Genomic DNA, 288,358 nt, shown 5'->3' with positions numbered 1-288,358 from the left:
ATAGAAAACCCATTCTTTGCTTCAACAGGTACAGTACAGACAGCAGTGTTATTATGCATCCAAAATCCTGGAGTCCACTCACCGACTCTAAAAGGCTCTGGAACCAGACTTAATTGCGCTTAAAATAAACCTCAATATTTTTAAAAATCAGATTTACTTTTTTTGTTTTAATAATGATTTAAAAGTTTCTTATGAATCTCAAAATGTAAAAAACCTTTATACATATTTGGGTTTTTTATTGTAGATAATCTGCTGACCATATTCTTGTTCATGTATCAAGACATACTTTTAGATACAGAAAAACTTAGTACTAAAACTGTTGAATATTGTTTGCTTTGGCCCAAAAATGATCATATCTGCCAGAGCTCTACACAAAAAACTTCTGGTTGTCATAACAACATCCTGCAGCAGATACAAGATAGCTTGTACTTGCTTTTAATACAATTAACAAAAGTTAACATCTCCTGAAGATTAAAAGCCAGGGATATTATTTAAAAGGGAAGGTGGACTTAATTTTTTTTAATTTTTAATTCCCACAAAAGTCAGCTTTTAATTTAAAATGTTCAGTCATTAGTCTGAAGAAATACTCCATTGCATCAAGGCATATTTGCAGGTAACTGTTATGCTCCATGTTTATACAAAATATGCAGGTTTATAATATTGTCTTTGTAAAATGACACTCAGAATATAAAGAAGCCTAAATTTAGAAAAATACTGATGTTTTCCTAAGGAACAAGTTTACTAGAAAAATTCCTGAATGCTTCAATCTTGTCAAATGCAATACTAAGTCATTATGAAAGTCCCATTTAAGCTATGATCTTAACTATCATTCCTTTATAAATGTTCCAGATTCAAAAGTCAGTTTACAAGGAAAGGATCAGTGTCACTCTGTTTATGTTCTTATATCAACACAAATAGAATAGAACATCTTAGCCATTGCAACACACAAAATTACAAAGTGTATCCACTCATGTCCCTAGAAATGCTTCACTTGTGAGCTACTCTTGATGGTATCTGGAGATATCCCCTTGATCAGGGTCACATCATGCAAGACTGGGTATCACAGAAGTGCACAGAAAAATACAGTCCTTTCTTAATTTAAAGAATACGGTCCCTTCCTAATTTAAAGGCCAGTCAACGGCAGCTACAGACCAAAGTGCAGGTTTTGCTCAAAGGTGCTAGACAATGGCAGAGCTGCTGATAAAGGCCAATCTTATTTACAGTGAAGTCTGTTACTTAGGTCAGACAGTTTTCACTTGATTTGCACAGACAAACTGTTTTATTCCAGCAATGGTGCCCACCATTTCTAGAGTAGGACAAAATTAATGCATAGCTTTTACTCTTCAATGTTAATATGACTGGTTTAGAAGAATTTAGTAAACTGACAAGCATCCACCTAGCTGTGGCATATTGTAGTAATAAATAACAGAAGAATTTGAGCTCTTTGAAGTTATTTATTTCAAGAGTACAGCCCAGACTACTGCAGCAAAGTATTGCCATTCACAGACACACCTGCTTGCACTGAAACAGGAAAATCCCTATATCCACTGTCTTCAAAGCAATTTAAATATATTAGGTAAAATAACTTGAACACTTCAGAAAATAAGTCACTTAACATGTGGAAAATAAATAATGAACATCAATTATTAAAAAGTTCAAGATATCAAACATTCAGATTCTTATTTGTTTTAATATTCAGTTTCTCTATTTGTACACATAATGGAAATAATTTCTGCAATTCAGCTAGTCTCTACAGAATGTTTTGGTTTTTACCTAAGAGAAAACACTGAATAGTCACTGTTACTACAAACTTTGATAGCATCTGTTCTGACCAAGATACATAGAGATGGATGTGAAAAGATCTGTATCATTTAAGTAAGTATTATTTTCCATTTTGCAGCTGTGGATAATTTTTTTTCTTAATAATCAGATATGTCTGTGTCTTATGGCTAGAGTTATTATGCAGAAATCACCTGAAGAAAGAGAAGCAGCAGCATAAGCAGTATGACACCCACAAGTGTTATGTACTTTACCTGAATTACCTATAAGCATTTATCTATATCTATACCTCTACATATATTATACTGCTATGCAAATAACAGCTCTCTGAACAAAAGAGCTCTTTTCTGACAATAAAAGAGAATTATATGATCATTTTTATTGGTTGTAACACAGACTTTTTAAATTCATACCTCAAAATTTGCACATAAGAAATGGATAGCTGACTTTATGCTTGTAGTTAATATTGCTTTATTCGTGTACAAAGGAGCCCAGTCTCTCATGAATAAAAAAGCTCTTGTCCAAATAGGTACAAGTCATTACAGGTTCTGGCTCAACAGTGAGGCTTTCTCTGTTTCTGAAGTAGGCATTATTAATAAAGTCCATTAAAATTGCAGAACTCACACTTTGCCAAGCTCTAATGGATCTGGAAGGCAAAAGACCTAAGATGGATTAGCACAGATCCTGTGTATTTCAGAATCCTGTTTGCTTCAAGAGTTACATTAAGTTCGTACAAGTCTGTATTGGACATACTGAAAAATCCCTGAATTCTGGCATTGCAAAGAGAGTAGTGTTGTATTGTTCCCTGACTGCATTGAAAAGGTCATGAAAATCTTTTTGTAGACAAGTGAAAGCATTTGCCAGCCCCTGTGCAGTGTTAGCATTCACATTCAAGTGAGAGAGGCATAAATTCATCTAAAACAAGACAGTGTGAGCAAAATTTATGCATTTTTATCAACATTATCTCTGTGATCAGGATAATGTTTGTGGCGTGCAAAGCAATGGCACAGTCCCATAGAAATATGGAAGCATTTCAAAAAGTAATTCCAGTAAAAGCAATTGATTTCTGATGTGTTAAAAGGATCTTCATGTTCCCCTGTTATTTGCAAAATTAATGTACTTACTATGTTAATCTGAGAGATTTGCAACACTTCAGCAGCTTTTATGAACTATGATTTAAATGAGTGTTGGAATTACCAAAGTGGAGACAATAAATTCTAGGCAATAAGTAAAGTGCCTTGTAATGAGGGACCTAAATGTCTGCTTCAAAAGCACATGTAACTACATTTCAGCTCAAGCTGCTGTTGACCTGTCAGCTATGCATGATATTTTTAAATGTGCTCTTGTGTTTAAGGGAGGTCACTCAGTTTTCTGCTTGTGAGTCTCTTCTCTTCTCTTTCTCCCCTTGCTGCTTTTGACAGTGATGTAAGCAGAGTCTGAATCCCACCGCGCAAAAGGGGTAAATCACTTCTTTTCACCCTTATGCAATAAGAAGGAGATGCAAAAAAACCAAAAAAGCACTCTTTCAAATTTATAACTCAGTCTTTCCTTTGGTCATTTTCTGTGGCAACACGTCATTGGGACACTACAAATATCCACAACGATTATAAAGTCAGACTATTGTCTTTAATCTCACTTAAACTAGTCCTCAGGTTCCTGCACATACAAACCAAAAATAGAAATTCTTCACTTCAGAGTTCAGGCTTGCCTGTCTATAAAGACAGTGAAAAATGAGAAGAACTTCACATACAAGGTACTGAAAGAACTTATCTTTACTACTCCAAGCTCATTGACAATGTTGTAATATTGCCCCTTGCTTTGGATCCTAACCTTTAAAAATTATTTTAGAATTAAAGTTATGGCAAAAAAACCCAAGCGGGTAAAAAGTGTAAATCACATTTGGTTTGCTTTTCTAGCAGATCTAGCAGATTTGTCACTAACTTTTTTAATAGAACAGCAAACACTAGTAGCATTAGAACAATATAGCATGACCTTCTCTACTATTGGATTTTAAAAAGCCCTGAAAGAGAACCAGCCCAGACTTTACTTAGTGAGAATTGATCTACGTCATGGTAGTTTGATTTCCAGTTCAACAAACAGGGATGTATCATATGTTGCTTTCAGTCAATGAAAGCCCATGCTCATCCGCTGAACACTCAATACCCTGGAAAAATTTGCATGCCCTATAGATTCTGTTCATTAGTATGGTTAATTAAAATGATGAGAATTTGCTATTGATCTAATGATGAAACTTATGCATGATTTAGGGTGCATATGGGACAAAATGTGGTGGGTGTATTGTTATGCTTTCCAAAGACATGCCTTTTGTCTTACAAGTTAGAGGAGGATTTATGGGAATTCCTCTTTTAGTGGCAGTATTTGACACACAGACACTAAAGTAAATGGAGTTGCTGTCGAAAGGCTCCATTTCCCCAGTAAAGCCAGAGGGTGCTGTGCCTGGAAGACCAGCCAAGCAAGAGGGGGGTGGCAGGGTGAATGAAGAAAGAGCATGCAGTGCATGCACTGCTGCATGTGCACCAGAAGTAGGAACTGATGCAGAGAGGAGCCTCTCTGGAGACTTGACAATGAACAGTTACTCAAAACGCTGCAGCTCCAGTGAGGACAGCTTTGAGTTACAGGGCAGCACAAGGTCAGAAGCTAAAAGCTTTGTTAAAAGCAAAAATAAGGATGAAGGCTATCGACCCCATCGATCAAAGCACTGTCAGAAAGGGGGTGAAAAAACTCACGGACTGGAACACTCTTCCCTGTATCCAGCAGAAGTGGGAAACACAAGCCAAAAGCTCCAGAGGCAGAAGAAGACCCACAAGAAAAGCAGTTCCTCTACATCTGACTTGAGCTTGGTGAGTCAAGGATCATCAAGTTCATTGTCTGTTGTGGAAGAAAAAATAGAAGCTAAACTCAAATGCTCTCAATTTATTAATGAAGTTACTTTCAGAGTGCTTGATCCCATGAGCCTCAGGGCATACCGAGCTGCTAAACTGAAAAATACCTTTCCATCCGGTGTGAGAAGCCTAGATGATTTTCATATTAAGAGAAAGTCTTCTGAAAACTGGAAAGAAAGCACTCTAGATGGGAAGACCCATGAAGAAGGAGACTTAGAGACTCTGAGAAGTGACAACATCGTGGCTGGAGCACGACCACACAAATTAGAGAAATCGTTGTCCCTGGATACAAGTCCCTCTCTCAGATCATTTGATAATGGTGTCTCATGCAGAACAAGACCTGGCTTGCCAGTAGAAATTATGATTTCTCAAAGCAAAGGAATGCCAGCCACAAAATCTGCATCTCTTCCTAGAAGTACAAGCATGGTGAGCTCTCTCAAATATTTCCTTTGGGTGATACATGACAAGGGCTTATGCATTAGTGTGACTATTTGAAAAGTGTTTCTGTCTTCCTGGGTGGGCTCTTACCGTGTAAACAAACTTTTCTCCAGGGTGGGAACAAAGAGGGAATGTTTACTTTTAGTAGCTCAAGAAACCAGAAGGTATGGGAGGAAGGAAAAACAGAATAAAATTCCCTAATCCTTTTAGTTTGATGTCTGGAAGATGGCTTTACAAGATAAAAGAAGATTATTCCTGCACTGCAATGAAGCATGTCTATAACCAGGTCAGCTTGATATGAGCAGTCAAGGCACCCTCAGAAAAGGGTGAAGAGAGCACTGTGACAGACCACTCAGGTATTCAAGGTCACTAGTTTAGAACTTGCTCAGGTATCTCTACACCAAACAAGAATGCTTATTTAGTGTGTTTAAATACTACTGAGGGGTCTGACATCCCAAAAATCTGTGTCTGGAATTAATACATATCAGTTAATACATTTATACATGTCAATTGATAATTTCTATTTTGGTGTGCTAAAAACAACCCAAGCAACCACAGAACCTGGGAAAAAAAAAAAAAAAAAAAAAAAAAAAAAAAAAAAAGGCTGAAGCTTTATTCTATAGTCTGGTAAAAAATATTTATATTTTTAATTTTTTCTTATGAGATTCTTTCATTGGATGAGGAAGAGGTATTTATGCCCGTGAAGGAGAGCAAAGGGAAATTGTTGTTGTTTGCTAGCATGGCACAGTCTGGAATCCTGAACTGCCAAACCTTGCACTGATATAATATGTTAGTATGTCTCCAGAGTAGTATTTGCAATTCCACTAAAACAATAAAGGTCCAGGAACTATTGCTTAAGCCTATACACATGTACACAGATGTTGCTGAACTGGGAGCTATTACAACTGCATTATTCTTTAAAAAGTCTATTCAAGTTAAAAACAAAGAAACAAAAAGTTATTTCATTTCACAGAGGACTGCAGCAAATGAGAAAACATCCTGGTCTTAAGAATTTTATTCAAACTTCGGCAACCTGAGCTTAGGATTTTATGTCCTTGGATGTTTTAATTGCCCCCTATCAAAGATATCTGGATGGAGAAGAAGTGAAAGGTAATGAAACAGAGAGAATTTTCACACTGTGCTGTGTTACAGCTCCACAATGAGAGCTGTCCTACAAAGGGCTGCAGAGGCTTCAGTCTGAGCCCATGGCAGGATATGATTTTTTCGGATTTCAATTAAGCATCTGTCAGAGCATCTTTTCCAGTGGACTTGATTATATGTACAGATTGAAACTTCCAACCGATTGAGTGCTGACTGACTAAACACTGCCAGTGCTCTGTAATTCCACACAGTGTAGGCATCAGCCTACTCCAGCTGAAGCATCACTCTGCTCCAAGCCTAGTCATTTAAATTAAACATAGTAGTTACCTGACATTTTACCTCAACAAACAATGCCTCCAACTGAAGAGCTCAACATGAGAAAATAAAGGAGTGGCAGGGCAAAATACAAGAGCAAAACATGTTCAGCCTCATCTACAGATTCATGTCTCCTACATGCAAAAATTTTGACTTCAGTAATTTATTTAGTGCCAAGTCCTCACCTGAAGCATGCTTAGCAAGGGGATAACTGTATAGCCTTGGGTGTCATTATTGTAAAGATATTTTAAAAGTTCTTTGTTATGTAATGTTCATTTGAATGCTCATAGAGAACATTGCTTAAAACTGTTCCATGTTTTAGTTGCCAAGTTATTATTTGTGTGCAGAAGATAATATTTGAGAGAAAGAAATTATAAGATTACATTGACTTAAATATAAAAACTGGATAACAGAGGTATAATAACACATCCTGAAGAACATGAAAGAACATGCCTGAAAGTTTGAGATTAAAAAAGCTGCACCTAATAGAAAAAAATGTGACTCAGAAGATGAATGCTGTGACATTGCCTACTGTCTATTATGTTTTCTGAAGACCCCTGAGGTGTCCACAACTGCCTCTGTACTACTGTTGATTGGATCCAGACCCACTAAAGTGATTTTCAACTTTCAGACTTCTCAGAACTGGTCAAAATATTCCATTTCTGCAGCGAGTGTTTACTGGTTTGCAAACAGTGGCTGCTGAAATGAAATCTCACCAAAAACCAAGTCAAGTAGAGTTATGCAGAGGAATTTCTGGACAGCTAGCAGGAAGAAAAAAAAAGGATGTTTCATTGTGTGACTGAAGTTAAAGGGAATTGTGACAGGTAGAAAGCAGTTCCAAAATACAATGGATATGACTTTGGTGTGGTCTAAAATATTTTAGTAATCTGGCCAGCAGGACAAAATAATTTTTCATTTCTATGTATTGACATAAATTTGAAGTCACTGAACAAACAAGCAGGAAAGGAAAATGCTAAACTAAATGGAAACAAACCTCTGAATCCACACCAATATAGTGGAGGGTGTGCAACCCGAGACTGTGTCATACTTCCAGACTGAAATGATATGACCAGTTCAGGGGGCTGAAAAATGCAGGATAAGTCTGAAAAGGGTTGTACACCATGGAAAGTTTCTAAGAACTGGAAAGACATTCTTGTCAGAGTCTGTCAAAGGACAGATCAATACAGAGAGAAATCTGGATGGATCCAAACAATACATATTTTTTTCTTAGGGTATGCTTCAAAGACAACCAGGTATGAAAGGAGATTAGCCTGTGTCTTTTAATACATATTTTATCTCAAATATATTTGTTCCAAGTAACCAGTACTTTCAGGAAAGCTTTATGTACCACTATTACTGTTCCAAGAAGAAAATAGTGGTTAAAATTTAATTCTTGAATCATACAGGAGTGTGACTTCAGACCTGAGTAAGTCTGCAGCACCTTAGGATTTGAATCAACCTGAAAATTACATTTCAGAAACTTCAGGAATACATGAATGAGGGTCAAATGTCTCATCTTTACATACCTACTTTTACCTACACAAGGAACCATATAACACAACATTAGACACTGACTTCTCTTGGTCATAGGAAATCCATTTCTTACTTAGAAGAGCTGTATCTTTCCATCTTACATTTAACTACTGGCAGTACACATTCTGTGTGCAAGTGGTCTTAGAAACAATTTTTGGTCTCACCATTGCAACTGTATGTATACATAACCTAAGGAATTGTGCATTTCTCACCTAAGAACATGTCATTGCCACACAAAATGAATACAAGTAAACCTGATCAATACAAACGACTTACTAATCTGCAGAGGCTGTCTTAGAAAACAAGCTTGAGTTAGGATAGTGTCATTTCTACATTTTGGAAGTTAAGATTTCACATACTGTAAACTAAGATGGAATAAGGCAGGTGGTGAGAGGCAGAAACTTGGCCATGCTTCACATAAATTTACCATGCTTATGGAGCCATATACTCCTCATAATTCTCATAATAATTCCCTAAACACCCCATTATATTTGGATCAGAGAATATTCTGCACTGGAAGGGATCCACAAGGATTATCAAGTCCAGCTCCTAAGTGAAGACTCACACAGGGATCAAACCCGTAACCTTGGCATTATTAGCACCAGGGTCTGAGCAACTGAGCTAAGAATGTTAAGGAGTGCAAGGGACCACAAAGGCCGTGTAGTCCCAATCCCCCCACCATGGGCAGGGACCAAACCACATTGCTCAAGACCTTGCCTTGACCCAGGCCTTAAACACTGCCAGAGTTGAGGCATTGAAAGACTCCCTGGGCAACCTGCTCCAATGTCTCACCCCCCTCACAGCGAAGAAGTTCTTCCTAATATCTAACATAAATTTCCACTCTTTTTGTTCGTGCCCTGTATTCCTTGTACTCTCACTGTCGTTCACAATGAGTCCCTCTCCAGCTGTCCTGTAGCTCCTTCAGTTGCTGTAGCGTTGCCATGGGCTCTCCATGCAACCTTCTCTTCTCCAGGCTTAACAGCCCCAGTTTCCCACAGCCTGTCTTTGTAGAAAAAGCTGCTCTGGTCCTTTTTTCATCTTCATGGCCCTCTCTGGACTTGCTCCAACAGTTCTGTTTTCTTCTTATGGGCACATCAGAGCTGGATGCAGCACTCTGGTGGGGTTCCACAAGGACAGAACAGAGGGACAGAACCCCCTCCTTGACCTGCTGCCCGCACTTCTTTGGATGCAGCTCAGGACATGGTTGTTTTTCTGGGCTGTGAGCACACTTTGCCAGCTCATATTGAGTTTTTATCAACCATCACCCCCAAGACTTTCTCACAGGGCTGCTCTCAGTCAGCTCTGTGACCAGCCTATAGGTGTGCCTGGGATTGCTCTCATTCAGATATAGGACCTTGCATTTCACTTTGCTGAACTTCAAGTCTGAGAATAATTTACTGGACCTGCAAAGCTGCACCAGTGAAGAGAGATGAAATGGCAATTGCTTATTTCCTCGACATCACCTGGCTCAGACTGGTGCTTCAGCCACCTGGACTGTCACTGTGCTGTCATATCCCTCCTGTGTGATAATCTCAAGGGCCAAGCTTTGACCCCATATGGGCAATTCAATTCCCTCCTGTAGCCTTATCAAAACTAGCTGAAAACAAAGTATTCATTCTTACCCTGATTTCAAGTAATGTATGCCCTAAAGGATTTAATTTCTATAGGCCTTGAGACAGAAGGGGGCAATTGCGTGTGACAAAGAATGGCATCCTTATAAAATGCAGATGAATGAAGCCCAAGATAGAATAACACCCTTTTTCATTTCTCTCACAAGAAATCATTATCACAATAGCTATTGTAAAGAAGAAATATAGCAGAGTAGACATTTATATAGGATATTGAGAGTATTGAAAGATTCATGTTTATCTCTAATTCAGGTAGGCTGCTTAATTCCTAAGGAGCCCTGTAGGTAGCCACTGAAGCACAGTGTCACAGGCATTAACACAAACAAGGAAAATTATATTAATTTCTGCTCTATTACTATTTGTTGTCCACAAGGATTCCTGCTGCTCATTGTAAGTTCTCTTGCAAGACAAATGTCTGAGCACAGGGATGGCTTCCTGTAGGTGTACAAGCATCCTTAGAAATCACAGCCTCACACACCTGAGCTTCACAGGCATGAAGGGGTTTTCATTTTCATTTTCATGGGCCATTCTCTTAAGAGTTGAACTCAAAGATCCTTGTGGTACCCTTCCAACTCAGAATATTCTGTGAAAACTATGAAATCTAAAGAATAGAGGATGACTTTCATGCAAAAGCTGTGGTAGAATTCCACAGCAGTAGAAAATGCAAACAGTCACCCATTCTAAATGAAAGTTTCTAGGGCAGTTTCTAAGTTCTCATTTTCTAGGGCACCTGAGTACTAACAGAATCTTGCTGAAAGAGCAGACAAGATTTTGTTGCTTTAGGTCAAAGCTCTTTTTATACAAGGTTTTGAGTCCTCTTTCAGCCCTTCCAACCTGCCACCATGATGTAAAAATAGGCATTTGCTTTGTTCTTGGATGAATACCAAATCTTTCATTTCTATTTACAGTACAGTGATGTTTACAAGTAAGATTTGGATTCAAATACATTATAATGGAAAGTATATATTGTTTCACTGACTCATGCATAGAATATACTAAAAAACAAATAGTAAGAGGTGGGACGAGAAGGAAAGGGTAATGAGGTGCTTTGCCCAGGTCAGTGACCAAGCCAGCAGCCAAACACCTGAAAAGTCTTCCAGTGTCCTATTTTCTGGTCTGTTCCTGCTCTTACAGACAGGTGGGTCAATGTAGAACTACCCTCAACAGCTGATATAGTGAAGTTGTGGTATCTCTAGGTTATCAGAGGAAAGTAAGAAAGTGAACTACATCAGATGCTTCAGTTCTTAACATGATATCTACATGCCAGAGCATATCATTAGGGCCTTTTATGAGTCTTATACAGCAGTGGAAAATGTCACATGGCCACCTTTCCTGACATCCTGGCCTCTTTCTTGCCATGGTATTCCACATGACACTGCACAGTTTGTTCCCCTCTGCTTTGCAAATTGGAGGTGACCATCAGGTCATCAGTAAAATGATGAAAGATTTTTTTCTCACAATGGGTATTAAAATACATGGTTTCATTCCTTTACCATAAACTTGATTGACAAAAGATGGTGCCCACTTCTTTTCAACATTCAGAGATACCAGGCAAATACAACAATTTTAAGATTTACTAGTTTAAACTCATTATTATGTGAAGTAAGCATAGCCACTGAACTGCAAGCAACATCCACCTTAACAACTTCACTCTGCTATTTTTCCTGCATCTGCAGATTCCTGAAAACAGTCTCTGTGTCTGGTAATACTGTAAAAGAATCTCAGGTCTTAACAATTGCATCTGGGTGTGGAAAGCCAAATACTAAATCTTTAATTATCTGGGGCTACTGTTCCTTGGCACTTCCAAGGATTTCTATTGCATCGTTATAACCTCTCTCCTCTGACACCAACACTGTTTTCCTATACACCACTCTTATGAAATGATCACTCTGGGTATAGTAGTAATGAGTAGTATTGCAAATGTGTACTCCAGTGTGTACATTTGGAACTTCCAGGGTAGGTAAATTAACTTTATAACACCTCATATGTGTTGGGCAGCCAAATAATCTAAGCTATAAAATCTGATGGCCAGAGGAAATGGTACTACCTTCTGAACTCATTTAATCTGAAATCAAAGACAAATCTCATTTTCCACAAATCAAGCTGTATCTTCTCAATCTCTGAGAAGACTTAGCCATGTTAGGCTTGAAGCATGGACAAGTATTAGTTGTACCAGCAGCAGCCAAGCTGGGGCAAGATGCAGCAGAGCAAATACTAACAGTCAAAGTATTTAACCAGGTTCACCAGTTAAATGCAGAGTGCTGAATTCTCTCTTTAATTTCACTTTTTTTCCATGACACTTATGGTTTGGTCACAAGATGTGGAAGCCAAGCAGGCCATGTGCAATTTCATCCACAGTTAACACCTCTTGTCCCAGTACTGTGGCACTGACTCCTTTTTCCAGAGCTGAGGAGCGCAGCAGCCGTGTACTGCAGGAGAGATCAGCATAATGTTTTTAGAGCAGCAGATGTGACATCGTTTTACAAGCAACAGAATGAGCAGATGGTGTTTAGAGAGTTCTCCTTGCCTGCTCTAAAACACCTCCGTTGGGTCACTAATGGATCCTTCATCTCGTCGAGCACTGCATAAAGCTGCAACGCTCCCAAGATGACGCATACGGTCATTTACAGCTTCCCAGCCCATCAAATACAAATTAGATCAAAATCTTCTTCACAGAGCATAGGCATCTATAAACCACTGCTCAAAAGAATAAGTTATTTATTCAAGACAGGCTAAAATAGACAGTCTGAGCTGCTTCCCAATAACAAGAATATGTTTTCAATGAAATTAAGTGTTTCACCATAAAGACTGCATTTTTATAGTTAGGGGTTTTAATTCAGTTGTCCTCCCTTTTCTGCCCTCCGTCCTCTTCTTTTTTTAGAGTAGGAGAGCAGCAAGCAATTCACATTGATTTTGGTATCTTTTGGCACATGTAACAGGAAAGCAAAATTTGCAATCAGTAATGTATAGTGTTCCTTTCCCAGTGATTTTTGTTAACATGACTTTTCCCCTTCCTTTGAGTTTGAAAAACACTCCTCAGTTGTACTCTTTATCTTTGGATACCTTTAGAAAGAAATGGTGCTTTCAGAATAATGGAAGCTACAACAGCCTTAGGACAATTGCCATAAGGAGAGATGCCTGCAAAGCCAGGCAAGGGAAGGTGAAAGAGCAAGAGGTAGAAAAGATTAATAGATCTCTCTTTTCTGGTCCATCTTTGGTCTACAGGTGTTATTTATGGCAAAGATTTTAAAGGTGCTTCAACTCATTTTTCATTTCTTCCTTCATCCAGCAGCCTGTGTTTGTCATGTTTACAAAATGTGGGGTTTTGCCCTGCCATAGCATGGCTGTGGTAAATCAGAAAATCAAAGACCTGGTGTGCAGTGACTCTCTCACACAGCCACATGCAATACTTAACATAAGTATTTTCCTGGCCCACATAGTGAAAATCTCTGAACTCTACCAAGAAAAGATTAAAGTGCAAGGCACTGCCCAGAGCCAGAGGTTGCTCTGATTTAATCCTCAGTTGGGAGGGACTGATATTTTCCCCACTTATTTTAAGGTTTTCAGCTCTATTAAAATTCTGCTCAGTGATGTACTGCATGCAATTAATAGAAACATAGATGGAACTTTGCTCCAGCACTCCCACTGTGTTCTAACATCTAACTGGAGTAAAATAAAAGTTTACTTATTAATAAGAACCCACCACAGCAAGAATTTTGGGGACAGAAAAGAGCGAATCAGAATTACATTAATCTGCCAAAGCTGCATTTGCATTACTGTTTCCTCGGTAGGCTTGGTGAGCCATGGGTTTTAGTCTTCCACCAGAAAACATAGCATTAAAACTTTGATCCCCATAAATTCAAAGAACAGAAATTTTTATGAATTATGGGGTGGTTTAAAAGGATTTTATCCTAAATGTCGATCCTATAAATTAAGCCTAGCTGCCCCAACAGCATGACTCATATCTCAGAATATCAGAAACTTTTGGTTATGACACCAGGTCAGATAAGGAGAAGCAGGACCCCATTTGGAAACCTATTTTATATTTGTAAAATACATATTTTTTCATAAAGCTCAAAAAAATTGTATTTTCACAGACTAGCTCAAGCATTTGTTTCAACAACTTCGTCTTTGCAAAGCAGCTTAAATTTGACCTTCTTAGATGAAATTCTTCTGTGTCAGGAGGTTTAGGTGACAGGAAAAGACATCTTGTGGATAAGGAAGAAGTAGACGCCATAAATCTTGAGTTTAAAACATGATATTCTCAAAATTAAGCTAGGAACATAAGTGGGGAAATATTAAAAGGTAGAGGCAAAAACTGATTGGAAAATCTTATTGAGAGATAGGTTCATGATCCTTAGTTGTGACCAGGGTCTCAGGGGTACCAAAACTATTTGCTATTAGCAAGCAGTGCCTTTCTTTTGAGATACCTTTGCTTTCTATCAACAGAGAGTAAATAAAACATGCAGTTATGCTTCTTTATCTGAGTTGGAAACTAGAGTAGTGTGTTTATGCCCCTGTGTAATACTCTTGAGAGGATGCTTTTGAAATTCCAAAAATGCTGATTTCCCAAAAGTAAGCAGCTACTTATCAAGTTTAAAGAAACCTTTTCTGTGTGGATATTCACTCTTAGTTGAAAAGACTTAAAATGTTTTTGGTTTTTTTTCTGCGTCACACTTACTCAGTACCTAGAAAAGACAGAAATTGTTTAAAGATCCCGCTGTTGTCTCCATGTCTCAAATCAGTAGTGTATCTTCATCCAGCTGACTTTCCTTTTTCACTACCAAAAGGGAATTTCCAAACCTTCTTTGGAACTTAATGTTGAAAGAACCCAAGGGAGCTGGATACACCAGTGTTGGAACACCTGCTCAACAACTATCTGCTAGACTGCAGTCTGCAGAGCCTTCTCTTGTGACACTATTGGCCAACAGCTCTCAATTTCTGCAATACCTGCAAAGACAAACTAAAATTATTCAAATCACATCTGTATTTGTTGAGCTTATGAGCTGTTTGCATTAATATTTGATGTTACTTGGGCAAGAATAATCAGGGATACAGCAGTCTCAGCCCTCTGCTCCCTGCTTGGATAGGGAGAGCATTTTAAACAAAAGAAAATGAGGAATAAATACCAGGCCTGTCCGCTTGCTCTCTTAAAAATGAAGAGATATTTCCCCCAAAGAGCAGCTATTCCCTGGACAACTGTAGTAACAAAAACCTGCTGTGTGAACACGACTAAAATGAGCAGCTATTGAGGATTCAAAAGCTGGTTCATAAGCACTTATTTCTCCAGCAGCCACCAGACCTTTGCTCTGCTTGCGATGCTGCACGGTGCTACGAGCGCGCGGAGAGCACGGGACACTTCCTATTTCTGGAGAATCAAGGGGAAATTGAGTCTTGCAAGGGGAAAACTGGGAGAGCTGGTAAGATAGCAGGATATTCAGAGGAGCAGCAGTCAGAGGCTGGAGGGCATGAGCAGAACTTGGTGACACAGGGAGGTGCCCAGGGCACGGGGTTGGAGCAGCCCCCGGTGCCCCCGCTGGCCTGGCAGAGCCAGGGGAGTCCCCAGCCCCTCCATGGGATGCCAATGGAGCAGAGGTGCAGGCAGGGCTGTGCCAGAACCTGCCTCCTGCCACTCCCACCCAGACAATCCCCAAGCAGCAGAAGAAGATAAAATATTGCCCAGTTATCAGAAGGAGGAAATAGAACCACCACGTTGCAACCCATGCAAAGCCAGAGTTGCTCGTGGAATAACAAATTGCTAACAAATTTACACGGAGTAACAAATTGCTAACAAAATCCTCCTAAAACTAGCTCCATAAGTGCTCATATTCACCAGCAAAATGCAGAAAAGACCCTTCATTTTCCCTGGATAAACCTGTCTTCTCTTGCTTCCTTTTTTGATGTTGTAGTAAAACAAAATGGAAGCTAAACCAGTCAGCAGTTCCATGAGGGAAGTGTACAGTCCACTGTAATCAATGCAGTTAATTAAAAATACAATTAAAACAGAATCAGTCATGAGAATTGGAACACAATAAATAATTAAAACAAAATTAGTTTGGCTCTTTTGTTGAGCCACTCAGTCCCCAGTTAAAAGTAAATGGCTTTTTCTTCATTGATAGCTACAAAAGCAGACCTTTGCAGCCCCAAGTTCTTCCAGTGTTAAGGTGGAAGTGTATAAGATCTTCCCCCCCTTCCCCTTTCTCTACACACCTTCTACAACAAATCTGCCATTCAACTCCCAGTGCTGCAAAATGGGGAGCTGGTCTGAGGAGTTGCAAATACAGAGCAGAAAAGCAGCATATGGTAGTAGAAAATAACAAAATGCCTTTTAATTATTCCAACCAAACATGAAACATTTCCCTACAGCAGGAGGGAAGCTGTTGGCAAATTATTATTTATGCGTTTATTTATGTTGGAAATAGGCAAGGGCAGAAAGAAGTGAGACTGTTCCACTCACAAGCTACTGGCAGCTTTTTTATATATTGCTCATAATCGTTCTGGAGTGTAGAAACTAACATTGCAGGAAGCAACCCAGGAAGGAAAGAGGCTTTGTTCTTCAACCACCAGGTCTTCAGAACAAATGTTGGGTACTAACATAGCTAATGTCTCATTTCTGAGCTCAGGTCTGTAGGAATTCCTTTTACAGGTGATTGCATCTCTGACTGATATTACCCCAGCAGTGGTGCAGCTCTATAAATTGTGTATTGACAGCTCTGATTGGTTTCCTGCTTTTCTTGCATTCATTCACATCTTACATGTTCCTTCCTTTCTTGGAGGAAATGCATCTCTCCCCCGTGTGGGGAAATGTGAATAACAAAGAGTGGGATGCTGAGAAGAAGGTTTCAGCTTTCACTTTCTCATTGCATAAGCTTTCAAGTTCTTCCAGTTGAAAAGGAAGAAACAAATGAACCTTTCTGGCTGAGTCACTATTTAATAACGCAATAATTAGCTAAACATCATGACAAGCAGGGATTAAGTATTTTTCACTCTTAATGAACTTCTATCATCAGAAGAAAAACAAGAGGTAACTCTTCTAGTAACTCAGTTATTTTAGTGCCACAGATCAATATTTGATTTTTACATTTCTCAAAATTATGAAACCTAATAGCTATAATAAATATTAGTATGTGTCCTCTATACTATAATGGAATTTTATGAAGGTGCATATGCACTGCTGTAATTTGTAGGATGAACTGACTAACAAATGTCTTTTCAATCCTTACTTTCTGTGGAACAAAAACTGTTAACACTACAGCTGTTCCAATGATTTTTACTTATTGTGCCAACAATTATTTTCCAGATAAACATTGTGGTAAAATGTAAGTAAATTTAGACACAGAGTTAGAGGGAATAAAACTGGCTTTTCTTACAATTGTCTCCACTGCTTTATTGTGCAACTCTGGGTAAGGGTCAAATTTGGCAGTTCCTCAGTTTCTCCAGCTGCAAAATAAAAATAACTCTTAATCAGTTTGTTTAGTGTTTCAAGATCCTCTCATAAAATGGATGTGTTGCAAAAACATCCTTAGAAAAATGAAGAATCCTTATTCTAATGCATGCTGGAAATTTTTCCTAGCCCCCTGTAGTACTTATCAAATCTATGATATTTAGGAGTGTTTCTGTTCTTGCTATTCTGAAGTGTTTATGCCTTTCTTTGGTTTTTGTTAAAAACTTTTAAGATGTAGCCTGCAACTGAAAACATGGGATCTTTTCCTGGAATAGATAATTATATAGATAATTAAATAGATAATTACATTATGATGGGTGTTAGAATATAATATAATCTTTATATCTGAGAGAAAACAACTAAGAAGTGAAAGAGGCTCCCCATGGAAGGGGGCACAGCACCAAGCCCATCAGAGTGTTTGGACAATGTTCTCAGGCACCTCGTGTGGTCTTTGGGGTGCCCTGTGCAGGGCCAGGAGCTGGACTCGATGAGCCTGATGGGTCCATTCCAGCTTGGGATAGTCTGTGAACCTTGTGGGCAGTCTGGCCAGCAAGGTAAAGGTCTAGCACTGCTTGAGTCCTTGAGGCACTGAGGGACAACAGAATCTTGTGCTTACTGCCCTAATACTCCGAGACATGAACAAATGTTTATTTAGTTCCTCAATTTCCTACAATTATTTATAGTGAGCAGTCCTTTTCCAGTGGGCAGTTTTGCATGTGCCATTCCCAGGTTCAACTAAATTAGACACACATTCACCAAAAGAATTACCTGATTCCACAAATGAGTGTACACCTTCCTTTTTTTACTAGAGCACATAGATTGACACTGAATTATGTCACTAATACCCTTTTTTTTTATTTCACACTTAGCATAGCTTATGAACCTCTTAGTTTTAGCAGAATTTTACAAAAACATGGATATATCCCACTAAGGTAACTAGGGGATGATGAACTTCTCAATTGCTTCAGTCTGTTGAAAGAAAAATTTCTGTATTGCAGTTGATAATTTTTGCTTACAGGTTATTTGGAAATAACCAGTAAGACTGGTTATTTCCAAAGTTACTTACAGCCTATTATCACATAACCTCATTATTTTTCTTCCAGATTAGGGCATCAACTCTGTAAACCTTAGTAATAGCACTAATGTGTTTTCTAGGGAAATCCTTCGAGCATCAAGTATAATAGGATTTTCCAACAAAGGTGTTAGATGTGTAAAAATAAATCTATTCTGTCTTCCTTGGTCTTTTTAAGGGCATCTACATCAATGAACATATTAACACCTTTGTGTACTATCTAAATTTCTCTCCCTGAAGAAATTATTCTTTTGTACTTGTGTAGTTCCACTTGGGGTGGATGCAACAAAAATAAAATAGAATCATAAAACCATGGGATCATCGAAGTTGGAAGAGACCTTTAAGATCATCCAGTCCAACCATTAACCCCTCACTGGCCCTGTAACCCCTAAACCACTAAACCACATCACCCAGCACCACACCCAGATACCTCTGGAACCCCTCCAGGGATGGTAACTTTCCAAACTCCCTGGGCAACCTATTCCTTTTAATAAATTAAAGTAGGCCCATGTAGAATGTCAATGCACTGTCAACCCCTGAAAACTTTGATCTACATAGAATGACTGCATGTCATGGCAAAAGTTACTGTCTTGTCTCAGGTTTGTCCTGAGTCTTCCAGCAGTCAGTGCCTTTTCTGCCAGACAGAACTGGCAGGACTTGCAGCCTGCAAAGCTGTTGTGGTTCAGACTTTGTTCAGTTGCAGACTTTCTATATTTGCACTTTCCTTTTATAGCTCAGAACTAAAAATATCTTACATTTCTGTGTCAAGTGCAGCACTCAAACCCCTGTAATGCAGTTTTGCAGTTAAATTACCGTGTCTGGATTAACTGTAAACTATTAATTTAAGTAGAAGTGCAGCAGAACTTGTTACTGTGAGAAATAAATCTATCTTTTTATTATCTTGCTTTCTATTGTCATCCATTGCCTTCAGAGATGATGGGTGCACCATTAAAATATTTTCCAATTGTCATCTGTATTTCCTCAAATACCTGATCTAGCAGACCTTTTTCACAGCTCTGCTTCTCTTTAATATTTCTGCATTTTTTATTTACCACTGGTGCAATGAGGTGTTGCACATTCACCTTGGACCTACAGTTCTTCAAATAAATTCTTTTTTTTCATTGATGCATTTCTATCTCTCTCCATTAAAATACATTAAAAGCTAACTGACAGCAATGTCACTGTTTTATATTAATGCTTTACCTCTCAAAATATTAAAAAAGAACTCAGGGAAAAAAACGAACCCAAGTGCTGAAAGAACTGTAGCTTTTGTGCACTTCTGACATAAAAGCCTGAAATTATCTATTGCTGGGTTTTATTTATTTGTGAAGAAATGTGATTTAAGGATTATGACAAATACTGCAAGTAGGAAGTCTAATGATACATATGCTGTTATTATCAATGTATTATGCATTATAGCCACTGTGGAACTACTCATTACTGAGATGTGAAGTCAAAGGCAAAGCAGTAGGGCTTGAGAACCTAATCTTGCAAACACTCACTGTGAGGGATTGTGCTTCCTGATGTGTCAGGCAATGAAACAAACAACAGGCAGGATAGTACTTGTGCTTGGAGTCACCACTCATCCTCATTCTTTGGGCTGTATTTCCAAACTGGATGAGATGTATGTGACAGGTACTGCTTGGTGAGAGGGAGTATCTTTTGGGTTGATTCCCAGGACAAAAATGTTGATGTTTCTCTGGAATCTCATCACTTGCGAGCTGGTCAGCCTGGCAATCAAGTAAACTTCCAGTGCCCAGTAATCCTGATTGTACATCATTTGAGACTCTGGTTTGTATTCCCTCTACTACCACTGTCCCACAATCTTTTAATGGGAAGGAAAACACTGCCCAGTGCAGAAGGAAGCACAGTGTGCTTCAGTCAAGTCCCCCGTCTTAGCAGCAAAGGACCAAAGGACACCCCCAAAAGAAGGCATTGCACAGTCCTCGCAGAGCCTGAGTCTCAGCTTGTGATGCTAAATAATTGTAACAGCTGATTTCTCAGTTTGAGTCTTGCATAATCACAGCAGGTTGGAAGGAAATAATTAAAGTGGGTTTTTTTCAAAGTTCTATAAAATGTCATCACTTTGACAAGAAGTACTGTAATGTTGCCATCCCTATAGACAGTGTCTGCTTCACACTCTGGCCAAAGCTCCCTGAAGGACTGAAGAATTTAAAAGAACAGCTGTAGCAGTCTTTTACAGATATTTGATTTAATATGACATGATGCTTTCTTTTGAAAAATGTATGAAGCTATACTATTATACTATAATAAAACACTTTTGCAGTGCATACAAAACAGACTAACTACTCTTTAGAGAGTTGTTTGAAAGGAAATCACCTTACAAGGATCTGAAAAATCAGGTCTAAGAGTATTAAGCCTTTTCATTGGTGATTGCAAGAAAAACCTTTCATGATCAATTCATGGTTAATGCAAACATTCATAGTGTGATAAACAATTCTATCAGGACAGAGTGTTCTCATTTCTAACTTATTGAAAGAACATTTAAATAGTCAATGATAAAATTATACACCCAGATGTAGTAAGCTAAGATCATACTTTTAGACTAGGAGACCATAAAACAGAAGTTACTGAGGACTGAGGAGTTCTGTTTAGCTGAAAAGAATCTAACATAACCTTGGATTTGAAACCTAAATGGGATGGAACTTTAAAGAGTTATATTCACCTCTGTGCACAGAGTAAAGCAAGATCAGCCTTAGAGAGACTGAAAAAAATTCCGGGCTGCCATTGAAGAAAGACACAATTATCCTGTGACTGAAGAAACTCAAGTGTGTGAAAGTGGATTCAAAGAATATATGCTGCATGTCTATTCCAGACCAGAGGCAAGGCTGACTGGTGTGTAATTCTCCAATTCTTCCTTCTCAGAGGCTTCTTAAAGTTACTGCCATCCAAGACATAAAAGATTACAAACGCCACATTTGGTAGGTCCCGGGGAGGTGTGTGTCAGCTGAATGAAGTCAGGAATGACTAAGAGAGAAGTAAATTTTTTTTTTTTGTCATTCAAAACAAACTAGGTAAAAGAAACTTTAAGGCTAAATGTTCAAAAAGGTTAATGAAAGTTAAAGGCTAAACATAATGGGGACTGCTGTGTCATACTTTAGCAATAATGTAGGAAAAGTAGATGAAATGTGAAGGAAAAACCCTTAAAGATGCACAAACTTATTCAGAAAAATCAGTAGATAAAAGATTTCAAGGAGAACTAACAGACCTGGAAGAAGACAGAGCACAAGGCAAAGTTCAGGACTGACAATCCCAGTGTGCTTGGTGACAAGAAGTCGAAATATATTGTGGGGGAAAAGACAGGAACAAAAACACCCTCATGGAAAACCCAGTAGTAAGATCTGCTGAACACTGCTGTAGCTAAAACACTACACAGGCAGGGAAATATTTAATTTTTCTGACCATATATCTGTGTTCTAGAGTACAGAAAAGAATTCTGATCATCACCTTGCCAACAACAATCAGAAAGAAAGCTTGTAGGAATGATGAACTAAAAGTAAAAAGACTCTTTTAGGAAGAGACAGCAAAAAGTACTCATTCTCTTTGAGAGAAACCTATACAAAACCATGGGTAGAAAAATGATTGTCAAGTGCTCCACTTTCTGCTTTCATAATGCAAGAATGAAGGACTTAAATGACAGGGAAAGGCAATAAGATCAAAACTGATCAAAAGTGATTTTTAAATAGAGTAAGTTGCATGTGGAGCTTATTGTCACAAAACAACCTGAAGGCCTAAAAAGATCAATAGGAATCAGAGTGAAGTTAGATATTCATCTGAAGGTATATAAATCCCCAGGCAGCAAGACATAATCCAAATTCTATCTGGCAGGAATTTGAAAGTTAGTTCCTACTTATGAGTTCTTCCCCAGTCACTCACTATGTCACTTCATTCATTTTCTTGTGAAACATTAGGGGTAGGACCTTTAGTTTAGATGGTACAATACCAGGAACATTTAATTCCAAAGTGCAACTCTGGAGATCATTGATGTGGAAAACTAGGAAGGAGGGGAGTGTTTAGGTCATCACCAAGCTAAATTCAACTGTATACAGTGGTAGAAAAATATAGAAGGATATAAATCCTTGCCACATATTTTTGCTGAGTTATTCTAGCTTTCATAATATAAGGATATAAGCAGACAATGTTTGCAGAACAAGAGAAACTCTATTGGCCAAGTGATATGCCTGGGGAAAGAAAGCAACAACAATGAAGACTCTTTGTGTTTAAACCTTTGTTTCTCCCAAATAAAGTTTCAATGATATCATGGCTTTTCTCTTTGCTTTTCAAAAATGTACCAACTGGTGTAATAAAAAGTATGAATTCTCCCTATAAAACTTGACTGGCTCATTTCATGTGTGTCAGTTATTGCTCTAAAGAGGAAAAGAAGCAGATTTTCTTTTTGAAATAATGACCTGGCAGCATGAAATATTTCTTTCAGAGGGTTCATTTGGCTTTGTAGTCATAGCCAGGATGCCAGACTGGCCTCACTGCAGCCTTAAAGAGGAGATGATCCCAACAGCCCTTTCCTAGTGTGTCTGAAGTACAGGCTCACTGGCAAATCCCTGCTATTCCCTTGGGATTAAGATAGAGAAGCATGATGTCATCTTCTCACTGATAAATACTAACACCAAACTGGAAGTTAAAGAGAATTCTCTACCCTAGAGGAATATGCCTGTTGGAGGGAATTCTGGAAAAAGTTACACCAAACAGCAAAAATCACACAGGAGATCAACAGAGCCAGAATTTCAGTCTGTAAATTTAGATCTTTTCCCAGTTGTAAAATAATATCATAGGAAGGACTTTCTTTGGTTGGCTCTAATATTTTCCTACAATGTTTGTGAAAAAAACTCTCTTGATATGTTGATTTCAAAAATGTCATAATATTATATAACAAAATTTTGTCTGCTAAACCTTGTCTTTTCCATTTGCTCCTAGATTTTCTAGATATGTTCTTTTTAACTCTTTCCTATTTTAGATAATTATCTCACTTCTTTTTATTTTATGCTTCATATAATTTTTTTGGTTCAATGGATTCTGTATTCTGCCACACTGGTGATAATCCTCTCTCTGGTTCTCATACATGAGTTCCTCATATTTCCACTGTTTGAAGAAGAAATGTATGAGATGATAATTCTCTATCCTGAAGTTCTCGCTGTGACTTTTTCCATTTTGGCCGCCTAGAAAGCTATTTGCCCTTACATATCTTGTAGGTGCTTATATGCTTTACTGTTTATCGATCTGCCTATCCCTGATTAATGTCTCAGGCAGATTCTCAGTCTTGAAATTCCTTCTACTTCACTGCAAAGCATTTGGCAGATGCATAGCCTCCCTTTGTTTATTTCTGAACAAGGGCTATTATTTTACAGCTTTGTATTAACAACGGTATTGTACCACCAAAGACCACTACCAATGTAAATGTGCCTTCAGTTTAATTTATACCCAATTTAATGCCCCATTTCCTTGCCATAGTAAGGCATAGTTATTTTACAGATATGATACTGCCTGTGGGGTTTTTTTAACTGAGTCCATCTCCTTTTGCGTCTGAAGATTTCACAGTCCTTGGTTCTTTTTCTCTCTCTCCCTGTTTGTGATATTGTGAAGCTTTGATTACAACCTTTGTTTTGCTTGTATCAATACAGAGACACTAAGACACAAATCTATATCCTGGGTAGTCCAATTGTCACTCAAAGAATGAAGTGAAAAGCAAGATTTGTGAAACTAGATGAAGTCTTGAACCACAGCAACATCTTCCCTCTTTGATACAAAAAATCAATTTAAATGCAAAACAAAACCTTTGACCGATACAAAATATATTTCAGTTTCTAGAGCTTAACTAGTTGAATCTTTATTAGTTGTATTATCCTTGTCTTTTTCATGGAATCAGTGCAGTAATAATGCAACTTTCCTAACTGAAATACAATTATGATTTCAATTGTCACTGTATGATTGTGACATAAATATACAGGAAGAAACAGTGATATTTGTAGTGCTGGTAAGCTGTAAATTGTAGGACAGATGGAGACTTAGACCCTAAACCCTCACATGTGAGTGCAGTTATTTGTCTTGGCAATAGTAGGGTTCAAGAAGCTTACTGGAAAGGAAATGTGAAGGAGAAGAAGGAATTGAATCAAGGTTTCTAACTAGGTTTCTTTGCTGCTTGAATCACAATCTCCCTTTTTAGCTGACTTCTTAAAAGAAGTCACTTTGTCTTCGTTTAACCTTGACTGCAAAACCAGCATGCAGTGACACTATTTATAAAGCTCTGTTCATTAATTTATTAGGGTCACGTTTAGATGTTTGTTTCTCCAAGCCTGTGCAACATCCTTGAGTCTTTGCAAGTGACTGTTCTTGTTCATCCCTGTGCATTTGTCTTCCTGATACCCAAACCTGCCATTCTCCTACAGCAGTGGTGGGAGTTCAAAATTTGCCCAGCCCCTTTGAATTAATAACAGCTAAAGAAAACCCACCCTCAAAACAGGAGTTCTGGCACCAGTGATGCAAAATCGTCTCAAGTCCCACTAGTTTTCCATTTGTATCTATACAGAAGTAATTTTTAAATAATTAACAGGGACCCTCTGGTTGAAGTCACTTTGATGTGGCTCTGCTCAGTCTCTTCCATTGGCACTGAGAAAGGGAGAACCTCCCCTGGCCCATATTGAAAGCATTTCTTCTCCAAACACTCAGAATTTGGTGACTTTCTGTTGACCTCCTGAGACAAAGAGCAGTTCTGTAACGTCTCTGCAGGTTGGGAAAAGCGAGAACCTCTGCTCCCCAAATCTTTGTCAGGTATTCATCAGAAAACCATTAGCCTAGCAAAGCGCTGGAAGACACGTTTCCAAGGCAATAATACTTCTCTTATAAATTTATTTAGTGCAACATGACAAGTTTGCAGGTGTACGCTGTCATTATTTGATACTTCTCTATTCTTTTTCTCTCTATAGACTTTTGTTAGGCTCGCCTTACATTTCAGTCCCTTTTTATAATCTCAACAGCAGCCACCTGGGATGTGAATAGGTGGCTGACTGACCTTGGTCAATAGCACTGCTTGACATATGGTCTGTGGCTCAGAAATAATGTGGGGTCACAAAAGAGTACAGTTTGCCTAATCTGTCTGCCTTATAACAAGAATTCAAACTTGGGGACAACCTGTACTATGGTGCTAAACACTGATGCAGGCATAAAGAAACAAACTCTTGTTGAGTAGAGAAAAAAGGTATTTCTTTACAGTCATGAAATTCCATCATCACTTTTTGCTAGTTAAGGGGTAGGATAAAAATAGAGGAGGGGTAGGATAAAAATAGAGAAGGGGTAGGATAAAAATAGCAATACATTGTCTAACTATTTTAGGCCTGTTTACAATCTTCATTTTCTGCTTATAATCTCACTTATAAATAAAGTTTGTGAAAAGCTTTCCTTTGGGATCATTGTAGTAATCATCTGAGTGGCTGTGTCCATAGACAGCACACACCAATATGCTCACAGAAAGAAATTTCCTTGCCTTTGCAGTAACTTCTAAAAAGGTTCTGAATGTCAGAGCTCCATATTAGGGCACAATCTGATATCTGCAATATTTATTAGCAGCTTAAGAAATCTGGAAGATACCTGCTTACAACTATTCAAAAGAAGGTCATAGTCCTCAGTTACAGAGAACTTCCTTACCTGGAGAATTCCCCTCCACTTTGCTGCAGCTTTACTTCTTGGTTACATGCATAGAAATTAGAGTCAGCTCTTTTCAGTATGCTACAAATAGAAATGCTTTAAACAGAAGGAAAGTTTCCTTCTTCTTGCACTCAAGAGCTCAGGCAGGTCTGCTCTGGAGGAGACAGACATGACACTGCCTCTCAAACGCTTCACTTCTGTTCCATCAACTCTTTTTTCACTCTAAAATAAGCCAAGCAGATATTGTGATCACAAATGGTCAGCAGTCCTTTACCTATAAGAGGAATAAGGAAAAGCCTTTTTCATCTTTGTGAAGTCTCTATAATGAACATAATAAGGATGAAACTAATGATATTCTTTGGCACTTAAACAATAATCAGTAGAAATGGATGAGAAATGCTGTACATTGTCTAACTATGTCAATTGCCCTACAGAGACTTAGCATGCATGTGCTCTTTATAGCTCAGCTCCATATGGGAAGATAAATTTTTGCTAATTCCAAGATTCCTGAGAAGCTATTTCATACAGTTCTTTGTTTAATTCTTTTGTCTCTTCAGAAAGACATGGCTGAGAGGGGGACAAAAAACCATTTGTGAACTCTCCTCCTTATTTTTCAGAAATAGGAATTTCACTCCCTTACAATAAGTTCTGCCTGGCACTATGGTCCTTCCTGCTTCATTCATTAAAAATAGCAATGCAGCAGCATGAATAAATCCTTTGGGATTCTACATTAAATGCGGAGTCCTACATCCTGGGCTGGCTTACATCTGTGTAGCCCTTTTGATGTCTGTTGGCACACCACTGCAGCTGTCCCTCATAGTAGGCATTTGAATTTATTAACATGCTTGCTTCTTTTTTATTTCTCTCCTGCTCCCAGGGCCTCACCCTGAAAGATTTACTGCACTTTGGAGGGGTGAGGCACTCTGTAGCTGCTCTGAGGACAAGATAATTGCTGAATCAAAATCTCCCATAAGAATGTGAGCTTTGAACTTTGCTTTCAAGATTTAAATTCTCTATTTCTCAGCATGTGTATAAAAATTGTCAGAGAATAATCTCCTAATAAGATGCCTGTAGATAACCAGGGGAAGAGAGGGGAGCAGTCCTTTAAAATATTGCCCACTAAAATTCAGGCAGTAAATCTTCAGTCCAGCAAGTAATTAAACACATAAATAGTCACATGAAGTTCACTGGGACTACTCATATACACAATTATTAGTATAAGCATTTGTACTATTGGGATTTAGTAATGCAGATCTAATTAAACAAAACAAAAATGGTTAGCAACCCAAACTGGGTTGAGTCACTGTCAGAACTGTTGCTGGCTAGTGCATTGTTATTCTGGACTGAAGATACAAACCAAAATTCTTCCTTTCATTAAGTGTGGATCCCAATATTTTGTTTTGCAATATCTAATGGCATTAACATATTTTAAGAACTATCAAAGAGAAGATTTTTAGAGGATCTGTGGTTGCTAGGAGACTGCTGTTTCATCCTGCAAATCTTCCACACTGCAAAGAGCAAACTGGCAATAATCAGGGTTTTCCTGCCAGACAGCAGTCAAACAACTGAAGTTTATGGCTTATTGTTTTAAAATTGTGATTTAAACTAAAGGTTGTACAACAGGAAAATTTAAGAGTCCTAGGATTTCTCCAAGTAGGTATTTATCTTGTATCTATAATATGGCACCCTTAAATCCTTTTTTAATCAACAGTACCTTGGGTGTCTGATATCTAGAAACTTGTTTTCAGTGTGCTGACAGGTTTTTGCCAGCATAAGAAGAGCTGAACTCATTTAAGTCAGTTCAAAGGGAGAGTTGGGTCATCCCCAGCCCTGCCATTTCCATTGCCTTACAGGCAGACAATCTGCACCCTGAGCAACCCCAAACCACCTCCTTTACCACCTGCACCTCTGGCACCTCCCAGATTGCAGCTACAGCGGCAGAAGTGCATTGGTCTCCCTGGCACCCAAACATCTCAGAACATGTGCAGGCAGAGTTAGGGGTTCCACAGTGGAGTTTTTACATAGACTCCATCTCCTAATTTTAACTAAAATAAAGGAAATACCCCATATCTGCTAAATCAGAGTCATTTTATTGCAGTCACTGAGGGGGTATAATAAGGATCTCAGAAATCACTGAGGTCTATAATCTGGTGATCTTTAAAATTCTGTATTCTTTATGACCCAGGAGCTCTGCTGGGCACAGAATGAAATTTTCAATGAAACAACACCTGTGATCAGATTTCTATATCAGTTTTATGCTCTACTGGATCACTGCCTTTAGCATGGTTTAAATAGGTATATGCTACAACGGTAGTCACCTATGAAGAATAATGTCTATTTTCTCATTCATGGCTTTTCAGTTATTCAGTGTAACATCACAATATTAAACCCCAATCTGTAGGTAACTGGAGCCAGCCCTTTTATGGATTTTAATTCCAATTCTACTTAACTGCAAATGCCTACATTTCTCCTCATGCACCAGGACAGAACAATGTTCTGATCTGATCCTTCACTGTCCTCATCTGGCACCATGGCCAAACTCTTTTGCCCTTCAAAGGAGAGTACAAAGACAAAGAGTATATGAAAGAAAGCGCCCATGGGGACAAAAGGGGCAGGACAGAGGACAAAGGGTAAAATGTTAGCTGAAGTCACAGAGTGGGTTACTGTCATTCCTTTCAGAAAAAACTATAGCTTCCCCCAGAATCTTCTGATAATCTTCTACTTACCCTGTAATGATTCAAATCTAGATTGTAATTATATTTAAACACTTTATAATTTCAATCTAAAACCTGACATTTCCATGCAATTACATGTCCTAAATGTGGTATTTGTCCCCCACTATGGTAAGATTATATAGTAATAGTAGCAATGAACATGGCTGAATCATTGACAAATTCAATCTTAACTATCTTCTCGTGCTTGCCTTGACAACTAGGCTATTGAATTCCAACAGTATGAAAATCTAAAAATAGCACTGTGTGAAGAAAGACTGCAGGCAAAGCCACTAGATAATACAAGCTCAATGCTTCTGTGAAATGTGACACGTGCAAAAGCCAGATGTAATTTTAACAATGCAGCTTCCTTTTTGACAAAGGAATCTCCAGAGTCTGATTTAATGTCTCCACAGTAAAGCCTAGCAATTCCACGTTTTGTGTAGGAGTAAGAACAGACTTCTTTAAACTCCCAGAAAAGAGCCCCTGAGAAGAATGCTAATGCACAGTGAAGTGAAAATAGAAAGACCTCTGATGACCCTGTGGCAATTAAGACACCATCCAAGTCCAGCATAAAAGTCACCTTATATTATACTTCAAATTATTACAGTGACACCAGTGGACTCAGCAATGCTGACACACACCAGTAACAGTGTGGCTTTGCAGAAACAAAAATCACTACAGCTTAGGAAATATTTCCTAGACAATATTGGAGAGAACCTGGCTGGCTCATGCAGGAGTGCAGAAGGAAGATGGCAAAAGGAGCTTTTCTTACTTTCATGCCCTGCCTAGAAAGTAGTAAATAGACAGATGAAGTAATTAATTAAATAGTTAAAAACTTGAGAGAATAAAGTTCAAGTCTCTTCTGCTTTTTAACTGGCACTGCTTGGCCTTGGGACTCCCTTAGGAAACTCGAGCTTCCTTTAGAACAGGTACTTCTCTAAGCCCTAACTTACTTAGCAGAGGTAATTAATTTGATGGTAATTAATATTCACCATCTTAAGGCTCTAAGTGAGTTATCCATATAAGTACAACTACCTATAATATACATATATATTAGGAATACATGCTGATCCCTCTTCATCTCTTGACCTCCATGAGGATAGCAGAAGACACTACAATTTAACAGAGGACTGAGATACACCTGTTTTACAAATGTATAATTTGTATGTACCCTAACACAATGAGGGCGCAAATGGACAAGGCAGGTTTTGCACTGGCATAAAAAGAAAAACAGCATTAACCAACAGCACTTCTAGGAATATGATCTTTTTGCTTCCCCATATTCATACTTTCCTGGCACATAAGTCAAAATTGTGACTAGAATAAGTTCATTTCATTTGAGTAACATCCTAATTCCCTTCTATTCTGCTTTGGCTTTGGGGAGATTTTTTTTTTTATCTTTTGGGAAGTTCCTACTCCTTTGGTGAAGAGGCTGGTTTGAAGGAGGAAGATCAAAGTTCTCCTTAGCATTATACTCTGGCCTCATTCTTTTATTGTTTATGTAAAGTTCTCTTAAACAATTGCAGGCAAAAATCCAAATGATCCATCACAGGCTGTGACTTTTTATTCTCTGGAATTACTGTTGTTCCAGAAATAGATGTAGCACCACTGGTATGACTTTGAAGCCCCACTCCTGTTGGTTGGAAGTAGGATGAAAAAAAAAAAAAAGGTGACTCAATAAACAGATACTGTTTTCCACCAGTGTTGTGACAGGAGAAATGAAAGCTTTGAAGTTTGCCTTTCTTTTGAAGGAAATATCTGTGACATTGCCCGGGTATATTGGTGCACCTTGTTTAGTTCACTCTTCCCTGTCCATAGACAAGTTCACAAGTGACAAAAGTCATGAGCACGAATGCCCTACTTTTAGGAGACCTGCTCAAGTCCCCAGTGTACAGGTCCCAGGGAAGCAGCAGTGCCTTGGGAATTGACTCATGTCAAAGGCAGTAAAGCAGAGAGAAAACTCCATTTGTTGTAAGAAAAATTTGCACTGATTTATATTGTCCTTAGTTCATGGACTCAGAAGAGTCAGGAAGACCATAAAAGGTGTCTAGTCTGTCCTGCTGCCCCAAGAAAGAAAAGTTGTATGTAAATCCTTCCAATCTTTATGGAACATGCCACAGCTATTATGGGAAATCTCCTTAGAACATAACTGTCTCTGTGATTAAAATAAGACCTCTAACACTTGCTCTACATTTTTTGTCTTCCCTTTGAATCCATTATTTCCTATTTAATCCACACCAAACATGAAAAATGGTAGATTTCCTTTCTCTACAACCATCTTTACCCTGTTTGAAAAACAAATATCTTTATTCATTGCAATCTTGGTTTTGCTATGAAGTTTTTTGGCTTCTTAGGACTCTGATTGCCCTCTTCTGAACATTTTCTTTAGGGGTGGTTCTGAACACAGGGCACAGAAAGAGGGACAACAACAAAACTTAAAGGTGAAGTTTTTTTTAACAGGTCTCCATATGATTACTTTTATCACCTAGACAGGTATGGCTGCAGTTAGAGCACAAAATGCATGTTTTGTAACAAACAAATTTCTACAAGCGTAGGATGTATGAATTTTGCAGTTCTGCTCCCACTCCATCTCTCGCTCCCACTTCCCATCTTCAACATTCATGAACAAAACATCCTCACTATGCAGGGACATGTGTAGAGACACAAAGATGCAAGCACAGAAGTTCATAGGAGCAGTTATGTCAAAATTCATGCGCCATCCTGGATCATGGTGAGCCAAGCTTTGGTCCCACCCAGTACAAATCCATACCTACCCAGTCAGGAGTCAGTGCACCAGGATGTTGCAGTTACTCCTGCCTGTATCAGACACCACCTTTCATTATCTATTGACAAATAGGAGCTTTTGAAATTACAACTGCTGTAGCTAAGTGCTTTAATATCATGCCTGCAATGGCAGTTACCACAGTAAGTTACAGAATCCACGTATGTGTGCTGGCAATGTGCAATTAGCAGGGGTATGTATTAGTTTAGGAGACATAGAGTCCGTCTAGTCAACTAGATTGGGTTTTACTCTGTCTCCACAGTCTCACATAGAGTGTTTACAGCTACACTGTCGCTGGTGGGGTCACACTGGATGGGACTGAAGTGTACAGAGGATTGTACACTTGTACAGAGGATTGGTTGGGTAAGCAGTGTGGCTTCACCTCACTATTTTAACCTTTTGCAATGTTACAACATCATAGGATGAGGAACAACTCTAAAGAAAACAGTTCATCAATCCATTGTCACAAGTGCTGTTGTGTGGCTGCACCATAAAGGAAACAAAACCACTGTACATGTCGTACATATCTGTCCCTACTTTAGTTTGCCAGGTCAGGGAACATTTCCTTTTCATTTGAAGAATTTGTACATCTCCTAGCACTATGGATCTTAATCTCTGCTGATGACTACAAAGACTGTTTTCATAAAAACCAAGCATTTAATCACAGTAGTTATATGGACAGGTTCAAATAATCAGATTGAGCAAAAATATACTGAATAATTTAAGTGGAGTCTGAACTATCATTTTAAGGCAGGAAGTCCACTGTTTTCAATGGCCTTTTGTTCAGGTTTCACTGGACGGTTTGCCCAGTGACATGGAAAAGAGGTGTTGGTTCTTTTGGGACCATTTCTTGAGAGAAACTACAGCATCCATGCTACTTGGGGGTACTGGGTATGACAGAAATCAGCTTGACTCGTTGAAACAGCCATTTAAAAGCAGAACCTCTAGTGATATAAATCAGCAACACTTCAGTGGAGCTCTGCTAATTTACCCCTGCTGGGAATGTGGTTTTGAGACTTTACAGAGTGAAAAAGAAACTAAGGAAGCAAAATAAAGATTCTAAAATATTAGGAAATAAAACAGCTTGAGAACGCTATGTTTTCCCAACCATGTAGGAGAAGCCTGTAGGTTACAGTTTCAACTTAATATGTTCCTATTTGATACATGTTCACACATGCAGGATGTGTCATGGAGAATTTAAATGCCTATTGTAAGAAAAATTCCCAATATTTCTTTTTATCTTATTTCTGTTATTGTTATTTCCCAGTCTGTTTCAGCCAAAATTCAGTGAGATCGGACTTTGCTAATGATTTGTAGAACACTAGTGCTGAAAGGGTCTTCAGCCATGCAGACAGAAAAACAAAACATAAAAAAGAAGGAAGACCTCGTGTATGTTGAAGGTCAGACAGAAGTTCAGAATAACTTAGATCTTGTCTAGTTATTAAGGAGATTCTCTGCCTCATCTTTCAGTATGAATGATAGTGAACAGGGAATATTTGGAGGATATCTGAGGAAGGATGAGGAAGGTTTAACAGACCATCATAATTAAGGCAAACTACTACTATTCACTGTGCTATGTCAGGAATCCTGCAGTAATCCCCAGCCCAAAATCTTGCTCAATTGACGCATGAATAGGCAAGCTCAGAAACAAGGCTTTTCACTGTGTGCAATGGTACAAATATATCTTAAGTGGCGAAGAAAAAATGTAACATGAAGCAAAGCGAAGGCTTCATGGTCAAGCAACTTGAGTGATCAAGGATGAAGAGAGGTGGCAGAAAACACGACAGTTTTTGCAAAAGTAACTTTTTGTTAAGAGAAGCAATTTCATACTCAGGGAAAAAGTCATGATCTATCTAGATTTGCACAAAGTAGCTCTAAAGTTCTCAGTTGAGAATTATTTTCTTAAAGTTATAAAATGGAGAATAATTCAAGATGATTAATCTGAATGAAAAGCCTATGTAAATATTAAAATGGAAGCCTGTCATGTTGGAAAGGGATTACTGGAACCTTCAAAGAAGATTTTGGATACATTTTGTTGCTGACTTTGAGCCAATAAAAAGGTTTGCCTAAACAATAAAGCATTTTGAGGTATTGACAACAATTAGGAAGCTCATAAAAGAACTGGTTTATTTATAAGCAGAATAATGGAATTTTAACACAAAATATCCACATCAATACTTTTTTTTATGGAGCTCATCATTTGGCAGCAACAGAGAAACAGAGATCCAGATGTGTTGTTAGACTGTAAAACAGCTGTGAGCCTCCAGTGAGAGAGAACAAGAAAGTTCTTTCTCAGAACAAGAAATCTGAGACAAGCTTAAGATGCACTGCAGATATATTTTGTTTAGAGTCACCGAAGCGTACACATACCATACAAGGTACTGCCAAGGTGCTTTCTACATGATGTATATTCTGATCACCCATTTTCAAATTAGATTTAAGGTAATTTGGAATGGATCCAGAGAAGGAATACTGAAATGACTGAGGAAAAGGAGCACAATTTTCTGAGAGCAGTCAGAGAATCGCATCTTGTTTTCCTTCTCAGATAAAACATCTCTTCATAAATGTGTATGGGAATGTAAAAACAGGGTGGGAGTAATAAGATTTAAACATAAAATTGGTGCAAGATCAAAGAGAGAACGGGTCATACAAAATTTAACATGGTTAAAATCACCCTCTGATTTCAATCAATTTAGTAGTGCCCAGAAAAACAGGGTAAAACCAAATCTAACTGTTTCAAGATGGATCCCAGCTGCCTTATGGACATTGCATGACAGAATACTGGTATTCTGATGAGGTGTAAAAATTATGGGTGTTGAGCTTAGTCATCTGCTCTAAGAATTAAAAAGACAATTGATATTTTTCTTTTCTGAGTTAGGTCCATTTGTGCCATATTTTTTTGCTGTTTGCAGTTTGTCCCAAACATCTGAGTTTTCATTTGTAACAATGTCACTGTAGGGGATTTCTTCTTTCACCTCAAGAAACATTGGAATTTGGTCCCAGAGAGGGAGGGAATTCTGGGAAAGTGCAATGCTACTCTTGGTGGTGTGGAGAGATGTGTTATGACTTACTTGTGGTCGGTAAGTCTAAACTGGTTGACAAATGTTTTTCCTTGTGTCCAACATGAAAACCCTCCACAGCTTAATGGAACCCTCCCATTCTTTCTAATATGTGTGACATTCCTCTTCCCAAGAGAAAATGTTTTCCATTTCAGTGACTCCAACAAGTTCAATAGTACAGAAAGGACAAAGGCTGTTATCCTTGGAGGCTTCTACCTTCTTCCTCAGTGTTAAACCTCTTCACCTTTTATATGTGAAATATCTTCAGATGAGCATAGTGGAGGTGTTTTATGGCCCATGGTGTGGAGCACATGCTTTCTGAAGAAAATATCTATTACAGTGGCAACTGTGGAGACTTGGACTCAATTTTCTATGTACCTCCATGAAAATTTCAGGCAAGAGTTTTACAGGAAGATGATCCTTCTTTTGTAAACATCTATCAGATACATTCAATACAATCAAATGCAAATGGACACTTCCTCCAGCTCTTTTTAAGTTTCTATAGATTAAACTTTAGTCTTTCTTCAGGCATTGCCTGACTGTTACCTTAAAGCCAATAAAAGAAATTTCTAAAAATTTATTAACATCTAATTAAAGATTGATCCTATCAAATTATGTAGTCTGTAATTTTTATTAAATCAAATCTTTAACTCTTGTACTCTGTAGGAAAAGAAAGGAAAAAGGACCACAGTACTTTCTATCAATAAAACTTTAGTACAACAGGAAGCAGAAAAGAATGTTGAAGTAATATAATTGGATTGAAAACATGTGGCTGTTTACAAATATGCCAGAAGTCCAGACAACTTTAATAGTGAATGAGCTCTCATTTACAGCTTTCCTCAACAAAGAAATAAAAGTAACTTCCACAATAATAAAGAAGTCTGAGTAAACAGTAAGAATAAATGAGTGACAGTAACTTCCTGCTACTCTTTCTTTTCTGGTACCTTTGGTAACAACAAGCCAACGTGCAACTCCAAAGTCACTGAACACAGTGGGAGGACTTGGTGAGCACTGAGCCAGATCCTGGGTCCAGTTCCTCCCTCTAAAATGAAAATCTTTTTCTAAGAAAACAAAAGTTAATAGTTAAAACAAAAAATTCACCTCCAGGGTACTTCTTTTTCACATGTACCTTGGGCGGATGCAGAAGGATGAAAATTAACCTCAAGAAGGAAATTAACCTCAAGAAGGAAATTCTTTTAGACATCTGAAAGACCTGAAATGTCATTATTGCTGATCCCTCAAAAAGGGTTTATAAAGGAAATAAACATAAACACAGTGTGAACTGAATGGAATGATAGACCATCAGCATGACTTTTCAATAAAAAAATATTTAGGTTCAATAATCAATGCTATGGATGCTGATTATATAAAAACCCCAAATAACTGGATCACCATACTAAGCTTTGTGGATGTCAATGACTAAGAATATTCTGCCATTGTCTTGTGCTTGTTTGACTCATTAATGAAACACGGAAACATTAAAAAAAATCAGGGAATCATAGTATCCTTCATTCACTCTGCTAACTTGAAAGCAACCCAGAGGTTGTCATGCTGTCTAAATGGCAATAACTATTGTTCTAAAGAGGGAAAAAAGCTCAGTTAAATTTCCTGAGGTTTCCATTAACAGCATCCATGCTTTCATTCAAGCCAGCAAATGACTTTGTTCTCAAAGAACATCAAAGAATGTCAACTTGCAATCTAGAATAAGTGAGGGGTGGGGGATTATATATATATATATATAAAAAAAAAGGTAACTGACTTCTCTTTTAATATCCGCTCCAAAATGGACTTTTAAATATTTAACACTTTCAAAAAAGGTGAGTCTTGGTAGTTGTTTGGTGTATAGCATTTTCTTCCTTCAAACACTTGGAAAAAAATCAGGTTTCTATCAATATTATTAGTCATTGCCCAAAAGTGCTTCCAGGGATAGTTGCCACACAATGTCTGTAAAAATTAAAATCTTCAAACCTCAGTATTTTAAGTCTCAGTATTTTAAGTAAAGAGATTGTATGTAGAAATGTATCTATTGAGTTACTCAGGCCAAACTTTTTATTAAAAGCAAAAATTGTTATTTTTAGGCCAATTAAATAAATTCTTTAGTCATACTGCGTTGATATTGTAAAAAAATCCCATGTAAATAAATCACATCTGATATTTTTATAATTAAAGGTAATTACTGATCTTAATTTAAAATATTTAATTTAAAAAATCACACAGCTTCAATCACTGCTCAGTTTAGGCATCAAGACTCACTTGAAATTAATCAACACACTAGCAAACAACAATTTATGGATGACTTACCATTTTTAAGGACATTCTTGCACCAGCCTTTACTTCAGTCTGTCTGCTTCAAATAGGTCCCATAAGATTTTAGGGACAAGATTTATCCTTAAAGTGGCCAATTCAGAGCTGTTTAGACTATATTTTTAAATCAATTCAGTAAGATGTTTCAGATAGGAGCCTTCATAGACAGCAGAGGGAGGATGATGCAACCTCTAAACTTCCACAGGCTAAATCAATGGCAGGGATCTGGCTAGGAGCAGCAATTTTGCCTTAGTAAAAATGTCACCTTGTAATTACAGAGCTTTTTCAGAAAACCACAGACTTTTTAAATAGTTGTGAGTTGTTAAGGCTTCTTTGGGGGGAAAAAAGAAAAAAAAAAAGAAAAAAATTAAATGTGGAGAAGAGGAGGAAGTGGAAGAAAAAAAAAAGAAGAAAAAAGAGGATAAAAAATTACTTTTCTAAGGGACACAGCTATCTGAGAAAATAAACTGCTTGAGATGAAAGCTATGTTTCTACAGATGCTCCTGCCTTTTTTTTCACCACCTCTCGTATCTGCACAGTCATTTGACCCCCTAGGGTGAAAGCTAGGGCAATCTGCTGAAGAACATACATCTAGTCCTGTCCTGTGCTCCTATTTATTTACTGGAAGTGGATCCCTGTCAAAAGATGTAATGGAGCATTGCAGTGCTGCAGCCCAGAGAGGCTCCTGACCTGGGGCAGAGCATCCTCCTCGAGGAGGATTGATCTGACCCCAAAGTTTCCACATCAGAGAGGAGACATCCCTTTACTGCACAACCTGCCAGGCAAAGGCAGAATAGAACATCCTCAATGGTCTGAAGGAAAATTGGCCATATTACATGGAAGAAAGAGCTTTTTCTGTGAGCAGGTAAAAAACCCAGCCTTACCAGGAAAAAAAAAAAAAAAAAAAGAAAAAAGTAATTGCAGCTTGGTTTAGTTTTCTTGTTTGAATTGGTGTTAGGCATTTGCTGTGCTTTTTTCTCCCTACTAATTTCCTGTCAGGATTGGCAGCCAATGACTCACTTGCATTCACAGATGAGTATCACCAAAACATTAGTCTACAGCTCCTCTTCTCAATACTTTGATTTAATCACACAAAGCAACCCCCACACTGACCCCATGAGTGCAGCATTATTCAAAGCACTAGGCAAAAGCAAGGCCAGGTATCTCCCCTTGATATCTGCAGATATTGCCATAATGGAATATCTCTGAAATCAGATATTCTAAGTCTTCACAGTGACTCCCAGAGTTCAAGGCAAAGAAATAGTGAGTAGCCATGCAAAAGGACTGTCATCTTCCCAAAAATTGAAGGAACATGATGAGCAGGGCAGTGTTGGAGAGCTCATGTCTGGAGAGCCAAGCCAGTGGGTCTGCCAGTTCTCTCGTGCCCAGGGAGAAAGACTCTGTGGTTCATTTTCTGATCAGCAATGTTGAATCTATTTCCTGTGTACTACAGAATATGCAGGATTCAATGGGCAGACACAAATTAGGGAAAGCAATTCTGGGTCCTTAGGTTGCATTTTTAATCTCAAGATTCCACACACACCCTTGTGGTTCCACCTCAGCACGTATGCAATACATGTTTACATAGCAAGGACCATGTAAACAAGCATTACATATGTTACTGAGAAGCTGAGGAGGGTTTTTCCTGCAGCTGAGTTCCTGCCTACCAAATTACGGTGAATGGCTAAAATCCTTAATGTTTGATACCAGAAATTGCCATGCAAACACCAACCTGACTGACAACTTCTCTAATAGGCAAATCAAAAGTAAATGAGAAAAAGGGAAGACAAGTGACCCAATGAAGAACCAACAGTTTGTCATTTGGGATGTTTTATTAGGCAGTTTGACAAATTTCCTGCTGGTAACTGATTAAATTTACATTCTCTATTTTTAATCTTTAATTTATTTCATACTCAAATATGATTGTTAGCCATTAATCAATAAGGTTTAAAGTGCTCATGATTAATGACCAGTGCTTTCAGTATAAATAAGAGATTCTGTGATGCTGGGATTTATCTGGCTCTAGAGATTGCAGGATTGCTCTGAGTGCTCATTCCTTAGTTACAATAAAGCGGGACTGGGAGAATTAATGAGATTCTGTGCCAGTGCTGTGCTAAAATGAAATGGGAGCAGCTACTTAAGATCTGCACGATATAATGACAAAAAAGAAACCAACGGGTTAACAAGACTATGCTGACAAGTAATGCTGGAGAAATTAATGAGCGCTATAGACAAGCAGGAATTTACAGCACCTATAGGGTAAAAAGAACTGAGGCAGGTTGATGAAATGACGACCCGGGGCCGTGGCGGTTCTGTGAGGATGCGAGGAGAGCCTCTCGGTCTGAGGGAGAACCGGGGGTGACGGAGCCCGGCGGGGCAGGGGCCGGGAGCTTCAGGCGGGGCAGCAGCAGCCAAAGGGTTAACCAGACGCCTCAGTGCATTGAGATGCTAATTGTCAAGGTAGTGTATTACTTGAGGAAAGTAATTTGATTACTCGAAACTCCCACTAAGGAGGCAGGCTGGTGTCCTTCCATCTGTCGGGCTCAGGGAAAGATGATGAATTGAGCTCGGAATTCACGTGTGATGAAGTCACTGTCAATCCCCGCCAGCCCAGCCCGCTGCCATGCCCACCGCGCGCAGGGTAGCACCGCAATTCAACTTTCCCTGGGAAACCCAGGAGGCTCAGTAACCTGTTACTTGCTGCTGCTTGCTTTTGGCTTTTTTTTTTTTTTCCCCTTCTTCTTCTTCTTTTTTTCCCCTCCCCATTTTCTGCCTGAGCGCTACCACTGAGTCATTCCCGTGCCCATGGCTCGTGGGTATTCCGGGCTCCCACCGCGCTCGCCTCTGTTCCCCACTCCAGCTGCCGCTGGCATTTTCGGCTAATGCAGATGTGGGGCTCGCTCGCCGGCGCTTTGTAGCCACTTGCCGAGAAGCATTCGGAAAGCCTTAACTATGCATAAATCTGCCGAGTGAATGTTTTCTTTCATTCACTTGCTCCTATTATTTGATTTCTTGTAGGCCTCTGCGGCAGAAATGGAGAAAATAAGGTAAGTGAGACAGTTTATTTACATCTCATTACAGAGAGGAAATGTTCTGTTGCACAATGCACAATACAGGCTCTTGGAAAATATTTTGCTTAATACGATCAGAGTAGAATACTGGATTGTATGATGATGCAAGGCAAGCTGTGCTTTAGAGACAAAAGAAAAGGAATGTGGTTGTTCTAGTAAATCTGTTTTGCAGGGATGTCAATTCAGAAAGCATGTTTTACACACAAACATGTTTTATTGCCAGATGCAGAGCATATTTGATTATATAAATGTTGTAGCCACTTGTCCATTTACTGCAAGAGCCTGCCATTCCATTTAATGAGGAAAGTGGATCAATAATTCATGAAAAAGCTGAAGAAAATATAGGCTTGACTTCAAAGCATCTAATTAATGTGGTTTGTTTCAATATAGCACTGTAACATTGGTGTTCGATTTTTGTTTTATACTGTATACCAGCCAGATAAATCTCGTCTCCTCTGTGTTTAAAATGTTGTCATACTGTACCAGTTTCTCAGCACATCTCTTTGCTTTAAGCAAAAGGAGATGGGTTTTATAACATAAGTTTTCCATCTCATGTCCTAGTGCAAGTCTGCTTTGGGGGATATTGCTTTTGTGTATGTTGTTGAGAAATAAAAAGAAAGAAGAAAGCATTCTAGCCCTTTTTAATAAATGAATTAAAAATTACTAAAACCTTGTCTACTAACACATTATCAAAGTGATAGATAAGAGATGAACTTTTTACTACCGTTGAAATACTTTATGGAACTTCTTTTCATAATCAAATACACTGGCCAGCATCTTGGTTTTATTGGACAAGCCTAAATTCCTTCTCTGAATCTGGTAACTCTGGTTAGTGAAAACTCTTGTCCAAGAAAAACTTTTTGGATTCTTTCAGTTTGGAATGGCTATCCTGAGTTATTAGAAATACTGAGAAGTTCTGAAATTCAAGAAATAGCTGGGCAAATGCAAAACAACAGAAATTTGATCAAGTGTTTAATGAATTCTGGGCTGGAAACAGAATCCTGTTTTTCTTTTGAGGCAAAGGAGGTTAAGTCTCTTACAGTGGACTTGAAGCTGCATGTCCAAAAGTTACTAAGAATGTATTTTTAAAGCACTTAACTTATACACTTTTGTAGAGCCTCATGGCAACAGAAGTATTGTAACTTTTGTGCTGAAAGAAAACCACTGTGCAATGTGTTATGGATTTTCATGTATTTAAGTACTATAATGTTAAAGCTGTGAGTTTTTCCTGAGTAATGCCTGACAAAGTGTCTCAGTATATGGACTGGTGTCTAATAAAAATTCCAAACAATCACATGTATGCACACTTCTGTCATGAATGACTCTCTTGGAAGATGCAAGTGAATATAAATTTACATCTTTGCTTGATAAGCATGTGTGCACAAATGAGTCTAATCCTTGTAATACTTTCCTGAGCATGCCATGGCCTCTGCTTTTAGTCTTGCCTCTTTTGCAATAATGGGTTACAGAGCCCAGGAGAATGAGCAGAATGTAGTGAAAAAAACCCAAGAATTTTCTATAATGAGAATAAACATTCATAAAGTTCCATTTTTCAAACAGCACGATTTTGCAGCTGTCAGGCTTGCCAGTCTTTACCTCAGTACTCCCTGAGTACTACACAGATGGAAAAGTCGACCCTGCCCCACTGAAATGAAGCAGGAGCTTCACTATTAACTCCACAGAGAGAAGGGTCAGGCTCTCTCAGGCATTTGCTAAAGAAATTTTGTGTTAAAAATTCTTGTGTGCAAAGGTTTATTCTGGCAGAGGTTTGTCCCCATCAGCCCAGCAGGTGCACGGCCAGTTCCAGAGCTCCCTGTGCTCCCAAGCAGAGCAGCAAGCCAGGCTGGGGGAGCTCCAGCAGGACCCAGTGCAGAACCTGCACTGCTCCATCCCAAACTTTTCCAGGCTCCCTGCTGACAGTCATTCCCTTGGATGCAAACTGACAGAATCCTTGGCAGTTTAAGGAAACTATCTGGAGTCGTTATCTTAAATAGCTGGTAAACTCACAGCCTGCAGAGGATTAGATTTTTTCTAAATTTATCAAAGTGTGGTACCCAGGTAAAAAACAAATTACCCTGTGTTTTAACCACAGTGGCTTCAGAGAGGTCATGAAGAGGGATAACCTGAAGCTAGGAGAAGAAAGAAAGAAACGAGAGGAAAATGGCAGGCTGGGAGGAAAGAGGTATTTTTTGTTATATGCAGAAACCAGTGTAACATGGAAAAGCCATTCCCACATGATACTTCACTGTGTTCTGCCCTATCTCCTGTGCCCAGCTCCTTCCCCACTCTTTTTTGCTGCCAGCTGAGGATATGCCATTCCACATCACCTGGGACGTGTTGGCCCAAGCACTAGAGGGTGAGCCCACAGCAGCTGTGGGGCTGGGGTGCACGGAGGGTACAAGGCTCCTGCAAAAGAGGGAGGAGAAAGGGGCTCTGCAATGAGCAAAAAGGAAACAAACCTTGTTAGAGAAACAGGACAGCAGGAGCAAGGTGCATAACCACAGGACGGTGAAGCCAGGTTGAAAACCCTCAGGGTCAGAGTGATAGAGATTTGCAATTCACAGTGCTTTTCAAGAGAAAAAAGTCTTTTAAATAAGAACAGGTGACAGTCCTTGGGGCCAAACATCTTATGAAGGCAGCTTTGTAAGTCTTTGGGTGAGCATTCCCCAGCCAAGCAGAATGGGGATCCATCTGGGGCATCCCCAAGGACTGGGGCAGCCAGGCCCATTCAGAGAGAGTGGTGAACACAGGAGCCTGAAAAATTGATCCACTGATAGCTTGTGCTTTGTTCAGCCACAAAATTTATTGAGCTAGGCAGCACAAGCAACAGTGCAAACTAATACAAGTCTTATTGTCACATTCCTTCACAGAGAATCTGTCCAGAACAATGTGATTCGTCTCACATAACGCAGCAATAATTCCCCTTGCAGACCAAGGAGATGCTGTGACCTGCAGTGTCACATGCTGCCCTTTTCAGCAGGGGCTTGCTGTCACGGAGCTATGTGTGGAAGGAGAAGTAGGAAGCAGGGGTGGGAGGTTGTCAGTATTTAGCCTGACACAGGGACACCTTCCTCTAGAAGTAGAAACATGCAATTTTTGTGCTAAAACTTTGACTGAAAAGAATCAGTTTTTGCAATGAAGACTTCTCACTGTAAATGATTCTTAGCAGTACAGTGTTTATTACATTTCAAGGTACCAATATATTAGGCAGGAGTTAGGCTAACTACTAATCACAAACCTCTTGAGGATCTGTACTTATGTAGGTTGGCTGTGTCTGGTTATAAAGTCACTTTAACCACTAATTACTTCTGATTCCAACCTTTTAAATACAGTTTTTTGGATCTGATTCTTTTACATGTCTATAAACAAGGACTGAAAATCTTAGTTAATAAAGTGAATTTCAAATATACCTATACTATCTTATTTTTGACTCAGCAGTGTGCTACTTTGGTGCATATATGCAAGAGAAGCACAAGCCTTCCAAGCCTGAGGCCTTGTATGTCTGTGGTGGCTGGCACATAAAATTGCCAGTAGACTGGAAACTACTCCTTTGATTCAGATTGAACCTATAGAATGGTTAAAGGCTGCAAATGAAAGACCAGTTCCACTGCAGACTCCAGTACAGACTTCTGGCTACTTTTTCTTTGCTTCCTTTCCATCCTGCTTGAAATACCGGTTGTAATAGTCAAACTTCCTGAGTGAGGATGATGTAAGGTTTGGCAAAACAGATCTCTAGAAATACTTTATACACAAATATTGATCAGCTTCTTAGCTTCCTTACAGTGAAGAGTATGTCACTCCACAGGAAATGTCACTTAAAGAGACAGATATTGTTCAATAAAAGCTTTTTCTTTTTTAAATACACTCCTAAAATTTCAGTGACAATTCAGAAATTCTGTAAATCAATATTCTTAGTTCTAAGCTTTCAAGATCCACAACAGGCTGAACTGTATATCTAAAAGTACACAAAACAGGACACATCATCACCATGACCAGCTGCCAGGCTCACAGTGCCTCCAAGGAGGCTGTTTCCACTTTACAATATAATCTTGGAATTCCTCAACTGAGGATTACTTTATTTTGGTAGCATTAGTAGGAGCACTTCACTAATTACCCAGAGATCTCTGATAAAAGTGACCCATGTCCCAAGGAACTGGTGAGGTAACATCTTTATTTCACTGTAGTCCTTGTTTCAGAACATATGAAAGCAAAGTGGTTTGTTTTGCACACACAGCTGGTAGTAAGTCAGCAGCTTGATCCAAGTCTCTTGAATTTTTAGACTTGGACTTTTCTCAAGCATGTTTGAGTTCATCTGTGGTAAGGAAGGAATATGGGTTTCTTCAAAAGGAACATCAGAGGCACATGCAGTTCTAGGGAAAAGCCTCTGCCATGGTTTACTGGAAATGTAAATACCTTCCTAAATGCCCACCTGATCATGCTGCCTTCCTTGCACTTGGTATAAATATAACCCTCTTCATATGCTAATGAACACACTGCAATTTCCTGCCATCCCCACCTTGTCCTTATTCCTCTCTCAGCCTGTATCTACATTAATTTTACCACATACTTGCACACAAGGGGAGGACTTTTTTTCTCAGAAAGTTAACCAACAAACATGGTTTACTTTACCCTAGGTCTGGTCTTCACATCCACAGCTGATATGCTGGGAGCCACTGCCTTGTACAGAAGCAAAATGCCACAGGACAGCAGCAGGGCTGTGCAAGAAGCAGCTCCACCATCTGCTCAGCAGTGTCTTCAGGCTCTAGTTGATGCTGGGATGTGAAACCCCAGCTGTGGACAGAGGCAAAGAGATGGAACAGGGCAAGCTCAGAAGAAACAGAGCATAGGGAAATGCTAGCATGAAAGGGCCATGAGTTTGGGGTCATTAGAGGTGATGGTAAAAAAGTCATCAAGCTGGGTGAATTTTGGGTGCATTTTGAAAGATGGAGAAGAAAAGGATAAAAAAGCTGCCTAACATATATTCAAACAGGTAAACCAGGTTTTCATTTTTCCTCTGTTTTGCAAGCTGTTTTTATCTGCCAGGCAGTCCCAGCAGCAGTGACAGCCCTGCCATGCTGTTTTCAGCACATCTGGTTTGTTCCTGCTGCCATCCAAGGTGTGACTGTAGCTAAAGCACATGTCTCTCTCTCTCCTCCCAAGACTACACTCAGCTTTGAGTTTGGTGGTTGTCAAACATAGCAATGGGAGCAAGGGACACACACAGGTATGTTCACAGCCCCCAGGGGAGCTATATCCCTGGAACTGGGATTGGTTTAGGCACAGAGCCATGCTGATCCACCTATTCCAGTACCCCTGAGAATTTTGTTAGTGCTGTCAGAGGCACAGTATGCTGGTGCAGCTTATCACACCTAATTTCCACTATTACTATTCCCCGTGCTAGTCAGTCAAACCAGCACTAGTTCAGCTGAGGAAGGAGTGTTGCTGCCGTGCTATCCTACAATCCTGTGCCCTGAGCTTCTGTCTGCTGCTTGGAAGAATGATCTAAAAGGCAGTGATGTCAGTATGCAAGAAGCCATGCCCATCAGCTGATGTAACAAGTGTTGTGTTACGGCATCCTTTAGCTCTTGATAAATACTGAGTGAAGTAAAAGCATCCACCAAACAAGGAACATGACAGAAACAGAGGGCAGGACAGATTAAAGTTGAATGAAACCAGGTAGAGCTGTGTAAAGTGGCCTCCAGGGACAAGTGGGAGATGAGCAAACATCTGAAGAGACCAAGGAAGTAGGTAGGAGTAGATGAGCCATGCCATCAGCCAGGAGCTGCAGTGAGTCATGGGGAAGAGGCTGGACCACAGTGATGCCTAGCTTACAAATAATGATCTGCCTACCCCTTTCTTGCAAGGCAAAATGCATCACTGAGCAATGCCATGAGCTTCTCAGAAAAGAAAAATAAACAAAAGGAGGCACTTTAGACAAATATTTAAGAAAAAAAAAAAGAAAATTCCATTTTGTGTAGTGCTTGTGATTAGTTCAGACCTGTGTATCATGAGGTCCAGAACTTACAGAACAGTTTCTCTTTTTGTTGTGGGTTCTCCCCCCTCAAGTTCCAAAGACACGATTATCCATGATTCAAAGAAATTCAAAGGTGGGAAAATTGGATGCCTCCCCTTTATTGCTATTAGGCTTCAGATTATGTAAGCACTTTGACCAAAGCTACTGGTGGCGGGGGGGGGGGGTGCTGAACACTGACAGCAGCAACTTGCAAAGCAAAGAGTGGCAGCCACTGCAGCAGTAACAAAACAATCTTATAAGCTGAAGAATATAAGAGGTTTCACGCCATGAACCCCAGATGGTTCAAGGACAGTACAGTTTGTGAACTGCACTTAAGTGTGCTCTGTGGTGAAATCAAGTAGATTTTGTGTGCTTACTGCTGCTACAGCTCACAGACTGATGAAAGAAAGGAGATAACTTGTCTGCAGCACTTTATTACAGGCTTTTTTGCAATTTCCAGCTCTGCTGCTGCTGGCATGGCTTAGGCAATTTAATTTACCAATCAATTCTTGATTTACACACAAGTGACTTTAGAGTGCATTCAAATAAAACCTGTATCACCACATTTGATGCAGTGTTCTTTAAAAATCAAAAGCATCTGAAGTATATCAAAACTATTAAGCTTTTCATATTAAAAATGGAAAAGACTGAATTGTCTTTATGTTTTAGTGATGACCTAAAGCCAGCTTAGCATGAAGTACAATGTGCTGAAAAATAGACAGTAGAGAGTGAGGTGTAACCATGCTTTTTGGAATTCAAGAATATGAGGGTTGTATAATATACAGAGCCCTCCAGCAGAACAGCAGGATCATAAGTGCCTGTAGCCCCTTGAAGGATTTCTCTCATGTGTATGATTGTCCTGCTGCTCGTGTGAACTGCACAACTGTTGTTATTCAACTCTTCCAGGAGAAATAAGATCTGCCTCACTGAACAGTGTAGAGCCACTGCTCATTTCTTAGTAATGTTTATACTGGCATAAAAGTGAGGGCCTCCATGTCACATGCGGTTCTATCATTCCTTAAAGCAAGACTTTCTTCATATATGCTTTTTTTAAGCTCTGAAAATCACTGAAAAATCAAATTGTCATCCTGAACTTGCCCAACTGTCACCATGTCAGCAAAACCAAAACTGAGAAGTTGTGTTCAAGTGAACATGAACACACAGCTCATGCAGCAGACCTGCATCTCAGAGGGCAAGCAGTATTTGAGCAGCAGGTTGTTGGCCAAGCAGTGGCTGACTGACTTACATGACATACTAGGACATCATGACTACACAAATGCCATTTCAGCTGTTCAGAGCAAAATGCAAATTTTTACGACCTTGCCTTGATTTTTCCCATTTTCAAAAGAAGGAGGAGACAGAGGAGGAGGATGTCATAGAAGAAAAGAGGAGCTTCAAATTTTTTTGGGAACACTGAGCTCTTCAGAGAGTCACTGCTGTTCTACAAATGTTCACGAGAAACTCTCATGACTCAGCAGCTCCAAATTGCTGCCTGCTGTTCAAGACCAGTTTCATATTCATGTCAGAGCAAAGGGCCTTAACTCTGAAACTTCCATACATATCAGGTCAAGCAAATTTTATGTTTCTGTTAGCTATACATGCCATTTAGATAAAGGATCAGTTTAAGAAACTGCTTTATTTTTAAGGCATTCCAAGAACTATACCGGAATTCCTAGCAATGAATGGCTACTTAATCTTCTCCCTTGATATCACCCAAGAGCTCGTTCTTGCAGCAGGCAATTTGAAGGGGAAAGCAATCAGCACTCCTCTTTTCTGTGCTTTCTACTTTAAAAAGTGCTAAATCTTTCTGCTACTATTTAACTCAGGTATGCTGGCTTAACCAAAGTATTGCACAAATTAACACAGTATTCAATGCTTCACCTGTACAGAGTAGTCTACAGATAAAAAAATAAATTGCCTACATATGTGCATAATTGATCTTACTGCTAAGAAGTTCTACAGATGTAAGTGCTTGAAATTACATTTAAGTAGCACTAAATTTGTGGCTTGTGACTTTGCATGTGCATATTTAACGAAGTTTGTAACTGCTGGGTCACTTGCAATTTGAGATATGATTTCCTCTTTTTATGGAGCCTATCTCTGTCCTATAACAAGGAAGAAGTATTTCCAAGGAGTTAATTAGAAACAGTCCAGAACAAGGTGTACCAAGTACATTCCAAGAATTAAAGGAGATCCATCAGTGGCTGAAAAATAAATGTTTTGTATCTCTGCCCAATATTCTTATCAATTCAGTGTGAAACTAGTAACAAGGTACATTCATGGAGATAAACTCATCCTTAATGATGGGGCAAGTGCTGTTTTCTATACGGAAGTTGGATTTTTGAGGCTACATTCAAACACTTTATAACTCTGCTCAAATTCAAAATAAACTGTATGTTTATTTTTGACTCTCAGCTTATGAATAAAAATGATGCTTTTATTTGTATTTGCATTCAGATTTAGATTGATAAGAGACCAAGAAATAAAGAAGGAAAGCTTGAGTCAAATACTCTGAAGACTGGGTAAAAATGAGAAAAACAGCAAACTAGCCTAAAGCAATGCAAGCAGATTGATGAAAGACAGAGCAGCAATAATATTTAAGTAATTACTTTGAAAGCAACAGCATATCTTAACACACAGAAAAATTTGATTGTCCCAGTCACAAAACTGACCAGGAAGTTTTTACACATCCCAAAAGGTCCTCTGCCCTACTTCTTCCCAGTGCTGAATTCAAAGACAGGCTGTTGCTAAAAGGGGTGCATGACTGTCCTGGGTGATTTTTGCCCAAATCTGCACAGCAGCTGGCCCTCAAATCCCACGTTGCCATCTCCTTGCAGCCCTGCAAACACAGTGAAGCCACACAGTTAAGGAAACATCTGGAGTCTCAAGCCACATCAGCAGCGACCCTGACAAGTCTGAACCTCTCCAGTTCCACTTCAGTTCTGAGCCTTCACAAGCCTTTTGGAAAAGAAATACATTTCCTGGATTATCCCTGTTCCTACTGTACCAATGTGTAATAGGCATGAGGGGCAGGTTTCCAGGTAGATTTTCAGCCCACACTTCAAAATGTAGTCTAGAATAGCCCAGTTAATTCCAGTCTTTGCTCTGGAGCCCCTACATATCTGACAAGCTTGCAGAGGTCCCCAGGTAAATAGAGCTGATGAAGGTAATGAGAATGATGGAATTTTCTGGTTTCTACCTCGTGGAAGGCAAAACAGTACCCTTGCACTGCAGCTGAAACTACTGTGGCCCCCTTGCTAAAATGACATTCCAAGCAGTAGAGCCTCCCAAAGCATATTTTCATGGCTTTTGGTCCTGTTTTATTTCTTCATGACATGCTGACAGTGTCTTGTCTTTACATCAAATGCTCTTTATTAAACTCTTTCACTCCAGAAGGCACCAAGAGTAGGAAGCCTCTGGGAGATACACAGTAGACCACAGTTCCATGTGAAGGAAGGACCAAGAGTCTTGGCTTTTCCATGAAGAAGGTTAATTAGTCCTTTGTATAACTCAAAGGGTAGCTGTGGCAACAGACCATATGAGCAGGGGAGGGAAGAAATGAGTCATGGGTAGAGGAGACTGACGTGAGTTTCTTTGGGCCAAATTTAGCTGACCTATACTCTTTAGTAACAAAGCAATTTGTCTGCCCGCCCCACTTCCCTCCTTCTCAATCTACAAGAGAAATCACCACCTAAAAGTCATGACTATCCTTCTGAAAAAAATCATAGCACTAAACAGGTACTCTGCTAATAAATATCAGTTCAGAAGACTAAAGCTCTCTTGTCTACTGCATATGATGCAAAAAGTTCTAGATAATGGTAACTTCTGAAAACAAGAACATTTTTTTCTCCACCTTGACAAAGCTGCTGATGCAGAGTTTTACAGTAACTGTAGACTTCAACTTGCTTTCCTATAACTGTGTTATGCTTTTTAAATTGATAAAGCCTCAGCAGATTCACTTACTGGAACTGACGGGCTTCACATGCTGTGAGTTTCTGGAGGGTTTTCTTTACAAACTAGAACTGAATATCATCTAAATGTAACAGAAAAAACCTCCAAGAGAGATGTCCCATTAATTCCAGCACACAGTGACTTGGAGCTGTTTGAGAAAAACAGTGTTAATCTAGACAGTTTGGTTCAATATACTTTGCTTTTAAGAAGAATTATTTTCATCTAAAACCATGCTTTTTTAATGCAGTGATAACCCTCCCATAGTCCAATGTGGAAAACAACTTTTATTATAACCTAAGAATGTGAAGCAAATAAGCATCATTTTACTTGGACTCAATGAACATGGAAAGTTTGAGTTACAGTTTTCATAGTAAAATTTTAATGAATGCTTTTCAGTAAAACAGTGTGGACTGGACTTCTCTACTGTGGCTTTGCAGTTACTTTGTATTCTCATCTTCATCCCCCAAAGAGAACTCCAAATCCTAAAACAGTAAAAACAAAGTCTACTAGGATTTTCATCTCAAGGTTCCTATAGCACTGAACTACTAATTATCATGGCAGGCAGAGCAGACAGTTCTGATCAAATTGCGAGTCTGGATTTGTAGACCATCCCATCTCCTTATTCATCATCTCTATAGGCACAATATTGGGAAACATCTTGAGTTATAAATAGGCATAGATATGGTTGCATGCTGAATTCTAAGTAACTGAATGAATCCATTACTGCATCCTTGGAGGACTCCAATTTTTTCCCAGAACCACAACTGCTTTATGAGTGTTATCTACCTCATTATGCATAGATTAGCTACATTACATATTGGTTTTCACAGACCACACAGAAGCTGAAGAGTTCACTGCAGCTATGCAGAGAGATTAAAGTAAATGGAAAGGGACTCAAGAAAACAACACATTCTTTTTTCTAAAAGGCTATGCTATTTATACTTTTTTATGTTTATATAAACAATAAATCACTCACATGATACTACTGTCATTCATATCCAGAGTGTTTCCAGCTATAAGTCTGCATTCATGCACCCATAGTTGGCATACAGCTGCAGCATGGATTTATGGCACAATTGTTTCCTTATACTTTTGTTGTGAGCCACTGAATTGGAGACTGGTTTACTGCAACATTCACAATGACAGAAGGCATTGTTATTAACAGCAGAATCAGTAAAATCAACAAAAACTATTATCCCCTTACTAGTGGCATCTCTTTTGTAGAAAGCTCTTAGCTGCATTTTCTATTCTTATCCTGGCTACTTTCTACAGCACTAGAAATGAGGGCATTGGCTTGCAGAGTCATTGCCAAATTTAGGGGCAATTATGCAATGAAAAGAGGAAGTATGAGAGGTCAGAGATTGTACCTCTGCTTGAAAGGCAAGTGGTGAAGGTGCTGCCATGACTGAGTTGAAAATATGGACTGAGCTCCAGAGATTTGAAGCCTCTGATGGTCTTACTCTGCAGACACAGGTTGCAGCTACAGTCATTAGGATGTTCTCTGAAGCAGTGTCAAACTTCAAAGGATTTCCTTCTTTTTTTTTTCTTTTCATTTTTTGGGCACCAAGTCACAAATTACCATCTCCTCACAGAACATTCACCACTCTTTCCAGAGTAATGAAGAGTTGGAGTTAGAAGCTGGCAATCTTTCATGGGCAATGTGTCAGACTGTATTTTTTGTTCCTAATTTAGTTTAAACATATTGGTAGACAACATTGAGAAGCTGGGAGCCACTGCCTCTCACAAGAGGCAGTGGCTGCTTCTATCAAGATGCTGTGGATCCCAAATCCCAGCCCTGTGCTGACCCTGTCAGACTAGCAGGAATTCCCTGATGTCTGCAGACCACTGGGAGCCCTTTAGAAGGAAAATTTTATAAATGTGCACAATACTGCTTCTATTTTTTTTCCCCCTGACTCACTCATTCTGCATCGCTTGACATTTTAACATATTGCCATATTAACCACCAAAAGTCTGATCTATGAGCATGACTTCAAACGTGTATTTACAAGAGTAGAGATGCAGCAGCATATGGACCACCAGCTGGTGAGAAGTAAGAATGGTACTTTGTGGAGCTTGAGTCACTAAGTAAATTTAAAAAAAAAAAAACAAAAAACACCTCTACAGTCAAAAAGTTAGAGACAAAATCTTGGTTTCTTCAAAGTGGAGTAGTTTGAAAGAACAACAGCAACAAGGCCAGTACTGAGAAAGCACAAAATCTGGAGGCATTAAGTAAGCTAGAAATTATGTTGTTTATTATAAGAAGTATATGCAAACAAGATGCTTCCTGCTAAGGCTGTAAGAAATAGTACCACAGAGGGAGTGATGTGAGACAGAAAAAAAGAGTGATGACAGTCTGTTCCTCTGAAACAGGAGGAATAAAAATCACTTTGAGACCGAGGGTGACACTGGGGGAAGTGTCTTTTTTATTGAGGTCATAGCCACCTACACTCAAACGCAGAAGTCTCCAGCCTTTCTCCCCACCTCTCCTTAGTCTGGTGTGTTTTTCTCATGCATTTCCCACCCATTTGCCTTCTGAAGGGATTCTCCTCCTGCTCCATCAACAGCTTCACCCTTTCCCTCCCAAATGTTGAGTTAGGTCTGCAGAACATTAGCCTCTGGTATTTTGCAACCCAGCAGTTTTTAAGAGATTATTCTCTCATTTATGTCACCTCAGCTTGAATGCTTCCAGGAAGTAGTGTGCTCCTTCTCATCCTAGTTTTGACCTTCAGACTATTATTTTTCACCATATTACTCCAGAAAGAGCTGAAAACTCCATGCCTAAGGACATGTAACTTTAACAGAGATTATTTTTCATCTAACTTCAGAGACTGAGGTTTACTATTCTGCTTTAATGGCAGTATATTTCATTATCCTTTTCACTTTTCCTAATTCCCTTGAAGCCCAGGTGAGCAGAAACCCAGGTTTCATGGGAGACTGCTGCAGGGTCTGTTTGCAGTGCTGTCAACCACTGATCCCCCCACCTGTGCTCCTGAGCCAGCCCAGTTGTTCCTGTGGCTTTCTCAGAGAGATGCAAGAAGGAGTCTCCTGTAGCTCCATCAGTTCAACTGCAAATGAGAAGCTGTTTTTCAATAACTGGGAACTTTTTGGAGAAAGTAGTAAACAGGAAAAAAAAAAAAAAAAAAGCTCTTTGGCTATTTGGCAAAGGGAAAAATTCATAGATAAACTTTTTTTTTTCCCTTTGTAATGGGGACGGGAGATAGAGAAGGAAAGACCTGTTCTTTCAAAAAAATAGAATATTATCTGGGGACTATTAGATAACAATATAACTAATTACCAAGACAATTTTCTTCATGCCGGAGCACCAAACAGCTGAAATGCAGAAGCTGCTGAGGGCACTTACTATAGTAAATTACTGAAATGCTTCTCGTGGTTTATTTTGCTGAATTAGGGTACTAAAAGGAGTGTGTTACATTATTTCTCTATTGACTCTTCCACATGTGATTATTTATTATTAGATGCATAAGTACAAATCAGACAGGAAGGTCAAGTTACTAATGGTTCTCACCAGCTGTACAGCATTACTGGCCCTGTAAAGGTAGGCACATTGTTTACCTGCATAATAACAGTGATGTGAGAGATCATTAGAGTACTTGAACATCAGTTGAACATTAAAAAAACCTCTAAACCAGCATGCAAAGCATTCACATTGTAAATGTTGTATTGGAAATGTAATGTAAAGGAAATAAAAGCCATGCCTTTTTGCCTAGTCTTCCCTGAACAAAGAGCAGAAGCTCAGCAGCGAGAGAGAGAAATCTGAAATCATTGCTTTCACTGTGTAGGTTTGTTTGACCAACAAAGGAACTTTTGCACTTCTAGATGTCCTCCCTCCCTCAAGATCCCTCTGAGGCTCCTGCAAGTATTGCTGCCTTCTTAAAGGCAAGGCTGAGAACGAGTAAGTGACTTCTCCAAGTTCTTTGAGGGGTTTCTGTCAAAGCTAAGAGACCACATGCAGGGATTTTTTTGATAATAAGATAAAGAGGGCAGAGAACATAGAACAAGAGAGCAAAGTTCTTGCTCCAGGATTTCTGAAATGAGGAGTTTCAGTCTGCCAGGGAGCAGTGACAAGTTCCAAAGCAGAACATCCTCAGCCAAATCAAAATGCTCACGGAACCGCGTACTTCTTCCCTGTCTCACAAATTATTTCAAAAAGACTGTTTTTCTTCTCATTCCCTCTCCACAGCAGAGAACCCTTGTGAGGAAGGATCCATATACAAAGGCTTGTTCTTAACTTGACCCCAAGTACAAATAATCCCCACAGAATCAGTGCTGCTCATTGCAGCAGATAGGCTCCTAATATCACTCCAGGGATACTGGATAAGCATCATTGCATATATTCTTGCAAGAAAAGTACTATTAGCTGTACATTTCAGCTAAACCCACCACCAGTGTGAGCAGACTCAGCTGCATTCAAATCAAAATACTTACTGCTGGTTCTACAGGTAATCTTCAGAAGGATTTATTCTGATGTTTTCCTGTCCATTCAAAAAAGGTCACCCAATAAGGAATGAAAAACTGTGAGATGAAGGCAATTACCATGACTTCAGTTTCAATAGTGGAGTTTCCTACCCCCCCCCCCCCCCCCCCCCCCCCCCCCCCCCCCCCCCTTTATGACACCCTTCAACTTCAGGGAGATAAGCCCAATTCTAGCTACCATTTCTATGCCCTTTTCACTTTATGGTAATTGCTGTTGTGTAGTGTCACACTATTGGGGCCTCTGCTCTATCCTTCCCCCCATTTTGTGCAGGCAGTAGGAGAATTTTCTTTTGATTTATTCTTCTAATAGCTTCAACAATGTCAGAATATTAGAACTGCCTATTATCTAAAGGTTGCTTTGCAAATTCACTTTAAATGAAAATGTAACTTCTCAGTCATTAATGCACAGAAAGAAGTTGTAGTTAAAGGAGGAGATGGATGGTTTAGAAGCTTATCCATTACATTTAAAGGCAAATTATCAGTGACAGAATCTAGGTGAAACAGGCAGCAGAAGAAATGAAAAGACAGATTGAGACATCAATCAAGCAGATTTCAGATCCCTTTCTTTTTGCAGGGACAACTAAAGCAGGCATTTAGAGGGATGTAACAAAACAAAGAGACTCTTCTGCCATGTGGGGAAACTTGAGGCATTCAATCCTGCACCCAGGCAGGAGAGGCAGTGGATATTGGCAGAAACCTGGAGATGCCATGGGATACACCACACACACACACTCCTTACAGGTCTGAAAGGCAAGGGTTAAAGAAACCAAGAAGGTTGTTTAGTAAGAGGGAACTTTGTATCCATGCTGGAAGCATCTTTGCAGGGAAGTTTTTGAAGCAGACTAGTTTAAGAAAAATATTTTATTTCTCAAAACCAAAAAAATTAGCAAAAAGATACTGCAAATCTCTCAGAGGGGATTTAAGATTTCAAGGACTGTGTGAATGTTACCTTTAACATTTTTAGGCCTCAGTTTTCATCTGTAAAATGGGAATGGTGAAGAGCTCTTTTTGAGACTAAAAAGAAAACATGAAGTAAGGATATAGAAAGCTGTGAGGCGCCTCCATCAAATTGTTATCTAATTCAAATATACCAGGTGCAGGTAGGACAAGAGAGTTTTTTATTGATTAGTAGGACACCAGAGGAAGATTCAGATCTGCAGATGACTCATTGCATGAGAGTTAATATTTGCTCTTTGATTCTACGTCATTAAAAGCTCATGCGTTACTTCAGTCTTCGTTAGATAAATAAGGCATTGCAGTAGTTTCTGTGTAGTTCTTCACATTTGAAGTTCTACTCTTTGCTTTGACTTGGAAAGAAACAGTGCATTTTATTTTTTCTGACCCTTGCATCTTTGGCTCCCATTCTCAGAAGTGCTGTTTGGACTCTGAGTTCTGCAACATAAACTGCATTCTTGATATGGATCTCCCAAATTTAGGTGCTGTGATTGTTCAAAGGACTCTCCAGCTGGGTAGCAGGACTATTTGAGTGCTAATACAGTGATTGTAAAGAATGGGACATCAGCTCCCATTTTAGAACATAAATCTTGGCAAGTTTGAATGGAGTGTATTCAAATGGGAACAAATGGACATTTTCAGCATGTAATTTGAAACAAAACATTCAGCACTTACATGAATAAGCTCAGCAACTGCAGCACCCCTAGCCCAGTGTCTAAGAGCCTGTGGGTGACTGTTCCAAGCCCAAAGCCATCCAGCAGCACGGGAGAACACCTGGCCCTGGGGTTCTGCAGTGGGAATCCTGCACTCCAGGTCCCTTTTCTGCAGCCACAGCTTTCAGCTAAGGCATTCACCTGCCTTCCTTCTTTATCTGTGGCTCCCAGACAGATAACCCCAGCTTCTTACGGCTTCCAAGAGGAAAATTGTACCAGCACGGCATCTATTCATGTGTCAGGCTTGGGTACATTGTACATGAGTCTGTGTGCTTATAGACACATCCATTTCCAGCTGCTGAGTCTTCCTAAAATACCCTTTGAAAAGTTCTCCCTAAAATTAATGTTAAGCACAGCTGCTTACACTTGCAATACTAGAAGTAAGCTGTATCTTTCCAACTGAGAGAGTTAAAAAAATTTTTAAAAATCTGTGTGGGGTTGAAAAAAGTGACTTGCAGATCAGGCTGCTTTTCCTCAGAAGTGAGCACCTTGCCTGCTTGTGGCATTTTGCTCTGGCAGAGAAGGTGTCATGCATCAAATTAAAAGGATATCGAAGGAGACAAGACTGGAATGAGAATGAATAAATGCTGCAGCTGCACTGGGAAGATGTATAAAACACACAGGTGGAAGAATTATTGTCTTCTGACCACTCCTGCAGTACACCACTGATGAGACTAAAGACAAAAACTAAACTGGATTTTCTAGTGCGGGGTACAGACATGCCTCCTCCTCAGTCCTGAGCAGTTATATTGAATTCAGAGAAGAAGTTTTACGTTAATGGAAAAAGTAAGGATGCCCAACCTTTCACTGTGCAGCAGCTATTAAAGGCACTGAGACGGCAAGCATACAAGGATTTTTTTTGATTCCCATTCTAGTAGTGCCACCATCAATGTCTGCATGGTTGGATCCTAGCAATCACCTGTGTCATGCAATGGGATGGCCAATTGCACTGAGGTCCCACCATTAGAGAATTGCCCCCCTTCCTTCAGTAGGAAAAAAGAGCCATAAGCCAGGCAGAAACTATTAATAATGCCAGTGGAAAAAACAAGAGGCAAGCTAAACAACAGATAAACTCTTTTGGAAGACAGACTTTGTTCAATTAGTCATAAGCTGAACATGTTCTCTTGGAGAGGGAAATGCTGATAGAGCTGGGTTTGTTCAACCTGGAAAAGAGAATGCTCCAGGGAGACTTTTTTGCAGCCTTCCAGTAATTAAAGGAGGCTTATAAGAAAGAAAGGGACGCTGTTTAGTAAGATTAATTGCAAGAAGACAAGGATAAATGTTTTCAAGCTATATTTAGGCTAAACAAAATTAAATTGTCCCTTAAAGGAAATTTTCTATATCTTTTTTTTTTTTTTTTTTTTTTTTTACAAGTAGATTGGTGAGACATTGACAGAGGTTGCCCAGAGAGGTGGTAGATATCCCATCACTGGACACATTCAAGGTCAGGCTGGATGGGGCTCTGAACAAACTGATGTAGTTGAAGATGTTCCTGCCCATTGCAGGGGCTTTGGTTGCACTAGATGATCTTTCAATGTCCCATTCCCAACCAAACTTTTTTGAGATACTATGTCTACACAAAAGGCTAAGCAAAAACTACTCCACTAAAACTTTCCACTAGAAATTGCAAGGCAGCTCTGAAAGTGTAAAATTCCCTAACAGATTCAGTGCTTTGCTATCAAATCCTCTCCCACCCCTCAACAGTTCTCATGAATGATTTTCCTAACAGAAAAAAAATTTTGTGGTGCTACTGGTTTTGGTCTTCTCTAAATGGTACCTTTTTCATGGTGTGCATTTTGGTCAAATTTAAGTCTGGTTGTATCAATGGTCTGAGACCAGACAATAGGAGAGAGGAAGAGTAATGTAGAATGCTTAGAGAGATGATTGGGATTCCCATCCTTAAAGATATTCAGAATTTGACCTGGCAAGGCCCTAAATATTCTGGTCTGACTGAATCTACTTTGAAAAAGAAGTTTGACCACATGACCTTCAGAAACAGATTTCAAACTATTTTTTTCTATGATTCTACAGACTTTGTACACTGAAATTCCCACTGGATGGAATGGAAGTTTAAAGGACAACATCTGTATCTACTGCACATGTATTTAATTTCAGTATTTTTTTCATTTTACATGGTTCAATTTAAGGGCAGAAGTATTTATTTTTTTACCTCTGTAACAGATGTCATCCAGCAGAATAATTTCTGATAAACACTGAGCTCAATCAGTTATAATTATACGGGTGTGCAACTCTATTGTTTACAGAAAAGCATTTACCAGAAAGAGACAAAGTGTTTCTATAGAGAAATGTCAAGATGACTGGGGCAAGTTCTTTATTTTCATTTAGGAATTTTAGGCTGTGGACAGAGGTAGGCAGACATGAATGTAGACACAAACTCACTTCTCCTGTGTAGATACCATGCTTGTGCTTGTGGCCATGGTCATTTGGGTGACCAATTCCTTGTCTGCACATGCCACTGCTAGATTTCATCATATCCTTATGTTCATGCATGAAATATGGTGTGCACTGAGAGAAGAAAAAAACCAAACCTTTGAGAGCCACTGCCCAGTGGAAAATTATTTTCTACCTGCAGGTAAAGCATCACTGTTGTTTCCAAAAAGCCAGGGAAGCCAGGCCTCACATTTCCTGTGACCATACAGAAGTCTTTTCTCAGAGCCTAAAGGGAACAGAGTTGTGGAAGTCACTTGTATAAAACATCAGGGTGCATGTTTCAGCCCATTACAAACCCCTACATACTCACTGAAATGACAGCTTGCACTGACTTGTAAGGAATATATTTTTCTTGAACACAGTTACTCAGCAGGAAGCACAGAGCATAATTAATGTTTGTGTAGAATTCCATTTTAACTTAGGTCATCTAGGTATCTTCAGAATAACATGGTTACTCTTCATTTTTATTCTTTTATTTATGAAACTGGATAGTCTTTATTTTCCCCAATTAGTAAATGAATATCAAACCCTTCCAAACACCAAACCTGAAAATGTCTATAAATAGTGCAGTCATAGGTGTGCTGCAAATACACAGATCTGCTACAGCTTGGAGCAAGGGAGAAAATTAATTGATGTGTGACATGTTGTTGTGTAAAATTGTTTTTTGCTTGAAATTGAACAGTGGTATTTATCATATTAATACAGACATCTTTTCCAATCATCTCTGCTAGCACTGCTCAGGCACTGCCATTACTACTAGTAAATAGATGACAGTCATGTTTTATGAAAGGATGTGAACAGTGTGGTTTCAGGCAGTGTTTAAGTGTCTGATACTGAAAAATGAAATAACAATTAAAACCAACCAAACAAACAAATAAAGTAAAGCAACACTACCAAGCTGTGCACACCTACCCAGTACAGAACTGATTATTACTTGTAGTACATGTTGTTTCTTCAAGCTCAAGAATTGCTCAGAACCCTCTGCTTGTATTCCATCACCCTGATGTGCAGGCAAGAACTGTGCCAACTCAGGGCAATAAAGCAGCCTGTGCAAAGTGGAAAATGATTAAACATGCTGAACTGGATGCACTGCCCAATCAATAGGTCATCCAGTATAGTGTAATCAGCCTGTCCATCACTGTGCCTTCTTACCCTCTTCTCACTGTAAGTTTTTCATATGAATTTCAGTTTATAAGAAGCACCTATTTGTAAAGCCAGAGGCTTTCCAAAATCTCTTCCTAAAAAGATGTTAATATTCATACAGTATTGTAAGGAAATCTTAAAAATCCCTGTTCAAGATCCCATGAGCCCAGGCAGCACATTTCAGGCTGATTTGGAGGATGTAGGCCTTTAGTTTGAATTTTGTTTAATGAAGATTCTTTTCCACTTTTTGACCTCACAAAAATGCTGTTTCCCCAACATGCAAAGTTGAACATTTTCAGTCTGTGAAGATCTCATTACTGGGCTCAGACTACAAGAGGAAAGAAGGTTACTTGCATTAGCACTGTAAAAACCCCTGCCAGAGGACAAAGTGAACTATTAAAAACAAAACTTAATGAACATCAGAGAGCAACAATAAAAGAAAAATCAGTGGCACCAATAGGAAGGAGAGTTGTGTGACTGAATTGTGTGAAGGCAAGTTGTGTGACCCAGAGCAAAGAAGTACAGCCATCCACTGTGAAAAGTTTGAACCTGCCCTGGAGGCCTTCACTTGACCAGCAAAGGCAGAGAATTGAGCACTAGCAAAGGTCACAACACCAAAAATCTGTTGGAGATTATTTGGTGTAGCTCATAAGAATGCGTGAGAGGATCAAAGCTATTCCTTGGGACTGGAAGGGATTAAATCACACAGAAAGTATCTGCAGAGTAGGAAAAAAACCGATAACTAAATCTCAGAGACTGCTTATCAGCTTCCCAGCCAGGATGTATTATTTGAATGAAAAATAGTTGTAGTCTGTGCTAAAAATTACATCAAAATACAAATCTTGCAGTGATTTGACATTTACAACACATATGTTTCTGCTACAAGGAAGAGCAGGCTTCTTCCTTGGAACCACTTTAGCTTAAGTCAAATGATGGATCTTTCTCTTCTTGAGGAGAATGCAGACATTTATGCAGAAAACCTGCTGCAAAGAAATTATTTCTGCTGAAACCTTTTCAATTTCACAGCCACCTCCCTTGCCTGCACACGTGGTAAAACCACGGGCACCTGGGGCAAGAGGCACATCACCACTGCACAGAGTTCAGGGGCAGCAGAATCTTGGCTCTGAAACTGGACTTTGAGCCTGTGTGTCTCTGACTCAGTGCTTTCATCTTTACTGGGAGAAATGAGATATTAAAAACCTCATTGCATCGTTAGTGTGGTGATAAAGGTGTTCTGTATTTGGGAACAGTAAACAAACACACCCTTCTTTTGGAGAGCACAGGGAGCAAGGTGCCAACAGCAGTCCTGTTTAAAAAACTACCAAAATAACTATCCAATCTTAACTCAAAATACAAAACTGCTTTAGTGACTAGAGCAAAAACATCCAGAGTTGAAGTAGAAGAGATCAGTCCTTGAGATAGAAACAGAGCAAAAGTGTTCACCTCAGGTATCTCTTGGTCAGGGCCTTCCACCCAACCTTGTCCTGACCTCCTCAGTCCCCTCTAACCTCACCCCTGAGGCATTAGGGTGCTCTTGCAGGTTGTCCTTATGTTTCCCTCAGCTGGATTTCTGCAATTTCTTTTATTTTGAGCCAGTAGATGCAACTGAATGGAGGCAACAGGGATGGCAAAGAAGAAGAAAAGGTCAATCTTCAAATTCACCTATCATCTCAATTGCAAAGATATTCCTTCTTAAACTCCAGTTATTCACAAGTAATTTTTCTGACTACCTCACTTCCCCCCACCTCCATCTTGTTCTTTATGAGCAGACAAAAGTTATGAGTGAGCAGAGAGGTAGATAAATGCTTTAAGCTACAGGGCAGGATGGGTAGAAAAAAAAAAAAAAAAGAGCAATAAGTGAGCAGGAATACATTTAGTCTTGTAGTTGAAAGACTATTTGTGACCATAAAAATGGGGCTAAAAACTAAAACAAAATTAATTTTAAGAAAAATCCTGATCAGTTGATTAAATGGCTTATAGAACACAATAGGGAGCACATCCCTGTGGCCCAAAGTACTTAGTCTTGCATTACCATAAAATTTGTGATACCTTCACTAACTGTCTCTTTGTGTCTTGTTTGCTGTTTAGATTGTCTGTGAGGTTTGGTTAGGTGAGAAGCTGAAGGAAGAGAAAAAGGCATATAAAATTCAGTGGCCTAACAGCCACATTGGAGGGCAGATAATCTAGCCCAGAGGGAGATGAAATGCATAGGCCAGAGTCTACTCACACTGCACCATAGAAGGCAGATCTGATTTACCTTCAAGCATGATGATTCTTTACTTGTGAACAGTAACAAAAGGGAGATGAAGGCAATAATCCATTTACCTTTAGCACTGGTAGCAGTACTAATTCACGACTGAGTATCCATTCATTGCTGTGCTTCGTTTCTGTAAAACAGCAGGTCAGAAGGCACTCAGAATTTAGGGTCCAAATATTTGCCTTCCTTGCTTTGGTTCTGAAATGTCAAAGATGGCAGAGATTGGGCAAAGCAAGCACTCCTCTTGCATTCTGCAAATACTCCCTGTGACAGTGTATCTCATTTGTAAAGTACAAGAATGAGGCATACTCTGCTTATGGCAGAAATTTATATTTCTGCTATAAATTACTATGCAGAAGTGGCATCATCTGTCCCTCAGTGAGTACAGGATTCTCCAATGGATGAAAAAGAGGTAAACACACTGTTCTGGGGTTTTTTAAATAGCAGCAATGTACTCATTCACTGGCTGACACGGCAGTGCTAATTTGGCCCAAATATGGTGTTTGCAGCCTGTTTGCCCCAGCACATACCTGAAAGTGTTTCATGTTGTTCATTTGGCATTTGCAAACATCCAAAGTTCTTCAGAGCCACAGGAGAGAACCAGCAACACTGCATCAATCTTGTTAAATAGAGATTTCCTCGCCAACAGTGTGACACAAGTATAGTATCCAAATAGAATTTAAAAAGCACATAATGTGGAAAAATAAAAGGTCCAAAGTACATTACTTAATTAAAACTTTCATGTCTGGCATGTACCACAAGAGAAGTATTTTCAGTCTGCCACCAATACTTCAGTTTTAAACCCACAGATTTTACCCAAGGTTCTGCACATCACCCTGACCTTAAGCACCCAAGTTCTAATGCAGTTTTACATCTAAATTAGCATACTGGAATATTTCACACCAGTGATGCTTCACTGTGGAGTTATTGTTCCAAGCCTGAAGATACTTAAAATATGTCAGATTTTTCTCAGTACTTCCAGTCATGCTAAATAAATGGAATGAGGAGAAAAACCTAAACTCCTAACACAATCCTTAAAGACAGTATGAAATACCACTAGCCAAGAGATGCCTGGTACAAGTGACTGAGGGTTCAGTAAAGTCAGCCTTGTGAGTTGAGAGTTCATCCTGAAGTTTCTCTGCAGGCGACCTTGGGCTTTACTGACTGTCAGGCTCATCAGGTCTCTGCTTTAGGAGGGATGGAGTGACTGACAGAGCTCACTCACTGCTCCTTTCCCAGGCTGCAAATTAAAGGTGAGGATACAACTGCCCCAGGCAAGAAACATCTCAGCTGTGGCTGAGAGGCAGTAGTACCTAGCAAATCACTGGAGAAAGGAGTGTGTACTCGGTTTCTCTCTCTGTATCCAGTCTCTCACACCTTAACCTTTCTGCTTCAGTCCAGGCTCTCCAAATGGGGATTCCTCTGACCTTTCCCCATGCCAGTTCATCTGGAGCAGCACAAGTTGCTAATAGCTTGCTCAGGAGCTCTCTCAGGCACCTCTTTCTGCAGCCTGATGAAACCTAATTGCATGTCTTGAAAACTTTTCACCAGAAAATGTAGGGAGCCATTGCTGAGAGTGAGTTTCCTTCCCTTGGGGCCATTCTCCATAGTCCATCTGTACCAGGTAACCTGCAAGTCAAAGACTCCAAAAAAAGCATTCCCATGGCCCATTGCCATCATCACAACCTGGATTTGTTTGCCATGTGTGCTGCTGGGACCATATCCCAAGAACATTTCAACTGTGTTCTACCTCCCCACAACTGGGGTGGTTCACCTGCCAGCTCCTTATTTGTCTTTCTTATCCATGATTTTCCATCTTCTAAATCAGTGGGACTGTCCATTCTAAGTAAAAGCTGTTATATTTCTTATTGATAGTTAAATTCAATTTTCATAAAAGGGAACAAATTGTTCTCTATTTATAATTCTCAGCTGCAGTAGACACCCTAACTTTAGAGTACATGGTTTTTATTGACACATAAGGCTTATTTCTTTATCCATTGATGAATAAGAAAGGTTGGTTTCTTTATTCATTTATGTTGTGTTTGACATACACTATCAGGCCTGAACAAAATGAATTGCTATAAAAATAAGAAAAAATAATTTCAACACTGTCAACTGGGCTCAATAAATCCAGACAACTGCATTTGCTTTGCATCTACTTTTCCTTTTTCACTTCTATTACTCATTTACCTTGTCAGGTCCAAATGAACAGAAGAGTGTTGAGAAACGTACAAAAAATTGCTGCCTACCATAAAAGAATGAACCTTGTATTCATAGAAATCTAGAGAGAAGTCAGCTTATTTAAAATCCCTTTTCTGACTTGCACTGCCATCATTCAACTTCATTTGAAAGTGGGAAATGGAAATGGAATGTATTGTTAATTGTAATCAGATTGACATCAACTTGCTAAGAATGGTTTCAATGCATTACTGTCCTCTAAAAAAGTGCAGAGTTGGAAAAAGCTTGTGACTGAACATCAGTACTGTGAAAATACAAAAAACTATTTTACACTACCCAGGGGGACTTAATCAGAAAGATTTAACTGAAATGAAAGGCCTTTTCACACCAGAATGTGAAATCCTTGCAAAATGGATATTATTTGTTTATTTTATTTTCCTTAACACTTACTGAAGTATCTAGCAAAGGTTGAAGTGGTCATGCAGCTTTCTGCAGGGTGCACAGGACTCATATCAGTTTTAGTGACTTATTCCTACGTTTAATACTGATATTCAATGTACTAACTCTTTATAACTCATACTATAAACTAGAAATGTGCATAGCTAGCTGAACACATCACTAGCTAACCTTATTTTTTTTTTCTTTTCCTTCTTCAGTTTCCCATTTCCATAGTCTTATCTTGGTCTAATTGTCCAAGACAAATGGTTGGTTGTAGTGGTTCTGAAATATATGAGAGTGAAAAAAAAATCAAAAGGGGCCAACTGTCAAAACTTCCTAATATGTGAGGGATTTTTGCTGACTCAGGTTTGAATAATGAGGTGATAGAGTTGATCATCTGCCTGGATTAGTCTTCAGGAGTCAAAAGGTAGCAGATTATAGCTCTACCAGGTTATAAATACATAATACTAAGCAATCATCTAAGAGCATAAAAATTCTGTCATATAATGAGATATTACTATTAAATTTTAACTTTGGCCACAGGTTTGGCCAGGGAATTCACATGAAGTCAAATCAGAAATCCCAGATTCCCATTGTCTCTTCAGTATTATCTACACCAGGGCAAAAACTAATCCTGAGGTATCAAAATGTGCCTTTAAGACAAAGGTCAATAAAGAGAAGGTGTAGAGTTTTATTGTTAGACTCCTACAGAGCTCTCCCAGGTGTCAGTAATGCAGACACAGGGCACTGCTGGCCCCATACCCTTCCAGCCTCTTGCTATCCAAACAGTTTAGCTTTTCTGTATTCCCCAGAGTGCAGGAACTGCCATTCCTGTTGCACTGGAACACAGCAAGGAAGAAAAGGAATAGGATTTTAAATTTCCCTTCCACACTCATCAAAGGGTCCATGGGGAACAGAACAAGTCTAAGTCTTATCAGAAAAAGGCCAAAAAATACAGCTGGTGAGTCTGCTTTGGCCCTCCTGCCAAGATGTCTGGAGCTGTTAAAAGTGGATTACATGTAAACAAGACAGGAACAAGATACTGGGCATTAGAGCGTGAAAGGATGTCACTTCTCAGCAAAGAGGTAGTTGCCAGTAGGAAGTTCAGAGATGATGCCAAAATACACTTTGCAAAGGAGAAAGAGAGTGAAAAAAGAAATATTCTGTTAGAACAAGCTATAGCTGGATATTTTTGTAAGTCTCCAAGAAGATTGCTCATCTAAAAGTGTAATGCAGCTGCCAGGATCAAGCCTAAGTCTTGCAGTAGCAATGGAGGAATGCAGTTTCTTTTTGAAAGACCATAGACTGAGAGAAAGTGACTAGCAGCTGCTGAACTAAGTAACAAAACACACTGTTTATCTATGCTCAGAGGCAAAACAAATAGAAAAAAATACATTGTAAAAAAATATCTGCATTGTAATACCAAGACTTCAGGTGTTCACTAGTTGCAATAGGGCAGTGAGTTAGAGCAGGCTCTGCTGATGGTCAAGGTTGTCAGTCTTCCTGCAGAATAGCTACTGCTCAGGCAGTACAGAAATTCCAGTCCTTTCCATGATCTTGTCCTGCACAAATGCAATACAAGGACCTGAGAAAGTTAAACCTCTTAATTTTATACTCTCAGTTCCCATTATGTAGAGGAAATCAAAGGGATGTTAGGAATGAGCAATGTACAAGCAAGACCAATGAAGCTGAGGGGAGGTGGCCTCTCAGCTCCCAAAATTCTCTTTCTATAAAGCAAAGAGAACATGTCAGATCAAAAAGAAAACACAAACTGTTCTGAATAAACTATCTTGATAATTGAGGACTTGCTGTTTTCTCACATGAGCTATCTTTATTCAGTACTTCTTTCTCCCACAAACACTTCCTCTCTCATCTCACATTCCCAGAGGTCCCTTGCAGACTATAACATTATTAAGCAGTCACCAGCTTCTGCAAATACCACCCAGCAGATGGGGGTTGGGGAGGACTGCTGACTTCATCAAGTGCTACCCAACTCCTGGCATTTGCATTAGCTCAGCTGTGGTATCTGTTTATCAGCCTTGATGTTTTCCCCAATTCAAAAGTCAAGCAAGAGACAATCCTTTAATCTACCCTGCTTTAATGCAATAACTTCTATCCTTGTTGAAGCCAAGAGGATGCAGCTCTGGTCTGGAGCTGGCAGGATCCTAAAGCTGTTATTTTGCAGAGACAAACCCCATTACTCAGCTACTAAGCAGTAGCACATTTCTGGCAAAGGAGATAATGATACCTTTTAGCAGGGACCAGGGGAGAGTTAGAGACTCTAAAATTACATGAGAGTAAAGCAAGTACAATCTGCTATTTACAGGCTCACTTGACATCTGCAGCCCTAAAAGATTTGGCTCAATAGGCCACATGGTAGTCTTCCATGTCCTTGAGGACTGGCCCAGAGTTTCAGCATCCTTCAGGGAGGTGTTAGAATGTTATCCTTTGACTGAGCTGGTAATTTGACTCTAATGGCTTTTGACCAGTAAGGCTTGCCCAAGCAGGAACCAGATTTCTCTGTGTCTTGGCCCTGCTACCAGACTGGAAATTCTGCTTTTCTGGCTTCCTGTACATGTTGTGTTGTTGTTTGAGGGGACCAGCTCCCAGACCAGACCTTCTGGTTTCCATGTTTGTACCATAACAAGCTAACACAGTTGCAAACCTCCAGCCCAATTAACAATCAGTTGCACTTGGCATCCAAGTCCAAAGGAATATGTTAAAATTTAAATTGTTTGCACAGCCTAGCTAGCATTAGTGTACTGCACCTAAAGTACACATGCTTGCTCTTCCTGCTGCCTGAGACAAATCGTATTCTGGGCACAAAATACAGGCATGGCACTGCTTCTAGTACTGATCCCTGGGTCCAGAGGGGACTTTCAGAACTCCTGAAAGAGGAACCCAGATTCCTTAAAGAGACAAAGAGAGAAATACAGTATTGTTAGGAAAAGGAGAAATATTGAAGTGGGTTTTATTCTGGTTTATTTTTTTGCTTCCTTTGTTGCTGGCTTCATGACTTTGCATTCCTGGTTGTCCAAGTCTCAAGTGGAAGGCATGGAAATCTGTGCCAATAACCATCTAGTAAAGGCATATCCTGAGAAAAAGTAGAAACAAGACTAAGGTCTTCAATTTGAGATAAAACAGTCCTCCCTGCTCAAATCACCAAAGTGTGGGATATACACCACTACCACTGGGTTTTTAAAATAAGAGGTCACAGCTGCTGAGCTCTGTGCTAACTCTACACTTCCCATCCCTGTGGGGTAGGGGGATTTGAAGCACCATGAATGGGTCAAGCTCCACCAAGGACCTGTACCGCCTGCCTTGCAGAGAAATCCCAGCAGTGCTGGGGAGCCTGGCACTTGTCCTCAGGCAGATCAGTGACTGCACAACCTCCTAGGGCACTCCAGAACCCCAAATTCTGTGTCTGTAAGACTGGCTAGAAAGAATTATTCTTCTGTACTCATGCTTGAAAACAGGGCCTGCACTTCAGCCAAGTATTGCTTCTGAGCCTGTCCCACCTTTAGTGCTCAATGACCTCCCTTTAGGAGCTGTACTCAATGTGATAGATTCTCACCAGTACACGTTCTGCATTTCTGTTTCTCTAGTTTTAACAGCATCCATTTGTTAGCTGTTATCCTAGTCAGACATTGTCTACACTGAAGAAAGCAGTCTCATGCCCCTGACTCACTGATGTACATCTGGATGAAAACCGAGTCTGTTTTCTGCCTGTTCTGGCAAGAGAAAGTTTGAAGAAGCACATGACAAGCAGTAATAAGACTCACCTGAACATATACATTTTTTAATTGCTAAATAAGACACCTTCCACAACAGCTAAGATTTTTTTAAAGGAGATAATTTATTTCATTCATAATAGATTTAACTGTGCTCTGATTGCTCACACCTGGCAATTTTGTTCTGCAGTACTTTTTTTTTCCCCTTGGGCCTGGTACAGTATGTTTCAAGCCCTGAAATAAATGGAATGGGATTTGCAGAGCCAGCTTTAGGCATAGACAAAGTATGCAGTTGCTGGGCAGCTCTCTGCTTTGCCTCTTCCAGAGACATGCCCCTGCTACTGCCCAAGGAAAGGATGCTCTGAGTAGACTAAAAGCTCTTGTTCATCGTTCTTGCAAGCAGCAGTGGTCATGGCCCCTTGTCCTGGCACAAGCAGGAGCACCACGCCTGCTTCTCCACAGCCCTGCCATCTCCCTCAACAGCACTCATCCACAGGGAAGTGAAATTCTCCATTTTCTTAACCTCTGAGTCAGCTCTGTTTCCTGCCTTATTCTGGATTCAGATGTTCCATTGATATTTGTCTGGTTTAAATTGGTATGCAGGATAATGAAATAATTTTGAAATCTTCCCATTAGCTATTTTGAAATATAACACCGAACAGATCTGAGAGTATTGGGATGCTTTTAACACACCTTAAGGCTGCCATCCCTTGGATGATTTTTTAGCATTTTTCTTGCTTTCTCAAAAGATCCTCCACTCAAGTGACCCCAGCAGAATTTTCCTCTTTACACTTGAGGTCCCATCCTGAGATAAGGATTCATTATTCTGCGTGTTGTTGTTCCACGATCCTAAGAGATTTCCTATCCCTAAATAAACTCATACTTTAAGTGGAAAAGAAGGAAAAGGGTAAGGGAGCAAGTCAAACAACAGAAAAGTGAGCAGATTGTCTCTATATTGGGAGCTGTATTATTTATTTGACATACCCAAAGGTCCAATAGAGCAGTGCCTGGCATACAGAAGTGCCTGCAAAATAAATGTACTGTACCCTAAGACAACAGAAAATCTGCCCTGTATAATAGAAGGCACATAAAACTAGAAAGAATCAATTCAAATAGCCCCACAGAGTGCAAGATGGACTGAGACAACCTGCATGGATATACAAGGGATAAACTTCATGCCAGCTAGCCCAGGCAATTTCACTGAATTATTTTACCAGAGGTACAGTCACTGCTGAATAAATTCTTCAATAAAATCAGAATTTAGCAAAAATAATATAAATCTGTGGTGACAAGCAGAAAAGGAGGCCTCAACTGGGTTTCTGAAGAGTCAGAAAAGCAAGTTCTGAAATCTAATCTCTCTTGTTTTAATTAATTCCTTCTCCTAACCTACCAAACTGTAACATAAAAATAGCTCAGATTATACTCCAGGGTAGTTGTTTACATGCATATTTACCAATTCTCCAGTGAGCAGATTTCTGAAGCAGATCATTCACTGCTTAATTTTCTCAGCAAAAAGAACAGAGAAATCTATCCACAGTGAAAGAACCCATGCTCTTCAGGGGTAAAAGATAAGGGTTGTAATAGTCAAATCAGAAGCAAAGTCTGAAGAGATATAAAATACTCATCATGTCTATTGATTTTAAGCTGCCTGAAAGCATCTCCTGGGAATGTTTCTCTAGATATTATCTCTGTAATCATAGTATTCTCAATTGTAAATTCAACTGCGCTGTAGCAGAGCATTTGTATTGTAAACACATAAAAGCGTTGAACTGATAAATGCATTGCTAGCAGAGATCAAATGACAAATTCATTAGCTGCATCGGGTTCTGAAAGGCAGGACTGGTTTTTCCAATGACATTTCTTCCATTTCTGACTCCAGTCATTGGCAGTACTACTATGGTGCCTTGTTCTGCTCTCCCACAAGTACCATTACTGAAGGGAGTGGCATCTTGAAGGGCTGAGATCCATTGTTAGAAAAAATCTACTGACAATAGCCTTTTTGTGAAAAATCACATTAGGAAAAAGGACATTTAGGAACCTGGACATTTGGGGACAGTGATCTGCATTTACAGGCAACCATATACTCCATCTTCTAAGTTCTCTATCTGCTACTCTTATTGAAAGGCTGTTTCAGAATCATGTTCTGTCATTAAGAATCTTAAAAATTCCAGTAGAAAATGTAATCATGATCAATTTCTTCTTAAGCCTTCACATTTCTTTAGAGGAAATCATTTTTGCCCTTCCCTGTTACATTTATAATATCAGCCATATCCCCACTCCGTTTTCCTTTTTTTAGACAGATCTAGACAAACTTTATTTTAAGTTTGTTTTCTAAGATGCCTCAGGTCTCAGAAAAACCCTTTTCTGCTCATCTCTTCCAGACTGAATCTCTCTCTTGAAAAAGAGTGACTGAAGTTCTGCATAATGTTCCCAAAAACATCACTGCCCTTTCCCCAGCATGCCAACATTCTTTCTCTTGCTGAAACACCTCACATCATAGTTTACTCAGCCTGCTTAGAAAACAGATATTTAGCCTAAAAGCCATTTTAGCACTGCATTCAGTGGCTGAATGAAAGTTCCTGAGCCACCAGATATAATTTAGGATACCTCTTTATGGTATGGTATGTTTGAGTCTTAAGTGTCAGCCTTTCTCTACTTACCATGTAAAATGTGTGTGATTTTAAAGGCATGTCTTGTAATTATTAGATTCTCTGGAGGCACTAAGCATGGATTGCTGGAACTCTGAAAGCACAGACGAGTTTTTGCACAAAAGACCTTCTATTCTCAGTAAAGATAATCCTACTCTATATTCAGTATGGTTTTATTCACACATTCACATCCCCCTACTTAAAATCATCACAGCAGATTATGGAAAAGGTATGAAATATAAATACAAGCACAGTTGATGTATGCAGTAAATACATCCATATATTTAGAAAAGACCTCTTACACAGTGCATTCCTAGATGACAAAATGAGTCAGTGATTATCTAAAGCTCCCAAACTTAGAGGCTCCAAGGAAGACTGTTGAAAAATGGGGGGAAAGGAAAATTACACTGGCAATAGAGGATTTAGAAGGTAGCTTTTAATATATTACTAATTTATGCAGCTGATACCTTAAGCATCTTAATATTCCAAACTAGGAAACCAAAATATCTTTTTGAATTCAACTCCTTTAGATTGATGAAAAGTCACACATAGGCACAGAAATCTTCTCAAGCTGACACTTACTGACAGCTACCCCATAATGTTCTCCACGTTGGAACAAAGCTTTAAGTGCACTCAGAGAGGGCAGCTGCAGTGTTGTAAAGATTGCCTGAAGTGATGCCTTAAAAAAAGGGTGAAAAGAAACGGATCTGCTGCTGGGACACTGGAACAAAGCATTTCTGATAGAGAAAAGGTAGGGGGGGAAATTATTTGTGATGGCCTAATTACATTAGAAAAAAACTCTTATTCAGGTAGTCGAAGAACAGGACTCAATGTAAATGGAGGAAAGAACAGCCCTCAGGTCAATTTGATATTTGTTTTGCTGCATGCAGAAAACCATTCCTCATGAAAACTGTTTGCTGCCATTATGCAAAATCTCATCATAAAAATAAATACCTCAGAGAAGCTGTTGTGTATTATCACTGACAGCACTGGAGAGCCACTGCTAGTACTGACCCTTCTGGAGACATATAAACCACACTAGCAGTAGACTTCCAATGGGAAATGTCCACAAACAACAGGTATATTTTGGCACATATATAATGCATTTGTGGCTATTGCTTCCCACTGGAAGTAACAAAAATCATTTAAGCAGTATACAAGCTATCAGCTGTCATTGAATTATATTGCAAGGATGATCTCTAACCTTAAAAGAGTGACTGTTTTTATTTTAAAGCAATGGTTTATAAGTTGTAGTTCAGTACAGCTATGTTTTTCACAATATGCAGATGATCAGCTTCTCAAGGAGACTCAAAATGAAATATTATTAACAATTTATGATTATTTCCATGCAGACACTGAATGACTAATTCCTATCATATTTTTATGCAGTTGCAGGAGGGAGTGTTTCTGCACCTGTTTCTTTTTTTCTCCTGCAAATCTAATAATCAGTAACATTGTACTTAGCCAGCTATTAAATTTCAGATCTATTAGTATATTTCATGCATTTAAAGACTGACAAAATGTGAAGTCATTTAGCCACATTATAATGCCACACTGATACCAAGAAAAGTGGTCACCAAGCAGACAAAGCTTCACAATCTTGGATTTTGTTGCAATAACCCACTAGAATAGAGCCAATATTGGATATTCATATACAAACTAGAGTACCTCATTAATGCAATAAAGCAAAAGTTTGGAAAAATGTGAGCTGTTTCCACAGATACTTTTAAGAGTTTAAACCTGTTGTTAATTAGAAATTTAAAATTGGAAAACTGATTAGCTTATTTTATCACACAGAGAATAAGTCATCTTAGCATTCTGAGAACAGAAAGTTCATTTATTCATTAGTCATAAATCCCCATATTTTGTTCATACACCTCTATTGAACTGACTGCCTTGGGTCTGAATGAAATATAATTTGTGTTTTGGCAACACAAATATTTGAAGGCATCAACACGCAAAATTAAACATTGCAAATAGTTCCAATTCTACCACAACAGCTCTGTCAACCCGCCTAATAGAGTAATAATTATTCATTCACATATTTATAGCCCAAGCATGGCAGTTCAAAGCCTTTATGCACTATTTTCCTCATTATTTCCTGAAAATAGTAGATTTAAAGTATGTACACACATATACATACACATATGTGTATGCATGTTCATACACACTTACAAAAGGCCACCCACATTGTTTGACAATTATAGGTAGAGAAATAGGTGGGTAAAGGAGATGTGATGACCCAGCAGCATTACTGATCACTGAGGCCACCCAAAATTTTCCACTGACAGATTTCTTAATGCTTTGCAAAGTTTTGACTGTATCAATGGGAATGTTGTAAGCCACATTCCTATGTTAAAATGCCTCAGCTATTTCAGAAAATATAACTAGGGAAAAAAAGGTAGGTTAACTCATAGCAAAAAAAAAAATTAGCCAATTGCTTTCTTCATTAAGAATACCTCAACCAGCCTACTTTGCAGCTGATAACTAAAATATTCCAAGGAGCTTTCCAGAGTGTCAGGAATTTTTGTTATAATTAGCATAGGCTTGCCAAGTTGGTGGAAAGGGGAATCTCAATCCATCCCAGTCCCAGCAGTCTGATGTCAGTGCCATTAACAGAGCCTGAAGGGGATCACATGTCAGTAGGAGATCACCTGAAAACCAGCACAAAAGAATTCCAGACCCTGCAGCCAATAGTTTGGCTTTAACATGGGGCCAGCCTAAATACCTCTGTGGGGAGTAAAGAAGACCCTGTTTCACACTTTGCCATCCACACAGATGGTGGGATTCAGCATCCCTCAGCGAGACTGCTGACAGCACCAAGCTGTGCAGTGGAGTTGGCACACCTGAGGGAAGGGATGCCATCCAGAGGGACACGGACAGGCCTCAGGGCTGGGAGGTGGCCCCAAACCTCATGAAGTACAACAAGGCCAAGAGCCAGGTCCTGCATGTGGGCGAGGGCAATCCCCACATAAATACAGGCTGGGAAGAGAACGGATTGAAAAGGATCTAAAGGACTTCCAGTCCCTAAAGGGAGCTTCCAGGAGAGCTGGAGAGGAACATTGGAGAAGGGCATGTAGTGATGGACAAGGAAAAATGGCTTTAAACTGGAAAATCATAATTTTAGATCAAATACTAGGAATAAATTCTTTGCTGCGAGGGTGGTGAGGCTCAGGTTGTCCAAAGTTATGGATGCCTCATCCCTGGAATTGCTCAAGGCCAGATAGGATGGGCTTTGAGCAACCTTGTTTAGTGGAAGGTGTCCCATGGCAGGGGAGTTGAAACTAGATGATCTTTAATGTCCCTTTCAACAAAAAACATTCTGTAGTTCTATGATTTTTATAAACTTTCAAAGTTGTGCACTTCAAAAGCATTAGTTTCTAAACTAGATCTTACATAGGTTAAATCTCAGTCAAGTGTTCTTGATCCTAGAGTTTAGAGACTAAGACTTCTCCCTAACCCTTTATGGCAGGTGAAGGTTTTTTAGTGTCTGGCTTCCCAAGGGGGCACATGGAAGTGGTCTCTTACCAGGAGCAGCAGGTGATGATGCACAAAGAAGACCCAATGGACATACAGGAGACATCTAATTTGGGGATTGAACTGATGGGCAAAGCTGGAGATGAAGAGAAGCCTTGGCAGGAGTTTTTAGAAGAGTGGGCCAAAAAAAAGACAAGAAATTGGATGAGTGAAAAAAAGTGCAGGTTTTTTCCTGGTCAGAAAGTTACTGAGAGGTTTGGACGGCTCAGGCCTTTTTCAGAGAAACACCTTCTCCTAAAATGTGTAAAATTGAGCTGGCAGAGCAACATGTCTGTATTCCTATACTGTCATAAAACAGGTATTACAGGGGTCCTCACCTTCTCCCTTTTCTGCTTCATGGACATTCCCAGCCTCCTTGTATTCCCACACACTCTGTTGGCATCTGTGTCTGCACTGCAGAGCTATTGCTCCTGTCCCTGCAAAATACCCAACTGGTGGGATGCATGCTTCCATTGGGCCCTGTTTGTCAGCCAGGGAGTTATATTGAAAATATTCATTAAGATGCATTGTTGCAGTCCCTGCAGCAGTTTTACACTATTTAATGCTGTGGTCATGGATAGTTCTGGTAACTCCAGGAATAGAACCACCACCCCCTCGCAGAAAAAGGGTTGTTTGACATTTTTATTAGCTTCACCCCTTGTTCTGTGGAGATGACAGCCAGTTACCTACAGTGGCATGACTGGTAGGAAAGTAGGTAGAAGGAAAAAAAAAAAAAAACCACAGCTGACAGCATCTTGCAAGTCTGTGATGCTAAATCAGCATCAGTGCCACGTGCCTTCTCGATGAGGATGGGATGTAGAGGTAGAGTCGTGACAGTATGTTCCAAGGTGTCCCTGTGGTTCTCCCAGCTTGCTCTGTCAATGTTTCATCTCAGGTTATTAGTATTTATAAAAGCATGCCCTTAAAATAGCTTCATGGTGTTAATAGAAGCAAAAATAGCAGTTCCTGCGCTTAAGTTGTTCGTAGCGGGGTAAAATAGGGCTAAATTGGGCAAGCAGAGAAATCATCATAGCACAACCCAATTTAAGGGTGACTTTCAAATCCCCTTCATGTCTTAAAAATCACTGACTTTAAGCTAAAATTTAGACGAGGATACATTCCTTCCTGCTTTACAGAAAACCCTTCTCCCTTTAAGAGGTGTAAGATTTGGGGTGACTTTGCTTAAATCTACTAAGTCGTCCACTCAGAAGTGGAGCAACCACAAGCTTCTGAAAACTCATTTCAGAAAAATCTTTCAGATTTGCATTTGAAATGTGTAAAATAGACATGTGGATTGTAAAACAGATCCTGTTGTGGGTTGACCCGAGGTGCCCACCAAAGCTGCCATGTCACTTCCCTTCTCAATTGGACAGGGAGGGGAGAGAAAATATTATGAAGGACTCTTGTGCTGAGAGATCACACACCAATAGCCATCAGGAGCCAAAGAGACCCCTCTTGGGGAAATCAGTTTATCACCAATAAAATCAAAGTAGAATAATAAGAAAATAAAATCTAAGTCTTAAAACACCTTCCCACCACCCCTCCCTCCTTCAGTCTGATCTATCTCCTCCCCTCAAGTGTCACAGGGGGACAGGAATGGGGGCTGTGCTGAGTTCATCACTTATTGTCTCTGCCACTCCCTTCTCCTGAGTGGGAGGACTCTTCACACTCCCTTCTGCAGTGTGGAGTCCCTTCCCTGGGGGACAGAGAGGGCACAATTCTGTCACCATGGCCAGCACCTGGGCTGCCTGTGCTCCAGCTCCTGGGGCACCTCCTGCCCCTCCTTCTGCTCTGACCTTGGCATCTGTGGAATGGCTTCTCTCACAGATTCTCTCTTCAGCTGCAGTTTCAGAGAGAACTGAAAAACAATTTATTCACCATCTATAGAATATGGAGAGGGGGGCATAAGAGGCATTGCATTTATTTTCCTTATCAAATTATTTCTTAAATAGGCACAGCAGTCTGTATGTGTCTATTCCAGGCACAGCAGATCAATGACCTTCTGGCACCAAAACTGATGAACCCTTAGCTGTTCTCTAGAGAGTGTTGATCATGCTTCGCTGAGAAATCCGTGTCTTTTTTTTTTTCTTAATTCTCTGTATGTCTGCAAGTAGACTCTGTGATTATTGCCAGATGAGCCACAGACAATATTTGAAGTAACTACTGCATGTTCTAAGACAAGACAAGGAAACACAGGCTATTACCACAGTGTGTCCAGATTCCAACCTCACTTGACACTGGAGTCTGTCTCAATCACATCAGTGAAGTATGAGTGAAGCTCTGGAGAAAGAAGAGAAAAATTAGTTACTTTATCATGCCTTGGTATAATTAAAAGTAGTTATAAAAATTGATAATCTGAAAAAATCTATCATCAGTTTGTTTGAGACTGATATTTTTCCTGTAGTAAACGACTAATTGTCTGGAGTGACTATACAATTTTTTTTTTTTAATAGGCTGGTTTCTTATTTGCAATACTTAAATGTTTCTTACAACTGTTGTTTCAGAAAGGAAACAACACAGTAACAGAACTGGGAGCTTTTCCCATTGTGTTTCCTTTAAAATTTGCAGTTGATTTAGACAAAAATGTTTGTCTGTTTTGCTGATTTCTTATTTGCCAGTGCTAAAAGAATATCCCATGTAAACTGCAGAGGTTGCCAAATTAATTTTTGTGGTTTAATATGAGGCAAACAAATCTTTCCATTACTAATTATTTTTTGACCTTGCATATGAGAATAGGATTAGACTGACTACAACTGACACTGATTATGTGAGACAGGATGTTATTAAATCCCTTTGGGGAGCTTTTGAAAGATCCACCACATTTAGAGAAGAGAGCTTTTCTCTGTCTTAGCTCATTTATGGAGCAATTACATGTGACTTACTACAAAAACGATGTCAAAAAAAAACACTGAGCAAACAGCCAAAGTGGAATTTACACCACTCCCATCTCTGTCAAAACATCTCACAACCTCACAGCCTTAAAAAAAAATTTTGTCAAGGTTACCTATAGCAAAACCATTTGCTATATATCAGCAAAAGATATGACATATATTGGATTAAGACTACATGGAGGAGAATTTGTAATGGATATGAAGGCAGCAGAGATTTCTCATTGCTCAAATGGCTTCTTTGCACCAGGAGCCCAAATTTAATTAATTTTGCAGGCTTGAAAAGCCTAATGTTTTCATTTAAGCTATCTCAGGATTTGCAAGTTTTGTTTTTCATTAGAACATTCCTATAGAGGGTTTCTTAGTGAAGTGCAGAGAAATGTGCAAAATGTACTGACTTGAAAAACCTCTGCTCATTCTGGAAAAACCTGTGGCTAAATTTTCTGCTTTGTTTGATTGGGTTTTTTTGTTTGTTATTTTTTTCCTCAGTATGTACAAGAAGATTTATGGCTCTTATTAACAGAACCTGTTTTCCAAAAAGATTTCTGCTGCTCTATCAATCACTGCCATATCAGATTAAAAAAAAAAATAAAATACTTTTTTCCACCTGCACAGATTCATCTCTGTGCTGTTAAAAATGTATAATCCAAAGTAATACTGACACTTCACTGCAGAACCAACAGTACCGAGGTGTTATATTGCAAAGATTTATTCTCACCCCCGGTTTGATTTCAAAGTTGATATTGCTGTAAATTATTGTGATGACAACACTTAATACTTGGGCCCTCACATTTTGTTTGTTTTCCTTGTGTGTCTTCCCATACTAAATCCAAGACAAGTATGGAAGAAGTTAAAAGATACTTAAATGTTTTTTCCTTAGGTACGACTCAGTGGCGTGACTAAAGTAACATGCTGGCACTCACACTTTTCCTCAGGGTGTCTCAAAGACCACCAGCTTGCTGCCAGTGGTCCTTGACATGAAGCCAAACCTAGGGCAGACTTAGAGCAGTGGCAAGAGCCTCAGCAGGATTACCCTGTCCCACAAACACTAAGATTCTCTGCTGCTCTCTGTAGCACTCCTGAAATATGTCTTGCATGTAAAGGTGTGTTCATCTTTACATGTGTTGCCCAGAAGGTCCCTACTTTACAGTAACCACTGGTAATTGATGGTGAGTACTGGAGGGTAGGATTTTTTGCACATGTAGTGATCACTGACCACAGGGAAAGTTTAGGTAAAGATTCTGGTCCATAAATATAGATATGCTTGCGTCAGGAAAAACTGATTTTTACTGAGTTTGTTCTTCAGGGAATGTTATGTTGTATTTCTGATATTGCAAATGAATAAAGCAGTACTGCATGAGGTGTTCTGCATGGCCAAATATTGTAGTCCTTACTCAGAATTTACTCAGGAAAAACCACCTTTGACTTCAGTGAGGATTTGCTTGACTAAGGACTGCACAGACTGTTGTGAATCTTACCAGCATTGCTTGATGCTAATGTTGGGCAACAGTTCTCATTGCTAATTTGCCTGCCTCGTCCTTCTCCTGGGCTCAGGATCTGCTTTTGCTCTGTGGTATTCATAGCTTCTATTGCTAGTTCAGATTCTTTGTGCTTTTCTTTCCCAGCAAACATTTTGCAGCTATTGTTCTGCTGCTGGTAGATGAGCACAGAACCTGGTATACAGGACTTGAACCTCAGCCCAGATTCAATTAACACTGTTAAACATGTTCTCACTATGGTGCTCAGAAGAAATTTTGATGACCCTCTTTCAATGAAGCATAAATTTGTTTAAGCTGATGCTTTTAGAATGCAAAAATATAAGGGCTTGATTCACAAATCTTAAGACCAAATGCTTCTGCAGTAAAATAGATGGAGTAGCACCCATTTAGAGCCACCAAAAGATCAATTGTAAATGCTTATTGTGCCCTACAAAATTCAGCCAAGAAAGTTACTAAATGTGTGTGCTGTAGCATCACTCTGTTTTGTAATTTTAATGCTGCTTTAAAGTAAGATATTCTGAACAATAATTACAATAATAATTAGTACCAAATTATGCCATAGCCTTCTGATACGAAGAAAACTAGCTAGGTTATCACTCGTATGTCTTATGAGCCATACCTAGCCATGGTTTATCCTCTATTCATGCTACAGGGTACGAAATTCCTGGGTGCCAACCTGCCTATGGCAACCTAGAATTCTCCAGGGCAGGCTCGCAAAATCTTCACCTACTCTCTGGGACAGGTAACTAATAAGTGATGTTTTGTGAAGTTATGCTTTCTTTCTAACTTTCTGATGTCCGTAAAAATGTTTCATTTCTTCATGTCAGTCCGTGGTCTCTCATTGTTCAGTTCCACTGTGTTTTCTGGACTAGGGGAGTAGCAGCAGATCTGTTTGTTCGAGTGCTCTAGATGCTTACCTCAGCCAAGCCTGTAATAATTGTTACTAACATGCCTAAAACCTGAAAGTTGTTTAAGAGGCTGCAAAATCTACAGCTGCCTACTACCAGTTAATCTTTTTTTCTGATGGAGTAGTTTGACAATGCAGGTGCATTACTTTTCACTGTTGGTGCCACAGTTATCTGGGCAGTTCACCCACCTTTCTTAATAGCTGGTATGTATATATATATTTTCTTTCCTTTATCAGGTTTACATTAATCTTGAGTCTCCTGAGCTAAGGATATTTCAATGCTATAGGTACAGAACACTGAAAGGCTGGGGGACTTATGACTGATTCTGGTTTACATTTCTATGCAGCATGTAGTGTAAGTTTAAGAAACGACTCAGTTTTCCATATTTTGCTTAAATTCTCTTCTACTTTTCTCCTGAATTCACTGTCTATTCTTTTTTCTTGACTTTATTTCAAGTGGCAGATATGTAGAAGAAATGTCATTCACTAATCCTATACCTTTCAATGACATACGAAATATTGTAATATATTTCAAAGTTAAAAAGTTATTAGGTTAAAAAAATAAATACAAACTAAGCTTCAGATTGGTTCCTGCAGTCTATTGATTTTCTCTGAATACAAGATAAAAATGTGTGAGGAAATTTCATCTTAAGAGAGCTGATAGTGTAAGAAAGACATAAGTGAGATTCTTTTTGATTTTTTTTCACATGGTCTACACTCTGTGGAGCGAAAAAAAACCCAGCAATCTTGGAAAACTTGTTTGAATTCTTGCTTTTCATTCCCCTGGGATTCTGCAGGTACACTCTACTCTTACCTGGGTTTGGAAGACCTTGATGCAAAAATAGCTTTGCTCTGCTGCTTATTCTTGCTAAAATCAAGAGATGACCATGAAGTGAAACATAATCCAGGCATATAAAACTCTTTTATAAAATGTTCAACCCTAATTCCAACTTGGTTGAATATTTGGAATTCCTTTAAAATCAGAAGAAATTCACAGATCCACTGTGTAATCACTAAGTTTGATCTTACGTTCTGTTTTAAAATGGATGTCCACATGGAATTTCTGAGTCTTGGGATGATACTTAGTCATCTTTCTGTAAGGTTCACTAAAAATACTTTTTTTTTCCTACCACCATTGTCTACTTTTAGTTGTTACCTATGAAACAAAAAAGCTTACTCTTGTAAAGGACAATATCATAATTTATCTCCAACTGTACTACAACTTAAAATGCACAAATCCAATATTTTAGCTCAACCTATTTACCCATTTCATGAAAATATTAAAAGTAAATAGTCATTGAAAGACAATTTTCATTTTCCTATGTGCTTTTTGAAAAGCTCACAAGGACCTACATTTTTAGAGAAATTTTTGTATTTCCTGAAAGCTGGCTTGTTTCTTTCCTGTGAGTAACTCAGGTTTAATCTCACTGTTTCAACATATCTAGACTGTAAAACAACATCTGGAAACTTGCTTTCTAGTTATATTGAAAAATACCACCTTGCTGAAGGAATTAATAAAAGACCCAAATGTTTGTTTGGTAAAATGAAAAATAGTGAGTATGACAAGTGTCAGCATTTACAAAATGAGAATAGGTTCTACTTTATCCAGCCTGATGCACCTTAACCTTTAAAAACTAATGAGAAAGCAGTAACAGTATCAACAAGAGATTTCTAGTAAAAACCTAAGTTTTGATTAACCCAGAATGCTGAAGTTGTTCAGTTATAATGTGTCAGAAGGAAAAAAAAACAAAAAAAACAGAGATGGCCTATGTTTATGTAATCCACATCTCAAGGCACAAGAGGAATTTTTGGGAAAGTCTAGAGTAGTGAATCTGCTTCCTCACCCAGTACAGGTCCTTGGGGTGCTACATCTGCAGGGGAGGTGGAATCAAAGGGCTCCTGGGTCCCCTCTGAAGGAGCACATTGTGCATTGCTTTTCACATGAATAATGTGAGCAGCTTTTCCATGAACACCTGCTGCCTGACTTGGTCCCTCCAAATCTGCAGAGAGATCTTTCATTTGCTGGCTCACTCCGAAAACTGCCCAAGAGCCAGTGTCAAGGTGCAGGGCTGGTAACAAGAGTTTAGAGGAATGCAGTCCTGTTCCCTCTCCTTTCCCATACAGCCACAAAAAAAAAAAAAAAAAAAAAAAAAGTGACAAACAAGAGTTTTACACTGAAAAGCCAGTGCAGCCAGGGGAGCAGGATAAAATACTGAGCTAACAAATTATGACATTCAGCTGGGAGGAAAGTTGTGTGAAATGATGGCACAACATGCTGAGCCATGGGGAACTTGCTAGAGGTGAACTCATTTATGCTCTTGCAGAGTAGAAGACTTCTCAGTTAACAAGTCCCAAAATAGTGTGCTGCAGTGTATAAAACAAGGTAGGGCTTGAAATAATTAGCCACAGATGACAGATGGCAACTCCTTTCTCTTTTTTTCCTTCTTTTCTTTTGCTGTAATATCAAGTTGATCAAAGAGCTGAGGATCATTTGTTATGGTAGGAAAACTAAAAATATCTTGAAATATTCAGGCAAAACAAGTTCATTCAGGTACAAGCCAGTAGCTCTCGTTGTTCCTGTTCAACACCTTGTACATGAGTCTATGTGTAGTAATAGTTTCCCTCTGGATCTGAATTACATGTGCACAGCAGAGAATTTGGATGTGTCCTGGCTTAGAAGCATTATTTTAAAAATTTATTAAATCAAATAGTTAATTTATATAATGTAATTGTTTGCTTGTGTTAACAAACCAATGATCTTTTGTACTGCCAGAAAACCCTCCAGAAAAGTACCCAGAGCTCACCTCTCTGGCAGGTCACTTGAGCAATGCCATACAGGGGCTCTGCGAGGGGAACCAGATGCCAGGGAGCAGAGGCTGCAGTAGAACTGACTGCACCCACGGCCTCTGGAGGTGTCTGAAGGGGCAGTGCTGCATCTCACTCCAGGCAGGAGCAGCATTTCCTCCTGGGCTCTTAGGAGTAACATCTGGCAAGCACGGGCGCTGTTTTAAAGGCAAGCACCTATGGATTCAAGTTAGAGACACAACAGGAGCTTCTGTCTTGCATGACTTCTGTCACAAAAGAGGATCAGAACACAACTCTAACAGATGTAGTTAAAAGGAGAATTCAGTAATTTGCTCAAATAATGTAATATACACTGCTCATAAAGGAAAAAAGCCATAGAATCTCCAGTCCCAGTAGTAATTCTGTCTGACTGGTTCACGAGCGAGAAGAGCGTATTTGATTTTTTCAGCTGCTTAGCATAACCTTTCTGATGGAAGTGTTAAGCCAACACACCTAAATTAGTCCCTTGAGCAAGACAAAGATGAATTTCAAATCAGAGGAAAGAGAGAAAAGGATTGGGAAAGGAAGGAAATAAGATGAATTTCAAATCAGAGGAAAGAGAGAAAAGGATTGGGAAAGGAAGGAAATAAGATGAGAACGGAGATTATAAGTCTGTTAACCTATGTCTGGATGTTTTATACCAAATAAAATAGGTACAAAATTCTATCCCTGCTTCTAAAGCACATTTCTCCAGTATTCCCCTACCACACTTCCAACCTCAGTCCTTTAATAGAAAGAATAAGATCAATTTCAGATTGCTTCTGGCCAGTGGGCTTCACCCATTCTCATTACATTCCTATTACACATAAACTGCACAATTCAGGAGGAGCCACACTTCTGTTCCAGCACAGCTTGATCCAGATGAATTGGGGAAATAAACAGACAAAAACAAAAGTGAGAAAGGTTTAATAACACAATTAAAATATAACTTTATAAGCTTGTGAGCTGATGTGGCAGGCTGCTCTCAGTAATTTCCAGAGGGAGTGCTTATCCGTGACTACAAACCAAAGCAATCTAGAAGCTGGCCACTCAGAGCTGTAAGGAGAGCTACTGCAACTGAAGGCAGCCTGCTTAATCACCTGGAGAGCTCTCTTTAGCTTTCTAATCACAAATTGAAGTCTACCTCTAATTTTGCTTCCTCAATTTTTCAATACCTTACTATTTTTTCCCCTTTCTTATCACCTCTCGGTAGTCTGGATTCCCTAGTGAGATGCAATGCAGACGGGTAGGATTCTGACAGACATTAAAAAGCAGAAAACAACTGTTCAACAACTTCAAATAACTTTCTGTTTGAGGCAAACCCCCCCACCACTCAGTGGCCTGTGTTACATCACATTTGTTGCAGTCAGCCTTTGCTGCTGGTTTTCTTACCCTTTTGAACCCTGCAACTTTAGACTGCAACTCACGAGTTCTGCTACCCAAACACTTTATGCAAAGTTATCAGCCTCTGGGAAGCCAGGAAATAGCAGCTCTTACAGGGGTGAACCTTCTTCCAGACTCATGGGAACAGCAGAGTTTGGACAGAAAGCAGTGAAGATCCCTTAATCCCTAGGAAGGGTCAGGGTCATTCTGATTCTGCTCTCTTGCACAAATGCTGTCTGAAGTTTGCCACACCAGAAGTTTCCTTCCTTCTCTCCCAGTTTAACCATCTGATTCATTTCAGATGTGCTCCAAGCACTAGGCAACATTTGAACAATGCAGAAAATATGAAGCAGGGCATGAACATGAACGGAGTCCTTCATTATGGTAGGAAAATAAACATGTCCTTCCTACCTCTAGAAAATGAGCCAGAAAGCATGTACTCCTTCTAGAATCCCATGCTGGTTTTCTTCTCTTGGATCCATATTTTCCAGCTCTCCAAGCTTTCATTTTCTAGCAATACAGAAAAACAAATTGAACAGACACAGTCCTTATTCAAACTTTTGTAGGATCACTTACTGAGCCTAAAGGTTTGCATTTAAGCCACTGCTACTAAGAGTTTACCTGCCAGAGCTGAAAACAATTAGTTTCCACTTCAAGGAGAGCCTAACAGAGGCACTAGAAGCCAACCTGGAAGAAGGCAAAAATCATAGTAACAACTTCTGCTGCTTCCATTCTTTCCCTCTACTTTAGTCACCTTTGAATTTGGGCACAAGGCTCCTGCTGTTTTGCTGTGCACTGCATTCATTTCTCACATAGTCAGGTATTCAACCTCAGAAGTGTCTCATAAGCAAAAATGGGCATCTCATTCATAGAAAACAGAAACATATTTGGAAGATTCCAGTTCCAAACCAAGTTAGCAGAAGTATTAAATCAGTCCTCAGAGAGCTGGCTCAGCCCTCCAGTCTCTGCTCAGCCCTTGCACCAAGCAGTGACAGTGCACGTCCTGGCTTGTAAGCCCACATTCTTCCTTCTCCATGAGCTGCTCTGTACCCTTGCTTAGTGCCCTGCACATTAACACACTCCTGGTCACAAGTCTGGATTCTCATAGCTCATTTTCATTTGCCCTTAGTATTTTTCAGTACACTGGGGGAAAGAAAATGTCCGCTGAAGAAACTTCATTTAAAATAATCAAGACACCTTTAGTGTCTATTTCCAAAAGCTGTAATTTTATTTGTGGTATTTCTATTCAATCCATTCAGAGCCTTAGGTTATGGATAGCACCTTTAAATAAAGGAAAACTTGTATGTCTTTATTATGAGTACATTTTAAAAATCTTGTCACGTTTCACTGACAATAATGGCATTCACTTAAGACAACTCAGTGCTGACAGATGGTCCTCTAAGGGTTTTTTGCATGTCAACACGTAACTGAATTTTTTGTATCTTAATCACCTCATATTACAGTTAATACCGAATGCTCTTGTTGGATAGATGTGTCTGTGGGCTTCTGATATTTGTTACAGAAGTCACCCTTCTGCAGTGAAAGACTGTCAGGTCATTATTCAGTGCAGTTTTATTTTAAAGAGGGATTACTCTTTTCTACGTCTTATGAATAAGGCCAGTACAATTTAGACACATTTACCATATGATATATCTTGTCTGGTTTGTATTTTTAATTTTGTGAATTATGAAAGAGTGACTCCTGTCCAAAGTAAAGAAAAGCTACCTTCCAATATCCAGTGATGTATCTGTTTTAAAGCAGCTGTATGAACTCTACAGGTGCCACAAATAGGTTTTCATGCTAAGGATCTATCCCACAGCACTTGGCACTTCAACTGCTAAACATCTCTTCCTTTCCCCACCTCCCTTCCAAATGACACTCTTTAATTTTTCTGATAAAGGGTCCCTCTTCTCCAGTTTAAATTCTGTCAGAATGCCTGGAACCTAAGAAAAAGACTCTGTTACTTGTTTTATGTGTCCATCAGTCATTTGGAAACTATCTGAGCTCCAGATTTGGATCACCCACACGTTTGTTCTGAAACATATGTACAGGCCTTCCTTCTCATAATCCAAACCCAGCTTCAGGTTGTTTATTTTGAAAGCAAGTACTGCAAAGAAAATTCAAATGGTTTAATACTTGCAAAAAAAAAAAAAAACTTCTTCAAAAGCTATCTTTCTAAATATGTTTGTATATATATCTACAGGAAAGAGAGATCTGCATGCAATTTGACAGGCAAACTGTTCATACTCCAAAGTTTCAAATATAAGTAATTTCTTTGAAAGTAATGGAGAAATTTGGTGGATGTGCTGCAATGAAAAAATCCTGACAGACCTTGGTAAAAATTAAAAAAAAAAAAAAATTGATAAGCTGAACAAAGTCTGTGTGAGCCTGAATTTACAGGAAAATGCCTATTGCAGAACTTGGATACACATTTGCATAAGCAAATTTCTTTAAGTATAAATGAAACTCCTGAATAAAGAGCACAAGAAAAGTGGGATTTGCGAGCTTGGCTCTGAGTCTGAGATGCAGCATGTAATCTTTTTCCCCAATAAAATTTATAATTTCAAGTCTGTAGTTGGATTCTCAGACTCCGGATCTTGACTTTGTAATTTGATCCCATCCCCCTCCTAATCAGACAGAGAAAGAGCAAGGTTAGACACAAAAACTGCAGACAAGAAAGATAGTTTTGGCATTAACCTTTTGAAATGGTGACCCTGAGCATGTAACACATAATCAAAACTTGATTAACATAGAAATCCAATTACTGCTTCATTAAAAATCTTTTATTAATCTAGAAAACACTTGTAAAATGCATTTACTTCATTTCCCAACAACTACAGCTTGAAAAAATGTTATTGAGGGGTCAGATTCAATGTCAAAACTGTCATCTCAAAGCTATTCCTCCTAAGCTGGGGTTTGGGTGCCTTTCTTGCAGAATGTCTACTTTGGGCAACATGCAGACCCATTCCAGAGTCATGTCCAGCAAAGACCTGCTGGAATGAAAAGTCCTGGGTAATCCCGACTACCAGATATGGATCGTCAAGAGCTGCTGGAGACAAAATTCTTGGGAAATTTCAAAATCAAGCTGTCAATGCAGTCCAGCTCCATTGAATAGTAATGCAGTAGCACTGAGGACCTGCTGGCATCTCTGCCAGCTGTGAACATCCCCAGAGATCTCTGTTCCCACCTTGCTGCTCCCTGGGGTGTGAGGTACAGGTCACAAAGGTGCCTCCCAGAGCCTTGCCTCTTGCCTGGCTGATGACATTCATGTCTGTGATGATCAGCTGCATCCAAAAATCAGAAAAAAACCACGTGTGTGGATGGCTGCTTTCCTTGAGCCAAAGAGCCCATCTTTTGCAGAGATCCACAGCAGACTCACAGTGTTGGGAAAGTGCTTCCAGGAAAGCAAGGTCACAAAGCTGCTTCAGGCCCTCTGGCTGTCTGTCATCAGTGGCCCAAGCTGCCATGGCATGACTGGGTGTCCAGGTCCTCCCTTGGCCTTTCCCAGAGACCCTCTCCTGATCTTTATCTCTTTCACAGAAAACACCTTGTAGAGTTAACTGTTATTGACCTTTCCCTAGACAAAACCCCACCGGGTAAAAGAAGAAAACATCATTTTTTAAATTCTGTTCATAATACATTTTTAAAATTTTCTCCAGTGCTCCCAAACTCCTGATCCTATGAAGTGGGTTTTTTTTTAGAATGTGACACATCACAGACATGAAGCAGACCTGATAAACAATTTAGAAGCATTTAGTGGTTCATTTTTGTGGGCCTCCACACCGTCTAAGCAAACAAGAAAGGAAATACTCTTACCTCATGTCATACACACAGGACTGAGTCAGGAAGAGGGGGAGTTATCTGATGAGATGTGATTGTCTGCGTCTGAGACACTTGACTAGATTCCCTTTGTAAGTAACGGAAATGGATACTTCCAGATTTGCGTCAACTCTGAAAGCAGGTTTCTAAAATAGGTCAGATTTTAATTTCATCCTGGTGGTGCCTGCTCTTGACTAAGAACAGGAGCCAGAGCTGACCAGCAGTAGGCAAGCTCAGTCCTGCCTTGACTCTCTTGAGTGGTATAACCTTTGTAAAAGCCATGTGCAAAACAGAGATCCAAAACCCAGACCAGGTTACTTCTTACACATTCTTTCTTCCAAGACAGGTTTTTTACCCACAAAATGCAACTAGTTCTACTTAGGATTTCACAGCTGCATTAAAATGACTGTTTCACTAGCCAGAAATTAGAACCTTTGATATGGGTGTTTTTCAGTATATATATGGCATGGGCATCTATTTTGCCTTTGATTCATTCTTTTCACTGCTAATTTCACTCTTAAAATCATTAATCAATTTTTTTTTTTTTCCACTCACTTCAGGAGCAGTGGGAAGGAATGTAATCAGTCCATTCAGAGAGAATTTCCCTAGTTCAGAAAAAAAAAGGGTTTGCTGTGGTTTTAAAGAACATGGCAGAACCCTCTAAAGCCAGAGCCCTGGCGTGGCAGGCAGATGTGGAAAGGGCTGCTGAAGCAGTTTGACAGTGAGATGGAGATGTGGGGTTGCTGGAATGCTCCACTGATGAGGCAGACCCATAGACATCAACTCTTAGGGAGGGAAGGTCCAGGGAGCCCCCTTTTTGTGGGTCACATGAAGGTGGAAGGCTCTAGAAATCATCTGGCCTCCAGGCAACTGAGCACCCCCAGCTTTGCATGCCAGCACTCCTTTGTCATCAGCCCATCTGTCAGGCAGATGAGCTGGCAGAAGATCAGACAGGTACAATGAAAACCTGCTTGTTTGCCAGCACACCTTCCTCCCATAGGCCCTTATCATGTGGCATCTCAGCTTTGTCTGAAATCCAGTGGGAATGTGCTCACTTGGAGCTTCCCCAGCCAGCACTACAGTTTAACCCTGACCAACAGCTGCAGGCTGAGATAATGTTTGTGGGCACAAATTTCTGTGCAAATATATGTTTCATCTATTTTATACTTTTTATGAATGTAAACAGAGCTAATCAGTGAAAATAATACTTTGAAAAGTTGAAAGACCTGTTTTTATTAACCTTGAAAGTAACTCCCCTTGAGAGCTTTTCTTTCACCAGTTTAAAAATTTAGTATTGTATTTACTGTCCTTGTTGTTAAGGAAATATTTTAATGAAGCAAAGTGGGTAATGACTTGCAGACCTCTGATTATCACAGGAGCAGAACATTAGAGATTGTTAAAAGAAATAGGCTACCTCTTATGCTAAAGGTGGAATAATCTACAGGACCTTTGAGCCTGCCCTGTAATTCCATACTCCTTGGAGCTGTCAGAGTTTCCGGAACTCCATGGAATAGAGGATTTGTGTTTTCTAAGACATAGCACTACCAGATTGCTGAGACATAGCACTGCCAGAATACTTTTTATTTGCAAATAAGTCCTGTCCTTTCTCCTGGCTGTACTTTTTTCCATTTATTTTCTTAGTTTTACATATATATAAAACTAAAGAACCATGGGAATCAACTATCCCCATGGACATAAATTATTAATCAAAATATAGTGATTTAGTAGCATCAAAAAATTGTGCAATGAACTTTTCTAATTAACTGTTATATGAAAAGCAGAAAAAAATGCAGCTAATTTATGGAGTTGGTTGGTTGGATTGAAGACAAGGGAAAATGCTAAATGATTGACTTTGTTTTGACTCCATGTTTTGACTTTTTATCTTTTCCCTCTTTTAACTCTGATTAAAGTACCATTATCAAATTTACAATGGTAAGAACAACATGAAGCTCTCCTCATGAAAATCTCCGATTTCTAGAACAAAAAACACAACACAGCATAAGGAATGAGAATCCAAGCATCTCATTATGAGATAACACTGGAAAATAATGGTAAGGGGAAGGTTTCCAGAGAAAGAACATCTGTTTCATGAGATATGGAAAAAAAAAAAAAAAAACCAAAAAAAAACAACCCCAAAACAAGCAAACAAAAATCTCGTGAGGTACCTTAGATTAATACAAAACAAAAATTGAAATTCTCATCCTGTTATTAGAGATGCAGGATTTGATACATTACATCCTCTTATTCTTTCTGCCGTTTCACTCATTGCTTTGCCTTTGCTTCTTAGACACTTGTTCATATAGAACCAAAATCAAGATAAAGCAACAGGGTTTACCTCAAACTGGTAATGTATCAAATCATGCAGAAATCAAAGCCATTTTGGGAATCCTGGGAAATCTGCTCTCAGTGTTACAGCTATTAGTACCCATTCAATGGTTACAATCTAAGATTTGGGAAAATTTCCCTATTGTGCCATTCACGAGCGCAAGTTTCATTGTGCCATTGCTTAAAGTTAGCTATCTTTCCAGAACTTGCTTGACTCAAGATGGATATTAAAGCAGATGGTTTAACACTTTCCCAGCTGGGGTCTTTTCTCTTTTTCTTTATTTTTTCTTCTTCAATAAAAGTGACTGTAAGTTTTTTGCCACTCAGCATATTCACGTGACATATTACATGTTCACTCACCATATTACGTGTCAGAATGTAATTTCTTTCCTTCTAAAATTCTTACCTTTCCATCTAATATTGTATTTTAATAAGGACTCGCTGTTATGCATCTACTATTGTATCCTAAATAATCCCATCATAAATCAGGGATTATTTCCTATCTAAAAATTATATATCTTCTTAAAAACAATCAGCTGTTTTAACATGTATCAGTTGACTCAAAATACACAGTGAGGAGGGATTTTCCTAGGTTTGGGAGAGTTTAAAAATGTCACCCCATCTTTCCAGCATGGCTGGAAATGAGTAGATCTATTCAGAATTATGGTTTGCTGGTTGAGAATAACTTTCACTTTTGAAGCTGCCTGAGTTGTGCTTTTATCAGTGGAGCTTTTTTTTTTTTTTTTGTACAAACTTACACCTGTGGTTTACTACCCAAATTATCATGTGGAAGAGCCCATGTATATAGACTGTTCCAGTAAACCACACAAGAATAGTCTTGATTTTAATGGGTTGAATAATCTCATTCTGAAAGCTAAGAATTCTTGAGTACAAATACTTCAAAGTGAACTTCAAGGGAAGAAAACGAGCTGGAAGTTTATCCTTCTAGCATAAGCTTCAGCCTGCCAAAACCTACCAAACTGAATCTAAAAGCACATTTTGGCATTCCAGACCAGCACTGTCTTCCACTTCAGGATCAAGCTTTACACAGAACTCAGATTTTTAACCCCAAATTTCCCCACATAGACAGGTCTAGGCACAGTGGTCTACGCAGAAGCAACTTCATTTGAAGAGTCAGGGGTTTTGCTCCTGATTAATCTTCTCACAACTGAGACCCAAAGCAAGAAGTACCTACATGAGGAAGCAGAAAATAAAGTTACTGGAGGTGATTCACTTCCCCCTTTTTTCTCTTTTACGAAGCAATCTCCAGCTATTACTAACTTAAACATTCCTGACGTTAATATTATATTTTTACCCCAACAGCTCCTCTTCCTCACAAAGTTGTGTTCCCTATGTCCAAAACTTCCCAGTGCAGCAGAATGCTCTAACCTTCCCTGATCTGACTTAGCTTACATTAACTGCACTTGTCCAGAAGCCTCAGCCTGGGCATTTTTATCCAAAATCATAGCTGGAGGATCTACAGTTCGTTTTCCATACAAATCCCAGCAGTTAGATTTTTATACCAACAGAAGACTTGAGATCATATCTCTTTTCATTCTAAACAGTTTTGACACTGAAACTGCCACTTTACAGAAGAAAATCTGAGTTTCCAGGCTACAGGAAGGAAAACTGACCACTCTTATTTCCCAGCATGAGCAGAGGAGTAGCAGGACAGGCCAGAAGCAGAGCTAGTGAAAGGTGGTATGATGGGGTAACATCATCAATGAAGACATGTAGAAATGAGCAGCATGGGTTCTCAGCTCCCTAGATAACTTCAGAGTTTAATTCACCAAGTGAAATACAAAAATTAAATGGTTATATTAAGTGGAGCTGCATTAAATGTCTGAATTAGAGTATATTATTTTAAGAGAATATAACCACAAGTGGTAATCTAAGTATAACTGCAACCACGCAATATGTGCAACTGAAATAGAGTGCCGTGTTGGCAAAACATTGGGCTGTTTCCTAGCTCAAAGCTGCATGGATCAAGCAAGCAGCAATTGTGAGGCTTTTGCATTAACTTACTGAGCTCCCATCACAGCTTGGAGAGGAGCAGCCAGTCACGCTGTAGACAGCTCAGATAAGTGTTCCTTGAAGACTGACATGTTGTTCCCAACTCTCTTGTCTAATTAAAGACCCAAAACATTATTCTACTGCAGCTGATGGCAGCACTCACTTGACATCAAAGGGAATCAAGATTTGCCATTCATTTATGAAGAACTATTTTTACCATATGATTAAAAAAAAAAAAAAAAATAAAAAAAAAAAAAGCCAATTCACAGTGCATCCCGTGGTAGCACTTTGTGTCTACGTGCTGGCAGACCCCAGTTCCACAGTGCCTCAGAGGTCCCACTTGGAGCCAAGAGATCAGCTCCACAATGAGGTTTGCAGTGTATGAACCAAGTTCCAGTCATCTCCAGAGATCCCAGCTCTGGCAGGAATCCCAGCCTGCTGTTCAACTGGCAAACATGCTGGAAGAGTGAAGAGCTTGCAGGCTAAATAGCCAAAGATACAAAAAACTCCATTGTGCAGATAAGAAGGCATATGCCAGGTGGCTCTCCTGAGTCTCCTGCTTTGTTTTGTGTAAGACTGTAACTGAAGATAGTTTACAATCAGGGCATAAGTGCTGAAAGAACTGTGAAAAATTAGGGATTACATCTGAGTCTGGAAAGCCTTGGCTCCCAAATAAATGGGGAGAAAAGGGAAAGATCTCCAACCTTAAAATTGTGATATTATTAATTACCATTCTCCAGTTGAAATGTTGAACAATAAGGTCTCAAAAAAGGAATCAAATGCGACAAAAATTTCTACCTCCACAGAATTTTAATTTGGATTTTAGGCAAGGAAATATTTTTGCATAATTTATTGTTGCTGCTCTATAGAGACCTGCTGCTTCAGTCATAGTATGGTAAGATAATTCTAAATGGAACGTCTTGTGTGAAACCAAACTCTAATCTGTGTTTTGTATTTTAATGAAGATTCTTTCGCAACATATTCCATTCTGGCTAATGAGATAGTAGCAATAAATGCACCAGAAAGGACAGATGGAAGATAGCCAGCTGTCTGAATCAGAAGATTTTCAAAGTGCAGTAAACAAATGAAGCACACTTTTCTGGCTCGAGGCCAAGCTATACTCTAGGGAACTGGTCAAAGAGTGGATCATGAAAAGCTTTTTGAGAGCAGCTAAATTCTACAGCTGTGGTCTTTGTTTTTCTAGTACTTTGCAAGAACAGAAGGGGGAATTACGAAAGCGCCTATCGTACACTACCCATAAGCTGGAAATGCTTGAAACAGAGTTTGACTCTACACGTCAGTATCTTGAAATAGAATTGAGACGTGCTCAGGAGGAACTTGAAAAAGTAACTGAAAAGCTGAGAAGGTTAGTAATGAACTTTTTGAAATAAATAGAGTTATTAGAATTTTAAGAGTGGCTGTATAAAAGGTGGATGTAAGTAAAAGCAAACACAGTTGCAGACATGCATGATTTATTATTTATTGATTACACATTATGTTTTGTATTTAATATATAGATTTCATTTACCTGAAGGCCACATAAAGTTATTTACATGTGATATGTAAGATGTCTCTGTACTAAAAGCAAATATGCAACTAGAAATACACCTATATATGTGCAAATATAAAATTATTTATGTATAAATGTACATGTGGAGTATTGCCAGATGGCATTACACATAGAAATGTTATAAACCCACTACATATATACACATATATTATTTATACTCTATATATATAGATAAATCTTTTATTCAATGACTTTGCACATTTTCTTTGTTTAGACTTCATTGTGCTGATACAAGAGAATAGAATTTGGCTCTCCATTACTCAAAGCTGAGACTGTTCAATTGAAACAACATTCAGGCATTTTGCATTATAGTACAGCAAACAATTTACTTTTACCAAGCAGAATGGAATGCTGCTGAAAAGATATTATTTAAAACTGTTGTAGCTGTGGTACAGTGCTGTGCAAATGGGAAACCCAGTTAATGTTAGTGATAAATTATGTTAAGCTTGTGCTTCTGACATTTCTGGCACTGATTAAAATGGTCTGTAGACTTAGCCTAAAATTTATCATGATTCTTAATATCCACTTTTGCATTTGTTCTCAAAACTTCTGAAACTAGAATTATCCACTTATGCAGGAATGTATTTGTATGTCTTGTGAGCCTTTCTTAAACTGCTATCTTAATGGAACTATTTGATTAATTCATTGGATGACTCAAAATGAAATTCACAATAAATCATTCCAGGGCAATACCCAAAGAAATATTTTTCATTCCTTGTGGAAGGCAAAAACCAAAACAATGACAGAAAACACCAATAAACTGAGTCAACCAAACCATTTAATGAAAATTTTAAACAGGATGGGTCTGTAAGATCTCAAATTAGGAAACCGCCTAGTGTGGTCTTATAACTTAAATGCTTCTCTAACTGGGGATGCTTCTCAAAATAAGACTAAAATATGCAGATATCGTGGTGATTTTGAAATCTGCACACATCTATCCAGAGCAGTCTGGAGGTTCTCCATATATTTTTCTTGTCAATATATTTTTCCTATTTTTTTACCTAGAGCAGAGCCACTGAAAGTAACTTCATTCTTGATGTAGTTTTGCTTCGATACATTCCAGGGCAGGGAACACTGGTTCTCTCTTCCCTTGAAGCATCAATCTGGGGAGCTGCCACAAAGCAGCAGAGGGGCTGTCCATCCCGCTTCTGTTAAAAGTTAAAAGATGGGCTCCCTGGTCAGTAGAAAGCCTCTTATCAACTGCACTGGGCACCAGTGAGTTAAGCACCCTTTGAAACTCGGCCAGGGGCTCACAGCCAAGTCTAGCACTCATACCAGAACACCACGTTAGCAGAACTGACTTTCCAATATTCTAATGGAACATTGTACCATATTATGAAGAAAACTTATATTAAAAATTATGTTTCAGGCAGGTGATTACTCCCCTGAAGACATATCATAATGGAAGCCAAAAATATTTTACGAGGTGAGCTTTAAAAATGTTTCTATTGAGAATAGCAAGGCATCCTGCAAGTGGAACATCTAGATTTGTCAGCCTGGAGAAGGATAATGTCTGAAAAAAACCTGTCATCCAAAAGCTTGTCAGCAACATGTCACAGAGGAAAATCAATGTGAGAAAAACAAAGTAGAATTAGTTTCAATTATGTGTCTCTTCCTTTATTCACTGCACAGGGAGAGAATTCATTCCCCCATAGATGAATAGGCCCTGTGAAACAAGATCCCACTCGTACACTGGAGAACATTTCTGTTATTAAATTTCCTTTTCTGTAAAGTGCAATATTTTTTTTTTCCAAGAGGCTGAATGACTGTCCTTTTGTAATCCTTTCTGAAAGTCTTTATCTTAATTTACCCAGAATTGCCTGTGCTGTTGCTAGGCTTCCCCAGTTTTACTCAGGAGAGGAGGTCACTTGTGTGGTTCAATGGTCAAGTTTTCAACCTCTCTACAAACATTCAGAGATGGCCTCTTTCTTTTTTCTCAGTGGGAGAACAGTACTAACTAGATTTGAAAATTATAACTGTAAAGTATAGGTTCAGCTTTGAAAAGTGACTGAAAAGAGAGGGAATTTCATATTCCTTGCAGTGGTCCCTTATCTGACATGGTCAGCACTGCTTTTATAAGTTAAAATCTAAAAAATTTCAAAATCCAAACTTGGAACCACATCTGGACTCCAAAGTTCACTTTGGGTTTTTTCCTTGAGGCTTTGCCCTGGGTAACTACTTGATGAGGTCCCTGTTCTACCTTTTAACATAAAGTGGAGTTATTTTAAGACATGGGAAGTAAACTCACAAAAGCCTATATTTAGCACTGAGATTAGCCCACACATATAATTATTTCACCAAAAGCAAGACATTTCACAGACTGAAGGGGTGTTATGAACAGGAATCCTGGAGGAAAAACTATTGTTTTCATAAGAATGTTGGTATAACTTGTGATAACAGAGAGAGAAAATTTTTTTGAACAAGAAGTTACTCTTTCAAGAGTCACTTTTCAAAGCTAACTACACTCGAGAAGAAATTCTCTTCTTTAAAGAAAGTCAGCCCAAGAGTAAGCTTTACTCTAAATGTATTTATTGGCCTTAAGAGGGCTTGAGATTGAGTGGAAGCAGAGAAATAGAGGCTTTTGCAGACTCCCTCTTCAGTGGTGATCTGCAGCCTCAGGGAGGAGTGTGCTGTCGGGTGGGTTAGAGCACAGACACCTGACATCTTCAATATGGTCGGAATATTTTTCATTTGGCTCTTATTTGGTCAAGAATCTAAACCTTTTTTTAATGGATGCACATATGTGCACCTGAAGTCACATGAGTATCTCCTAATGACATGAACGACACAAAAATACATCAACACATGATAATAGGTTATCAAATCACATGTGTTTATCCTTATAGCAATTTTACAGCACAGTGAAACCTACCCTTCATTTTATTTTCAAAGCCAGATTTACAAGGTTAAAATATTTCATACTTCACAATGTTCAGGCTATCTGGGTGTATTTTTTCTGCAAACAAGGTTAAGTTACCATTTGTTCATCAGATCATTTTCAAATTTGAATAAATTTCCCTACTTTTTATTTCCCCTTTTCTTTATTTTACAGTTTTGTCTAAAGATTGATCTGACTCTGTTCCTCTTTTATCCCTTAAACACTTTCTTCCATGTATTTCTGGGTCCATTTCTCTCCTTGCCACCTACATTTGCTGACACTTCTTTTGGCACAGTGAATTTCCAATTTGGGGTTTATACATATACGTGCATGTGTATGTGCTTGTGTACATGTGTATGTGTTTGTGCTTATTTTGACTACTTTTGCATACTGTTCTCAATAGAAACACTTTTTGAAGCTTCCTACTTACTGTGGATTTTTTTTTAGATTTGATTTGATTGTACTGGAAGTTGGTCATTTTCTCAGTGCAAAATGAATGTGTTAGAGAACTAGAGTTTATGGGCTACTTTCACCTAAACATGAAACAGGCAAAAATTGGATGGGTAAAGGCAAAAGAAGCTACAAAGCGGGAAACAGATTGTGATAAACTCCTGCAAAACCCTCTACAACCATCTATGGCATAGAAGTGTTGTCACTGAAAAATAATTAGTGATAATTAACATTTCAATCATCCATATCAAGAGCAAAAGTGAAAACAGAAGCTGAGGAACCAACCCATTGTTACCATGATAAGTCTGCTATCCAAGCAGCAATTACTGCTGGTTTTATTCATGGTCTCAAAGTTGTGGAAAGGGAACCTTCAGTGTCTCCCTTGAGCTGTCCACATCAGCAACCACTGCAGAACAGCCTGTGGTGCAGGGGTACTTGGGCTAGAAAAACCCTGAACCAAATTTTTTCCCCCCTTTACTTTCAGTAAGTTATGCAAGTGCTTTTGAACCCATGCAAACTTTTGGGGCATTGCAGGTACTAATGTTTAAATCAGTTTTTACACCACCTCCACTTGAACCACAAACTGCCTGGGTGCAAAGTAAGTTTAACCTGTTCTATTTTGCTTTACTAGACAAAAACTATAAACCATGACAGAGAAGATGCTGGGGCACTTCTAGGCTCAGCCAGAAGGCACTATTTTACTGTTACTTTTACTCTAAATCCTTTCTTCCTGCATCATGGCATGCATCCTTACAGCAAAACAAAATATTTGTGCTGAGTAGCTACAGGCTAAGTCATTTTAACCCTCCTTGTATCAAGATCATCTCTGCTTTCTTCTGTACCACAAAAAGATGGGTACAGAGTGCCCTGAAACTTGTCTCTGTGGTGTTGACAGCTAAATGGCTGGGAAAATCCCAAGTAAACCTAGAGCTGCACAAATCAACGTCTATAGAGGGGCTTAGTGGCAAATGCTGTGAGGAGCATGGACAATGCAGAGACTTGTAAACTTCAGTCAATCCTTTAAGTCACCTGGACACAAACACAATAGCACTATGAGAATTGGTGAGTGTTGACCAAGTCTCACAATGCAAGTCTCAGAGATTTTCAGCCCATTTGGGTCACCACCTTAGCAAACACTATTTGCCACAGATCCTCCTCACAGAAAGGAAGTCTCTGCTCAGCAGATCTGTAAAAGCTGGCAACATTGAGACTTCCCCCAGTGCATATTGGAATGGCTGCCCTGATTGTGGGCTGACTCTTGGTACCCTGAGGAGGTTCACCCGTGGGGATGTCATTATTTATCCAGCAGATCTGTAAAAGGTGGCAACATTGAGACTTCCCCCTGATTGTGGGCTGACCCTTGGTACCCTGAGGAGGTTCACCCGTGGGGATGTCATTATTTATATCCACAGAGCAGATGTCCTTGGCACAGACATCCCCTCTCAGGTCTGTCAGCAGATGTTATTGCAATGCTGGGAGACCCAGCCAGAGCTCTGCATCCCTTAAGAGGAGCACTGCAAGCCACTGGTCTGCCCTGAATGGAGAATTCTTATCATTTAACTGGAAAGAAAATCTCCATGGCAACAGAAGTCGAGATAAGCACCACATTGCCAAGAAGGGGTGGGCTGGACCTTTTGATTTGTGGCTATGGCATGTTTGGAAAACAGATCATTCCAGTTTCAGCAGCCACTCCTAACCAAATGATAAACAAAGAGACTTCTTTAATCCAAGTCCCATCCTGATAACCACAGAAACTACACCCAGATCCACATTTCTGAGAGGAAATGTGTTTTGCTGTATAAATGTGGATTACATCTGAGTTCAGTCTTACAGTGAAAACACTTGCACATTTCCTAAAATCTCCTCACTGCTGAAAATACTTTGACCTATTGATCAGTACAGCCATACAGATTTATTCAGACAAAATTTTCACAGCTGAGCTTCTAACATTTGCTTTACCTTTGTTATACATCATGCTGAGGTGATGGGTACTAATGAACTATCCTCCTTAGATTCTGTGGAGATAAAGCTACAGCTACTACCAAAATTCCAATGGTTTTCCCATAGGCTGTGCAGCTTGTTCATTACAATACCAAGGTTACCATCTAAAGAGGTGCAGGCTGAAACTTTTCTTTGGTGTGTTGCTCTGGAATAAGTAGGGAAGCCTCATTTTGTGAGCTCATTCAATCCCTAAGTGCTGATAAAAATAAATACCCATCTTTTCTCAGCTAAGCTAGCTAAATATACTTCCTGGAAAAAACAGGCAACTTTTTGAACTTTTGTTGAAAGAAGAAATATTCTCTTCTAAGTCACATGTTGATGCCCACATGTTGCTACAGTCATTAGGATTCTGCTGCAATTTCACAATAAATCTTTTTTGTGCTGCCTCAGCCTAGAGCTCAAGCTTCCTCTCTTACACACTATTCTTGAGCGTGATGTAAAACTGTAATTACCTTGTGCAAGTTCCTAGGCTGTAACTTATGTCTGCACACAAGTGCAGAACAACCAACATATCTTCACTTCCTGCTGGAATGTGCTGCTAAATATAGTAAGAAAATATGACAAGTTTGGAAGTTTGCTTAGGAAGCAGGTGGTAATTGCATTTCAAAGGCAACCACTGACTGGTAACAGGAGTGATAAGCAAATAGAATTCGAGTAGTGCAAGCCAAGGTTTTGTACTGATGTGAAAATACAGGTAAAAAAACCAACTTGAAAAGCAATGCATTCAGTTACATGATATCATCTTTGTTTTAGGATACAAAACAATTACCTAGCCTTACAAAGAATTAATCAGGATCTGGAGGATAAACTTTACAGAATGGTAAGTTATCACAAGTGCTTTTTTAATATATTAAATGTGGTTTTGTGGTTCTTAAGTCACTGGAAAAACATGTATGTAGTTGTCACAAAAACACCCTCAAGCCCTAAAAGCAGTTATGCTTAGAAAAGATATCATGATGAAGAGCTCAAGCTGTGTACAATGATATAGCTCCACCAATTTAAATAGAGATTGCATAGACTGATGATCTAGCTGAGCAAATTGTACCTTTAAAATAATTTTGGTTAATTTAGTTAATAACTTCATGGAATCTAAATATTTATGTTTTCATTAAGTATCAAATTTAAATAAGGTAATCCAGGATTTTCTCATGCTTCTTAGCTATTTCCACTCAGCTTTTATTAAGTCATTTAATAGAGTTTGGGTGGCTTGACTTTTAAATTCCTTCATAACTATCAAGCTCAGTATATTAATTTCCAATCTGCATGTGTCTGCCACCACAATGTCAATGTCACTCTCACAGGCCAATTAATAATCAAGTGAGGAAAATACTGCAGCCTTTGTGGGCTGCACATTGCAAGACACAGCACCACTGGTTCCAAAGAGGTTGAAGATGCCAAAAAGAAATGGCAAAGCCACTGGGGCCCTGGCTCATTGCTGATGATGTTGGGACACTGTGCTCACTGTTAGGGGTAAAACTACAAAGGAATGTGAGGATAATGTTTAGAGAGGAAAGAATGACAATTTGGAACTTCCAAAGATCTCACGTAGCAATTGCATGGATGGGGGGGAAACAATTTATTATGGATTTTGAGTAAACACGGATTATAGCATAGAGGAGAGGCACCAGCCTTTACTAATAAACAAATTTTTGAAAATGCCATTGTTCTTATCTCAGAATCCTATTTCAATAGTTAACAATGAAGAGGGGACTGAGCTTTTGCAACTGGCTAACAGGGTAAAATTACAGCCGGGCTGTAGCTGACATTTGTTCATAAATACGTGTTTAAACATTGTAAAAGCATAAATAGCATTTGGTCTCAGGTTATTGCTTTTTTTTCTCCACTCTTCCTTTGTTGATTTTTCTTTTTGCCCAAATCACTTCAGGATTTTTTCTTCACCTGTAGCCCAACATTTATTACCTATGCACCACAAAAGATAAATAGAGTCATTCAGGCTGGTAAATGAAATAAAAATAATGGAAACGCCCAAAGGAGGACTCCAGAAAATCCATGTGTTTTTATCAGGTATTTCACATCAAAGCAAAGAATTTTTAAACTGCTGTTTCCGCATTCAGTTAAATCCTTGAGAAATTATTTCAGCACAGCACAGAAAAACTGAAAACCAGTCCTGTGGAGCACTGTGCCTTCCTTTATCCCACTAATATGACAGTCATTGAAGATAGGTTTAGAGGCTTGAGGAAGATCAATCAGGCTCTGTACACAACTTAACTCCAGACTGCTTTGCTTTCTGAAAAATATTGAAACTGAAGACACAAAACAAACCAAAACAAATGTCAAATAGAAACTCCATTAAAAGGAAAAAGATGAGGAAGAAAGTACCATATCTGATTTAGATAAGTCAAACCTTTTGATTTTCAGGGCACTCCAAGAGCCCTGAATACTTCAGAGACACTTAAATTAAATAACAGCTGGTCTGGTTGATCAGCAGCTTATGGTGGACTGGGCTCTTGGATACCTTTCTCTCCCCTTCCTGCTTAGGAGGAACAGCTGTGTGTATTTATTGTTTTGTTTTGTTTAGTTTGCCATTCTAAAATCTAACACTTCTGATTTCTCTACCCTTACACAAATCCAAATCTATAAAGCATGTGTTTACTTTCTCTCTCCCCTATCCCATCCCTGTGCATACACACGTGTGAATACACACACACATACACACACACACACACGTTTTTACTATTTGATGGGCTCAAATTCAGCAAGCAGGAAAAGAAAGACCCCCAGGCAGTGGTCCCTTGCTCCCCTTGCCTGCAGATAACATGGGATGCTCCCAGGAGTTGAGTTGCTCCCTGCCCTAACAGGTGACTCACAATTCCCCCTCTCCCAGTGACTGGTCCCCACTCATTGCAACTTATCTAGGACTCCACTGGGACCTCCCTTTTCTAACATTTTTGGTATCCTGAATGTTAAAACCTTTCATGCCTGCTATTGGTATGAGATATAAAAAAATAATCATTAATTCATCAGCAGTCACAGAAAAGAAGCTGATGCAGCAGTTGCTTTTCTTCTAGGCTCTTCTTCCTTTTGGGTGCTAACCTATAAAATATTTAAAAATATTTGAAAACACACTTCTGATCACAGCAAATGGTATCCAATTGAAACCTCTGTCACATCAGAACTTAAAGTATAAATATAACATATGAACCATGGTGTCTGACTTGGCCAAGTGCTAAAAAATGTAACCCTGAAATCAGGGTAGAGCTTGCTGTATTAAACTGGGCAAGACTAAACACATGGAACAGTAGAGGAATGTGGCACAGCGTTAAAATTCTGCTGTAATTCCTCATAAAACTTCTGACTGCAGTAAGTGTCTTCAACTGGAGAAGATTTCTTTAGTCTTGTAAGAACTGGTTAAGAAGTGGAACATACAGGCTGTCTGCCTAAATAATTAATCTTAATAACTCTTTTCTCCATTAAGATGTGGGAAAAGACTAAACAGAGTCCTCACATTTTGCGATTCCATCACAGCACTCTTCAATCAAAAAATTTTTATGATACTTAGTTCCAGTTGTCATCAGTAATCTTCACTTTCCTTTACACTTGTTTGAGCTTTTGGAGCTCTTCCATGGTCTTGCTGCTCACAAACAGCAATTACAAGTAGATTATGGAAGTCATCCCAACCACAAGAAATCCTTTATAAGAGCTCAATCCAGCTGTACTCTCTATATGAGCCTCTCTAGAATTAAGCAATGTATTTTAAAAAGCTTTTGAAGTTTTTAAGGTTTTTGGTTGCATTTAGTTCTGTAGTTTTACCTTTAATGTCATAAGCCAGATTTTTAACAGTATCCTCTTTTGGGAAGAACTGGTGCCTAATAATAGCTGCTTAATAAACCCTACTGCTAATGAAAATTGCACCCATTTCTCCTCCCCCATCTGCATTTTGAATGTTCTTGAAAACATGATCACAGAAATCCAGCTGCAAAGAGCTCAGGAGACCTTATTATCAAGAAACACCCTAAAATATGCCTCTTTTACAAAGTTTGACAGACAGACTGCTGGATGGTATCAGCTCTGGTTCCCACCTCTGCAAAGCCAGCACCAGCCCTCTGCACACAGTGCATTATACATTTTATGGTCTGTCATGATGAAAACTCTTACATTTTTACAATAAAAATGTACAAAATTTACAGCTGAATTTTACCATAGAACTTTCCCAATATTACACACCAAAGTCTGATTTTTCATTTACGTTAAGGCAGGCTGAGAGTGAGGATGCCATAAAGCTGGAAGAAATTATATATAAATAAAAATATATATATAAATAATCAAATTATATAGAATATAGAAATTATATATTATATAAATAAGCAGTAAAGAGGGATTTGTGTTAAGGATGATCATGTCTGAAATTCTGCACCTTCTGAGCACTGCACTGGTTTTCATCCCATTTCTGCCTCTCCCTGTGAGCTGGAGGAGGACTAAGAGGTACAGCAAATACTTTATGTTATTAAAAGTTATTTATCAAGCCCTTGAATATCTGGGGTTTCCCAGTTTTCTGGCCATAATATTTACTTAAGCACCTCCAAATATGAAATCCAAATATGAATTAAATGCGAGCTGGGCAGTTTTAAGTGGTGCTCTGAGACCTTGTGTCAGGGAAATGTTATTTTAAAAGAAGCAGATTGCTGGTTATCTGGGCCAGGGAGGTAAAGAATATGGGAAGTGGTGAGTAATTTGATGAAAAATTTCAGTGAGGCATTAAAAACATTTAAGTACCAGCTGTTTGGCTTTGGAATTTTAACCAGTCACTAGAATGCACATAATTCTCTTGTGATACCTAGCAGTCACAACTACAATATGGTTAAAATCATAAGTGAAAGATGAAAACAATGGAGACAAATCCTTTTTCTCACAAAAATATAAGGAAAACAGAAGTCCAGCATCCTTGGGTTCTTGAATGGAACATGATGACTTTGATAGTGACTTTGAACAGAGTGAAAATAAAAATTATATATAAATAATCAAATTATATAGAATATAGAAATTATATATTATATATTAGAATATATATAGAATATATATATTATATAAACAAGCAGTAAAGAGGGATTTGTGTTAAGGATGATCATGTCTGAAATTCTGCACCTTCTGAGCACTGCACTGGTTTTCATCCCATTTCTGCCTCTCCCTGTGAGCTGGAGGAGGACTAAGAGGTACAGCAAATACTTTATGTTATTAAAAGTTATTTATCAAGCCCTTGAATATCTGGGGTTTCCCAGTTTTCTGGCCATAATATTTACTTAAGCACCTCCAAATATGAAATCCAAATATGAATTAAATGCGAGCTGGGCAGTTTTAAGTGGTGCTCTGAGACCTTGTGTCAGGGAAATGTTATTTTAAAAGAAGCAGATTGCTGGTTATCTGGGCCAGGGAGGTAAAGAATATGGGAAGTGGTGAGTAATTTGATGAAAAATTTCAGTGAGGCATTAAAAACATTTAAGTACCAGCTGTTTGGCTTTGGAATTTTAACCAGTCACTAGAATGCACATAATTCTCTTGTGATACCTAGCAGTCACAACTACAATATGGTTAAAATCATAAGTGAAAGATGAAAACAATGGAGACAAATCCTTTTTCTCACAAAAATATAAGGAAAACAGAAGTCCAGCATCCTTGGGTTCTTGAATGGAACATGATGACTTTGATAGTGACTTTGAACAGAGTGATTTCAAGCCCATCTTTTTCATTTTCTTTCCTTTATGGAAGAAGACGTTTCTCTCCCTCCCCCATGTCCCATGAAAATCAAATAGAGATGGCCTAAATATATTTAAAAGGATTTGCATCCCAAAGACAAGAAAGTTTAGAGTCAGCTCAACCTGGCAGGCTCATTTAGTCACATTCAGTGAAGACAGCTGTGAATTTCAAGAGAAGTCTATACTGGTTGGTTAGTTAAGGCAGAAGCCAGAGAAGGTTTGCGCTTTGTGAACTAAACTGCAAAATAATATTTCCGTGGAAGGAAATGACCGTAAATGGCACAGAAACAAGTAATTTATAAAAATAGCAGTTGAAAAAATGCATTTCTAGGGGGACTTAAGGCTACATGGTTTTGTGCTTACAGGCACTTTGTGCTAAAGATGTCAATTTCTCACTAACTCTTTTCACACTCATATTCCAAGTTAAAAATATTGCCAAATAGGCAATAGGACCTACACACATTAACACCTGCAGGAACTACACAAGCTCTGACTGAGTAGGTTCATGAGTTTTACAGTCAAATAAGTAAATTCTCCTGGATAATTTGGGAACATGAGCATGAGCACACAGGCTTTCAGACATTCTCAGTCCTTTCACTCTCTCTGAGCAGAGATTCACTTCCATTGTTGCTCCATTGTTTCGTGGTTGGTGATGGGTGCCCAGTCCTCTTCCCAAGAGACACCTAAGGCAGCCCAGCCACTCCAAAATTGCTCTAGATGAATATGACATCTTGAGAGACTGTTCTGGAAACTACTTTCCATTTTTCCAAAAGGCATGTGACTGTTCTGCTCTGTCTCTCCCTCTCAGTAGGACATCTTCCGCAGCTATGAGCAACCCAAGGAAGCTGTAAAGTGACAATGGACACCTCTTACTTCCAACATTGTCTCTGTTGCATGATGGCAAAACTCCTTCTTAATATGTGTCTTATCTCTCGGCCACTGATATGCATTTCTGATACCTGAGGTTTTCAATCATTTTCTTCATCCTGATCTCCATGGTTTGTCTCTCAGGACAACCCCTTGGGATACCATATTGACTAGCTGGGAACAGAAAAATCTGTTGTTTTCAAAGAAGATGAAAAAACAGAAATATGTGTGAGATGTGGGTGTTTTTGACCTGCCTATTTCTCGTAAGTGCCTCGGTCCTTTGTGATTATCTGCCAATTTGCCACGATGGCAGGGCAAGCAAGAACAAGAATAAGCTTGGAAAGTTGTTCTGTAGCAGGCATTTCAAATCTCAAAGTCCTTCACAAAAGCTGGTGTCACACGTGAATGTGAAATACAGGGCTTAGAAGGGTGACATGTCTTGGCTAAGATCATCAAGAAGGAAATTTATGAACAACTCTTAGGTTTTCTCTAACCAAATCAACTGCCTAAAGAAAAATGTCAAAGAGCTTTGTTGTGATAAGGCACGAAATGATGATACAGACACTGCTGCTCTCGAGGGGAACAAAAAGAAAAACCTTTATTTTCTGACTCCAACATTTATAGTTTTCCAAAGGTGACAGTGGATTGGAGGGTGACAGTGCCACCTCTCCAATGCCACTGGACAGACCAAGGGTCCATCAATTCTCTCCACCTCCATGAAAGAATGCAAAACATAGGTTATTTACAGAACTGTGTGTGAGAAAGTTTGTTGAAAGTATGTAAACATCAGAAGGCTTAACAAAGTCTTACAAAATCAGGGCGACAGAGCTTCCTATATTTTCTTAAATCCAATCTACAATACCAGCTTCTTATCTCCCATTGCAGATAAACTGAAAATGTCAAAAACAGGGTTTGTAGGTTTATGAGAAAGAGAGAGAGAGAGAAAGAGGGAAAGAAAAGAAAAGAAAAGAAAAGAAAAGAAAAGAAAAGAAAAGAAAAGAAAAGAAAAGAAAAGAAAAGAAAAGAAAAGAAAAGAAAAGAAAAGAAAGCATATACAAGCAGAGTACTGTAGTCAGTGAGTATATAGCATTCAGCATATTTAGTCCAGATCACTATAAATCATCTGCTTCATAACATATTATTTCTTCTCTACATACAAAAAAAGTATTTTCTTGGAAATAGTATGCATCTACATAATCCAAAACTATTTCATTTAGTCTGTGAGAGATTACAGAATTAATCAAGATAAGACAATGACTTTTATGAGGTGAAAATCAAGAGAGGAATGCAGAAAGATGAATTAGTACAGTTTCTTTTTCTGGTTGCATACTTTGTGCTCACAGAACAGTACTAAAGATATGAAGGATCATCAACATCATAAGACGTTTTCTTTATTATTACAAGTGGCATGTACCTCCAGCAGAATGCACTTTGCTCACTAGAGATGTAATATTTAATCCTGTACTTCTTTCTTTTTTTTTTTTCCTCCAGAAACAAACATTTCTTCTTTCAACCTCCTGTCACTAACATAGCCTCAGAAGGTACTATTACATTGACTTCTGGGAATTAGTATCAGTCAACACCATTTCTATTCCCTCCAGCTATAATTTATTTAGAATTTTATTATCAGGAAGGACTCTATCCAGGCAAGGCATACCACTGATGTGAAATGTGGCAGATGATAGGTACAAGGAAATACTAAAAGCACATTTTGTCAACTTCATCTACAGTGCCAGTAGAAAGCACAGGCTGTGGTGCTGACTAGCTGGCTAGAGAGGCTTCTAAGGAGCTGATAGGAAAGACACCTTTTTCAAGCACAATTGCAATGCTGTAGGAGACCATGGAAGTTGATGGCAAGTAAAACTACCCTCTAGCTTCCAACAAGTTTGTCCTGCTGTCATTGGGGTTAGGTAATGAACTGATTATGTTAATTTATAAACAACAGATTCTCAGAACAGCTGGTTTCCCAAGAACTGGTCCTAAGTCAGCAAAATAAAACAGCTCTAAACTGGGAAAAAACTTTTTGTCACAAAAGATACTCAGTGCCTGGAGCAAATTCCTGAGCACTTGAAAAAGATGAGCAGCCAGCTAATTCCTGCTTAGAGGAGCAATCAGCCTGTGTAGTGATACTCTGTTCATTCATATTTTATGTCAAAGAGCACATCTAAGCAGAACCCAGGCCAGGAATGGCAGGACCCTTCCCCAGCCTAGGGCCAGGTTTGTTTGCATTAATTGAATTTAGATAAAAGTATTCCTGTTTATAATTTAAATTTGCTGCTTGGATTTGCATTAAAAAAAACCTGAATGAGAGGTGACAGGTGCCTTTAGCCTGAGCTCATGTTAGACACAGGACATGCACTGAACTGAAAACCTCAGGAACATTTCAAGATGACGCTGTGACAAGAAGACCTTTAGCAGGAGGTGCAGTTGTAAGCAGATTTTATGATAATGTCCTTTTACACATTGTATGCCATGTAGGTTGGCATTATTTCCCATCAGGAGCAAACCCTGCAGCTGTCAGTGCTAAGCTGGAGCGCTGTGTGAAGTGACACACCCTGCTCAGACAGTGCAGGCTTGCTCCCATGAAGAAACACTAAAGATGAACCCTGGTACTTGTTGTACCAGGAGGAAAAGTAATCATCCTATATTTCTTTTACAAATCACTTGCACAGAAAGAAAAGCATGTTTTCACTTCACAAGCAGAACCTTGACAGCACTTTGCTAAACAGAGTTCTTTCTGTGATACCTTATTAATTAAACACCAGTGTCAAAGTTTCTGTTTCCTTTTACAGCTATGGAATTGCATTTCATGGGGTAGTCAAGGAAACAAATCTTTATAAGACCTTTGCTAATACAAGGTTGAATATGACATTAAGAGCAAATCATTCTTGAAGTGAAATGCCATAGAGCATGATATCAGAATACTCAGACAAAACACTACAGCCCCATGATGTTATCTTTAACAAAATTATAGTATTGGGAAATAAAGGACAGAAATCAGATTCTGCTGCAGGTGTTGCTGTTGTTTTATCCTATCAAAAGGTCCCCAGCAATCAGAATAAGCTTTTCAATAAGTAAACCTCTGTATGCCTAAACTCCATCCTCCTCCTCTTGCAACTCTTTTAGTAAAGAGGCAAAGTAGATTATAAAAATTTCAGCTGTCAGATACATTTCTTTCCTGAGAAATACCTTTATTGTTTTGTCTTTCCCTTGCCATGTCTTCTTGAAATCTGTCCCCAGCTCTAACTGGTTTTTCCCACTCATTGAAACTTTTTTTTATCCTATAGTCTTGGAATACTCTTCCTAGGCTCTGGACTTGCATCTTGGAAACAGCTGACAATGTATACACTAGCACAATGAAGTGTCCAGTAAAGCATTATCTCATTCCTCCCTTCTTTGATTTCTTAGGCACATCTTGTCTTTGTTTTCTCCGTCTTCCCTCTGATATCTTCATTCTCCATAACAGCATTTGAGAGCAATTGTCTAAAGTGGCTTTCTGGTCATGTTGTGAAAAGATTTCACCATCTGCTGTAGAAATTTGCTGAATTTTCTTACAACTGCTTCCTTTCTAGTAGTATTTCAAGTCTTGCTACGTCCATACACTTCTTAATCATCAAAAAACATTTGTATGGAAGAATAAATCTCTTTATTTTGGAAAATGATTGCTATACTAAACTTTCACATGACAACAGATTTGTTCAATGAGCTTAAATTAACTTAATTGACACTTTTGACTATTCTTCCCCAATGTACCATAGAATAATCTGGCATGAGAAGGATTACAAAAGACTTGATTTAATTATATGCTCTGTCTGAGCAAATACAATTCAATTAAGGAAGATGTGATTATTGAATCTTAAATTCATTAGCATGCATCAATCAGCTGTATGAGCTTTAAATTAATAAATAGTTCTTTCACAGTTACCCAACTACTAGACAGAGAATCTGAATTAAAACCTCTAATAAAATTCACCCAAGTCTCTCAATGCATTTTTTAAAGCATAATTTACTGAATGGCTCTTTATACACCAACTGTAGTAATTTCAGTGAAATTTGTTCCAATATTGGGTGATGTTAAAGTAGTAATGTGTCCTGTTTTGTACCAAAATCTAATTTTTTTGTATGAAGGGACTAATTGAAGTGAACACAGTACAACATTGCCATGTTTTTGTCTCAAATTAGCTGATTATTTAACGTTTCTGTCTAAACTTCTGGTACTTTCCTGTTTAAGTATTTTAGATATTTTTCTTTCAAATTCCTAGTATAGCTACAGAGAGATATGAAATATTTCAGTGACTAAATAGAAAAAAGATGCTTAGTAAAGTAAAATTATGATTTCTATACAAGATACCAGGAAAGCAAATTATAGTTTAAGTTACCAATTATTAAATCTATCTTATTAAGATAGATTTAATTTCTTCTAATAGGGTGCAGCCATTCAATAACCAACTCAAGATGATAATGAAAGGTGTCTTAATGGGGAAGTTAGTTTTGTTAGATCTCCAAGATCTTGTAAGAAAATGCAAAGAATTGAAAATATGGCTGCGTCAACCTGCTGCACTAAAGTTTCTGACATGTAAAGCTCAATCCATGTGACTTTATAGGGTTGACACAAGGAAGCTGAGCAAGCAAAGCCCTCCTCTGGAGAGAGCCCAAGGGCAGTGATTCCCTTCTCTCCTTGGCTGGAATCCTGGGAACCCTGTAACCAGGAGAGCCCCCTGCCAGCAGCTGGAGAAGGCAGAACTTTTCCTCCTCCGTCTGAATGTCTGTTTATTCTTTTTATTTTTTTGAGTAACACATTTCCTCCTAGAGCACACTGAGAAGGGAAGCAGACTGTAGGCAGGAGAGATGCTGACAGACCTGTGCAACATCAGGGAAAGCAGCTGTCTCCTCTTCCCTTCTCAGGGTGACTAGAGAATTATCTCCCTGCTGGATGATTCCCCAATACCTGCTCTGCTCCTCTGTGAATTTTCATGCTGTTATATTAATGCATCTTCATCCCAGTGTTCCCAGCTACAGTGACGCAAGAGCTCTGTAAATATAACATCAAGGGAAGAAATTCTATTTGAGCAGGGCTTATTTTACTCCTTGGTGACACATGTAATTGGCTTTATCTGCAGCAATGAGATTTTTCATAAATCCTCACTACATGGTCTTGCTCAGCTTTCTATTGCTCAACTTCCAGGAATTTTTCTTTTGGCTAAATAGACAGAGATAAAGAATGAAGAGTGAGAATATATTCCATGAGGAGGCAGAAATACAGGCCAGAAGCCCTTTTGGAAGAGAGTTCCAAAGAAGCAGGAATCTGCCTGCTTCTTTCAGCATTTTATCTACTCCACCCTGCCTTAAGCCGATTTTTCCAGTTCTAAAGGCTCAGAGATTAGAACGAGGAATTTGAATAGTTTGTCTCCCACAGGTGTTAATGCCAGCTTGCTCTTTTGTCTCTAAAACCCTTCCCAGTAGACTGCTGAAAGACAGGAGCAATTCATACTACAAGTCCTGCTTACAGAGCCTTCCTACGCTAGATGGAAAACAGAATAGAAAGCAGGAAGAGAGCTGATAGCAAGGCATATGGCTTTAGGTGGAGTATCTGGGTTCTGTGGAATCCTCATCCATTTGCTGTGAGGAAATGAAGATGCTTGGTTCAGCTGTATTCACCTACAGCAAACAGGGAAGACTTGCCTGTGAAACTGGTGGACCATACCAGCCAGGCATCAACCTAGGAAACAAAAAGGGGATTGAAAGGTGTAGAAGTATTCTCTTTTGCCGTACAATCAAGGTGTCAAGGACAAAAACAACTAAGCCACCAAGCTGTATGAAAAGAGCCTCTTTAGCTGCCTATATGCCAGAACTAAGAATCTAATAATAAAAAAGGAGATTTAGAAGCAGTGTACAATGGTGCCAGAAAATTACTCCAGCTCACAAAAAAGACTTGTGCAACTAAAATGGTTAACATATCTTGTTTGGGATAGACTAAGTGGATTGCAGAGCTTGGGAACAGCACTCTCTATTGTGCCTGGCAACTCTAAAACAGTAGTCCTGAATATAACTCAAATATTAATAGACAGCAGAGGTAAATCTCATGTTGGTCTCTGCCTGCCACGAACCACAACATTGGAGCACGTTGTGCACAATCTCTATAAAGAGCTGTTTGTAGCACACAGGAGGGAAAATTTTGTCATCTTTAGCTTTAATGATTTATGCTGATGGTCATTTACAGCCAGTACAGAGCTTCTTACCAGTGGTTAAAAAAATTATAGTAACAATCTCCTGATTATAAAAATGCTATATTAAACATGAAGCTCCTTGCCTTCATTATGATAAATGCAGGGACTCATCTTTGAATTAAAATGAGTTGTAGCTTAAGAGAATGAGATCATGAATTTGTTACATTTGATATTGGTACACAGAATAAAATCCAAACAAATGATATCTGTTTTCAATGCAAAGGAGTGAATCTTGCAAATTATTTTGAGCCAAGCCATCTGGGAAAAAAGGTTTTAGACACTTATCAATCACTGTTCACATTGTTTTGCTAAAAACAAATCTCACATCCAGGAATAAAAGACTAGAAACCTATAATTAAAAAACTTTAGGAGAAGAAGTAAAAATTCTGCATAAAATGGAATCTGTACAAGTACTAAGTAGAAAGAACTGACAGCAGTCAATACCAGTCATAAGGTCTGAAACACAGAGAATAGGTAAAGGAAGAAAAAAGATACAGAGAAATAAGATGCAAGATACTAGGTAGGTATAGTAATGCAGCTGGGGTCCATATAACTAGAAGAAATTAAAACAGTAACTTTGATATTTTACCTGCTAGGCATGGAGGGGTGTGCACTGGCTTTAGTTCTCTAATGCAAGTGAAGTCAATGAGCTTTTTGAGTTTAACAAAATTAATACAAGGAAGCAGTAGTCAGAACTTAGGACAAAACTTATGCCTCATGTCTCCTACTTCTAGCTTATTAATTAAGTATAAGGACTCATCTAGTCCCTAGGCTCCCCTCAATTCCAAAGAGAGATAGAAACACTCTACAGCATGACTGCCACCTTCAAACAGGTGTCTAAGCATGTAGGCAGAAGCATCCTTTGGGCACATCTCTTCCACTGACTAGAGACTAGACAAGCAGCTATATCCAGTGTCTTTCTTGTAGATGGTGAGATGAATTCACGTTATGGGAGATGAATACCTGGCTCCGTGATGATACTCCATAATTCAAAGCTATGAATCCCTGTGTTCCCCCTGGATATCTATGTTTCTTCTTTTTGTCCTACAGGAGAAGTACACTTAAAAGAATCCTTTAAAAAATAAAATCACAAAACCCCACAAGACAAAAGACAAAGACTTCTAAAATTTAAGTAGAGCAGATAGTCCAAGACATTAAAAAGTTATACCATGAAATCTTATTTTCTTGAAAATAGTGCATCAACCTGAGAATAGCAGCACAATGACTAAAAGCAAGTCAAGAATCATTACTTCAGTATGCAGAGCTTTTCTCAAGGGTGTGAAGATCCTGCCTTTTCTAAATACTGCTTTCATATTCACGGTGCTCTATTAAGCACCGAAGCACCAGCAGATAGCTGCCCAGCACTAGGGCATTTATGAGGAGAGTTTCAGAGGGTTTGCTTTTTACATAGATTATCTAAACAATATAGTCATATCCCAGGTGTGATTCTCCAAGTTCAATGTCAGTAAGTGCTTGGTAACATGCTGGGGTGAGAGGGCATTGTGTTATAGAGATCACAGTACAAGCAGCATCTCCAAACATATTCTATTTAGCAGAGTACAAAATCATATTTTGGTCATTCCTAGTTTAGCTGTTCCTGTATTTCCAGCAGTGATTTTTAAAACAAAAACAGTTCCTTTACCAAGACTGACAGTTACAACAGCTTGGATTCACTATGAAGTAGAGATCAGATTTAACCTGAAGTGAACAAAGACTTTACACACCCACAGAAGTCCTGTCCTAAAGCCTGCAGGTTTTTAAATCAAAATCTGATGAGCTCTAAGGGCTTTGATCATCCTCTCCTAAGGTCTCAACTGTTGTAGAAAATCTCAGAGAAAGGTCATTTCTACAAAGGTCCTCCTAAAAATTTTCTGAGTCTCTCCACTTTCTCGCATCTTGGCCTGCAGTCCTCCTTCTACAAAATGCAGTAAAGTCAGCTCAGCTTTGTAGCAGCTTCTTGAGTTTTGAAGGGAGTTGCTGTATCCTACGGTACGGTGATGAGTTTGCAGTGTGTCCAAATATCTTTTCCCATCCTACACAGACTCTATTACCTCCTCCTGCATCAACAACAGATGCCCTCAGCAATTCTGCAGAGATCCCTAATACTGCAGGATGGGAAGCTCTTGCTCATGATGTCAAAATTTTCTAACACAGCTAAGAGACCAAGAATCCTGACACTGTCTTCTAAATGACTACTTAGGACTTGCTACTGTGCCATCAAGTCATTTTCAAGCAATTATTTGCCTGAAGAAGAAGAGTTACACAATCAGGTTTAATTGTGTTAAGGTAGATCCTGTATTATAAATTCAATAGCTATTTTTAAACATATTCTATGGGATTCAATAGCAAAATTCTGGGTTATGGATATAGGCACATAAGTCAACTTTCACATGCAACTTTTTCATGTTGAAAATCACTCAGTAATCGGATTAATTCTTCTTTTTAATGAGATCCCTACTTTCTATTCAAATCACAAACTCTACCTCACATTTCTCCTTCTGGAGTAGGAAATGTTTCTATCAGCATTCAACTGTTGAAGGAAATAGTAGGTTGGATGGCTCACTACAGGGGGTTGCTGCTTTTATCCTTTTTCTTTTGTGGCACACAATTTGTATAGGCTGAAAAAGCCTGAAAATCCTTGCGATTTCACACCACTTCTTATGGAGTAGGAAATGCTGCATTTTCACATTCCCCCTAGATTAGAAATGTGTACTGTACTTTTGACCTGGTAACACATAGAGTCACCTGTGAGCAAGAAAGCTGAAGAGCATGAGCTACACAATAAAAATGGCCTCAGTAGGTGCCCAGTTACAAACAAGACCAGTTTTTAACCTATAGAGGACAGCATGGATACAAAAGTAAAGAAATCATGCTTACAGTGGGTTGAGGAGAGAGCAGGATATCACTGACAGGGAAGAAAAAGCTCCGAGTTCAGATAGAGGGGTTGAATCCAAGGAGTCTTCAGATGATTGACAGCCTTAATGGAAGCAGCCTGGAGTCTGGAAAATGATAGATAGGGAAAAAATAGGAATGGCTTCTCCGTGACAACAGTTTGTCAGCAGGAGGTCGGGCCTCACACTGGAAGAGTGTACTGGATTGTGAAGTGGAAAGAAGTAACAGGAATTGACAGCAGAAATGAAAAAGGAGCAGAATGGTGGGATAAACTGCTGTCTTTACAGTAAAACAGGACCTTGGAGAGTAACCTGTTTACATGGATTTTTCTACTAGAACTCCTGAAATACAGTCAAACACCTGCAACAAATAAAAGGTGCCAGGAGGAAGGGAAAATGTTCTTTTTTGATATCTTCTGCTTTAATGTGTTTAATAACTGTGTAGCTGACTTCTGCACAGCTTGGCTCTGGCAGCCAGAGTTATTTAATACCATAATAGACAAGATAACTGACAATTTTGTAGAAAAACATTAACATTGCAAATGTTGAGATTAGGAACTTGGCAATTTTGATAGAGGCTGTATCAATCATTCATATTATTGTCGTACTCAGACTTTTCTGCCCTCGATCACAGGGAACAGTACAAGGAATTAAAATTCAACAGTACAAATATTTAAGCGTGAGCCAAGTTAAACAGAGGAAGATCTAAAACTAAAACTTTCTCAGCAGGACATTGTGCGACTAGAAGAGAGTTTTTAACTCAAAGTAAAACTCTTAAAGTTAATTTATGCAAACAATTAAGGATAACCAAAGGGCAACATCAGTAGATATTAAGGTATAGTTAAGACATCATACACTGCATATGAAATTCTGAATTATATTAAATAGGGATGCCAAGAATTTTAGAGGAACACCTTTTTTTCAAAGGAAAAAAATACAAAAAGTCATTACAAGCAAGGATAAGAGATGTGTCTTGGACATGGGACTCAAAGGAACTTTGAAGGCAAAATTTTATACATGATTTAGCTGTGGTTTCAATAGCACTGTAAATTTAAGCATATAAGTCCCTAAAGTGATCAGAGTAGGAATAATTTTTTAGCACCACATGGATACAGACAGTGAAGAAAGTCTAGGAATATAGCTGTTAAAATATCACAAGCATCTGTCAATCCTGTCTTGTCTGCTATGCCCATTGACAGCAGAATTGCTTTTCCTTTCCCTGCTAAAGTACCTCATATCTATCTCTAATTATATTTACTGCAGGAAGAGAGATGGTCGGATTTTTCAAAAATATAGATTTCCCTTATAATATCACAATTGTGTAATCTGCTGTTGGAAGGAAGAATTTGCACGCAAAACAGTGTGAATAGGATTAATTCCTAAATAAAATCTCTTCTGACAATGGTAACTAAAAGCAGTCCTTATCTTTCTGAGCTAGGAAAAACCTTGGACACGTTTTGAGACTAGCCACAGCCCTTCCCATTAAGCTCAACACATGCTACCTCTCTCCCAGTTAATCAGTAGATATTGCCATCCATTCTCATTAGACTAAATCTGTTCCCCGGGAGATATCCCAATAAACTGGTGGTCCCAATTAAATTAATTCCAATTAATTTGCCCTCCATGAGGGTTTTAGTGTTACTTCACCTAAATCCAGCCTAAGACTTCTTCTGTTATCTTGTGTGACTTCACCAGCAATTTTCCTACAAAAAGGGTTAAAAATGCATTCCATAGAAGAGATCTATCCTATGGAGGTGCTAGTTTGCAAAGCATTTCCTGTTATTTCAAAGTGTGGGTGTTGAATTGCAAGCTGCTTAACTAGATCTGAAGAACCTCTGCCTTACTCTCCAGTTCCCATGTGTGGCTGTCCTATCACCTCCATGGACTCCAGGTTTATTTCTCCTGGACATTTTCCACCTTTCCCCACGTTCACCAAATTTCTTTCCCAGAACAGATCTCTGCAGCTGCTGTATGCTCACAAAGAAAAACTCCAACTTAGTCACTGCTCTTCAACTCAGCAGTGCTGTATTAAGCCTCTGTTAAATGTGTTATAGACAAAACCCTCACCCTTTTCTTGAGCATAATAGTGATTATTCATGAGTGACTGTCAGGAATCATCTAGGTTTTGTGCTGAAATTCAGACATCTGTTTTGTCATAATGAAGAATGAAAAATGTCCAAGATGGAAAAGGACAGTTTCATTTTCCAACCCCACAACTCTTATATTTGTTTTTCAACTACATCTCCCCTATTTTTTTAGATTTTTTTTTTAAAACAAGTGTGCAAATCTAGTAATTCAAAAGATTTAGCAATTAGGGGTCTACAAGATTAATTTCTTCATGATAATTGAAAACACACCTTACATTTGCCTTACCAATAAAAGAGAATAATTTGAATAAGAGGATAATTTGAATATATTTGTACAAAGCCAAAGTAAAGGGCAAGTAAACCTTACATTTTACTTGTCAAGTTAACATGAACTCATGACTGGGAAAATACATTGAGTACAGAACTACAAACACTCCCAAGAAGACCACTAGTTACTCTCCTCCTGTCTTCTGCATCTCTTTGAAGCAATTATGCAGTGATTCAGATATTACTCATGGCCTGAATATAGAACCAGCTACCCAGTGAGGTGCTCTGGGTAGTGTTCCTTGTACCTGGATCTGCTTACATACAGCTATGCACAGGAAATGTGTCTGAGATACTCATGGATTTCAGGCACATGATGTATCACTTCCCCATGAAAAGGACAGAATGCACCAACAGGGAGATTTAGAACAATATAGATTAGTGCATGTTTGGAATTGGATAGACTTGGAATGGTAGATGCAAAAGTAATTGGAAGAAAACTACTGCATGGCATACAAACAATCATCAAAATTACCATTTTCCCAGGGTTCAGTCATCATTCTGGGTACATAATACCACTGAGTGCAAAATTACCTAAACCTGAAGTCTCAAGTCTAGAAAAGGTTTGAAGATTTCTGGCTCAGGATCTGGTTCAGAGTGCAAACATGGGAAACAGAAGATGCTTTTCAGGGCATGCATTTATGGTGTGGCCCATGGAGGAAGGGGGACAGTAGTCAATACACTTCTTAAGAAGCCATATGTCCCTGCTACTGTCTGTGGTACCAGCATCAGGAAACCTTACACCTTACTGGCACCCTCCACAGTTTCCTTTCTCCTCCCCTCCCTGCCCTTTATTCTCTTTCCCTCTTTTTCCCCATCTCACCTCTTCCGCCTTCCTTATGCCCTCACAGGAATTTGGAAAAGAAGGAGGGAGACAAAGAGGGCTCTTGTAGGAAATGCTAGGGAGTGTCAACAACATGAAAGTGAAGAGAGTGAAGTCCTGTACTCCTGAGGAGTGGGAGTAAGAGCTCAGAAGCCTGAGACTCTTGTGTAGATGCCCCTGGAACATCTTCTTGCCTCTTTCTATCCAATCATTTACAACTCCTTCAAAATCCCAATATGACCCATCTTAGTGATATGTCTGGACCAGTTTCAATACTCAGACACGAGGCTGGCCTTAAATTCCCAAAGGGAGAGGGGCGATGGAAAGACTGACTTGATGATGGCTCTTCTCTCTTATTTCCTCAGCTCCCTTTCAACAACATTTTTCTCTGTCCTTCCTGTAAATACCCTCTGGGAGCAAAAAATGTGTTATTCTGTCAGCCTGGGAGGAGGAGACACCAAGAGCAAAAGATGTACACTAATGAGACTTGTGGTAGTGGATGGAGCCAAAGGTTGATGAGTGACCAGGGATGATGATGATCAATGCCCAATATTTTCAGCTACCTTTAAGTTCTGTGTCTGAGAGACAGCATGTTTTAAGGAAAAAAATAAAAAAGAAAAACATACACAAGAACATAAGCTTGCATAAATCATAGATGTTCCTCAGCCAACACATATTTTGGTCTTAGTGCAAGACTGGAATTCAATGAACTAATTTATAGATGAGATTACATTAGCTGATTAAATATTATATTTGAACTCTAAAATCTATAACTGAGTCAATTGGACAAATCCTTCATCCAAAAATAAAGTACATAATATTCACATTGCTCAACTATTTGCTCATACCTAAAGATTTTCTTAATAAATGGGCTAAAATTGCCTTTTGGTTGTTGTAGTCTACCAGAGAACACAAGCATCAGTTCAATAGCCTTGTGATGTTTTTGTCCTTAAAGGAAGAGCTTTGTTGCAGAAAATATTATAGTATTTTTGCCTGAAATTATCCCCTTGGGCCAGCACTAATCTAAACATAATAGAAAAATCCCTCACTTTTAGGATGCACCACATGAGAAAGAAATAACCAGTTATTGTGAACTTCAGTAACATGAATAAAGCTTTTTTGGGAAATCCTCTCAGCAACATTTTAACTGCTTAATTTTAAAATATTATTAGGGCAAGCAAACAAAAGTAAATTTCACCACTAGGGAAAAAATAATTTTATAAAAAATATTAAATTACAGAAAAGACAATCCCAGTGGTATATTGATTTCCACAAAGGTTTACACTTCATTAGATGTGCTGATAATTACCAAGGTAGTGTGGATGTTTTTCAGTAATCTTTGATTTCCATCACTTTACATTTGTCACACTTATCTATTGTATGTAGATATACATAGATATGTTTTTGTTTTTTGTTTTTTTTTTACAGTGCTACTAAGCAGTACTATGAACTTTCAAATGACCTTGGAGACTCTACAGTAATGAGTGGACACTCATTACTGAAGTGGCTCATTCCATCAAGGACAAAGAAGGTGTTCAGAGTTATTTTGGTACCAGATATGTCTCTAGGGCTGAGGATCTCTATGGTGAAATAGAAGCACTCAAATACTTTGTCTGGGAAATACACCACCCAAAAGCCTCATGTACAACTTAAGCTCCACAATGATGATTAAAGGGGTTTGAAGACAAGAGTAAATAGGGCTTTATGCAGGCTCTTTGCACCTGCATGAACATTACGCTAATTGCTTGGGCTTATTTACTTTTCCTCTCACAGCCAGAACCTAGAGATAAGCTTCCACTGCAAATCAGCCTGGGTAAAACAGTCTGCACCAACAGCAGAAGGAAGTGAGCCTGTGAATGTGTTCATTTTACTTTGCAGGCATGAACAGACCATTATTGCACCCAATTATTCTTACTTCTTCTCCAACTAAACACTATGCAAAACAGGAAAATTAAACCCTTAAGCTGGCAGCGCACGTACTTAACCACAACAGGTTATCAAGCAGACTGCTGGATCCAGAAGCAATGTCTTCAATGGCTAAAGACAGACCTTCTCCAAAATAAAAAAGAAAGGAGTAGACACAGCATGACACAGACATGACATATGGACAGACATGACACAATCATACATCTCAGCAAACTGGCTGACTCCAGATCCATATCTCCATAGCCATAAATTGTCTGCCCCAGAAATGTGTGATGTCCCTTACAGTGCTTACTGGAAGCCAGAACAAAGGCATTGAAGTTGTAATTGTTATAAAATCACTGTACCTGAAACAAATGTTCCATGTAAAATAGGTACAGAAGATATAAGTGGTTACATTTAAATTATGGTTTAATTGATAATGTTTGCTATAAATCTGTATTTTTCTCTTGTTAAGAAATGTTGAAAGGTTGGAAATGAAATGTATAAGTGGTCCATTTTGTGAGGGAAAAAAAAATTACATTCAATCTCAGGTCTGTGTGGATTTAGAAATGACCTGTAGAAATTAGTAGATCAGTGCAATGACAACAGTGAGATAGTCAGGTGGGGCTAAAAGGTGATGGCAACAATCCACAGAAGGGTTTCCAAGCAGTGACTGACAGCATGTCAGAACAGCAATAACCTCACACATGCCCTGAGAGATTCATAACCAGCTATTACCACTCATGGGCTTGAGTTATAAGAAATATTTCTGATAAAACACCAGCTTAAAACTATTCTGTCTGCTGTCACAGAGTCCCAGAACAGCTTGGGCTGGAGGGACCTTTAAAAGTTATCTAGTCCCAGCCCCCTGCAATGAGCTGGGACATGCAGAACCAGATCAAGTTGCTCAGAATCCCATCCAACCTGACCTTGACTGAAGGGTTGATTCCAGGGATGAGGCATCCATCATCTCTCTGTGCAACCTATGGCAGTGTTTCATCCTCATAGCAAAAAGTTTCTTCCCGATATCTAGTCTGAGTCTATCCTCTTTAGTTTGAAACCATCACCCCTTGTGCTATCACACCAGGCACTACTGTGCCTGTCTGTCCCTATCTTTCTCATTAAGCCCCCTTAGTAAAAGTCGGTGGTGCATCCATAAGCTGATGATTGTGTGCCACCTAGGTTCCTCCATCTCAAAAAATATATAAAAGAAAATAAAATACTGTGAAGAGCAACAGGATGAGAATACTGAAGCATGTTCCACGCAAATTCACAGACAGGACTCTCCAGCTTGTTGAAGAAACGGCAGAGAGAGGAGGTGTCTCAGGAAAGACACAGGAAATGCCTAAAAAAACAAGGAACAAGTAAATTTAAATTATTTCTCATCATAACCTATAAAAGAAAGAAAGAGCATCAAATGGCAGGGGCAAGTGATAGATTCAAAACAAAACAGGGGAGGAATTTACCCACATAGCACCTAGGTAAAGATCTTTCTGCCACAGGATACTATGAATATTAAAATCATATCTGGATTAAGAAAGCAGTAAGAAATTACTACTTTGTTATGGTATCACCTATAAGTTAGGAAATAATTTAATTAAAAATTCCTAGAGTCTGGGGGATATTCTGGGAAATAATGACTCTGTGCTTGGTCTGTTCTTGTACACTGCTCTGGGCACCTCTGCTCTCAACCCGATAGCAGGGTAGATGTACCTCTGCTTGGAGTAATACCGTTCTTTTTTTGTTTAGACCTTTTACTGGTTTCATTAAAATGGCTTGGAAAAAATAAGCTGATGCAGCCTTTAGGCCAGAAGGATGAACCATGAAAACACAACAAATGTGAGAGACAAAAAGCTTGTATTTCATTCCTCCCTGGTTAGACACATTACCAGGCCACTTTTATGTTCACTTCCCACAGCTTTTCCTGACCCATCCTTTTCTATATAGCTCATTAGCAAATTGCAACTCTATTTGTACTGAAGGCCTCAGCAGCCACTTAGGAGCTACTCCCAGCTATTCCCAAGGAGGAAACACATAAATAAAGGAACCAGTAAAGATTCATAAGAGTTTGGATATGATTTGGTAACATCCAAGATAAACAGACACTCACCTTGTTCTCTGAGGGAGTAATTTTAACTTAGTGGGAGGAGAAAATGAAAGCCTAGAAGACTTTTTATAAAACTGGTAGAAAGGCTTTGGTTAAACTACTTTTCAGTGGAAAATTACCCAGTCTGATGCTTGATCTCCAAAATGATGATGTTGAATTCTTTTTCTCAAGCAGTGTCAGATTATTAAGGGTAAACTTCAGCTTTTCATCTAGAAAATAGTTTTCTAGAATAGAAGGGTGTTCAGTTTGTAACTGCAGACTCAACTGAACATTCTGTGTCAGAAACAGCACCAAAGTGTCTCAGGGATTTGTCATTTGGGTCCTTGTCTGGGTGACTTCTCTGCACCATCTGCATTGAATGAACAACAGTTCCCATGAGGTACAACAGTGATTCAGAGCAAAAATAGACTACAGGGTACATCAGCAGCCCAGGGACCCCATTTCACAAAGGAGAAATGTGCAGGAGCTCTCTACACTGCAGTTCTCTGGAGGGAACAGTTCTCAAAGGGCATTGTTAGCCAAAACCAAGGAGTTTGCCTCTCTCACTCATCCTTCATTTTTACGGCAGAAGTCCTGAATCTGTGGGACTCTAAATGATTTGACAGGATATTCTTTAAAACCTTGGATGCAAAGATTGGTGAAAGTCAGAGACGAGTTTAGGAAAACTTAGGGGAGTATCTAGCAAGAATTCCCCACAGTGACTAAGTCATATCACCTAAGTTTTTAGAGCAGAAGTCATGTTTCAAAGAAGTCTTAATCCTATTACATCTTTTTGTTTTAGTGCAACATGGAATTTGTAAAAGTCAACAGATTTTAATCTGGAAACATCTAACATTTTAACATGCAGAGCCAAAGGTTTTGTCTAAGGTATTATTCTTCTCACTAAAATCAGGTTTTAACATTGCAATTTCTGCTTCTAAGCACTACCCTTCCACTTTGCTTTATTAGTTAGCATTTAGGTGCTAAGTATTAAATAGAATTCTGTCCACTGGGGTTTGTCATACACTGCAGTTTAGAGCAGAAGTAGCTGAGGCATCATTCTTTAATAGTGGCATAAGTCCTTGTATGAGCAATAGAAACTGCCACTCTCTTTATGAGCCAAGCTAAATGCTGTTAAAATGATGAATGAACTAGTTCCATTTTATTTGTTCAGCCTTTCCCAGTACTCTTCCTACAACCCAATTTAAATCACCAGCTTGTATTTTACATAAATTTCTATGTGCTTGAAACACACAGATGCCTGCATAGAATGGCAGAACAGCAGTAAAGGTTTATTTTCTTTTCCAGTGAGCAAAGAGTTAAAGAATTGAAATGGAGCTGAAATACAAAATCAAGATTAATTCCCATGCTCTGAGGCAGTCCTTAAGAGACTTTTCCAGGTAGTTTACAAGACCATCCTGCTCTGCAGCCAAGGGTTGTTGGATATCCATGGGAAGTTGAATCTCAGACTGATCAGTCCCTCCAGACTGCAATACAAAACAATAATGTTCAAATCAAAATAATCTTGATTAAATAACCTAATTAAAGGGTACATACAAGTGGTGTTGTAGCAAACTTTTTTTCTTCCTGTGAGGATGAAGAAATCTTCAAATTTGCCTTATTTTCAAAATTAGGGGTAAATATTTCCTTCCAATGACATGTCTGTGACCTATTAATTAGTTCCTACAAGCATAGCTGAAATACCAAATCTGCTTTAACATGGTTCAAGGAGATAACCTTACCTTCAGCCAAAAATCCCAAGACACAAACTGAGAAAGAAGCCACATCTCATGGAAGTTTGACGGGATGATCAAATACAGATCTCCAAGGTCCTACCTAGAATTTCAGTGGGGAGGAGGAGGGGAGCGAAGGAGAAGAGGAGGAGAGAAAGACAGAGAGCACCCAAGAGAACACACATCAGTAATTAAACTGTCAGCTAAATAAGCTGTCAAGCAAAGTCCAAAGCCCATGGTTTATTTTAAATGAGCATACGTATCCTCCCTATGCCACCAGGAGACACAAGCCTGCCTCAAACCTTACCCATACAGAATCACTCAAGCTCAAATCTTGAGTTTTAAAGACCCTCTCTCAGTCTCTGGTCTGTTAGGAATGACACATATACCTAAGGAATGGGTAAGAAATTGTAAGAAAAATCAGAGCTGGGATAATCACTTGCTGTGGATAGCACAGTAGACTTAAAAATGAATCCCTAAATTTTCCAAGTCCTTCTGCTGTTACGCACCTCATAATTTCAGTGCAATTACTTCAATCTAGTTGCAAGTCACACAGTTAGATGACTGAGTTCTGGGTAAAAAATACCTCTCTTTTATTTCATTCTCTCCCCACAAGAGATATAATCTTGACTGAGCTGTATTTATAAACTTGGAAGGAGAACTGAGAAATTGTTCATCTCACAGTGGTGTGAATGGTCTGAAAGAACAGTTCCCATGATATAAGATTTTTCTTCCACAGTTTTCCCAATAAAATAGAAGAAGTAACTAAAATCCAGTAAATTGAAATGTGTGATACTGGTTAGACTGAAACTAATTCACTGATTGTCATGGGAACAGTTGCAGCCACAGTTAGAAGTGTAGCAGAATGCAAGTTCATTTCTTTTCTTCCTTATTTGCCTCTAATTTTTATCAGAATATCTATTGGACATGTCTTCCACTGAGAACAGAGAATGCAATTAAAGGAAGTTGCTTAGTCACTACCATGGCACAGGGAAGGTCCATGCAGTTGTAGAGAGGGTGTGATCCACCCCAAGGAAAATGAGTTTGAGAATCTCAACCAGTACCATCTTGTGGAAACACTCAAAGGGTTGCCATTAAGAAAATAATGTATAGAAAAGCACTCTTTTCTCTTTTGAGAGAGACCTCAGAGTAACAGAGCAATCAGATTTATTTTAGTATTTGCACATCTGACTTTGGACTTAACAGTGAATATCAGAGATGACTATTTATCTAGACTGATAGAATTCAGGGGAATTAAAAGGGGTGTTTAACTAGACTAAAGAATTCAACAATCTGGAATGTGAAAAAGGCCTGAAAACTCTTGAAATCAAGGATAGAGGGTTATGCATTGCAGATTAGAAGGAAAAACTTTATAGATAATTTCTGAGATTCACTGAATGAGAAAATTCGTTGCAGGTAATATTTTGAATAAGCAGAGAATCTGAGATGCTTGGAAAGAGAAACTTGTATGTCATAAATCATAGAAATAATTGCCAAAACTCAAGGTATATTAGACAACACAAGGGAAACCAAAACATGTAGCAAAACAAACCTTGTCTGTGTAAATAGTAGCACAAGAATAAAGTAAGTTGCATAAAGGAGAATGAAGAAATTGATGTTCAGGATAGCCCAAAGAGAAGGGAAGCACAGTCATACAGAAGGTACAAAATAGAATGTTACCACATGGCAACAGGATGTGATCATGCTAAGTGAAAAGGCAGCTGAACCACTGTCCTTCTAGGGAACTGAGTTTTACGATCAGAGAAAGCAAATATAATAAGGCTTTCCTACAATTAGTCCTATATCAGCTCCATCAGTTGTGCTGCTGTGGTGAGCTGGGAAGCACAGAAGAGAATGGTGCCCCTGGCTCATAGGAACAGGAGGAAATTTTGCAGTGCACACTACAAGGTGTGTGTGTGTGTGTGTGTGTCTGTGTGTGTGTGTGTATATTGCACATCTTTGGCCAGGCTCTGCCCACCTATCTAAATCACCAGGTTTAGGAACATGAAATTCCCTTGCTGCTTCTGCAGTCAATAGGAATAGATTAGCACTTTCAGCATCAGATAGAACACAAATCAATTTCTTGGGGAAACTGTCTCTGTCACTCCACTGGCTGCAGCCTCTTTACTGAGCAGCAAAGGCACTTTTCTTCCCCACTTTGCTCAGACATGTGCCCGCCCACAGGCAGGACAAAACTGTGCTCTCAAACTAATGGAAAAAATATGTTATAAATTGGGGATTGCCCACTGGAGGTGCCAGAAAGCAATAAAATCCTGGCTTGATTAGTCAATCATAGTTGGAAAAATCATTTGGCTTCAGATGTCCCTTGTGAGGCATTTTTAGAGAACAAGACCATGATGAGGCCATCTGGAATACAATATGCAGTCTCAGGCATCCAGATGCGAGGAAGATTAATTCACTGTATAACAGAACTACAATAATCAAGGAAATGAAGAATTTATCTTCTGAGATGAGATTAAAAGATGCTGGCTTGTGTGGCCTAAGAGAGTAAAGGTTGTGGGGATTCTGACTGCCTTCTATAAATTCATCAGTCTAAGTTTCTGTAAACTTAGCAGAGGCTAAAAACTATTTAAACTAAAAGACACCTCTGCTGCAATAACAAATGGATACTCATTAGCCTTTAATAAATTTAGCCTGAGTATTAGGCAAAGGTTGCAAATCCCCAGAGGACTAGAACAACTTTTATTAGGATCAGTTCCATTGCTCAGTCACATTGATGCTGGGGTGTGATCAGTTTGGGGTCAGCACTTCCAGCGCAGCTGGAGCAGCGAGGAGTGAGGGTCATTAACTCCCGGTGCTCTCTAGCCCAATGCACCTTTGGCCTCCACCAGTTCTCTCTGGGAGCTGAGCATTTTCCAAGCATTGCTCTGTATTCAATGCCTTTATATGGGCGGTGACAGACTTCCGAAGATCTTTGTGCACCACAGAGACAAAGGCCAAATTTTTGGAAGTGTTCTGCAGTGGTGGGACTTCTGTCCTTGTATTCACACACTTGAGTGTGTTGACTCGGCAGCGGATGACAGCTTTTCTTTCACATCATGTACTCTTTCAGGGACCATGTTCTGTGCCAGAAGTGAAAATAAAGGCATGCTGAGGGCTTACAACAAATAATCTAAGCTAGAGGAATGCACAGAATATTTTGTAGAAGTCAGGGGGTCAGCTGAAAGCCAGCTGGCTGCAGGCAGAGTCTGGCTAAGGCAAAAGTGACGGAGGCTGATTGTTTGAAAGAGGAGGTAGTGGGGGGAGAGAGAGCAAAGCAAAGCAAATAGGAAGGCTAAGAGGAGACACCAAGAGTTACCAACATCCCCAGTTTTGATACAGAATTATTATATCCAGACAAAGACAGAGAACTGCTTAAAATAGAGCACAAAAAGTCATTTTTCCTCTTCTGAGCATGATCATGTAACCACACATAGAAAAGCATCAGCCTCTCTGAGACAGCACAGATCTCCTATGCAAGGCAGCACTCCCCACCTATCACTCTTGAGCTCTGTTCACACAAAATGTATAAATATCAGCTGACATATCAGAAACCTGACAGATTTTCCAGCAGCTGATGAGGTCAAAGAATTCTCTGTCTTTGGCAAGAGTTGTGTTTCGAGGAAGAATTCAGAAGAATGATGCAGATGTAGAAGCACAAATCCTAAAGGGCTCTCCTAACAAACAAAACCAGGCTCCTTTCTACTAGAACACAGGATTTGGCTCAGGTATGCTTAGACTGATCCCCACTGAACCTGGGATCTGTTCATTTTTCTTCTCTGTGTAGCATTTTGCTTTTCACTGGGGTCCTGATTCATGAATAAATCTCTCAAGCACTACTGCAATACTAGGGAAAGCAGTAACATCCCATCAGTAAATTTCATTTCATTTTAGTGAACAATCATCCTTGTAGTGCCTGTATGTGCCATAACACCATATGGCACCTGCTTTTTTTTCTTCCAATACTACTGTCATAATCGACATTGTTTTCAATTTTTTCTTAAAGGGCAAAACACATTTTTCTTGTCCTGATCTCAACAGGCATTTGGAAAGGTAGGAGCATTAATTAGCTCATCTGCACTCTCATGCCATTCATTTTCCAAATATATTCAGTTAACCCTTCATTTTCCATGGTTGGAAATACCAGGGCAACTATATGGCTTTCAGGATCCTGCTCAGGTTAATATACAGGGTAATTTAGAGTAACTTTGAGAATGGGGCCTGGTAGTAAATATCATCAAGAAGTTCTGTTTCATGTGGTTGGAGAGCTGAAAACTGAACACATTTTCTGTTCTGACTCTTATCCAACACTTCTTCCCAGTAGTCAGGAGGTGGCATCATCTGCAATCACTATAGAAATAGCCAGTCACATTTTTTTCCACTTTAAGGAGTGCCATTAAAAGTGCCTTTAAAAATGAAATGTGAGAGAGAAATTAATATCAGTGTTATGAAAAGGTTCAGGCTGGAGGGATTTTACTCACACACACTCTTGATTCTTTAATTTGGAAATTCCTGTTCATCCTCAAAACAAGTGGTACATAATAAAATGGTTCTCTCAACTCTGTTCTGGCACCATCATTTATCCCAATGAGATTGTTGATTTGTAATCCTCTCTTGAAAGAAACATGGTGCATCTCATTCATGCTATGAGCACAGGGTAATAACTTTCAGTTTCAAACCTGGAAAGCAAATTCTATTTTAAAATTGATTTGTCCATTGCATTTTGAAATGCAGATCAGAGTGTCAATTTGAAGAAAACCTTATAATAATAGATTAATAACGTAAATGAGCCTTAGATATAATCCCTGAATATTTTAATATGTTCAAGCCACTTTATTTAAGCAACACTACAACAACAACAAAAAGAAATACACATCTGTACTAGATGATCTTTGAGGTTCCTTCCAGGAATTTCTGTGACCTTCCAGAGGTGCAGGAGTTGTTCAAGTGATATGAGAGGTATAGCTTCTGTTCAGTGGCTTACTGATTGAATATTGAAGATAAACCACAATTTAAGCTCTTTTTGCTGCACCTGCATCACGTAATCATTAAAACCCTGAGCTGAGACAAGGCACAGGGCTCTGTCTTGGCATACATTTCAAACTTGCAAGGTTCTGTTTCTACCTCTTCCTTCCTTTTCACAGAGCACTTGAGCACTTTAAACTGCTGTTCTGATGCTGCTCCACATCTTCCAGACAATCCCTCAGCAGAGTTTAGGTGTTCTTGAAATGTCTTTTCATAGACTAGAAATGCAAATATGGTTCCAGCCTTCATTCTCCAAAATCAGAGGAGTCAGCATCAGTTCTACTGTATACTGAAAACACTGCTGGAGGCAGCTGCAAAGGTGGATGAAGATGAATGCAAACTGCAGAAGTCTCTCTGTTGCGCAGTTTTCAATGATTGCAATTAGATGTAGGATTTGTAAAGACACACCAGTGAAAAGGGGAGGTATAGATTGCAGTTCCATAGCAGCAGACTAATATCATAGGACTCTTTAAATAATGCATCTTGAATCTGAGTCACCTGTAGTAGGAACATTTTAGGCTGCTGCATAATTCAGGGGCTTTTGTTCCTATAAAGAATACATTAAGGCTTTCAATTCTAAGCTTCTAACAACTCCATGGTCACCTGACAGTGACAAACAGTGAAAATGACATGTTGTACAGCTTAAAGACCTCACTGTTTCGCTTGCATTTTTCATTTCCATTTCTCCTATAGTCCTCACATGCCCATCCACCCTCATGACAAAGCCCTGAGTAACCTAAGACCTAAGTTGTATTTTCCTACAGTGGCCTAAGCCCTGTTCAAGGGCAGCTTTTCTTCTCTGAGGCTGGCATGGGGTAAACCCTGACAAGGACTTCCCAGGGAAGACTGGACAGACTCACGTGTCCATTCAAAGCAGAACATCACAGCTCAAAGATCTCATAAGATGCCAAGCCCAAGGACTAGGCAAGCTGCTCTGGTGATGACCTTCAGCCACGTGGAGTGCTGAGATGCCTCCAGGGTGGTTCTCACTGAGCCAGGACATGCAGAGGACACGTGTCAAACTCAGCCTTCTCCAGCCAGGCAACAATTTTCTCATGAAGTGTCAGCCAGCTTTCTGCAGGTTCTTCTGGCATTACTTACCAATAGAAAACAAAATGTGTATTCTTCAAGCACAGGAATTGCTGACTGAAATATTTACGACATGAGCTAGATAGATCAGATGAGTGATCACAGTGGTCTTCTTGTTGGTATAGAAACTATTAAAAAAACAAGCTGTTGTGACTGAGTTGGCTAAATTATTTATGAATGCCTGGTTCTTCACACAGGCAGATGTAGAGAACCTAAAATCTGCCATGGCATCTCCTGCCAGCTCTTGAGCTACATCTTTGTTAGCTTTCAAACAGCAATTAAGACATTGCTTAGAATCAACCTTCTGTATCTAATCTGCTGGAAAATATGGACTTTGAAATCCTGCCAGAGTGGTAGGAAGTGTTTCTGTACCTTCCAGTAGTGCCTAGCTTTAGCACCAAAAGTAGTTAGCAGAGGCTGTGATGAGGTTTAAATAGTACAGCTCTTCTATTGCCTTCAATGAAAGTGGTTTTTTCCTCCTACCTATGTGGATTAAAATATACTTCAAAAAATTAAAATATCTATATTAAGTTATATTTTCCTACAGTGGTTTAAGATAAATGGAGAGAGAACCAAACTGTTGTTTTGCTGATGACTTTACACATTCACTGGAGCTACATTCAGGAGGACACCAGGAGGTCTCCTTACCACAGCAGGTTACAGAAGGAGATTTAAAAAGTTTTTATTCAGAATGAACAGGATCTCCTTATCTCTTAGTACAGCTCTTATGACTCCTGATGAAACTTGAGACTAGTGCAGAGGTATCCAACATCATTTTCTAGCTGTCAGGTTACCTGAAGTTTTGCCTTTAACTCACCCAAAATATACTCATGTATGGGGAAAGTATTCATTCTCTTATTTTGGAGTGCAGAACAGAAAGGATATTTGTTAAGATTCAAAGATGGAGCTTAAAATTAGGATAAAAGAACCATTTTAACAATCAGAAATTTTGTCTAAAGCCTTGACAGAAATTTCTTATCACTAATGAGAATCAACACAGCTCTTCAGTGTCCATACACATTAGCACATTTATCTCAATAAATAAACCTCAGAAGCTGAAAAGCAAATTATATCTGCACTCTTCAAGCATAAGATGTTATGACAGGAAGCATTAAAAAAAAGACCAGTAAATTAGATGTCAATTCTGAAGACAACTAGCACGTGCAATGTACTACATTGTGTGGAGGATAAATTCAAACAGAACAATGTGTGAATACAAGGAAAACAAAAGCCAGTAAACCAAGTCATAAACAAAAGTCATAAACCAATGGCTGAGGACAAAAATCAGACTAACCAAATTAAAAGTTTCACTGAATTTAAAATTATGTTCCTATAAAAACTTTTGAACAGTGAGATGGAAGGAACCAGAAGACAATCAACAGGACCAGAGGATAAGGGCTTTTGTAGAGTGGTGCATTTGGGTCTGGCTTCTAATCTTCAGTTTTGTAGGGTCTATTCACTGTCAAATATTTCTCATTTCATCCTCAACTATGATTTAAAAATCTCTCTAAAGTTCCTTCCTAAGATCAAAGCCCTAAGGGTTAAACAGTGTGTTCACAACTCTGAGTCTATCCTTTTTCCTTCCTCTTCTGACAGGTTCAGGGGCCTAACATCCTGGCCTGTGTTTACCAGAAACCAGAAAAGCTGTGTTCTTCACGGTGAAAGAGGACTTAGTTAAGGCATTAAATCTCATTTAAATGGCATTTACTACCTTAAATGCTAGGTAGTATACCTACCAGGCTCCCAGGGTTTTTTGTATTCTTTTGGCAGGAAGAAAATAGTTGCCAAATTAATTCAGTGTCCATGACTGAAAGACCATCCCCTGAAGAAGTGGAAAATAAACCCAAACTACCAAAAGATTAAAAAAATTAATTTTAATATTGTGTGTTTACCAGGAAGTTTTGTGGTTTTCATTTTGGTTTGGGGTTTGGGTTTTGTTTTTCTCTGTTTCTGGAGAGCTGTCTCTGAAAGGAAATTAATTGTTTATGAGCAGCAACAACCTTTCAAATCAATGGCACCTGACAGACACCACAGTTAAGAAAAGAAATCAAGGGTGCCAAAATTAGAGAAGTTCATTATGGATAGTTTTAATCTCTGATGTTTTCCAGAAGAAATTTCCAAAATCTCTCTATGCAGCACCCAGAGATTTACTAAATGCCTCTGCTGTTGGGGTACCTCAAACCTCAAGGACAGTTGTGCTGGGCAAAGATCCCCCATATTGTCCCTCTGGCTCTGTGCACTCCAAACGTGCAGCAGCTCCCTCCTGAGTGTACAGTAGCTTTCATGTGCTTCTTGCACCAGGTTTGCAAGGAAATGCCTCATTCTGACCTAACTGGGCCATTTTGTGGCACTTTGAGTCCTTGCCTTGCCCCACGAGGCAGGAAACAGATGGGCACCTTTCCCTCCTCACTTGGCTACCCCTGGTGGAAGGCAGAGCCCTTGTGCCACTCTTTGCTTTAAGGCTGAATATTTTTTTACTACAGATTGCAACCCAACTTCCAAATTCAATGGAAACTACAGACAATGTTAGGCAATGTGTCTTAGCAAACACATGCAAAATCCTTCTTATAAAAAAGAGGAGCCTACATAAATTTCCACCTAAGACTCATAAAAGAACCAGCTGAACAGATTCCCAGCTTCCTACTCCAAACTAAATTAGAAATACACTCTAATGTGTTAAGCTGATGTTAAATTTAAATAAGATTCTGAAAGTAGAAATAATTCTGAACCAACTGTACCATCATCCAAGAGGTCAAGCATAGAATGGGGCAAATAGAGGTTGTAGAAAACACAAACTCACTGTTTATGTTGTTCAACTACTAGAAAATTAAATCAGAAGAGTATAAGTAATGTAAGTCAACATATTTTTCGGAAAAATCATTAAATGAACCACAATTTCTTTTTTAAAGGCAATTGAGTAGATATATTTGGATAGTAAGAATTGATAAGTGCCACTTCATATGACTGTGATTACTAAATAAACATGATACAATCTCAAAAGCAGTTAGCAGAAGGGTTGCAGTAAAAGTCACCTCAAAAAGTAGCAGGCACCATGGTATTTCCATTGTAAAGAGTCTGATCAGAGGGCTGGATCAGGACAGCTCAGTGACTGGTACAGGTCTCAGCACAAACCTATATTTTCAACAGTGTCCTAAAAGTCAACACAAAATTATTGCTGATAAAATGAAATTAAAAAGATTAGTGATGTTGTTGAATGTTGATAAGCAAATCAATTCAAATGACCAGTGCCTTCCATAAGACATTCCCATTCAGCCAAAAAATGTTTTTCCACAGACATTTAAAAGTATAAAATCTATGACGGTGCTTTGCAAACCACAATGCAAAAAAATGAGAAGGAAGAAGTAAAGGGAATGAGTTGTGCTCTGGAAAGGAGGACTCAGGAAAAGTCACTGACTCTGAAAGTCAGGCTGGTTGAACAACTCCACATCAGCACCCAGCAGCAAGCCATGAGAGAAATAACAAAAGTAATATTTGTATAGCCATGACAGAAATGAATAGAGCAGAATGATAATTTTGCCACAGTTTCAGACAAAAGAAAGTCCATCTTGAAGACAGTGGCTGAAGTTCTGGTATTGACAATTTTTTAGAGGGTTTGTAAAGTCATTCAAGTTGTCTGAAATTTGGAATGACTGAGAAATAAAGAAGCTGCCTCAGCAAGAGACTCAGGCAGGTCATGTGTTTAGTGCAGTGGAGAAAGAAAACTGTCTAATATAAATGTCTTCACAGAGAGAAAATGCTAAATATCAGACAGCTTTTTAATCAGGCAAAACAAGAAGTACACTCAGGATCCAGACCTGTTTAAAGAGAGAAAGCTGTTAGCACATGAAGAGACCTAGAGCTCCTAGTATCCAGGGAAATATTCTTCATTTCTTGAGGCTTTCCCATCAAACAGGTCGTTACAATCAACTTAATGAAAGCCTGTCTCAGCTAGAGTTACATTAGTTCAAAATCTCTTCATGCTGCTCTTCCCTGGGACAGTTACAGACCCAGAAAAGCAAGCTCCCCATGAATTACCAGATTTATGTCTTGGGAGATATGGATTCAGTCCTTGCCTCTTCTCTGCCAAAGCTCTGTGTCATTGAGCTAGTTACTCAAATAAGCTTCATTTTACCTACTCTTAGATATCTACGTGCTAGATGTCTGTTTTACATATGTATGTCTGAAGCATTACTATCCTCAGCATCTTTATCAGCCAGTGGAGAGAAGCAGGCACCATTGGAGAGCTGCTCCTCCAAAAAAAAAAAAATCACCATGCAATGAGGAATTTCATGCTTTGAAGAAATCTCTATGCTGATTGAATGAAGGCAGGAAGGTGGCTGGCTTAGACCTGGACAATGACTCCCTGACATATAAATTGGAAGGTTTGCTTTAGCCTCTTCTCAAGAGGATATTAATATTTCTAAGCCCCTGTGAAAAGAATACCTGAGAGACTTAATATTATTAGGAAATAGATGAATCGCTATAATAAATGGAATTAAGAAATCACAGTGTTCAAATCTTTGCCAGGCTCCAGGGCAAAAGAAAACTGAATCTTGGGATGTCATTGGAAAATACTTAAACTGTGAGCCAGATCTCTGAATGCCATGGAGAAATACTGAGGATATTGAATCCATGTACACTTTTCTTAATGGAAAAAATAGTTTAAAATATCTCTTTCCCAAACAAAGGGCTTCTCAATTTTGAAGGATCAGTCTGGCTTTCAGAATGGCCAAAGTCGAGCCAGCACAGCTGATGGGGCCATGAACTGTTATGTGGCAGCAAAGGCCTTTTAAACTGGATTCATTACTGAAAAAAAAAAAACTGTTATGTGGCAGCAAAGGCATTTTAAACCAGATTCACTACTGAAAAAAAAAGATTGTGGAGTTACAGTGTAACTCAGGATAGTTAAGGAGGCAAATGAAATTTCACCAAAGCTCTGAAATGGCACAGAGGATAGGAGTGCTGATTCAAGACAGCTGATCTTATGACATGGAACAAAGGTTGTGACATTTCTCTTGATCAAAGGTAGTCTCTCCCATCTACACAAACTCTGGGGGCAACAGCTAAAGTGACCATCCTAAATAGCAACACAAGAAACACACTGCAGTGAGTTTCCTATCTGCTTGTTCATAAAAATATATCCATCTTTAATTTTCTTTGGATTTGATCCCAGCAGTCAGACGGGAAGGAAGTGCTGCACTTCCCTTATAGTAAAACTTAATCAGTTACAGCAAGCAATCCCTTCTGCAGCCTTTGCTTCTGCCAGGAGAGTTTACTCCTCCAGCCCTAGGGAGCAGAAACAGGGTCCCCCACCATGGGATTGGAACGTGGCTCCATCCAGCAGAGCCTCCTGTGGCCACAGCCTGCAGCAAGCACCACTCCAGCTCCCTGGCACGGTCCCACCTGCCCCTCCCTGCAGGGTTCCTCAGCAATTCCAGAGAGCCACAATTAAATTCATATTAAAAATAACTACAACACCAACCCCCCAAACTGCATCAAGAGACAAAGTCATGAGTAACCTGCTAGCGGGGTTGGAAGCAAAATTCTGTCTTTGTTCAAGGAATTTGCATAGTAGCTGTTTCCTTTTCTGTACTTTTTTTTAATAGTTATTTAATGTAGTCATTATACTTGGTTATGGCAGTTTGAATTGGGATGCTGCCAAAAAGACACTATTTAACAGGGTCTGAGGGTCTGGATATTTGAACAGAGTATTTTATTTTAATGTATCTCCCCTGCTTTGCCTTGAAAAGAGCTTATAGGGATTTTCTCAAAATGTTCCCAAGGATCTGAGGCTGATTGGGGTTGGGAGGAAACACCAAACCTGAAATACCTTTACCCAACATGAGATTTTACAAAGTAAATAGCAGAGAGTATATTTTAATAAAAAAAGGAGATGCTAATTCACACAGAAGAGACACAAGTACATTATGTTTATTCCCTGTACTACACTTACAATTTTTCAGACAGCTTGCCAAATCTTCCCAGTCAATATCCCAGGGGATGTTTCAATGTATATTAAACAGATACAAGAGATTAGGGGAACAGAATATAAAGACATGCACACATTGGGCATGGACTTATTTAAAAAGATCAAAATCCGCAGGAGGAAGAGCCCAAGATGTGGAGTGGTGAGGAGAGAGACGCCGAAGGCTCAGCAGTGATGCAGCAATAACAGCAGGTTTGCCTTAGCTGTGAGCAGCTCCGTGGGGAGGGCAGAGCTGCTGGGCTGGCTCTGGGCTCTGCAGGGTCAGGAAGGGCTCGGGCACAAATCCAGCTCGTCACAGGTCTTCGCTGCAAGAATGGATTCTGTGCACTCAGGTGCAAGGATGAACCCAGAGAGGAGAACTCAGCCTTGCCACAGGACTGTGATACAGCAGAGAAAAATCTTCTGAGAGAGAAGTACTTTAGCTCCCAAGAGAGCATTTAGATAAACCATTCCTTTAGTCACAGGGGGAAAGGAAGGGACTTGAAGTTTTCTTCTACATGACTCATTATTAAAAGGAAGTGTCAAAAGGTGACAGGAAATGCGAACTTCAAAATTCGTAAAGCAGAATAAAATTATTAAAGGGTAAAGTACTGTAAATAAGCTAACCCTTACTATTTTTATTTGGTTGGGAAATTGTCCTTGTTTAAGTAGTCAATTCAATTAGAATTCACTTGCACATTAAAATAATCTGCTATTAATATGAATGAATATTCCAAAATTCAGAATATGACATTTTTCCTCCTAGATAATTTTCCTTCTTTACTCCTAGAAATTAATGCCACCTCCTCTTTCTAGACCATCTAAGTAGTTGATTTAAGTAGTAACCAGTCTCCAGTAACTTCTCCATTTCCACAGAGGAGCCTTTGTGGCTAGAAAGTTTGAGGCAATCAGTTTGAGTGACAGCTTCAAGCCACAAGGCTGAAGAGCCTACCTTGTGTGGCCTCCAGCAGTGTAACTTCTCCTTTTCTACCCATTCACACAACTTTTTTTGCTTTTTGCAAAATGTTTTGCTCCTTACCACTAACTCAGCTGAAGTCTGCATTCCTTTCATTTCACTATGACCATGTAATTATTTTAAATTATTTTCTGAGCTCCTAGAAGGAGTGAAAAAATAAAAAAATAAATAAAAAAATAAGCTGTGGGCAAGGACAGACAATCCAGTCTCTTCCTGAGCCAACCCAAGAGTCATACATCTGTCACTTCCTTTTATCCCATGTGTTCATCATAAGAAAAGCCTGTCACATTGGAATAATGTTCTTGCCACTATCTTCTTTATGTGGAAGAACTCCAACATGACATAGATTTTTGCAGTAGGTAAAGCCTAAGGCAAAAGACACATCAACAACATATTTTCTCTGACCTGACCATAAAAATGGGTATTTTAAATCCGTGGTGCCATACATTTGTCTCTGAAGAATGCAGCCTTGCCTGCAAACTTGGCAGCTTGGCAACAGAAAATCACTTTAAATAAATATCTAATATTCTGTAGGGTAAATATAATGAATTAGTCATTGCTCCTTACCATAATGTAGCAGAATTCCTGAAAGCCAGGCTCTATTAGCATTTTGAAGAGGTATTGAGACAAGGATGGGCGTCCTGGGGATTACTGCAGTGGGAAGCAAAGATTAGACAGTGGTAGATGATGAAGTGCAATCAGGATGCTGCCACAGCCTCTGCATAGATCCCTACACATTCCTGCAGTTTTGTTTGTAACTTGATAAAGAATTACCTCATAAATCTGCTAAACATTTGGCTCTTTTCCTCTTTTGCCTGTAAAGATGCACATTCTTAAATAGACTTGTGGGTTCAGTGAATCTGTAAGTGAACAGCTCCTTTGGATACTCATTTTACTGGTAAACCAAAATAAGATTGTTATGCAGTGAAGTAAAACTAAAAATTTAATGTGTATTAAATGTTGCTTTCATGCTGCAGTTATCAGCACCAAATCCTGCACCCCAAGGATGATGTCGTGAACTGGTAACAGTTGATACAATCTCATTATCCATTGAGAAATCTTTCATTATTATTTGCTCTTCTCATCTTGTCAGTTCACTCTTTTATTACAGTTCTTGCCCATGGGTACAAGTGAGTGTGAGTAGGGGATACCTACTGCCCTTCACTGGCAGATAAATTCACACCGAGCATCCATAAACTGGCACATCTGCCTGCACATCATCTGCCATAAAAACATGAAGATCTGCAGAGCAGAAACTAACATGCTTAAAATCAGGAATTACTGCAGAGAATATCCAGTAATTCCTTCAAATCTAAACCATCTTTTGCTTCTTTATGAGCCAATTGATAAAACAAGTTACGCATGTGGTCTGCAGGGAAGTACTGCAAATAGAGCAGCTGTTAACTTTCAGAGTTACAGGAGGAAAAAAGGTTTTATTTCCAGCACATTTCTCATTCTTGTTTTCTTTACCTTGTTGGCTATAGCCCTGGCCTAGCCAGGCCCACCACCACATATGTTTCTGTTTAAGACTCTGCTTACAAGATGAGAGGTCCCTTGGTTTGAGCACTGCCTTGCTCAGCAGAGACCATGAGACACCTGCATGGGAGGAAGAGTGCACCTAAACTTGAAATAACCCACATTAGTACCCTCTGCAACACTAAAAAGTTTCCACACCTGGTGGGAGAGACCATTGCATAATCTCCCAACCTCCCATTCCACAAAGAATGGTCATTTTTATTAATTTCTCACCAGAATACAAGATATGTACTGACAGATGCTGTAAACCAAATTCATCCTCACTCATCATTGAAGTGCTGTCATGGAACTATCACTGGGAATGCACAGGGCATCTGGGAGCCCTTTCTTTGTGATAGATAACACACTCACGTCCTCCATGATTGCTGTAATTATCAGTAATAACTAGATGTTGCATCACTGACTGCAGAAGACAGGCATTCACATGCACCAAGTCAAATCTGGGGTCTGTTTGAAGTCTTGATGGAATACCGGGGAAAAACATAAGTGAACTTGTACAATATTCCATGCATACTTGTTCTCAATTTTATTGGGACCTAGAAAGGTATTAATTATTTATTAATTAATTATTAATTTATTAATACATCTCTTCAAACTCCCTGCTCAAACACCTATAGCAGGTCATCAAGGACCATGTCCAGACAATTTTTTTAATATCTCCAGGAGTGGAAACTCCACAATCTGTCTGGAAAATCCCTTTTCAGTGCTCAGTCACCCTCAACAGTTAAAGAGTTTTCTACGTTCAGATGACACTGCTGAAGTTTCACTTGTTGTGCCACTGTTATTGTGCCCATTGCCTGTTATCCTGTCACGGGGCACCTCTGAAGAGAGCCTGGCTCCATCCTCTTTGCACCCTCCCTTTGTATATTTTTCCACATTTGATGAGATTCCACTCAAGGTGTGTTCTCTCCAGGCTAAACAGTCCCAGCTCTCTCAGGCTTTCCTCAGAACAAGACTCTCTCCAGTATGGCCATAGACTCTCTCCGGTACTTCTTTATCCACCTGTACTGAAAACCTGACCTGGACACAGTACTCTGGGTGTGGCCACAGCAGTGCTGAAGGGAAGAATTGTCTCCCTCAGCTTGCTGGCAGCACTGCCTAATGCAGCCCAGGGTCACCTTTGGCCTTCTTTGCAGCAAGGAAACACACTGGTGGCTTGTGCTCAGCTTGGTTTCCACCAGGACCTCCCAATCCTTTCCTGAAAAGCTGCAGTAAATGCTGGGTGGCCCCAAGCAGGCATTGGTGCAAGGGGTTGTTCCTCCCCAGGTGCAGGATTTTGCACCACTCCTTGTTGAAATCCACGGGGTTCCTGTCAGGACATTTCTCCAGCCTGTGAGGTCCCTGTGGAGCGCAGCACCACCCACTGCTGTACCAAACACTCCTCCCAGTTTGACATCTTCAGCTGCTCAGTTTTGTCCTTCATAAGATGATTTCAATGAAGTTATAAAATATCACCATAAAACATACAGAGTTTGTTTTGAAAGTATTTCCCCACTTGTAGTCAGCGCTTGTTTGCTGGCTACAATCCACAGGACAGTCAGCCCCCTGCATTTCTTAGCAGATACCTTAAAGCATGAGCAGTGAAAAGATTGTGACTGCTGGTCTAGGAAAAAAGTACTGAGTCAACAGTGTTACACTGGTCCACAAAGGTGGGGAATTTCTCCTGTCAGAGTGTTATGTTCTTCCTGGGCAAGTAGAGTAGTAGAGAAAAAAGGGAGCAAAATTCTGCCTGTATTCTTCATCCAAAAACACTGTAGTAAACCTCTGTCAAGGCATTCAGGATGGGACACCAGTATCACTCTGGTGGCATTTGTAACAGAAAAAGTCTCTTCCTCTCCTTCTGTCTGTCATTTGGGCATTACTTATTAGGAAGTGTTCCCAAAGGAATACTGCTGGCCACTAATACCTTGCTGGTCAGCACTACCATCACATTATTGTCACTGTAGCATTGAAATTGCATCCACGGAAACGTTCTTTACAGGAACATCAAGATTGACTTTGCCATGTTTGAAAAGTCTGACATTTCCGCAGACCAGCACTTCCCATTTCCAAATCTGAGGCTGCTTTCCAAAGGACTTTACACACCAGAGCTCCCACAGGACAGCAGAGACCACAGGAAGCAGCCAAGCCTTGACTAATGGGCTGACACTGCTCTATGGTAGGACACCCTCCAGCTGCTGGAAAGCAATGAAGGGAGACTGAAACTTTGCCAGAGAGAGAGAGAACTTTTAGCCTGCCCATTTCTGCTGAAGGACTAGAGTAGTAACCTTTACGGATCCACTAATATGCAAGATAAGCAGATCTTTTGATCCAGCTATTGTTACTTTTAAAAATACACTTATCTATTAATTATTTCATGCTGAATCAACCTAGCAAAATTCTTTTCACCCCACTTATATCACAGATTTCAGATGTAGGGACTAGATGGCACCAAACACTTTTGAAAGCGTTAACTTATGGATCTATAAATATATGAGTGATGTTTTTATGCAAATTATAAAAAAGGCCCTAAGGTTCCAGACAGAGATTATATATTTTATTATATAATTTGGTCCCTTGGTGAAGAACAGATATTCAATCCCTTCCTCAGCTCTGATAAGGATGCACTGGGGGTCATGCTAAATCCAGGATAGGAGCAAGGTGCCCTCAGCCTAGGTGCCTTGACTGCTGGATTCACTGGTCAGCAGAACAAATTTGATCTGACTCAGATGTGGGCACATGACTGTAGTTCTCTTGTGTTAGTCAGACACTACAGAGCTGTGTTCTCGTGTGCTGGCTCTGTGTCAAGGGATGAGGGGGGAAGAGGATGCACAGAGCTGACTCAACAAAGATTTCTGAACAAGGATCCACCAGCCACTGCATTCTGTAGCTCTGGCATTTTGGAGTGGACTTCAGGAAACCTCAGCCCAGCTGCAAGCTATTGGCATATCAATAACACCAGTGATTTAATTCACTACTGAGTTTTGAGAGATAGGGTATTAGCACCTGCAGAGCAGAAAGCAGTGCCAAAAGGAGGGAGGAGGGGTCACAAGCCTTATGGTAGAGTAGGAGGACCAAGCTTCTATAAGTTACCAGAAATAGAGGGATCTGCCAAAAGTGGTTACAAGTAAAATAAACATTTATATTTGTAACTCATGATCATAGCATTGATATTATGACTCCCATCCTCCTTTCATGCCTCTCTGACTATCTGATGCTGAAAATGATTGCTTGACTGCAAGTGGAGAGCTCAAAGTTGCAGCCCCCAGTGGCCAGCAACCCTTCTAATACAGCGATCCAGCTCTACCATACTGTCTCTTCCAGCACTGTTCTCCCATAGGGGGTGTCAGGATTAAGCCTTTGTCCTCTTGTTGCCACCACTGCACCACAATAAAGTCTGGCTGAAGCCCTGAACTTCCAAAGATGGACACACAGTGTGTGGCCAATATGCCAAAGGATTTCAGTCTCCTGCCCACCTTTAGGCTACCTCCTTTTGCCACATTGAAACAGATTTTTCCTCTTGTCAATGACACAGATTTCAAGAGAAAGATTTAAACTAATAATGATGGAGAAGATTGGGACTGACCTTTCCTTCTTATTCCCTCTTCTGCACAGCACTGCTGAGGTGTTTATTACTTTGGTGTCCACCTGCTGACCTGTACAGTATAAATTTAAACAGGCGAGTTTTGCAGTTCAATAAATATAGAATATCTTTTAAAGTCACACTTGAGCAGATACAAAGTCTGGGAAATGTCATCCAAATGTTATCATAAGTGAAATAAAATGAAATCATAATTCAGCCAGATTCAGCATTACACCAATGCAGTGGAAAGTAGTGCTTCAAATGCCTGAATCTGCTGCCTCATTGGTTTCTCTCCTGAAAACTATAAATTCTTGATCAGATAGTCTCTCCTGAACTGCAAGATAGAATGAGTAAAGTTCAATTTGGCTAGGCAAGAGCAACAGTTACTGAGATCAGAGAGATTTAGAGCAACAGAGTTCTACAAATCAGCTGTCCTGGTATGACAACTTGTCATACAAGGACTGATAAAATCTTCCATACAAATGGTTATTTGGAAGATTATGTCTGTACTCAGTGGACCTGGATCCTTCAAAAGCAAGAAATTACTTCGAAAATTGAGGGGACATATTTTTTGCGGGTACTTAGGTAATCACTTGTCTACCTCATTACACAGCTAAATACCTCTGAAAATGTAATCTTCAGTCACAGTCTCAAAGGAGACAGATTTCTAGAGGTGCACAGATGGCCAGGAGGTTTACAAAGTGCCTGGTTGTTTAGTTCACTATAAAATCAGTGAGAGTTAAGGGTCTCATATAAAACCACGTAGATCTGCCTAATTAAAAACATAGCCCTGTGTCTGGTTAAAATCACTAAGGTTGGAGACTTGCAAGCTCTCAAAGCTACATTTTGGCCTTCCATGAGGAAGTCCCCAGGCAGGAGTGCCTGATCAATGGGAACAAGGAGGGGAGAGGTGTCAAACCTGGGCCAGCCTCCAGTCCTGGACTGTCAGGACAGGGGGCTGGCAACAGCAGGGAACAGACAGTCCACAGTGAGCTGACACTAAAATAGGTCAGTCTAGACCTTCACAAAGACACTTCAATCATATCTGCACGGTTCAAAGCAAGCTGTGGGTTTGCTTAGACCATTTGAGGAGGTGGTTTTCTTTAAATAGCAGCTTAGGATGAGAGCTGCCACTTCCAATTCAATCACCCTCCTTTAATACAGGCTGGTGCTTTGCAGCTGGATAATTAACCTTGGTATTCATTTGGACTTCAAAACACCCAATTCCCATTGCTGTCAATTAGCTGACAATGTCAAGCGTGTGTTGATAGAAGATTTTTGTGTGACCCTGGCAATATGGCATTTGGGAGATTTCAGTCCTTCACAACTAAAAATGGGAAGTGACATTCACAGAAGCACAGAATGGTTGAGGTTGGAAGGGACCACTTCACTTATAGTGAAGTGGATCCACCAGATCCACTTGGAGATCTAGTCCAATCTCCCTGCTCAAATAGGGTACTCTGGAGCACTTTCCTTAGAATTGTGTCCAGGATGATTTTTAATATCTCCCAGCCTCTATGGGCACCCTGTTCCATTGCTCAGCCACCCCCACAGTACAGAATTCTTCCTCATATTCAGGTGAACTTCCCATGTTCCAGTTTCCACTTGTTGCCTCTTGTCCTATTGCTCAGCACCACTGAGACTGTGAATTTGTCACTGGATTGAGTTCACTTAAAAAAAACAGACATGTATTAGGGTTTACCCTCCTTTCTGCTCTTAAGGCAATGTACCTTTCTAAAAGACCCTCAAGATATTTTTCAAACCTTCTTGTTGCAGCTCTGAATGCACAGAAGATGTCTTGATCTCAGGGCACCCAGAAGATACCATGCTTTTTAACACCAATGTAAGGCTGGAGGCAGGGTTATAAATGACTGGTACACAATGATTTTTGATATGAGAAGCAGTACAATAAGCACCGAGTATCAAAATGAAAAAAAAAAAAAAAAGTGGGAAGGGCCACTGGCATTTCATTCTTGCCACTGATCTCTTTGCTTTTATAATAAAGAGTTACATCCTACTGGTAACAAGATTAAATTAGTGGGCAGAAAGAAATTTGAATCAGACTGTTTTCCTGATATGCCACAGTGGATTGTGTTCTGCTAATGAGTGCTAACCCTGCAATCAGGTAAACATTCACCTTGAGAAATGAACAACCTTAATCAGGGCTTTTAAATCAGCCAGAACAGTCAACAGCTAAAATGAAATTGGCTCAAACACAACTGCTTTTCTTTTTAAATATTGTTCTTCCTTCCTTATGAGGACGGGAAATAATAGCATAAGTGAAACATTCTTGCAGTAAAGGAGCAGCTCCAGTCCTTCCATGTTAGAGACCCTGTCCTGTGAGTAAGAAGGGATGTATTGATTGATGCTCAATAGAATGCTTTTGCACAGGCTAACTGGAACCTTCTGTGAAGGCTCCTAAATGAGCTCAGTCTGACCTCCACAGTTCTAAAGAACTTTACCTCAGATCCTAAGCAAAATAATGGAGAAAATAAATAAGAGGAGGGGGCAGGAAGAAAGAAAAAAGAAGTGTTGGTCTGTTGTGCTTTTCTCTGGATTTGAGAATGACTTCAACCTGTGGACCTTTATCTGAAATATCCTGACAGTAGAAAAAACACTGACTACTCCATTTTCTCTGCAGGGTCAACACTACGAAGAGGAAAAACGGGCTTTGAGCCATGAAATAATTGCACTCAATAATCACTTAATAGAAGCCAAGGTGACAATAGATAAGTTGTCAGAAGACAATGTAAGTATTTAATTATTCATTTTGAGATTATATTCAGAAACAAATTGGGTCTTGCACTTCCCAGTGCAAGAAATTATAGAATAGTATTTTATGTTTGTATAAAATGTAACTTGCCACCTCAACGGTTAAAAATCATATTTGTTTGTTTGTTCCCACCATTTTGTAAATTTAGCTCTCCTTATGCTATGAGGTTGTGGTGAGGCTTCTCATTGATATTTTTTTCCTTGCGTCTAGCCTGAAACTGATGAAAAAATATTTTAAGAAATGACAATATTCCCACATTGATTTTGACATCAGTACAGCAAATCGGTGCAAGCACATGGTCAGCGCTGTTGCAGGGACACGTGTGGAGTGGGGACTCATCAGAAGGATTTTAGGCACAGAGCAGAGCCCTACATTTCCTGCAATTCTTTGATCTTTCAGTCTATGCTCACCAAAAAGCCCAGCACAAGCCAGCTCTGCCAGCACAAGGCAGGACTGACCCAGCCTGGTCACCAGACCGCTCCTGCAGGGAGGAGGAGCCAGACTTTCCCCAGCAGTTGTTTGTGTGTAAAAATGTACCTTTACATGTGTGGGACAAAACAGGGAACATCTCTGGCAATTGTCACCCTCCATCTCATTAAACACTACTGAAAAATGGCATGAGTAGCACAGCTGGCAACAAGCTCATTAAATCCTTCCTGAGACAAACCTGCAAAGACAGCAAAGAGAGGAATATTGCAAGCATTTAGTTCATTATTGTGCCATTCCTTCCACATTTAATAAAAAATTCATCTACAGAAGACATGTTTCTGTTAGCACTTATTTTCCAGCATCTTACTTTCAATCTTCCCATATTTCACATGAACTCTTAATCATAGCTGGGAGCATTTAATCTCATTAAAATGCCTGTTGATGTGAACTCTGTCTGTGCAATTAACAGCTTTCCAACTGAAATAAAAAGTTCCCAATCTGACCCCTAACTTTTATAGAAGTTGAGTTGAAAGAAGAGTTACTTTATAACTCTAGCAGCTGTAAGTAATGGAGTGTGGTAAAAGTAATGGCCTACATCCAGGTTTTGGAATCACAGGTATACCTGCAGAGTAATTCACCTGAAATCAGTGGAGTTCTTTTTGATTTAAAACAGAGGTGGAAGAAAGTTGCAGAAATCTCCCTTTAAGTATGCATGAATTTATACTACTTCATGGAGTCAGGTTTGAACCCACATTTGAAGTGTTTTCAGTGCTCCTAGTTTTACTCTGAGCACTGGAATACAGTCCAGAGGCCTCAAATAACAGCACCACTTCAGACTTGAGGTTGGTCCATGGACAAAGCTCTGCCCTTGCAGGTCTTGAGAAAATAGCATGAAATTAAGTCAGGGGAGGTTTAGGTTGGATGTCAGGAAAAGGTTCTTCACCCAGAGGGGTGGGCTCTGGAACAGCTCCCCAGGGCAGTGCTCACAGCCCCCAGCCTGGCAGCTCAAGAAGTGTTTGCACAATGCTCTCAGGCACAGGCTGTGACTCTTGGGAATGGTGCTGTGCAGGGCCAGGAGCTAGACTTGATGATCCTTGTGGGTCCATTCCAGCTCAGGATAATCTATGATTATACATAGTATAACTAATAAAAGTAAAGGTTATATTCCAAATTTTAAAATAAAGGACTACAAAACAAACCACTAATATACCTAATAACTACAGAAGTGATAAACTGATGAATCCTACATGGGGAGAATGTTTTTGCCTCAGCAATATTTCTTCAATTATATTTTCCCTTTCTCTTCAGAAAGAAATGTAAAATGACGCTTTTGATACAAAAACAGATTTTAAACTGTGGGAAACACTTCTGGCATTAATTGCCAGTGATTGTTCTGGTTGCCACAGATATGGCTGGTTTCCATTCAGGCAAACATTAAAGGAGAGAAGGTCACTCCAGTCACATGGCTTGGCCCAGCAGGTTGAGAACAAAGTACACGTGGCACATGTAGCTCACATGTAATTTCTCTGTAGTAATTTTTAAAGCTGCTAAAAATAAAGTGTCAGAAATGCTTTTTGTGCTCTCCATGACAACCACTGAGCAGAAAGAGGGGCACAGAGCTTTTGAAGAAAGGATTAGGTTCTGGAGAGATGTCATTTTTGTGTGCCTGGAAATGCCATATGGGACTCGGGGTACCTGTCTGTGCTATACATTGTGCAGCAATATATATTGGGTTTAATGTATATGCAACATATCAAAGTCACATGCACATGCCACGGATTTTACTTCTAAATTGAATTTTTGGGTTCTTTTTCAGGAATGAAATAATGTGTCCTAATATAAAATTTAAGATGCACATAAATGAATACAGTATATTTGCAGCAGAAGGGGCATGTATAAAATGTCACAGAGAAAAACAAAACACAAGTGTCTAAACAAAAGTGTCTAAAGGTCCTTGAATGTGAAAAAATATGAACTAATGTTCACAGGACATCTATCCCCATCACTGAAAGACTCACAAGAACATCTTGTTGCTTCTCTTATTACAGAATACCTTAAAATTGTCCTTTAAAACAGAGGAACTTTATTTTTCACGGAAAATTTCTTTATGAGTTTTTAAGAGAATTAAAGTAGCCGTACATACTGGCATGCAGTAAAATTATGACATTAACATCAGAGAAAATCCAAATTATATCAGTATTCCCCACCTTTTGTCTACAAACACACACTAATTTTTACAGATTAACACAGCCCAGTGCCCATAGCACTTTCATGCTTTGTATATCTCATCTCTGCCTACCTATAAAGTCAGCTTCTGAAGACAAAGCAAAAGGAAAAACAAAATACAACTCCTACCTTCAGGGAGCCAGAGGTACTGGTTGAAGGATACAGTTACACAGTCATGTGTGCTAAATTAAATTTAAGTGAAGGGCAAATCTGTGTGCTGAATTTTCCCATTAAATAGGCTGTGGGAGCCATTCAATACCAAGATAGTATAAGAAGCTTGCTTAAATTCTCTCCTTCCTTGTGTGGAATTCTCACAGTAATTTCTTGCCTGGTGAAAATATTCGATTCTGCAGCATCAAATATTTGCAGTGAGATTTAATATATTTCTATAGCTGCATTCTGCAAGATATTAAAGGAGCCAGGAACCATCCAGAAATACCAAAAGGAGAAAGAGTCTCCCTTTTAAAAAAATCAACACAATGTATATTTCTGTAATTAATTTCTCCCACAGTCTCATAATATTATTTTAGCACTTTCTAAAGTAGTATTTTATTGCTCGTCTGGATAACACCCAGTAAAAATTTTCTTTTTTCCTTAAAAGATCATGGTTTTTAGCCTTCACAGTATCATGCATGTTAACAGTATAAAATTAAGTTCGTAATGGTAAATATCCATCTTCTGAAATGCAGATTACTGTTCTGTTGTAACAGGTCTCAAAAGTTTATTCTTAGTAATTTTATCAGCCCTCACAGAGCAAAGGAGGAAATATCTCTGGGTTGTGCAAGAAACAGCAAAGCATCTTAATTTGTTTAGAAATTAAGGTGTGCTCCAAATCTCCCCAAAGTGAATTTTAAAAAGATTGATCAGGCATGGGAGAAAGGCTGAAAGCCACAAGCGCTTTGCAAACTTTAAAGAGGTTATTTTTTGTTTTTTCCAGGAGCTCTACAGGAAGGACTGCAATTTAGCTGCTCAGCTTCTCCAGTGCAGCAAGAACTATGACAGGGCACATAAACTTTCAGAGGTAATGCGACCAAACTTGTTCGATTACATAAATATTGTATGGAAAACAGGTTATTTTGCATGTACCAATTGCAGAATTTGTTTGCCCTTAAGGTTTTTATTCCTGCACACAACCCTCCTTTAAGCCACAGGAGGCCTCGTGCACCTGCTGGTGTCTGTGCCATCGAGGATGGTGCTGACAAAATCACAGCCGTGGTGGAACTTGAAGGCACTTTCTTTCCCCAAACCTCTCCTATCCAGTAGGATGGGCCTGCATGATTGCCTGTAAAGCAAAGGTTTTGTAAAACACTGAAGTGCTGTGAGCTCCAGAATGCAAAATGCTGTGCAGGAGCAGCGGGGTGAGAGCAGGGAAATGACAAGCCACAGGCGTCAGAGATTCTGATATAATCAATTTTCCTCCTGAAGCTATTTTCCAGTCCAGCTAGTTTCCAAACCCGAATTTTAAAATGGACTGCCAGAACAAATATCTTTTTCTAAAGAAACCAGAGCGCTGAATGATTGATTTCCAAGGTGGAAACTTTAATTAATAATCCTTGCTTCCAAGGAAACGAGGCTTGAGGAATAGGCTCCTTAAAGGGGAGGCAAATATTATCTTAGTTTAGAAGACAGTTCTTTAGGGATCCAGGCCCTGCACAAAGCAATAGCACCTTCCTCACACATATTGCTTCAGTGAAAGTTACAGGGAATAGCCTTTCCTTCTTCAGTCCCATCAGGTCAACCTCCCCCCAAATGGCCTCTCTTGTGCAATTCTGCAATGGAATAGTGCAAAATTAAATTTGGAATGTACAAACCATCTCTAAGTCAGTAAATGGCTTCAGAGCACTGAACAACCCTGGTAAACAAAGATGGAGCAAGATGCTTCTGTCCACCAGGCTATGATTTTATGGAACAGAGACAGAACTTCCAATTAACCATTATTATTAACCATTACCTTGGTCCTATTATTTTGTCCTGTTAACTGACTTCCCTTAGCAAATTGTATCAAGGAATTACCATTACATTACTCACACTTGAAAGCACCCTACCTGTTCTAATTAAGACCTTAAAAGTATTTAATTGTTTATTTCCAGAGAACTATCACAAATGTGAGATCTCCCCACAATTTCCCAGACTGTCATATACTCAGTTAAATAGGCAGTCTCCACTCATTAGTCCAATCATTTATTAATTTAGCAAGTGTGAATGTGCTGTCACAGCCAATAAATTCTTTACAAATGCAAATATTGCCTGATAAACTATTATATGTTATCCAGAAACCTAAGCTGTAGTAAAATATAGCAGTGTGATAGCAGTATCATTTTAGTAATTCCAGTTTCCAGTGCAGTGCCCACAAAATAATGTTCTTTTTAACACATTTCATAATCTTAATAACGTATATAAAATAGATCAAACACTGGTGCTACAGGATACTAAAATAAGAGCTGCCCCATACAGCATTTTCACATTAATTAACTGTATTTCTTTTCCTCATTTCTATGGCAATTTACACCAGACCTATTTTACAACCTGTTTATTCAATCTTTGTTGCATCTGTACTTGCCATGACTAATGTTGCTGTCTGCCAGCGGACTGGCAATATCATTTATTTCCAATGGAGGACATATGAGTTAATTAGCAACATAATGATTAATCCAAAATATCCTGGAAGGTCTGTTGGTTGAAAAAACACTTGTCCTGCTACAAATAACAGGAATGTAATTTCACTACATGCCGTATTCTGAACACAGTGAGGTTTGGGGGTTAAAGCAGCTTTAAAAACTTCCCAATGAAATTAAAAGAGGATCTCCATATCTTAGAAAATGTGAGGCCATGACAAGGAGCAGGCACGTTAAATTTCCTTTGTCAAAAATAAAGAGGAGGGGAACAACTTACCAGTATTTGTAGTGTTCTCTTCTCTAGAGGAGCAAATTTAAGGAGGAAGTGAGATTGTAGGGTCATAAGGTTAACCACTGATTATTTTGTGAAGAGGAACTTGATTTCTAGTTATAAAAAGAAAGTGCTGAGTAAATCACTGTTCAGCCCAGCACCGAAGGGATTAATTCCCAAGTGGCATAAATCAACAGGAATACCAAAGGAGCTAACAAAATCACAAACTCAAACTTATTCCAAGCATGAATTCTGATTTCCAGCAAGAAACAGGGAGAGACAACCGCTCCCATATTGCTTTCTGATCATTGGTAGAGACCTCAAGTGAGCAAGGCAGATAAAATTTGACAGGAAAGCATGCTTGGTGATGCCTGAGTAGGCTTCACCAAGGAATGCCATCTCTCTCTCTGCTGGTCCACATGACAGAATGGCAGGTGAAACCACCATCCACAGCCCTGGTCCTGACTTTCTGAAAAAAAACCCTATATGATTTCTGATACACAACAGACTTATTGATTAATTCTGTCACAGGAATCACAATGTGAATTCAGGTCTTAGTGCTTTTTTTCTGTCAGTGTGTTGAGGTTTATGTGGCTGGTTGATCTGACAAGCAGTGTCCAGCTGAAGGGGCAAGGAAGCCAGCTTGGTCTGCTTCTTCCCAGCACAGGAATAATCCTGTCACAGCAGCCAGCACCTCTTCTATAAGTGTCAGTCAGCTTCTCTGCATCTTCAAACAGCATTGTTTATCAAAGGTGATGCTGGAGGGCAGGAGCCAATTTGGCATGGGGTTGTAGGCAAGATGAGCTTGAGGAAAAACAAAAGAAGAGCAGAATAGATGTTATCTCTTCCTCCTTCCTCACCCCCACAGAGACCTCTGCACACCCACACTCCAACTGCAAATCACACCCAAGCACACAGTCTGGAAAGTGTTGCCGTAGGCTGTAATTCCCTACCTGCCTTTTTAAGATCGTTGTTTACTACATGCTTTATTTACATCAGTAAAATAAACCTGGAAGTGCTGGGTTAATGGCTGGACTTGATGAGTGTAGAGGCCTCTTCTGACCTGAGCAATTCTGTGATCATTCCTATCCAACCTGAATTAATTTGGAAGGAAACATTTCAGTTTCACAGTGTTATCTGTGAGCGAAAGCAGATGAAGATGTACAAATGTTAAATAAACAAACAAAATTCATTTGATTACAATTGTTTCAAGAAATGCACAAAGATTGCGGCCATCACAAAGAACCAGGTATGGTGAGCTATGTAGTGCCATAAACAGCACTCATCTGACACCTCTATTGACACATACTCTTTTCTCCTTTCTCTTTGCCATCTCTTTATGTTGCAGTTGCCAACTGACTTTCAGGAAAGAGTCAGCATCCACCTGGAGAAACACGGGTGCAGCCTTTCTGTCCCCTTGTGCCACACTTCCTATGCTGATACCATACCCACTTGTGTCATTGCCAAAGTACTGGAAAAACCAGACCCACACAGCTTGTCCTCACACTTGTCAAGCCCATCCACGAGGGATCTCAATTTTCAGGACTCTGCTGGAAAAGTCGGACAAAGACCCCAGTACAAGTCCGACATCTACTGCAGTGACACAGCTCTTTACTGCCCCGAGGAGAGGAGGAGGGAGAGGAGGCAGAGCGTGGACACACAGGTGAAAGACGTGGGGTTCCTGCGGTCCCAAAACTCCACGGACAGCACTGTGGAAGAAGATGGTTTCCATTCCAGCTTCTCCCACGAAGCCTTCCCAGAGTACATTACCTCTCTTCCAACCTCCAGCTCCTACTCCAGCTTCAGCGTCACGTCTGAGGAGAAGGAGAATGCCCAGGCCAACACTCTGACAGCCTCCCAGCAGGCGATCTACATGAGCAACCGAGACGAGCTGTTTGAAAGGAAGTCCCCCGCGGGTTACGAGCATCAGGGGAGCCCCAGGTTTGCCAAGCCCAAACCCGCGCAGCACATGGAGCTTGCTGACGACAACGAGAACTCACCCACTTTTACCAGGACTCTGCCTCCATATGCAAACGAACCTTTTCATTTCTCAGCCATAACACCACAGCAGGCTTTGGCAAACCAGAAAATGAGGAATGAGTGCAGGAGCACCCACCTCTCAGAAGAAGACTTGCCAGGGCGATGGAGGCAGCTGAGTGTGGAGGACATTGGAGCGTACTCCTACAGGAATGCTGGCAGGCTGTCTCCCTGCAGCTTCTCAGAGCAGTACTACAGCAGCCCCATCAAGAAGGGGGACAGTCGAACAAGCCCCATCTATGCTAGTTACAAAGCAGACAGCTGCTCAGAGGGAGATGACATCTGCCAAAGCAGACTTGTGGATTCTTGCTTCCTGAGAACAGACAGTGGCCTGAACATTGACATCAGCACAAGCTGTAAACAGGACAAATTGCCCACTTACAAAACAAAAGAATCAAGAGACCAAAAAAACGAAAGGATCACTGTCCAGTTATGCAGTAGCAAAAACATCGAAAACAGCCAAGTATTGAAAAGAGAATACGTGGACGTGAGCCCCAACAGCTCAGCAGAGTCACTCAATCAGAGTTCAGTGGAGGCTCCAGAAATCCACCAGTCTTCCATGGATCAAGGAAGCCATTCGGGTGTTCACAGCAAACAGCCGCAGTTCCAGAGGACTGGGAGCACTGGTCTGAGTCGGAAGGACAGCCTTACAAAAGCACAGTTATACGGAACCCTTCTGAACTAGGCACCTCCCCAAATGGCAATAAGACAGCAAACAAAAGGAAGAAAAGAGCATTTGATATTTCTAGTGAACAATAAGGTTCTAAGAAGCAGGATTGTTATAAAATATATATTCATAACGGTACTATATGTTTAAAACAAAATCTCTTCAAAAACGTTATACAGCACTTTTCACTTGACATCCTTTCCACCTTTCCACATGGGAGACTCCCCTCTTTTATAAACCTGAAATATTTTTATAAACAAAAATGTATTTATTAGACTATCCTAAACTATTTGAGCAGAATTCTTTTCCCTTCAAGCAGGTTTCTTATTTATTTTTGTGCATGAGGCCATCTGTGCCTAAATACTTGGAGGAAAAGGGTAAAATCATGATGACAGTGACAAAAAAAAAATAAACCCACCTGATAAAATACTATAAAATGTCATGTGAAATAAAAAAAACAAGAATGGTGAATTTGAAGAACTATATTTTTTAACAAGAATGGAATTGTATCTTAAGTTATTTCATACAAATGTATTTATGAGTGACTAATGTATGCACAGTGATACTAATATTTTGTTCTTTTAATCCACTGTGTTTCTGCTTTCCTATTTTTCCTTGTATACTACCTCAAAAGTAATTGAGGGTTTCTTTGTCACATTTTCTGTAGGCTTGCATTTATATTGTCTAAAATGCATGCAGTGTCATAATTAATACTGTATTTTGCATAACTTAATAAAAGACACCAGTGGATATATTTTGGTGTTGTTTTTCCTTTCATTCAATAGAACACGCAATTGCTCTGGGGGCCATCAGTACAGCAAAAGTTAATGACTAAAGCTGCTGAACTGGATTGCTTTCTAAAGGAGTCTCTCTTTCTCTGTAAGCTCCAGAGTAAACTGGTTCACCCACAGCCCATGGCCTCTGGGTGTGCAAGGGTGACTTCTCATCAGCCTGTTGAAAGTAAGCAAGGAAAAGAAAATGTTTATCCACAGTCCTGAGTTCTCTAGACAGGGTTCTGCATACTGAATGTGAACAGAAAATTTCTTAAAAACCAGTGATGTAAGCTCCTCCTCTATTACTCACATACTTGACACAATCTTTTATGCCTTTAGGACCGTTGCATTCCACAGCTGCCCCTTCTTCTTATGTAGCTTGGTATTTCTAATAGTGATTTTTCTAAAGCCTAAGGAAAATATGGAAAATCTGTAGCCTTTACCCCTGAGTCTGAGAAGATGTATTTTTACCTGTACTTCTGGCATTTCCTCCAGCAATTTTTCTGTTTCTCACCATTTCACCATTATGGAGTGTACAACTGGGACAGGAGGAAAAGGGAGAGAGCAAAACAAGAGGAGGAGAAAAACAAAAATGAGAGAAAGGGAAATCCTGTGGATTTTCTTCCCTTCTTCCCAGCTTCAGTATTCCTGCTTGGTAAGAGGTAGAGTACAGCAATAAATATTTAATAATTATTTCAAGTCATGTTCACATATCCTATACTTAAAATACTGACTCTTGACAGCTGATGTATGGGGGAAGACCTTGCTTAGTGCAGTGTGTGGTAGTAATCTGTGAGATCACTGTGGAAATATAAACTAGCTCCTTGTAAAACGAAAATAATGATCTACGTAATAGATATTAAGAAAATATACTTTTTCTGCTGATTCTCTGAAAGCAGTTACCTGGCAACTGACTATAAACCAGGACTACAGAACTCTTCATTTCCCACATAAGTATCTTCAATCATGGGGCCAGATTCAGTGCACTTGGCATGAATAACTGCCATTGCTCTCTATTTCCACCATGTATAATGTAAAATTTGTCCATTGTTGATGTGTGCAAGTACTTGCTGTGCTCTTTGGAAGATCAGGCATCAAGTCCCTGCAGTTCCTCCAGGGTCTGTTGCAGCACCGTGGAGAATAATGGTCACAAATAATGTCACACAGGTAAGGCACGAGATAGCTCCAAAGTGGTGCTCATTTCAGTACAGAACTGCCACATACCTTGTGATTTTGTGCTCCCAAACTTGCTCACGGTGAGTGTGAGAGGTAGGGCAGGCTGCAAATAATTCCGTGAAGTCGATAATAAACACATACAATGGGGTTTCCAGAGGCCAAGAGCTACTTATGGCAGGATGTGACCTGCAGTAAATTGACTTGGAGATCCACAAGAGCTGTTATTTCCCCTTTGAAACACCAAGACAGAAAACAGATGTGAGAAAAACCTCACTGTTTACTCATTCAGGTATATAAAATTTAGACAATCCCTAAGGCAAAACATTAATTTCTCTGGTCAATGAATATAAGGATTTGTATGGAAGAAGTGAAAATTAACTGTTATCTCACCTAAGAAAATATGTAAGCTATGAAATAGTAAAATGTGTCATTTATGAACTGGAACACAGTGTCAGACTAATCCCTTTATAATATTGTTCATTATTTGACCTAAAGTGCTATTTTGGCAATTACACAAAATTACATTTCTTCTAGATATTATATCTCTATTATATTATTTAATATCCTGTTCTATTATATTCTTTCATATTACTGCAGTTTCAAAGTCTGCTTCTATGCTTGACTTAACTCTTTTTCTCAGTTTATGTGCACTAATACATAGATTAAACCCAGCCTTTTCAGCCAGTTAGTACAGGTTTTTTTTGTGAAATAGCCCATAACCTTGTAACATTTTTCTGTAGTGAATTCTTTTACAGAACAATATATTACCCTGTAGTGAATTTCAATGTAATCAATCAAAACGGCTATAAAAATTCTTCAGCTTTAATGTGTTGATTTAAATTTCTCCTTAATTAGAAAAACTGATGGTAAGTTTGTTAATTTCCTATGAACATGAGAAAAAGTTTCAATAATTTACCAAAATTTTCTCATATTTACAGATACACTATGGTTTAGTTTAATTTTTTTTTAATAACTTTGAAATGTTATAATAAATTATTTATTTCTGGGATTTTGGGGTTAATTTTGTCACAATAAGGTTAGATTTATTGAGACAACAACAGTGAGAGATCTGAAGCATAAGGACACAATGATGATAGGTATTTTCACAATAGATTCAAATTTTCTTTGTGGTAGCATCTTAATTTTTTGTTTGCCTTCAGTTTTCACACCAGAAGGAAGTAATCCAGAAAAATTGTGATGAGTTTTGGAGTATGTCATTGGAGATATTGAAAACAGCCAACAGAAAACCTCTTTGTACAGACTTACAGTCACTGAGATTTCAGGAGACTGATCCTTGTAAAATAGGAGCATTTACCTTCTGTAGGACATTTCTGACAGAGAACGGCACCTGAAAAATCCTTTTTGGAAGAGATGACTTCCCTTTTTTCATTCAGGTAGAGGTGGTATGATAATCTCTTCTCTTATGCTCATTTAATTGCAAATGTCTCCAGAAAGTAAAAGAACAGATCTTCAGCCAAAGTGCACAGACCCCTCCACTCCAGTGGCTGAGAATTTGCCATGAAATGCCTTTTCCCAAGGACATGGGAATGGGAAAATGTTCCATTTTCTCTTAAGCATTATAAGAATGCCAAGGTGGCCCCATGCTGCCACAAACATCACTTTTCCAAGTCAAATTTCATATGCAGGATTTGTAGGTAACTATGGCAGGAATTCTTATTTGATTCATTATTTCATTTGCCATGAGTAAGGACAGAAAGGGCGAGTAAAAGAAGTGGCAAGTCCCCAACAGTGCAGTGAAGGAGAAGATGAAAAATGTCATTTTAATGATGGAAACCAAAAGCAGAATGAATATGACACACAACACTGATCAAGGGGAAAACAAAGGGGGCTGAAAGAGATCAGAATCAGGCATATTGAGTCACATATCAATACAGAAGAGAATACAAAAATGTTACTAGGGATATGGGTTATAATTCACCAGTAATAACAGTGCAAAACTATTATGAAATCATGGAAAGAAAATGCATTTTTGAGATGTTTTCTCACTCTCAATTAATCTTAAAAAAAGATGCAAAGTCTCAATAATAATGAATAATGCAGTCACTTTTGTTAAACTTTTTCGAAGTCTAGAATTAGCTGAAATTTTTAAGTTTAAATCATGGCAAGCCATAACCCAGGTCATTTTCTACTCAACAATTTCTAACTTCTTCACCCAAACTAGAAAATTAATCAAACTAATTCTTTCCCCTTCCAGCACTTTTAATTAAAAAGAATCCATAATCTATCACAGAGCATGATTCTGCAGCTACTTAGATTAATTTCCCCTTGTTTAATTTTAAAGTACTGATTGACATCCTTTGGACTTTCGTATAAAATTCTTATCCTCCATTCATGGTTGCAACCTTGTAACCTTTACAGACAATTGTTATATGTCCTTAAATATTGCTTAAATAGTGTAGATGTAGTCATCTCAGAATTTTCTCTTGGAAGACACTTCTTTCAGGACATTAACTGCTTCTTATTCTCGTCAAGGAATGTCCTCCTCAGCTTTCTGCTGCTGAACACCACAACATTTTACTGTGAGCAGTGAGCTGTTCCAAGCCCCTGTACCAAAGGGCAGTTCAGGGAAAGGTGAGGGCTACACACATCAGAGCAGCTTCTAATGACCCTGCACGCTGATCTGCCTGCACCAAACCATGGCATCTCGTCTACGTGGTCTTATAGCAACACTACCAGAAGTTTTTCATTGTTTTCCCAATCTTTCCTCCAAGTCTTTGAAAACAAACTTCATTGTTAGAAACAGCTCTGGCAATTCAGTTGTTCTTTGGCAACCTGTCGTTCATTCCAGCGTCTCTCACATCATTTCCACTTTGGTATTTTCTTTTTGCTGTATTTTAGTAATTGGGAGGTTTTGTTTAGCTGCAGTTAAAAAGAGTGATTTGAATATTCATGCAATGAAAGGGTTTGCTCCTTTTGTACCCCACAAGGTCTTAGACACCAGCTTACTGCCCAAGGCACCAAGGTTTTGGAAGGCTGCTGTTCCAAGCCCCTGAGCTCTCTCTTCCCCAGGCTCCTGCAGCCCCCGTGCTGCAGAGAAGGGTCCTCTGCTTACTGCCAGTCAGGAGCTCCTTAAGGATGTTGCCAGCCCCACATCCCACACCCGAGGGGAGCGGTAAAGCCCCTCCCACCCCTCCTTGCTGAGGCAAGGATCATCCCTGCAGACAGTTACTCTATGCCAGAGTAGGGAGAACAACTTCATCTGCAAGGGCCTAAACCAGATGCATAGATACAAGATGTAATTGTTGGAAAATATCCCTGATGAGAATTAAGTGCCTCCTCATCAACACACCCATCATGATAGATATGCATTAATACTCTAATTGTGATTATACAGAAAAAAATCTAATTTTTAAAGTTAGCTCTAATGAATGAATATTTAAATATATTCACCCATTTCAATTTTTGCTTTGCAATTTATGAGTCAGAGCAGACATGCATGAGCTGCAGAGCCTCAGCACTATTTACTACACCCAGCCAAGCAATGACAGCTCTGTGATTTAGAAGAAGAGAAACAACAGCAAATCCCCAGAATAATTAATTTGTAATGTCAATGTCAGCCAGTGTCCTTTCCCATTCCAGGTTTTCACGTGTGACATTGAAAAACAGATCACAAGGAATAAAAGCATCCTCAGCACATAAGGGTTATAAATTTCAGCAGGTTCCCACTCAAGAGGGTTTTTGTTAAAGTAGAGCTTTTATTCTTACAGTAGAAATCCTCTTAATCTGGAGACCTGTTGTGTAGGGTGACATGAGGAGGGAGACTTACACTGAATGTCCAGACAGCACAGAACCTCTCATCTCAAGAAACCACTGTGCCACCAACCTGAGGAAGTGGGGACAACAGCAGCAGCACTTGTAACTGATAAACCATGAGTATTGACTCTGGTAGGATTATTTTTGGCAAGGAGGTAAATCCGGATTTATGTTCACTTGGCTTAAATTTGTCAATTTACTCCAACGGACCTTCAGCATTTCACAGTCTTTATCCTCCAAAAATGAGGGAAATGCTCTTATCCCCAAAGCCCTGGGAGTTACACTAAGATGACATGCCTAATCCCAGAGAGATAGTAAGGAATTAGCTATTTTAGTTTTACCAGATTTTAAGGCTCTTGGCCTTTTGCTCATGCTATAACTTGGGAAACAGTTAAGAAGGAAAGCTCCAATTTTCAAGCTCAGCCTTAGCACAGGAACTGAATCATTGTTTTCTGATTCATCCCCACTTACCTGTGCTTTCAGAGTCCACAATAGCCTGAAGGTGAGGAAGGAAAGAGCTGACACTGGAAGAAAGAAAATTCAAAATTTAATCTGTGCATCCAAACTTTTAAAAGGCCAAATTATTTCTAAGACATGCTTGTCTACAAAAAACAACTGGTTTTTTTTCCATATTTTGCCCAGAGAATACATACACTGCCAAAGAAAGTATGTAACTGAGTTGGGAACTTGCATCTTGCTGTTTTGAACCAACTTGGATTTTCCTGACAAGCTGGAAGGATAGATAAGGGAATGGAGGCAGAGCAAGGATGATTGCTCTGTCAGCACAAAATCCAGTAAAACTCTCCAGTCACAACATTTACTGTATTCCTCTGATTTTTAGGATACATTATGAAAAAGTTCTAGGAAAAGACTTTAGAAACAGACTATTTTCTTTCAATCTAACTTTGGCTTTTTTCCCCCACCTCTTTTTAAAGAGAAAAAGAAAAATCATGTTTTGCAAGCTGCAGTGATATGGGCGTTTTTGCTAGAGCTGTCAGACCTGCCTATAAACACCTGACTTGTGTCAGTAGCGAAAACAATCCTGAAACTAAATCAGTTTAACAGAATAACATTTGCTACTCAAGGAGAAATGGTCTAATTGAAAAGAATGTCAGTAAACACCTCATTACTGAGATTTCAGAGTCCAGAAAGCCGAGGTGTGGGAACACAACAAATCCACTGAAGTCACACTTTCCAAAGACCCCAAACAATTATTTTATTTAAACTAGGTTTGGACTGCCTTTTACTTTTCTTTCATTCTCTATTGATGATGAAGATGAAATGCACTTTTTGGCACTCTAGATGACACCAATTAAACTTGATTTCTTGCTTCAGCTCATAACTCCACTTGTCTCTGACTTCTAAGACTACTCTATTTTGAGCTTTAAATTTCTGCTTTGTTTAGAGAGAAAGTGTTGTTCCCACTCAAGCAATCTAACCTCCAACCCATGAAATGCACACACAACTCCCAAGACCTACCAAATAGGTAATTTGTCCAACATTTGCATTTTATCCTTATAAAAAGTTAGGATAATTCTTCTATTTTTTTATCCTTTAGTCTTGTGAAGGATGGATTGTCTCTTATTACTTGATTATACAGAATAGTCCCTTGATTATAATTGCACAGGCCATGCATACTGCATTATCTGCCTACCATTACCAAATACCATATTTTCTTATCCTTAGTATTTTTTTCCCCTTTGGATATGAAATTAGCATTTCCTATTCCCAGGTCAGTCCCTGAGCTGCAATACCTCACCTCACACCTATGTAACCTCATGCAGAGAAATGAAGGGAACTATCTGAACTACCAATATTTGAAGAAAGTCCTTTACCCTGGGCTCTCCCTTCCCCTTGCTAGACCTTTCTCCTTGCAAAGCTTCTTAAACTGAAAGAGCAAAAGCTCAGCATACAGTACTTGGAAATTACTACAGAACGGCTGGGATCCACCTCATTTTTCCACAGACACTGACACTGTATGTATCATATTTCTCAACACTCTGCAGTTTATATTTATACTCACTTGCAAGCCAAAGCTATTTATCAATTCACACAAAAAAATCTATTCAAAAAAAGACACCCTGGCCAAAACTTCCTTGGCACATCTGCACCTTCTTCCATTAGTGCCATCCACACTAGCAAGACACTGGTACTTAGGAATTGCTCTGGATATTTTCCTGCTGAGCAGATAAAGCTTCACGCAGCTGTTGAAAGAAATAGCTCTTACTGGTGAAAAATAACCCAAGCAAACAACAAAACAGGGAAGACTTCAAAGAAGCAGGACTGTTTAGAGAGCCCATTGGGCTGGACTGCTGCAGCTAAGGAGGGGATAAGGAAGCCTTTCTCCCCCATCTGAGAAAGGCTTTCCACTCCCTTGCAGAGCACTCTCTGCAGGAGCTGCACAGCTGGAAGGAGCCTGGGAGCAGCCTCATGACTGCAACATTGCTGGCAGACAGCAGCCAGCAGTCTCTTTCTCAGCTACTCTTTCAGAGGCTGGTGACAGTCAGATTTTGATCCCATCTGAACCAGCACAAGTCTCAGATGAAGCTTTTAAGGCTCTCAGTGGCTATACAGGTGCTTTAGGAATAGTTATACCCACACAGCAGCATTCCCTCATTACATCAGTGATGGAGATTCCATGGGCTGTCTGGGCCGGTTTTGAAATCTGTGGCATGCATAGCACAAGGGACAGCTGTGAATACTTGGTGGGGTGGGAGGAGGTAAAAAGTAAGGCAAGAGCACAAGAGAGAGAGAGACAGAGACGGGGGGGAGGCATGTCTCCATTTCATGTCTTGGGGTACACACTCCTAGCCCAGCATTGCACAGCGACCAACAGACAACAGAATGAAGTCAGACCCATCAGAAAAAATAAGGGAGAAACAGTAACCAAGTCTGGGAACCTCCCAGACCTTCAGGATCAAGGCTACAGTTTGCCATTATTATTGCTGAGTCTGCTTCCTCTTGTCCAAGAAATAGAGACTGAAAATTAGGAGAGGATTCTGTTTTCTGGTGGGCTCTCAGACCTGAGAAAATCGTGGTGTCCCCTGATGTTGCAGAACCACACCTGCAGAGCAAGCACCAGGGCAGCAGCTCCTGAGAAATGTACAACAGTGATGAAAAAACCATATAGCATAACTTGACTTACCTGTCAAATTTTTTCGTGTTTAATGGCAGTGTCAGAGTCAGGCTTCTCCCTCATTATGCTGGCTGAATTAATCAATTTTTCTCTGCTCCAGCCCTGTGTGTCAGGCAGGAGCTACTCACTGCATTCAAATGTTATGGTTTCAACACTCATCAGCATTTTCTCTCTTCCCTGAGCACTAGTGAAAGTTTTCATGCCACAGTTTATTTACAGTACATTCAATTCATGCCTCTAGCCATCTAGAGACTTCCCACACACCAAATCTTATACAGGCTTTAGGGCTCATTTTAAACCTACTGAAGACACAGACTGTGCTCTCTGGCTATGCAACATCACATTTAATTGCCTTGCACATTTGAATCACATTGAAATTATTCAGGAATTTAGACAAATTAGAATACAAAGTGTAGATAAACTACTGATCTTGATCCCTGTCAGCATAACCCTCCCAAAGCTACAGTGACCTGTTCTGAATTCTGTTTAACAAATTATTTTCCATTTGACTGCTGCATTGAGATTGTTTGCCTACAAAACCAGCAGAGATTTTTGCTGGGCCAGTCATTTATCTTTGCACGTGTGCCCACATCTTTAATAGGAGGAAGATATTTTTCACCATACACCTCACAAATGCATATGTATTATTCCCAATAGTTATACATGTATATTATAACATAATTCCATTATGACAATTTCATTTTGATTGAAATTATTTTATTAGTAATTTAGATCAGTTCCAAACCTCCAGCAAGAGCATTTGGTTTGAAACCTGAGAGGTGAATTGGCTACATTATAAAAGCAAGTTATACACTTCTTACCCCAGGCACAGAGGAGACATAAAATTCAGACTGCTAACACACAGATAAAAGCCCAATTTAAACACCGAAAATAATCAGTACAGAAAACTACAATAACACTACAGTGGGAAACAAACGTGTCTGTTAAGCAGTGTAATTCCTTGAAAGGTGAAGAACTGGTTGCCCAGAACTGGATGCTGCTCTCTTTGTAGGAAGCACTCCTGCCTCAGACAGTGCAGCCCACAGCAGAGATGACATTATGTCAGGCTGACATCTGATGTGTTCAGCCTCCTGGAATATGAGATCTGCTTTTTATTTCCCTCTTCATAACAGAGGTTCAAGACAACCTATTAGCTCTATTTCTTTTATTCATTGCACTAAATTGTTCAAAACACTTCCTGAAAACAGTACTGCACTACAAAAGTGTATAGCAGTTTGCTTTCCTTCTCCCAATAATACCTTTTTTTCTGCTTCCCAGCATTTCTGCAGGACAGTTTTGTCACAGGCTTAGATGAATCTTGGATAAAGGTGTGTAAATAAACACCTCACCCTGTGCCTGTGCCTTGGGAGCATGTAGAACTAGTGGGGATTATGTCCTGGTTTCAGCATGAGAGACAGGGACCTGTTAAAACAGATCCAGGGGACAGCCATGAGGATTCTCCAAGGACTGGATGCCCTGAGGAAAGGTTGAGAAAGCAGGAGCTGTTCAGATTGGAGAAGGCTCCATGGAGATCTGTGTGACCTCCAATACTTACAGGGGTCTTATGAAAGAGAGGGAGAACAACATTTTTTACAGTGATAGGACAAGAAGGAATAAGGGTTTTTAACTGACAGAAGAGAGATTTAGATTAGGTGTTAGGAAGAAAGTCTTTACTAGAGAGTGGAGGGTGGTGAGGCACAGGAAGAGGTTACCCAGAGAAGCTGTGGATGCCCCGTTCCTGGAAGTGTTCAAGACCAGGCTGGATGGAGCCTTGAGCAACCTGGTCTAGTGGAAGGTGTCCCTGCCCATAGCAGGGGGGGTGGAAATACATGGGCTTTAAGGTCCCATCCAACCTAAGCCTTTCTGCGATTCTCCAAAATCTTGTAAGAACAATTTCCAAAGTAAGCTTGAGAAATCCCATGCAAATGCAGCAGAGACTTTCAGTTACTAACACCTGTGGCCAGCCCCGTGGAGGGTCTCCCCTGCAGCCACCACAAGGGTATTTCAGCTGCCTAATGGTGCAGGAGAGGGCTGAGCACTCAAATGTTCACCTTCCAGCCTCCTCTGGTTCCCACTTCCCTCTGCACAGTGGTGAGGAGCCCTGTGAGAGCTGTCCAGGCACAACAGATCGCTCAGACAGAGCTGGCTCTGCTGTTAAGAGCACACTGCTCTGGCAGGCCAGCACATGGGATCTGAAATGAAACCCCACATCTGGGAAGCTACAGAGACAAGTGGCAAATGCATTATGCTTTTCACACCCTGATACCTTCTCCTGTGAAGTGGCGTCCTGTGGGCAAGACTTCCGAACCTCTTATTCTATAATCAATCCAATTTTAAAAATACATATTTTTTTTACCTTTACAGGGCATTACAGAGATAAAGCAGAAGAGGTTCAAGCCTACTACCTACATCCTAGATGCACCAGTAGGCAGCAGAAGTATTAAAGAGAAATCAAGTTTATCATCTCACTGGTTGCACGAGTCATAACACTAGAAAAAGCTGCCTGGATGACAGGCTATTTTCTGAAAAACTAGGCACCACACCTATATGAACCTGAAAGAATGTGTTTCATGTTGTGCTTCACAAAGCAGCATCATGTTATTTGTTTGATGGGAGATGGCATTCCAAATAGATGGATCAGGGAAGGCACTCTCATGTTGATATGTGCTTAACAATGTTCCAGCCACAAATACTTCTACCACACTTCAGCATGTTCTCTACAGGACAGAAGAAAACTGATGGCTAAAAGTTTTTCAGATTTCTTTGTGCTTGTGCCCATGAAGGGAAATGTGAACCACAGGCATTCAAAGATGTCCTGAATCATTGTCCTGAGGAGTAACTGAGGAATGACAGAGGAAAAAATAGAACCAGCAGAGGGGAAAAACACCCAAAGAAACAACATGAGGCAATCAAAAACAGTTCTTGAGATGTATTGCAAAAGCTATATTTAAAAGCAGAAAGAAGAGGTTAGTGTAGGATGTTGTGAGGGTTAGACCTGCACAGTGATGCTCTGTGGAAGCCTTTATTGGAATTCCTGCACTCTTACAGTGACTTCATGGATGGCACTCTGTCCCACGTGAATGCAAAAATAAATCACCCAGATAATGTTGTAACACTTCAAATATACTTAATCGTCACGAATTTTTCTCCCAGAGATTCAGAGTAGTACTTGCTCAAAAGGGAATGATTGTAGAATTTGAAATGTAAGTATTCAGAGAGCAAATTAATGCCTAATTATAAATGTTAAAAATAAAAACAGAGCTATTAATTTCAGAAGCAAATGATGAGTCCTTATGTTATGAAAAAAAAATAACATCCCTCTAGAAAATATCTGAAGAGTCCATTGATATTTTTTCTATAATTTACTCAAATTACTGCCAAAATTTTCCTCTGACAAGTTCTCTCATGAAACTATTTTGTATTTGTTCATCCAGTTGTCACCTTTCAAGAAGATCTCAGGTTCAGGAATAGTTAATGCAAAACTAAATGTGAGTTTATTAAAATAGAGGAGTTTGGTGAAAAGCTAAGAACAGCTAAGCTTCCTAACTCAAATTAAAATGGTACCATCAGGTCTCAGGGCAGATTATGAAGAATACAGTTTCTCTGAAATTACTCCCTTGACAGATACCTAAGTAAAAGGCAGCTTAAAACACAATGAAAAGGTCATTATCCTCATTTTTTAGGACTGCAGTTCCCAAGGGAATGCTTTAGCATCCTTTACAATATATGGAAAATGGGAGGGTAGAGGATAAAGGGGAGGAAAGGAGGCTTGGGGCTCCCTGTTACGTGTTCCTGCAGCAACATAAGGTAAAGAGGAAAGCAATCTCTGTAGTGCCAAGGCCCAAACACACTCATCAAAGCAGGAAAGCAGGAGTTTTCATTTGGAGGAACATCAAGTCCAGGAGCCACTTCACATGCCAAGTATCACAGAGTCACAGAAGATTCTGAGTTGGAAGGGACCCATCACGATCACCAGGTCCAGGTCCTGGCAGGGCACCCCAAGAGTCACACCACGGGCATGAGAGCATTGTCCACACACTCCTGGAACTCCGTCAGGCTTGGTGCTGTGACCACTTCTCTGGGGAGCCTGTTCCAGTGCTTGACCACCCTCTGGGTGAAAAACTTTTTCTTGATATTTAAACCAAGCCTCCCCTGACTCATTTCTGTGAGCACATCCAAATTTGAACAGAGGATTTTATATGAAAGTGTTGACCCATAATGGTTGACAAAAATGCAAGCATTTAAGCCCAGGTCCAGGTAACACTTTTCCTTTGTAAAAAAAAGGACACATTTTCTGTTGCTCCAGTGGATTTAGTTCAATTGCACCAAAGACAGCATTCAACTTATTATAAGCAACTGGAAAAGTAGAGGAGTAATTTCTTATTCCCTCAAAGAAACCTTGCCAGACTTGCAAACCTCCCTCTCCCTGAAGGGCATTCAAAATGCACCAAATAACAAAAATCCCCAAAGATGCAGAACTAATGTGGTAGTTCAGCTATTATATTGAAAAACAAGGAAAACATTGTATACTTCATTATTAAAAAGATTGTTTAAAATTGCACTTCTGAAGTAGAGACCAGAGGTCCAAATGTAAATTATACTGGAATCTGGAGTCCCAAAAGCATTGTCTTTGTTTTAGTAATGACACATTGTCTCCACTGCCTTCTCTGTAAAGCTCCAAAATGCCAATTATCCAAGGAAGTACACAGCTTCTCAGGTGAATTGCAAAACTCACCTGTCACTGAAGCAGCCGTGACCAGCCCGCTGCAGCAGTGCCAGAGTTACCAACTGAACACTAAAGTGCTGAGAGGTTGTCCTGCAAGCACAGCCACACGTTACAGCAAATTTGTGTTGGTGTTTAGAAGTGCAGTACAGGCCAAAGAAAAGCTTTTGGCTGTGGCTGGCATGGCAATGCAGCCTGAGCAAATTGCAGAGCTGAGGGGCAGGTTTATCAGCTAGAGGCTGTCCCAGCCCCACCCTGCAGCTTCACAGCCCTGGCAAGGTCACAGGATGAGTGCAGCAAGGCTCCCCCATCTGGAATGGACCATGGAGTTACCCCTACTTGGTGATGGGACACTTTGACAAGTGGAAGCTCTGCTCAGCCAGGCTGCTGCCCAGAGAAAGGTAAAGATGAGATTTTGGATACGATTAAAATTTCACTTCATGGCTTTTGCTCAGATTCTGAGGTGACGTATCTGGTCAAAACATTACCTGTTTGAGGTTGCAACAATGAAAAATTAGTCCATGACATGCCTAAAGTTCACAGATTGCATGTTTCGTATTAATGGCATAATAAACATTTTCATTTTTGTACTAAAAGCAATACGTGACTTGAACTAATGTCTGCATTTCAAGCAGTTCCATGCCTTAAAACAAATAGCAAATATGTGCAAACTAACCATCCAGAGTGCAAACAATCATCCAGATCTTTTATCTTGATTTACAAGAAAGTCTTTTTAAAAACAAGAACTTGCCTTAGCAAGGATTTAAAAGCAAGGAAATTAATCAAAATATTTTATTTGCTCTATTATTTATATATATAGATATAAATTATAACATATGTGTAAGCTATGACATTCTTTCCCTCATATCCAACTTAAATAATTTCCTATGGACCATGAGGTGGAAGAGCTCTGGAATTCACTTACAACTCTTAGCAGCAAGCCAACAAAGGAGGTGGTTATACAATAAAACATAAAAATAACAGTTCATGGTGGAATATAGCTAAATTATATTCAAAGGCAATTCTTTGCTACTTGCTTATAAAAAGTGGTACTAATCTGAAAATAAGGAAATTGCTTTCTCAGTGTAAGCTGGTTTGTACCAGAGAAGGTACACTTAAGCAAGTTGTTACATAAGCTGCTCTCCTAAGGATGCACTTCAAACAATTTCTCAGTAGAAATCTTCCTCAGAATGATACCTGAGTTTTGCTGCCCTGTTGATGGAAATTGGAGACAAATTAATCTAGCTGAAATGTCTGGAGTATAACATCAGGCACTTTCAACCTTAGTGAACTTCAACCTTCTCCAACGTCTGCCTTTTAGATTGATTTTAAGAGGCACTTATGCAAAATTGTGAAAATGTAGTGAGAATTAACTTTGGATGAAAGTTTATCATCTCCATGCAGTACCTAGGTACTTTCTGGTAGGCTTCTAAATAAGCTTATGTAGGATACCCAGGGACTGGGAAAGGGAAGTGAATAAGCTGAGTTCCTTCAACTTTCCACCCAAATCCAGTACAGGGAGTCCTACCCCCTTCCAGAGACCCATCATTCCCATCCATTCTGGGCTGCTCTGTCCCAGCTGGGAGTCATTCTGCACATGTGGCAGGATTCATCAAGCTCTGGGGCAGAGCCAGCTCATCTTACTGCCACTGGACATCGAGCACCTGTAAAATTGCTTTCCATTCCCTGCCCCCCCCCACCAAAAACTAACTCCCTGCATTTCAATTCCTGGAAGTGTGAAAAGATCAGACAATGGCCACTCTGCACAGAGAGGTGAGTAATGAAGAGAGCAGTGAGAAATTTATCAAAGAAAGGGGAAAACACCAAAGACTCTTTGAAGCTCCTGAGGCTACATTCATGTTTGCAAGTAGTAAGGCCCAACAGGAGAAAATGTGTAGTTTGTCTCACTTCTGAAATCACAGTATCCAACCTACAAGCATTTGGGGGAGTAGGGGATACTCTGAACTATCCCCAGTTTAGTCCCACCAGCAGGGACATATTAAGTATGGTCTTGGAACATATCTCCTCATTTAAATTCATTTGAAGGCAACACAGTGCACAGTCTGTGAGTTAAAGCACTGTAAGCAGCAATAACTCTGAGGGTTGGTGGATGAGGTTTCTTTGGCTTTTTTCTTTTCCACAAAAAAAACACTCCTGACAAGGTAAACCTTGTAGGAACTGATATATAAGAAAAAGAATCTGCAAGACAGTAAAGCAGTAATCAAAGGCAGAAAGAGAAGAAGACAGAGGAGAGGCTAAGAAAAGGGGAGACTCTCCAAAAGTAATAAGCCTCATTAAAACTGGAAAACAGGCAAAAATGGAGTGCAGAGTGCTCTGGGATTTCTGCCTGCCTTTCTAATCACAGCTGGAATGAAAGCCTGAAAGTCTCAAGTCAGAGCACAGTAAAAAAAAAAAAAAAAAAAGAGAGAAGATAAATGTAGTGTAAGCACATAGACTGCTATACCTTTAAATGCAGAAGACAAAGTGGTGAGACAAGGACAGAAAAAATGAAAATTAAATGGTGAGGATGCAAGCAGTGACTAGGAGGAGCTGGGATTCAGAGACTGAGATCAAGGCTAGCTGAAGAAAGAAGAGCAAATATTTTCAGTTGAGTGCAGGCCAAACCCTTATGTAAGGATAATGGGTAATTTGAGATCCCACAATTTTTTGATCTGCCTGCTTTGTTCTGTTCTCCAGTAGTACTGTACCTTTACATTTGCCTGTCCCCTACAGAACGAGTAATCCCATTGTAATGCCATACCTTATTTTTATGATGAAGCCAATAGCTGAAATACAGTGACTCACAACAGTATTTCAGCTGAGCGAACACAATGATTCTAATAACTGTCTGCTAATTAGCAGGTTTTTGAGATAAAGACAGTTGAATAGCTTGCATCCTCTGACACCCCAAATTAATAATGCTTCAGTAGCAAATAATAAAGTGGTAGAGACTGGCATTATTACTTTTTGGTACAGTACAAAATAGATTAAAATTAATCTGGGTTGTTTATCTACACAGTCTAGACCATTTCAAAATGCTGGAAAACTCTGCCTTGGCTCTAACATATGATGCCCTAGAGGCCTCTACATAAATCTAAAAGAATTTCTCCTAAAGCAAGATGCAAAAATTTATACATTACAATTTTATGAATAAAATTAATTAACCAACAATTTATTGCATTCTAAAAGCTTCATCTGACCATAATAATCCTTGTATGCAGCCCAAACAATATTTGGTAATTGCAGAGTGATAGAATAATACGGATATTTTTTGATTACAGTTCATTACATAAGATAACAAGGAAGAATTTGTGCTTGAATCATAATGAAAACTTAATTGACACCACTTTTCTGAAGTATTTTCAATGACTAAATTTCAGTCTGTGTCTTAATCAGTTTTATATTAGAAAGAGATTTTAACGAGATAATGCTGTGAAAATAATTTCATTGCATTATAAAACCTTTGACTGGATCTTCTAAGTAATTAAACTCTGGCCATCTTGGAAATCTGACACAAATGCAATTCTAGCTTCAATATTCTTTAAGATAATACAGTTTCAAGTTTCTTTTCTTTTCTACCTTTAATCAAATTTAAGCTTTTCCCTCCCTCTCCACCCCTCAAGTAGTGTACAATTTATACCTGCAAGATAATTTCAGGATGGATAAATTCTACACACCAGAATCACACCTCAGTACACAAGTTAAACTTAAGCAACAACATGTGTAATCATACAAAATGCAGTTACTTTTCTTGGCAATGATTCCCAAAGACTCTCTCAGGACCTCCCTTCTATCCAGATGTGCTCTTGCTGAGGCTGAGTGTGCTCAGAGCTCACTCACATAAAGAGAAGTGCTCACATCAGCTCAGGCCTCTTCCAAAAAAGCGTTTCAACCATGAGCTCACATTTATTTTAGAGGCCTTTCTCAAGGCTGTACTTAACAAAATAACAGATAATCTCCCATGGAGATAGATACCAGGTTGTAACAGGAACAATTACAGTGCTGCCCATCATTCATACAAGACACACCTGGCTGCCCAAAGTTTTTAAGTGGCAACAGTACATTTTGAATTAAAACACCAGGAGGGAAGAACACAGAGCCACCCCGTTGGAAAATGCTGTGCAGTTGGGATTCAGCCTGCCTAGCAACAGGCAAGGGATACTTCACTTCCAGCTGACCTCCTTCTGACTTTTATGAGGATCCCACAGCTTGAATTAGGAGTAACTCAAAACCACTGAACAAGTTTCTATTTAAAGGTACAGCTGGCTTGTACACTAGAGGCACAGTGTGAAAAGTGCAAACTTCAGGCTCCTGTTAAACAGCTCATTGCTAAATAAGGAAGCAAGAAATAAAGAGTAATCTGGGAAAGAAAGAAAAAGCAAGGCTCACTCAAATTTAATGCCCTTTATTAAAACCTGTCATAGCTGTTGGTAAGGTGATTAAAATTATGCAGCCACAACATCTTGGTCTAGACTACAAACTGGACCCACAGCCTTGGTATAGGCTTATTTCTTACTACAGGCAATAAGGAACATAAGCTACAAACCAATGGAGTATATTATGCTCATTAACTAATTAAAATCTGGTGTTCACAAGGATGTTCTGAAAATTTTTCTCTGAAAAAGATTTTTTTACTGAGTATGCAAAAAAGCTGATAGAAACCCCTTGCATTTGTGCCAATATGAAAAAACAGAAGAATAAAAATATGCTACAGAGGAGAAGTTGCTGCTATACATGGTTTCTGGATTCCTGACAGAGACAATTTACTCAGCACAATTATCCTGTGTATGTTAAAACACCTTTACAGACTAACCAGACCAAGGACAAGACAAGCTTACAGCACTCACTAAAAGACAATACATGTTTATATGGAGTCATGATTAGGAGTACATATGGCCTATGTGATGCACAGACATATTATTTTTCATACATATACACACACATGCACATAAAATATTTTCTAGAACCAAGTAATGCAATTGCAGGGAACGCAAATTTAAAGTACACTTACAAACAATCTCTATATATGTAAATACACAGTAATGGCCTAATGAACTTTATATCTGCTGAAGAATAGCCCAGCTCCTGTTTGAGTACTGAAGAACCTCCCCTGCACTGAATAGCATGATGACAATTTTCTGTGCCCAAGCAACATCAAGAACTATGGAGAAATGCGTATGTGCTTGCAATAAATTAGAGTAATGTTAATTGTTTTCACCCCCAAGCGTCAATTCCATTATAAACTTGTGTACTATCCTGCCAAGAATAATAGGAGTAAAGTAGTAAACAAAAATAGCATGTATTTAAAGAAATGTTTATTTTTTACTGAAAAATATGTATACATAGCTTCATTTTTTTTTTTACACAGTCATAAGAGTAAGTTTAAAACTCAAGTCTAAACATCACGACTTCAAAAACACAAATGTATTGACTTCAAAAATAGGTTCAAGCTATCTGTCACACATTTCCCTGGAACTCTCAGAAGGCATTTTACAGTAAGTTGAGCTGATAATAGACTATCCATTTTCAGAAGAAGCAGTCCCACCTGCCCTGCGACCTTCCCCCTTCTTGTGCATAGAAGCTGTTTTGCCTTGAACTACAGTATTACTTCTCTAACTCTCCAGTGATCAGGTCAGGGAGGTAAACCAGTTCAAAAAAGTGGGAAAAAACATCTCAGGAAAATGGAATAGATATTAACTGATCTGAATTAACATCATAATCTGTTAAATACTGTGTCCTCAACTTTTGGTGAGGACAAGAGGAAACAGTCTCCTCCTGACAGAAGAGGTTTAGATTAGATAATAGAATAAATTTCTTCAGCCAAAGGGTTGTCAGGCATTGGAACAGGCTGCCCAGGGAAGTGGTGGAATCACCATCCTTGGAGGTATTTAAAAGATTTGCAGATGTGGCACTGTGGGACATGGTTTAGTGGTAGACTTGGCTGTGCTGGGTTAAAGCTTGGACTCAATGATTTTAAAGATCTTTTCCAACCTAAATGATTCTATGATTCTGTGACAAACCCTGGTCTAAGAAAGCTGCACTGAAAAGATGCATAAAAAGAGCAAAAATTTTCTTAAATTTAGGTGCTCACTCAAAGCAGAATGGGACTAGATGAGCACCAGAAGATTGACAGAAAAGGGTTTAAATTTTGTTTCCAGGGTTGAGGGAGAGAGCAGGACCACTTCTTTGCTCAACAGCTAACCACAAAATCATCTTAACTGCATTATGAAAGCATAAACGTAGAGGTCATAGAAGAAAAGACAACAGTCTCTCTCCTGCTTACAACACATCCCAACAGAATTTCACATTCCATATCCTGGCTTATTTCCTAAGCCTTTGACAGACTAACAGGAGAGAGACATCCTAAAAAGTAACTCTGCTTGTTATTGCCAGATCTTGATTTCTCCAGCCCAATCACAAGTTGCAAGGAGCGATGGCAAGACTGGGTGAAATATTGCACTCACACAAGCTTCTTTATGTGCAGACAAAGTGCGAATAATCCTTGAAGTATGATAGTTGTAAAAAAACACTTTGCCATCTGAACTTCCTGTCACCAAAAGTGTGCCATCTGGAGAAAATTCACAGCCCACTGCAAATCCTTCCACCTGTGAAAAACAATAACAGAGTAACTCTTGATGCTGATTAGAAAAGTTCATTGTGGTATACTGAAAATTAATATAGTACAAAACCTGCATGTCTTTAAATAAATATACACTAAAGATTTCTCCAGGTCTTTACTAAGACACAGCTATGTCAAAAACTTTTTTAATCAAGACATTAAGCATTCATAAAGTCTTCTAATAACTATTTTATTCAGAGTGTATATGATTCAAAATAGACTGGCACATGGGAAAGCAAATGAAGCCAATTAATATCTATCACTGATTTATAATAAAACACTATTAGCAGACATATTTAAAAGTAGAGGTGCTTTGCTATCAATCTTCCTTTTAAACTTCATACTGAGTTCCTGGTGGGGAAGGATACCTTGTGTCCTTCGTATCTTTTCTTTTTGTTGATTCGGTAGGGTCGCTGGGCAGAAAACAAAGCCATGTAGTTCCCGTTGGTCTGAGCAACAAACACTGACTCCTTGGGGTGCAGGGTCAGACTTGGGCAAGTGTAACGCTCCTGAAAATGATTTTAAAGGAAGTTTTGTTGTATCAAACAGAACATTAGTTCAAATGATTCAAGTTATCTCTTTGCATACTTGAGAGCCCATGAAGGACAATGTAAGACAAGTCATCTCCATATATACGTTATACAAAGATACTTAACTCACTACAAACCACTGGAAGCCATACATCAGGACAAATGCTAAATCAAACCTCTACCTTATTTTCCTAGATATTGACCAAAATCCCATATCCATCTGAGCCATAATTGTACTGCAGAACAGCTGCAGAAAGGTAATTCCAGCCAGATGGCTCTCCATCATCCTCTTCCTGCCCAAGGAAACCCAAAGTTTGGATGTGGAAGTGAATCTTCTTTCCCCATATCCCTTCCTCCACAGCTATACTGTGCTTTCCATGTTACTTTGTACAGTTCCCAAATCCTCCATCCTTCCAGTTCTGGCCAGACTGACAGGAACAGAAAACATCTGATTCAAATAGACACCTTTCCCCATCCCACTCTTATAAAAAAGAAGAAGAAAAAAAAGGATTGTTATTAGCCTCCTTATGACAGTGATGTAGCTGCTGCTGACTGCAAACTCATAAATATCTGCAGCAATTAGTAAGACTTGGCTTTACTGTACAGTTCCTATTTAAGGCTGAATTAAATTACTTTCAAAGTTCATGGTGACTCCCTCAGAAATCAACTGCTCTCACAAGGCTTCCACCAGGTCCAAACCTCTTATAGTTTCAGGCTGACCTAAAGATTGCTGAGTTTTGATGCCATGAGAGCTCTGGCTGTAGGATCTATCTGCATGTGAAGAACACCAGGATAACAGTGACCATGGGCTGTGTGGCAGAACAGGAAGAACTACGGGAAGAATAGGATTGGTTTTGTTTTGTGATTTGGAAGTGAAGAGCTGGGAAGGAAGTTCTGGGTACTGTAAAGTATTGGGCACAGTGCAACTGTGTGTTTCTGCAGAGAAACTGGGTCTGGAAATATGACACTAGAAAGCACAATGCAATCTGCAGGAGCATGCTGCTGTCATGCTGGGTATGTTGTAGTAATGGGTTATTTTAGAGCTGTTAACTATTCATTTGTTAATGCAGACAAACAACAGAACAAGTCCTGTTGGGATCTAATCTGTTTGGAGAGCTCTGGGTTACACTCCCACCTCAAAGGTTACAAAGGTAAAATTCAGAAAAGTGAAGCAGAGTTTGCAAAGTCATCACCACATCTTGTTTATTCACAGTGCAGAAAGGTAGGGGGGAGGTGGAAAAAGTGCATTTCAGAGATGCTGCAGTCATGTTTGTTTGTTACTCCTTGATGCTGAACCTTTCTGGTCTGCATATATTCACAGTTATTTCTTTTTTCCTTTACTATTGTCTATCCAAGGTATTGATAGATCCAGCATTGTACAGCGACACAATTCTGGAAATTAAACACTAAAAAATCCCATTAAATCATCAACTATGTGCTCTTGTCAGCAGAGTACTGTTCATTTCAGCCAAAAAGCATCTATACACAATCCAATCATATTATATTACATAGGATATTAGACTTGGGTTTTCAAAAAAGACCCAGAGAGTTGAAATTTTCTATTAACTGCTTTGGTAATCTCTTTTTAAGCTGTCAGCCTTTCTAGACAATTTAGTCCATGAAATGTCTTGCTTGGTTAGATGACTGAGAAATACTGCACCTGCACTGACAAATGCAAATTTTGCCTCTGTGATTATTCTGTATTAGGTATCTATATGCACATATCAGGTTGCTATTACTTTGTGAATATTAAACTCAATTTGTCAATAGCCCTCCTTGCAGCTGATGACAAATGCATGAAAAAGTGTGGGAAAAGAAACATTGCACTATAGCAGCTACTGCCATGCACCACTGGCAAACCACAATGACACTGCAGAGTCCTTGCCTAAATATAGCTTAGATGTCAATGAATTAGCACTGAAATGTAAATATTTTAAACACAAGGAGAACTCTCAGTCTTCAAGGTTATTTTTTAATAACAATTTAGTGTTAAGTATGAAAACAAAGAAAGTCATCAACTTACATGAAAGGCATCTTATACATCACAAGACCTTATTGAAAATCAAATGCTTCTTTACTACACTGACAAGTATGAAATATTAAATCATGACCCAAACAACAGTAGTTGATCTTACATGAAAAATCTGATTGGAGATTTTTGCAGCACTCTGGAAGTCCCACGCAATGATGGTGCGGTCAGCTGAGTCTCGGCTCACTGCATCCGTGCTGGTAAGAAATTCTCTTCCTTCAGGCAGGAAGAGTATATCCAAAGTCTGTTGTACTGAAGCTTTGTACACTCTCAACACCTAGTGGACAAAAGAGTTTTTTTTTTGACAGATTAGAACATGATAACCTGTATTTTCCCTCTTTGTATTAATAATAAACTCCATTAAATTACATATTATTTTCAAACATCAAAAGGTAACTCCATTTAAAATGTTGACATACTAGTGTTTTTCAATAGCTTGGTCAATGAATACAAAGAATCAGTATACAGGAAAATTAAATTATGTTTTAAAAAGCATCAGTTTGTAAATTTATAAATTATATATATGTAAGAGTCTGTTGTAAATTACCAAGGAATTAGAATAAGATCGAGAAAGAGCTTCAGACAACACAGTGTGAAGCTGGATCTACACAAACTCCCCTCAATACTCTGAACTCTTCTAGATTCCCTGGAAGAGATAAAAGAATCCTTGGCAGCAAGCTGTCCCACTCAGTGAGCAGGGCTTTAAAATGAAGGACTCAGGAAGTTTGGGGTGTCCAAAGTGGCAACACCAAACACATCATTGCAACCCACTGGGGACAAGCCAGGCCAACCAGAGCAGCAACAAACATTCCTTAGCTGCCTCCCAAGGTGAAAACCAGCAGAGCAACCACCTCAGGCGTCTGCATACCAACACACACAGCCTGGGAGCAACCAGGAGGAGCTGGAGCTGTGTGCCCAGCCAGAAAGTGGAAAGGACCTGAGGATCCTCATGGACAACAAGCTCAACATGAGTGAACAGTGTTCGGCTGCAGCAAAGAAATCCAGCTGGGTGCTGGGGGACATCAATAAGGGCATCACTAGCAGAGACTGTCATTGTCCCACTCTTGCCAGCTCTTTTCACGTCACACCTGGGACACTGTGTTCAGTTTTGCCCACACTACAAAAAACATGGGGACAGGCTGAAGAGAGACCAGAGAAGGGCAGTGAAGGTGCTCAAAAGACTGGGAAGCTGCTACATAAGGAAAGGCAGAGAGAACTGAGCTTGCTCAGCCTTGAGAAAAAAAGGTGTAGGGGAGACCAAGTTCCAGTATTTAAAGGGTGGCTACAGAGATGATGGAAACTCCCTTCTAACAAAGAGTTATGTGGAAAAGAGGAGGGGTAATTGGTAAAAGCTTCACCTGGGGAGATTTTGATTGTACAGAAAAAGTGGGTTAGATCCATGTAGAAATGGGTATCAGCCACAGGATTCTGAATATTTTAACAGTCTGTAAGCTGGATCTTAAAAAGTAAGATATTTTTAATTATTCTAAGGAACACATGAACAATTTGAATGTCCTTTCTTTCCATCTTTCTTCATGAAATTCTGTATCTATGTTGTCTAATTTGAATTTTGCAAATCAATACTTTTGCTTTCTTTTTTCTCTGATTGCCTCCAGTGAAGAGAAACTTCAAGGCACGTGGCCAGATCAAAGCAAACCATCTCTCTGAATATGGTGATCCTTGAAACTAGGACATGGGAAGACTCCTAGTTATTAATATCTGAATCTCTCTCCAAGATAGCTAAAAACATAGCTCTCTGCACTTCCAAAGTGTATTTAGAGGTTAGTCCTCCTTCTAATGTCACTAGAATACCAATAGAGTGGAGAAAGTGCTTGAAGCATTATCCTGAAATGACTCCCAACTGTGTGAGGCATTTCAGTGCTTACCCTTATATTCATTTCAGGGATATCCCTTATATACCTAGTGACTGCTAACTTCAGGGCCCAGACCATTTGCAGACTTTTTTTGTTTTTATAACCACCAAACAAACAATTTTCAGGTGTCACAGTGAAATATCCTAAATTATACCCCTGTTTTACACTTTCACCAATAAAAGAAAAATCATGTCAAGTACTAAACACAGCATGAGAACTTCTTGATTTCTTGCCTCAAACTCCAAAATCTATGACTGTTAGGAAAATGTTCAGAAAGGTGATCCTGCTTTAGGGTGATCTACTTGTGGATGTCCTGAGGTCCCTTCCAGCTCTGCTTCCTGTGACCTCAGCATGCAGAAAGATGGCAGCAGAAGCTGTTCCAGTTGCTTTTCACAGGTTTTGTGAAATACACAGTTTAAACACATCATGTTTGCATTTGGTAAAGAACCTAAGCCATGCAAGCACCCTACACAGCCTGTAATAACAGCAACTAGATGTAAACCTGCACACTCAAAAACCTGCACATTTCTCAGCAATCTGCCTGCTTTTTTAAGAGAGTGAATATACAAATGTGTTACTTGCTCTCATCAGATTTTACAGCCTCAGAATCTGCATAATCTACAAAGCAATTAAACTTTGTAAAGCCAAAAGGGATATTTCCATATTTATATCCTCCACTTTCTCTATGGAGAAATCACCATGCATATTTCTTCACAGAGTTATAAAAGGAAGTCTATAGTTCATTAGTAAAGTAGAAAATGAAGCTATTTTGTAGAAGCAAAAATGAAAAATAAAATCCCAAACTGAAAAAAAAACCCCACAAAATATAATAGCTGCCTGGAATGAGAAATGGAAAACCACACAGAAACCTGACAGCTGTAGGAACTGCAGGAGAAGAATGAAGTCAAATTGGGGGGAGTGGACACAAAAGGCAGAACCACCCTGACAGACTGAGGAGGCAGCTACTTAGCAGCAGGCACCTGCTCAGAAGTGACAAATCCAACCAGAGAGTCAGCAGGAGCAAGAGCATGGAGCAGCACAAGTGTAAAAACAGGGACAAAGAGCCAGCAACAAAGGCCAGTTAGTGCTGGGAGATGAAGAACAACAAAACAGAACAACAAAATGGCAACAAACTTCCAAACGGATATTCATGGCAGTGATTTTTAATATTTTCTTATTTTAAAGATGAAAATCACAGACATACTGTTTACATCTTCATTATCTAAAAAAGCCCCAAACTTGTGAAATGTGGGTAAATATCCATCCATATGTTGTGTCCAGCATTGTGAAGGGTTTAGGTTTTGGACTTGCTTTTAACAGTTTTTGGAACAACAGACATTTCTTGGTAAGGAAAAAGAAGATACTATGAAGCTGGTAATGTGCAAATACTTTTAATGTTTGCTGAAAACCGATTGGGCTCTTACAAAAACTGCCAGTATCAATTTAAACATTTTCACCACTAATCATTAAACAATATTTGTTTCTGTTATTCAATAGGATATTTAACCAAATTACCTGTGTACCTTACCTTTGCAACAGAGAACTGCCTATCAAAATAAGCACAAAATACCTTCTTTTTCTATATGTTTGATACATACCTCAGAAAAACTATGCTTTTCTTATCTTCAAACCACACAGTAGGAACTGACTTAGGGAACAGTAAATTAACACTTTGAACAGCAGCTGGGAACTTGATATACATACTATTTCAATTGCCCCATAAAGACAGCTTTCAAAAATAGCTTTCAAAAATAACTAATTGCAACATCCCTGCTCAGGAAAGTACTCATAATTAAACCTGCTTTGTTCTACCTTAGGCAATTAATTCATTACATGCCTGAGGAACTTGTCCGGAGGAAGCACCAGTTTGCCTACCCTGCTGGCTTTAGTTTGTTAATAACAACTTCAGCTCTTTTCCTACTCGTAGATTTATCACCTATCAGCACTGGAAAACCACAGCTCACTTATTCAATCTAAGAATTTTATGGACATAAAAGAATTAATTTCAAAGAAAGGCCTAATCATTTCTGGTGTCAACACAATCCAACATAACAACAAACCTTCAATAAGACAGGAGCTAATGGCTGCAGGAATTCAAAAAGAAAGGTAATTTAAGCAAATTAAATCAGTTTCAAACAGATTCTTATGGTTCTGGTGATTTGAAAAGCAAGCTGTGATGCTGAATTCAAGGCATATATTTCAGATGGGTGTTCTATAATACTTTTCTCCATTAAGCACATACCATGCAGATCCTGGTATTCTGTCAAGAAATCTCAAAGCCTCCACATGAGCAATTCAGAAGCTGCCATCTGCCCCAACTCTGTGCTGGTCACTTGTATGCTGTGTGCAATGCACTTTACAAAAAGCACCCCAAATTTTAAGCTAGTGATGAGAAAGAAATGTGCTTTTATGTTCATTACCCTGGGCCATCAGGAGAGGAGGTCTCAAAACAAATCTAATAGGACTACAGGCAATATGGCTGGTCATCAGAAAAAACCCTTATCAGTGAGATCCATAGTTTCCAACCTGTAAAATCTGGCATATTTTTTCTTTCATTTCTTGTCCTATCTTTGTATGATTTGGCATGGACCTGCCTCTTCCTACTGACATGCTGGGTAATTAGTTCAATGGAAAACTGATTAAATTTACTCTGTGAAAGAGTACTACACCATTAACAGTAACAAAAAGAACATTTTAACTTAAAGAAAAGCTTACTCTTTCACAAAACAGAAGGGGTTTTTATCTATTGTAGTGCAAACCATTTGTGTCAATCTATTGTATTTCTCTTCATGCAGTTAAAAACCCCTGTTTTTCTTTACTATTTATTTTTTTCCCCATTTTTAACTGCTCTGTTTTCAGAGATAAAGCTCAACATTATCAAGAGAACTTGAGAATAATTAAAAGGAAATAATGACTTTTTAAGATGAAGAAGTGGTTAACCTTAATCTAATATTGATCTCTAAGATTTCAGATATGAACAATGTACACTGGACTTTTTAAAGTCAATTTTAGATCACTTGAAAAGGCACTAGAATCTTGTGATGGAAATCATCAACCATTTATAACAAAAAAATTATCTTTCCATCAGATTTTTTTATTTAAAATTATCTCCCAATCTCAAATAGGATAAGAAGCAAAATCCACATATAGGAAAGATACAAATGGCTTTTCTGTGAGGAACTCACAGAAAGTTTTTTAGTACAAAAACAAGGAATTCTTTGTAAAGAAATGAGATGACTGAGGGAATCTGAAAGAATTGGAAATAAAGTCTGAGCAGCATGGAGAAGGCGAGTGGTTTTCTCCATTATAAGACTTCAGACAGCAAATGAGCAGAAGGCAGCTTCAAAACACACAGAATGAGATGCTTCTTCAAACACTACATATTTAAACTGAGTTCCTTGCTAAAGGAAGTTGCAGATGTAAAAAGATCAAGAACAACCAATTCCACAGTGTGAAAACAAAGTGATCCAAGAAAGACAAAGAGGCAGGAAGCCCCCAAACTCTAACTTAGAGAGGCCTAGGTAACCATTGCTGGGAATTGTGATAAAGATGTTTGATGTGTGCTTTTCTATTCTTGTTCTTCAAAAGTGTATTGGTCACTGTTGGGGGTGTAAAACATGCCTAGAAATGGACTGGAACTGGAACAGCCATTCCCTGACAGCCTCTCACGTGAGCACTCCCACTGCAAAAGAAGGAATGCTTTGTTCCTGGCTCATTTCTGTCCCTCTGGGAGCACAGGAGTGATGTCCTGCACAGACAGGTGTAGGATTTTCATCCGCAATGCCACCATAAGAGGCATCCAAATAAACACAGCAGACTGCTCACCTCTGCCACAGACACAGAACACATGCCTTCACGCTCAGAAAGGACCCCTGAATGTTAATAATTAAAATCACATGCCATTATACAAGTAAAAATATACCCCCACCATAGTTCTCTGAACATTTGTCCATGGATTCAAGATGGATTTCTCTGAGAAGAATAACTTGAGTTTTCTAAAGCACTGCATAAATCATCTTATTTTAATTACCTTGTTCTTCCTAATACCAGCAGTACATGACAATGTATTGGCTGTTTCTATAGAAACCAGAAGTGCAAGCAGCTCCACCAGTTTCTACAGCCTTTTTTTCATATTTATATGCTATCCAGAGACAAATTCATTAGGGTCTCCTAAATACATGCTATTTAAAATGACTGCATCTCGTCTGAAAGAAATTGCAATAGAATGTTTCCAAGGAAACAAATGCGGTGCATTTGCACCTATTAATTTTTTTAACTGTGCTTTAACAGCTTGTGCTTGTTTCTTTATAAACTCAAGTATGGAGAAATAGCTCACCAACATAAAAAGCATCTCTTCAATTTTTTTCTTTTTAAGCCTAAAGTTGTAGATGATAGTTGCAATTTTGTAGCTAAGTAATGTTCAAGTAATAAACAAAGATGAGGGAGGGAAAAAAACCTGTTATTGCTGTGCCTTGAACTCTGCTGTTAATGAAAATTTTACAGTTCATTTCAAGACTTATTTTAAAAGCTTGAAATAGGAGCTTCCATCATTTTTTGCTAGTTAATTTGTTCTATATCTTATAAGATCTCAATTTTTAAAATGGGAAATTCTGTGTAAAACTTCAAATCTATGTTTTTCTTAAATTAGCCTTGAATTTGTACTAATCTTTTTTCAACTTTCCATGACAAAATTTTGTTATTAATCCAAAATGGTTGAACCTTTCTATTTCTTTGTACTCTTTCAGTTTCTACTAAGTTATTGCTATTTTTCCTGCATAATATGCTATTGCTTTTTTTTATTGATTGTGCACTTGCACAAGACAAACATGTAACAAACTTTTTCCAAAAATTAAATAACAAATTTTGTCTCCATTTAATGCCATGCCTGAAGCACTTCATTAAATTCCTCCAAGCCAGTTTCCCTTTTTTGAGACATCCCTTTTAGCCAATTTTCTCATTATACAGTACCTAGGTTAATTCCTGCCTTCCCCAGCTTCTCTTATTGCTCTGTCCAGTCCAACATCATAAAGTGACATCAAGTAAACTTCACACAATCAACCATCCCTTAAATAATATGATATTTTTAACTGTCTTTCATTTCTATATCTGTAACTAATCTTTTCTTCAAAGTCTGTTCTGTGGCTGTCCAGTTATATTTTACTGGGTCTCCTCTACCTGATGCCCTTGCTCTCTTTGCCTCCCTGTTTAACATAATCAGTAGATTTGCATTTATGGAGGTCTAAGAGCTTCAAATAATGCTTTAGGATCAGAGCCACAGCCCTGTCACCTTCCACTTATTCCCTCCCCAGATTACTGTGTGGTGCTTCACCAGGACTTGCTGTTCTGGCAGTGATCACAAACAGCTCTTGCCAAGGCTCCAACAAGCCCCGCTAGCTTGTGACACTGGACACGTGAACATCAACAGACAAGAGATCAAAGAGAGACTGTATCCAACAGCTGAGTGAATTATTCCTCTAGTTTTAATAAAGTCAAAAAAAATGTTCGTGATCTCACGAAGTCCCTCACATTTCCGCATGGACACAGTAAGGAACCAGTTCCTGAATGCTTACAAAACATTAAGCTGCATCAAAGCGGAATATAAATAAAAGGTAAAATATGCAAATCTCAAAAATCATTAAATGGCTACATTAGAAACTTTAATGAGTACATTCAGATGTAAGCTTTGACTGCTGTACATCCTTTCACCAGATTTAACAGCACCCCTGCTCTACGCAAACCTTGCTGACACATGTAAACACATTGTTCAACGCAGTTTGACCATTCACCACATAATGAACTTCAGCTCCTTTAAAAGTGTTACCAGTTTTAGACAGCTATAGTGGTAGTCCTTCTCTGATAGTACATCTGTGTAAGCTTAGAAACCCAAATTAAAAAGCAAAAAAAAAACCCATCTGTAGTCATATGCACTTCAATGAACACAATAAGGTCCTTATTGCTGGGTTAAAGGACACAAGTCTCAACCTTTTCTTCTCTTTGGTATTTCAAGGAATACTAAAATTTCAGGTAGAATAAGTGGCTGGAATACATACTGTATCATGTCTGAAAAGCAAATGTAGATCAGCCAACATGAAGGGTGACTGTGCTGGCTTGTGCTGAACATCTGACAAAATTCTTCCACAGCTCAGAGAAAGGAAACACTTCTAAAATACAAAACTACTTTAAGGTCTTGGGGTTATTGCACATTTCGTTTTGCAGGGTTTTATGGGGTTTATCTAGGTTCAGCTCCAAGGTCCAAAGATCCCATGGGGGCTGTTCAATATGATGCTTCTTCCTTGGTCGACACTACAGATTGTTTTATTTTTTAAAACACAGCAGCTCGCTTCCAGGTTTTCTGGTCTTTTCATAAAATCTCTATAAACATTCTCCAAATTTTTCATAAATTTAATCAATCTGTTACATACAATAATATAAAATCTCCAGAATAATCTCTTTACCTGAGAGACAAAACTGGATTTAACACAAACAGAAAGAAATAGCACTATAATAAATCTCCACAGGCTATTCAGCTGCCTCTTTTATTTTTTTTTTCAGGCTTTGATTACTCATGTCTCTAATTGTGAGATGCCTGTATACTTTACATTTCACTGAGAGGTTAACAAGCTGTCCCATCCATTCATTTCCTGAAGTATATTGTTTAGCTCTGTCTTAAAGATTTAACCTCCCTTATTGTTCTTCCATTCTTTGTCTTGCTTAATACCCAATGCTACATTAGAAATTATTTTGCTTATTTGCTCAACAGAACAGGGATAGCAATAAATATCTTTCAACATTACCCTTTTTTTTTTCTTTTTTTTTTTAATATCTGCCTCTCTGATTAATGGCCTGCTGCACATTTCTGTCATGGTTTAAACCCAGCCAGCACCTAAGGACCACGCAGCCACTCACTCACTCACTTCCCCTGTACCATGAGTGAACTGTCAAACTGAATTGAAAAGATTCATTTATACATGTCAGCAAGGTTTGCATTGTGTAAAGCAGGGATGCTATTAGCTCCCCTAAAATTTTTCAGTGTTTTAGTAGCTGAGAGGCTGCCTCAAACCAACTTGATACATTTTCTCGAGGACTTGCAAATCCAATTTTTGTACCACATTCAAATAATGAATAAATATTAGTAATTAATGCTCATAAATTCATGGTCCTGGTCAGAAGTACTAATTTTTAAAAATATCAATATGAGCTATTCTGTGTAATTTTCCATCAGCAGAAAGCATCAATGTGGCACACTGTCATAAAGCAGCTCACTTAAACCACTGCATGTATGTGTAATTGGACAACATTTCTGCAATTTTTCATTCTCGCTCTCTCTGTGTTATGCTCTGAATTTCCAGGAAAAATCACCTTATTTCCTGATAAAATTATCATTTTGCCTCACAGTTAACTTTAAGTTGTGCAAGAGGATAGCTTGTAAAAACACAGGAGTACATCCTAAAGAATGACCCCTGAAACTGAATTACCAGCATGCTGAAATTGAGTTTTCAATGTCCAATGAATAACAAGATTCAGATGCCTGATCTAGGGTGTTCTCTCTATTGACAAAACATGCTGCAAAGCCTGAAAAGGCTATCAGGAGTATGATGATAGGAACAAAAAGAATCATTAGTTCACCCACACATCATTCCAAACTGAATGACAGATTAACACACTTGAAAGAACAGGCAAAACAGGAAAATCTTGTAATGAATTAGGATGAAAGAACTTGAAAGATAGAAAGGTTGTTTGTGTCAAAATTGAAGCAAAAGTGGCATGAGGCCTCAGACATCTATTTCAGTTAAGAGAAAATGGTACTTATTAGAACAGGACAAATTTCAAAATATTGGCTAGGACTCTCTCCAGTTTTAACTATGGCTATAACTGTGTAAGATGGAAAAGATATGTGAATAAAGATAGCAATATAAACTGAAAGCAGGAATACCTGAAGAAGCCATTGAAATCCCCCAAAACTAGGAAGTGGCAGACGTGACATACTGATGAGACTGATAATTCATGCCTAACCAACATTTCATTCTATGCCTGAGAGTTTGAAATGTAACTACAGTATTTTGCAGTAATGATGCACAGGTGAGACCTCAGGCAACCTCCACCTCAGATGTTTGTCTGCTCCTTGTTACTGCCTCATGTAAACTGGGTGTTACCCCTCCCTTATTTGCCTTGCAGCTACACTCTCCATTGGTGAAGGACATGCTTCTTCTCTCCTGCCAGTTTTCAGGAACTTTCACTGAGAAGACTTTCCAAGACAGCCAAACAGCAAACTCCAGTCCACAGAGATGCACTTATTTCTGTAGGAGGCACCTTCTGCAGAACACCAGGATGAGGTGGCTGGCAATATTTGGCAATCACAGTCTGGGATGCTTGTGGTGCTTTGCTGGCTCTGTCCAGGTTAAGCATCACATGCTCCTCTTCACAAGGAAATGCTTTCTGAATCTACCTTTATGCAGGTCTGACCTTTAATCAGGTTTGCCAGAAATATCAACTGGCAGTTCAGCTGTGGTTAAACTGAGGCACCATCATACAAAACCTTAAAGGAAGGAGCTGCTTTAAGAGACACACACATTTATTGTCATCATTGCTTGGAATACAGTACTGTTTGATACCCTGTCTGGTGCCAAGGGAAAGCACTACTGAAGCTCTTGATGATTCACAAGGAGGGGGAAAGGGCCAAGAACAGCATTTTTCAAGCCATTTGTCTTGGTGACACTATAACACTGTTCAAAGATAAAACTACTGCAGATTGGCAGAGACACTGACAACAGAAGAGTAGCAGACTCAGGAGACAACTCAGAACTAATCTATCTAGCACAAGCACTAACATCTGTTCTCTAGTCCCTTAGCTCTACTTGAGGCAATGCCAATTTTGCATAGTCTTCAGAGCTTGTCATCAAAATCACTGGTATCAGAATTGCTGGAAAAAAAAGTTTTACTCAAGCATAAGTCTTGGATTGTAAATATCAATTGTAAATGAATCTTCTATTTCCTTGAAGGCACAGAAGTGCCTTCTCCATTATCAGTATTTGAGATTGTGTCCCACCACCTGTGAAAAATTTCTAACATATTCCTCCACAACCATACACAACATGAGCACCACCCATACAGGCATATTTTTGTAACATGTGACTTCAGCCATTTGTTACTGTAGAACAGAATCAGTTATCATTTTCCATCTGAAAAGACTGGGCACTCTAGACACACACAAGCTGGAGGCATTGCCAATTTTGATATGACCATGCTTCATCAATCACGATTGATTTCAAATCTAGAGAAAAATCATCTTCACAGATTCTCATAGATGGTCACTCAAAGATATGCATGGACACAAAATCCATCATAAAGAAATGACATGGGGTGAAAGAATGTCTCTGGCTTTGTACACAGCCAGACTATCACTTGACTTTGTGTATAACTACAGTATCATTTCCAGAAAAGATTATTGGACCAAGTCAGAAAATCTCTAAAAGAATGTTTTGTCACCTACATATGCCATCTTCTCCTGGACTACAAAGACCTCAAATTTGACATAACAATCAACAAACTTTAAGCCTTAAAAAGATGACACCCATTTAGTTCCTGAAGCACCTTTAAAGGCAGTTCAGCACACCATGACAACAATGGGTTCTCTGTGTTAAGAAGGACATTGAAGGATTCTGCACCTCCTCCCCAAAATTGTTCTACTGTTATGAGAATCTCAAGAAAGAAAAACTTTATTTACTGTGTCATTTCCTTGCTATGAAATCACTGATCCTGCTCTTCAGGAGTAAAGACTTCGATTAGTCTTTCTTCTTCAGCTCCCTGCCAGGAGGAACAGTGAAAATGGAAAATCTAATTTCTTTTTTTAAAACATTACATAGGTATTTTTTATTAAATGCACTTATATTTTTGCAATTTAAAACTAGAACCATCTTCCTTCACAGACGTATGCTTTGAGAACCTCTTCACATCCCTAAGAAGGAAAACTAGCCATCATACAAGTATGATGGATGCAATGAATCCCATCCACTTCTACAAAGGTTTTCATACTAACACTGTAACTCTGAAACTCACAGTAATTTTATTTTCAGAGTAGCCTCAAATGTGGCAGTCTCAATATGTATTTACTAATGTTTTCCTTTTAAGAACTTATTCATATGGTAGAGATCCTACATAATTAAATGCTTTCCTCAAACACCAGTGACAAATGCAACTGCAGCATAAGAACTTGATTGTTAATTGCACAAGAATACTCTGTTTCCTCAACAGAGCAACTCCCACAATTATTTCAGAGCTCTCCTGTTAGAGCCCTCATACCTGACATGCATCTCCCTTTATCTCTCACCTATTATTCTTAGTACATCACAGACAGAGACAAGGTGTGGCTATGCTATCTCATCTTTTTCAGGTCCCTTCTGCCATCCTCAAGAGCAAACAGATGGCAAACTATGATGAGTAGGATCTACCCACAGAGAAATTCAAAGGAAAACAAAGAACTAATCACTTTACATCCCTGCTTCTCTTTGAGCTGTTCTGTGCATGAGGACGTTGCTTACCTTGCACTTCCACTGGCAGAGTACAGCTCTGGTCTTACCTGAGCTCTGAATGGCAGCTGGGAGCACATTGCTCTTTGTGGTTCATGATAAAGTAAAAGCAGAGGCATTTTCCACCTCTGTGACCCTTCATGAATGTAAAAATTGCTCCAGGCTTCTATACAAAAGGTACAGGCATAATGTACACATCCTCATCCACATGTAAGAGCTTGAGAAGCAAATTAGCCATACTGTTTCTTTGCTTTTCACAATACTCAAATGAGCTATTGCTTTGTTTGATTCAACTAGATGTAACTTTTATCTACAGAAAGAAAAAAACATTATTTTTCTGTACAGTGTTCCTCATAGCACTTAAAACACATTACAGAGGTTCATGTCAATGAATAGGAACACAGTGACAAATGCAAAAGACCTCAGAATAACATTTCGGTGAAAGACCAGTAAGTACATCTAGCACCTTGATAACACACAGCACACACAACCTAGGAAACACTCGGAAAGAGAAAGAGAAGAAATATTTCCTTTACCTTAGAGGTCCTTAAATCCCATGCTTTAACTTCTGGGCTGAATCCTCCACAAATGAAAACATTTGACTCTGTAGGGTGGAACTTCAGTGCACTGATCCTAAATTCTGTTTTGCTGCTAAATATCTGCTTCCCTAAAATCAAGTGACAAGAGGACATTAAAATTTGAGCAGAAAATGAAATAAGTTATTCATTTCGACTTAGTTTCAAAAACATCAAGATTGCTAAAAGTGAACATGCTTATAATAACACGCTTCAAATATCTGGGGCTTGTCTAATTTCATGAAATAAAAGACAGCTCACTAATTTCTATCCACTTGAAATTGCTCCTGCTCATGGGCCTCTGCACCACTGACTGCTTCCTGCTGAAAGGAGACAACAAGTGGCTCCCACACTGAGGAGAGGAGCTCCACCGAGGTCACCGTTCAGACAACACGCAGGAAGAAATCTACAAATCTAATGGTTGAATGTTTCCCTACCGAGAAGCCAGTCTTTTTTTTTTTTTTTTCAGTGAGACAAAAGTAACTTGAACAAAACATTGTCTGTACATAAATACCACATCCCAATCTATATTACAACTCTTGAGTTGTTTACTTAACTTTCAGTGAAGGTAGGAGTGAAACTTCATCGTGAAAGTAGGAAATAATTTGCAAACCACCATATGAAGGCAATAGCTGTTCCCATGGATACACTGCTGCCAACATTTAATTGTACACACTAATCTCCACAGAGTCCTGTGGTTAGGATCAATTGGATTGCCTGCACTTTGGAACACAACAGAACTCAGCTAGCTTAATTTATAGGACTTTTCCACAGTTCCTGCTTCCTTTCATCCTAACAAATTCATTATATTACTGTACATTTACTGAAATAAAACTTTTGGCACAGCAGTATGGACCAAGATAAATATATCTGCTCACTTTCACAATAACAACTGTGATTTATATTCTACATATCCCATATAAGGATCAACATTAAATAAAGTTACTGCTGAAAGCAACAGTGAAGGAGGTACTGCGGAACTAAAATAAAAAAAAAAATCCTTTAAAATACTATGATAAAAGCTTCTTAAAATATTCTTTAATTTGCATTTTATGCAAGTGATGGTTATCTTAAAACAGGCTTTTTTAAACAACTGAAAATACTTTCAGATAAAAACATTACTGACAGATGTAAACACTTGCACTTAGGTGTACAATACTAAAAATCATTCACACAGATTTTTTTATGCTTATTTCATTCCCGGGGGCTGATTTATTTGATTTCATCATCAGCTCAATTTTCCTCATCTGCTGAACTCAACTTACACAGTCAATGGGCTAAGACTTGTAAAATTACTTATTTATTCAGCTTAAAGAAGAGAAAGGTTTTACTTCATCACACATGCTCATCAAGGGAAAAGATGAGGAAAAAGATTATGAAGAGCCTAAAGGAGGGGTGAGTGTTGTTCTGTGTGAATTCTGGTATTTGTAGGGGATTTCTGTCCTTTTTTGAAATGACTCGCCACCAATTGCCAGTGTAAGATCTAAAGAGCTTCTCTGTCACCACTAAGTGAAACACTTAATTTTGTCCATGAGTTCCCTCCCCAAAAGGACAAAAAAGTCATCAGGGCAGCAGAGATTTTCACTACAAATTATATCTGTGACCATCTCTTGCCATGGGAGCTTTCAGAACCCCAACAGCTACAGGGGAAAAAAAAAAGACTCCACAGGGAAGGAAGAAAGTATTAAAATCATCAGTTATAGGAGCAACAAGATATTACTCTCATGTACACCACTACCAGGCATCATTTGGGGAGGCTTTACAAAAGCCACATACACAGGCATCTCCCTCTCACCCCCAGCACTTGAGAAAATACTGAATTACCCCATGGAGGCTCACTACTGAGTTTAATAGCACTTTACTCCCAAAGGATTTTGTTTCTTACTAGTTCCCAGCTTAACAAAAACTCTGGGAGTATCAACAAGTTTTCAATGGGACTGCAGCCAGAAATTAGCAAAAATGCAGCCTACCTGTACTAATCCTGTCACACAGCTTTACAAAGGACACGTCAAGTGCTCACTGTTTCCCACAAAGAGGGCTGTCCAAATGGCATTAGACATACCCATAACTGATTCAGTGGAACTCCTCATTTAAGCTTTTGGCAATCACTGGCTTTGCTGTGTGTTTACCTCCACAAGACTTCTCAAAACTGCTTTTTCTATAATAAATACTTGAGTTCTCTAGCCTAAGACATGAGAAAGTCAGGTAAAACACAGGCAAAAAAGATGTGCATTTAGTTCAAGATGCATTTCATCTACTAACTACAAGATCTGTTACCTTTTCCACAGAAAGATTGATTTAACATAATTTGTTATTAATTAGTCAATTCCATCCCATTCCCAACTGCTTCCAAGTAATTTAATAATTTGCCTGATATTTTCTTCAGAAACTAAAATGCTTTCATTACCTACTTTATCTCTTCCTGTTTGAAAGTGAATTTGCCCTTTTCTTGTCTTCTAGAGGCTGCAATTTATCCAAAAGCTCTCAGTGACAGTCACTAACATAATTAAACCATAATAATCTCAGTGTTATGAATTCCACATTACAATGTAATAACAAATAAAATTAATGCAAACAACCTGAGCCTCTTATTCACCTCTGTACTCTTTAAGCTCATTCTTTATCCTATTTTAAGCTGTCACCTTATGATTTCATGCAGACATTAACCATTTTTTTTTTTACTTAAGTCAGAAACAATCACAATAAACTAATCCTAAAAGCTCAGGCTCTCCAATTAATACTTTGAAAGACAACCCTCCCTCTCTCGTTGCCTCCACAAAGAAATTCAATCAAACATCTCTTTTTGGAAATTGAGTAAGCAGTGTTCTGAAGAGTTTGGTGTTATTAGATGTATACACTAATTCCATTCTACTGCCATGTCACAGAAAATGAGCAAGACTGGAACGTAGACAGGCTGAACAGCAGCAGTTAAACTCAAAAAGTGTTAGAGAAAGGAAACACTCTTATTGTCACAACTAAAATTTATTCACGATTCAGAAATTTAGGAAAAATATCCATCTGAGAGATGGAACAGGTCAATGCAAAAGATGACATGGGGCATATTAGCTCATGCAATTCAGTAATTTGAGGCAATGAACTCAACTCTTAGTCTTTTTCTGTACAAACTTGGCTTCATGTGTTTTACTATCATGAGCAGAATTTATTCTTGCCAGGCTGTAATGCTGCTATGATGGAGCCTACCCCATAGCTTGGGAAATCCAGGTTCAGTGTTTGCTATAGGTCCTCCTCCACCTTTCTGGAAAACATTTTTTTCAGTTACCCATCTTCTTTTCTAGAATTACTCACTTTATTAAAATGAAATATTCACCTTTGGGGGGCCTTCTTTTATATATTAAAAAAGATGGCCTTTGAGGAGAAGACCCCCTTATCCATAACAGGTATAACTCAGCATGCTTGTATATACCTTTAGTGTGTATATATTTATTGCATTTTAGTTCCTAAAGGCAGCATAACCAACCCATAGACTAGAAAATTAGGCCTTTTGAAAATGTCTTTGGCTAATTGAGGGAAAATCCATACTACATATCATTTTCCTTTATAAGGGGTTGTTATTCCAAAGCAGAAATCAAATGTTTTTCTAATCCTTAATTTTCACAATTTCAGTAACAATATCTACTATATCTTTTGCAGTGTGTTTTATGTTCTTTAAAGGCTTTAATTAAATTCTCCAAGCATTAAAGGCTTGCCAGTAACATAATAGTAACATGCACAATATGGAAAAAAATCTTTAAAAATATCTTGAATATATGTTTCTGCTTCTTTATGCAGCAACCTACTGTGAAACTGCCCAGCTATGAAATCAGATGTTTTAAAGGCTATTTAACATTCTGAATTTTTCACAGAACATCAGCACAGTTGCTCAGCAGAGGATGCTTCTGTAACTGTGCTTAGTGGTCCTCAGGTTCACACACCTACCTGCGTAACCCTAAAACATTTACTTCCTTACTCTGATCTGTAATCTGTCTTTCTGTAAAGAAAGGTGAAGACTTACAAGGACACGAGAGCAATCTTGCTTAGCAAAATGGATTTCCCTCTGTGTTTAGAAAAAGACATAAAACAACATATAGAAAAATATTTCATTACAGTCACAGTCCCTCTCATGCACAATAGTGAGAAAACACATTAGATTGATTAGACATCATTTGTTCTTAACAAATCAATGCTGTCTGTTACTTCTCCATTCTTGGTGTGCTTACAAATAGCCTTATTATTTTCTCAAGAACCAAAGTTATATTGATTACATGATTTTTTCCTAATTTTTGTTCCTACATGTTCACAGGTTCACAGCAAGTGAAGACGTTTGAAATACTAAATAATTTTTTCTTTTAACTTTTGAAACATCCCCACAATAAATACTTTTCAGTACTTTACACCACTGAGCATAAAAAGTAAAATGCTGTTACCTCCTAGCTGGAGAGTGCTATGTTCAACTTATTTCAGAAAACTGCTGAATCTTGGGGGAAACCTTTGACCTCACAACTAAGGTGCCTGCATTCACTCAAAAGAAAAAAATAAACAAGCAAACAAAAGCATTATCAATCAACTGGGCTTTTTTTCTGAGGTGCAATATAAAAGCTTTCTGCATATTAAAACATACTCTCTAAATACTACTGGGAGAGAAAAGGAGGAACAGAGGAATGCCACAGCTTTCCTGGGGTGATGTTTAGGTAAGAGAACTAGAATTCCTATGTGAACAAATATGAGTACATTAAAAACAGTAATGTTATATCTATAGGACTATCAAATTAGAACTGAAAAAAAATACATAGAAAAGAAAATTTGGACCATTCTCTTGGTAGGTACAAAATGTTCCATTAAGAAACTCTCTCTCTCTCTCTCATTATAACTCTGAGGAAATTATATTTGAAAGCAAGCTCAGTCCATGAACTAAAATACAACTGCAGCATTTGGCAACTTAGGAAATGTGCCAAAAGTTCTTGGAACCTTTCCTCTGTCATAATATTAAAGAAATGAAAAGTATCTACAATATGCAAATAGTACAAAACCCAGCCAATGTTCTGCCTATGCTATTATACCAATTCATTTGTGACTAATGAAAAATCTACTGATTAATAAAACATGCATTCCAAAAATAAAACAGTTATAAATAAATTCTAAAAATACAATTACTCTTCCAAAGCTGGTAGAGCATCTCCATTGCATCTGGACATGACAGAAGTTAAATGTCAAATGTATTTGACCTAGAATGTTTTAAAAGCATTTTTTTCAGTGCTCTAGGAATATAGCACTATTTAATACTCTGCAAATAATAATGTGTCTGAACTACCAGTAATAGAAAATGACTGTGTGTTATTAGAGAAAAACAAAACCAGGGAGTCTCAGACTGCTGCAGTATTATCACATTTGTGAAAACATTCAAAAGACTTTATTTTTATAAAGAAATAATGTATTTAAAATAGGACAATTAAAAAAAATATTGGCCAGTAACAGGCAGTAAATCTGCAGGTTTTGGATCTACCAATATTCATGAATCTCCATAGTGCAGTACTGAACTTGCCTGATGCAAACTGCAACTAATCACAGAACCACTCATGTGAATGACTCATGCATAACCTTGAGTTCTTTAAAAATTAATGCATATTTTGGGTCCAACCCATACTGAATGTGTACAACAGCTTTTAAGAAACCCGTATTTGTGGAGAGTCTTAGCTTCGCATGCTGTTGTTAAGGCACTGGATGGCCTTTCAAGATAATAAATAATGATCTACAAATTCAATTTAAAAAATACTTGCCCAACAACATCTATTATCTCTTATCCAAACCACAGTAAGAGAACTCCTTGTACCTCATTAATGTGACTTCTTCTCTTGTCCTGTTCTTCATCACAGTATCATGTAGGTTGGATCTCCAGACATCATCTAGTCTGAATCCCTACTCAAATTATGTCCAGCTGCAGCAGATTACTTAAGAGCCTGTCCACTGAAGTTCTGGGTATCTCCAAGCACAGACTCCACAGCTTCTATGAACAGCCTGGTTTAGTATTTGATGACCCTGGAGCTGAGCCAACAAGTTTCTGTGTTCCTACATTGTTCCTTTGCCTCTTATCCTTTCACTGCACATCTCTGAAAAGAGCCTGGTACCATTTTCTCTACATACTAGGTAAATACTTCCTGATCTGGCCTGGAATTACATTGTCCTTCTTTGCTGAGAACACTGGTGATTCATATTCAGCATCAGGACCTCCAGGTATTTTTTCTGCAAAGTTTCTTTCTAACAAGTTCAGCATCAGCCTGGTCTGTTGCACAGGATTACTCCATTCCAGATGCATGTCCTTGTTGAACTTCCTGAGATTCCTATCACCTCATTTTTTATGCTTGCAGTATCTTAGATCTTTTTATATATAAGAGCTTCCTTTCATACACATGACAAGGGCAAGAGGTTTGATGGTGTAAAACTGCAGGATAAGATTTCATGAATGTGTCTTCTAACCTTATATCAGGATTTCTCTGCCAACAACAAAAATTCTGTTTCATGATTAATGAGATTTCAGTGTTTGCTTCTATTCTGATGCTGTTCAGATCATAAAGGTTGAAAAAAAAACTACTCCAGAAGATGCAGTATATTAGGACATGGGATACCCAAACTAAAGTCCAATCTTAGAAAGAAAATTTCCTGAAGAATTTCATCTAGTGCTCTTTGTTAAAAAATTCCTGATACATTCCTTTGAGAAATATCATAACTAGCCTTCATCAGACCCAGAACAATTAGCCAGACTACAATTTTGATTTAATAGGGCAGAAACTATGTTCCCAACAGAAAACCAAGAGAAAATGATAAAAAAACCCCACAACTCAGCAGCTCAATACCATGCATGTACTAAGCTGTATTTGCAACCTTTTTTAAACTTTTAAAGTCATTCCTTATAGACCATTAGGTTTCATTTAGTGAAGGAAATGTAGCAATTTTTATAACACAGATGTAATATATAAAACATATACTGAAAACAAAGACAAGAAAGATTGGATTTTAGGAAACTACTGGAAAAATGTTGAACCAGAACAAAATATACAAGAGCATAGAGCCTGAAAGAGAGCATTATTATTTATAAAATCCCACTGGCATGCATTTACTACATTTAAACACACTGGTAGTTAGTTCACACTAGCAATGAAAAGTAATTAGGACTGAAGTCCAAAAAAGTATATGAAAGTCCAATGTGAAGGAGCAGTTCTAACATCTATCTGAAGTTAATCAAAGAAGAAATCATCTCAGCACTGATGAAGAGTGAGGAGGAATGAATGATTCAGTGAACTAATGTAAATCAAAATCTTATAGATGCCTTAGTGTTTTTCAAATGGAAATGAGGCTTTTTATATCAAATTGATTTGGATTCCAGAGGCAAACTTCTTGCCTTGTCTCTTTGAACAGAACTGACTGAGATGTAGGAAAAGAAGAGTAACTTTACAACAGGGAAGGAGCTCAGAAACTGGCTTGCATACGTAGGAAATCAGACTAAAATTCTGATCGTTCCTATTATGCTTTTCCAAATGAGGTGTGAAAGTCAGGTCCAATCACAACTGCAGTTCAGAGGAACTACAAGGAATTCTGTGTTCTTCAAATAAGACAGTAATGAATTCCTGATATTTCCAATATAAAAGCATTCATTCCACACATACAATTTATTTAAGTAGCTAGAAACACTATAACACACAAGTCAGTAAGGAAAGAACCATTTACAAACTTATCTGCTTTGACACTTAGTAAATATATTTTCTATTGTTGTCATTTCTTAGAGAAGTATAAATTAATCAGTATAATCAACTTAATCCAGACTTCTATCCCATTACTGGTTAGTTAAGATGAAGAAATGCTGGAAATTAAAGCATATTATTTAAATTATGTATCTTTGGAATTTTCCCTATTATTTTATAAGATTTTTCCCAGAGTAAGGAAAAATTACTCAGATGCACAAAATCTATTCAGCTGCTATAAATCCCATTATGAAGATAGCCATTCCATTTAGAATTTTTAAGCATTACAGACAAAGGTAAATCCACTTGGATTAGTAAGATTCAGTTATATGTGGGACTAGAAGGTTGCTGTAGAAGTCTGACAAATTAATGACTGTGTATATTAACCTCATGTACTATTACACCAAATATATAAAGCTCTTTTCCCCATTAAAAAAGCTGAATATTCTCAAAACATCCATATTCTAATATTGTAACATATTTTACATTCCTACACTGTAACAGCTCCCTTTCAGCCATCATTGAATTCAAATACTTCTGGTACAACTATTGTTGAAAAAAATAAATTCTTGGAGCATGAAAAAGAACCTTTTTCTCATGTGAACAATATTTTAAAATTTTATTGGCTGCTTTCCCAGTTCCTCTGAATAGGACTTCTTCTTTCCAGATATTCACATACAATGTAGTTCTTGCTTTTATGCAAGAGAAAATCCTCCTAGACAAAAACTGCTTGTAATTTTTGTAAGGATTTCTATTGTAGTCTCACAAAAAATATTGCACCTTTGCGGGAGTTAAACACTTAAAAATAAACTAAGTGGGAAATGTAAAATTGCATCTCTTCCCTTGACAATGTCCCATTTTGGATCTAATTCATACACACACACAGAGATGTCCTACTATGCACAGCCCCAATGAATGCTGCTGATGTTGGTAACATACATTAAGGAGAGAAAGAATATAGCTGACAGAAGCACTTTAGTTTAGACATGAGGAGACACAGCATCCAGGAAATTAGTTGTTAAGCTTACAACAATCAAATCCCAAATCAAATTCAAAAATGCATCAAAGGAACACGAGTTCAGTCTCAAGGTTTCCTACCAGAATTTAAGTTTCTATGCTCCTAATTAAGGTCCTATTCAGAAAAAAGAAAAAATCACCTAATTAACTTCAAGCACAAACTTCAACCCAACAGAGAATGAGATACAAGCCTATGTTTAAACTAAATACATGTACAAATGTTACTGAAGTCAGTCTTAAGAGGCTGTTCAAACACTTTAATGAATTATGGTGACAGAGCATAAAAACACACATTTCATTCCACGCATCTATGTAGTATCTGACAACATAAATTACATGTGATTGTCAGATGTAAGATATTTCAGTTTTCTCAAACTTCTCCAGCTTCTCTTAATTGCCGAAATGCATTTTTTAAGTAAGGTCACATTTCAAGAATTCTAATTTTCATCTATGGATTTCTCTATATTTTAGAGGAAAGCGCAAGGCTAGCAAGATCCCAGGTTATCTGTACACAATAAAGAAATGGCTGCAATGCATTCCTCATGGCCTTTACCTGTTTCTACATCAGTTAAATGCAGCATGGAATCAAAGCCCCCACTGAGGATCCTTCTTCCACAGGATGACCACTGGGCAGCTCGAACGGCACAGGAGTGACAGGAGTAGGTTTTTAAACAGCAGCCTGTATCTACAGCATCCCATACCTTGAAAAGAAGGATAAGGACACCTTTACAAAGAATCACAGTATTTTTTTCAATAATAATTTGCTACAGCAAATCATTGTAGTCAAGAAAGCTTTGCATTCTGAAGTTGTATCAAGTTGGTAACTTGATACAACTTGTTACTTGTTTCCAAGTAATATATTTTAGAAAATACAACTACTTTGACTTCAGTTACCAAGTACAGTTGACAAGAAATTAAAAGCATATGCTTTTCATGGTTCTATTTTTGTCATAGTTTTAAGATAAAATTAGAAGTTTAGCAACAACTGACCCATATAAAAATCCAGTATGATTAGATCTGTGACAGAGTCTAAACATCAAAACTATCTTCTTATAAATGTTTTTCTTCAGTAAAAATTAGATTTTAAAACATCCTATGTTTATACAATATAATACCTATGGAGCTTAAAATGTGAAAAGCGAGAAAAAAGCAAGACTTTGGGTTACGTATATTTATCTTCAATTATATTTTCTTCTTACTGGACAAAAAGGACTTGCTGACAGTATCATTACATAATGCATACTCAGAAGGCAACATTCCATTAAAGAAAATTATTTTATCAAAAGATTTTCTACCACGAAGCACAGTTCTGCAATGCAAAGCAACCAATTATCATTAATTACTTGACTAGCCAGTAAAGACTGAAACCGTGAGGGCCATTCCCTTAGTATTCTACCCTAATCACAGGTTTAAAAAATCAGGGAAATTTTAATATTACACTGCTTTTGAAAGTAAGTTTCTCTCTTTTAATGAGTTTTAATGATTGTTTCAACTTTTACAGTATCAAAAAAGGGTTAATTATGTCTTGGAGGGCTTTTGGTATAAGGAAGCTAATGAATGAATCAAGATTAAAGGAAAAATAGGTGGTACATGCTTCCAATATTTTCTGTCATGTTTTAAGATTATGTACAAAAACTCAATTTTCACAAGAAAGGTAAAGTAAAGCGAGTCCAACAGCACTTTTGAGTTTATGCTTCATTTAAAAAAAACCTACATAATTGGAAATAGCACATCCTTAAAGCTGCACATTTCCCTCCATTATATGAGTTGGAACAAGTGGTCCACTCTTGTGGATGAGACCACTGACAATGCCCAAGGGACAATTTACCAGGTAACACATTTCTCTCCACTATTTTACTTTCCATCAGCTCTTTTTTACCCAGGTAATGGTGGTGTTGCAATGCTTTCTGGAATTAGAGTTGCATGGACAAGGCAGTTTTGACTGAGAAAAATTCACTTAGTTTACTGCTCATTAATGTAAACTTTTAATTACAGAACCAGGTTTTGAGAACAAAGATCAAGAGTTAAACAAGCACTTAGGGGAGCATCTTCCCCTGCTGGATTCCACTTCAGTCCAGTGCTTCTCCCCCTGTTCCTACCCAGCTTCCTCAGTTTTCACTGGGCACCATGGTGAAAGGCTCAGCCAAGCAGTGAAGGCTCAGCGGTGTCAGAACGTGTTTGCCTCAGGTTACAAGCACCAGGCTGTGCCTCCAAGTGACAGAGATGTTAGCCGTGTTATATGCACAAATGGGGAATCTTCTCTGTTTCATTGCAAAGGAAAATGCTTCAGATCCTATCAGAGGACCACTGCAAAGCCACCATCATGTCTGCATTTCCCTAGGGAGCCCTTTAAGCACTTCCCCATTCCTGTGTATCTCCACTGTTTCACCCGTGGTAAGTGAAAAAAATGCAGCTCATGGGAGAGTTCCACTGTCCTCTGTCCAAAGCTGGAGAGGAATGTCTGCTCAGCTGCTGGTGCCTGCTCCACACAGGCTGCCACCCTCACTGAAAAAAGGAGAGGTTGCAAAAGGATAAATTCTCTTCATTTGAGTTTGCATCTCTCTGCCCAATGTCAGATCAGCAGATTCTCCAGGGTGATGGGCATTTCAGGGCTCCAATTTCCACTGAGAGTCAAGTGTGTCAAGAATTACTTGTGTGGAAATAAAGGCCTTTCTAGTCTTTTTTTCATCATTTCTTCCAAATTCTAGGAATTAGGGCCATTAAAGCTACCTATTTCAAGTGACTGATGTTGTAAATCTTGCCCTCTCTGGCAAAAAAGGAACATTAATTAAAACCTCTTTAACAGAAGAGGATCCCAAACATATTCTTCTGAGTGGCATCTATACATGAACTCAAAAAAGGGATTTGTTTTCAAAACCAGTCTAAGGCTGAAGATAAAGGCTACAACACCATAATCTAAGAAGTCGTGGTTTCAAGAATTTCAGAGTATTTTTTAAAATAAATTGTCTTAGAACTATTTTTAAAATTTCATTTAAAACACCAATAGCTGCTAAACTTTAACCTGGTAATAAATACCTTTACAATTAACATTTGTAGCATAAACTCCAATATTTACATGGAATAAAGATCATATTTAGTACAGAATAAATTACTTGGGCATGGGGAAAAGTTCACTGAAAAATACAGAGACTGAGACATATATAAATCTTCATTCACATGCATTGAAACACATGTATCAAGTATTCTAAGACTAGAAATTATTATACATCTGCCAAAGCAAGACATATTTATATGAAATCATTTTTACCAAGAGATCAACTGCTTTAAGTGTTGTAGTTTGACTTCAAAACTCAGCTCTCACAGAAACTCAGCATTATTTCTAGATTAAATACTGAATTCTCATTAAACCTGACATTGCTCTTTTATCTCGTGATGATCATTGCGATTTTAATTCCAGAGCTAAAAAGTTAAAAGCACACATTTCATTCTGCTACTCTGAAAATACTTTTTTTGCCACACACTCAAGCAATAATGTTACACACGATAAACATTAACTCAGTCCATCCTTTCCCTTTAAAAGAGTCACCAAAAAAATTAAATATGCAACTGTTATTAGAAAAATAACACATATTATCATATTGCCTCCTCTGAATCTACCATTATTAACTAATTAATTATACAGTATTTGAAGGAAATAAACAGCCAATACTCATTTCTGGCATAAAGGTATCATGAAAGCTTTGATTTTATTTTTTCCAATTTTATTTAAATTTACTTTAATTTATCAAACTGGCTCATCTTTCATTATTATTTATTACTCTTCTGGGCTTCACTATTTATAATACTGCATTTCCATTTCTTTTCCATAAATTGTTTTCATTTCATTTCCTCTCCCATTATATAAATTATGGCGATTACATAGTTATCTGCTAGGATTAATATATGGGGACAAAATGGCAGGTACAAAGAGCAAAGTGACAAAATTATACTAGTGATTTCTTTACAAAAGCAATTTTCCTTTTACTTTCACTGAGGCACATTGTAATTCAATTGCTCTTTCACATTTTCCATAGTGTTTGGAAATAAAGGCTGCTTCAGAAGTTGTTTGCTTTCCTGTATAGCCTGGAAATGCTATGAAAATACTGTAACATGTATTTGAGGTAACATAACCAGACCTCCTTGCCCTTGAGATTGGAAGTTCACAAAGCACATAAGCAACTACACAATGTAAGAGATGAGATTTATTATAGATATTTCCAGATCCTATTTTCTGCTTTCAGGAAAACAGCCTTGGAAAATAAAGCAGTTTGAGTCAAAGATAAAAACTCTTGGTAAGTCACAGCAGGAAGCAGGAGAGGGTAAGCACTTGATACTCAAGCAAACAGCACTCACAGAATAATGCTCTGGGATCTGCTGCACTATCAACCAGCTCATGAGGCACAAAGAAAGGCTTTTATCTTACTGATCATACAAACTAGGGATTCATTCCCAGAAAAAAAATGACACAGTAGCACAAGCAGAGTAACCAAAATAATATGAGAACTCATCAAGCACACCAAGAGTGATAAATTAGGAATTGAGCACATCTCTTTCATTGCCATGCTATGATTATCTATGATGTACTTGCCTCCAATTTAGATTGCAGAAAAGAAAATCCAGCAGCCTGACTTTTAGAAAGAGAAAGGTGCATCTATTCAAGCAGGCAGTCAGTAATTGCACAGTGAACCTGAGAACAATGATTCAATTGTGATAAATTAGAGGTTGGAAGCAAGTGAGGAATTAAGTTGTATGCATTTTGAATTTGCATGCATAGAGGAACTACAGCAGAGCCAGTCAAGAATACTAAACAATAAATCAATATCTGGAGCATGTGTACCAGAATTAAAAAGTTTTTTAATGGATGGATCCATGTTCATTTCGATATAACATCCATACTAAAAGAATTCTTTCCATCTCAATTTAGCCAAGTGGTGCCAAGTTGTGTTATCAACTTCCTCTGTCAATGGCTCCTAATGAACCACAGTAAGAAATCATTTCATACTTGTCAATTACTATAAATATAAACGTGGCATTTAAGAAACAGCCCTGTCCAAGGATGATGTGGGATAGTACTGAGTTACAGGATGATGAAGAAATTACCATGCTTTGACTAGAATAGACTCTGTTCCATTCCACTCTGTTCCATTCCTCACGCTGCTCCACAGATTTCTGAATCTGAAGACATGAGCCTCTCCTGTCCCTTTTTTGGAACAGCACTGCTCCCTGATGTGTCTCAACGAGACAAAACTGAACCAGCTTTTTACTTTGTTTTTTAACTGCAGAACTGAATTCGGGTCTGAAAGATATGCCATATCTGCTAACATGCAAGTTCTAACAAACACAGGGGAGAAGGAAGCCCCAAACTATCTACATAAAGTGTCTTTTCTAGTTTTCAAAGCAGGCTCTGATCTGTACTTTAAAAGGTTCTTTGAAAATCAATGGGCCAGAGGGCAGAAATAGTCTCATGGAAAAATTATAAAAAGGTATCTCCTGCTGTTACCACTTCAGACTCCCCAGTTGGATGAGGTGCAGCTTTGGGCAGAACTGCAAGAGCTAAAAGTGCCCCTTGTTTATCTCTAACACACAGCAGTAAGGATAAGGGGCTACATAAGGAGGTACATTCTTATAGTCATAAAACTGAAACAAGAGAGTGTCAGGAAGGGAAGCAATAAATAGCCAAGCATTAGAATTGCCAGGTGTGCCTAAGCCTCTCAAGCTATTCTGTGACTTACAAAAAAGTCTGATCTTGCACGTAGTATATAAAAATTCCTAAAGTAACGACAGGAATATTTAGAATATTTTGTGCTTGTTTCAATTCATGTCCTCTTAAAATATTGAACTAAATAATAATGTAGTAAAGATAAATTTGTTGAAAGAACTACGAAAGAAATCACTTGGAACTCTTTTGTCTAAACCTGCAGTTAAACCGTGTGAAAACTAAATTAAGCTCAAAAAAACCTGTGAGCTAAGGTCACTTTGTGTATAACCTTCAAGTGCTAATAAATTTATTTTCAAGCAGTTTTGAAGGATGTAAATAGATGTTCAGATTGTTACATGGACTATGAATGATGACATTTTGAACACACCAGCTTAATTTTTAAACCAACTGTCCCAAAAAAGAGTTTTTCTGCAGGATTCTGCATAGCTAGATAAAGCTAACACATTTTCAGATGTGTTGAACACTTGTTTCAGGAATGTTTAAAGTGTTCTAGGGAACATATTTTAAATGACATCCCTCTTCCTAATGTAGACATGGTGTAAAAAGTATATATCAATGCTGTCACTTGAACATTTACAGATTTCCACTAGTTTTCTTCTTGCAGCAGTTGTAGGTCAAAATGCAATTATCTTACTAATCTGAAGGGATGAACCAACTTTATTATTGCTTTAATATCTGAATAAGAGAATAAGAATTGAATTTGGATAGCTTATTACTAGACAACCCTTACTACTGTAGAAACAAGGAGAATGGAAACTAGAAAAATATAATAAATTCAATGAGCTGAGACAGCCAGCAAAATATCTAAATTTGTTATTTTTCCCTTAAAAAAAATACTAAAAAGTCGCAAGTGCATTAATCAAATCAATGAGGTGTAAAATCTTCTCTTTTACAAAAAAAAGAAAAAAATGACCACAAAAACAAACAAAAACCCCAGAAACAAAATCAAACTAAACCCAAAAATAACCCAGTATATTAGACCTCAGATAGTTCTAATTTTGTAGGGGGCTTTATTCAGGCAGAAGCATTTTAAGTTATAATAGTTGTGGCATACTAGTTGGCACTGCTACTAGAAACTACTCAGTGGTATGCAAACTGATTTGCACACATGTCAGAAAAGCTTTAATCCTGGAAAATCCAGCAAAGGTTAAGTACAAGCACTACATGAGCTTCATGCCAACCATGCCTGTGAAACACATTTCCAATTATTTGGTGTTTTATTTTAATCTTTCCTCCCACAGAAACTCAGCAGCCCTTTCCCCAAGGAAGGTTTCATAATCGTTAATTGTGAAGCTTTGTTTGGGTGGTTTTCCCATTAATAGGAAAATAAAAACCCAAACAAAAGTGCACTTCAAGCTGCCAGCATCCTATAAAATGATTTTAAGAAAACACTAATGGAAGAAGATGAAACATTGACATTTTCAGTTGACAAAGGAGGGACAAGACAAAGAAAATTAAATTCTGTAAAAAGGAAACAAAAACTCCACACCACTGTGGCAAGAGCTGCCCATCTGATTACACAAAATAAAGAAATATTCTTGGTAAAGCTGTAACAAGGGCTAATACACTTTCTTTAGATAGACCAAATCATTCCCTACTTCAAAAGTTAACCTGTATCATGAGGATATCTAATCAACCAAGGAGAAATGAAGACATAAAAAATTTTAAAGTGTACAAACTATCTGGGGTTTTGCCAGTATAAATAATTAATGTTGCCTCCACAAGAACCTTTCAAGTCAAAACTGGCAAACAGAACTCTTCAGAAAGAAGTAAATTATATTTTTAAATGGTAACAGCAAGACTAACTAAACAACTAAACAATACTGACATAAATATTTCATAGACATTTCTATTAAAGAATTTGCAAATTATATATTCCCATTGTATCAAAAGTGTCCTCAGGACACAGTAATCTCATCTGTGAAAACTCTTTTTTTAACCATTTGATTCAGAAATGGAAAAAGTAAAGAAAACATGGACTCTGGTGAATTCCTATTTCTTTGATGTCATTTGTTTTTGATGCTGAGAACTGGTCAGAGAAGAAAGTCAGATAAACTTTCCCAGGCATTGCCCTGGGAAGTTTTGGGAAAGTTCAGAGAAAGAATTAAAACAATCTCTAATCTTTGCAGCTGGTGTTTTGAAGGTGTTGTTTACTTGGAAGTGGTGTACAAGAGGGTGTTGTTCCTAATTAGCCAATGGTGTGAGAGATATTGATTAAAGACCAACCAGGTCCAGCTTTATCCTAACTGTCTGTAAAAAGGATGTGGGTCTAACAAACTTGGCTTTGCCTTCTGAAGACATAGGAGTCTATGTGTCACTTCATTCACCCATCCTTAGTACAACAGCAACAATTTGTGTTGGAATTACAGACAGAAAGGTGAAATGGATAGCTGAGACCTTATTTCCATTCAGTGGTTTCAACATTCTTTCCCTGTGAATTATCTGCAGTTTCTGGACAAACAAGGTCAATCCTCCAGTGTTTCACCAGCCTCTCAGAGCACCAACCCAGCACACGCAGGGGCTGCACAGCTCCTACACACAGCTGGTGGCGGGATGAAATGCTGCTGAACGCTCACCAGTAACACATGCATGGATGCAGTAACACGGGCTAGCAAAATACTAATAACATATTCAAACTCTTGATTAAAGTAAATAAGTGCTAGAATATTATATAATTATTCAGAAGTAAGCCCTGCTGCTCTTATAAACTGAAGGTAGAGATTAGAATGTGTTTATAAAGTATGTTTACCTAAAATTAATATCTCTAAGATAAGAACTGAAATGCTGTCAAAATATGAACAAGTTCAGGGTGAAATCTTGAAACTAAAACCATGTTTGAGGGGGTTTTGGGTGTTGTTTTTTTGTTTGTTTGTTTGTTGGTTTTGGTTTATTTTTTAAATGTGTTTCATACCACAATCACGGACCATTTCATTGTTTTGTAGCATTTTCAGTGAACATCTAGTTAAGATTTGGTACCAAGTTTTGAGTTTTAGGGGTACAAGGCTTACTGCAGTGCAGTGTGTTTGGCAGAGAAGGTTGTTTTTCTAAACAGAGATGAGGGTTACAAGTTTCAAATATGCATTTATTTTTATTATCACAATGTAAAACAAGGCACATCTGTATTGCAATAAGAACACATTACAAAGCAACAAAACCACTTTAAACAAATTAAAATTAGCAGGAGCTATATATCTTACTTGTTTAATGAACAGTACCAGCAGCACAGGTTCACCCCCACTAAAATAAAAAAATATGGAAACAAGCTCAGTAAGATGATCTTGCCAGTAAAAATACTTCCAGGGAAGCAGGCAACTGAAGAGAAGTACTAACACAACTCAAGAGTTCCTTAGATATCATCTGAATTTCTCTACAGGAATTACTTCCACTCCAGCATGGGAATGTAAACCAAAAAGTGAGGAGACATGCTGAAGAACCTAAGAACTATCAAACTTTATCAACTTTGTCAACTATAATCAAGTTGGCAAAGACACAGAGGGATGCAAAAAAACAATTTAGTTTCTGGTAATAAGTATTAGAGCTTTAATTAAAATGTCAGTTAGAACCTATAGTATAAAACTTTCAAACACAGCCATCACACAGTTGCTAGCAATTTTTATTAGTTACATTTCTTGACAGTATTAGTTGCAAGTAAACTGACATGCCTATTTTCATTACTTTTATGTATTTTTTTTCTACATTGGCAAGTGAAATCTTCACAATTCTAGCTTCCCTCCTTGGAACCAAAATATAATTAGTAAGAAAATTCTCCTGAAACCATTTTATTTTCCTTTAAAAACTTCAGGGAAATAAATTACACTGTTAGGCTTTCAAAACACATTGATTCCTTATACAAAGCACAGATTTGTTTGTTGGAATATTTTAGACCACATGTATCATTTTAGAAGACACTAGAAAACTGCAGACATTCACAGAATAAAGCCTTCACTAAATGAGATCAAGATCTCTAAACACACTGATCATTCTTTTGACTTCTACTCTGGCAGACAGCTAATTTTCCCAGTTCTCCTTTGTTCTTGAAAAGGAAAGATTCCAAATGAATGGAGATACAACAGACGTTAAGAGCCGCATTCTTTCCCCTGTTCTAAGATTTGGAGAAACACTTTGCTTTTCATTGATATGAGACCACTCTAAGTAGAACCCTGTTGCCTAAGAGTCCTTTAAAGGTCAGCAAGACTTGTGGGACTGCAGAGCTGGCAGCAAACACCCTTGGATAGAGGTGTCAGTTCAGCATCCTCTGTACTGGCACCTCCCTTCACTCCTGGCTTCAGCGCAAACTCTGCAGCACCAAGACCTCGAGTGGAGATGAAGGAATCAGTCACATTACACTCAACACTTGCTCATCCCTCTAAAAGGCCTGGAAGATGCAATCTCCGAAAACTACACTAATTTAGACACAGAGAACTGCAAAAATTTGAAGATATATTAAGGTGTAGGACCCATGTTATCTTACATTTGACTTTGGCTACATATTTTAATGTCCAAAAGAATCAATAATACAGGGCCACCCATGACAGCTTGTGGTAGCATTTTACTGAGGCTATATCACACAATTAGAAATAAGCTGGAGTCTTCTTTACCTTCAGAGGAAGAAACATCAGAGCCCCCTCTAGCAGCTGTACAACTTTAACATCTTGATTTGTTTCCACAGAAATAGCTGTATCCTGCAGTTCCGAAACAGGAGTGCAGAGAAAAGATGGCTGCAAGCTCACTGTTTTATTAAGTTCTTGCAGTAAAGGTCTTGAAGTAAGAGCAGATATGTTCCTTACCCAGAGCAGAATACATTTTGATAAATATAACAAGTAGTTTGATTATTTAAGTGACAATGAGGATAATGCTAAATTTTAGTTGTGTAGCAGAGATGACTTTGTGTTAAAATCAGGTTAACAAGAACAAGAGATCATTAAAAAAATTGGTAATTTATTTGGATAGTTTTTTAAATTAAATTAAATATTTTTTAATTGTTTTGAAGAATACACCTAGCCTAAAGGCTGCAGGGATAAACTCCGGCTGAGGTCTTCTCAAGATTTTTCATCATAAGATGTTATTTAGCAGGATGGATGTACAATATAGGAACCTCCACTTGTTCCAGTTATACTAGGGTCACCCAGAGAGAGAATTTTTCCCATTTTTCTTGAGGAAAAAATTCTGCTATACTACAATTGTTTGTACCATTACTGAATTATTATTATTATGCTTACATGTCTCTAAGCACTGGGGAAGTAATGGGAAAAACATACAAGAACTTTATGGTCCAAGTGACAAAGGTCTCTCAGGGCAAGGTTTGGTCTCCTGCTTCCCCTGGAACAAACTGCTCCTTGTGCTGTGAATGTTCTGTCTTCTAACACACACATCCAATTGCTGCATGGAAATGGGAAGTGCTGCTTCCTACAAAAATTAAAGAGCCTCCAGACAACTCCTAACACAAGGCTGCCTCCCATAATGACAATTCCTCACAGAGAGATCCCAAAAAGGTCCAAATCTCTGCAGCAGGAATTCCTGCTCAGGTGGGTCTCCACCAGATCTGTGAAGGTAGATTTTATCTAGTATGAAGTCCGGGAAAAATATTGTTAAGCCTTGGAAGCTGAGGAGCATCAAAGAATAAGTAACATGGTGAGATTCAAGTGATTTATTATATTAAGGATATCAGATTTATTATATTAGGATATTATTTCCTGGTCACTCACGAGGAGCGTAGGAGGCAGATGCCTCAAACACATCAGGATTTCTCAAAGTTACACATTTGACTCCCAGGATATTCAGTGCCTCCTCTAGGATCTGTTGTCTCAAACAAAACAGTTTGCCCCACAGATGGGGACGGCCATCTAGTGTGCAGCAGCACACACACATTAACCCTCAGCAAATTCCTGACTTTTAATCCTGCTCTGACACAGTTATCTAGAAAAGTTGTAGAACAACTTGCTCATTTTAATTTTTTTTTAAATTTTTTATTTTTGAGCTTCCCTCCAAGCACTCAGCACAGCTCAGTTTTGCTCACTCAGCACAGCCATCACCACAACTCAGCCTTGGCCCCGATGTGGGGCCAGGCACAGTGCAGGGCTGTGACCATGTCCTGCTTACTGTACCAACAGTAGCTTCACCTTCCCTTCCAGCTTCCCCACGTGTTCTGTTGCTCATAACAAATATATTTCACTTCCACATTTATCTCCAGCATGTTGGGGCCATTACACCCATTTCCACCCTTCATATCCATGTGTCTCTGCATTAAAGAGGGGGATGGCTTGGGTTTGTTTGCCCCACCAGCATTACTCCAGCTGTCTCAGGTACACTGAAATTTGACTAATTCACACTAATTTTAGCACAGATAAACAACATTGGCTGTGTTATGCTATTTTCAAGTATATTCCTTTTTCAAATGAAGTGAATACAGCAGCTTCTCTTTGCTAAGCAATTTACACAGTATCAACACGCATCATTAGAATACACAGATTTTTTTTTTTTCTTTTAGGGAACTGAATGTACATATTAACAGCTTTACATAAAACAAACTGACTAGCTTTTGTTATTTCTCTTTTGCATATCCATGCAAACCACTAGACAAAAAGGGGCCTGCCATTCATGTGACAAATAACAGAAGACTGCAAATATGTTTAATATTCTTTGTAATATAGCTCAGTTCCTATAACATCATTTAGATTGCCCTACAGAGTTTCTGTACTTTGTACTTTATAACATTTCATTTCTCTCCTGCAAAATCTTGAAGAACAACCTATTCCATAAGTCAACCCAACAGAAATTTATTGACAATGATTTCATAAAGAGCTTTGTCCCAAAGGGCATTGGTAGGTAATTTGCAAATCTAATGTACATCTAAGTCAGCAGAGGGTTTTCAATGCTCGCTTACATTCCTACCATGTAGCACAGTGATACAGCCCCCCTGAAGTTGAACAAGAGATCTTTGATTATGTTTTTCATCAATACAAAGCACAACAGTTTGTATCAAATTTTAAGATTCAAAAAATAACTCTAAAAATAATCTTAAAAGAAAAACTACTTGCTTTGTTTACATTCTGCACAAGACTCTGGTAAATAGGTTTTTCTTTATTAATAGGCTGTTTGTTTTAACAATAAATTCAAAACCATTAACACAGACACAATATTCATTTTAAAAATACAGGATTTTTTTCTTAAAGTCAAAAAGCATATAAAAATGTTGTACTTGTTTTACCTAGATATCATAAGCTGAAGAAAAACTACAGCAATTTAAGACACAAGAAGCTGTAACTCAAAAAGAGATTATCACTGTAGTCCAAATGTTTCAAAGCTGGTTTCCAGATCTAACCGACCTTTTAAATTTAACTAGGAGTACAGCTCAAATACAAAGTTCTGCTACACAAGTGTGGGTGGAAGCATCCATAAATTCTCAGAACTTCACATGCTAAAGAGTATCTACTATGCTCTCCAGCAATAGTTTAGAAATTAGGTAACAAGCTTGCATTTTTGTTGTGATTTTGTCATATTATGGAGCTCGTATCACTAACTTTCATTTTACAGCTGGTGTGAGAGCGTTCCTTTGCAACTGGAAATGAAAATAATAGCTCCTGCTAAAACCCTAGGAGCAGATTAAAAGCTAACTTTCTCCTATGTGGATGATGACTTGAAACTCTGAATTAATGACAGAATTACCAAGGAGCAGATATGAACATACTGACACCTGCAAACATTGCCTGGCATTTACACAGGACCCAATTAGGTTATTTTTAACTAGAGAAGTAAATGGAATTTTAGATTCTTGTAAAATACACACCACTGCCCTGCCCTGTTTTTCTCTAAAGTCTGATGAACACACTTCATTTAGCAAGCAATAATGCATAACCGTGGCATTCTATCAGTAGGGGCTGCCTCTGGTTACATTCCCTTAGTGCAAACCTACTTGATCAGCACGTTGGTGCAGTGGTACCATGAAAAATCCCAGTTAAACTCAGCCCAGAGAAACACCTGTGTATCCCAGCAGAGCATCTCACCAGCCCCACTGAGCAGCTCTGACACCCAGCTGGCTCGATTGCTCTGGGCAGCACATAAACCCAAAGGTCCACCACAGGTCCCAGGGAGCTCAGCTCCTCGGCAGCACTGCAACATCAACATTTAAACAACGAAACCTCACGTTCAGCATTTCTCACTGCAGCAGCAGTACAACACACCTCCAGAAAGTGTTACTTCACCTAGAAATATTTCATTGCATTTACTTCACTGCCACTGCAGACTTACAGAACAAAGACTTTCAAAATTAGAAGTTAATGCAAATATTTGGTGTTTGGCTTACCTGAGAATTCTAGTAGCATTGTAGGCTACTATATATTAGCACAAATTTAAAGAGATTAGTGACCAGTTTTGACCAAATTTTTCAGGAGTACTTAAATCTATTTAAGCACATAAATATAAATTATTTCTAAAATAAACAAGGAATATCAGAAGCTGAATATCAAGTTTTTTTGATAATCCAGACTCTGTACTGAGATACCCAAGAGCAGATTTCTCAAAGAACATAAGAGCCCTTCATGCATAAAGGCAGGAGAAAAAAGTAAGCAAAAAACATTTTGTTTCAACCCATCTGTCATAGCAGACACATGGGAAAGCTTTTTGACATCATTACCAGACCATTCAGTTAGAATGGGTCTATGATATTACCTGAATACTTAAAATCAAAACCTGGTGGTTGTGAAAAGCTTTTTTTCTCCAAGTCATTCTACAGATGAAAAATTATCATTGGGAAGTTTCCCCCGTGAAGTCCTTACCAACTCAAACACTATTTTCACATAACATGTTAACATCTTCCACGATCAGATTCACTTTATTATTTTAGCTTCCTATTACTCAATGTCTCCTCCATTTGTGCTGCCATCACTAAACCACTTTTACTACTTGAAAAAATATTCATCACTCCCCTTGGTTATGCCTTCCTGTACCTGTAGTTACCTCCACTCCCACTGCAAAAAGCACAGATAATTAGTTTAATTAATCTTCATGACTGTTTCTAAAATTTAGTAGCTTTTCTTCCTGTTCTCCAAACTAGTTTGAAATTGATGTCTGAGAGATCAAACATCCGCTTAGCATGTTGTAAATACTGTCCCGAATTAAAAACTAGAAAGTATTTCATGTATATATAGCAAAATATTATTCTGAAATGTAAGCTACAGGTTATTACCAGGATTTCAATGGACTCTCCATTCACACAGTTCATGAAAAGAGCAGGCAAAGAGAATATGCAGTTTGTAAGTAAAAGTAGTTGACAATAGAGGTTTTCTGCTAATTTAAGGCTCTTTTATATATATCTAAATATATATATATATTTTTAATATACATACACATATACACATAAGGACGTGTAAAGTGCACTGCTGCAAACAAGTCAAAAGGAAGATTGAATTGAAGAAAATCTTATTTTAATGGAAAAACCTTGAAGAGAATCCTTGGATATTTCAATTAAGTTTCTACCTAAAAAGCAGAGAAGAAAGATGGAAGAAGAAACCTGGACCTAGAATATAGGGAGGATTTTCTAGGATCTATGAGGGTTTTTTTTTTGTTGCAGTGTAAGTTCTCTTGGGCTGTCGAATACCCTCTGCCAAGAAAAAACATCCTTAGAGAGAGAAAAGCATACAGAGCGTAAGTGCTATGACTGGAAAAACCCCTTCTGGTATTATCATAAGCCATATTTCTTTAGCTGAAGATGTCAACACACCTTTGTAATACCTCATGATGGATCTAGCCTGCCAGTCTAATTTGCTACTGCTTCTCTTTTCTTATGCTGCCAAGGGAAAAAAAAATCAACTGATTGCAGTTGCTTTTTTTTTTTTTTTTTAAATATTATACACATCACAGTTCAGGTCTTAAAAATCAAATTGAATGAAATAACTGATTATCTGTGCTGCAGTGGTACAGGTAAAGAGCACAGAGGGCCTAAGCAACTGCAACCTTTTCAGAATGATTTAAATAAAATCTGGATTTTATACTGAGAAACATTTAGAAGCAAAATACATTTTTCACAGTAGGTAAGAGATTCCAGAAACGTAAGTACTACCTTGAGTAATTATTGTTAATTAACTAGCAATGAGGCACTATTTCCAAATGTGACATTTAAAGCACATAATGTGATTGTGAATATTCACAAAGATAATTAAGTTCATCTGCTTCAAGTCCTTGATTTCAGCACATCTGAAAACACCTCTTAAACTATCATTAGACCTGTAATCAAGTATTTTGTTGCTCAGGAAAATTGCACACCTTTGCTTACCTGCTAATATTGGAATATGTATTCAAATGCCAGTACATGGCTTTTGATAAGGGACTCTCCTTCAGGCAAACATTGAGGAGAAAAAAAAACACTAATTCTGATTGTTTTCTCAGATGGGACAATTAAAAATTAATTCCTCACACCATCAGATGGAAATAACATCAAAAATTTCTGAGTTTCCCTAACTGAACTCAAGATCACAAGACTGATGTAAGGCATACATGACTGAAAATCTTCATCTTCAAGTCAAAGGTACCCCCAATGCGCATACTGAGGATACTATTCATGTTAGGTTGCATCCATTTCTCTACAAAAAGAAAAATGCAACCTAATTCAGGTATGAAATACAATGTAAAACGTAAAAATGTGAAAATCAGAAAATGCACTGACTTCATTCTCTTGGAAAAAAAAGTTTTAACCATTACTCTTCAGAGGCAGAAGGAGTCTTTGATCATCAACCCTGATCTTGGTCTTGATCAAGACCTTCTTGGAGAAATAAACTCTGAAAATAGAAAAAAAATGACCCCAAGAACAGAATGTCGGAAGAGTCATGATTTGGTGTTTTGTTCTTTTAAGAGTAAAGACAGCTTCTTTCCACTAGAAAAGAGATTAATGAATAATGTGCTCCGAGATGGAGAAGAAACATTTAGACAGCGTTCTAAAGTACAAAAGGTTAAATTTACTCTATCGCTCTCCAATTATTTGACATAGAGGATTTTTAATCAGTCAAAACAACAGTGTGAATTATTATGTACTCTAAGGATGTCCTACTGGTCTGTATCCCTCAGCCCAGTTTGAATAGCAGCTTTATTGTGTGCCAGAAAACTCTTCCTTGATCAAACCTTTATCAAGGATTACGTTTGAAGAGAAAAATAAGGCAAAATCTTTCTAAAAAAAAAATGTTCTTAAGGTGCATAGTACCAAGAAACTCCTGGCCTTGTCTAAAAGCCACTTCTTGCTGCTGCCTGGCTGCATTAAGTGTAGATTTACAGTTCTACTTCAAAGCCCATGGCAAGCACAGGCAATGCCAACTGCCAGGAGAACAGAGGGGATGAGACCCTCTGTGCCACAGGTCCTTAACCCCAGCCAGCACCCTGCTCATACCAGCAGCCAGCTGGACTTCACTCAGGGGGGTGTCATCCTCCAGGAAAGTGTTGGTCCATTCTCAGTGAAAGGAGAACACCTGACCCCAAACACAGCGTACATCTCATCATACAACCAATCCCAGGCTTGCAAAGAATCAAGAGATCTACATGTTACCCATCTTATCCAAGATCTGTTTCCTTAAACTATAAATAGATTGAGAAAACAAGAAGAAAAAAAATGTTCTACAGTCTCTGGAGATGAACAACAGTGAGAATTACAAACATGTTGCTGCACTCCTACTAAACACATGACTTCAGATAAAAGTGATCTTCAACCTAACTAATCAATAAAATCATAATTGTAGTTCTCTTCCAAGTGCTCAAAGCGTGTTTCACAGAAAACATGCTTTCAGAGAAAAGCGTGTTTCAGAGAAAACCTACTCAGGATTATCCAAAAGAAGAAATACAGGATAAGAGTAAAACTTACTATAGCTCTTCCTTTCCCTTATTCTGTGCAAGAACACCAGAATGCTGTTGAAACATTTTCTTACAGTCATTCAGTAGCGACCTTTGGCAAGTTTCATGAAGAATTATTCTGTTCCCATATAAAGTGGTCAGCAAAATAAAATAGGCTGTGAGAGGTTAGACTACACTAACATTACTACCACCAAGCATAACAGGTTAGTCCTAAGGCAAGGCAGGTTGCCAAACTAGCATTAATTAAAGGACAAGCACACATCCTCAATGCTACTGGACATTTTCAATCCCCCAGAGCAGTGGGCTGTTGCTTTTTATAACAAAACAACCAAGGAATAGAAGGAATAAGCAAAAAGCAAAACTATGCCATCAGTATTTTCTCCTGTTATATTTCTAAGTATGATAAAATAATGTCCTCAGACATTTCAGGGAAATATATATGTATGTTTCTGATGCTCATCACTGAATTTACCACAAATTAAAATGAAAGCAACAGCTTAAAACATGTTTTTCAATTGAATTCATCTACTATACAGAGCTAGCATGATGGTATTAGACCATATGCACCATAACACATGGATTATTGTATGCTGTTTTCTCAAACCATTCTAAAGTCCAAGTTAAGTATCCTCTGAATTACTGCAGAGGTTTGTACCAAAGAAGCCTAGAAATTAGGTAGCACAAATGAAAAATCAGAAATTCTCAGCCAAAACATGAAATAATTGAGCAAAGTCAGACCAAACAGCAAGATTCATACCAACAGAGACTTTGAAATTTTAGTCATCTGTATCAATCAACCTTTTTTAGCTAATTCCCACTATTTACAAGAGAGATGAGCTTACCAAATGCTGAGTAACATGGCAAACTGACAAGGAAAGAATAAAGAGAGAAAATAGGAAAATGAAAAGAGAACCACTATTTTTTACTCTGAAGACAGGCAACCTTTACATTATACACAATACTCACAAAAAACCCCAATTTGTACATAAGTGTATACATGCAGACATTTAAAATCATGAGTTATCAAGGACTCTATCCTTCTCAAGAGCAAAGTGTTTCTGCCATGCCATCAATTGTCATCTTTTAACATAGTGTGCTCTTTATTAGGCAGAAAGATTCTGGGACAACTACATCTGAAGCAAATCACAAGTTTTCCATAAATCATTGACTCTAAGGAATATGCTCATATAGATCACATTCTCAGCCAGCTAAAAGTTATGAGAGTGACTACAAAACAGCAACTGTACATTCATGCTGGGCAGACAGTGCAAGAGAGCAACTTCCCACACACACCAAAACAAAGTGAAGAATTCCCACCTAGTTTGCAGTTAACCTTTAAGTGTTTTGTGACTAATCACTGCACTATGGCTAACCCTGTGCATGTTCCTCAAATGGCAAGTTCCTGGAAAACGCAGAAGTGTAAAGAAGTTACAATATCTTTACAAATCAGCTAGTGATTCAAGCTATCGTTTGTTCTAAAATATGAAAAATCAGAATTATTTTAGCATAAGACAAAGCTAAGTATAGTGAATATACTTAAATCCCCACCCCTGCAGTACACTACATATCCACAGAAATGTACTTCAGATACACTAGCTACTTCACACACAGCAGTGGGTGTGTTTGGGATGACATGGTTCAAGCAGAGCAGTTTGACGCACACATCCAAGTAATTCAAGAGAAACATACATTTAATGACAGGTAGCTATTAAGAATTACTTTCAAACCACTAAATTCCCCACTGCGGCCCCTATGTGGGGAGAAGAACACGGAATAAATGTAGCAGCTTCTCATCAGCTTCAGAATGCAGTGTGTGTAGTGATGTGTTAAGAATAACACGTGTGCTCACAACACCTAAAAGCACAAACCCACTAGTAGTTACTAGCAGACAGTACTTGTGCCCAGAAAACACTTCAACAATCAAGATCTTACCAGCAGGCAAAGGAGAACTTCAAATGTATTGCAGCTCTCCAGGAGATAATTAGCTAAATTACTATAGCCATTTATTAAATAATCTGGTTTCCCCTTCATCTCTATGAATCATATTCATTAGCATCAATCACTTCTTGAAGTCACAAACATTAATGCTCTATTAAAAGCAGGGATTCCTCAAAAGTGCTAGACACCTCAATTTCAGACTTACAGCACTTTGGAGGGAAATTGCCTTAAATATCCTCAGTTCCTACAGGTAAGGAAGGACTGGCTACTTTCACAAGCATATCCCACAGACACTTGCATCCCACAGATTTGGAGCATCCACTATTGGTGTAAGAAGCACTGTTCTATTCACAGCACAAGTCTTAGCAACTGCACTCCCAGCTTCTGAAACACTGTGTGTCTACTCCTGCTGGCCTGTAACTTATTTCTGAAAACAAGAGGGAGAAAACTACCACAGACAAACTCCTTTTAGTTTAATGGGTTTTTTTCTTAAGCTTCAGTTAAACAGTAACTATTAAAATTCAAATCATAGCTGTTTGTACTGTACCTCAATACTATCATACTTTTTTAATATAAAACTGCCAATCAGCTAAGGCTACTCATGTGTTTTACAGCTTCATATTGATCTATGTACACATATAAAATCAGACACCATCAGACACCATCTTCTTCACACAGTCAATAAAACCAAGTACAAATAAAACAAACAAAAAGGAGGAATTAAACCTGTCTCATTCTTGCACATCATCCACTAGGAGCAGCTGGCACAGCAGGGACAACAGCCATGGACAAGTTCTGGTGACCTAACCATCACATGAGTGGTGGCTGTTCATCAGCACAACAGAGCTGGGCACTGTCAGCTGTGCACCCACTGACAGGGTATTTGTGCAATGTCACAGAGTAACCCATCACTGCAGCAGGTCTAAAAATAAAAATAATGGTATGGGGTTGTACTTAGGGACTAATTTCTATTTGGAAGAAATTACCTAATCCAAATTTGCAGGCAAATTCTGTCCATCCCCAATGTTAACCAGGTGATTTTCTTATTTTAAGAAGTAGTTTTTGCAGACTTACTGCCCACCCTGATTTGGAGTAATATCTGAGAGGCAGTACACAGTTAGTGATTTAGAACGGCTACCTGAAAACCTGAGCTATAATGAATCTTGCATTTAGCAGTCAGCCTGGGCTAGTTTCATTTTCTCTACAACTTCATTTTTTCAACTAAAAAATAAACCATTTGTTATTCCCAAGGCTATTGAGAATGTAAATAACTGGGAAGAAAAAAAAAAACCAAAACACAAACAAAAACAAAGAGAAAAACCAAAAAAAATCAAAATATTAAAGATCCTCTTCTCTGAAAAATATAGATGCAATCGTAATCCCACTGATGTCAGTGACAAAACCCAGTATTAAACATGAAAACTAGTCATTTTATTATGGAAATAAACTATTAATTATGTCAAGCAACTACATGTTTTGCTAGCAATGAGGACATCTTAACTAGCACCATTTCAGTACCAGCAAGCAAAGTAAGATTGAACTCTCTAATTAATTTTAATTTCTTCTGCATTGTTAACATAGTGCTAGCTTTAACATGTTTATATGACTATGTCAGCCCTAACCACCTGCACCCAACTCCCATCCTTTCCACAGAAAACCAGCTCTGTCCCTCCCTTAGTAGATAAAAATACAACATTCCATGCACTAGTCACAATGTTCAAAATGAGAAAAAATCTTTTAAAGAGTAAATTATAATTTGAAAAAAGGCAAGGAGACCAGAGAAAAGGATGGATTCCTAGTTCTGACTTCAGGAAACAAGGTGTTACACGGCTGGCACAGCCACAACACACAAGCACATGAAGTCTTCACAATCATGCCCAGTGTTCTTAATCCATCAACCAACAGAAACATCTGAGAAAGGCAGAAGTTTTTATAACATTTTAAGGTATGTCCTAGAAGAGAAACAGCAGTTTTATTAAAAAGAATATAAAATAAAGTCTCCACAAGCACAGCGAAGGTACAGACCAGCCTTAACAATCTAACCAGCCTGTCACCCAGCACACAGGAGCTGGAAGACAAACCCAACACAATTCCACACCAGCCACAAAGTGCTTTTTCTTTGAAGAGAGACAATTACTGCAATGAAACATGATATGTATGATAAAGGACTGTAAGTCATTAGTTTCATAGTAATGAAGCAAGTTCTTTGATGAACAAGGGGTTTTCTAATGTTTCTTTCTCCTGTAATTTAAAGGGAATTTATAACTAACAGTTGTTTTTTATAGAATAAATATATAGCAAAGGCATCAATTAAATTCTTTCTATGAGGCTTCATCCAAAGATCAAGAGTTAGCAATCCTTGTTACATTCACTGATATTATGACCTTAAAGATGCAGCTATATGACACATGCTAAAAATAAAATCTGTTTTAAAGAAAGCAAGGACATGAACATAGTGAAAAGAATAGAAACTTCAGGAAAACTCTTTCTAGCCCAGATGCCAGATAAATCCTACACAAGTAATCTCTCTATAGAACCTGAAAAAGTGGAGCAAAATTTCTCAAAAAGTTGTTTCCTTGACAACATTGACAAACCAAGAAGGATAAGGAATCAAAGTCATAAGACGCCTTGTGGCTTTGTTAGCAGATTTTTTTAAATATATAGCAGTATGCAAGATGCAGCTATAAAGCCAGATTTCTAGAAAAGAAGCAAAGTTAGATTGGTTTTATTTATATTTTCAAACAGCAAAAATATTCAGAATTTCATAACTATTACCAAAAAAATGATACTCCCATAATGTATTACAGCCACTTAAGAACTTAAAACTACTCCAGCTCATTTTTTTTCCCAAGTACCAAAATCTTCACTTTTTCACCAGCAATCTTACTGACACACCCAGAATGGGGACACCACCATCATACATCTGTCCCACCTCAGCTGACATTCTGCCACGAGCCTGCCCAGCAGATGCCCACACGGGGCTGGTGTAACTGGAGAGCTCACCGCAGGACACTCCCGCTTCAGCTGCGTTAGAGGCACTGCCCCACTGCCATGTCCCACTGCCATGCCCACTGCCATGTCCCACTGCCATGTCCACTGCCATGCCCAGCCCTGACTCTGCCCTGGCAGGAGCACAAGGTTGCTTTCTCCTCTGCTGCTTCAGAGACACAGGAAACAACTGGAAGAGCTCCCAGCAGAAAGAAAGTGCAGAGCTCATCCATTCAGGACAGATGGGTTTCTAAGAAAAAAGTCAGATAAACACTTTAAATTCCTCATACTTCTGCAAATAATGATACAAGTAACCAAAACTCTTTCTAGGTAACATGAGAGAACAGAATCCTTTCTTCCACATCACTGTTAAGGATATTTAGAAGTCACTCTCTAAAATTTTGGATTTCCACAGAAAAAAGGTTTGTGATATAATACTGTCACAGCAACGGTGTTATCCTGTGCACCTCACCTGTGGCCACTTGGCACCTGTTGATCAGTGTCAACCAAATTTCACAGAAGGCCTCAGTGTTTTTCCCTCAAGGCTTAATCATGCTAAGCAGCTGAATAAAAGACACTGCAGAAGCTCCAGAGAAAGAAACTGAAGAGGATTTGTAGTCAGACTCAAAATACAGGCAGGCTTCAGTAACTTCCCTGCTCTTGGAAGAACTTTTATTTTCAAAATTTTTCTTTAAATAATTCCCAATTTATTTTTGCAGGGGCGAGGGGGAACACAGGCGTACTAGCTACACTGTGAAATATCCATCCCACTCTTCTCCCCCACAGCCACATCCTCTCACACAGCCATAAAGCAGCAAAAAAATGTTCACAAGAACACTGGAGGTATCACTCCTGCATTCTTTAAGGAAATCCTAAGACAGGAGTAATTTCCAAGTGGAAAAAAACTCATGACATCACAAAGCTAAAAACCTCACCCAGAAGCTGAGGGGTTCACTGCATTTTTGCCCCCTCCCTTTTCCTCAAATGTCAGTCTTCATACAAGTGTTAAGATAAATTCTAATCCAAAGCAGTACTGAATTTAGTTCCTGATAGCGCAGAAGGAAAGAAACAATGGCTTATCAAACCCTACAGAGATGAGGATGGTGCTATTTATACTCAAAGAAATATACTCCTCTGAAAAAATCCTTTGAGGCCTAAGAGTGTGTCAAACACTCAGAACATAATAAAAACTATACAAGTCATCTCCAGCTGTGGATTCTGAAAAAGTGAACAAAGGCATTACAAGGATTTCTGTTTCCTTGACAACTGCATCACTGGAAACAAGGAAATAATTAAAAAAATATATCTCTCTAACAGCAATCTCTAAACATTATCAAGGTACTAAAATACCAAATGTGAAACAACTCTTACCCACACAAACCTTTGGGATGAAGAGACCAAAATTCACCACTTTCATGAACTGCTCTTTGCTGATACATATCACCAGCTTTTGCAGAACAATTGTGAGAGCTATCTATTACATCCTGACCTGGATTATCATCTACCCATGGCACAGCCAGAAGCTTTCACTGATGGTCAAGTACATTCCTTCCTGCATGATGTTCCTTTTCTTACAAAAATAAGCATTATGGAGGGTACTACTCATTGAAGTGTATGAAATAATTTTGTTAGAAGATGATCAAGGTATACAAAAAAGGCTGGTATTACCATGCATGTGCCTATCACATAAGTGCACTGCCATCTTAATAATCAGCAATCTTAAAGTCACTGGAAAAAACATGCACAGTTCTATACAGAGAAGAGAAGAAGGCCAGAACCTTCATAAAGAGAGCTTTGCTTCAGTATTTCTGCTGATATTTAGCAGCCTCTTCAACAAGAAAACAATGGGGTTTTTCCCCACATCTAGGTAAGCAGCACACAATATCCAGAATATTAGCATTTCCTTGCCACTTCCAAGATAATGGGGAGAACTACTTGTTATTTTTAATATACAGTATTAAAAATGTATCAACAGAGATCTTCAAAACATTTCAAATAAAGAACATATGTATCAAATGACTTCCCAATTTGTCACCTACAGTTAAAGGAATGTTGTCACAATTAGATTTTAAAAATCAATCTAAGAGTTGCCCTACATGAGGTACTAGCAGCATGATAGCTAATTCTGCTTAGTGAACAGTTTGAGTCCAGCCTAGCTGTGACAGGGCTACAGCCATCTGACAGCCATGCCTGAGTGTACAGGAAATATGCTGGCAGCTTAAATTTATTTCTTAATAAACAGACATGCCTGTGACAGAACAACAAGAAACACTACCTATTCCAAGTGAATTGTGTACAGAATGGTTGAAAGCAGAAATATTAGATTTTGTTATTCTGAGACAGGGTAATGGCCAATATTTAGGAAATTTGTGTTGTTACTGTATGGATTGAGGCTATCATGTTCTATCATTCAGTCCAATACAACAGGATCAAGAATAACAAAATTCCTGGAACATACTACTGTGCTATCTTTCTCCTAACAGACAAAAATCACAAAATAATAAAATACTTTGAAAGTATAATTGAAAATCGTATTTCTTGTGGCACTTGTGGCACTTGACACACTCCAGGAACCAAAATCCATACATTAAATTTAATGAGCATGAGTAACATACCACTCTTGAGGTAGCAAGTTACAAAGATTAACTACCTAGGAGCTCAGGAATCCAAACTTGAAAATAAGCACCGACCAGAAAAGGACTTAAAGGCACCACAAACCTTTGACTTGTTCTTCTTTACTCATCCACTTAGAGACTGACCCCTGGTCTGAATCAGTATGGTTGTTATGTTCTTAATCATGGGAAGTCAGCAATGCCCCTGTTCAAGAGGCTTATATTATTAAACTCATTTTAAAAACTTTTACTTTACTTGTATCGATAGAGCTGTGACTAAATGACAATACAACTAGGGCAGTGGGGAACAAAATATATAAGAAAAACTTGCAACAATGTATAGAACACAAAGTGCTATTAATATACATTTTGCATACTCAAGAATTGCAGCACTTTCTTTCCTTGATCTTGTTTAACAATGGAGAGTGAAAGTGCTGAAAATTAAGAAATCATAACACCTGCTGTGATATTCTAAATAAAATATGAGAAACACAAAATTAACAGCTAGCAGATGATTATATAAAGGTGTTACCTTGAGTTAATTTTAAGGTAAACTAGGAAATACAGAATAAAGGCATAGGATGCTGAAGTTATGAACAATTGTTAAAAAGCTAAGTCCAGCACCAGTAACCAGTGAAAATGTTAACATCTGTGTGGCTCTGTGTAACAACAAGATTTTCTAAATAAAAGACACTGACAATGTGAATGCAGCATTGTGGTTTCTGCAGCTGATAAAGACACAACTTTTTAATGTTCTCTGCTACCAAAGACAAAAAGCTGTATTCAATGGTAACCTGTGATTCTGGATTCTGCATTGGGGTGCTAAACCAGAAATACCTAAACAAGGTCTGGTGTTCAAAAAGCATTGAATAACCACACTATGGGAACAAGGCACTTTGAACAGCAGTGATAACTCTCAAAATTTATGTTAAAAAAAAAAAAAAAAACAAAAACAGTAGATGAGATATTAAAATCATGAACACTATTTTGGTGTTCAAGTAGGAAAAGCCAAAAATGGCAGTAGATGCCTAAAATTCATTTACAGCAGCTATTCAAACAGAACATAGAGAAGGGTTATTCAAAGAAAACAAATTTAATCCCTTCAGACAACAATGTTTCACAGTCCTTAAAATACATACCTAAGCCAAAACCATAAACCACTCACAATAGTGTTACAGTGTAACTGTGAAGAGAAGCACTGCCACAGTAAGAGCTCCCCATTCCCAACAAATTTAAAATTTAGCATTAAAGATTCTTCTATTAATGCTCCAGATTTGAAGAACCATGGATAATTTGTGATACCTATCACTTCCCAGATGGGGTTCTATCTTATTTTCAGGTCCCTCCGAAAACTCAGGGGTTTTCTTACACATTTAGCAACACATGCATAAACTTGTAACTTTGGTCTTTCAACACACAACATAGAGGCAAATATTAAAGTCTTTGAGTCCTCATTCAAAGACAGTTTAGTTCCCATTCCTTTCTAACACACTGAGGTGCCCCATCTGCTGGCATGAGTGTTACTGTAAAGAATTCTGCCCCTGAGCTGAAAACTGATACTTTTTCCAACTTCACCACTTGATAACTGTTTGAGGTGTTTTAAATACAGCAACACAAAAGAAATCAGATCAAATACTTCTAAAGAAAACCATAAAATGCTCTAACACAGTTCATTCATTCCCAACTATGCAAGTTATTTTTACTAGATGCTTCCGATGATCTTCCAGCTCTATTTATTATTCCAGCTCTGAAGGTTATTCTTCAGTCAACAGAAACTGAAAACAACAACTCATTTATTGTAAATACTTTAGCATGACTTACACTGATTCATAAAGGTGTTAAAGTGCACTTTTCAACCCAAGAGAACATAAATGGAAAACTGTTCTTTTCTCCTGATCTAAAGAGGATACATACACATACTCAAAAAGTAAAAAAAAAAAACAAAAACCATGATCATTTTAGGTATAAATGTGTGACACGAATGACTTGGTCATCATAATTTACACAGAAATAAAAAAAAATTATGATCACTAAGGTAAGTACAGCAAGTGTTTCTTCCTTCTCCATGCCAAGTTAAAAAAAAAAAAATCTTTTCCCACAAAGGAAAATTCTTAGTTTGAGATGAAAGAGGAAGTTATTAAGAGGAAATTATAAGAACAGATAAAATATACAGAAGTGGCTAAACACTACACAAATTGAGTTCAACTACAGAGCTCTGATTCAAGCACCACTTAAGCTACCATAGTCATCTCAACTTAGAACACTCCATTCTGAGAAATCCCCACTAATACTGGACTCTTAAAAATATAAATGTCTTAATGCATAGGCTGGGTGTAAGGACTGAGTCCAAGGCATTTACTCTTAAAAAAAGTCACAGTTATTCCTGTGACTAACTGAAAGTACAGAGTTTTGAGGGTCTGAATTGCCTCTTCTCTCTGATCATACAGAAGTTTTAGGCTTTTAAGCGTGCTTTGAGCTTTACCTAAATTAGACGTCGAAAGTAAACCATGCAAACATCCTGAGTATCTGCATATTCCCATTAGAGGGAAAGAGGACACACATCCACTGCCTGGATTTTAATGAGCAATTCCAAGCAGATGTTTTTTGGGGGAAAAAAAGATACAATCTATGTGAAGTTAAAAGGATGAAGAAAAAGAATAGCTGACCTGCATTTTCAATCAATTGTTTTATGCCTATACCGGAAAATTGACAACTTCAGCCAACAGTAGACAGCCAAAATCAACTCCCAGAAAGCCAAGCAGTGCTGCCACAGTCACCAGGGATTTATGTGCTCGTGATCCTAGCAAGGGAGGGAATCCGGGAGCCTAACACCCGGTGAATCCTCGGTGTCACCGCGCCCTCTGCTGCCCAGGACAGCCGGCGTGCAGCGGCGCGACAGCGACGCGCTTCCCTAAGAAACAACAGCAAGGCGCATCCATGGCTGGCTGCGCCCCTGCCAGCTGCACCCCAGAACACAACGTGCGGTTTCACACACTTCCTAAGAGCTACGTTATTCCTTCATTAATTTTTTAGACCTGCATGCTCTGAAGTGTTGTCTAGTATACTTAATTTATATTGAATTTTCTAGGTTTGAGGGACCTAAAATAGTCAGATTTCTTCAAAAAACGGCTTTACTGTTAATGACTGCTTCCAAGCAGGCATAGTAACAGTGATTCGGAAAAAGAATTTTTCTTTATGTTCAGAAGACAAATCAGACTGGCCATTATTTCAACTTTCCAATAATTTTATATTGCAGTAACAACTTAGATTTTAGATTTTTCTACCAAATTCAACACATCCATAACTTCACTTGTCAGTACAAATGAGGCTCTGGAATAGTCAACAAACCTTAAGCAGATGGTGTGACAGTTTAACACAAAAGGTCAAATTCAGACATCCAGAGGTCAGTAACTGTACCATCTAAATTTACATTGCTGCTTAACAGAAACATCCATCAGCACTTTTTGCATATCTTAGCCTTTTCCTTCTAAGTCTGTTCTTCAAGCAAAAGCCAAGATATAAAAAATATACTAAAGATAGCTTGCAAGGAGAAACAAAGATACTTTTTTCCTACATTTAATGTTTAAGAAAAAGAGGTTTCAAAATCCTGGTAAAGAAGATGGAGGAACTATGTTGGTATGCTGGTACAAGGGATGTTCTTCTTAAGATTTACTAAAGTCCTAAATTTTAGAAGCAGGAAAATAATTGTGCCTGTCATGGTAAATACATGCTAGATGCAACAAAGCACGTATTCCACCAGAAAGGACACTTTCTGTGCACTCTTATCAAAGCTATGTTGCTGTGCAGGCCACTTCAAAAGACTATTATTTGAACCCAGAGGCACAATCAGCCCTATATCTGGGAAAGCATATACATAAAATACTTTTAACCATTTTAAAAACAAAAGCCTCATTGGACTGACTAAATTACCAAAGAACTGAAGACAAATTCATTAAAGCTAGGAGGAAAACTCACTCTGAGTATTGAGCAACTAACCCTTGAAAAAGCTTAAAGTGGGAAGACCCCTTAGATCATGACAAGACAGTTCTGAGATGCAGAATCCATCTGACCTGATCTACCTCTTCCAGCAGATGTCACACAGGCCTGTCAGAATAATTAGAAATATTATTCCAGTGGTGGCAGTTAGCTGCTTAATGACTGATGGCAGAATCCATGTGCATACCCTAGTGCTCATGGCCATTGTGATAAAACACTGATTGAGATCATGCGAAACGACCTAGCAGAAATCTAACTTCTTAAGGTCTAAAACACTGACATGTATAAAATTAAAAAAAAAAATAAAAATAAAAATAATTTTAAGAAATTACATAAAATTTTTAAAAAAATAAATAAAAATAATTTTAAGAAATTAAAAGAAAAAACAAAACACAAAAAAACACCAAAAATTTTTAAAAACCCACAAAAAAACCCACCAAATTCCAAGCTAATGGAACTAACTGTAGGTATAGTGAAGGATTAGGCTGCAAGTTTATAATAATCATATAAACCATCTCCTCAAATTCTGAGTATGTTGGAATTGTTAAATACACACAAGTAAGGATGTTATTTTCAGAAGAGCATTGTTTAATACAACATGAAGTATGAGCCACGAAGCATCTTGCTTTACATTACCTTGACTGTTTTGTCCATGGAAGCTGAGAGAAGCATGTGACTTTGTTCTCGTACAGGACACCACTGGATTTCATTAACAGGGCCGCTATGTTTAGACATGTAAAATATTAAGCTTTTGGGAACTTCAGTTACTTTATATTTAGATCCCAAATATGGCTTAATTAATTCAGAGATCTTTCTTAAAGCCTGCTCTCCTGATCCACTTAATTTAACATCACAATCTGAGCTACCTCTCTGGTCAGATTCTTCTTTTTCAGGGTTACTGGAATTTTCTTGACGCAGTCGTTTAGGGATGTATGGTTTAATTCCTGGTAGGGTAGTAGTGCTGTCTTTATGTGTTCTCTTCTGTGAAATGCCATTTCCAGAATTTGTTGAAGAGCTTGAAGCCTGTTGATAGTTTTTGTAAGCCACAGATATTGCAGCATGGCCAGAGTAAACCCTCTGACAATAGGGAGGTGCCAAGTCAGTGTTGTTATTCGGTGCATAATGCCCAGGGGGATCTTCACAAACCGCGCTCCTGCCACATCTGCCAGTGCTCCCAGCAGGGCGCATTTCATGTGTAGATTTTGTACTACCAGGTGCAAAGTGCTGAACACAACTCACAGAAGAACTCAGCCGGTTTGTTTGTCTGCCAGAAGCATCAGGGGCTTCAGTCTTTTCAGTTTCTGTCTCGGAGTCTGAATCTTCATAAGCAACCAAACTCATTATGGCTAGACACAGCAGACTCCAGAGATCTCAGTGCTGCAATCCTCCAAAATTATGATCTAAAATAAAGAATTGATCATTCAGAGCACAATTAATTACAGAAACTAGAATCTGAGTAACTTAGGGATATAAATATGCCTTTTAAAAAAAAAATCAAAACTCTTATTTCTGTTTATAAATGGAATTTATTCCTCTATTATAACACACTGTACATTCTATTAAGAAACACGATTTGCCTCCAAGCCCTTTGCATACATTTTTAATGCATTGCAGAGGTGTATTTGCATACCACAAAACAATGACAAGGAGGATGAAAAAGAAAACAACCTTACAATACAAATACAGCAAATTACTTTGCCTTACTTCCAGCATTATATCCACACACACACACAGAAGAAATTAATTAATTATATAGTGGTTTTGTATATACTTTTATAAGAATACAAATACTACAACTCTTCTGGAGTCAGTGTAACAATTTCTATTTCTTAACACTACAGATGACTTGAAAGCAGTGTGAAGGGGTTCACCTGGCAGTTAAAGTGTAAACACATTTTTGACCCTTTCAGCAGCCTTGCAGTATGAGGAAATTTTCCAACTATATCCACAGAGCATGTTCCACACATGGAACATGTGTTTTACAGATCAGATATGCCAGAAGCTACACTGAATTCACTATTTGCATTTACTTACAGAAAAATGAGAGCATAGATGCCTCAACTGTGAAATAAGTTTTTTTTCAATGTGTCCAGAAGAAATCTCCTATCAAGATAGCATATGCAACACGCGGAATAATTCACCCTGATAGTAATCCCACCAAGATTTTTCCAACAATTTGAATGGAGTATGTGGAGTATAAAGTTAACTACATTCAAACAACTGATGTGTCTACAAGTAATATTTCAACTTCTGCTGTTTATAGGCAAGAAGTACTGGTATGATTGCTTAAATGTGACATTTTATTACTGTTTTGTTTCCTTGCCAAGCTGTTAGCACTCATTAGGCTGAAGAGATTTAACCCACTACAGTTTCAGACAGGCTGCTGAAATTCTTGGTTCAGGTCAGCAAAGAAACTGGCCTCAAAAGCATCTTGATGACAACAGGAACACATGAAGTTCATCAGTTATCTTCATAAGCATTTGCAGAATTGACACCACAAATGCAGGGACACCACAAACACAGGCCCTACAAATACTTCTGCAGGAGTAGGACTCTGGAACTTGCAAAGATTATTCATTTAACTTCAGAATTAGAACTATTTGAATTAAAACAACTGTGTTTCACATAAGCTACAGAAGTGTTACATGACTCTAGATTCTGTTATCAAATTTCTAAGCACAGTCCAGAAGACATGCACTTATTAAGATAACACATTCATCATCACAGATCCTTCCCAAGATAAGTGATCGAGACATTTAACTGGAACAAGGTGACCAACATTTCAGCACATAAAAGCAACAAGATCTCCCTCTAGAGGACACTTTGTCATTACCTGAAGTTTAAGACAGCTGTAAGTGACAGCAAAGAACAGCAAGGCAAGTCTTTTTTTAATAATACAGCTTCATTTATTACAACAATATTTCATTTAAACAATGTCAAGGAAAAAAAATAGTGTTTCATGAAAACTTAACTAACAAATCAATTCAAAAACAGTAAACTGAAGTTCCTAGCAGTAAATTGAAACATCAAATAAATGGGAGCTTTGAAGGGCTTCCCTTCAGTAATTGTATCAAGTGGTTACTGTTTCTACTGCAGTGCTAAACACATTTCCCAGCCAAATGCATCCCGTCCAAAGAACAAATATAGTAAGAAGCTGACCTCTGGCTAAGAGCTATAAACTAAGATACACAAGTGGATTGGGTTAGACTTACAAAGTTACTTTAGTTTGTTTTAACACAAAAAAAAAAAAAACCCCAAGCTGAGATTCAAAGTGCTAGACAGTGCCTTGCAAACACAAGGTTAAAAATGTTTCCCATGACATAAAGAAACTGTCCCATTAGATTTGGTCAGCATAAACCCATCCCACCTCACCCATTACCCTTCAGTAACTTAACATAACATAAACATATTTAACATAATTAACATAAACTTCAGTACTTTTGTAACAACAAAGCACCTCTCTCATCTAAACACCTCCCATCAACTTCTGTTTTTTTAAGAAACACCACCCAGAGCCACTGCCCTAACCAAAGAAAAATGGGGGGTCGGGGGGGAACCACAATGTACTTGACTGGAACCATCCTGTAATGAGAGTTTATTAATCATGTGATGTGCAATGTACTGAGCTAAAAGAAAAGTTTGCAGCACTTTGGTTTTCCTGGGCTTCCACAGGACTGATTTATCGGAAGGCATTGAAGAGTGCTCAGCCTGAGTGGCGCAGTGGCCGCGGATGCGGAGCTGGGACACGGCACAGAGCCCCGCAGGGCGCTCCGGGCGGGGAGGCACAGCGCCCTCGCTCCTAACGCCCCACAGCCCCGAGGGGGAAAGAACAAGCTCCTGGAGAGGGCTCGGTGGAGGCCACAAAGATGGTGAGGGGTCTGCAGCATCTCTTTTACGAGAGACCGTGGGAGACGTGCGTAGCCTGGAGAGCAGAAGGGATCGCATCAATTCATACAAATGTCTCAAAGGCGGGTGCCCAGAGGATGGTGCCAGGCTCTTTTCCGTGGTGCCCAGGACGAGGAACAATGGCCATAAACTAAAACACAAGAAGTTCGGTACCTGCGCTCCCGGCAACGCGCCCGGAACTCACCTGCCGGCCGCCGCCGCCGCGCCGCTTCCAAACGCGCGCCGGCTGAAAACAAGGCACCCCACTCAAACAGTTCCGCGTGTCGTAGCCTCCGCGCTGGGGCCTCGTGTTGGGAAGAGCAGGGTCAGACCGCGGCTCCTTGAGGGGCAGAAGCTCCTCTTCCGCCGATTCGAGCGGAATGGAGAGCGCTCCCTTGGGCTAGGGACTGGAGCAGGAGGGAGGACCGTGTGAGGTAATGGTTCCGGGAGGTTGTGTTTCCCAGCCGGGAGCAGCGCCGGCCGTGCCGGCTGGGGTGATGCAATGGTGGTGACAGAGGAGCGGCGGGTGAGGAGCGGCGGGACGGGCCGGGATGGGATGGGATGGGATGGATGAGCGGGGATGGACACAAGGATGGGCACAAGGATGGGCACTCGCAGAGAGACCTCCGCGGGCAGGAGAGGGGCTGGCTGGGTGGTCACTGCCGCCCCTGTGAGCGCTGCGAGGCGCCGGGTGTGGAGGGTCTCTGCCGGGCACGTTCTCTCCTTCCCCTTGAGGTGATGCACTCGAGGGCTTTTGCTCCATTCCCTGCGGGGCTGCCTCGCCAAAGGGTCAGGTCAAAGTGCCCTTTTCGTGGGCAGGGCGGCGCAGGGTGTCCCGGTCACTGCAAAAGGCGTCCCGCCGCACTCCGGGCAGGGCTGGCTGCGCTGTGCCCGGGCAGGGCGGGGCACGGAGCGCTGCAGAGGCTCAGGGAGCGCTGGCATGTGAGTAATTGTGTGCACTGCCGGTCCTTGCACGGGAGCTTTGCTCTTACACAGCTGCAGTACGGCCGGCATTCATGTCGGGAGTTCTGCTGGTCACTCCTCAGTCTTTGAATGGTCACGTTGTCTGCTGTCTCGGGGAATCGTCTTGCAGTCTTTTATTGTAATTTCGTGCATAAATTGAAGTTTGCCATGATTGGGAAGGTAGGTCTGCTATAAAGTGCAGCCTCTCTTGGAGTGCCTCTCAAGGCCTGTTTCACATGGCATCTGTGTGGATGCCTGGTTCTTATTTCCTACCTACTTTAATTTTACCTTTTTTTTTTTTTTTTTTTTTTTTTTTTTTACAGGAGGAAAAACAGTTTTCAGGAACGTAAGTGCTTTCAGACTTCATCTCGCATTCTTTCACTTGCTCATAAAAGCTTGTTGTGGTCTGTTGTATTACTGTTGTCTCTGAAAGTCATAATGTACTTTCATGCAGTGTTTGTCTTCTTATCTTCATGTGAAACCCTGTTTTTTCATTGTCAGGCCTCTAACTTACCAAGTCAGACTGCAGACAGTGAAAATGATCATAGATCTGTGATGGTCAGCCACTTGGAAAGGGAGGAAGATGCAGTAGTTTTCTGATACCTTTGCCAAGGACTATTTTTGAGCTTTGCCTCATAGCAATTTTATATTTTGGAATGGACACAAGAGCAGTACCCATTATAAGTTCCCTGCATTTCATAGGTAGAAAAAGCACAAATATCTTGACTTTCAGGTTCACACTGGGTCATTCTAGACTCTGGTCCTAAGTATCCTAATAGTTCATTCTCCAATTCCAGTGCATCATTTTTTCCTTCAGATCTGTTTGCCTATGGTATGTAATCTCTCTGGGACTGTTAACTTTTATAATAGCAATAAGAAAGCAAGAAAAAAAATCCTGATAAATAGTAGAATATCCAGACTTTTTTTTTTCAGTTGTTCACAACTGCATTAATAAATTTCAAAAGATAAAGACCTGTGTTTCACATTACTTAATTCCTGGCTTGAATTCCACTAGGAAATAGGGGCAGTACTGAGGTAAATAGAGATAACCTTTAGGTAGCAGTCCATATGTTTTGCATTTTATAGTCACTGTATCCTCATGTCTTGTTGCACCACCTAGGTTACTTTTGCCACTTCTTAATGAAGATGCACCTTCATTTGAGATTTTTTTTCAGCTTAAAACCATAATATTCCAGTCATTTTAAGGAGTCTGGTTTGCTGCTTTGCAGTGTATGTGCCAAGTGTCAGCTGTCATTTCAGCCTTTCTGAATGGAGGCAGTACATCAGTAAGGCTGTACTATAAGGAATTAAGTTAAAACAGCAAGTCACAGTTTGTTCTACACCAAAGAAAATTCTTATTTATGTCTTTATTATTTTGTGACATTTGAAGCCTGTAAATGTAAATGGCATGTTCCTACAGAAAGAGTATGTGTTAATCTTCATAAACATTTTCTAATATGCATTTATTCTGTACTTTCTTTAACAGTTAAAATATTCTCTGCTCATGAAAAAGGAGAAGGCAATTTCCAGATAAAAATATGTAATTAAATTGCAGGAATTCATCAAAAAATTGTTTGAGCTGCTTCAAATTACTTTTTTTTTAATCATACTTCCGAACTGCAAAAATTCAAGTTATTAGGGATCAAATTAGGTTAAAAGCTTAAGTATTATTTTGTAATCTAAGTATGGTAATCCAAGGGTTAATAGAATAAACAAATTATATTAACAAGTGGATGTATCCACTTCTCAGTTACTTTCTCAGGGTATTCAACTGAAGCTGAAATGTGGGAATATTGCAGCTGGCTGTCAAACAAAGCCTTAATGATAGGTATGTTTTGGTAACCAGGTGGTTACCAAATCGACCTTCAGAGTTTGCTAGGCAGGTGAAAGCTTTTTACAGTAGCAGCTTAAATAAGCACTGTGTGCAGCTAGCCAAGGTTATGATTAGACTGATTATTTTGTAGAAGGAAGGCTTTGAAATACTGCTGAACAGCTAATGCAGTTATTATATTAGTAGATTTTGTTTTGCTTGGATTTTTTGTTTGTTTTAATTCTGGGAAAAGGGAGCCAAAGGAATATGTATTTTCACTAACACTCAGTTGATCTGTGCTCCATGCACTGCTGTGGATCAGGAATTTGCTAGGGGGTCTCTCCAGAGAGATGAGACCTTTGCAAGTGAGGAGTTTTTTACATGGCACAGAGCTTCCCATGGGTGGGCATGGGCACAGCATGGCAGAGCGTGCTTGGGCAGGCTGCTGTGTTCTTAGTCTCAGCCATTTCCTCATCTTTAACCATCTCCTGTTATTTTTCCTGCATATTTCTGAGAAACAGAGGCAAATTTACAGCCTATTGCTGACCCAAGGATTCTTCGGAAAGCCACGTTTCTCACCAATGATCAATGTGTTTTGTAACTTCTGGAGGAAAGCCATAAAGAAGATGACTAAGTTTTGCTGTTGTGTATCTTTCTTTGGGCTGAAGTACTCTATTACAAATGCTAAGACAAAATTCCATATTGTAGTTATGAAAGTCTAATCATTCAGAATTTGTCAGGGTATCAGTGCAGGAACATTAACTGATCAGGAAGTAGATAGCCTCTACCAGTTTTTTTTTTGAGATGCTCTGAATTGTATATACATGTATTTAATTATTTTTGTTTTGCCATGAATTTGACTTTGAAAAGGTGTTCTAGTGTTAAATATGTAGACAGACAACACAAACAGTGATGTCTGAATTTACCTGGTGGTCTTGTCAGTCTCTCTCCACTTTTATGTGAAACTGAAGCTCACTGTGTCATTTATCAATTTGATATGAATAGAATGTGGTAGGGATCAGTATAGTTTTTATTTTCTTATTCTGTTCATCTAATCTTGAGCATGTACACTAAAGAGTAAAACATACTACTTTTTGCCCTACAGTTCTGTTTGTTGCTGCTGTTTTGAATCTCCAAGCCAAAGAGTTGGAAGAGGATAAATTTGGTTGAGTTGTACCTAAACAGATCTTTGTGCAGTCTGGCAAAATGGCTGACAGCCCCAACTGTGATTTGAAGTCTCTGAGTCCGCTTCAGCTGTTTGAAAGAGTGACTGAACAAGGAGAGAAAGTCAGAGCACTGAAAGCAGGAAAAGCACCAAAGGTATTTGCATTTCATGTTTTGAACACTTTTTTTTTCAGTTTAGGTATTTCTTTGAGTGCTGAAGAATTCTATTGATCTAGGATCTATTTTGCATTTTAATGAGAAAAATCCTTGTTAAAAACTGTTCATGTCCATTCTGTGGACTGTGGCATACCTGGAGTAAGGTATTCACTGGCAAGACTGAAGTTTTTACTCTTGAAATAAGAATGGAGTCCTAGGCTCAGAAGTCTGCTTCATCCAGTTGGCATACCATGTGACAGGATCCAAGGCATTTATTTCTCAAGTAAATGTATGTCACTTGCATTCTTCCCTGATTTTAGGTGGTTCATGAAAATCTTTTTCTCCAGGCATTAATGTAGACATTATGAAATATGTCTTCCTGTAACTGTACTGCCAGTCCCTTCTTAATCTCCCTTAAATAATTTAGTAATTTGCCATTTATTTCAGGTTCCCTGTAATGTCATCACTATTTTGGCAAGGAGAGCTCAGCTTTAAAATGGGCCTTCTTAATGTATTGCCTTTCAAGGGAGAAAGCCTTGAAAACTGGGAGTCAGATAAAGTGTTGTTCTACCTATTGCTTGCAAGAGATTTTACAATAGCTTTATATTAGAGAGGTCATAACCATAACTTCTTGTTCTAGTTTGTCTTCAAGTCTGTCAGTGAATTGTAATGAATAAATTGTTTTAAGGTGAGCCACTACAAGCGTTGTAAAGTAAATGAGATAATAATTTATATTTTATTTATATACCTTTAGAAATTTATGGTAAAAGTGCTGAGCTTGTTATATCTCTGAAAAGCAAGAAAGCAAGCATTTTTTTCCTAGGCAGAAACTGAAAAGCAAGACAGAGATGCTTTAAATGTCTTGGCAATGGTGATGATTTGTATTCAAATGAATAAGTATTTGCTTTTCTTCTGCACTTGACACTGATGCTGAAAACATTTAAATAAAACCGAGTTTAGGGTTTATTAATGATGCAGTTCAGATCAAAGCATGGATGTGGGATTTTGAAAGGTTGGGACATTAATGTAATTAATGTAATTAATTGTCTATTTTAAGTATGTTAAGGCAAACAGTTGTTTGGGTTTTTTCCTTTATTCAGGATGAAATTGATGCAGCAGTGAGGATGCTCTTATCATTAAAACTGTCATATAAAACAACAACAGGACAAGATTATCAGGCAGGCTTGCCTCCAAAAGATCTTGTATTAATAAACAATGGCACAGCTAAAGAAGAGGATGAGGATTTAGTGGATCCCTGGAATGTGCAGACATCAAATGCTAAAGGCGTGGATTATGACAAGCTCATAGGTATAACTCTTCCTTCACTGCTACTAAGGAATTTATGTAAAGTGATCCTAATGACCACAGAAACAGCAAGGCATCATAACAAATCCAGATCAAAACATCATAGGTAACATTTAATTTATGTCTAATCTTAGCATTTCCATGTCTAAAGAATTTGCTGTAAGAGATGAAAATGTCCCAGGTGGAGATTTCCTATGAAAGACTTAAATACTTTGCAAGGAACTTTTAAGTTCAAAATCCGAGTTTTAATGTGGTTTGTTTTTTGGTGTAAGGACTGTTATTAGAAATTACACTAATGAAGACACTGTGACTGAGTATTCAGTGGCTGGAATGCAGAAGAGCATTTTGACCAGGCTGAAGGATTCTTCCTACCTACTCCTCACTTGTAGATTAGAGTGTGCAGGAATGATCCAAAACTAATGCAGAAATCTGTTAAGTCTGATGACTTCTTCAGAAGGCACACTCACAGGCAGCCAAGTGCTGGCTGGAGTGAAGGAGTTGCAGCTCATTCAAAACCATGCAGTGTAATGGAAAATATTTCAGGTGAAGTTATTATAAAACTTGGGAAGTTTTGTAGTTTAAGAAACAGAGGTCTAGGTAATTTCCTTAATGCCTTCACAGTTTACTGTTTTAGTAACTTGTTTGAGTGTAGCATAGAAACAAGTGAGAGGACTATTCATTAATTTCTCTATTTTTTCTTCTTTTTTTTTATTATAGTCAATCTTCAGTTCATGTTTAGTACCTCAGTTGTACATTGCTGAGGTCTGCTTAGTAGTTTTTTTCTCACAATAGAGCATACACCCTTATGCTGCAGTAATCATATTTGGTTTTGGGACAGTTGCTTGTGTCAGCATTATTTTAATTCTTTGTGATGTTACTGAGAGATTGTGTCAAATGTATGCACACATTGGTTGAGTCTGCAGGAAGTAACAGGAGAAAGAGAAAGTGGGAAAGGGAGAAGTGTGCAAAGAAAAATATAGGTCAGTGTGAGAGAAGGAAAAAAAATATTTATTAGAATCTGGAAGTGGAAAAGATCTCTCATAATCTTATTACTTGCATAAGAGTTACAGAGAAGTGATTTGGGTTTTCTTCTTAGAGGGAGGGGTCTGAGCATTTTAGAAAAGGAAGAATTGCACAACTGTGATGGCACAATCTCAGGATCTTCCTAAAAACTACTTACTATAAATCAGTTCATGCCCTTTTTTTCCTGTAACTGTGTACAGGAACTGTATAAGACCTTTCATCTTCCATAGAGTGTGGGTTAGCCTAAAAGGTTTTTACTTCTTTACACTACTCTCAGATTAGTGAATTTGATAAATGAGTTATTTTGCTTGTTCTAAGTGCTGTGTTGGAAATGTTTCAGAGGAGAATGCTAGCCTAGCCACTTCAGGATGTGAAGCAATTGCTGGCTGATATTGATAAGCTTCCTTCTTTTCCTTCCCTTTTTAAAAATAACAATAAAAGGTATTGTCTGAGAACTTGTTACATTGGGTAGCTCCTACCCTAAGGGAAATTTTTGTGCCACCTATAACCTGTTACTAGTGGTACTGAGACAGTTGCCACTGTGCTTATGTTTAATCAAAAACAGAAAAAAATGAAAGCAGTGTGTGAATTGAAAGAGGTCTTGTTCTCAAATGCTTGTCCTAGGTGTGCACTTAAGTGTATGGTAGCACAACAAAACAGCCTGAAGATATTCTGGGAAGAAGGGTTCTGTCAGCTAAGTACTAGATATGAACATCCCTAGAAATTTAATGATTGGGAATGATTTCCAGGATTATTTGCTTCAGCACATGCCCACAGATTGAGGTGAGGTGGACTGGCCTGTCCACCTCAATTCCACAATTCCTTCTTCTAGCCCTTCTTTAAGGTAGGATTGGCATTTGCATTCTTCCAGCCTCCAGCTGCCTCTGCCTGTTGTCATGACTGTTCAGAGACCATCGAGACTGGCCTGGTCACCAGAGTTACTGTATGACAAATATTAGGGTGTATATTTCTCTATGAACTTATAACAGGGCAATGGCAAAGAGGAAAAGTACACAATGAATTTTCTGCAAATGCAAATACGCTTTTGAAAATGGCAGTTCTCAGGACTTCTGCACAGTGAGTTGAAAGCTGTATTTTGGTAAAAGCTAGAGCAAAGATGAAAAGCACACTAGGCATTTTTTAAAGCTTGTTTAGGAGCAGACTGTGTCTTTGTCAGAAGCTGTTTAGAAAGGCAGATTCTTTCTGAGCAGAGAGCCTAAGATGTTCTGAACATTCTAATAAGGGCAAATAGCTAGGGAAAAATGATCCATTTTTTTTTAACAGAAAAGGTTAACATGAGCAAAGAAAAGGGAGTTGTGCAACCTGTGAATGTTTAGTAAAGATGTTTAGGCATTTCCAGTGAAGTGTTCTATACCCCAGAGAGCTTTTCTAATCACTTTCTGTGACAGTACCTGAATATTTCTAGGGTAGCTAGTCCCACTTAATCTGGGGCATTTTCATGTTTTCTGTTGCTGTCAGATTAGCCTCTTACCAGTTGCTGTTGATGTGCAGAATCATTTTCATGCTCGTTTGATCTCTTTTTAGCATTCATTCAGATTATCATTTGCCATTTTCTGATGCATTTTGCATTTTATTAGTGCAATGTTGAATAATTCTAGTATTGAATAGAACAGAATAGTAGCAAGCGGTAGATTCTTACATAGATTTTTTCAAACAAATTTAAATCATAGAGCATTGGCTTGATTATTAGGATCCCAGAATTACTGGAAATAGGGAAAATACTGCTATTTTACTCTGTCACAGCCTTTCCTAAACCACCAAGTCATAAGTCTTACTGATTGCCATGAAAAACATTATGCATTTCCTTTTCAAGCCTCTTGAGGGGAGCAGTGTCTGTAATCATATACATATTAAAGAAGATTAAGTTTGCAGAAGAGTATTTGGGGTTGGTGATGTTTGAGTGAAAGCAAAAGATGTTGTCTGGCAGCAGAAAATTCAGACATCAAAAGAGAAGCATTCAGAGCCTCTTAGGCATTTTTATTGTATGGCTTAGGCCAAGTTGGTGGTCTGAATGTGTTTCTGTAGCATGTTTTTTTTGCTTGGAATATCAATGCTTCTGCTGTAAGGAGACTGCAATTATAGTAATTTCTGGATGGAGAAATAGTGCATGTTGTGAGAGAGTTGAGCCTCCTAGCATAGAAATAATTGGATGTGACTGCTGGGTTTTCAGGCAAGAATCAGGAAAATTGACTTCAACTTTTTGACTTGAAGACGTATTTTTTAATCTAACCTGCATTGGTATGTTCTTGGTATTCCAAGATCTGGTTGTAGCTATGCTGTGCTTATTTTAATTTTTTTTTTAACATTTTATGATTATAGTTCGGTTTGGCAGCAGTAAAATTGACACAGATCTGATTAATCGAATAGAAAGAGCTATTGGGCAGAAACCTCACCACTTTCTACGCAGAGGAATCTTTTTTTCCCACAGGTGAGTTTTTCTTTTATTAAACTTCAAAAGGTCCTGTTGGGCAGACTTCCTGCAAGAATTATTGGGAGAAGCAAGAACCATGTGCTTTTGTGCCAAGGCAAACCAACTGTGCCATTTGAAATTAGCAACTATTGCAGATTTCCCCTGGCAACACTTGAAACTCCAGATTGTGTGGGTTTCTGATGTGTCCTCAGAAACCCCAAACTGAAGAAATGTGCTCAGAGTGCAGGCTCATTTTGACTCTGTGTCAGCAGCCAGAGGCAGTGGCCTGGCAGAGAACTCCAGGTGCCAGTGTTGGTTTCAGCAGGGCTCCATGCATCTCTTTGTGGTACAGAAAAGGCTCAGGCAATAATCTTAAGCATGAGCCTGCCAGTGACCTTCACAGTTAATTGTTAGCACACAGGACCTTTTGGGCTGTGGCACCAGCAGGTTTCACAGAAGGGCCTGAGCATGACTGAGAGCGTGACCTCCACCAGAGGTCAGCTAAGCTGCTTGGTTGAACCTGTTGGAGAAATGGTCCCTGACTGTTTTGCTAGGCTCTAGAGATTATTATGCAGTAATTTTAAAAGTTGCACAATTTCAACATTAAATTTTCACTTTTGATTTCATTTTCTTTTACTTTTTTTCCCCCCATGAAGACTGAAGGAGATTGTGCTTTTCATAAATTAAAAAATGAGTAAACATGAACTTTTTTTATTTCTAGGAGACTTAACATACTGTAATTTTTTATGAATACTTTCGGCTTTAAAACAGTCAGATTTTGAATAAAGGCTTTTTACTGTGGATATTTCTTGCTAAAGAGTTGTATCTTGTTTTCTCTTATTTTTTTTTTCTCTAGAGACATGGACCAAATACTTGATGCTTATGAAAATAAGAAGCCCTTTTACCTTTATACAGGCAGAGGGCCATCTTCTCAGGCAATGCACGTTGGTCATCTCATCCCATTTTTGTTCACAAAGTAAGCTGTTTCTACCAGTTGTCTTAATCAAAGCATTTTTTTTCAAAAGAAACATTGAACATAGCTTGTGAAACTACCAAAATGATACATTGCAAGGGGTTCTGATTATGTGAAGTGAATATTAATGAACTTAATTCAGTCTTACCTTTTCACTGAAATGATCACAATCCCTGCATCACCATAATGCCCTCTTCCTTACTGCCTTAGCCTTGTGGCACTCCTTAGAATTTCTGCTGTTCCTAAAAGCCAGTTCCTTACAAGACTCAGTAACATTACTCTGTAAGGTGCTGCCTGCAGCAGCAGGACACAGAGACATGGGCTCAGAAAGGTAAAAGCTCTTTGAATTCTGGTTCCTTTGCAAGTGGTGACCTCTGTCATGTGTACAGGAAACAGCGAGTCTTTTTTCCAGGGAAGTTGTCATTATCATCTGTATAAAACATTTTATGTGTTCACATAAATATAACTGCATATGCATACAAAGAAAAGAGCAGACCTCTCCATATAATGTTTAAATATATAAAAATATTTTAGCTGCATGATTTGCATCTTCATTTTAACTTCATTTGGGATACAACATGTCTGCTTCTCTTAGGTGGCTTCAAGAAGTATTTGATGTTCCCTTGGTAATACAGTTAACTGATGATGAGAAATACCTTTGGAAGGACATGACAGTTGAGAAGGCATATGAATATGCTAGAGAAAATGCAAAAGACATCATTGCATGTGGTTTTGACATCAATAAAACCTTTATATTTTCAGATTTAGACTATTTAGGGTAAGTATGAATTTCTTTCAAGCATTGTAGTGAAAAAAGCATCTGTATTTTCTCTGTATTTTCTCTCTAACTTTGACTGCACTAATAAGTGTGTCTAAATTTGAAAGCTTCAGGACAAGTTTTGTAATACTTGAAATAAAAACTATTATTTTTTCTGCTAACATTTTATATATATTATTGTCATTCTCCTGTATAACATATGAACAAATACTTGTGTGTGCAATGTGCAAATGATAAAAAATATATTAAACCAGCTGAAATGTAAAAATACCTAAACTACCAAGAAACTTCCTGATTGATTTGCTTAAGATGGTATCAAAATCTCTCAGATGTGTTTACACTTTCCTTGTTTTAACAGAAGGCATTGCAGCAACTTGTTTTGGTCAGTTATTTTAATAATACAACATTGAGTGACGTTTAAAGAAGAATGTTTGTAGTAATTATTGGGGGAAGAGAAGAATAAATTAAACTTTCAAGGCATAAAATTCCTGTTTGTAAATGGTTCTCTAAATGTCATCTCAATGGGCCCCAAAAAGTCTGAAACTGTGAGATTTAATCCTGCAGGTTTTTTTATGTTCTCAGTTCTTGCAGTCCAAGCTTGTACATACACTCTCCTCATCTTCTCATTTTATTTTTCCACTTTTTTTTTCCTCACAGGACAAGTGCTGGATTCTACAAAAACATTGTCAAAGTTCAGAAGCATGTCACATTTAACCAAGTGAAAGGAATCTTTGGCTTTACAGACAGTGATTGCATTGGTAGGAAATCATACTAGTTACAAGAAACAGTGCTTGCTTTCACTTTCAATTGAGCTATTTTAAGTAATAGTTTAAAGAGATTAGTGTCTGCCCCTCATGGAACAGACAGAAAAAGCAGGAGGATTATGTTTCTAGGCAGGTTCTGATGAATAGAACATACTTTACAGTGAAATTTCTAGCATAACTTCTACCTTTTTGACTTCAGTAAGAGCAAAGTACAAAACATGAATGTTAAGGAGTCCAAAACAGAGGATGACCTTTTCTTTTCTTTTTTGTTCTTTTGTTACAGTGATTGGAGCTACAGGCAGTCTTACCTCCTAGAAATTTCTGTGCCAAATTTGTAAAGAAACTATTGAGAAGAAGTTGCATTAATACACATAGGCATTTACATATATGAAAAAAATTGAGTGCTGAACAGCCTGATTATCAGGGTTCTGGGTAGCTCAAGTCTCCCATTTACTCCACTGCAATTCCAGGTTTCTGTCACATATCCAAGAGAAAAGATTTTGTGTAAAAATGATATTAAATCCTGGATGTTTCTGAGCATTCTTCATCCAGTACTTGTGCCAGTTACAACCTTCAGCCTTCACTGTAACCAAGGAACAGATGTTTTAGCAGTGCTCTGATAAAAGACGGTATTGTGATTATAACTTCATCACATGTTTGTAAAAGTCCACCACTTGCTGTCTGTTCTGATAGGATTTTGATCAGTTCCAGGTTCACCATGCTGGGATTAAGCCCTGTATAAAAAAGAAAACTGGGCATATCTGAGATGCTCCATGAGTACAGAGTGATTATAGCAGTAATTTAAGATCTTAGAGGGAAGCTTATGTAACTATTGTAGCAATTCTCTCACAAAGTGAAAAAAAAAAAAATTAAAAGCTTAGTCAATTCTGTTTCTGGAAAGGGCAGATAGTTCAATGATCAGGAGAGTATGCAGTGATGAACTTTTGCTGAAGTCAATGTGGTTACAGCTTGCCTTTTGTCATTAGTTTCTATGTCAGTTGAAGGTTTGTTGACATTGCAGAAGGTAAAGGTGAAAAGGTTTCCTCAGATAAGGCAGCAAAGCTTGATAAAGATAGAGCTTGTTCTTCAACTAAGCATTTGGATGATTCACTTGTGCATTTTACATCCTGCAAAAAATTCTCTCTATTTATCATTGCTTCTGTTGATTGCTTAGCTTTTCCAAACATATTTTTTAGGTAAGATCAGCTTTCCTGCTATCCAAGCTGCTCCATCCTTCAGTTCATCATTTCCACAGATATTCAATGGCAAGGAGAATATTCAGTGTCTTATCCCGTGTGCTATTGACCAGGTAAGAAAATCATATTGCTTAACTTGGTTTTCATGGATTTGGTTTTATATTGTACCATTCAGGCTTCATGGTGGTGTCTCGAGGCATCTGCAAAACATTCCTGCAAGGACCTTTCTGGGGTAGAAACTGAAATACCTAAAAGATGAAAAGATGAAGGCTTAACTCAACAATCATGCATTCATCCAGTCTTGGATCTCTCTTGATCTCAACTCCATTCACACTGAGCTGACATCTAGGAAAGCAAAGACTGTAACATTTATGCAAAAGCACACTGACATGAGGGTAGGAAGAAACTTTTGGCCATCTCCATGGTAACTTGGACAAGATGGAATAAGCTCAACTTGCAGCACAAGAGATTTCTGTTGAACCATGGGGGAAAACCCTCTCTCAGTAAGAATAAAGAAGCACTGAAATAGTTTGCCAGAAAGGCTGCAGAACCTTAACAATTCAAATTTACAGAGAGAGCTGGAAGAACATCAGATACAAATGAGAGTAATAGGGTCTTTGCTTTAAATAAGTAGTATTTCTAGGAATCACATCCTTCACTGTCTGAATCTTTAGCTATTTTAGCCACAGGGACAGACACTGTCATGTAATCATATTAATCAGCCACAACATATGAAGTGAAATTTCACTTTAGTTTAAGTCACATCATCAGCACAGCACTTCCAGCTTGCTTGCTGATTTAGTTCAGATTCTTTGCTGGATGTTTAAATGCTTTGGGAGAAAATTTAATCTTGGCCTGCATCCATCTCCAGGCATATTAAGCATAGTTTTAGCAACCATTTGAATTAATGTAAAACTTTGTAAATATGCCTATTACTTAAGGGAATCAGAGTGTACAGCACTATGGAAAAGGAAGTAAAAAAACGGATTTTGTTTGTTGGTGTTCTGGATGAATTGGATTGAAAGTAGGTTCTGGAATATTTCATGGTTTCATTTTTTGAGTTTTTGTTTTTTTGACATCACTTCTTATGGCATGAATGAGTCAGCATCAATCAGAATTGATTTCAAATCACATTTTTCAACTTTATTCTGTGTTTTTATTGGTTGTTTTAGGATCCTTATTTTAGAATGACCCGCGATGTAGCACCAAGAATTGGACAGCCTAAACCAGCCTTACTCCACTCAGTCTTCTTCCCAGCCCTACAAGGAGCACAGACCAAAATGAGTGCTAGTGACCCAAACTCCTCCATCTTCCTCACTGATACACCCAAGCAAATCAAGACAAAGGTAAGGACCTGCAAAACCTGAAAGAATGAATCTTTGCAACAAAAAGGAGAGGTCATAGAATCATAGAGTTACTTGACTCAGGAAAGACCCTTAAGATCATGGAGTTCAACCATATACTATCCCTGTCAAGTTCTCCAATGTCTATAGGTACCATCTTGGTAGAATAGTCTCCAGCTTCATCAGAAAGTGCTGCAGAGGTTGGCCCACAGCTCCTGCCTGGCACTCCTTTGATATCCCCCTCAGCTGTCTGGCACTACCTTCAGAGGTCCCTCTGGTTGCAATGACAGTTTTGAGTGTTTTCCTTGAACATATGTGAATTGGGTTTTCCATACATTTCATGGCAAAGCATTTTCAGAAATTGATTGAGTCATACACATTTAGCTAGACTATCAGATATGATCTTTTGCCTTACCAGCTAGTCTGACAGTACAAATATTAGCTGGGATAGTGTACAAAACATGTCTGTTTTTCTGATACCTGCAGAGCAGTGATATAAAAGCTGTGGAGGCTCATGCTCTTAAAATAAATATTATGTTGCCATAGTTTTGAAATCTGACAGGCCATGATGTAAACCTCATATACAGCTCATTGTCTTGGCTGCCTCTCCTTGTTGGGAGCACCAAACATTGCACGGTGTTAGTTACAACACAGGTCAGACCTCTCCTGCTGCTTGAGAATCTATTGCTGCCAATTCACAAAGAAACCTGCTCACTCCAATTTACGAATAAACATTGTGCTGAATTTAACTCAGAAAGGGTATTTCCTTCTGAGTATGTTCCTAAGTTCAAAGGATGATTGCTCTTATCTCATGTCAGATGATTTAGTTTCGCAAAAGTTCACCTGTGTTGTGGTATCTAAAGAAAATGAAAATCAGTCCTTGGGAACGAATTTATAGGTGTGAAACCAGACATTAAATAACTGTCAAAACAAGAAGAAAATATGTTGAAGTTGTTTCTATTGGGCAGGCTTGGATTAATTCTGTTATGGTGAGACTCTTCAACAGCCACCCCATAATGCTTCATTCTCTTTTGTAGAAACTGATTAAGCAGTGCTGTTTTGAAAAATTGGAATTCTTCATGTGTTTGGATTATAATAATTCCAGTTAACTTGCACAGTTACAGAATTGCTTTAAAAAAAAAAAGGCTGTAATTTCAGAATAGAGAATCCATGGTTAATGGTAATATTGGTAACATTCTTCAATGTTTTTTTCCTGGCAAGTAACTTGTGATCTGTAATGAGATCCACATTCATAAGTCTTAATTCTACTGTCTTTAAACCACTTGAAAAAATAAAAAAATAATTCTAGTACTTGGAATATAAAAGACATAAAGAAGAATCTGAACATTACGTAAAGTGTGGAGTAATGGAGGGCAAGCTGAGATTTATTTCAGCTTCTGAAGCCCATCAGAAATAAGTCTTCATGGAAATACAGCTTGAGTGAAAGACCAAATAGTGTTATAGCAAATAAACAAAAAAATATATTAGGAAAAGTAACTTCTGGTCATGAATGAAGGTTAAAAAGAGAATGCTATGCTGGACAAAAAAAATTACTGCTTACAGCATTTTTCAGATTATTGGTACATTGCTAATTGATGAGGTTCAAAACTTACAGGTAATGGAAGATAAAAAATTACTATATATTGGGAATGGCTAAGAGGATTATGGGTAATCAAGCAGCATTTTAATAAACTATTCTTATTGTATCTATCAGCAAATTACAACTCAGTTACTTGTTACTATAAAGTGTTATTTAGATTTTATATCTAGAGACATATCGAGGGATTCAGAGAAATTCAGGGGAAAAAGATCAGTGCATCACTATGGATGGGTCACTGAAACCCTCAGTTAATGAGCAGATGCCAGAATAGGTAAAAAAATTAAGATTAGGAAAGGAATAATTTTGTGTTTCAACCAAAAAATGCTTTCACCTGGCATGTTGTATTTAATCCTTCTCTGTTTAGGAAGAACACAAACTGTAGAGATAAAGGGCATTGAGAAAATTTCATACAGGCTTGCAAAATCTAGGAGTGAGGAAGGTCAGTGCAGAAGAGTACGTAAAAACTTCATTTTACCGATGCTGAGACAGCTATTCAGGCTGCCCTACAATATGAGAATAGATGTGTATGGCAGATGGCAGTTCATTGCCTTAAAATATTCATCAGTGCCTGATTTCTGATTGTACTTCGTTGCCACAAGACTTCATCTGTAACTTGGTGGTTGGAGAGATTCAAAAAAGCACTAGACAGTCTATACAGATAATAGGAATGTTCATAAATTGTAAATATATAACAGCTCCTAGATACCAGAACTAAAAAAAATCCATACTTCATATGCAAATGTGTCTCTTGGCAAGTTGATTGTGGTATCTTAAAAGATACAAGAGCTAAATGAAAGCTCAGCATATGGTTAAGAAATATTTTTTTCCTCCACTTAGCAATTTATTTTCTTTAAATTTGTAGGAAGATTAGCATCCTCAGAGAGTTCTACATATGTATAAATACTCAAAATGGGCCAGTGGCTTCTGAATTTATTGGGAATGGGATTAGAAATGACATCTGTTCAATAGTGCTGTTCATCTGCCTATAGGAAACTATGCTTAAAAAGAGGGAGGCTGTCAGCAAATATTCTATTTCTAGACTGAACAGTTGGGCATTGGTCTGATTTTAAGCATTCTAGACAGACTTTTGTAATGTTTAACTTTGCTTTCTCTTGTTTTTCTTTTCCCCAAAAAGGGATGAGGTTATCTCTAGGATTTCTGCAGGATTTTCCATGCTTTCTTCATCTCTTCCAAAATTAATATCTTGATAAAGTAAATATATTAATTTTTGTTACATGAAGTGCATTTTCTGTAAGCACATATTCTATCCAACAGCTTCAGCAGAAGGGACTTAAAACTTTTTTGACTGAGTCTTGGGCAGATTATTTTTAATTTTCACTTATTTTTATGCTGATTATGCAGTCTGAGGAGCATGTGTATAGCCATTTTTCCCTGCTGGGTTCTAATGACCTCCTTTTTTCAGTCCTGAGGCTCTGCTTTAACTTGTCCCCACTCATTCCTCAGCTAATCCTTAGTAAAGAATTTGGAGGATCATGACACATCTCTGTTTGCAGCAAACTAATCCTGCTTGTGGTGGGAATTAAGCCCGAGCTGCTGGTGTTGTTTCAGATTAACAAGCACGCCTTCTCAGGAGGCAGGGACACCATTGAGGAGCACAGGAAGTACGGAGGCAACTGTGACGTTGATGTGTCCTTTATGTACCTGACTTTCTTCCTGGAGGATGATGACAGGCTGGAGCAGCTGAAGCAGGTGAGTAACCAAACTGCAGACAGGGTTATTCATTCCCTGCTCTGAGGACAAAGCTGTGCCTCAGCCCTCAACAGAGCTGTAGCTCAGTCCTCCTGAGGACCTTCTCCAGGAAGGTGGTTTTGGTGTTTTTCTCATGTTCTCCATCCCTTTCAAGTTTCAGTATTAGTATCTCAGTTTTTGTTTCTTTGCAGTGTTCTTTCTCACAGGCCAATCTGTCTCCTTTAAAACAAAAAATCCCCAATGTTTTCACAGGAATCTCCAACACTGTAGGACAATATCTTCCCTACCTTTCAAATGAGGTCATCTTGGCATTAGTGTTGTTTTAATTGTATAATACACTCTGCCTGTTCCTTATTGTAAAGTACCTAAACATTCTGCAAAACTACAAAAGCTCATGTCTAAAGCTTGCTGGTTTTTGGTTTATTATCATCATCACAAGAAATGTAATAGCTCTGAGGAACTGATTCATTGATCCCATGTGAAAATTGCTTCATATATGTTGCTTTTTCTTTAAGCCTGTCTGGCAGACTTCTGTCCCCAGGGCTGGTAGCAAGCCACTTCCCTTCCTTTCATCACCAATACTAGGTGGTGTGATTTCTCTGGAAGGCAGGAGCTGCAGTACATAACACCCATGTCACGTTGGTTTATCAGCTTTCTCCTGCTGGGAGCAGCTGCAAGAAAACCAAGAGCTGCAGATTCTTCTCCAGCCCTCTACTCCTTCCCACACAAGAGCAGGGTTGGATAGCTACTCTTTTCTGTGCTGGTGTAAATTCCTTATGGAAACCTGAAGCACATTTGACTTAAAGAGATTTTTTTTTTATTGATCTCCAACCACTGCAAGAGTGTCAGCCTAAGTGTGCTGCAGAACACAAAGCTTGGCCCACAGCTTGCAGCTCACTGCAGTGGTGCCTCAGAACCTGGGTAGAAAACAGGAACTCACCCACTGCAGCAGCACCAGTGCAGCTGCTTCACCTGTAGCAGCAAAGGACACTTCCAGAGAAAGTAGCATTGGTGTTTTTATAACAAACTAACAAGCAAAAAATAACAGAATTCACAGAATTACTAGAATTGCAAGAGACCTTAAAGATCATTGAGTCCAACCCAGCCCTGAAACCTCAACTAAACCATGGCACTGAGTGCCACATCCAGTCTTTTCTTAAACACATCCAGGGATGGTGACTCTGCCACCTCCCCAGGCAGACCATTCCAGAACTTTATCACCCTTCCTGTAAAAATCATCTTCCTAATATCCAACCTATATTTCCCTTGGCACAGCTTGAGACTGTGTCCTCCTGTTCTGTCAGTTGCTGCCTGGTGAAAGAGACCATCCCCAGCTGACTACAGTCACCTTCCAGGAAGTTACAGAGAGTGGTGAGGTCACCCCTGAATCTCCTTTTCTCCAGGCTGAAAAACCCCATACAGACCTCAAACATACAGACCTTAAACCACACCACTGAAATTGCAATTCCATGTGTTCTTGTTAATGTACTTTACTCTTGCTGAGTGAACATCAGCAGTATTTACACCTTGAACAGGTGTTATAAATGGCTCAGTGATGAGGGGAGGTAGTTGTTTATTGTCATTTCAAATACAGCTGAACTGTCCCAGCCATGGTTGCTAAATGTGGCTGAACCAATAAACTGTTGGCCTGTGCTTCTAAGCTAAAGCGTGTCAGTATTGAGCAGTGGAATGGATAACCAGCAGTGAATGTGACTGCAGTGTGAACATAGATTCTGTGTCTTTGCTATAAAAAGGATATTTTAATCACATCTAGTCTCTTACCAAATGCAATGAGAGAAAAATATGAGAATTTGTACCTGTTATGGAAAACAAAGGCTTAGACTGTTTATTTGAACTGGGATTCTGGCGAGGAAAATTGCAGTTTCCTGCAAGTAATTACAGGATTTCCTAGTTTAACTGGTGAATGTAGTTTATTCAGTCCTTATAATAACTTGTCACATACGAAGTTTGCCAACTGTCTTAATGCTTTAACAGGCAGCAAGTAACTCTGCAAGTTGCATTTTAGGGTGATACCAGATAATCTTCTAAGGCGTGTACTTACTTTTAAGTAATCCAAATCTGTCTTTTAAAGGAATACTGATCACTGAGTCTTTTTGTGAATGGCACTGTGTTCAGCAACCAACACTTTCTTGACAGGCCTACACCAGTGGGGAATTGCTCACAGGGGAACTGAAGAAGGTACTTATTGAAACCATGCAGCCCTTGGTAGCAGCTCATCAAGAGAGAAGGAAGCAGGTCACAGATGAAATTGTGAAGCAGTTCATGACTCCAAGGAAGCTGGCTTTTGAATTTTGAAGAAACGTATATGTAACTTAGCACTTCATAATCCACAGCCAAGTAATTGTTGTCTTCTGTTGTGTGTCATCACTCCCTAGTTATGTACAGCCTGTAATCGGTGCTTTATAAATAATGAGTAAATTATCATGAACAGCAGAGTACAGAAAAAGTTTAAAATAGGACTTGTATCTATTTAAAATCAGAATATGCAAGACAGAACTGATCAGTCTTGCAGAAAAGCATGTATGTCGGCCCAACATTGTATTTTAATGTATTTCATGTTGAAAAGAGAAATAAAATTTCCATTTGATGATAAAGGCTAACTTGGAAATTGTTTTAAATATGCTGGTAAGAGGTCATATCTCAAAGTAATAAATAGTAGTTCCATTTTCTTTTGTACTATGTACCTTGGTTTACTAGATTGTGTGTCTTCTTGGGCTGCTGAGAACATGCTGCACACAAAAAATTAGTGAATGTTACAAATTGGGATCAGCACAGAAAGAATGGACATCTGTGAGTTGAACACTGGAGAAAGAATATCAGGCTTGTCTTGCTGTCCCCTTCCTCTTCGACACTGGGCAAGTTGGAGAAGTCTCACTGTGCTTTTCTTCTGGAGCTTTTTACCTGATCTGAGTGCCTCTGGGAGGAGGAGGTCGTCAAGAAGTTGTCAGGTCCTTGATATTCTCAGGTGGAAGATAGTATAGAAATGCAAATATCAGTTTCTAGGTATAAATAACAAGTGTTAAATCATGATGTGAAAATTGAAGTCACACTGGACACAGGGATACTTCTAATCTGTCTGTTCTTTTTCACTGCACCAGGAGATTTAAACTAGGGATATTTATTTTAGGATGTATTCCAGTGAGAAAATATACTTTGTTAAAATACCTCATGTAATATTTAATTATCTCCTTTCTTCAAAAGAACTTCAATGTCTTCACTATGATTCCTGGAAGAAAAATTCAAATTATTAGCTATTTGTTTTGATCTGAACAGTGCTGAGAGCAAACTGTTAGATCTGTCTTGTATAGAATAGAAAATTGCTAGCCCAGATACAGTCTTAGCAAAGACGGTTTTATTTGATGTAGATAACACAGGTGGGTTAATGTGGTTATGTTTGTTCAAGGAGCCAAGGAAAAGGCAGGAGTGCAAGGCAAACTTAGGCATATTGCATGAGTTTCAAACTTGTGCTGGAAATAGCAAGGCTTAGCTTTTGTCTTTTTCTTTACAGTTTATGTGAGCTGACATTTCTAATCTAATGCCATTGACTTCAGTGAATTAGTGAAAATGTTTCCCAGAGACAGTCTCCATAACCCACAGGCAAAGCATCTCAGTGCCAGCAAGGGCTTAACAATGAGTAGAAGAACTTTTTTTTTTTTTTTTTTTTTTTTTTTTTTTTTTCTAGAAGTAGTGGAGCAATTCTTAAGGGAAAAAAGCAGCTTCTTAAATCCAGTAATAAATAAGCTAAGTTTTAATTGGATTTACTTTGGACTTTAATGATGACCTTCCTGTTCTTGCAGTCTACTCTTTGTCATCTTTAAGCCATACATAAAAGATAAGCCTTAAATTGACTTTAAAAGTGCTTTTACAGACTTATAATGCAAATATGTTGTTTAAAATATATGCAGATTTGTTCTGCTAGATTTATTTCATTAGCTGAGAATTTATTTTGTTAGTCAGCAAAGGGAAATATGCTGTAGGAGAAACAGTGCTGTGTTCTATTCTAGATAAGCAGATGGATTATTTTATAACAACAATTGAAATATGTTTTGAAAGTTCTAGACAGGAGAGTGATAGGAAAACTATTTAGTATTTGTTTGCTGAACAAGCACTGTTTTCAAGTCTTCTGAGGAATTCGTACCAACATGCTTCTGAGATGGTGCAGTTTCTCAGAGGAGTCTTGATGAATTCCTAACTATTGTAATTATGGTTCATGTCACAGGGGTCATTTTAAAGGTCAAGACAAGGCAGTTTTCAAAAACACACTGAAATGTTATCAGACATTGTTCAATACCTTTTCCTCAATCTGCTCATTTTGTCCATCTCACTGTAATAAAAATGTAGATAAAAGTCTGTGTCAAACTTCTGGTTTACTTTTTTTTTTTTAAGTCTTAAATTACCATTATTCTGGTTTTGACCTCTCTTCCTACCTTTTTAGGTGTTGATTTGTCACCTAATGTAGCTGGTCTTTGTTTTGAGGTGTTGGAACAGGGTGCTGAGATCCGCCTTCCAGGCAGACTTCAGACTGCTCCCAGACTGAGCTAGTAAAGGGTGAGTGGTGCAGAGATGACCTGGTCCCAGGCCAGGCTGGGTGTTCATGTCCCTGTGCACAGCAGCCAGCTCTGGGATGGGGGAAGGTCAATGAGACCTCTTTACAGTGACACCTCAGTGGGTTTGGTGTAAACTGGTGCTTAAGTGGAAACATGGTGCTCTCAATTTCTGTGCAAAAGCACAGATTCTGAATAGCTTCCTGTCGGAACCCAGGACATCCCTCTGGATGCCCTGGATGGCTCAAGATCCTGGCAAGGGCCCGGAGACCCTGGCAGGAAGCCAAAGACACTTGGGATTTTGATCTTAACCCACGGAGCAAATTACCAACTTTATATTGAATTACAAGTCACAAAAGTTTAAGTAGCATAACAGTAGTTGTCACAGGGTGAAAAGTGGAATTTTGAAGATTTTTACTATAGGGGTCTAGGAGGCAAGATGGAGGGACTTGGGTGTTGTCCTGTTCTTCCTAGCCTCCATCTTCTTGGTGATGTTAGCACTTTGGGATTGGGTAAAGTAGAAAGACACTGTCTAACACTGATGATAGGTATTGGAAAATAACTGTAAATAAAGTACATGTAGTTTTTAGTATAAAGAGATAGCACCGCCTCAGGGCAGTGTGGTGTGCCTCGGACTGACCTGCTGAACAGACCTCGGCAGGCCAGACAGAAAATGTTTTAGATAACAAATAATAAACAACCTTGAGAACACGAGCTGAAGACTTCTGACTCCTTCTTCGACAGCTGGGTTGGGGAAAAGAGATTTTTAATACATCTCGGGGTCATCTTGACCAGAGGAGATCCTGAGAGCTTCCCACAGAGCTTCCACAATCACCAAGAGGAAAGCTGAAACCTGCCTGGATATTCATGAGCATTGTCAGAGCAAACAGGAACTGTCAGCAACATGGAACCTAATTATGAGTGTGACTTCTAAGAGGTTTTTTTCTCAAGGCCACCAGCTTTGTTGCTGAAAGAAATTATCTATATGACAAGCTACAGTCAATACAGCAGAATAAACCAAACATCAGCACAGCAAATGTGGTACCTTCTTTCTGTTGGCTGGCCTTCAGCTAGCTAGTTTATCAAAATAAATAGTTCTGTGACCATTAGAGTAGCTAAAGGTCAAGATAATACAAATCAGAAAATAAAGCAGTCAAGTGCTGAAAACCAGAAGCTGAACACCCAGGTGTGTTGGGGTGTAGTGAAGCGCATAATATGTGTCCTGTCAGTAAACAAAAATTGGTTTAAATTTGCGTGCCTGTATTTACAGCACACAGTCAGATCCTGTACCTGTTGCTGTTTGTATCAGCAGTGAGTTCTACCTCAGGTTGTCACCCACACACTGTGTAGATGTTTTTTTCCCAGTAGAGGGCTCTGAACAGGATGGATTGTGAAGCCCTTACCTTCCTGAAATAAGCTGCCTGGAGATACAATTTTCCTCTCATGTAGCATTTGTTCAGACCACATGAGAGCCTGCTTACCAGTGGTGCTGAACATCCCGAGGCTTAGAGTTCTCAGCCCCTTGCGCTGGCTTCTGCAGTTATTCCCACTCATATTTACAATTCCTCTGTAATTTCTCTCCCTTGGAATCAGCTGTATTTCAGTTACACCCACAGGAGGAGACATTTTTAGTTCTCTGAGTGCATGAGTGTACTGGGAAAGATGGGCTATTTAATATTCAAACCTTGGGCTGACCATGAATGGTATCAGTGCTGCCTAAGAGTAAATGGTTGTTTAGTCTGTTTTGCAGGCATTCTTTCACTGTCTCCAATCAGAGAATGTAATGCCTGAGAACAAGGTTGGCTGAGAATAACATGGCATAAAGGAGTATGATTCCAAACATCCAGGCAGAGCAGGGGTAAATCAGTACCCAGTTAAATGCATCCCTTGTAGAAAGAGATGAAGGTAGTAGACTCTTAAGAGGAATTTCAAACCCCAAGAACCTAGTTAAATCTTCTGTTTTAAGGACTTTCTGACTAAAGGAAGTTTGGTGCTGACACCCAAAGCTGTCACCAGTGTGGTAGGTTACTGAGGCCATAAGCATTTTGGAGAGAATCCAGTTTAGTGTTGGGTCTTTCATTTCACTCCCCTTAAGGTGACATAGTGTGCACCAGCCTGGTCTCTTCACCCTGCTCTTGGATCAGCTGCAAGAGCTGGGTAGACCCTTGAAAGAATTCAGGTGCCTGTTTGACATGATAGCATGGCTGTGTTTAAAAGGCCAGTCGAAGGCTTAGATTTCAGGAAGTGTTGTGGAGCTTTTTAGTGGTCTCTGCGTGGGGTAGAAGAGGTTTCCTTTATTCTTGTCTAGGAGCCCCTGAATTCTTTAAACTTGTAGTTCTTTCTGCACGTCGAAGGCAGCTGACAAGTCCTGTCTGCTGCAAAACTGCAGCCAGTGTAGTAAAACCTTGTCATCAACTGGTGAGAGTGATTGCTGACCAGAAGGGTCCTAAATATGAGAATTCCTTTTAAGATATAGTATTCCCCTTTCCCTCAAATCAATGTATTTTTAGCAGAATCTGAGAAGTTGGATCCAGAATTCTTCAAGTGTCGTCCTCCAGGGATTAAACCAGGGATTAAATATGTTGCCCTTGAGGCAGAATGAGCAAACTAACATTTCTGAGTTTAGGGATTTTCCTTCTGAAGCAATAGCATGGGCACTGGTTTTTCAACTGTCTTTTTCATGAAAAAAAAAAATAGGAAAAAGTAATAAAAAATAAGTAGTAGGAAGATGAGAAAGAAGTAATAGAAAATTCTGAAATTCTTTCAAAATGCACCTTTGGCAAAATACATTTAGCTGCTTCTAACAGCACCATTTAAAGGGAGAAGAGTATGCACTTTTAAAAGCTGGTAATCTTGATTATCCTCTGCAACTTTGCAACTCTTCTAACTTGCCTAACCCCGCCAGTGCATGGGTTTTATGGCAGCCTTTCCTTCGCCAAGCAAAGAGGCTTTGCATCTATTCCTGCCCTCGCTCCAGGATGAGAACAGATTGACTCCAAAGCTGTGCCAAGCTGGGAGAGCCGCTGCTCCATGGCCTGGGGAGAGGGCTGGAGCTGTGTGGGGCTCAGGGAGAAAATCACACGGGCTGCCGGGAACGGCGCCTGGCGCTCAGCGCGACCATTAGCGCAGTTATGTCAACAGAGCATGGCTGCAGCGGGGAAAAGAAAGGACATTCCTGCTTCAGCTCCTGCCAAGGGGATATAATTGGAGAGAGCTTTGGGAAAATTACTGCTGGGAAGGGGAGGTTGCAGCCTGAAGCCCAAATATGTGAGTCACTCGGTGAATGCAGTGCAGGCATAGCATGTAAAGAGCACACGCTGGAGAGTGTTAAATCTCACACAAACTGCCCCCCAGCTCTTCCTTCGGTTGTGAGGATCATTGTTTGTGCCAGTAGAAAAATATTACTTGATTTACCAAAACATCTGATCAAACAAACAACTTATTAGAACATAAAAATTTGCAAATGTTTCAGGGGCCTAAGGAGCAGTTACAGTCTAAATACCTTAATGAGATAAAAGGGAGGTTTTATATGAAGCAAAGGCTCCCTGATGAGTTTGTAGTCCTGTAAGAATAAAACAAAGCCATCAATTGTCAGCTTTGGGCTGAAATGTCCACAGTTCTTATGCTGTCCATCAATTCAAGAGTTGTTTGAGTATGTTGTCTTACAAAAAAAGTAAATAAATAAAATAGGCTTTGGACAGAGTGGAACAAGCTATTTTTTGTTTATATAATGATCTGTGAATCTCAGTACACCTTCATATGTTACAAACACTACCATGTTTACAGGAAAGGCACGAATGCAATTTAAACCCAGTCCTTTGAAAAGCACTTTTGCCCCCTCCTTTCTCACACTTTCCCTCACACAGTGGATCAGGCCTTTGTATTTGTGCTGCTCCGATTCATCTATTTGCATGCGTGATTTGATGACATCCATGGGAGTAGCTAATCCCCAGGCCAGGACTCCAGCAAAACCACCAGAAAGCAGCACAACAAGGAAACCTGCAGGAGAGAGTGAAGGGAGAAGGGCAGTTCACTTGCATCTCGTTCAGCTACAGCCATCTCAGATTTGACAACAAACTTTGGTAACTTTCATGTTTTTTGGGAGTTATTTTGTGCAGCTCTTGCAGTTGTGTTTCCAGTGATCTCAGAGAATTTTTGCACATGTGACACTTTGAACACTATGCAAACTTGATGTGGCACAGCCTGAGAACACTCACACCCTCCTCAGATGGATCTAATTTTTATAATTCTCAGGGAGATGCTCTTTTGCTGAATCTTACCTATTCAATCTTTTCTCAAAGTGGATAGTTGCTTTTTGGAGCCAAATCACAGCTAAGAACCTGAAGTGTATTTACCTTCTTCCCTTGGACTTCAAGTTCTGGACTGACCCCTGTCTGAGCTCCATGATGGCTCCCAGGAACTTTGTCCATGTTTAATTTCTTGTTACCCTGTTTTTGCATTAACAGGATTTCATATCCACATTCAAGGCACCAGAGGGTGTAGTAAGAACCCCTCCTGCAGGAGGAGGAGGAGCTGCTTAGTGACAAGGTGGGGACAGTGAAGCCCTCGCATGCAAGTTGCTGGCACTAAAGCCAGCACACACAGAGCAACCTCTCATGAGGATCTGGGTGAGGTTTTATGGGTACTGGGTGATGTTTGCCCAGAGCCTGGTTTCCCTCTTAGTGTGGGACTAAATAAGCCATTTTTGCAGGTAATGCCAGATGCTTTCCAATACCTACCTGGTTTATTTCTCCCATCTGGTGTGAGCCAATCGCACAGAGCAGAGTAGGAAAGGAAATATATTGCAGAAGCAGAGCAATCCCTGCAGAGTAATGCAGAACAGCCCTTGTAGAGACCCGCAAAACCTTCCTCCTTGATGATAACCTTCAGACAGTGCAGAGACCCTCGGTACTTTGGCTTGGAACCAGTCTGATGTGTGGTGGAAGGGCATGGGTTCCTCTGAGTCTGCATCCGAACTTTAGCCACTTCGCTAGGGTTTGTCAACACAACCTGCAACACCAGGGAATGGCATTTTAACCCTCACAGTTAAACAGTATTTTGGTCTCCCTCCTGTAAATTCTTGTCTCCCAGCTTTTCAGGAATAGCATTGTCTGTGAGCTCCAGCAAGCTCCAGCCTCCTCCCCTCTGCCTGCGCTGTTGCACCCAGCAGCAGCAGGACACGTGTGTGAGCTGCACTGGGCAGAGAGGAAGGCAAGGCAATATCAACACAGGATATTAAATACTTGTAACTACTTGCTAAACTAGATGGGTGTGAAAAGAGGGATATCCTCAGCCACAGGGAAGTGTACATCAGGGCTTTTATTTGTATCTGTATTTGAACCAAGACTATCCAGGCTATAAAAATTTATCCCATGTTGAGTCACTGACTGCTAGGAAACACCTAGAAGCCTGACCATCTGGACTGCTCTGTAAGAGGGTTGTGACCAGGCACACATTTCTGCCCAGCATGCCATCAGTGTGATGGGATGAGCTCCACCACATTCACAGCGCCTGTGGACGCTCACCCTCATCTGCTTGTGGGAAACTGCTCCTGGACCCAGCCTCAGCCCCTGCCCGAGGATCCTGCAGGTTTGCCAGGCAGCATCACTTCCCAGTGGAACCCCACTGAGTTAAAACTGTCCTGGCAAGGCAGCCCCGTGCTCTGCTGCTCCTGCAGCGATGCTTGTGCAGCCGCTGGGACCCGTGCTGTACTCTGAGCCATGTCTGTCTTACACAAACACACCGTCGCAGCCACTGGGGGAGTTTGCTGCCTATGCTGTGTTTTCTTCCTTGTTCTGCGTTTGCTGCCAAGGTCTGTGTCATGTTAATGGCACGTTCTTAAGCGTTCTGCTGCTCCAAACCAAATCCAGCACCAGCTGCCCAGCAGGACTCGGCCACGCCACGGAGGCGACCGCTGAAGGGGCAGCGAGGGCAGAGCATGACCTCCCCTGCAAAAACAAACCCACCAGACTTGTAGTAGGCTCCCATGTGGCCTCCCCGACCAAAAAAACATTCCCCGCTTTTCCAGCCTCCTGTGCTTGTGAACGAGCTGTCTCGTGCTTTCCCTGCTGGCTGTTGACCTACCCGGGCAGCGCCGGCAGCAGCTCCAGCAAGAGAAACATCCAGCTCGGAAGGCTTGGCATCTGCAGCCCCGTAGCGCAGCTTGCAGAGGGCACCGAGGGAGTTTTTGTACGTGCCAAAGGAAACTGAGGAAACCGCTGATACAGCGAGGACTGATGCAGTCACACCTTTGTAAAACCCCCGGACCTCGTGGGAAACAGAGGAGAAAGGTGACTTTTAAGGGTGAATGGCAGGGAAAGCATCTGCTGAAAAGCACTGGCTGTACATTGCTGAGTCAAAACTTATTCCCACCTTACAGCTCATCAGCAAAGCTAAATTTCACCCTGAGGCCTCTCCCAACTGATGCTTGTATGGAACTGGTGCCCACCCTCCCCAGACTGACTCTGCTGCTCTGAAACAAGACATCTGTAACTGGCATCAGCAATGCTGCTGAGAGGCACCCACCTTTTCTGTCCTGTATGTTTCCTGAACACAGTGCCAAAATCCTCTGTAGTGGTTCTCAGTCTGAATTCTCACCTAGGAATACAGGGACAACTTTAAAATGCAGATATCATATTAAAATAAATAAAACAACAAATGCCATAGCAGCAAACAGATAATTAACCATAAAATGACATGACCAAACAATTTAATTTTTTTTTTTTAGAGGCAAACACAACCAAATACAGTGAGATATGGAGATGTAATGCAGATAAATAATTATCCTGGGACTATTTTTCTGAAAGGGAAGAGGAAAACAAAAGGGCCTTTTCTTTTTTGTTCTATAGTCAAGAAATAAAGCTCCAACAGGTACCTTTACTGTGTCCAGTGGATAACCCACGGCTGTGCTTAGACCACCTGAAACAGAGAATATGTTGGAGATGGTTAACAGCACACATCACAACAGACCTTTTCACCCATCACAGAAGGGCACTGGGGAATAGCAGAAAGCTCCAGAGCCCAGCTGTGCCTGGCACCAGGCTTCTCGAGCTCCAGTAATGACGTTTGAGCCATGAATGACAGAAAAAAAAATGCAGATTTCTGTGTGACCAAGATTCACTCAGGGGAGGAAACAGAGTATGGGAAACTTATCAAGAACAACAAGATGGAGCAAGCGAGATGAGACAGGGAGAGACACTGAGAGCACTGCCCCACGAAGGATGAAGGGAGGATACCGGGCTGTATTTGTTTCCCCTCTCAGCTTGGGCAGTAAAACATCTTTGAGCTATGACCAAGCATCCCCACTCGCAGAGTCTGGAGCAATTTTGGTTTTCAGGGCTTGTGGGATTTGGGGCAGGGAGGGATTAGCGCTGGGAGTGTCCAGAGGCAGCGGCTGCCGAGCCCGCCCAGCACGGCCGGCTGAGCATCATCACATGCCATGAGAGCGTGTCCAGCCTCCGGGCCGGTGTCAATCCTCCAGCAACACCCCCGCTCACTCCTGGAGCCTTAAAATAGCCGCTGGATTAATCCTCTGAGGCAAAGCCATTGCCTTAATGGCAAGGAGGGCTAAAGAGCTCCAACACGGATTTCTCTCTGTTGCAATAATAAATAGATCTCACCTCGCTGCATTTCTCAGCTCTAAGTGCTAGCAGGTAATAAAGGTGCTGACCAGCAAACTTCCTCCCAGGACATCACCTGCCAAGCCACCTGAGAGGAAATCAGGCTGGAGAACAATGGAGCTGTGTCCACGTGAGTTATTTAGACAGATATCAAGTTCATAGAAGCGCTGGATGAGCCCATCAGGCAGTCAGGCATTCAGAGATGCAGGGCACATCTGGTGGCTCACCTATCCAAAACTGCCTCTCTCTGAGTTCTTCTTTAAAAAGAAAAATTAAAACGCAAGCTACTTAAAAATGTGTTAGTTGGTGTGGGCATGTTCACCTCTGATTACATGGCTGCTTGAGAGCTCTGGAAAGCTCTCCCATGTTCTGGAGAAAAGCAGCAGCTGCTGCTGTGAGTCACCAGGAGACAATCCCAAAGTGCATTACTCAGAAGAAAACAACCAACAGCATCTTTTTTGCAGAAAACTGAGGTTTGTTCCTCAAAAACATCTATCAAATCTGACACCAGATAAACAGCAATGAAGGGGGAAAGGGTCTAGATGGAAGAGAGACAGTGATGGAAGAGAGAGGGCAAGGGGGAATACCCAGGCAATAATATGGCTTGGAGAAGCAATGGCTCAGTCCAAGCAGAGAGTGACAATGCACAAAGTCATCTGGGGACACCTGCGCTGTCCCAGGTTCCCGGCCACCAGCCAGAGTAAACACAGACTCTGCCAGCCAGGGAAGAGCAGCACATGAGTCCACGCCAGGATGGCAGTGCTGCCCTCACAGCTGCAGCCCCCCAGGCCAAGCACCCCATCTCAGCTGGGAGGTTCTGACACATCTCATCGCTTTCAGAATTCCTGAACCTCAGAGGAGATGGGCACGGACGGAGCAGAGCTGGAGACGCAGGGGCACCATGCACAGCGGAGTCCTGGCTCACGCCACTGGATAAGGAAGGCAGGAGCTTTGGTTCATGCAGATCACATACCAAGGGTGATTTGGGTCAGTGTTTGACAAGAACTGACCTCCCTCCTGGAGAAATCACCCTGTTCACACAATAAGATACAAAGACAGCAACCCAGTAGGTTGCCCAAAACACACTGTTTTAGCCCTAAAGACTCCCCATCAGCTTGGTTCCAGTAAGGATCAAACATTTCCCCTTGGGAGGGGAAAAGTAAATTTTTCACTCCTCCCAGCAAAGATGTGAATCCCCCAAACCTCCAAATAACCCAACCTGCCATGAACTGCACTACTTAGGGGTGAAAAGCACTCCAAGCAGTTGTCAGATTTGAGGAGCTTGGCCAAGTCTATCAAAGGCTGGGGAATGAGGGCTCTGCACACTGTCACCCGATATAAATAGCCTGGCACTAAGATAGCATGACCCACATGTGCCCTGTTTGTGCAGCAAAATCAAAGAAGGCCAGCAATGAACAGTGGGCATATGGGAGAGGGTTCCTGTGGGACTCCTGCTGAGTAACACTGTGACAAAAATAAATAGCAAAATCAGGGGTATTGCCTTCTTTTTATTTTAGTGAGCCATTTGTTATGCCTCCTTTATCTGAGATATTCCCAGGTATTGAGCAGAGCTTGCAGCGTCCCCTACACGCATGGAGTGCACAAAATGGATCACTCACAGTCCCTGCACAAGTCAGGTCACTCTGAGCGAGCAGCTCAAAAAAGGAGAGATTCTGGTGGGATGGCAATCACAAGGGAGCAAGTGGCAGCTGTACAGAGCCCACCAGGCTGCAACAGCTCTGAGCTGATGGCAAACCTTGGCTGAGACAGCCAGGGAGAAGCAGGGATCATTGTCCATGCACTGGATGGGCAGACAGTGGCTTTCAAAACCCTTTGTTTTGTGCAGAGTTGGGAACATCAGTGCTCCAGACCCTAAGTAAGCTGAGCTTCCTTCAATCACATGATCCTAGCAGGAGCTGCTTTATCTGTAAGGAGACAGCATGTTCCTTCTATAGGGGGATTACTTTATCTTTCCTTGGACTGCATGTAACCTCCCAGCTGTGGAAAAGCCCAGTCCTGCTGCAGGCCCTGCTGCATTACCACCACGGGGTAAACCTCGGCTTTGCTTCCCCAGATCTTTACTCCTGACATAAGAGTCAAGTTATCCTGCAGTCACCACCAATCCCCATCCCCTGCCACAGCCCAGGCTGCTGCTGTAGCAGGGCTAGAAAGCATGCTTGGGATCATAGGAAAATTCAAGTCAAAATTCACCTCAGGACCTCTCTAGTCCAACCTCCTGCTCAATTTTAGTGGCCAGGAAGGAGACTGCTTCCTAAAACATCCAGCCATCTTTGCTGGTTATAGAAAGTCTCCACAGTCACTAAGCATGTTTCTCTCATGTTTTTTCTATCTGGAGCCAGAGCAGATCACTGTTTCTTGGGATGAAGATGGTGAGTTTATCTCATTGCCACAGAATCCATTGCCCAGAGGGGATGCACAGTATTTGTGCAGCTGCCTGAGGCAGCCAGAGGCTGGAATTCGAATGGGCATGACCTCTGCTGTTTTTCAGACATGCTTAAGCCATGCTTTCTCCAAGACACTCTGAAAATAGATCTAGGTCACTAGAGTGTCATTTACTAAACAGAAACTCTTATTTTTTATGTTGCCTCAACTTGCTTGATGCCCCTTAGCTGGGTTCACAGACTCCTTAGGAACACGAAAACTGCTTCAGCTGTAGCAAACATAAACCCCAAAACAAGCTCAGCACCAAAACCACCCCAGTTCTTGCAGGATAGATGTCCAACCCCAGGAGCTGTCCCATCTGAGGAGAAGGATGATGGCCTCAGAAGCCCTGCCCAGGCAGCTCCCATGGTTCTGTGGGCAAACTCCCACCTCTGCCAGCCTGTGAGAAGTTGCAGTGTCCCTTCTAGAAAAGCTCTGAGCTGGGCATAGAGGACAGGATGGAAAATCTTGTTCTCTTACAGGCTGAGGTCAGTGAAGTGCCTTACAACAAGCAAAGACTTTTCTGGTCCCAGCTGGATCTCCACAGCCTGCATCCCCTCAGGCTGAGCCTGTGTCCAGGGCACACAGGGAGATTCTTGCTGCATGGCCAGGCAGAACATGATGCTGGAGCCTGGACAGGGGGTCACAGCACAAACCCTGGCTTTGCATGGGAGCCGGGGCAGAAAACCAAGGTGAATGGCCATGTTCAAACTCTGTTTTCAGCTCTCCATGTTCCCTTGCAAAAGAAGTTTGTCCTTAAGTGACCTGTCTCAAACTGTGCTAAAAAAGCAAAGGAATCCAAGCAACAAATGCAATCATCTCTGCCCCACCATGAACATGAAGCCTGAGAAGAGGTTTGGGTAATCCTTCTGGGATGGACATCCCGTTGCCAGCCCTAGGACAGGGCTTTCTTCTCCACAGGGTGCTCTGAAGTCAGAAGGGAAACAGCAGGAGAAAGACAAGCTGTCATGGTGGGGCTGGTTATATCCTCCTCTCCCATGAAGGGTCTCCCAACACCCCTGGAAGACCAACACCCCAAGCACAGGCACAACAGGCCCCTCCAGGGCTAGATGATGCTGAGATGCCAAACCTCCCCCCACCTGCACATGATGAGCAATTAGTGGGCAGGGTAAAACTCAGCATGGTCCTTCCCAGGACAAACACATCTGCAGCAGGACCATAGGCTGTTCCTGGTGAGGGAAAATGCCAAATTTCAGTGAATGTCAAAGTGAGATCTGCTATGGAGGCTTGGACTGGATGTCTCAGCCACTTGGTAGGTTTACCTGGCCTTTCTGTCAGTGGTGACCCAAAGGGGCTTTTCTCATGGTATTTATTGGTATATATACATATATATACATATATATAAATATATAAATATATATGTGTGTGTGCATATATATATATATATATATACAGGTATATATTATCTTGTATACTCCACTAAATCTAACGAGGTTTCAGTGAAGAACTGAGACCAATGGGTACATTTTGTCGTTTGAAACAAAGATGGGTTTGAGCAGTACATGCTCTAAAAATGTCTAGAATTTAATCACACTTCTCTCCTGTTACTTTTTTTATATACAGCTAACCTACTTTCTCCCAGATCAAAGCCTGCTGCCTGGCTCGCCTGCACAGAGATCACCATCACGACTGCAAATACATCTTAACCTAAGATAGTGCAAAGGGCGTTCATCCAGACATTCTGAATGCAATAGGAACACTGTGCTTCCTCCCCTCCTGTTCCCACAAATCACATCCTCAGCCCCCCAGAGCCACCATCCCAGCAGCCTGCTGGAACCCCTAGATGCCAGACACGTGAGGGTTTCGCTGTCAGGGCTGTACAAGCCGGTTTGTATCTGCACAAAACCTATTACACTCTGTCTCTTCCAATTAGTTTTACCCTGTCCCACTGCAATCAGACTCGAGGAGATTGCAGGCAATGACCTCAGCTTTCCAGGCTGCAGCACTGCCTCTCCAGCAGCTCTGTGAACCTGCTCGGACATTTCCCACTTAATAATGAAGAACAGACTTTTAACAAGCAGCCCCCATCGAAAGACTCTCAGCTCTGCTATTGAGACCTGCTCTTCAGCTGAACAAGAAGGAAACACAGCTATCTGCTTGGTTCAACAAGCACTAGTTCATGTATTTACCTCCAATGGCCCCAGCAATGAAATCCATCCAGAGTGCGGCTGCAGCCGTAACCACCCTGAGAGCGCTGGGGAGGAAGGGAAGGGACGAGGATCCGGTTCGTTCTTCCCAGAGCCCTGCCAGTCCTTCGGAGACACTGGTTTGTAATATGAATCACCTTCCTACAGTCTGCCCTTGCCTCTGGGGATTTTGAGCCTGGAGGGTACTTGATGAATTTGTACACTGGTGGCGGAGCTGGGAAGCCTGGAACTGTTCCAGGAACACAGTGAATAAATAATCCCATGAAGCCCTGAAATGCTGCGCCAAGGCTGCTGTTCCCAGTGCCCTTTTGCCTGGAAAGTCCTGATGGGTGGTGACTTGCAGGGTAAGGCTGGCTGTGAGGGGGACAAGCCCTGCTGTACTTACTAGCCCCAGAAGACAGCTTTGCACACTTGTTTGCCAGAGGACGCTGCTGGCCTGCACCACGGAGATTTGTGGTTATTTGCAGGATTCCTGCATTTGTGGCTATTTGCAGGATTCCTCCTTCCCCTATCCCAGCCCACTCTTTCTCCTTCTGATGGACCCCACACCCTTTCCATTAATGAAAATTCCTTCTGCCTTTACCAAGCCATTTTTCTTGGCTTTCCTGACGCATGAAGCTGACCCTAACTTCTACATATACCCCCATGGATTATTACCCACTCACTATTTATACAAATTGTGAACCCCAGAAATTAATCTAACCACATCCAGAGTATGTGCTTCTATTTCAGACAGCAGCAGCAGTTTTCCCAGCCCCTGAAGCAGCTCTTCTTCATTTCTTGTTGAGATTCCTAACTCCCTTTCCAATATCAGCTACTTGTAGAGAGACCTGCTGATCAAAGGGAACCAAGAGTTCAAGGAAATGTCATATTGCCTGTTTTTGCACAACAGTCCCGTTACCAAAGGGTGCCTCATCTACGTTTGGGAGGTTAAGCTTTGCCCAGAGAGACCCTGGAAACTAAAGTCCTGATGCAATGAAGGGCTTGCCAAGCCGTGACCTGAATTTTACCCCTCTTGTAGAGGTTTTCCCGGGTCAGAGCCAAGGTACATTGGCAGCAAAGGGAAAAGAAAATTTCACGGCTGCTGCCCCCTGGGTCAGCTTTACAGGGGAGCTGAGGACTTCAGTACCCAGTGCCACTTCCTGCACATTTTCCAAGAACATATTTCTCACTGAAGCATGTGTTTTGGGGCTGCTATGCCAGCGACATATAGCAAAGCTCTGTGTAAGAGCACAGAGTTTCTGGGAATTGAAAATGAAAGTATTTTTATTAACTTGCTTCCTGTGATTTCTTGTGCATACTTCCCTGAATGCTTTCTGTGCTGAAAACAACAGATTATTCCAGTTTAACATCATGCAAGGACAGCAAAAAACTTAAAACTAGAAGTAAAATATTATCTAGAGAGGTAGCAATGTAGCTGCAAAACCACCCTGGGTTATTTAGTAGCTCTTCCTTGTTATACCTGGTGTCTGTACAGGAGTTATTAATGGTTCATCAACAGTCTGTGCATGCCAAGAGCAGGGAAATCTGTTTTTTCCTCTTCTGCATCATCCCATTCTGCTGCTGTCCTTGCAGGACCCCTCCAGCAGCAGAACCAGGTATGGGACCTGTTATGTCAGTGACACGCAGGGACAAGGACACAGTCGCCTGTGGAGGGGCAGCCTGGAAGCACGTGAAGGGTGGGATTTTTCTACACATTGCAGTGACTGGTGCCATATCAGCAAGAAAGTAGAGACTGGCTGGCATTTTGCACTGGCTGACTCAAGCATTGGGGCTAATTAGTACTTTCCATGAAATATCAAAAGACCAAGCAAAATTCCTACCTTCTTTAGCTGAGCTGAATAGCTCAAAGGGAATCTTCCTCCTGAAATCTTCTGAGACTGTAAAAAAAAAAAACCCAACCAACTCAACCCCCTTCCTTTTGTGAAAGAAAATTAATCCTTTGTTTATTTTTTTAACATCCATTCACACCAATGCTTCTAGCAAAATGTCACTTGCTTTATATAGCAGGAATCTGACTCCATAACCTTTTGATAATGGTTTTGGTCACTTCAATGGGGTGTACCAGGAGAGGTCAGGTTTTCCATTTGACTGGGATTGCTTTACAGAGGTAATTCATTCATTGTCCGTATGAAAGAAGAATATTTAGGTGCTTGAACAGTTTCACCTTGCCCCATATTTAACTGGGATTGCTTTACAAACAGAGGTAATTCAAAAGGTGTCCATATGAAAGAAGAATATTTAGGTGCTTGAACAGTTTCACCTTGCCCCATGAAGGTATCCCTGAGACAGCCAGCTCTGGAGGAATGCACACACGGAGCTGCTCCAGGGACATCTGCCTCAACAGGGCTTAGCAGAGTAACATGAGCCTCAAGCAAACAGTCACCACCACAGTACTCTCTGCTCCTGGTGTGCAGTCAGGACTTAGGGGAAAATAAAATCCACTGCCAAGCCCAGCCTGGCCACCACGTGATGGCAGCAAGGGAAGAGTCTTCTGTAAGAGGAGCCCCACACAAGGGTTCCAGCGCCCAGATGAGAGCAAGTACCGAGGAAGGTGCAATCCTGTGTGAAGGAAACCCCACCTGAGAAACCAAGCCTGTGTTACTGCTGGCACACTCCAAACAGCACAGCCCAACTCCCTGTGGAAGAGAGGGACCCTCAAGGCAGCAATTCAACTTCCCTTTCCAGGACTCCTCCCAGAGACAGAGTCCTTGAAGTCTCACTCTTCTTCTTCTGAAGGAGCTTCCTCCTCCATCCTCTCTTCCCTAGATTTCAGAGATATACCAGCCTCATTCATTTACCAGAACCAGGCCCCCCAGTGCTACAGGTCAAGAGAGATAGTCCAGAAAATCCATCCCAAAGAGATCGTGAGTTATCAGGCATTTCTCCAAGATGAAATATTAATCATTCCTGTCCCACTTTGACACAGTGCCCAAGGACTGCAGATCCAAAGATCACTGCTGGTCTAGCTTGCAAATAAACACCATGGTTCACATCTGTGCAGGGAGGAGAGAAAGTGCCTGGTCCTAACCTAGGTGGTCTCAAAGCAGGCCCTAGGAGATCACACGCCAAACATATTTTGAGTCTGCACAAGAGATAGCATTCCACAAGAAACAAGTCACGAGCTCTTTTCTCCAGCAGCAAACTGTTCAAGAGCAATTTGTTCAAAATGGGCCAATTTCACAGGAGGTTTTGAGAAAGCAGAGCATGGAAGGTGCTGTCAGATAAAACCACAGATCTGACGACATGAAGCATTCTGCAGGAAATCATGAAACTGAGTGATAAAAAGTGAGGAAGGCCCTAATTTTGCCCAGTGTGTGATGGATGAAACACACCATTTGCTTCACAGGAGGAGGCAGCTGTCTGCCCACCCAGGCAGAGAGAGCTGCTCCACAGCAAAGCGGCAGAGGGTCTAGAGGACTGGTACAAGTGATGGAGCAAAAGGAAAGGAGGGAAGGGAGCCTTTAGGCAGGCAATCAGTGTTAAATAACATAATGTATGTGAGACAAAATAGCAGGGGCCTCCTTTTATATCTTCTTCCACAGCTCACTCGCAAGATTTTACAACTCCATCCGCCCTCAAAGCCTGTCCTCTTTCGGCTCTGCCACAACGTGTTTCATTTTCCATCCCACCTGCACTGTGCAATACCACACTCACATGCACATCCATCGATTCCTGTCCAATTTCTTTTGGAAAAATCCTTGACTGCAGAGACTGTTCAAACAGCGCTACCCCGCTATGTCACCGGGCTGTTTGCACATTGCGGAACGGGAAGGAGTGACAGCAGCACTGCTGAGCTGGCAGAGCCTGGCTCTTGGCTTGAGTGGTGGGGGTGGAATGGGGGGTGGAACCTCCTGGCTCCAGCTGTGTTATGGGTTTTCAAATCAAAGCAGCTCATTGTCCTTTATCTCAGGTAGTAAAGGAAAACCAATAATTCCAAGGACATGAGAACTCACAGCAGGAATCCCACAGCAAAACAAACAGAAGCAGTAAGGAAACCACTCTTGGCAACTGCATCAGGTATAAATGATACGTGATTTCACCTCTGGAAAGCTGAAATGAGGTTGTAATGTTTCTACACACATTCCCAAAGGGAGGGAAAATAGTACATTTCCAAGAAGACTGAAGATGATTGCAATAATTTAAGAAGTCACAGATTGTCTGGTTTTGGGCAAGTCATTCCATCTCCCTATACCTAATCTTCTCATCAGCATAACTGGTGTGTCCACTGCCATGAAGGCACTGCAAGGATCCAGACACTCCTCAGAGAGCCACAAGTTTCTGTTCAGGAATAAATAATGGGAAAAGGTGGAAGTAACAATATTAGCAACCATCCTACACATACACCCCTGTAAATTACGTATATACTGAAAATTTAAAGTGCAACATAGATCTTTCCCCAAAATCACACTATCATAGAATGTTTTGTGTTGCAAGGGACATTAAAGATCACTTAGTTCCAACCCTCATGCTGTGGACAAGGACACCTTACTCTAGACCAGGGTGATCAGGGGCTCCATCCAGCCTGGCCTTGAACACTTCCAGTGGTGGGGCAGCCACAACTTCTCTGGGTAACCTGTGCCAGTGCCTCACCACTCTCACATCAAAGAGCTTCATCCTAACATCTAATCTACACCTACTGCCTTTCAGCTTGGATCCATTCCCCTGTGACCTGCTGCCACATGTCCTTGTAGGAAGTCCCTCTCCCTCTTTCTTGCAGGCTCCCTTCAGCTGCTGGGAGGTCCTGGTTATACCACCCCGAGCTGCACAGTAAGAAAGAGGAAGTTTGACAGTGCACCACCACAGCAACTTCTCTGAAAAGATTTTATGCCAGCCTCCATTGCTAGCATTGCAAAAGAGCTCCTTGCTGTGATGGAGGGAGGGGATGTCAGGACTGTTCTGACCTTCTGACTGCTTTTTGAGCCACTTTCCAACCTCTTGCACATTTTTTGCACTTTAATGAACAGAAGATGTAGTCAGTGACTTGGCAGCAGGCTTGGAGAGCCAGGAGCAGAGGGAGGCACTCACCTTCCTGGCCTGCTTTTCCCTCCCACAAGCAATAAAACACTCTAATTCATGATGAAGTTAATGTGCAAGACTCTACCTTTTCAGCAGAGGCACCTCAGGTGTTAGGCAGTAAAACACAGCTGTTGTAGTAGGAACAGAGACAAGCTCCCAGTCTATTTATTGATGTTGCTGGTGCACTATCAGTGCTCTCTCCAGAGTCTGTGTCTGTGTCTTTTTTTTTGCAATATTCCAAAACTGTTCCTCTGTATCTCAATCTTCCTCGAGATCTCTACTTTACACCAGTGAAAAATCTGAGATGCTACATTATTGACTAGCCAATGGTCTTCTTCCTTTATAACCAGCTGATTTTATATGACTTAATAACCTCAGAGCTACTTGGAAATTAGAAAGAAAACTCAGTTCTAGAACTATAAGGCATTATTGTCTGGGACTTTGAGATCAGCTGCTAAAGTCACATGGAAAAGGGTTACTTAACTGAAAAACCTGGCACCAAAGAGTTCAGAAAACAGGACTTTTTCTAAATGCCAGCGTTATAATGAGCTTATGTTGAGAGGGGATATATACAGAGAATTTTATCTTGCAGAAATAGAAAACAACTGAAAGGCAAAGTATGTCCCTTAAAAATACTGCTACAAAGCCAGTTTAATGCAGGAGAAGATTCCCACATTGTTGGTGGTGGTGAGGGGGCAAACAGCCTCTGATACCCATCCTAACTTGATCAGTACTAATTCAGGGATCTCTGCCACCAATCTTTGCAAGCAGTGTGCACTGTCCTAGCTCAGATATAGACCCATTTCAGCATCAAGTGTTCAGTCCTATGTTGCCTCCAACATTAACCTGACTTTTTCCATTGGCCCAACCAGGAGAAAAATTAAAATCTAAGGCAGAAGTTTCCATAGCTTTTTCAGGAGCACTCTCAACATTAACAAAGAGTACTCAGACACCAGTACTAACAGTACCAGGCTCTGAGTATCATAGGAAGTGCACAGTCTCACTTATCACCTGCCTTATTTGTTCAGGAGTCATAGGAGTGTCCACTTGCCAGAGTTAATAGGAAGTTTCTTTAGAAGCACAGTGGTCACCCTGCCAAGCCTGCTCTTTCAGTTTACAAGCAATGGGTGTCTTTACTATAAGGCTGTTGCAACAGCTACATTCCATGTAACAATTGGAAGCCCACAAATGACCCAGCAGGAAGCTGCCTTGAAAACAGACCAACATATTAAAAAATTGTCCAGACATAAACCTTAGTGCCTACTCTGTTAAACAGCCTAGCATAGATTTAGATTTAGTTGGACACCTTGTCTCTCAGTCATTGACTTTACATGTGAATAAAACTTGTGCCAGAGGATTTCAAATACTTGATGTTGAAAGTATATTTTTATACCTGTTGGCAGTGAAAAGCCTTTAGCCTCATTGAAAGGTTCCTGTAAGAACAGGGTAACTTAAAACAAAGCTGTAAGGCAGGCAAAGGAGGTTGTTCTCCTAGTTCTGCCTCCTGTTCCCCTGGGCTAAATCAGTATTACCAGTTTCCTTATCTATAAAATAGGCATAATTGCACCTTTTTACCTCACAGAAACAGCCTGAGGCTTAGGTTATACTGTCTACAAATTCAGGCTGGAAAAGTGCTATAAAGATGCCAGTTACTGAGTTTTTATCTTCCTTTCCTGAATGATTTCCCAACAGTTTTTGCTCACTGTGACCAATCACAAGTGTATTTGCTGAGTGACTGAGTAACCTGCAGAGGAAAGATGGGTAAAGCTGCTGGGCTGGTAGATAGTTTTTAGCTCAGGTGACTGGACTCAGTGCCCACTCTCTTATCTCAGCATGCCTCTTCCCTGCATCTTCACACTGTGATGCTAAATAGCATTTGGGTTCTGCTGGAGACCTGCTCTCAGTATCTCTGGTTGCATGGGAATTCAGAGTCTCCTGACCTTCTCCAAGGAAGGCCAGCAGCTAAGAAACCTGCTCCACCTGCAGCAAATAGAAGAGAACATAGTCCTTGCAATACTTCAAGTACTTTGGACTCAGGTCCTTGCCCAAATACACATTTAAAAAGTAATTATAATTTCTTAGCCATCATAGTATTATCACAGGTCAGAGACAAAGATGGGACCTGTGATAAGAGAAGACAAGAATCAACAAGGGCATGTGTGGGTCTACTCTCTCTGAGACTTCTTGCTGACCAGAAAAATGACAGAAAAGGAGAAAACTCAGCAGTTTAGTTTAAAAAAACCCCAAAGTATGTGTGATCTTTGAAAACAAAGACAATGCCAAGGAAAAGACTTTGCACTAATGCCTATAGGCAGCTTTTTCTGGTTTTTTGGTCTGTTCATTTCTCATCTGCTTCCAGGAAAGCACCCAGGGGTTTGCTGTGGCATTTTATTTTGAACAAAGCACAAGACAACTGACTATGAACAGGGACAGATTCCTCCTCAGAATGAACATAAATGTTGTGGACTGTTTAGTGTGCAGGTTATGATTCTTTCTCTTCTACAACACACCAGTAACCCAAACTAATCCGCTCACACGTGCAGCAGAGGCTGAGACAAACAGCAGAAGGTGCCTGTCAGAACTTGGCCAATTCTGCTTAAACTGGAGAGGGGCAGACTTTCCAGAAGGCACGTGTTCCCAGTAATAAAAATGTCTCCATTTCACCAGGATGAAGCATGGAAAATTGGAGCTAGAGCAAACTTTTCAGGGAACCTTACAACTTAGAGCATTCTAAGCCACTCCTGTCCCCCAGCACCTCTGCCTCTGCTTCTCACAAGCTCAGCATTTCAGGTATTAGCCAAGGCAGTTGTTTGTCTGCCATGATTTCCCTGGGAACAGAAGAGGCCTTACATGCTGGGACCCTGACCAGGACAATTTGGGGGATCACAAAGCCCCTAGCCATCAGCAGATCTGGAAGCAAGGCAGCTCAGTTTCAGCAGCACTCAGCTCTTTACAACTGCATCAGTTACATTTCATGCTTTGAAGCACCACTCTTATCAAGGGATTCTATCAGGTTGGGAAGTTTCAACATGATATACAGTACCTTTGAAGCCAGTGGGATAATGACGTCAGAGAATACCCTAAAACCACCCAAGGTCATAAAGTTAATGGATAATAAAGGCATCCAGTCCCCTGAGAATAATGCCTTAGCTGCTCTGCCTTCCAGTACAGCTGCATCCAGAAGTTCTGGAGTATCCCACTGATCTGACTCAATAACGTAATGAGTTATGTTATTATAACATATCGAATGGGACGATGCAAGCAACAAGTAGGACAGCAAACACAAGAATGTGTAGGAAAACAAAAACATGGACCTGGAAAATGGACCTGGAAAATGAATCCACACAAAGGTACCCAGTGAATTCACCTGGGGAAGACTATTTTTCAGACAAAGGGGTGCTTCTGCACAGCAGCTCAGTGCCTGCTTGTTTCCTGTATACAATGTGTCTCCATGTTTCTCTCATTTCACCATTTGGATTTATTTGTCTCTGCTTTAGATGCCAGCCATTCTGTAAAGCATTCATTCATCAAGCCTGGTTGTGCAGCTTCTGGGAAATGCAAGGTTTTCCTTCAAAGCAGCTTGCTGCTATAAATACAATGTTCACATTGCACATGGTCTGAGTGCCACCCATGTTCACATAACAGGGGGCACACAGAGCGAGCTGCTGCCCCAAGGAGACTTTGAAGAGTGATTCAGGGAACCAAAGAAGGTGCTAGGAAGAAGCTCAAAATCCAGACACAGCTCAAAATAGAAAGAGGAACTGATGCATTTTTCTGGGTAACACGATGACAGCTGAAGCTGTGATGATGCAGCAGTTAACCTTAGAGGTTAAAGAAGGGTCTGAGGGCCCAAGGCTGTGTGAAAGAGAATTCCCATGCAAGGTGGTCCCAGAGCTGGCCAAGCTTCAGCAAAGCTCTAGGGAGCAAAGGGGACATTCCCTCATCCACCACCCTCCACATTGTAGTGGGACATTTCTACTGGGACACGGCCAATTGTTGATGCCAAATTCACAAGCAAACAGAAAGATTTTGTAACACCAAAGTCAACAATGTATATTTTATTGCATGCCACTGCCACCAGAATTTCCACGAGTTCATCACAACTCCACATTTTTGTTCCTTTCCTACTTCATTGTGCCCCACTGTTTCATGTTATACTTACCTGCAGTGTTTATTCTGTCACACTGCTTGCTCTCTGCCTTTTTCTGTTCCACTCCCTAGTCTCCTGATCCCCTTGAGCAGGTTTCAGTTTGGTAGCACCTTCTCACAGATTTCCCCTGCATGCCAGTGAGGACAGCAGACAGCCAACAGGGTCACTTCTTGCCAGAGGAATGAGGAGAAATTTCCTCCGCTATCTCACCCTTCCAGCATCCTCTGCAAAGCCTCTTCCACCTAAAAGACAAAGGGACAAAGGTAAGAGGTTTTTTGAAGCTTAACTTAGATTTAGTTATAACCTTTTCTGTCAGACACACAGCAGTGCAGCTGCTGTACATGCTGGTAGACTCTGTGTGTTTCCCAAGCTGCTCTGGGCTCTTTCTTTTCTGCCTGCTGTATTTGAGGGGCCTACATTTTGCCATGCAGCATGGAAGCTCAGTGCTCCCAAAGAAGAAGAAAGCAGGAAAAGCACAACCCCTCACTCCAGCACTCCAGGGGAGGCATCCCAGCAGTTGTAAGTTGTGTTTGGAACAGCCTCAGCAGAATGAGAAGGAAGGCAGGCACAGATGAACCTAATCCATGGAGCCTGAAGGGCACAAGAGTCCCAACAGGCATCTGAGTCACACTCTGAGCCAGAGGCATCACACATCAACAAAGCAGACACAGCTTCTGAAAAATCTAGGAAAACAGGCTGGGGGAAGAGGAGAACCATTAAATCTGGTTTCCTTCAGTGTCAGGTTAGGTGTCCTCTCCAAAGCCATATCTATACTGCACACATATGGCACTGGGTGAATATTCAAAATACTTGATCTAACAACTACTACCCAGCTGTAAGAGCTCTAACACTTCCTTCCATTTATCACACAAATACAAGCATCTCTATTGACTCACTGTCCCACCCACACACAAGACTAATAAACTCACATTTACACAGCACTGCCTCACAACTGTAACCTGAACTGAAAACACAACAAAACCCCAAGCAAGAAAAAACAAACAAAAGACAAAGTCCCCAGTGGGACTGAAGCCATGCTCATGCCTTAGTGAACCAGCCCTGGACATCTCAGACTTTGTACCAACAAGCCCTTGATGTTCTCTGCACTAGTACATGAAGTGGCCGCCACCCCTCTGAAGTGCTCCAATGGGGTTCAGTAGCACTGAATAAAACATTAAAAATTAAATAAAGCTTATTAGAAACAGCTCAAGCATACAGGAACAAGACAGGCCTTGGGAGATTGCAGCAACCTGGGAGGGGCTGCACAAACATCAACAGCAGGATTAGAATTCAAGTGATCTTGACAAACTGGAAATACAATCTGGAAAAAGCAATTTAGCATGAACAGCTAGGAACAACTACAGAAAAACCTGGAAGGTCAAGGTAGGGAACATTGTGGCACACAGCTGATCTACCAGAAGGGACCTGGAGCACATCATGTGTCACAGGCTGCCCATAAGTGAACAATATCATATCATGTTGTTATATGTTATGTTTTGTGTTATGTCTCTTGTGAATGTCTGATCTCATATTCAGATACATGAACAAAAGTGTTGTCTGTAAACACCCAGGGTAATCTGCCAGAGCTCACTCAGCAAGGCCTTAGGGCTTGGTTCAAGGAACTCCACATCAGCTGAATAAAGAGAGGCTAAGGAGATTCAGAGATCAGAAGATAATTATTAATATAATTCAGAGAAGAAAATACTAAGACTGAAACCATCTTCAGATAACCTAGAAGTGCCTACAAAGAGAGAGGAAATGTTTTCCCTGACCACTGAGCAAACATTAGAATTACGAAACCACTTCTGGTAGAGAATTCCTCTGAGGCAGATTGCTTGGGAGATCAGAGGATTTGAATAACAGATTAAAAACAGGAACTTTTTAGGCAAAGCTGATCCTTCCAAGCCTTGTGCTACGAGACAGAGGCCTATAACCTCTGGATTTTCACCTACAAAATTCTGCACATGGTTGTAGCTTCTCCCATGGATCCAGGGTATGCAAGAGTCACAGAAACTCACTTCCACTTATACTTGCATAAAATGCTTAAGGAAAAATGACTGGTCAGGGATTTCTGTCTGGTCTCAAGTACTGTCTGTAGATGTGTGAGTGCAGTAAAACCTCAGGCTCCTGTTAGGAGGTGGGTGATAGAGCAGGAGTGGGCAGATCCCAAAGCCATTGATGCTGTGTCAGAGGACAGGACCAGCCCATCTACCTGCTCTCTAGTACCAGCTGGTCATCCCCAGGTAGGGCAGGCATGTGAATGAGGGAACTCAAAGCACCCTAGAGACACCTTGGTGCTTGATTCAATTTGATGGGTTTTAGAGATGAGAAGGAACTTGAATGGGCATTGGATTGGAAGATATGGGTAATGTCAGGGATTCATTGAATGTTTTGCATTTACATCTTGTCTATTTATTAATTGCAATGATTAATTACAATTTAATGATAGTCCAAGAGCTGCTTAATCTGGGACAGATTCTCATTTTTTTCTACTACTAGTAGTTTCAGACCTCTTTGAAAGCATCCTTGTCTTTGTTCATTTGTTTGTGTGCTTTCTTTGCACAGAAGGTAAAAGCTGGATTGATTTTCAATGTGTCATTCTACTGCAAGATTTTATTGATTTTTTATGGAGCTGTTACACCTAAAAAAAATTCCTGCCATACCATGGAAAGCAATTAAAAAAAAAAGGAATAAAAATCCACTTATCTGCTTTTCCATTCTGCTTCTGGAATTTACCCTCTAAAATTAATTTAGACTGTGCAGGCCCTGAAGAAGATCCTGTTACTCTAAGCAAAGCTGGAATAGGCTACTTATTGTTCTAGGCCACTGGTATTCCCCTTTCTCAGACATTGCCTGCAGAAATAACGAGCAGCTTAAAGAGGGCTCCCTTTTCAAACTGTCAACAGCTTGAGTTCCCCTTTAAGCACTCTGGCATCAGGGCACTCTGAAGCCAGGCAATGTTAGCAGGAAAGCAGAATTAATGCAGAACAAGAAAAGCCTGCGGGGAGGGAGAGGCCCCTTGTGCAGGGTGAGGCGCAGCAGTGCGGTGTAACACAGACCCAGGGCTCTGCAAAGCTCCATGGGCAGCAGGCCACTCCTCTGTGGATTTGACCCCCAAAGACAGGGTCTCATTGCCACACTTCCCATTGTGCCATGGGGTCAGCATTTAGCACAAGGCCCATATCTGCTGGTGTAACCCTTCCTCCCCTCTCTGGGACAATATTCTGGGGAAAGAGTCTGGAAATAGAATCATAGAATGGTTTGGGTTGGAAGGTACTTCAAAAACCATCCAGTTCCAACCCCTCTGCCATGGGCAGGGACACACATCTCACACTAGAACTGGTGGTTTGAAGGGCCATTCAATTTGGCCTTGAACACTTCCAGGGATGGGGCACCCACAGTTTCTCTGACAACATGTTCCAGAGCATTGCCAGCAGGTTGAGGAGGGTGATCCTGCCCCTCTACGCAGCCCTGGAGTGCTCTGTCCTGCTCTGGGCTGCTCAGCACAAGAGGGTCACTGAGCTCCAGGAGTGAGTCAGCAAAGGGCAACGAAGTTGATCCAGGAACAGGAATACGTCTCTCAGGCTGATGGAGCTGGGCCTGCTCAGCCTTGAGAAGAAACCATTGAGAAGGGACTCAGTCAATGTCTGTGAGCATCTGAAGGGAGGGTGTCAAGAGGATGGACCCAGGCTCTTATTGGTGGTGCTGAGCAAGAGACAATGGGCAGAAACGGATGCACAGGAAGTTCTACCTGAACATGAAAACTCCTTTACTGCGCAGTAATTGCAGACCAGAACAGATTTCCTGGAAATGGCCTGGAGTTTCCCCTCAGTGAAGGTATTCAAGAAGCAGCTGGATGCAATCCTATGCCACATGCTCAGGGTGACCCTGCTTAAGCAGGAAGACTGGACAGGATGACCCACTGTGGTCCCTTCCAGCCCAAGCCGTCCTGTGAAGGTCTCACTGGAGCCTTCTCTTCTCCATGCTGAACAGCCCTGCCTTTCCTTATAACGGCTCTGGCAGGCATTTTACCCCTGTTAAAGGGGGGCACCCTCTCCAAAGGCCTCACGCTACCAGCTCCTCAGGCTTTCCAGCCACAAGCACCCAGGGATGCCCCTCCCAGGAAGCAAGGCCTCCAGAACAGCCTCCCCGGGCACCCAAAACAACTGAGCTGCTACTGATGCTCTACAAGAGGGATGCTCTACCCCCTCCACCCTCCAACCACCATTTCCCCAGCCTCCCAATTTTTTCTCAGCCTTTCCTTCTGATTCATAATGCAGCTGTAGCAGAGAAAGAAATGACAGGTTGAAGGCGGGGGGAAAGGGAGGTGCCGGAGGTACCGAAGGGAAGCGCGCTCTCAGCATACCCGGCACCGGCATCTCCATCACGCCGGGAGCCGCCCCCGCGCTGCCGCCAGTGCTGGGGGCGGCCTGGGGGGAGTTGTCCCTCGGCCCCCGCCCCCGGAGGCGCGGCCCGGCCCCTCGCAAGGGTAGAAAGGGCCGGGCGGGGGGTGCGCGGCGGCAGAGTGCGGAGCGGCGGCGCGCAGGGCCCGCGGTGCCGGCATGGCTCTGGATTTCCTGGCGGGATGCGTTGGCGGTGAGCACCGGGGTCTGCGGGGGGATGAAATAATCATTAAAGTATGGTGGGGAAGGGGGAGAAAAAAGGGAAAGGAAAGAGAGGGGGAAGGGGGTGAGAGGAAAAGAATAATAGAAAAAGCAAGCAGAAAAATAGCTAAAAAAGGAAAAGGGGAGTAAGGGGAGAAACGTAAGAAGGTAGGAAATAGAGAAGAGGCGTAGAAGGGGAAAGAGCGAAATGTTTTTAAAATGCGGAAGAAAGGCAGGCAGGTCGGCGGGCAGGGCTGGGCGCGGCGCTGTTATTTTGGGAGCGGAGGATGGTGCTCGGGCGATAGGAGCGGCCCCGCTGCAGCCGGGCCGAGCCCGGCCGGGGGAAGCTCTCGGGGGCCGGGGTGCGCACCGAGCCCTCCGGGCCCTGCCGGGGCTGCCCGAGCGGGCTGGGAGGAGCGGGGGATGGGGATGGGGGTCTGGGCGAGCACAGGGACAGCGGGGCGGTCGGGAACCCCGACCTGAGCACAGCGACCCTGGGCAGCTTTAAGATGGAGAGGGGCGAACACGGACACGCGTGCTGCGCTTCCCCGCGCGTCTGCGGCCGGCCTGCCGCCTGCTATATTTAGCAGTTATTAAATTGTGTTCAGGAGACTTATTCTCGCGTCTTTTCGGGTATTTGCGCTTGCTGTTTTTCTTGCCAATCTGGCAAACGTGTTTAAAATTCCTTTTTTCAGCGTCTCTCTGATTTCATCCTGGTGCTCCTTGCCTTGCCAGGGTTCCCTCGGGGTCAGCCCCCGCTGGCCTTTCCGTGCCGAGCACCGTGCACATTGGTGTTTTTCTGCCTTGGGCTGTGTTGCTGCCGTGCTGGCCTTAAACAACCTGGGCTGCAGCATCCAGGGGCAGGCCCTGTGCTGCTGCCCGGGGCAGGGAGGGCAGCTCTGCTCCAGGGACGTGGGAAGGAGCGCGGACGGTGCTCCTGCAGCTCCCGCTGTTGTCAGCGATCATTAGGGATTGTGGGTCACACTGCAGGGCCAGAGCATTCACTGCTCCAGCCTGTGTGTGCAGAACGCCTGTGTTCAGATTGGTGTAACTAACAGGCCTGCGTGTGGCTTCTAAAAAGTCCTTTGGCGCTAGAATAAAGCAAAGGTTTTCAGTAATGTGCTGCAGGTGCTGCTGCCGTGCCTGGAAAGGCTGTAGGCAGAGAGCATTAATTCAGAGATGTTCACATGTTTTCTGTGCCTGCACAGAGCGAGATGTACATGAAATATTGTGTTTTAGTGGAAACCTGCATTTTCTGCCCGCTGGACTTGCCAGGAGTCATGGCTGCACATTCCATATGGTGTGCACAGTCTGTAGTCACACAGCCCAACCCCTGCCTGGGGCTCAGAGCCTTCCTGGGAAGCTTAAAGGCACCTGGTACTGGCCTGAAGGTTCTAAATTATAGATCTCTTATCTCCTGACTTGGTAGGATGCTCCTTAACTGGTTTGCAACCATGGTGTGCACTCACACCTCAGGCTGGTGGTCCTGCTTGGGCTGCTGTAGCCCCAGACCCAGGAAGAAACTCCAGAGTAATAACCATGGCATTTATTGCATTTCAGGTGCTGCTGGTGTGCTGGTGGGACATCCCTTTGACACTGTTAAGGTGGGTTGATTATGAAATATATTCACCTCTAAGTAGAAAACTTAGTTTCTCCAAGCAGTGGGGGAGGAAGAAAAAAATCCCTGGACACTGTAGGAGTGTAAATCTGTGTGGGAAAGCTTGGAGCAAGCCTCCACAAATACTGTTTTAGATTCTTCAATCTCCAGCTCTTCAGAAGTGAAAACTTAGTAACATAAACCATGGCCTTAAACTGCAAGTTCAGTACAGTAATAATGCGGTATTTGGAAATACAACTTTGCATTAAAGTAAATTATGTTCTAAACTTGCTTCTCTGCAGCTGTTCAACACTAACTGCTAAAACTGCCTCTCCCTGCATTTGTAACTCAAACCCACTTTGTTAGAATGTTGAAAGATTGGTGTTTTGTTTTCCCCTCAAGCTCTGCTGTTACTCTTTAATTTGTAGCATAGGTGGAAGTCAATAAAAACCCACAGTATGGAGCTTGTCTGGAGGCTGTTTCCTCCAAGTATTATTATATATTTTTATAACTTTCCAAGTTAAAATTGGTTTTCTGATGGTTAGTTGTGTGTGTTAGATATACTTCAGCAACTATAAACACAGGATTTGAGAGCTCCTGGAGGGTCCCCCAGCCAAGGCTCTCAGAAGTCCAAGCCCATTTTTCAGAACAGAATGACAATTTGAGTCATCTTTTGGATCCAAAGTCTTGCACTGCAGAATAGAAGGGATATCAATGTATTCCCTGCTAAAGGAATACATCAGGTCACTTGACTGCAGCAGACAGCATGCCACGTAGTAGATCTATATTTGGAATACCTTTACCTTGCTGAATTTAGATATGCAAATGCTGTGGGCTCATGGTGTTACCGAGAACCCCACCACATTCTGTATCCCAGCACATGGTTAATTCAATACAGAATTCCTGAGTTAGTGGATAATGATCCTCCTTGCAGGCTTGCAGTGCAAGCTGCTCAAACAGTAAAATCTGTCTTTTTGTTGCTCAGAATGTGGTACATTTGACAGTTAAATAATTCAGCTGAATTCTAGAATATATTTTCAGGCATAGCATCATCCAGACTTGCACAATTTTTATTATGGTGCTACAGGGCCAGCTGTCTTTTTATCTCCCATCCTGCCAAGTTTTTCATGCTTAACTGAAGGTGATCAATCATTTCATTGAATCCAGTAAAAGGGCTAAAATTCTATGCTCAGACTAAAGGTAACAATGTGTGGGTTTTAGTTGGTGGTTTGTTTGTATGGGGTTTTTTTTGTTTGTTTTTTTTGGGTTTTTTTTTTTTGTTTTTTTTTGTTTTTTTGTAACTGAAACAGTTTCTGTTGCATGAGGCTGAACATTTAACTGTAAAAACTGGGGCTCCCATGCTGGTTTCAGCAGGTGTATCATTGCAAAATAGATGTATCAGCCTGGAAAAAAAGCATTTCAATTCACAATAGAGCAAATAATTTGTTTTTAAATGTTTTTTTGAAATCCAGTGTGACACATTATATTTTCATATCCTTTAGAAGGTATTGTACATGTTTATCTCTATTTTGTTAAAACAAATACTAATGTTTGTATTATTAGCTGGCATAGCCACCAGTGTATGTGGAAAAACTAACCACCCTTTAAGGAAAAAAAAAAAAAAAGACATTGCATAACTTGTGTATGTATATGTGTTAATTCTTAACTTTTTATTGTTCTGCAGTGTTTAAAGGGCTAGCTGAGAGTCACCTTAGACTGTGCATTTTTAATATAACTGAACAATGGGAAAGCTCTGCTTAGATAAGCCAAAGTTTTAAGTCTGCCTTGGCATTTAAGCTTTTTTGGTTTTTTTTTGGCTGGTGCTCATGTTTCACAGAGCTGGGAGGGGGATGGTGGGACACAAAGGGAGACATTAACCTGGTGAAGTCACCCTGCAAAACCTGCAACTGAGCTGATCTCAGAACTGGCAAACTCTTTATCCCTGGTTTGTTGATGTAATGTGTAAAATTGCTTTTTTGCTTTTAACTGCCTTTACTTTCTGAGCTAGGGGCTGTCTTCATTAACAGCAAAAGTGTTACTTTGTTGTAGATGACAGATAAGCCTCATCACGGGAGAGTTACCTAGTAAGTATAGCCCAGGTGAACACTTCTGTTTCTCTCAGTCTTAATTTATTCCCAATTGTATTAGTTCAAGTAAAGAACTGAAAGACTTTTGAAGCTTTTCCCCTTTTTAATTTTAAACTGATGTGTCCCTCTTCTACAGCTATGGCATGGAGGGAGTGGGGTTTAAACATCCCTTTTTTTAAAATGTTTTAAAATTTTATTCTGAACCTTCTTTCTGCTATGCATTTCTGGCTGTATACCCTCCCACACACAGTGCCTCTAAAACCAAATCTCAGGCACACTGCTGTTGAGGTCTTATCCACTACATATTCTTGGATGATGTTTTCATTGCTCAAATACTTTTGAAGTCACTGATTTCCCACATTATTAAATGCTTGGACTGTTTTGATGTAGTGCTTTGGGTTTCTTTATTTAGTCTTGAGTGCCTTTATGCGAGTCTTTAGTGATGTGAAATTACTGGGTGTTCTTACTGGACCTAAAACTTTAGTAACAGTGTTTTCCCATAAGAAGGAAGCTAGAATACTGGGCAATGAAGGGAGCAGGTGGATGAACTTTGCACATGATTCATCTTTCCTATAGCTGTACACACTAAAGAGCTTACTGAGTATGCCATTAACATGCATGAAAATGCAAGTTTTATGTGCACTCATTGCCGTGGCAATTTGCTGATGTGGGTACCCTCGTGTGACCAGCACTGTGCTCAGGAGAAGGAGGATTTTCGTTCTTAGACCTGGGGAGTCAGTACTCTAAATATTCTACCCTACAGTAAAGCTAAATTGGTTAATATTTCATAAATTATTTAGACAAAAGTAGAGGGAGCTGTATGCCACTAGGAAATTCAGCCCATCGATATGGCTAATTCTAAACTATTAAGCACAAGCAGAAAAGATAAAGTAAGAAGGTTTCTAAGCTGCAAATCCCCCAAAGCCCTTAATGTGTGGAAGTCACAGACAAGGTTTGAAACAATAACAGTAAATTCTAAATGGAGTAAAACCTTTGTTTGTGCAATTGTGACAGCTTGTTAAGATTTGCCCTTGCTTGTGGACCTGCTTCTTTAACAGTTTTGACAGTCTCTCTACCCCCAAAAGTCACTTGAAGTGACTAAGGATTTATTTTCTTTGAATCCTACTGTAAGCCTGCTTTTAATGCTGAGATGTTACAAGACCCAAGGTGATCTCAGCCTCCCACCATGGCTAGCATACACTAATGTACATACTGAAACAACAATGAAAACCAAAGTTCTGATTTACAAAGCATAAAATAACATGTTGGAGGAAAAACACTAAAACTGTCAATTTCTTTTTGCTTTGAAGAAAGTTAACTTGAATATAGGATTCTGACAAACCACCTCCATAAATTGTTTTCTTGACACACAGATGACAGGTCTTTCATTGCTGTGGTGGTGGTTTTTATTACTTTAGGCAACCATGAAAAAAAAAATTAAGTTCAGGAATCTTTCACATATATGTAGATTTTTTTTCTTTGGCTCAGAATAAGAGACTGAAGTTTTTTGGCCTGGAGTTTGCTGCCCAGCAGCATTACGTGGTTAATAAGCTTCTTTTCTGAAGATCATTGCAGCCCTCCATGCAGGAGATCAAACACAGAAGAAGATTTATAACTTCATCAATCCAGGGAAATCAGCTAAGTTCATTGCTGAGTGCAGAGCTTTGCCTGAGCTAGGTAGACCTGAGACTCTTTTAAAGTGTGCTGAGGGCAAATAAGCATGAAAAAACAGAAGTGAAATTTTCCATTTTAGGTTAAAAAGCATCCAGAAAAGGGATCTCCTAAGACCAGCAGCTACAATAGCATTTATTTCTCCAGCAGAACATACTGTTTCAGTTTTGGAAAGGTTAATTGATTGCTAACATTTAAAGGCTTGAAGCAGCTACACCCTCACCAATTGCTTGCCTTTAGCAGGCTAAAAAACTAAAATAGACTAAAATTTAAAAGGACAAATGGCTTTTTAGTCCTTCCCTTATGCAAAGACAGACATCTTAAGAGTCACTGCCCAGCTACCCTCTGGGAAAAAAAAAATCAGATCTCAGTGAATGGGCCCCAATCTGGCATTTAGAAACACCATGGGTATTGTAGAAAGTTTCCATCCCTTTAAAATTATTCTAATCTCATGCTTGACTTGCAAATATTTTTTTAATTAAATTGTCTCAGGTTTGCACAGGTATTCCTTAGTGTGAACAGAAGTATTCTTGGCAGCTAAAGAAAGTCCCTATTGTAGCCTGTACTGGAAAGCATCTGTTTGAAATTCTAGATGTCAATGTACCCTTCCACTTACTGGTTTGCTAATAGTTACAAGAAGTTAATGATCCTCTTCCCCTCTTGTTTTCACCCCCCAGCTTAATTCAAAACACACAAAATTTTTCAAATGATTGTGCCACACGTGGCATTCCAGTGTCCAGCCCGTGCTCTTGCATATGCATTGCTATAGAAAACCTCCACATAGGTACAAGACAGTAGCTTACCCTTTAGGCTCTTCCTGATGTACAAATTGGTATCTCACACAACTTTTTATAGGTTCGTCTGCAAGTTCAAAATGTAGAGAAACCTCTCTACCGTGGGACTTTCCATTGCTTTCAGTCCATCATAAAGCAAGAATCTGTAAGTACAAAATTATTGCTTTGTGTATTTTTTTTTAATCTTTGTGTATTTTGGCTCAGGAGGGTGGGAAAGCTGTTAAAAACAAAGCTGACAAATGTTGAAGATCAAGAGATAAAGCATGTTCTGAATCTCCCCTCACTGCAGGGCAGATATTGTAGTCAGAACTTTGCCAGAAACCTTAGGAGGAAGATCACTAAGTAAGAAGATGCTATTTTGAGGCTAACTTCGTTAATAAAATAAGAAGCTATTTAAATAACTAGTTTTCTGAGAATCCAAGCAATGAGTGAAGAAATTGGTGTTTTTGCTACTGCTGAAACTTTAGGAGCATTGTTAAAAAGTTGTCTTCAGGCTTCAAGTAAGCTACTTAAAAAGAAAAGGTATAAAATTTGCCAGAAAACTTATGTCTGGGTGGAGCAAGATTATTTTCTGCATGTCTTCAATTGTATTTTTGTACTGCTAAATAGCTTAGATGTTTGTGTCCTAGGCAGAGATGAAATTTGTATTACAAAACAAGGTGGTCCTAGGAGATGGGGTACAAGGGAGAGCCAGAAAGGCTGTGCTCTGCAGTTTGCGGAGGTTATCCACACCACCACTAAAAAGGATTTTTCCTCCCTCCTTCCATTAGGCTTTTGGACTCTATAAAGGTATTGGGTCTCCAATGATGGGACTGACGTTCATTAACGCGCTGGTATTCGGTGTGCAAGGAAACACCCTTCGTGCTCTGGGCAAAGACACTCCTCTGAACCAGTTCCTTGCAGGGTCAGCAGCAGGAGCCATCCAGTGCATCATCTGCTGTCCCATGGAGCTGGCAAAGACAAGGATGCAGCTTCAAGGAACAGGAGAATATAAACTAAAAACGAAGAACTACAAAAATTCTCTGGACTGTTTGATCAAAATCTATCAAAAGGAAGGGCTGAGGGGCATCAACAGGGGCATGGTCTCTACCTTCATAAGAGAAACTCCAAGCTTTGGCTTTTACTTCCTAACCTATGACTGCATGACTCGGTATTTAGGCTGTGAAGCTGAAGACAGTTATGTTATTCCCAAGCTGCTGTTTTCTGGAGGGATGTCGGGCATCGTCTCGTGGCTCTCCACCTACCCCATGGATGTGATCAAATCGCGGCTCCAGGCCGACGGCGTCGGGGGCGTCACGCAGTACAGCGGCATCCTGGACTGTGTCCGAAAGAGCTACCGGGAGGAGGGCTGGAGGGTGTTCACCAGAGGTCTCACTTCCACCCTTCTCCGTGCTTTTCCTGTCAATGCAGCTACCTTTGCTACCGTCACCGTGTTCCTGATGTACATGAAGTCAGAAGACAGCCTTCCCGAATGCGAGCCAGGTCCGGTAATCCATCAGCCTTCCAGTTTGTGAACCTTCTCTCTTTGTTCTCCTCTTCCAAAGCCCAGCTGGTTGGGTTTTGTGAAACTTGGACACTTGACCCACACAGGTAGTGTAGATTTATGCTATCTGTATAAAGAATTCCTAAATGTATCCAATTAGGATTTCATCTCACTACTTGTATAAACAGCATCTTGCCTTATTCAGGACTCCACATCTAGTAGTATTCAAGTTAGAGGGGGGCCTGCCTTTAGAAAGTTGCTGTTGTGGCTCCAGAAAAGGCTCTGGAGAGTGTTCTAGCACCAGAAATGGAGTTTTCTTTCACTCAGGTTCTGAATGATGGAGTTGAGTTGAATGCAGAAGTGTTTTCATGAAAGAAATACTCATTTTGTATGTGACAGGAGTAAGTGCACTCCTCTAAGGTGAAGAAGGGGGAAGAAGTTTAGTGGTGGAGGCATTTTGCAGGTAACCCTGAACTGTAAAGGTAAGGACTAGCATTCAGCTAGTCCTGTGTTTTAGTTTCCCTTTGCTTTTATATGTCAATGGTTTTAGTAGCAACTTTGTTCATACTGATTTGTAAAAAACAAACGAATTTGTACCTAAGTTACTCCCTGACCTTTCAGCTTGGAATAAATATCTTAAGCACAAAGTTAGCATCTGCACTCAAATGCACTTGTTCTTTAAATCTCAAGGCTTGTAAGGATTTAGGGAAACTCAAGTCTAGTAGGACTGGTGTTGTTTGCCCTCACCTCTTTCTCATTTGGTGGGTGCACAGACTGCATTGAGTAGTTGAGTCCAGTGGACTTTGTTCTCTGAAGTTTATGTAACTTTGCACCACTTCTCCCAACATGCCCCATAGCAGCCAGTGATGTACAGAAGTCAAAGTCCTGCCTGTGGTATTGCACAAAATGTTTGTGGGTGCAATGTTAGCTTAGCAGCTTGAAGTATCTTAGAAATACATACGTATTTAGGACTGGAGGTTTCATACCTTTCCAGAAAAAAGGGGTGTAAGTGTCTGAAATGGTTGCTGTTCAATACACTTGCATTATGAATTTAAACAATACTGATTTTTATGTATTTAGTTACAGTGCTACTGGAAAGAAGACTGGAAAGGGTTTTAGAGAATTTTCTTGTTACATTAATCTGCTGTATTTTCTTTACCAGTCTGTTGAAGAAGAATTGAATTAGCCAAAGAGCTACGAACAGTTATTTAAGATTTGAGCTAAAAGCTACACACATTTGGCACAAAGAACGAGGAGGGAGGATTGTGTGTGTGTGAGCAATGTTTTAAAACATATCAAACTAGTTCAGTAAGTACAACTTGTTACACTTTTGGTTGGGACAAGTGCAATATGTGTTTAATATATATATGAATTTTCTAAAGAAGCGTTATTTCATAGCATTTTGCACTGTAACAAAATATGCTGGAGAAACCTGTAAAATTGGTATGTCTTTTTATACCTTGAAGGTATGGTGGATGTTTTAGTGCCTACTTGCACTGAGATTCAAATTGAATGTTAAATCTGTCTACTAAGCTGCATATGCACAACAAATCACAGCAAAGACCATTTACACCTTTGTACAGGAGTATGTCAATTCTTGTATATATATTGAGGGAATAAATTTTTTTTTTTAATTTTCCCTTTGATTGTTTGGTGGTTTTTTTATGTTTTACTCAGATGCTTCTTTGTGCTCAATCAAGCTTGCATGAGGATGGGGTTTCTGGTTTTTGCCAGGGAAAACTTGTTCTGTATCTACCTTGTGTGCACCACTGGGAAGGGCAGAGCCTTGCTCTGGCTTAGGCTCCACCAAAGAAAGGAAGTTGCCTGACCTCACCTCTTTAAACTGAGCTTTCCTCTTCTGAAAGAACAATCCTGCTTTCAGAGCCAAAGAGCTGCCCCTATGCTTAGGCACTTCCTCTTCTGCATTTATTTGCTTTAATCTGTGCTGATCAGCACCAAGGCTGCACAACGGAGGAAGACAAGTCTTGGGTCCCTGCAGGGTCACATCCAAATCAGGAACCAGCTGTCCATAACCTCTCTGGGCAATGTGTTCCAGCACCTCACCACTTTCACAGTAAAGAATCTCTCCCAATACCTAATCTCCACCCACTCTCAGTTTGAATATGTTACCCCTTATTACTCCACACCCTTGTAAAAAGTCCTTCTCCACATTCCCTGTAGGTCCCCTTTAGGTACTGGAAGGTGTCCCCAGAGCTTTCTCCTCTCCAGGCTGAACAGCCCCAGTTCTCTCAGCCTGTGCTCCAGCCCTCTGGTCTTTGTGTCCCTCCTCTGGACTCACTCCAGTAGGTTCATGTCCTCCTCTTCAGAGGTTATTTCAGGTACTGGCTCCACTAATTCATCTTAAAGGGCAGATCCACGTGGCTGACACAAACCCTGTCAAGCATCAGTTTCCTGGCTCAGAAAACAGCAAGGCCACCACCTCTCCACCTGACCATGGCCAGGGTCAGTTCCAGTCAAGTACCTTTTGTTCTCTCAGCAGGAACAACAACTATGGTCAACACTGAACTATGGAACAGAAACAAATACCTGGAATAAGCAAACAGTGTCTCCTCAGAAGACTAATATCATTAAAACAGAAAAAGGCTATATAATGTTTTACTTGCAGTGCTTACTAAAGCATTCTTTCCAGAAAATCATCCATCTGGAACTTAAATAATCAGTAGCAGACACTGGATATTACTCAACAAGCCTGAGAAGAGGCTAAAGTCAGCTTTCAGCCCAGTCTGATGTCACTTGCTCGAAATCCATGTGACTTCTAACTACTAAATCAAGCTAGACA

General features: G+C 39.5%; 5 protein-coding genes across 11 annotated transcripts; 3 read left to right on the top strand and 2 right to left on the bottom strand.

The window, feature by feature from the left end:
- The first annotated feature begins 74,301 nt into the window (after positions 1–74,301).
- BEGAIN (brain enriched guanylate kinase associated) lies at positions 74,302–152,706 on the top strand. Its single transcript, XM_041476156.1, has 8 exons — positions 74,302–74,444; positions 79,347–79,436; positions 93,169–93,330; positions 94,904–94,960; positions 99,617–99,683; positions 144,312–144,419; positions 148,036–148,119; positions 151,333–152,706. Exons 1-8 carry the CDS (start codon positions 74,302–74,304, stop codon positions 152,704–152,706), a joined length of 2,085 nt encoding a protein of 694 aa, XP_041332090.1.
- An 18,374-nt stretch (positions 152,707–171,080) lies between these two features.
- WDR25 (WD repeat domain 25) lies at positions 171,081–230,368 on the bottom strand. Its single transcript, XM_041476365.1, has 7 exons — positions 230,349–230,368; positions 226,895–227,658; positions 197,727–197,874; positions 188,385–188,515; positions 175,555–175,725; positions 173,258–173,398; positions 171,081–172,875 (listed from the first exon to the last, which is right to left on the bottom strand). Exons 2-7 carry the CDS (start codon positions 227,597–227,599, stop codon positions 172,654–172,656), a joined length of 1,518 nt encoding a protein of 505 aa, XP_041332299.1. The 5' UTR covers positions 227,600–227,658; positions 230,349–230,368; the 3' UTR covers positions 171,081–172,653.
- A 208-nt stretch (positions 230,369–230,576) lies between these two features.
- On the top strand, positions 230,577–251,739 carry WARS1 (tryptophanyl-tRNA synthetase 1). The gene is made up of 12 exons (XM_041476340.1): positions 230,577–230,669; positions 231,430–231,452; positions 234,022–234,236; positions 235,337–235,544; positions 238,905–239,013; positions 239,852–239,971; positions 240,564–240,746; positions 241,404–241,504; positions 242,707–242,819; positions 243,879–244,052; positions 247,219–247,359; positions 249,517–251,739. Exons 3-12 carry the CDS (start codon positions 234,123–234,125, stop codon positions 249,673–249,675), a joined length of 1,422 nt encoding a protein of 473 aa, XP_041332274.1. The 5' UTR covers positions 230,577–230,669; positions 231,430–231,452; positions 234,022–234,122; the 3' UTR covers positions 249,676–251,739.
- Positions 251,740–255,627: 3,888 nt separating this feature from the next.
- SLC25A47 (solute carrier family 25 member 47) lies at positions 255,628–264,339 on the bottom strand. Of its 6 annotated transcripts, XM_041476407.1 has the most exons (6): positions 264,136–264,339; positions 258,799–258,842; positions 258,450–258,521; positions 258,009–258,191; positions 256,664–256,934; positions 255,628–255,923 (listed from the first exon to the last, which is right to left on the bottom strand). In XM_041476407.1, exons 1-6 carry the CDS (start codon positions 264,161–264,163, stop codon positions 255,637–255,639), a joined length of 885 nt encoding a protein of 294 aa, XP_041332341.1. In that variant the 5' UTR covers positions 264,164–264,339; the 3' UTR covers positions 255,628–255,636. The 6 variants fall into 6 exon arrangements, with proteins under 6 accessions (XP_041332341.1, XP_041332343.1, XP_041332342.1 ...); XM_041476409.1 differs by lacking the exon at positions 258,009–258,191; XM_041476408.1 differs by lacking the exon at positions 258,450–258,521.
- A 13,342-nt stretch (positions 264,340–277,681) lies between these two features.
- SLC25A29 (solute carrier family 25 member 29) lies at positions 277,682–287,197 on the top strand. Of its 2 annotated transcripts, XM_041476311.1 has the most exons (5): positions 277,686–277,918; positions 279,487–279,530; positions 281,573–281,607; positions 284,137–284,220; positions 284,846–287,197. In XM_041476311.1, the coding sequence occupies exon 5, from the start codon at positions 284,879–284,881 to the stop codon at positions 285,587–285,589; it is 711 nt and encodes a 236-aa protein (XP_041332245.1). In that variant the 5' UTR covers positions 277,686–277,918; positions 279,487–279,530; positions 281,573–281,607; positions 284,137–284,220; positions 284,846–284,878; the 3' UTR covers positions 285,590–287,197. The 2 variants fall into 2 exon arrangements, with proteins under 2 accessions (XP_041332244.1, XP_041332245.1); XM_041476310.1 differs by lacking the exon at positions 281,573–281,607 and having other exon boundaries at positions 277,682–277,918.
- Positions 287,198–288,358: the final 1,161 nt, after the last annotated feature.

The sequence above is a fragment of the Pyrgilauda ruficollis genome, unplaced genomic scaffold (assembly GCF_017590135.1).
Source record: "Pyrgilauda ruficollis isolate IOZ18807 unplaced genomic scaffold, ASM1759013v1 scaffold38, whole genome shotgun sequence".
In the NCBI taxonomy this organism is placed as follows: Eukaryota; Metazoa; Chordata; class Aves; order Passeriformes; family Passeridae; genus Pyrgilauda; species Pyrgilauda ruficollis.
This window is presented reverse-complemented; position numbering and strand designations above follow the sequence as displayed.

Coding starts and splice junctions, on each gene's coding strand:
- BEGAIN (XM_041476156.1), top strand. CDS start 74,302: ATGGAAGTGGTCTCTTACCAGGAGCAGCAGGTGATGATGCACAAAGAA. Junction 93,331..94,903: donor GTAACTGAAAAGCTGAGAAG/GTTAGTAATGAA, acceptor ATTATGTTTCAG/GCAGGTGATTACTCCCCTGA. Junction 99,684..144,311: donor AGGATAAACTTTACAGAATG/GTAAGTTATCAC, acceptor TTTTCTCTGCAG/GGTCAACACTACGAAGAGGA.
- WDR25 (XM_041476365.1), bottom strand. CDS start 227,599: ATGAGTTTGGTTGCTTATGAAGATTCAGACTCCGAGACAGAAACTGAA. Junction 173,399..175,554: donor TCTCCAATCAGATTTTTCAT/GTAAGATCAACT, acceptor AATCATTTTCAG/GAGCGTTACACTTGCCCAAG. Junction 172,876..173,257: donor AAAGATACGAAGGACACAAG/GTATCCTTCCCC, acceptor TGTTTTTCACAG/GTGGAAGGATTTGCAGTGGG.
- WARS1 (XM_041476340.1), top strand. CDS start 234,123: ATGGCTGACAGCCCCAACTGTGATTTGAAGTCTCTGAGTCCGCTTCAG. Junction 235,545..238,904: donor GGATTATGACAAGCTCATAG/GTATAACTCTTC, acceptor TTATGATTATAG/TTCGGTTTGGCAGCAGTAAA. Junction 242,820..243,878: donor TCCCGTGTGCTATTGACCAG/GTAAGAAAATCA, acceptor TGGTTGTTTTAG/GATCCTTATTTTAGAATGAC.
- SLC25A47 (XM_041476407.1), bottom strand. CDS start 264,163: ATGGATTTCATTGCTGGGGCCATTGGAG. Junction 258,522..258,798: donor ATCCACTGGACACAGTAAAG/GTACCTGTTGGA, acceptor CTGTATTCCTAG/GTGAGAATTCAGACTGAGAA. Junction 256,935..258,008: donor CTGCTGCCGGCGCTGCCCGG/GTAGGTCAACAG, acceptor CTGGTGTTGCAG/GTTGTGTTGACAAACCCTAG.
- SLC25A29 (XM_041476310.1), top strand. CDS start 277,885: ATGGCTCTGGATTTCCTGGCGGGATGCGTTGGCG. Junction 279,531..284,136: donor ATCCCTTTGACACTGTTAAG/GTGGGTTGATTA, acceptor AACTTTTTATAG/GTTCGTCTGCAAGTTCAAAA. Junction 284,221..284,845: donor CCATCATAAAGCAAGAATCT/GTAAGTACAAAA, acceptor TCCTTCCATTAG/GCTTTTGGACTCTATAAAGG.